The sequence below is a fragment of the Lissotriton helveticus genome, chromosome 8 (assembly GCF_964261635.1).
Source record: "Lissotriton helveticus chromosome 8, aLisHel1.1, whole genome shotgun sequence".
NCBI lineage: Eukaryota > Metazoa > Chordata > Amphibia > Caudata > Salamandridae > Lissotriton > Lissotriton helveticus.
The window spans coordinates 426,289,059-426,577,416 of NC_136069.1; the positions used below are offsets into that span (position 1 = coordinate 426,289,059).

A 288,358-nucleotide genomic window follows, 5' to 3' on the forward strand; every position below is an offset into this window, starting at 1 on the left:
GTTTTCACACAAACTCGAACAGACGTCGTAGACAGTGTCCATGAATCGGCAAGGAGATTAAGGTAGTGTATAGGGCGAGTGCAATTACGGTATTAGATTATGATGTTTTCGAACAACAAGGATATGTAAAAACGCATGGAGTAAGGGTTGTTTTTGTCCCTTAGGCGGAGCAGCAGTCAAACAGAAGTTTCGAGTCTTTTGTATTTTCAGCAGGAAGTAAGTAGTTGGTTTGCACAGGGTGATTAGAGGCACTTTATATTTAGTATTGGCATATTTATGGTAGTTCCCTTTTGTTTTTAGGAACAGTTGTCTACTAGCGGAATTTGAGTTAAGGTGATATAGTACCCGTTTGGAGGGTACGTTCATCATTTTTTCACACATGTTACTTGTCCACGCGACACGGACGTTGGGTGCACTAGACTAAACTTGGTGGCATGTATAGGGCATACCACAGTAGTAATTATCATTCAATTGTTTGGATAGCTGGCATGCTTGGATAAAGTAAGATAATGCATCTGCATGAGAAAACAGGTTGTGTGTTCACTTATTGTGTAGTGCATGAGCACAAATCGAGGTTTGATGACAATATTTCAGAAATATGTATATAGTATTACTTTTTTCATATATGGTATTCTTTCATACAGCATTTCCCCTGACGAAGATGCGTAGGCATCGAAATGCATTGGGAGTCGTCGCAAGTTCTGATGAAATTGCCTATTTGTATTTGCATTAGTTTGGCATTTGTTAGGCATAAGTGAATAATATTTTCAATGAAATCAATTGTTAATATGTTTGCGAAAGAAGGCTGAAAAAAACTATGCTTTTTTGAAAATCAATATAGTAAACAATCTATGAACTTCAAATTATTGTGATTATTTTTGTTGTTCATCTGGGTAATGATGGTCTAATACAAATCAATGAATGTTTAATTTAACACTTTTACATTAAGACAAATGACATAAATGAGAGGTTAAAAATGTTTGCACCTGAGCAAGTTCGAACAGTGCACTCCTGCACTAGACATAGTTGTGTCTGAGTGTGCAGTTAATTTAGAGACCTGGCAGGGGATAGTCAGGTAGCAGGTCTGCACCGATTTTTTGTTAAATTGAAGTAAGGATCAAAAACAGTGGTGTGCAGGTTACACACACATCTTTTTCACTACCTGGAAGAGAGACATGATGCCATGGTCTCAGACCAAACCACGCTGCAACAGGAGGTGATCAGACTCCAGGATCAAAACGTCGATCTTCAGACACAGATGGAAGATCTGGAGAACCACTCCCGGCGGCATAACATCCGGATCCGAGGGGTCAAGCATTCCGAGGACAACAGCGACGTCTTTGCGTTCACTTAGGGCCTCTTCCGCTTCATACTGGGAGAGGCGCAGAACTCCAACGTTGTCCTGGATAGGATACACAGAGTGGGGCCACCTCAAGCTCGTAACGCACCGCCAGCGGACATCCTGGTCTGCGTGCAGGACTTTAAGACCAAAGAGGCCATACTCACTAAAGCACGGTTCCTCCATCCCATCTCCTATCAGGGCCACTCCCCGGTGCTATACCAAGACCTAACCCTGATCACGCTGCAGAGACGCCGCCAATTCCGTCCAGTCATGGAGCATCTACAACAACAAGGGGTCTCATATTCCTGGGGACACCCCTTTTGCCTCATTTTTTGGCATAACGGGAAACTCCACCAGATTCGCTCCTTCATGGAGGTCTGCCGCCTACTGGGACTGGCGGAGCCTTCTGAGGATGACGATGACCGCAGCTCTACTTCGAGGCCCGAGGTCTCCCCATCGAGATGATAGCGCCAGGGCAGGTGGCGGCATCCGCGGCAACCACCCAGAGCCGAGATTGCCAGAAGCCAACAGGAAGCCCTGTCCGCTGCCACTTTGGCCCTGGCCGGGGAGGACACAACCGCCAAATGAACGCCACTAACCTACTGAACATGCTACTGCCCATTTCTATACACGGGGGACGGTGGGAGATGCGGACACCCATTTTGGAACTATGACAATCACCCCCATGTTACATGACCAGTCACCCTGGGGTGGCGGACTATTTTTGATCTTTGGACTTGTTGCCCTGTCCCTCGTTGGGGACGGTTTTGGGGGATTTTCTAGTTTTGGACTCTTAGGTTTCCTTTTCCCCTTCCCCATATTTTCATTTTGTTGGGTGGGTTCCCCTTGTCCACAGTTTTCTTTCCTTTACCGGTGGACTCCACCTCCGGGGCCGACAATGCCGCCATCCCCTCACGCTGCTTTCATGCTCTGCCTGCACGGCGACTACTCAGATTCACACTCCTCTGCCCCTAAAATGCCACACGGTCCACTCAAAGTTTTGACCCTGAATGTTCGGGCCTGAATGAATAACCCTATCAAAATACGGGCTGTCCTTAACTGCCTAGAACACTCGACAGCCGACATTTGCCTCTTGCAGGAGACCCACTTATTACACAAAGATCAACACAGGATGAAATCCCGAATCTTCCCCACACAGCTATTCTCCTTGCATTCTACCAAAAGCGCAGGGGTAGCTATACTTGTTTCCCGCTCCTTCCAGGGCAGGGTGCTCTAGAAAGAGGCCGAGATTAAGGGTCGTCCACTTGCATACCAATTCCAGGTTGCAGGGGTATCTCTCATAATTGGCTCGGTATACGCTCCCAATGAGGGTCAGGACAAATTCCTACACGACGCACTCACTGAAGCCACAGCGAAACCTGAACGGTGCCTGCTACTGGGTGGGGACTTGAATCTTGTCCTTGACAACCTCACCGATCGTTCTTGCCAGCGCACTAGTCAGGTGGGGGGCCCTTTCACGGTTGGGCTTGGCGCGACTCCGGGACCTGGGCCTAGTAGACTTATGGCGTCACTTTCACCCGCAGAGCCGGACCTTCACCTACTACTCGGGAGCCCATAAGACCTACGCCAGGCTCGATTACTTCCTGTGCTCCACCCCGCTGATGACATTAGCCACTGACGCTGATATCCTCACTGCGTCTTTATCTGACCACTCCCCTGTTATGGCCTCTTTCCTACTCCTCTGCACACAGATGCCACATCGACACTGGCGACTGCACGACTCCCTCTTACATCAGACTACCATAACTGACCAAATCAAAACGGTTATCTCAAACTACCTAACTCTCAATGCTAATCAGGACACCTCATTGGCGACGCAGTGGACGGCGCTCAAAGCTGTCTTAAGGGGAGAATTCATAGCTATCTCCTCTGCCATTAATAAGGAACGTGGCCAGAAACGGGCTGAGCTCACGAAACGAGTTGTGGAGTTGGAACAGATGCACCAGCGCACTGGCGCTGCCAGAGCCTGGCGCCAACTTCGCACGGAACCAAAGCAACTCGCAGCGCTGGATCAGGACAAAGCTGAATATGCAGTCCTCTGTCTACGACACTCCTACTATACAGGAAGAGACAGGTGTGGAAGTCTCTTAGCTCATAAACTAGGGGAAGTGAGACAGCGGCAGGGAGTACAGGCCATTCGGTCACGTGGAGGCGACCTCACCTCTGACGAAGTGGCCATAGCAGAATCCTTCCGGGACTTTTACGCCTCGCTATACTCGGGTGACTCCCTCATAGCACAGCACAGCCTTGACTATCTGGAAGCAGCGCAGCTTCCGTCTCTGAACCCTGCACAGGCTGTCAGCCTAGACGGGGCTATTGGGCTGGAAGAGGTCATCGCGGCTATCTCACGCCTCCGGCTTGGGAAATCACCTGGCCCAGACGGGTACTCTGCGGCCTTCTATAAAAGGGAAACAACCTTTACAACGCAACATCCCTTACAACGCATGCCATTACAATGTTATGTTATGTTATGTTACGAACTTTTGTACTGCGCACAGCTGCCCCAGCTAAGGGGCGTCCTGGCGCATGGCAAGTAATAAGCAACACCTACAGGGAACATAACAGAGAAAGACAAAGGCAATTTAATCAAACAGAAAAGTTTTTAGTTAATGCAACCATTACCACGCATGACACTACAGCGCATACAATTACAACTCATGTCATTACAACGCATACCATTACAATGCATACCATTACAACACATACCATTACAACGCATAGTACCATTACACTATCCAACACTTACCCTACTGTTACACCCCCTGGAGTCAGAATAGTAATGTTTACCCCTACACTATCCAACACTTACCCTACTGTTGCACCCCCTGGAGTTAGTATAGCAATTTTTACCCCAACACTATCCAATACTTACCATACATGCAATGCAATGGTATGCGTTGTAATGGTATGCGACAACACAAAGCGAGTCTTGCACGTCATAGAAACAGCCTCTCGCGTGCGGAAGGAGTGTATGTTGTTAGCAATAGATGCTGAAAAAGTCTTCGATAGGGTTCCTTGGCCTTACTTAGAGCAGTTCTTGCGTGGGTTCGGCTTGGGGGACACTCTGTGCACCCGTATTCTAAACTGCTACCGCTCACCTCAGGCTATGGTGCGAGTTAACGGCCAGACGTCCTCCCGCTTTCACATAGGTAGAGGCACCCGGCAGGGGTGCCCTCTTTCCACATTCTTTTCGCGCTCTACATGGAGCCTCTCGCACGGTGAGTTAGGAACCACCCTCTCATCACAGGGATCAGGTTTGGGACGGACGTACATATGATTAGCCTATACACGGACGACATCTTGCTTTCCATCACTGACCCTGCACAGTCTATGAGTGCCCTCTTCGTAGAGTTACATACCTTCGCGCAGGCCTCGGGATTCAAGATTAACACAGACAAATCAGTTGCCCTCAATATCTCCCTGTCTGCGCCAATGCTGGCCCACTTGCAGGAAGAGCACCCTGTCCAATGGTCCACTACCACGGTTCCGTATCTGGGAGTTCTATTGGGTCAACCATACCAGCTACCATTGCGGCTAATTACGACCGGCTTCATACTTCGATTCGCAGGGAATTAGGCAGATGGAAGTACTACCCCTTCTCGTGGTTGGGTAGGATAGCAGCTGTCAAGATGACAGTCCTCCCCCAGATCCTCTACCTCTTCCAGACCCTCACCCTGCGCCCCCCGGCAGGCTGGATTCAGCAGACCCAGTCAGAGCTGTCGCACTTTATTTGACCGCGGTTCAAGCAGTCGGTGGCAGTCCTCCCCCCGGAGCAGGGAGGGGTTGGCATCCCAGATTTGCAGCTCTACTTTAACGCGGTACAGCTCCGCTACCTGGTAGAATGGCAGCACCTGGAATCCGAAAAACACTGGTTGTTCCAGGACCAGGCAGTTGCAGGCATGCCCCTGCAGGGTATCCCCTTCCTTCAGAAGAAGCATAGACCACCCAACCTTTACGCATCCTACATCACAGGTACAATATTAGAGGCTTGGTATCGAACTGCTACCGCTCATGAGCTGATGACATTTCCCTCCCCCAGTAACCCCACTGTTTAACAATCCTGATTTCACTCTGGGACTGGACCCTAAAGCCTTTGCGGACTGGCGCCCCTACCCGTGCCGGTCCCTGGGACATTTATTCGACCTAGGGGTATCATACCGTTCCCACAACTCAGAGCAGATTATGGCATCCAAGAGAAGGACAGAAGGCACTACTTACAACTCAGACACTGGGCACTTCAACCACAAATTAGACCTGGAGCTCAACGCCTCTTAACCCTTTATGAGAAGTGGCTGATTACTCGATCTTCGGACAAAAAACTGATCTCTGATCTGTATAAGCACCTGTTAGCGGCCTCCACCCATACATACAATGCTGGGAGGGTGCGGTGGGAATGAGAGCTAGGTAGGACCCTTTCCCATAAAGAATGGAGTGGCATATACTACATGGCCCGACACTCGGCATACCACACAGGGCTCACTGAGACACTGACCAAGGTCGCCACCTATTGGTATTACACACCGGAACCTCTGCATCGCTTCGACCCCCACATCAGCGACCGGTGCGGGAGGGGGTGTGGGGTGTTGGGCACCCTAGAGCACCTATTGTGGAGTTGCGCTCGCATCCAACCATATTGGGCCACAATTCTCGACGAAATAGACTCTCATCTTGACACACAACTCCCACCTTTCCCAGCTTACATACTCCTAGGGCTGCCCAATCCATTGATGTAACCTTTGAAATCCAGGAGAGGCCGCCTCATAGCCATTGCCCTGGGGGCTGCCATCCAAAACATACTTGCACATTGGCGCACCTCACAGGCTGGATGGAGAAATTGTCCCTCACGATAGCTAGTAGGGGGGACGAGTTTCCTGAACTGTGGCGCCCCTTCTTGACCCTGCTCACTGCGGAATTCGGGGAATTGTCCTGCCCCCGCTATCTAAGGCTCCTACGATTGGCAGATACACAGATCCCCGAGAAGCGCAACCCCGAGTGACCACGGTGATTGATGCAAGGCCGGCACTATTCCCCCTTCCTTTCTTTACTTTAATGGTTTGTGGGCAGGGGGTGGGGGGGGAAGAGGAGGGGTTGGGGGTTGGTTTGTTCGTGGTTTCCTTCCCGTGTCTGGGAGTTTCCTCCTGTAGAACCGCTCTCAGCATTTACTCAGTAATGTTTACCTCGCAGACTGTTTAATGTCTTAATTGCACTGTCTAACAGGAGCACGAGGTCCTGTTCCTTTTTCCCTGTCTGAAAACCAATAAAGAGATTTAAACCATAAAACGGCATGCCTGCAAATTTAATTTTTATGGAAAATGTGGTCAGCAAATGAGTGTGGCACCACACTATGCAACAGTGTGCTCCAAAAAGCGCCACTTGTTACATACTGCATCTTTCCCACTGCCGTAAATAGGCATAGCTCATTTTCTACAGTTATTCTTTGTGTGAAGTTTGGAATTTCACATTCCCTACTTCTTTGATGTAACATTGATGGCAGCAGCCCCACTCTGAAAACTGTTCCACGGCACCACTGTTATATTGTAATCTTAGTTCACCGTCGGCCCTAATCGACTACCTGGTGACCCCATTACGCACAGACACTTTTAGAAAGGAGACGTTTAACCTCCGTTTGATTTTTAACTGCAGATTAACAGATCTAGCACAAGGAGACCGAGGAAGCAGGACCTTGCACTCCCGAACCTTCGCCTCCACAACACTCGGCTAACAGAGTTGGCAAGTCATTGGTATTTTACTCTCTGCAGCTCAATGAAAATAAACTGTACGTTTGAAGCTAGCGCCTGGTTAATTCTATATCATGACATTTTATTAGAACATGACTGCTATCCGATCACGCTACTGAATTTTATATTGCTCCCAATATTTTTGCGTCACCCTCATGCTATCGTCACCCCCTGTCTCTGTGAAGCGCTCTGATATCTGTAAAGATCTTGTTCGCGCTATATAAAACTCTGAATAAATAAATAAATAAATATCACACGTCGGTATGACACACTTTGTATGTTTCTTCTCTAGACAAATGCAATTTCATTACATATCCATAAAAGTCATTGTGCAAGCTACCCACATGGCCACTGCGTGCTGAGCGGGAATCCAAGCAGAGGTTTGCAACGTCAGTGCCAAACTGTCACTTCAATATAAACTGCCTCCCGCGTGGAAGGGTGGAGCAGGAGACGGGGCCTCGGCTCTGCTCCTCCGCCCTATTGGCCACCGCTCTGAAGTCTCTGCCCTGTAGTTTATAAGGACCGTCTTTCTCACGAACCCACTTTTTTTTAACCCGTTTGTACTTTTAAAAAAAGTTTAGAAAAAAAGAACACGTTTTCCGTGCTTTGCCTGCTCCCCAGATTTTGCGGAACCACTCAGTAGCGATGACGAGCACTGGAGCGCACCGAGGCCACCACTACCTGCGCGGCTCGGCGGAGCTGGGGGACAGCGCGCGAGAGGAGGAGTCCGCGAGCTGCTGCCAGCAGCGACGGTCACCGCAGCGCGTGCCTCGCAGCGTGCTGCTCGCGCTCATTGCGCTCGGCGTTGCGCAAGTGGGCAGCACGCTAGGTTTAATCCTCTTCTTCAGAATACAGGTATGTGGCGCATCTCCGCTGCTTGGGTGTCCTGAAAGTTTCATCCGGCTGAGACTAAATACAAGTCGCGTGTTTTATTATAACGATTCTTGAGCGGAGGCAGTTTTAATTCTTGAAAGGCTTTACCGGCATAGAAAATAAGGCGTCTTTTCAGTTGGTTTCCAGTTACTAGCCGATACATTTCTCTAGTCCTGGGTATTCCGTTAAATGGGAAAATAGGATTGACATGGCGCGTTTAAAGTGACAACTGTAACATCAGATGTTAAAAGCGAAAATAAAAGTGGTGTTGTAGCAATACTGTTCGTGATCGCAGAATATTCCGAAACAGTCTTGTAGAGGGCATGCAGTTAGTTGTTGATACTGTTTGTTAATGAACGTGTTCGTTGCTGCACACCCCCTGCTTGCTTTTAAGCAAAGGGACGCACGCTGCGGCCCAGTAGTCCCCTGAGTCTTGTTGGTCTTGCCTCGTTGAATTTTGAAGTCCCTATGGGGTCGTGGAGTTGCATTATGAATATAAGATTACCCTTTCTCTTTTTTAGTCAGTGAAAAGCTTCTGGAAAGCACGCATTCGGTCACGCCAGGATTCTAAGGGAGATCTGACACTTACTTATTCTGTGCCATTACAGGTAGTGCCAACTTCGATACTGTCAGTATTGCCCAATAGACTGGAGGTGTCAGCTTCAAGCACTTCACAACATTGCCATCTCTTGAACTTAATAACTAGCACTTGGCAAATGTCAAGAACGTTTGTATCCATGCAGCAACATGGGCAGGGTTTCAGGACTTACCGAAACAATATGTATATTCATAAGGTTTGACATGCACATGCAGAAAATGAATATAACAGATATTCGTGAACCGCCGTAGAAACGTGAAGTTGTGAAGAAAGTCGGCCTGTTCAATTTATATTGGAGCAGTCAACACCACTGATGTAGAATTCATATTTATTTTGGAAGCGATTATCATGGCACTGGTTTTTAAACCCGGCAGTTCATTGCTGTTACGTCTCATCAGTGAAAAACAGAACATTTAGATCTAATTTCACACAGGAAAGTATAATTTAGACATCTGTAATGTCAGACAGGGAAGCTAATATTACCGTCGTTTGCCTAGCTCGCCCAAGTCTCCAGAGAGCCGTGGCAAGTGATTGAAAGGCAGATGCGAATCGAGACAACCTCTGGGTGTCCTGAACCTTGAAGGAAGCTGTATAATGGCGCAAGTCCTCCGTCTACCTTCATCCATTTAGTCTCTACTCTCTGCACACCTAAGCGAGAAGGAGAAATGACAGGAGAGTTTGTGTCTTCTCTGTTGTGATGATGCTAAGTAACCCAATACCATATACACATTGCCTTAATAATATCAAGAAACTATTACAGCAGATTTTTCTTGTGACTGTTTCACCATGCATCGATCAAGTGTACAGTCTTTTAAGAAATATTACAATAAACCTATTTCACTTAATTTACAGCCACTCTACCATTATTTTTAGTCTTAACCAAAGAAAACATGTGGTGTTGACAATGCTGCATATTTCTAAAGCCTGCTGACGGTTTAATTTTCAAGACCAATGGTAGTACTGTACCTACTTCAGATACTTTAGAACTAGTCCTGATCAGCAGGTAGTGTTTAGTGTAGAGGGAGTGCTGGGTGTTAAAAATTGAGGTTTGTGATATCAGCGTCACGCAGGGGCTTGTTGCATTGTGGGTAGTGGTCTCTGGAAGCTTGCAGAAGAGAAGCATATACTGTTCTTTTCCTGGGGTTTGAGTACCACAATTTGAATGTTTGTGTCTGGGTCTCTGAGTTGTTTCAGAGGAAGCGGAATCTGCAGCTTTGCATTTTTTCAAAAGACAAACGAAGAAAACGTTGTTTTTTTAGTTTCCCAGATCAAAGAAAGCATTTTGGTTGTCATAAAACAGGGTTGTTTCTGCTACAAGAGATAAAAAATGGAATGTTTACCAAAGTAAATTATCTTATTTCTCATCGTGTCAACACGCTATTCGCCAAAATGATTGAAGTGAAAACATTGGAGCTTTTCTTTTAAGTTATAGCCTTTAAGAGATGACAATTTTCAAAGCCTAGTGCATGAAAGGAAACAAGGACATTCAACTGTTAGATTTAGAAATGTTGAGGTCACCAGAAATATTGAACAATGTTTGCTGAAAGGGGAGTGCATGGAGTGTGGTATGTCATATAATGTTACAGATAATGTGTGTCTTTACTTGTTTCTTCATGCCTCTTGAAGAGTCATTCTTTATTTACCTTCCAATTAACTTGTTGATGTACAACTGTACTTCCATGTTTTAAAGTGTGAATCGGTCAGGATTGAAGATCTTTCAAATGGTGCTGTTAGTCAGATGGTTCTGGTCTTCCATCCAGATGGTTGGCTGTCGTCTGGGCTCCTGTGTGGAGTACCAGTTATAAACCTTTGAGATGCTACTTCTAGTGTCAGAAGCTCTTTGCAACATTAGCTGATAAGTGGACTGATTTTGTGAACCTCACTTTGTTTTGTATATTGGAGTGTCTGCTGCATATTTCGATTGTCTGGCCTTCCGGTAGAAGGTGTTGAGTCACTAGTGGTTTGCGGGTACGAAGACAGTGGGAGCGCTCAGTTGATTTCAAAATTTTGTCAGGGGCATCTTTGCCACTGCCCTCTTCTACTATCATTTTGTGGTGTCCGAGGGCACAAGATTAGTTAGCGTGTGGCGAGAGTCTGCACTCGAGAAAACTTACGCTGTGAGACATGTGCTGTGGTATTCAAGATTGCCTGATTCTTCAATGACTCATAATGTATGTATGTTATGGTGAGCATAAACAGCGTTTGCATGCAAGCGTGAACACACTGGCAGCAATATTGTGGGTAATTATTTCTTGTGTTCTTTTTGTCACCAAGAAGCGCCAAAAACCATGTATGGCCTCTAGCATCCACAAATCAACATCACTAGATAAAAGGTACTTTATTTCATTATTTTACGATCAATTGTAAAAAAAAAAAATTGATAGGCAACATCTAAGATCTCTTGTCAGAATTTGTCAAAGAGAATAAGTAAAAGGGAACTTGGCTAGCTAACGTGCTATCTATCATCTGTTGCAGGAATTTGTCAAAGACAGTAAGTGAAAAGGACATGGCTCACTTACTGTGCATGTCAATATCTCCCTTGTGTGTACAATAAGGGCACGTGCTTACTTAGATGTATGGCCATTCCACAGCAGAGAATCCAAATAACACCTTTTAATATAATATCCAGTAAAATCAACAATGACATGGGAACGTTGGATAGGCACTTAAGAAAATGATTTAGTGACCATTGACAGGGTCAAATTTAAACCGCAGAGAAAAGAGGCCATTTTTTTTAGTACTTTGGGACAAGCAGACCAACTAATATTTGATAACTCTCCTTAGGCAGATCCCCCTCAAGGTTAATTTGATATCTAGAACAAATCTATGGAGGCTATTGCCAAGACAAAATAAAGTCCAGAAGAGAGTGTGGAGGAGTATATTTCTGCTTAAATGATTCTTGCACCTATTTGTGACTTTGAGAATTTTATTTACACTTATATTTGAGACCAGTTAATTTTCTTCTGATGTGTCTATTGAGTTGCACTAATCTAACATTAATTGAAGTAGTGTATCTGGCGAAAAATATTGAACACTTTATGGTGTCTAGCTATTTATTAGCTAATGAGCAAATCCCTTCTTCAGCTATGACTGTTAATGCCATGCAGGATGCCGATTCTGTGTGTGCTGTGTCTTTCAGAGACAATCCTTTCAAAGGTAATAAAAAAGAATGCATGTTACAGATGTGAATCAAAAACACACTTAGGCAATAACAAAAATTGACCAGCAGTGGGCAAAAGATAGTTGCAGGACGTCAGGAGATTACCAGGCAGTGTGCAGTTGTAACAAAATGTCACTGAAAGTGAACAGAGTAGAGTTAAAGTCGGATTGGTGTAGTTTAGATATGTCAAACGTGTTTGCCATTTAAACTGAGAGTTTGGCTAGGGCCAGGGATTTTGGTGGGATGTGAATGTGGATAACCAAAAGTAACTCATGATGGCAGACTCAGGTTCTCCCATCGCGATGATATTGGGTACAATGTTTTACTATTTCTAGGGTTCAGACATGTCTTTGAATAAGCCTGATTTCCGCCCTAATATTTTTGAAGACCAGGACACATGTACGCTGGGTTATTTTATTGATTCACTGATGTGTCTTGGCAGCAGAATATTAATCAAAAGATTACGTTGCTATCAAAAGTAGAATCATTGCTAGTTAGCAGGATCTGGCCACATTAGATTAAATGCTAGTACCTGGTGAAGATAATCCTGTAGACCCTTCAGATAAGCCCATTTCAGTTATGGAGAATGCATGTGATGAAATAGGGCAAACAGTGGAAAAGTTCTTAGACACATTTCCTAAGATGTCCCTTAAAGAGATTTGCACCTTCAAGCAATTTATACATATCAATAGTCTGAAAACAATTTAAAGTACTTGTTGTACATTTATTACGACGAGTAGCTTTACGTGCAGAACTTTGTTGAATAAAATGTGTTCTGAGGGCATCATTCAAGAAATCAACTCCTATGAGTGGGTTAGTCCCTTACTGATATTTCGCAATAAATCTAATAAGCTACACTTATGGTCTGAATTGTGCTCCCTAAACAGCAATAGTTATTGGCACTCTTTACTGTAAATCCACAACCTTCTGTCCAATTTAGGCCAAGCGAAGTACATTTTGATATTAGCTTTGATTAACACCAAATTTCAATTCCTGCAGGGTCTCAGGAATTGACTTCATTTACCAGACCATTTGGGGCCAACGCATTCTTGCGGTTACCTTTTAGTTTGGCTTCTGCAGCAAGTTAAAAAAAAAATACTAATGAATTCCATTCTGGCAGTTATTTCTAGTGTTCAGGTATTTCAAGATAATTTTCATGTTTTTGCTAAATCTAAAATGCAACATGATGCGATACTGGAAAATTGTTGCCTGTTTTCTAGGATATTGGAATTCATTTGTGACATAATAAGTGCAAATTTCTTACATGATAAGTTGACTACTCAGGTCATGCAATCACATCCAAGGGTATTAGCCCAACATGTTCACTCATTCAGGCTATTCAAGATGCCATGCTACAGAAGGACAAATATGCATTGCACTAATTTTTTGGTTTAAGTGAGAATTATGCACATTTCATAAGAAGGTATGCATTTACAGTCCAGCCACTCTGCCCATTGCTTAAAAAAGGTGAGAAGTTTGTTTGCCCATAAAAGATTAATAAGGGTTTTCTGAGGATCAAAGAACTAATTGTAGAGGCACCAGCTTTAAAGAATTTTATTGCAGTCAAAACATGTTTCTTGACTGTGGATGCCAGCCAGTGCGGGTTAGGAGCAATCAATCAATCAATCATTGACACTTATAGAGCGCGCTACCTACCCGTAGGGTCTCAAGGCGCTGGGGGGGGGGGGGGGGGTGCCGCTACTGCTCGAACAGCCAGGTCTTCAGCTTCTTCCTGAAGGAGAGGTGGTCTTGGGTCAGGCGCAGGTCGGTCGGGAGGGAGTTCCAGGTCTTGGCGGCCAGGTAGGAGAAGGACCTTCCTCCTGTAGTCGCTCTTCGGATGCGGGGGACGGCGGCGAGGGCGTGGTTGGCTGATCGGTGGTGGCGTTTGGGAGCGTAGAAGTTGACTCGGCTGTTGAGGTAGCTCGGGCCTTGGTCGTGTAGGGCTTTGTGTGCGTGGGTGAGGAGGCGGAAGGTGATTCTTTTGTTGACGGGGAGCCAGTGAAGGTCTCTCAGATGTCCGGAGATGTGGCTGGTTCGTGGGATGTCGAGGATGAGTCTGGCTGAGGCGTTCTGGATCCGCTGGAGTCTCTTCTGGAGCTTGGCGGTGGTCCCGGCGTAGAGGGCGTTGCCGTAGTCCAGTCGGCTGGTGACGAGGGCCTGGGTGACGGTCTTCCTGGTCTCGGTGGGGATCCACCAGAAGATCTTCCGTAGCATGCGTAGGATGTTGAAGCACGCCGAGGAGACGTTGTTGACTTGCCTGGTCATGGAGAGGGAGGAGTCCAGGATGAAGCCCAGGTTGCGTGCATGGTCTGTCGGTTTGGGTGCGGTGCCCAGGGCGGGGGGCCACCAGGAGTCGTCCCAGGCGGAGGGTGAGGAGCCCAGGATGAGGACCTCCGTCTTGTCTGAGTTCAGTTTCAGGCGGCTGGTCGTCATCCACTCGGCTACCTCTTTCATCCCTTCGTGCAGGTTGGCTCTGGCGGCGGCGGGGTCGTTCGTCAGGGAGAGGATCAGCTGGGTATCGTCGGCGTAGGAGATTATGCTGAGGTTGTGTTTGCGTACGATGGCCGCGTACTGGCACAGTTGGTTGAAGGTAAAGAACAAACAGTTGATGTTGTTTCAAGGTGCTTAAGGGCACCTTTAGTAAACAACTGAGCAGGAAGCCGTGAACTACAGCTGGTGGATGAAACATTTAAAACGGATGCTGTATTCCCAGTTTGACATCTTTGCTGATCAAAAGCTGTTGATATATAGGTGTTGATGCTACGGCGTTGTTAGAGCCTAAGCGAGGTTAGTTAGTATCTTAGCTTGCATTCAGGAATAGTTTTTGTATTACATTATATTTGTGGTGGTAAACACTACATACAGAGCAAACTGTTTGTCAAGGATGCCTTTAGGTGGTAATGCTCAAAATGGCGATCTGCATGATGTGGAAGGTGTGGTAATTGCAGTCGATGCTGTGCAGGAGTGTAATGGTGTTTTTTCAGCAAGACTGGGAAGAAGCGTATGACAAGGATGTGTTTTTTTATCCTATGTGGCTAGCAAATTATCCTTAATCAATTATATGTTTATGCTCCATGGTCTGTTCATTCCACCAGCATAGATGCGCAATTCTTTAATGATGATTGCCTACGAGGGTCACTTTGGTGTCTCTGGTACATGCAAACATCTAAATCAGTATTAATGGTGGCCTTCACGTGATTAAAAAGAAAGTTGCCAAATGGATTGTTTAATGTGCCACATATTTATTATCAGTCAAATATTGGAGGACTTTGGAAACTCCTCTGCATCCAGTGCCTTTTCCTTGTGAAGCATGGTAAAAGGTTTCTTTGCCCGTTGGTAGTCTTTGTGATTTGTTGCCTTACAATAAACAATTCATGATTGTCTTGGTGGGCTATATTTGCAAGTGATTATATTTTGATTTTATGTGTTCGACAAATATCAATTCTTTGATCAAATTCCTGAAACACGAATTTGCTGTTGAAGATCCAACAAAGGATTTTTTTATTTTTTATTTTATAATTGATTTTATTGGTATTTCAAAAAAGGCAAAGACAAACCAAAGAAAAGGCTTCATAAGCATTGCCAATAATCTCTGGCAGCAAGTAATAGACAAGGAAAACATAGCGACACTGGCAGGTGCACATCAATCATAATCAGCACAGAGGAGCGAAACCAGGCATAGCGCCCAGAAAACATCCAAGGGCCAACACCCCAGGTAGTTGCAGTAGAAGATGGGCCATCCTGAATACAGATGGGCACCGTCTCACCCAAAAACCCAGTAGTAGGAAGTGGCGGAGGCAAGATGGCGGCCGCTACTGTGGCCGAGTGAGGTGCTCCTCCGATGACCCCTTTCAAAATCCCTACCATCGGTGATTCTCCCGCCGAACAACAGAGCGAGAGCGGTGTATAATTTGTTGTGACTGACCTGTTTAGTTGCTACAGTGTCGCCCTTTCTCTGTTTAGTCAAGGATCTGTAGCAGCTTCAGAAAAATACGTCTGCGGTGAAGGGGACCAGCTCGGCGGCCAGGGGCGGTCTCTCGCGGCACTGGACCCAGCTGAGGGTAATTGACGGAACAGGAGCGGAGCGGAGCATTGAGCCTACGACCGAGCAGGGCTGAGCGAGGCGGGTATTTGCTCACCTTTCTCGCCTTTTTTCGCCTTTCATCTACCGCTCCCTGCTACAGCCCTTCTTTGCTGCCCTGTTTGTTCGAGAATAACCCCAGCCGGTGTCCGGCTCAGTTTCCGAGTCACAAGCTGCGAGGCGGGGTGAAGTTTCTGAACGGCTCGTTCGTGAAGCAATACCAGCGCAGCTTCTCAATCTACCGAAAAGATCTTTTACATCAGACTTGTGGTGTGACTGGTTTACTTTTCCTGAAGGCGTCTCAGGTAAAGGGAGAAAAGAGAATTTGTTCCTATCGTAAAAAAAAAAAGAAATATAGACTCTCGTTGAAAGCACTTCTTTTTTTCAAGCATTTTATAACTTGCAATAGACTCTGTTCTTTCCTGCAGCAAGGATGGCGCCGAAGGGAAGGGGTGGTTTGAGGAACAAAGGCGGTGTGAATGTTGAAACACCGGTCGTGACTGCTGCGGGGGGTGAACAGAATGCTACGGATGCTGGCTCCAAAACTTTAGGGGCAGTTGGTAAGGTGGCTACTACTTGTAACAATGGTAACTTCGGTAGTGGAGCAGCTGGCATTGGTAATGTTAGCGCGCAGACTGAGAAACATCAGCCCGGATTAGACGTTGACTCACAGCTGCTAGTGCAAGGGGGGCAAGGGGCTTTGGGAGCCATACAGTCTCAGTATCGGGACTCAGCAGCACACCAGAGCCAAGAGACACCGATTAAACAAAAGATGGTCGCAGCTATCTTCGACAAAAGACGGGCCGCCAAGCCGAAAGAGACAGCGGAATGCATGGAGAAAAACAACGTGGAAACCCTCCGCAGTACTCCTACAGTGGGTGCTGGCAGGAAAGAGGCTTCTGCAGCTACAAAGGACAATTCGGCTCCTCTAGTAGTAGTCACATCGGGAAGTGCAATGGATGCTGCCACTCCTCAGCCAAGAATCAATGGTGAACTATCTGTTCAGGGAATGGATAAAGGCCTTGAATCTGAGTCAGATGGCAAATTTTATTCAATGTCAGACCCAACGACCCTTTCTGATAAGGAACATGAACTGGACAGTGCCAGTAATCTTGGGGACTGGGGGGACCTCCCAGATGATGAGGAAGGAGATGAATTCGAACTGTCTCCTTCTCAGGACACGGTGAGGAAAATAACGGAAATCAGTGAAGGAGCACAGCGTGCTCGAATCCAGCCTCTGGCACAGATCAATCTGGAAGAAGAGCTCGATGAGGGCTCAATTCCGCTTGGCTTGATCTACAAGACTGTAATGGCTCACCGTAGTGAAACAAAAACTGAGGGTCAGCGAACGCAAGGAGCTGTAAAAAAATTGCAGAACACTGTACGGCGGCTAATAAAAACTTGTTCTGAAGTAACGTCACGGGTGGTTGAAGTAGAGGAGAGAGTGTCCTCTGTGGAAGATGTTTTAGCGAAACAACAAACGGTTGTAGAGTCTATACAGAAATCAAGGGCCGATGTGGATTGGAAGCTGACGGACCTAGAGAATAGAGCACGCCGCAACAACCTACACGTGTTAGGAATCGCAGAAACGAAAGAGGGGACAGACTCTCGTAAGTTTGTGGTCCAGCTGTTTAAGGAAGCTTTTCCAGAATTGGCCTCTTGGAACTGGGAAAAGGAGGTAATTCGTGCCCATAGGTTCCCGTTTGTGCTGCGACAGCGTGGGAGACAAGGTGACCAGAACTTATACCCAAGGGCAATACTAATTTGCTTGAATAACTATTTGTTGCGAGATGCTCTCTATGATTTGGTAAGGCCGGAGAAAAAACGATCTGGTATGGGGTGTGATTTCTTTGTCCGCCCGGACTTTTGCCCAACGACTGCCAATGAACAATGGCAAATGCGGAAATTAATCGCCCCCTTTCAAGCAATAGGTGCCCAGGTTTTCTTGCTGAATCCCTCCAAACTAAAAGTCATCATCAATGGTCAGACGCGGTTCTTTACATCCGGCAGGATGGCGCAGGACTATTTAAAGGACCTGGAGAAAAATGTCAAGAAATAAGTAACATTGTTTTGGGCTCTGATATAGGGATTTTGTAATGCTTGGCTTAATCGTATTAGGTTTATAGGGTGGTGGGAAGGATTAATCACTGTTTTGGTTATTCATTGAAGCATTAACAGGTGCATATCTCTTTCTAAGGATAAGTTTTCCTTTAAGAATGCTTGATGCTATAATAAGGCACCTTACTCTCTTGTTTGTTTTGTTATTTACCTAAGCCTTAACGATGATGACAACGTAATGTAATGTATATTTAGGTATGTACAGGCAGTGTAGGGGAAGTATAGGCAGTGTAGGGGAAGCTCTGTTTTTCAGGCAATGTATTGGTTTTGCTTCCCTGTAATCATGTTGCTTTGTAACCCACAGTTCTCATTTGACTTGGTTCAAGAACAGGGTGCCTAAAAAAAATTAATTTAAACTCGCTAAAGATAATCAATTTCACAGAGAGGAAAGAGAGTGACACATGAGTGTGGTAGGGAATTTGATGGGGTGGGGGAACCGTTGTAGCACCTCTACATCGCTGAGGACAGGGTCCTTAAGCCTCATTTTGGGTGGTGGGGGTATGGGGGGGGTGGGCGTTGCAGGGTGCGACAGGGTGGGGGGGCGGAAGGGTATGGAGGTTCTAAATTCAAAAAAATTTGAGACTAACATTGCAGAATTGGCAGGTCATTTTGTTTTTTTGACGGCTTGTAGGTATTATGGTACTTTTTTAAGGCTGAGGAAAGCTAATCTTCGTTTGATTTTTCTATTTTTTTATGGGGCAGGATAAACTTGTCATAGGTACTTGGAATGTATGTGGCCTCAACGACCCTAAAAAGCGGGCATTGTTCTCTAAAATTGTTAATTCTATGCGACTGGACATATTATGTATACAGGAGACACATGTACCGTGGGGGAAGCGGGAGTGTCTTAGGCTCTATGGGTATGAGACTTTAGTCTGTTCTAAACAGACTTCCATGATCAGAGGGGTAGCCATATTTATAAGGCATGGTGTAGGCATATGTAAAAGGACATTGGGGGATAGAATGGGTGGGTGGGCCATAGCTGAACTGTGTATAGGTGGCAAACCTTTAACGATTTATAATGTCTATGGATCGAATTTAGATGAACCTGACGTGTTGATATACTTGGATGTAGAATTGGCAGCATGGCCTAGCCCACTTTTCTTCTGTGGAGACATGAATATTAATATCTCAAGCGACTCTGATTTAGTTAGAGGTTATAATTATATTGGGAGAAAGCCAAAAGTATTCAAAGCTCTTCAGGCTCTTCTTCAGGAACATGGCCTTGAGGATTTATGGTTTTTACATAATAAAACAGAAGATGGATTTACGTTTTATTCTATACCTCATAAAAAAAATGTTAGACTAGATTTTGTTTTTCTTTCAAAACTGGTGGCAGTTTCTTCTGTCATTTTTTGCCCGCCACAGCTTCTTTCAGATCATTATCCTTTGATTGCCGAATGCCCCTGGCCTCGAATCAGGAAACCTTCCCGGGAATGGACGTTCGACAGGAAGCTATTATTTGAGGAGGAATATTGCTTATATATTAAAAAATGGGTTGTCCAATTTCTGAATATTAATAGGGGGATGGCTACAGATCAAATAGTTTGGGATACCCTGAAAGCCGGATTACGGGGTGAGACTAAAAGTTTCTCCTCTTATAGGTGGAAGTCAGAGCAAGAACGCATGCGCACTGGCATGAAAGAGCTTAGGAGGCTGAAACTGATCTTATTCTAAATATTCACAATGGATGTGACATAGAGCTTAGTCAACAAAAAGTAGCAATTTTGAAAGCCCGGCTGTTGGAGTCTCTTGGTCAGGACCTAGCATTAAAGTATCTTCAGTATCGTACAGAGCTATATGAGTTCGGGGAGAACTCTGGCAGGGTCCTTGCTAAGAGACTTCGTCAGCGAAGTATACAGAGCTTGGTTGTAAAAATACAAGATGAACAAGGAACAATATATGATACCCAGGAGAAGGTCAATGAGGTGTTTCTGGATTTTTATTCTTCTCTCTATAGGGAAGATATTTCTAGGTCAAATATAGATAGGGCTGTGGAAGACTTTTTAGTAGGTATTGAGACTGCTACTATCTCTCATGAACAGGCTGAGTTTCTGGACGCACCCATTCAATGGGAGGAGGTCGAGCTTGCCGTAAAATTTCTGGCTAATGGTAAGGCTAGTGGCCCAGACGCAGTCCCATTAGAATTCTATAAGGTGTTTTTTTAGCTGAAATTGGACAGTTCTTTCTTGCGGTATTAAGAGCTGCCCAGCAGGGTATAGTACCTGAGTCATGGCAAAATGCAACTATAGTTTTGTTAAAAAAAAAGGTAAACCTGAGCTATCGCCATCGTCATTTAGGCCGATTTCGTTAATCAATAGCGATTCGAAAATATTCTCAAAAATAATGGCAAATCGACTCGCACAAGTGATCATCCCGTTGGTTTCTATATATCAGCATGGCTTTATTCCGGGACGGGACACAGCGGATCATGTCAGGCGCTCCATTGCATTATTAGACTGGGCCCATGTTACGAATTCCCCCCTCGGGTTGATCCTGTTGGACGCCGAGAAGGCGTTCGACAGGGTCTCCTGGGGGTTTCTGTGGGCCATACTTAAATGGAAGGGATTTCCTGCTGAATTCGTACAGGCTATCCGTGCAATGTATATCTCTCCAAGAGCACAGTTACGCATCTCTGGACAGCAGACGGACTTTTTTGCTATTACTAGGGGCACGCGGCAGGGGTGTCCTTGTTCACCCCTGCTGTTTGCCTTGTATATTGACCCTTTTCTTTCTAAAATCGAGGCTAATCAGAATATATTACCGATAAGAGTTGGTAATACTTCATATAATTTATTAGCCTACGCAGATGATATAGTCGTTATAACAGCTGACGTCTCATCTGCATTTAGGGAACTTAAGGTGCTCGCTGGGCATTTCGGGGCAGTATCGGGCTATAAGCTCAATGTTTCAAAGACCCAGGTGGTCCAGACGCCTGGTATGTTCATTTCTGATACTCCAGTTGTCTCTGAAGCCACGTACTTAGGAGTGCGTATAACCCCCGCAGTGGATACTTTTCCGGATCTAAACATCCTATCTGTGATAGATGCAGTGAACACTAAATTAGAGCGGCTTGATAGTCTACATTTATCTTTACATGGACGCTGCAATGTTATTAAAATGTTAATTCTTCCTAAGTTTTTATATTTATTTAGGACTATCCCTCTGTTATTTTCTCAAAAGAGTTTGACTAAGGCAGACAGGGTGTGCTATAGGTTTCTGTGGGGATACAGGCGCTCACGTCGCGCAGCTAAATGGATGTGTCTTCCTCCAGATCATCGGGGTCGGTTCCCAGTCTGGTCATGTATTACTGGGCAGCAATGTTACAAGTAATGGGAGTGCTGATTTGTGGTGATAAAGCGAATGTACCATTATGTAATCGTCCTACTATTTTTGAGATAGGGCTGGGATCTGCTGCAAAGGGCATTTCACTTGAGGTCCTGGAGCCCAGCTACTATAAGCGAACTCGTTTCAAAGTTATGATTGCAGCATCTACTATATGGCGGGTAATCAAGAGGAAACTGTCCATTCCAAATTTAAATCTGTATACGTCTTTTAAAGCTACCCGAGTGTTTCCTAGTATTTTCCAAGACTATATAATGTATAGTTGGCAAAGGCAGGGTGTTCATGGACTGGTCGTTATAGTGGTGGACGGACAAGTCTTAGCTTAAATTTATTCCTAATTTCATTATAAGGTATCTCTACGCGATTTTTTCAAATATTTACAGATTCAAAGTTTCATTTATAAATATCAGAAGGAAACACCAGGCACCTTGGATAAAGTACCAATCATTGAACTGATTAAGAAAAAAAGTAAAATAGGGACGCTTTATCAATATATATTATCCACCCTGCCGGACGATCTGACTACCCAAAGCGTTAAGTGGGAATTGAAACTTGGAAGGACAGGTATTGATTTAACCCCCGTGCTAGAACTTGCCAGTCAGGTTATGATATCAGGTTCACTCAAGACTCAAAGCTATATGGCAATGTTAGATCTATATTACACGCCTGCTAAGATTGCAAAGTGGGGGGATACAAAGGGCAATGCCTGTGCTCGCTGCGGATGGTTGGCTGCCGATATAATACACATGTTTTATTCCTGCCCATCCCTTGCCGGGTTCCTAGAAGACATTGAGCGCTTTATTAATTCTATACTTAAGATCAGTGTGCTATTGACCCCGGCATTAGTGATATTTGGGGTAGATGTTGGTAATACTTTAACAGGCAGGAATTCTTCATGCCAATCAGCTCTTATATTTATAGCTATGTCGCAGGTTCGCCTTTGCATAACATCTCAGTGGCTCTCCTCGGAAGCTCCAACCTTTATGCAGTGGCGAGCAAGATTGTTAGCTGTCCATAGGCTTGAATTTTCCGCTTTCTCTTGTAAAGGGGGGAGGAGGCGACAATTGGCAACTAGGATTTGGGCACCGGTGCTGGATTGGGTCGGTTAATGGAAATACAACTATCTGCTTATGTATTACTGTTTTGTTTGTAATCTCTTGTTTCTTTGCTTATCTGTTTTTTTCAAGTCTGATTCCCAAATATTTTCAATCCCTAGGAATGTTCTGTAGTACCGAAGGACTATGTATTGAAATACGTTTTGTTTATTCATTCTTATTAATGACCTAATCTGCTGTGTAAAATGAATCTGAATTGTGAATGTTTGGTCTCATCAATAAAAAAAGAAAGAAAAAACCCAGTAGCAGCATCATCACACAGCCCAGGCACCTCACTCAGAGCGCTGCCCAGTCGCAATACCCGGTAATTCGCTCGGCAATTCCACACTACTATCCATGTCAGCCTCCGCAGTCTCATCACCCCTAGTCGTCTCGTCTCGGGTCAACGCATCATCCAGCACCAGGGACCAGAAATTCTTGGGCCTGTTGCACGGAGGCATCAAGTCACTGTAAAGCCCAGATTGCGTGCAGCAGTATGTCAGTTCCCTCGTCCAGGTCTTAAGAGTGGGGGGGGGGGCTCTCATCCAAGCGCGTGCAATGCACCATTTAGCCATAAGGAAAGCCATGTCAATTAGTCGCCTATGCGCAGGACGCAGGGGCTTCGAGTAGCCCAGTATGGCTAAGAGAGGATCCAGGACCAATGCCAACTGCAATACTCTGTTGATCTCCCTGTATACCGTATGCCAAAAGGTCAGGACTGTAGGGCAGGACCAGGCAACATGCAAAAAATCAGCGAACTGCTCATTGCACCTCTCACAATTTGGGTAGTCTCGCAGCTTATATCGGAATAGTCTCTCTGGGGTATAATAAGATCTGTTCAAAAACTTAAAGTGTAGGAGTCTGTGTCGCCCATTCAAGGATATCTTTCTGGTGCTGGTGCAGCAATACTGCCACATCTCCTCACGAAGTTCAATTTCCAAATAAAATTGCCAAGCCAGTCTCGGCTTTGCATATTCCGTCGTTCTCTCAGAAATGACAATGCGGTATAGGTTAGTTATTCATTTAACGGGGGACTGAGCGTTGAGCACATAGTCATACGCCGTCATCGTCGGGGGCTCCTCCATATCGTCCCCCAGAAGGTCCCTCAGTGCATGTCTCACCCTATGGAACTGAAATCGTGCCAGCATCGGAAAGGGTGTGTCACCAGACACAATCCCCTCCCACATACACGCCGTTCCCCCCACAAGCAGATCTCCCATGGTATGAATGTTCAACAGATGCATCGCCGATAGCACTCCGTTCTCTCTACACGGTGCAAGCCAGGAACACCACTCTATCGCCGCCTTCGGAGCATATAGCAGGGAACACGCCTGGGCGTCCATCATGTAATGCCAAGCTTGCGTAACCGAATTCAACAAGTCTAGAATCCCCGTATGGCGATCCTGAGGCCTCGCCAATAGTGCAGGCAGCGGGGTCGGGTCTGCGACGATCATTTCGATGCGCATGTGGGGGACATTCAGTGGTCCGTGTATCCAATAATGGGCATGAGCACTCTGCGCGGCTCGGTAGTAGAGTTCCATATCTGGGGCGTTGAGGCCCCCCGCCGCATACTGACGGATTAATATGCTCCACGCGACCCTAGGTTGCTTTCCCGCCCATGCGAGGTGGACCATTAGCGCTTGCAGTCGCCGCTAGAAGTGAGACGATAAAACCATCGGAACATTACAAAACAAGAATAAGAAACGCGGGAGGACTATCATTTTCATGAGCGAAATGCGTCCCAGGAGTGACTATGGGAGAGTAATCCATTTCTCGACATCGTCCTCCAATTTGGACATAGCTCTACCATAATTCTCCCTGAGAATGATCTCCGATTCCGTGTGGAGACGGATCCCAAGATAGCGCACAATGTCCGTAGTCCACTGCAATGGGTACTCTGGATCAAATTTCTCCGTAGCAGGCGTCAGAGGAAACATAATAGATTTGTCCCAATTAACACGGATGCCCAAGAGGGAGCTGAATAAGACCACTTCGCGGAGGACCGGAGATAGGTGCGTCACTGGGTCCCGGACGTACAATAGAGTGTCTTCCGCATAGGTGGAGACAATCCAATTCTATGAAGTGAAACGGATGCCTCTATGGCTGTGGTATTCCCATAAGGCAAAGGCGAGGGGTTCGACCGCTAGCGCATAGAGGATCGGGGAAAAGGGGCAACCTTGTCTCGTCCCCTACTAATCTTAATAGGATCAGTGATGAGTGAACCAATACGTATTCGAGCCGTAGGGGATGTATATAACACCGCTAACAGATGCAGAAACAACTGCCCTACACTCAAGTGACCCAGGACTTGGCGAAGGAAGGGCCACTCAACGGAGTCGAAGGCCTTTTCCATGTCCAAGAAAACGGCCACAGCCGATACCTCCGGGCGCGTTTGTTAAAAAGCCACAAAAAACGTTCTACGGTTGTACGTGAGATTGCGAGTGGGAATAAAACCAGCCTGTTCCGGTGCCACCAGCGTGGTGACCAAAGGTTGGAGACGGTTGGAGAGGAATTTGGCAAATAACTTCGCATCTACGTTCATAGGAGACATGGGGCGATACGACGCACACTCCCCCGGGTCCTTGCCAGGTTTAAGAATCACAACGATAATCACCTCTCTCATAGAGGGCAGCATTGTACCCTAGTTAGTCATGTCATCAAACAGAGTGAGTAGATGAGGAACCAAGAGGTCCGAAAATTCCTTCTAAAAGGCCACCGTGAGGCCATCACTGCCAGGCGCGGTCCCCCCCTTCATCGCAGATAGCGCAAAGACAACTTCCTCTCGGTCAAATGGCCTAGCCAGAAATTTGCGGTGTAAATTAGAGAGCCATGGAAGCTCAATATGAGAAAGATAATCGGAAATGCTTTCCTCCGGAGCAGGGCCACGGGAAGCATATAGCTGTGAATAATATACCCGGAAGCGCTCCGCGACTTGGGTGTTTGTGAGGGGATCGTCCGTCGTCCCAGATCTCAACACAGGAATATTTGTCCTATCCCTGCTACGTTTGGCGAGGCGCACAAGAACCGAGCCCGGACGCTCTCCCCCACAATATGTCCTAGCAGTAGCGTATTTGCTCAGATGCTTGACCTCAGCATCCGCTTCCTCATTATATTCCTGCAGGACCCCAGCTATCGTCTCGGTCGAATCTATGACATAATATCGACAGACAGAATATCTACCTACAAAAATATCGATACAAAAATATCGAAGTCAAAAATATCGGAGTTATATCTTCATAAAGGTAAGTACAAAAATATCGAAAATTTAATATCGTAGTACAAAAATATCGAAAGCAAAAATATAGTTTTTTAAATGTATTAATAATAATGTAAAAATAGTTTAAAAATACATATAATTTTACAAATGTTAAATAAATACATTAAAACATATTAAAAAAATTATAACTAATACATATACATTTAAAATAAATTAAAAACTCTTCATATAAATTAATATATATACGTACTCCACATATTGCAACAGTAGGAAAAGCGTTGGATAGCGTAGGGGTAAATTTTACTATTCCCACTCCAGAGGGTGCAACAGTAGGGAAAGCGTTGGATAGCGTAGGGGTTTAAATTACTATTCCCACTCCAGAGGGTGCAACAGTAGGGAAAGCGTTGGATAGCGTAGGGGTTTAAATTACTATTCCCACTCCAGAGGGTGCAACAGTAGGGAAAGCGTTGGATAGTGTAGGGGTAAATATTACTATTCACACTCCAGAGAGTGCAACAGCAGGGAAAGCGTTGGATTGCGTAGGGTTAAAAATTACTATTCCCACTCCAGAGGGCGCAACAGTAGGGAAAGCGTTGGATAGCGTAGGGGTAAAAATTACTATTCCCACTCCAGAGGGTGCAACAGTAGGGAAAGCGTTGGATAGCGTAGTTGTTAGACGGCGACCCGGAGGGTCGGCCGAATACTGGGGGAGAGGCCTCCGATGAGGGCCGTCTCCGGCGATCGTACAGACAAGTCACTTCCCTCCCCACAGATAGACACCACACAAGGATGAGATCAACACTCTTTATATAGGGTTCTTGCGGCAAGGTTATCAGCGGTACAGGAGATTCAGGACTCGAGGGTCCTCTCAATTCTAGTCTCTGTAGGGAAAGGGGGTAGCGGGACAGTCTTGGTACCGGATCGGTACAGGGGGTGGCAGGAGGGGAGCTCACAATCCTCGAGCTTAGGAGTCTACAAGGTCGGGCCGCGGCAGCGCCAGCCGGCTAGGAGGAAGGTCCACAACGAAGGGGCCGCGGCAGTGCCAGCAGGCCGAGGCGATGGTTCAAATGGCAGAGGGCCGCGGCAGCGCCAGCAGGCCAAGATGATGGTTCACGTTGCAGAGGGCCGCGGCAGCGCCAGCAGGCCAAGATGATGGTTTTCACGAGGCAGAGGGCCGCGGCAGCGCCAGCAGGCCGAGATGATGGTTTTCACGAGGCGGAGGGCCGCGGCAGCGCCAGCAGGCCAAGATGATGGTTTCACGAGGCGGAGGGCCGCGGCAGCGCCAGCAGGCCAAGATGATGGTTTCACGAGGCAGAGGGCCGCGGCAGCGCCAGCAGGCCAAGATGATGGTTTCCCGAGGCAGGGCTGTGGCAGCGCCAGCAGTCCGTCAAGGATGAGTTCTTCTCGGTGTCTCTCGACTCCAGGATACAACTGCCTTCCTGGTCTGGGGCTGCCCCAGTTATAGGTCTAGTCCCCTTTGATGTCCGGACCCTCGCGCCTGGGGGTCGGGAGGTCCGGAATCAGGGAGTCCCGACACCCAGCAGGGGGGTGGAGCCAGCCCCCAGGGAGGCCGGGGGTGATCGACACCTGGCGGAGGAGAGCCGTTGACGCCTCCTTCTTTCATCGACCTGCCAAGTGGTCTCTTTACCTCCTGTGTGGAGGTTGGTGCCTCGATGTCGGGGCCTGGCCAGGCCCAGGGTTGGGGTCGAGTCGAGGCCACGTGGCCTCGTGCTGTAGTGTCCAAAGATGGCTGCCGGGCCGGGGCCATGGTGCTGACGGGGACCAGGGCCAGCCGGTACGGGAGGGTTCAGGAGCTGGAGTCCCGTTGTGGACGGGTTGTGGGTTACCTCGGAGGGTTGCCGGGGTGGCTCTTGCTGGGGATTCAGGGAGAGCCGGGGTCCAGGCCCTGTTGTGCGGGGGGGGAACGGCCCGGCTACGAGGCCTGTCCAACATGCGTCCCCCCCAGCTGAAGGCAGGGAGAGTCAGCCATCCTCTTGGGGACTCTCCTCGTCGAGGCGGAAAGAGCGTGACAGGCCGTCTGCGTTGGCGTGGTCCTGGCCTGGACGATGCTCCACAGTGAAGTCCATCCCCTGTAGGGAGATGGACCAGCGCAACAGTTTCGGGTTTCCCCCCCGCATCTGCATCAGCCATTGCAGGGGTCGGTGGTCTGTCTGCACCCGAAAGGGGGTGCCGAAGAGGTAGGGCCGGAGCTTCTTGAGGGCCCATACTACGGCGAAGGCCTCCCTCTCGATAGTGCTCCAGCGCTGTTCCCAGGCCAGCAGGCGTCGGCTGATGAATGCCACCGGCTGATCGACTCCCTCGGTGTTGAGTTGGGAGAGGACGGCCCCCACGCCATGATCGGAGGCGTCCGTCTGTACGATGAATTCCCGGCCGTAGTCGGGAGCTTGGAGCACGGGGGCAGTGCACATGGCGGCCTTCAGCTTCTCGAAGGCCGATTGGCAGTCCGGAGTCCAGTTGACTGTTTTGGGGTTCTTCTTGGATGTGAGCTCCGTGAGGGGCCCCACGATGCTGCCATAGTCCTTCACAAACCGCAGGTAGTACCCGGTGAGCCCCAGGAAGGCCCGGACCTCGGTTTGGGTCGTAGGGGGTTGCCAGGCCTGGATGGCCGCGATCTTGGGCTGGAGGGGGGCCACCAGACCGCTTCCCACTTGGTGTCCTAGGTAGGTCACGGACCCTTGGCCAACCTGACATTTGCTGGCCTTGAGGGTGAGCCCGGCCTGCTGGAGGGCGTGTAGAACTTCCGCAGGTGGCGGAGGTGGTCGGTCCAGTGGTGACTGTACACAGCGATGTCGTCCAGGTAGGCGGCGCTGAATTCTTCGAGGCCCGCCAGTACCTGGTTCACGAGTCGTTGAAATGTTGCCGGAGCGTTTTTCATGCCGAATGGCATCACCTTGAAGTGGTAGTGACCGTCCGGGGTAGAGAAGGCGGATCGTTCTTGGGCCCTGGGGGTGAGGCCGATTTGCCAGTAGCCCGCTGTTAAATCGAAGATGCTCAGGTAGCGGGCGGCCCCCATATGGTCAATTAGCTCATCTGCCCGGGGAATGGGGTGAGCGTCGGTCCTGGTAACGGCATTCAGTCCCCGGTAGTCCACACAGAACCGGAGCTCAGGGGCAACGCCCGGGGCGGCGGCCTTGGGGACCAGGACGACTGGGCTGGCCCAGGGGCTGTCAGAAGGTTCGATCACTCCCAGTGCCAGCATCTTGGACACCTCGGTCTGGATGCAGGCGCGCACCCGATCTGGTACGCGGTACGCCCTGTGGCGAATAGGGGGGCTGTCCCCGGTGTCCACATCGTGAAGGCACCAGGGGGTGACCCCAGGGGTGAGAGAGAACAAGGATGCAAATCGTGTCAGGAGAGCTTGACAGTCTTGGCGTTGCTCCGGGGACAAGGCCTCGGAGAGTCTGACCCCTTCCACGGAGCCATCCTGCTCGAGGGTCCTCAGCAGGTCCGGAAGGGGCTCGGAGTCTTCTTCCGTCCCATTATCGGTAGCCATCAGGAGGCTGAGTTCTGAGCGTACAAAATGGGGCTTGAGTCTGTTGGCGTGGAGGACCCGTAGGGGGTTCCGGGAAGTTTCCATGTCGATTAAGTAGGTGACGGGCCCCTTGCGTTCGATCACCTTGAAGGGTCCGGACCATTTGTCCTGTAGGGCACAGGGTTCAACCGGGGACATCACCCAGACCTGCTGTCCCGGCTCGAACTCGAGGGAGGAGGCGTGCTGATCATACCATTTCTTCATGTCTTCCTGACTGGCTTCAAGGTTGACTTTGGCGATCTCCCTGAATCGCCGGGTCTGGTTGCGAAGGGCCAAGAGATATTTGTATACATCCGGGGGACTTTTCTGGGGGGGCCTCTCCCAACCTTCTTTGACTAGGCTGAGGGGACCCCGGACGGGGTGCCCGTACAGGAGTTCAAATGGGCTGAAGCCTAGGGATTTTTGAGGGACCTCTCGGTAGGCGAACAGGAGGCACGGGAGCAGCACGTCCCACTGGCGACGGAGGGGCTCTTCTAGGCCCATGATCATTCCTTTGAGAGTGCGGTTAAACCGCTCGACCAATCCATTTCCTTGCGGGTGATAGGGGGTCGTGAATTTGTAGGTGACCCCGCACTGTTGCCAGAGAGACTTCATGTATTTCGAGATGAAGTTCGTGCCCCTGTCGCTGACGACCTCCCGGGGAAAGCCCACCCGGGAGAAGATCCCCATCAGGGCTCGGCCTACCACAGGCGCCGTCACGGTTTGAAGAGGGATGGCCTCGGGATAGCGGGTGGCGTGGTCCACCAGGACCAGGATGAACCGGTGTCCTTGGGCTGTTCGGGGGTCCAGGGGCCCCACAATGTCTATCCCCACCCGTTCGAACTGGGTGGTGACGACGGGAAAAGGCTGCAAGGGTGCTTTGGTTTTTCGGCCACTTTTCCCGCTGGCCTGGCGGGTGGGGCAGGCCTTGCAGTGGTTGGTGACATCCTTTCGCATTCGGGGCCAGTAAAAGTGGGTCACCAGGCGGTCGTACGTTTTGTCCTGTCCCAGGTGTCCGGCAAGGGGTACATCGTGGGCTAAGTTCAAGAGGAAATCTCTGAAGCGGAGGGGCACCACCAACACCCGACTGGCCCCCAGTTCCGCAATCCTTTGCTCACTGTAGAGCAGGTCATTGTCCCAGTAGATCCAGTGGGCCCCCGAGGTGTCCCCTGCGCTCTGGGCCAGGGCTTGCTGCCGGAGTCCCTCGAGGGAGGGACAGGTTCTTTGTTCTTGTCGGAATTGTTCCTGGGTGGGACCCCCCTCTTGACGCCACTGGGCCAGGTCGGGGAGGTCCTGGAGCCGACCGGGTCCTTCTTCGGTTTGGGCCGGGGAGCTCGCTTCTGGGGTGGCCTCCTCTGGGACAATCGCGGGAGGAGGCTCCGGCCACTCGGGTTCCTCTGGACGGGGGACGGCACGGGCGGTCATGGACCGGGTCGTGGCACAGACCCATTCGGGGAGGCCCAGCATCCCCAGGTGCTCTCTCCGTTCGACTGCTGCCCAGGGAGAACTTTCGAGATCGTTCCCCAGGAGGCAATCCACGGGGGCATCATCGCGGACAGTCACTTTCAGCATCCCCGATACTCCTCCCCATTCGAAGGGGACGTAGGCCATTTGACATAGACTTTCTGAGTTGTCGGCCGACCGGACAGGGCAAAGAATGTTCGGCAAAATCTGGTCCGGGGCCACCAGATGACAGCGGACTGCGGTCACACTGGCCCCGGTGTCGCGGAGGGCTTCAGCCCGGCGGCCATTAATGTTGACCCACTGGCTGTACTTCTGCGTGTTGGCGGGAAGGGGGGCCCGAGGGATCAGGTCTCGTTCCCCTAGGCAAACCAGGGACATGGCGGCCGGTTCCCACTCAGGCTGGTCGGTTTCGTACTCTTCCTGGTCTTCTGGGGTTTGCTCTTCCCCCAGGGCTGCAGCAGCGACCTGGCGGGGTATAGTGTTCGGGTTCTTTGGGCAGTTGGGATCATTGGCGTAGTGGCCGGGTCGCTGGCATCGGAGGCAAGTAATGTTGGCTCGGAAGCCTGGTCGCATCGGGGGGTTTCCCCTGCCGGCCGGGGGCGGGGGGTTGCTTGCGGGAGTCACCGGGCCGGTGTCCCTCCCCCGACCCTGGCCTCCTCCTCCACGGGGGCGATGGGGCCCTTGGGCAGTTCTGTTCGGTTCGCTGGGTCCGTTTCGGCCAACTCGGGTGCTTTTCCGTCGGTCCTCTTCGGCGGCGAGTTACCGAGGTTCCGTTAGTTTACTGTCCAGGAGGTGCTGCCTGAGTTCGATGAGGCAGTTGTTAGAAAGGTGCTCCCACACAATAAGGTCAAAGAGCTGCTCGTAGGTGGTCACGTTGCTGCCCTTGATCCACCCCTCGAAGGCCCGGCTAAAGAAGTTCACGTACTCCACCAAAGTTTTACCCGGGATCCGTTTGCAGTCGCGGAACCGCTGGCGGTACATCTCGGGTGTGAGTCTGTATCGAATGAGGAGGGCGGCTTTCATGTGGTCGTAGGATGTCATCAGATGGTCCGGGAGTTGCAGCAGGGCGTCTCGCCCTTCGTTGACAAACCTCCCCCATAACCCGGCTCCCCAGTCGCTCCGGGGAATCCGGTGGGAGGTCATGGCTACCTCGTACGCTTTGAACCATTACTGGATATCATCGTTCTTGTAGTACTCTCTGACGACATCTTTGGGTATGTGGACCTTGGGGTCTGTAGGGCCAGGAGTGTTCGTGCGCTCGGGGACCCCGAGCTCCTTGTTCTGCTTCCGAATCTCTAGTTCTTTGAGGTTGCGCTCATGTTCGTAGGCTAGCTTCTTCTCTTCTAGTTCTCTCTGCCTTTGTTTCTCTTCTCGCTCCTCTCGGAGCCGTAAGTGTTCCAACGTTATTTTTTGTTCCGCCAATTTGAGCTCTCCATCTAAGCGAAGTCGTGCCAGTTCTAATTCATGGAGCCTATTTTTTTCCCGTTCCCGGACCTCTTCTGGGGAGAGACCCGATCTTCTTTCTTCCGTCGGTGTGGGGCTTGTTTCGGGTGTCTCGTGGCTTCGTGTTTGGGGTATGGTCGTACCCGTCTCCGCCCAAGATTCCAGGGCTCGTTTGAAGTCCTCTTTCGTGCTCAGTCCTGTGGTTGAGATGCCTAATTCTATGCAGAATTGTTTCAGTTCTCTGTGGTTGTATTCTTCTAGCTTTTCCATCTGGAATTTTTCCGTTGTTCCGCTCTATTTTGTTGTCATGGTGGTTGTGTGTCGTGGGGCGAGTGACCCTCTGTACGATTATGCGTAGGTTCGGATCGCGCCGCTGGCCACCAATGTTAGACGGCGACCCGGAGGGTCGGCCGAATACTGGGGGAGAGGCCTCCGATGAGGGCCGTCTCCGGCGATCGTACAGACAAGTCACTTCCCTCCCCACAGATAGACACCACACAAGGATGAGATCAACACTCTTTATATAGGGTTCTTGCGGCAAGGTTATCAGCGGTACAGGAGATTCAGGACTCGAGGGTCCTCTCAATTCTAGTCTCTGTAGGGAAAGGGGGTAGCGGGACAGTCTTGGTACCGGATCGGTACAGGGGGTGGCAGGAGGGGAGCTCACAATCCTCGAGCTTAGGAGTCTACAAGGTCGGGCCGTGGCAGCGCCAGCCGGCTAGGAGGAAGGTCCACAACGAAGGGGCCGCGGCAGTGCCAGCAGGCCGAGGCGATGGTTCAAATGGCAGAGGGCCGCGGCAGCGCCAGCAGGCCAAGATGATGGTTCACGTTGCAGAGGGCCGCGGCAGCGCCAGCAGGCCAAGATGATGGTTTTCACGAGGCAGAGGGCCGCGGCAGCGCCAGCAGGCCGAGATGATGGTTTCACGAGGCGGAGGGCCGCGGCAGCGCCAGCAGGCCAAGATGATGGTTTCACGAGGCAGAGGGCCGCGGCAGCGCCAGCAGGCCAAGATGATGGTTTCCCGAGGCAGGGCTGTGGCAGCGCCAGCAGTCCGTCAAGGATGAGTTCTTCTCGGTGTCTCTCGACTCCAGGATACAACTGCCTTCCTGGTCTGGGGCTGCCCCAGTTATAGGTCTAGTCCCCTTTGATGTCCGGACCCTCGCGCCTGGGGGTCGGGAGAACCGGAATCAGGGAGTCCCGACACCCAGCAGGGGGTGGAGCCAGCCCCCAGGGAGGCCGGGGGTGATCGACACCTGGCGGAGGAGAGCCGTTGACGCCTCCTTCTTTCATCGACCTGCCAAGTGGTCTCTTTACCTCCTGTGTGGAGGTTGGTGCCTCGATGTCGGGGCCTGGCCAGGCCCAGGGTTGGGGTCGAGTCGAGGCCACGTGGCCTCGTGCTGTAGTGTCCAAAGATGGCTGCCGGGCCGGGGCCATGGTGCTGACGGGGACCAGGGCCAGCCGGTACGGGAGGGTTCAGGAGCTGGAGTCCCGTTGTGGACGGGTTGTGGGTTACCTCGGAGGGTTGCCGGGGTGGCTCTTGCTGGGGATTCAGGGAGAGCCGGGGTCCGGGCCCTGTTGTGCGGGGGGGGAACGGCCCGGCTACGAGGCCTGTCCAACAGTAGTGGTAAAAATTACTATTCCCACTCCAGAGGGTGCAACAGTAGAAAAAGCGTTGGATAGCGTAGGGGTAAAAATTACTATTCCCACTCCAGAGGGTGCAACAGTAGGGAAAGCGTTGGATAGCGTATGGGAAAAAATTACTATTCCCACTCCAGAGGGTGCAACAGTAGGGAAAGCATTGGATAGCGTAGGGGTAAAAATGACTATTCCCACCCCAGAGGGTGCAACAGTAGAGAAAGCGTTGGATAGCGTAGGGGTTTAAATTACTATTCCCACTCCAGAGGGTGCAACAGTAGGGAAAGCGTTGGATAGCGTAGGGGTAATAATTACTATTCCCACTCCAGAGGGTGCAACAGTAGGGAAAGCGTTGGATAGCGTAGGGGTAAAAATTACTATTCCCACTCCAGAGGGTGCAACAGTAGGGAAAGCATTGGATAGCGTAGGGGTCAAAATTACTATTTCCACTCCAAAGGGTGCAACAGTAGGGAAAGCGTTGGACAGCGTAGGGGTAAAAATTACTATTCCCACTCCAAAGGGTGCAACAGTAGGGAAAGCGTTGGATAGCGTAGGGGTAAAATTTACTATTCCCACTCCAGAGAATGCAACAGTAGGGAAAGCGTTGGATAGCGTAGGGGTTAAAATTACTATTCCCACTCCAGAGGGTGCAACAGTAGGGAAAGCGTTGGATAGCGTAGGGGTAAAATTTACTATTCCCACTCCAAAGGGTGCAAAAGTAGGGAAAGCGTTGGATAGCGTAGGGGTTAAAATTACTATTCCCACTCCAGAGGGTGCAACAGTAGGGAAAGCGTTGGATAGCGTAGGGGTAAAATTACTATTCCCAGTCCAAAGGGTGCAACAGTAGGGAAAACGTTGGATAGCGTAGGGGTTAAAATTACTATTCCCACTCCAAAGGGTGCAACAGTAGGGAAAGCATTGGATAGCGTAGGGGTAAAAATTACTATTCCCACTCCAAAGGGTGCAACAGTAGGGAAAGCGTTGGATAGCGTAGGGGTAAAATTTACTATTCCCACTCCAGAGAGTGCAACAGTAGGGAAAGCGTTGGATAGCGTAGGGGTTAAAATTACTATTCCCACTCCAGAGGGTGCAACAGTAGGGAAAGCGTTGGATAGCATGGGGGTAAAAATTACTTCCCACACTACTCCCCCTTTAACACACAACACACTACACATACAAAAAAACTAAATTCATATAAATGTCTATTAATCAATTAATAACAATTAATATTACTAAATTGATGTAATTATAAATGAACTAATTAACGCATATTAATTACTAATTAATTAACAATAAATAACAACAAATAAATACAATCTCTTTAATTAATTAAATGTTATTATATCACACCCTATCCCCCTATAAACACACAACCCACTACACATAAATAAATCACATCATTTAATCACTTAATAATTATTAATTACCAATTAATTATTAATTAACAATAACAAAAACCTTAAATATATTAGCACATTAACTCTAATTACTTTAATTAAATAATTAATAATATTTAATTACCAATTAATTATTAATTAACAATAACAATAAATGTAATATATTAGCACATTAACTCTAATTAATTTAATTGACTAATTAATATTATTTAATTACCAATTAATTAATTAACAATAACAAACATTTATATATATTAAAACATTAACTCTAATTAATGTAATTAACTAATTAATGTTAATTAATTACCAATTAATTATTAATTAACAATATTTACAAAAATATATTAATTAATTAATTATTATTAAATTACTTCCCACCCTATTCCCCTATAAACCCACAACCCGCTCTGATACTAAAACGCAAAATGTAAACAAATTTACAAATTTTCAAACATACATTACAAAACATATTTAACAAACATATAAACAAAATAATAAAATACATAACATTAAACAAAATTTTGATATTAGTAAATTTCGATATTTTCGATATTAGTAACATACACACCTTAAAAAAAACGATATTCTGTCTGTCGATATTTTGGACATCGATATTCTATACCATCGAAATTAAAACATCGATATTATTGTATATCGATATTTTAATTTCGATATTTTGTCTCACTACCGTCTGGGTCAGTGCATCGTCCCTCGCTTGCAGCCGCTGAAGCTCCAGGTCCCTGAGCTTGGATTCTAAGGTTTGGAGTCTGCCCCTAATCGATTTCAGCACTCCAGCATGTTTAGAGATAGTGACACCCCTGACGAAGAGCTTCAACGCCTCCCAGACAGATTGAAAAGAGTCGACAGAGCCCACATTGGCTTAAAAAAAGGTAACAATAGCCGTCAACAGTTCCTCCTTAATGAGGGCATCACAACTGATACAGAAATCCAGGGTTTCATGTAAAATACATTATGCAAGTGATTAGGGGGTCCAATGCAAATAATGTCAGCATCAACAAAAAACTAAATTTGTGGATATAAATACATTTGCAAAGACCTTCCTAGTCTTATCTTCACTGCCAGATTACACCAGAAAGTACCAGGTGTTGGTGGTGCAGAGTGTAAGAAAGTGTATGGTAATCCCCTTATCTTACGAAGGGGGATAAGAAGGGAACTTCGAAACCAAAATCTCCCCATAGTGGGAACTCGATAGAGTAGTTTTATGATAAGAAGTCATATGCCAGAAAAATTGCCCTGATCAAAAACATCCCAATGGTAGGTCCTAACATTTTTGTGAATTTGGGTGTACAGTCTGAAATGCATAGGAACATCTCAGTACCAATGTTTTATGAGTCTTGTCTATTCAACAAAGTAATATAGTTCTATTTCAGACTTTTTTTTGCAATGTATCTGTATGTTGGTGTTAAGTTTCAAAATCAAATACAAAATATGATTTGAAATGCATTGATCTAGTTACACTGATGGAGTATGTATTGTGGCCAGCACATTTTGGAGCTCATAAAATGTAATGTCTAGAATGATTCTGTAAATTAGGTTTGTGATAATTGCATAAATATGACATTTAAATGTGTGTAATCTTATAATAATAAAATCTGCTCTGACTTACCCTGAGAATTGGAAAGGTACAATAATAAAACCAATTTTTTAAAAGGGTGAAACTGCGATCCCCAAAAACTACTGGTTAATTCGTTTACTGGATGTGGGCACAAATATATATAGCAAAATATTGCTCAATGCCCTTACACAGTGGCACTAAGAGCTTAATTTGATACCATTTGAACATGACGGCTTTAAGATTGGGTATTCTACTATCAATCACTGCTTTAGCCTATGGGCATTTGCACAAAAAATCTTTAGAAACTGGGGGTTCTTTTTCTAATTGCTTTTCAGAATTCTGGTTCACCTCTGAACAATAGACAAACTAGAAAGAATTTGCGGATACTCCTTTGGGGATACTAAAAGAACTCCATTGTGGAAATTATGCCAGAGTAGAGTTGGAAGCGGACGGTTGTCTCTCTAGGAAGAGCAGCATTAACAATGTCGTGCATCAAGTTTGTGTAATGACTCCAACTCTCCTTGCCCAACCCTTTGCTGACCTCCCATAAACGCACTTGGATGCTCACTCCTCTTCTCCAAAATGAGGGGGGTTCCCACACTTCAGATCTTCTTTACATGGGCGACATTGTTATTGTGGACCTACGCCAGTTAGCTTACATAGGTAAGGAGTTTGAAAAGTACTGCATTACAAATAATTCAGTAATTAATTTAATTAAAACCGAAATTATGACATTTGGTAAGCAGGAGCATAGCTTCATATAGTCTATTGGGCAGTCCGAAATCGAGGAAGCCTCTGAATATAGTTATTTAGGGACGCCATTTACTAAATCCCTGATTTGGTCATCCCTAATAGACACTAAAGCAAAGGTACTACCAACCCTTGAAGGTTTACATCAATTCAAACAAGACTTTGGTTGGTCTTCCCTCCAATCGATTTTAGTAGGTTACAAAGCTCTAATCCCTCTTAAAATTCTATATGGACCAGAAGTGCTGGGGTTAGACAAAATATTAGTCTGGTATAAGTTAGAGGGATGCTACCTTTAAACGAACTATCACTCACCATATATACAATGTTACTGGCTATTAGGGTGGTATAAAACTACAGTTATTCAAACATTAAGGTTTTGAGCAATTTGCTGTCATCCGAACAAACTAATATAACCACCTAATGTCAGGATAAGAACATCTCAAGTGATTTTTATTGGGCTCATAAAAGCTTTTATGCTAATCTAATAAGATGTTCTGCATAAGTGAGGCCAAGATCTTCTTGGAGGAAATAGTGAGTGCTGAATTGGTAAAGGTCTAATAGGCGCTTACATGATCGATTATCTTCTAATTATAATGTATTGGTGTTACAGTAGCCCCATATTGCGGCCCATACATTAATATGGTAAACAAACACACTTGTGCAAAGTGATGTACCTTCTTTTCTCATTGACCATTGTCAAGATCCATATTATTCATAAATCTGAGAAAATTGGCAATGAAGCCTTCAGGCCATTAGGGGTTTGAGATAAAAGTATACCATCATAAGCATATTACAGATCTGCCACAGGTGGTGAATAATCCTTAAACATGTCCTTCCCTGAGGTACGCACGAATGCATTAAGGCCATTTTTACATAAAAGGATCAAAATGGGGGCCAGTTCACTGCCTTGGTGGACACTCCTCTCGAGGTGCATTCACCCTCTGACCCTTACCATACTGACACAGGGACCCCGGAATATAAGACATGAAGAAAATTCACAATATCCAGGAGCAGCCCCATTTGGTTAAAATTACCCAAAGCTTTGATCAGGAATGCACTACTGAGATCCATATAGAAAAGGTAGAGTGCACCCCCTCTTGGCTATGGTGTTATTACTAATAATCAAGTGCAAACTAAGGCATTGTTACTGGGTGCCCATCCCTTCCACAAAGCCATACTTGACCATCTAAAGGACTTTGGTGCCTAGTGCCCAAGCTACCATCCTGTGTAGTATAATTCAGCCAACTACTTTAATAATAGAATCAAGTAGTGAGATCAGCCGGTAAAATTCGGGATCTTGCCTATTTCCATTTTAAAGACAGGTACATTAACCAATATGGGCCAGGAAGGTGGTATTTTAGAACACACATCTGAGATTAATACATTAGTGATGGCTGGTGCCCAAAACTCAATATTTTCCTAATAAAGGTTCATTGGAACCCCATCAGTTCCAACTGCTAGTTGGAAATTCTAGTAATGGCTATCTATTGGAGGCATATTCATGACAGCTATCACAAAAAGGTCAAATTTAAGACTCTCTATAGCTGTTTTAAAGTATGGAAGGCCATAAGAGAAGCATTTGGAATAGGACAAATCTCACACTACTCACCGATATGGAATAACCCAATTCTTCCACCAATGGTTTTCAAGGACAATTGTGTAAGAAAATGGCATAGAATAGGAATTACACAATTAGGGGACATGTTTACAACACAGGGGATTAAATCTTTTGAAGCTTTGAAAAAAGAATACAGCTTAGACTGGCGGGATTTCTTTAAATACCTCCAAATTAGGGATTTTTTAACTCGCAAACCTGGAGCCAGGACATTGGGGGAAGAATCTACTCTAGTAGAGATGATCATACACTCTAAAAATCATACTATAGGTGGAGTTTATGCGCTGCTGTTGACCATACTCCCGAACGACTTAGAGAAAACATCATTGAAGTGGCAAGGCAAACTTGAGATTTCAAACAAAGGCTTTCTACACACCTATCAGCTAGCTCAAACTATTCTGATCTCCACCAAACTTCAGGCACAATTCTACAAAACCTGCTTTTTTCTTTATTATACACCTGACAAGATTGCAAAATGGGGAACCGGCAAAGGGACCTGTTGCCCGAGATGCAACTTACCTGTAGCCGATTCCATACATATTTTTGCTTCTTGCCCCGGATTAATCCCTTTAAAGCAAGACATAGAGAGGTTCTTATCTTCCGTTCTTCATAGAGAGGTGACTTTGTCAAAAGAGGCAATGGTACTTGGGGCAGATGAACCAGATAGCATTGAAAATGACCAAGAGTTCATATTTGTAGCGACGGCTGTCCTACGGTTATGCCTAGCCTCCTCTTGGCTCGACCCGTTAGCACCCTCTTTCCAGCAGTGGCTAGCTAGGCTACTGGCGGTACATAATATTGAGACAGCCATTTATCAACGGAAAGGTAATCAGCGGCGCAAAAGGGGTATGAAAATCTGGACCCCTCTTACACAATGGCGGGATTTACAAACATAATTTAATCTAATGTACCTACAAGGCTGTAATGTATATAGGATTTAGTTTTTTTAAGCTTGGTTTATGTAACGATGGGTTAAACAAAAAGGAAAAAACAATGTAATGCTCATGATGTTAATGTGCGTATACTTACTGTCCGTCATACGGTGGATCGGGGGGGGGGGGAATACATGTAAAACCATGAATAAAAACTTTTTTTTTTAAAAAGTGATGGCTGGTGCCCAAAACTCAATATTTTCCTTATAAAGGTTCATTGGAACCCCATCAGTTCCAGGGGCCTTCCATGATGGGCTTAGAGTAAAGGCTGTGTTAGCTTCATGTAACTCAAACTTGATGTCAAGTGGGAAGCTTAAAGGGAACTCTATCAGTGTGTTCGCATTACCTATAGCCAAACAGTAAACGGATCTAAGGTGTTCCACCCACTTTTCATCTGTCATGTTAGTTACCAGGCCATCAGATTGGCCAGCACTAGTTTTATTGGAATTAATTATCTTACAAAAGGACCATGTGTTTTTATTTGAATAGTCTGTAACTAAATATGCCAATGTTTCCTCTTTGATTGCAAATATCCTCTTTTTAATCCTCATTATGTACTCCGACCTAGCCTTTACAAGTTCTGCCTGAACTCTAGGTTTGGGTTCAGTGCCACTCTAAGCTGTACGTTTCCTGCCTGCATTCCTTGTTGAATCATCTAGGATCAGTAGACTAGTTAGATTTGAAAGGGACCATTAAAGATTTACTGACACGGAAGCTTTATGTAATAAACGCATCAACAGTTAAAGTTTTGGGACAGGACTTAGGTAAATAACAGCTGCTGACATTTATTCTTTCTTTATTTGTTCTATTAAAGAAAATAATTACAAACAATATTGCTGATAATTCATTAGACCGCACTAAAAAAAAGCATTTAAAACAACAGTTGATCACTATTGAATTGAAAAAGCACTATCATTTTGTTATTGAATTCTAAATCGATTTGATTTAAAATATTAATTCAGATTTAGACGGAAATCCATAAAAGCACAATGAAACAAAGAGTTAAAAATCTTATAAAATATCCACATACAATATTTCTCAGTACAGGATAACAGTGCAAAGATTTCATTTAAACAGATTAATATTTTGTCTATGTGCTATTTTTCTGTCCTAAGTATGACGGACCCAGGCAAAGTTGGCTGAAACATTGTGCATTACCATTAGAGTGAGACAATACAAGGAGGCTACTCAAATTTTGCTGTCTGATTCCAGCCTCCCCTTTCCCCAAAAAAAGCGATTTTATTTCCTTTTTACTAAATTGTAAAATGTTGTGTGGCTCTAAGATGGTGAGGATTTCCTCTAAATATTGTAATAGACCATTTACATGTTGGAGCCATAGTATTTTTTCATAATGGTCAAGTTCCAGGCAATCCCTTATGATATCCCTAGTGAACTTAGTACCTTCTTTCGACCAAATACTATGCCATTTATTCAGTATGTTAAGATTGATGGCATCGTCAATGTACATAATGTCAAGTTCTTTATGTACCGAATAGGCAGGGGTCGAACTTGGTACAGCCAGGAGACTACTTAAGATGTTCTCGTGTATCTGTAGCGAGTTACAGTTTGTCGTACCCCACATTTGAGATCCATATAGAAAAACTGGATGACATTTGCTTTTGTATAATTTCATGATTTATCTCATAGGTTTACTGCCTACTTTATTGGCAAAACTAAAAACTGTATCAATGGTCCTAGTAAATTTCAATTCAGCAGTGTCCAAATGTGATGTCCATCTCCTCTCTGTGAGAACATTATACCTAGACAACAGAATATCTTTACTTTTAGCCATGGGCATGGTGGCTTTTCCCTGTTTCTTTTCTTCTGCCACAGAACATCGTATAGGTTATAGTTAGATTGAGTTTTAGATCTCTAACTTCCATAAAGGATACAAAATTCTTAATCAACTGAAGCAGGCCATTTGCCGTCCTTGATAATATCCTAAATCAACTTCAGCTCTCTATTGTGAGACTCGGATTTGAAAAATTGGTAAACGTTAAGTCAGAAAAAAAATAAAGTGCACATGCAATAATGATCATCATGATTCCATAACTATCTGTCGATCAAATCATCTTTCAAGAAGTTGTAAAACAAGCTAGGGATATGAGTCACCTGCCATGTGAGCATAAGTCCCTTATCCACTATAGATAAACCAGCTAACCCCTTATTCACACTGACCCTTGACAGTAACTGGTAAGCCAACTACCAGTTCATTGCATTGTGATTACTGAACTGCTGGCTCTGATGCCCTCTGGCAGGACATTCATACTCATTGGTCATGATACATAACTATTATCAATAATGATACCACTCCCCCATCCAATGAATGTGGATATTTGATTATCTAAGACCCCACAATGTCTGCAACATTACAAAGGTCAAAATGCACTAGATTTCCATATAGCTTAGCTCCACCCCTTTCTTTCAAAATTTTGTGACACTACTCATCAATCTGAAAAGGATCAAAAAGGGTTCCAAAACAATATTGTTGAAGCACTTCATATTTGAATAGGATATGTTCCTTAAAATATCCATTGCACAAAATAAGGTATCGACTCCACAGGTTTTGGCGCTTGAGGGAACAGCATTATAAAAATCAATAAGAAAAAAGTTGGAAGTAAATCCAAAAGATTTCAATGCTATAATGAGTCCAGCGACACCTAGGATAAGCTTACTGAGCCTCCCTAGCTCTTCCAGGGGTGGAACGAGTAGCAAGAACATTATGACTAAAATAGCCATTCCAAACAAGGTCGTCAGTAGCCGAGGTTTCATGTGGCATAATGATATCAACATTTTTAATGTAACTAATCCAACTACTGTCCATGGTTCCAACAAATAAGATTAACTTGCGCTGGCTGATGGCCGGTCCCAGGGGATAGCCACCTTGATGGAGCCACCTTGTTTGCAGAAACATTACCATCCAACTCAGGGTTTTCCCTGCTTTATCAGTCCAGGTTTTTCATGTTCAGATTATTCATGTTGGAAAGGGGATGAAACCAATTATTAACTTTCGATTTGTCTCCTGGAAGTAGAGAATAGTTAGTTTGATGGATTGGAAAGTGCATTGCAGGCACCCTTTGCAAATGTTTTCAGAAAAAAATCCTAAAGGCAGGAGCTTAATATGCTATATTGGATCAAGGCCATAAGGATTTTCAGCAAGGGAGTTTTTTCTAGTTAATCATCACACTAGCTCCACTGAATAGCTTGGGTATAGGCCTCAGTTACATTTTCCCACTGTCCAACAGGGCTTAAGGTCATAAATACATACTAGAAAACTGGACAACTGCCAGCTGCCAACACTCACAGATTTCACCAGTGGCTCAGAGGGCGGTGGTTGGTATCCAGTTCCAGTAAGATCGAATGCAGGGGTCGTTAATAGAGAAGAAAAGAGCCCCTGCACTCAATAATAGATGAATTATGGTACAGGAAGTCCCCAGGTATTCCTCGCAAAAACGTCTTGGCAGACCTCCTTGGCTACTGCTTGAAAGAGGCTTTGCATAGGTGAGACTAACTGGATGCCCACCCTCCTCCTCACTTATCTCTTATTTTCACCTTTTCATTTTTACTTTAGGCGTGCAAAATAAGGAAACTGCGCTTATCTCCCACCTTCTTAGTAAGATGCTGCCACCGCCTCCACTGGCAAATAAAATCCTTGATTACCCGAAAAGATTGGCCCTGCTCAGGCGCAGGTCAGGCGCGCTAACTCCAAGCATCACTCTGCTGCCCCCATCATGCCGTGGCAAGCGCACACACCCTGCCTCACGTCGGATCTCCCTGGCTTCCCAAGGAGACAGACTCAGTGGCAGTGTGCCAACCACGCGCCCTTGCTTGGTTCCTCTTGAAGGTTCTTGTTGAACTGACATTCCTTAGAATTGTAAAATTTGAATGCGAAGGGGGTTAGAGAAGTTTGATCCAATGTGCCTGCGAGCAGCTCGGGGTGGTTCTGCTACATGTAATATTCTTACAATAAAGTCTCTCCCTCCTTCCAACTTGCCTCAGCATACTTACTTTATATGGCGACTAGCGGAGAGGAACCACCCCAAACAACACGTACCTGTGCTCACCTGTGTGGCCATGTTCTAGCCGTGTTGGAGCTGACACCTTGCCACGTGAACTGATGCCCAGCAGATCCAGCCACGAGTTTGCTAATGAGGGACAGATCAACATTGTGGAAACACAAATATTGGCGACAGGCACCGCTTCTTACAAGTATGCGCATCAACTGTTCGTAAAAGTGCGTATCCTCAAGACTTCTAGGCCCCTCTGTGTGCGCATGCGTGGAGATCCAGAATTGATAGAGGAGATAGGCCTGAGGCGTGGAACACTGGCGCACAGCAAAGCACCCGATCAAGGGCAATTTGCCACTGAAAGAGTCGCAGCAACCATTTTGAGAGTTTGGGGAGCGTTTAGTGCACAATCGTTGCAAACATGTCGTTACCACTCTAACACCACAGGACCTCTGTAGTATGACATGGGGCCATGGTGCCATAGGGCCAAAGACTCCAGGAGCTGCGGGGAAGAGAGTCTCTGCTTTCCAGTCTTTAAGCCAGGAGGAGCTTCTGACACTGCAGACTGATATGAGTGGTGGGCGGCACAAGCACAGCTAACGCCTAAAGTTTTGCAAAAACCATAAACCATGCAAAACGAAACCAGCACTGACAAAGGCAGTACCAAACATATTGGCTGTGCCAATGTTTGTATGAAACAGCTTGGGATATGGTCCATTTGTGTAAGTTAATGTACATGGTCACACAATGAAGTGTTGTAGAAATATCAACTCTTAAGTGGATGTCTAAGTATTGTTTAATGCCGAAGATGGATACTTGAAAGAAAGGCTGCCGTTCTTTTTTGAGAGTACAGTGTTCAAGCAATAGCATGTCATATATTTAGTTATGTTTAAATGTTGCTATTATTTTCTATCCAGATTGGGAATTCTATGTCACGACTGGAGGCTCATATTACACATTTCTCTTTCATTCATTTTTGCTCAGCAGCCAACAACAACAGGAGCCAGTAACACAAAAGACTACATTTCTTATGAGCCTTTTCAACCTAAACATCAATGTCCACCAATGGCATTGTTCTACAATGTATATAGTCGCCATGAAGGAAAAGCACTTCCACTTTCTTTGCTGCTCAGTAGCCACATATTCTTTTATGTTAGCTATGTATATAACTAAATTCGGATATAAGGTAGTTCTTTTATTGATGTCGTATTATAAGGTGATGGATTGTAATCTTTGACTAGGTTGAACACTCTTCGCAAAACCGCTGTGTGGGGAGAGGCCGCCCTCTACTTTGTGTGCGGCCTCCTTCCTTTCTATTACCACTGCCTCACTACCACTTTGCGCTGAAGCTCTTCGTATCCTGGCATCATCCGTGGCTCGGGGGCGCTTACTGCCTATGTCGGAGGCTGATGCCATAGGATTTGTTTTCTGCAGGAGGGCCGAGGAGGCAGAGTCTTGCTAGCCTTTTCTTCCACTGAGAGGAAAGTTCGGGCTAATTGTGTGTAAGTATACTGTGTCCACCTGATGACTCTATTTAATAAGCTTTAGTATAGAGGTTTGGTGACCGCGGAGTTTCCCTAGCAGTAATCCTTCCCCATGCCCGCTGATAACGTAGAGGGATTTGCTTGCCTTAACAAGCATTGGTAATTACACAAGCCTGTTTCCAGCCAGCTTAAATATAATACCAAGCTGCCTTGGCATATTCCTAAGAGCATGCTTTAGAGATGCTGTAGGAGGAGCAGATGCTTCTCCCTGTTTATAAGGAGCTTGTAGATGATCGGCCCAGATGTCTTAGACACATCTTTTCAATGAGCCATGTCCTCAGCCGTGGAATCCATCAGTATACAACTTAAATTATAGACTGCCAAAAACAGCTTGCAATCCCATGGCAGGGAGTATGAACTGAGGTGGCAAAGTGAGCTAAAGAACGGTGATAGATTCAACCCAGATCTGTGACTAGGGATGAGTGTCTGAAAAGTTTCAGCGCTCTGTCCATCATCTCCTTTTGTTTGAGGGAGTATAGTGGACCTTCTTCTCGGGGAGTTCTTGAGAAGCCCTCTTTGGGCTTGGATGGTGGTAAAGCTACATCTGTGACACAACATGGTGCCCCACTTTTAGATGCATTTAAAAGGCTGTACAAAGTCTTCTTAAAGCGGCGGGCGGATGCCCCAGATAATTCAGAAGACGATCATCATGAGAATACCCCCAGTGAGGATGCAGTCTTCCTTCCGGGAGATGATCCAGATGCTGAGGACTACTCTGATAATGCAGGCTCCAGGGACAGGGAGATTCAACCGAACAGCTAATTGGCATTCCAGAAACTTGAGGAACTCCAGCACCTGGCAGTAGGACCCATCTCTTTTTCAACTTCTGATGAGGATATGGGGCCGTGTCAGATAGATATTTTTGCCTCTCAAAAGGAACATCAACTTTTGCACTTTTTTATCTGGCGCCTGAACCCTCTGGTGGAAGCCACAGAAGCATTCCTACAGGACGAGAGTCACAGATTCAGTTATGATGTCCCACCTTTCTCAAAGAACCTCAGGCCAACCGCACAAATCAGGGAAAACAGGCGGAGGTGGCATTGGTGATACCACCATGGAGATCGCAAGTTTGGTATCCAGTTCTTCTGGAACGTTTTACGGATTCTCCAATCCCTCTTCCCCAGACTATGAATCTTCTGAGGGATGCTCATGGCAACTTATACCACTTGGTACAGGAGGGGACACTCCAACTCATGGCATGGAGATTTACAGAACACGCTGAGAGATCCCAGGTCTATTGCAGCTGCTTGCTTCATGCAGAGAGCGTGGGCGGATTTGATGGTCAAAAGATATAAATATCTAAGGACTAGGTGTTTACGCTAGTGTGTACTAAGGGTTCTTGATCTTGTGGGGTCAGTTGTAGTTTCCATAGATAACTTCTTATCAGAATTAGCTGAGGCAGGACTGCCTACAGGACAATCTGCGCTTGCTGCTTGGCCCTCTCTGCAGGCCACCTCCCTTGGAACCCAGATATGCTGCAGTGGCGTAACAATAATTGAGGGGCCCCCCTGCGAGGTACCTGGCGGGGCCCCCTCTGGACTCTATCAGGAGCTCTCTGGCTGAGGTGCTGTGCTGAGGGGGCCCCCTGAAGAATGGGGGCCCCCCACACTGCGGGGGCTGTTGGGGCCTGTGTTACACCCCTGGTACTCTGCCTTATGGGACGTAAATGTAGTCCGTAAACTACTGGAGACTTGTCAAGACAATGAATTCCTATCTTAAAAAGAACTTAAATGTAAGTAAGCAATATCCCATAAATGAGTGCCCTGGATATATCTGCCAGAATGTTTTCCCCAGAAGGGGTGTCTTCTTTTACAATTTCAAGAACTAATTGTAATACTAGGATAGCTCATTAACCGGCATTTCCTCAATGCCCTAACTTATACGCCATGTGATGTCTCAGAGTGTACAAGGCCATGATTGAGGAGTTCCACCCTTCATGCAAGATTCAGCTCCTCTTAGCTCTAAAAAAGCCTTTTCAGGTGGTTTTCTCCCAGACCATTGGACACTGGGTGAAGTCGGTCATGCAGAAAATAGGCATTGATACGTCTGATGCACACTCCACCAAGCGAATGGGGGCAATGGCTTCCAGAGCCTTTACACTAGTGGTACATAGAAAACATTCTGAATGCGGCTGAATGATCCTTGGACTCTACCTTCAAGACATTCTGTTTTAAACCTGTAATGGGAGGGCCATTGCTGCTGGTCAACAGGTTTAAAAACTGCATAATCTAAGCATCCAGTCCTAACACAGAGTGTAAAATGTCCTAGCTAACTTGAAGGAAGGTTTCAATTCTGTCATAGAGGCAAGGACAATCCCTCCCACTGACATTTCAGTACTCAATATACCAGCCCAAGGTACATGGATGCGTTACTTCATGAGGATAAGTATTTTCACTATTATTGTTATCTGATGTATGTTTGGAATGTTTAACTGAACTTGCACAATGCTTTGAAACATAGTAGTATTTGCTGAACATTGCACTTAAGGAAGGTGTAGAATTTACAGCTTTTTTTTTTCTTTCACTTTAATTTGAACAGAAGCAAGAATTCTGATCTCAGTATGATGGCATAACACTTTGCATGAAGAAAGAGGAAGTGCCTTTCCTTGATGATGACTATATACATGAGAGAGTAGTGCAATTGGTGGACATTGATGTTTACGTTGAAAAGACTCATGGGAAATGTAATCTTTTGAGTTAAAGGTTATTGTTGTTGCTCGCTGCTGAGCTAATATTAATGAAAGAGAAATACATAATCCTTGCCTCCGCGTCCTTAATAGAATTGAATCTTTCCTTCACGTTAGCTAGGAAATTTTACATTCTAGTTCTAGTGATCAACTGGTTCAGTGTTTTTTTAATCTTCTTTTATGAAAACTGGAATTCATTAACCAAGAAAGATTGGTCAGTAGAAAATGTTTCTCGACCCATTAACAATTAACAGCAACAGCCCTTGATGGCACAAAAAGGAACATATTTCCCGTAAATGACTCCTGACTACAAAGACACACCTGTTTGCTCATTGGACCTTCCAATGCACCTAGTCTACCCAAAACATATTCTGTGCTCCACCATGGATCTATGCCATTAAAGCTTTGGTGAGCAGATGTAGTATACATGCACAATTTTTAATGTAGTTACAGTTTTCATTGTTTAATGGGTAATTTTTGATCCCAGTGGGCCTCTGATAGCTTAAGTCTTGTAGCCACGTGAATGATTGGTGTTAGAAGAATTCAACAGCTTTTAAAGATAGCCTTTTTTGCAAGCTAATATTTAATCTTCTAAATATAGCAAGCTTAAATGCAACGCTTTGCATCTGAATACTGACAAAATCAATAGCATAGAAAGCAAAGGGTAAAGTGTTCTGGCTTATACACAGGTTGAAGTGTTCAGGCCATGTGGTATCATGAGCTACCTTACCAGATACTTCACGTTTTAATAAGTAATGCTTTAAACACTTTGTTCAGTACTTTGGAGTGAACTTAGTTACTTATCTTTGGTTGCTTCATGTGCTGCCTCTTGTCGTTGACTTGAATGAATGAATCTGGTGTCACTATTCTAGAGTACATTAGCTCTCTTTGCTATCAGCACTCTTTGAAGTAAGTCAATGTACTTTTGTCTACCCTCGACCCATATTCATTCATCCAGTCAGTTAATATTAGGATAACTTCATCACTCTGTAAATAACACAACCATCTTGAAAAACTATCAGCTGCTACACTTGTTATAGCTATTTTAATGTGCAAATCGTAGCAGTATAATTTTGACACAATGCAGATATATTCAATGTATTTTGTTGTTCTGTAGCATTAATTTATGTAAACACAGTTCATAAAGTTCTTGGAATATTTCAAACATATGTATGAGCGCAGAGTAAAAAACGTGTCAGTGGAAATGTGCCTGCTTCAAGTTCATTCACAATATAGTAAGATGATTTGCCCCAGCCCATCAATGCTTGTTATCAGTTATGTAAAGTAAAGGTCTCAGGTTTTGCCTTCTCAAGGTCTCCATGCTGGCATGTGCGGTTGTCATCTTTATGAGTGTAAGTGGGAATGTATTCCTTTAGTTTCATGATCTGGTACGTCATTTTTGAAAAGGTGAACTTTAGCTTTGAGATATCAGTACAGATGCCCAGCATGCAGTGTATATTAATGATAAAAAAATGTTGGCCATGGGTTCCCTAATCTCTCTGGGTGTCTCTGTGCTCTTAGAATTTGCAAGATAATGGCCCTTGAACCTGAGGTGACTCCAAATGACCTACTGTGGCCACCACAGCACTTACCTGCAGTGTAACTCCCCTGAATATCGACTTGGGTAAAAGTAGAACTGAATCCACTGAACTGTGGCCAGTGGCATCTTTCACTCACCAAAGGAGCCTAGACTTGGACCAATTTTCACATAGACGACTCAGGAATGGATTTTTTGTTTTTGTTGGGAATGCCAGTCCATTTATTTGCCTTTTATTTAGGTTGTTGGCAAAATCTCTCTAGACCAGGCTAAACACTATCCAAAACCTACCTGCATCTAAGGCCACAGAGAAACTTGAAAAAGGTCAGGTGTATCATACCAATCCAGCAGCTCACCAGCAACATATACTCCAATACCATATGTTCACCCGGGCCCATAAACACTCTCACACAAGCTGGCAATAACCACTGGAGTAAAAGTTTATGATTTTCTACCATTTCAAGATTAGTCACTTCTTATTCTCAACTCATCTTTCACAGATCAAATAGTTATTTCCTCTGGTCAATGGACCATTAGTTGAACTAGATGATGGTGAAATGACATTAAATAATCTTCTTACGTTTATAAATGACCGCAGACTCAGGAAATATTTAACATTTTTATCTAAATTAAATTCATGTGAACCACTTACAAAGCACAGTACGGTCTCCGTCACTCATAGGAAGGAAGATTTAATTAATCAATCATCAAACACATACTTCATAGAGTTGCAATGACTTATGCTCAGAAAGGAGAGAACAAAGAGAAAAGAGCATCTGCACCTTCACAGAAAGGTTATTTACCTAGGATGGTGTGAAAAACAACCCCTTGGCCAAGGAGCTGGGAAGGGTCCCCCAAGAAAGTTCAGGCGACAAAGACTTCAGGACAGGAATCAGGACAGGATTGATGACCTCTCTACGACCAACGCTTGCACAGCACCCCTCTCTGACACTCTCTTACTCCTCGAGATTCTTCTGCGATCTTCTTCTAAGTAATTTAATTTAAGATAAAGTGGCTCTGCATTCGATTCTTCATCAGCATCTCTGTTCAGTCCTTAAGCATCCCGAACTCTGCAGCATTCAGCAAATCTCCGTCTAACTAACTAACTAACTAAGATTACCTCAATTATACCCTTCAATATTCATTTACCACCCATTAATGTTTCAATATCACAAAACTAACTCTGATTAGACAGGTAAGGGGGGATGATCAACACACCATGCTTATTTTTTTCATCTTAGTCTATCAGTTATTGTTCAAAGATCCCACCCCTTAATTTTTATTCACAAATCTTTATTCCCACCCGGATTTACATCTTGTTAGATAATTTCATGTGTTCTCATTCATTCAGAGGACTTTGGAGCTGGTTCCCAGGGTATTTATCTTTTGAGTCCTTGGACTGTGTTCAAAAGTCACATCACTTCTTAGGGCTTAGTCACACCACGCATGTGCGGAGGTCAGGTCGGTTATATACTCTGGATTCGTACGAGAGGTCCAAATGCATACTAATAAGAAAGTCAGACTGACCAATATTAATTTCAAAATAAAATGGTTTCACAGTATACCACCTATCTACTCTAATCGCCTTCATTTATTAATGCTCTCCCCGCATTAGCGTTAATAAAATAGATTGTGTTAGTTTCAGCAAAGCAGATACTAAGGATGTGATTTCTCAAGCAGCCATTTTAATAGCGTCTGCACAGGCGCAAGAAATTCCCTCCAAGCGACAGCTCATCATACTGCGTAGGTGCCATTGACGCATGCGCAATAAAGATTTCCTGTTAGCAGCCATTTTAGAATTTCACTTGAGTTACTTATTAATAAAAACACGTAGGTAACCTTCTCTGTCTTTTATGGTCAATGTTGTGCATATTGATTTACACAATATGTAGTTAATACAATATTAGAAGTTAAATGAGAGGATTGCTTCCAAGCAAGTCTCTTCTACAAGTCCTTGCTCCATGAATACCACATTGTGCATTTTATTATATTCAGCCTGTCACATAAAATTATTAAGGAGCATTGTACATTATACTAAAGAATGAGTTCTGAAAATGCTCAGAAATTGTAGAGAATCTATGACGTGTAGAATTGTTAGTGAGCTCCCAAGGCTTTGGCTTCTTGTCCTTTTGGCGGAGGACCACTGCTTTTTCAAGAAATGTTCTTGAAAAGCAAGAAATATGTGTTCCAGACCTGCAGGGAGTTTTCTCCCTTAAATGGGGGCCATTGAGTGACTTCTCTGCTCAGGACTGGTATCCAGGGTTGAGAAATTAAGTGAAGATTTCCATGCTCTAAAAAGGGCAGGCTGACTTTCACTGTGACCTGGTGGTCTGGTGGCAGAAGGGCCATACAAGCTAGGGTTTCTGAAGGTGGAGCAGGTTGAGACCCTGTTACGGGAAACCCTGTGATGGTGTGGTAGCACCACGGCTTTGGAGAATTCGCCATCTACATTATTTGGTGGATGTTCAGCATCTGCAAACTCTTGCTCTGAATGGCCACTACACTTTTTTGTGTGACTAGAGGACCCTACTGCTTGAAGTAAAGAGGGTCACATTTTAATGTAGATATCATAGTTACCAGGTGTATCAGATGCTCTTGATCTACTACTGTAAAATGCACAATACTTGTCTGGGAAGACTAGTGTAAGTGAATAAAGGTTATACTTTAGATTCAACAAGCAGGTAGGCTGCTCTAATTACAAAGTCTACTATTCTCTTCCTTTCAGCTAAGAGTGGGCGTAGTTGGCGTAAAACTCCGCAACTTCACTCCGTCTGACCACCAATTAAAAAAACAGAGACCTCATATACTTTAGGTAAAATAACAAGTATCTCTGTTCGTACATTCTAAAACACATATAGTTATTTCAAAAAAGTGATAATTAAAATTTAGCAAGCAGTGAGAGAGGTGATGACTTTGGGATCCTCCCTAACCTAGGGAGAGAACCAAGCAAATGCCCTGAAAACAAAGAGCTCATCTTGCTGAACAATTCAGTGGTGGTCCCATCCTCTTATGACCACCCCAAGCACAGTTATGGGCAAAAATACAATCCTAACCAAAGGCCCTGCAAAGCATTATGGGACGAGATTAGCAGTGGGCAGTGAATATTATAGTATCTAATATCAAAATAATTCTACAAAGAGCTACAGTTGAACTAGTCGTTACTAGGTATCCCACACAAGTCAAATGCAAAAGCATTGGAATTATTACATAAAGCTGCATTTCCACTAGTCGTTACTAGGTGTCCCTCACTAGTCAAATGCAAAAGCATTGAAACCCTTTCATGAAGCTGCAGTTCCACTAGACGTTACTAGGTGTCTCTCATGAGTCAAATGCAAAAGAATTTTACTTGAGGGACACCTAGCAACGACTAGTTGAACTGCAGCTCTTTGTAGAATTTATAGTATTAGCTCTCAGCTAAGCCCGAGAGCTGCTGTTCCTTGAGGAATGTTTTGATATTGGATACTATAATATTCACTGCCCACCGCTGGAAATCTGCAGTGTGGGCCAGGGTACCAGTGAAGGGACTCTGTGTAGGAGAATAAACCTGCTGAGGGTGGGAGGAGAGACCAACTGTTTCAGGGGAAGGAAACAATCGCAGTTCTTTGGGGGAGATGAGGAGCTGCTTGTTGGGGTGAAACCTGGTGTGCAGACCTTTCAGATCTGTAGCCAGAGAAAATGTCCAACCCTGTTGTATTCTGGTACTCGTGGACCTGTTTATAATGAGAGAAGTATAACCTTCAATTCCACAATGCAAACAAAAGGCATTTTGTCTGCGAGTCCACCTGGCACGGCACAGCATGAGGCTTCTGGTCAGAGATTAGCCAGAAGTGCCTTAGCATATTTAGTGGTGCAAAATTTAGAGTCACTGCAAGATATTGTCCAAGATAAAACTAGAATTCCTCCACTTAAGAGGCTATTTGTGGGGAAAATCTAAGAAAATATATGCGCTTAATATAGAACTTTGCTTCTTTTTTTTTAATAGTGTACCTTGCAGAAAATCTTTTCATATTGTGTGATGTTGAAGAAAAAGACATGTCAGGGTTCTGGACTAAATGTGCCTGTCATATAATAATAATGATATAAGTGAAGATGCAGTTAGTGATGTCATGAGTGATGTTGATATGGATAATGTAAATAATGCAAATGCTGACGAAATGTGATCTTATCAATAATGGGATTTGAGATGGCATCAGTGATGTGAATTTTGATATTAGTAATGCCATATATAACATCTTAGGCAACAAATGGTGTGGTGATTAGAGAAATTTGCTGTAACTGGCAATTTTCATTGGTGTTTAGTTTTGTAATGCAAGCATAGTGTCCCTGTGGTTTTTACTGGCAAATTGCTAAGATTTTTATAGATACATGTTCACCTGTTATGAGAAGAGATAACTGTAACTTACATTTACCAATGTTCTTCAGTGAATATATACTACTCTAAAAATGACATTAAAACATAAAAAGCGCTAAAATTCAGCAGTTATTGTGAACAAATCATCCATACCTCCCAGACACACTACACCCTGCTCATGACCCCACTCAAATTTCTTTTTTAAACCTTCTTTATTGACATTTTTAGAAATTTCACTTACATGTCTGCGACCAATCTGTGAATGGTTCAGAGTATCATCTTCAGATTGGCAGGACTTAGTATTACAGCTTTTAAAAGCATAAGAGGTAACGATGTGTCTACCAAAAAATGATGTAAGAAGGCTCTCTGTTAGACAGGTAGTTTCTACTTATTTCAGAGTTTGACATGTGTAGGAAAAACAAAGGTATGGTTTAGGTGGGCTGTACACCTTAACTTCATACTAGGAAACCAAACTGTGGTCGGGAAGCAAGCAGTGATGGATACAATGACGGCTAGGCATAACCTCAGAATAAAGCGGACCGTCTATGGCTGAAGGTTGGCTGAGATGGATGCAGACAAAGTGAGGGGCATGTCTTGGCGTGGGAGAAGAGGGAGAACAATACTTTTACTGTTGGGGCTGCCAGAGTGGAAATTGGGCAGTCCGTAAAAGACTAACTAACTTTACCTCTAGCCTCTGCATAGGGGTGCGGTCACTGCAGGTGACCCAGAATGCACAGGCCAAAGGGTCACAAAAAGGACATTGAGAAATCTATAGAGGTAGTGTGTCATCTTAAATGGGTTCCTTGAGACATTTTAACATGGCATCCCAGTCTCTAGCAGTTAGGCACTTTCACAAGTCTTTAGCTTCTTATCTTGTTTAAGGCGTTGCTTTCAGCCTGTACCCATTTTTTATCAACTTGACGCAATATCCTACGTGTAGGGGTGCATGTATGCTTTCCAGCTTATGGTGACAGCTCGCTTGACTAAGAGCAGGACGAGGTCAAAGAAGTGGGTTCCTACCATATTTTTGGGGGGCTTTATATATGTACCCAGGGCACATGTTTCCTAATCAAAAAGGCAATTAATCTGTTAATGGGAACAAGATGACTCATTCCCTTCAACCATTAGGTCATCAACAAAGGGGCAAGACCATGGCATGGGTTGACAGTCTGCAGAATCTTCATTTTAGCATGGATTGGAAGAATTAGCATGTGCAAAAAGTTTGTTGATTACGGCAGGGAGTAGGTAGGCCCTATTTAGAATATTAAATTGTATAAATTTTAATAAATATCATTTGGGTATGCAATGGCTCTGGCTCATTCTTTGTCGTGGAGTATTCACTCTATTTTACTGTCCCATGTGTCCCTCAGGGGCTGTAACAACGTACATATATGGTACATGATGACCTCATTCATAACATCACATACAATGTCACCAATACGTTCTGTTCATTCACTGATTGCATTACATTTTGTCACAGATGATGTCATCGATGACCATTCACAACTGAATGAGTTAGAAAATTAAAATATTCTTTTTATAATTTCTTTTGTGTAAACTATTTGAACAAAATTAGCACTCATGCGTCCTTTTGTACCTGCACAATATTTTCCATTGAGAGCCTTTTTAGCAGCACAAATCTTTGTTACTATGGACTACCTACAAGTTTCTAAATCTTTTTGAAAAACTATGGTCCAGGGTTACAGAGGGCTGTAGTTGCCTTGTGCTCCCTTGTTTATAACATGCCGAATAGAGAGGTAGGTCAGGCTTTTATAGAAATAGCCTGTCGTAGGAGAAAATTGTTGATAAAAATAAGCATTGGGCGAGGATGATGTGCTTTTGAATGGGCCTTCTCTCTAAGAAAGATTGGGTGTCTGTGGGACTGCTGAATTTGAGAGTCCCAATCCGCAAGATCCAGGAATGCCTTTTGAAATAACTGGACCATGAATGCTCTGAGTTCTGACCCTTCTATCCCCATAGATATTCCAAAGACCCTCAGATTATTCCACCTTTGCAGGTTTTCCAGGTCTTCGACCTTCACCTTTAGGGACACCAGTTGGCTCTCCTGAGTTTTAATTGTTTTCACCACAGCTGAAGCGACCTCTTCAGTTTCAGCAATCCGCTGCTGTAAGTCTGTCATGTCACAAGAGAGTGATGCTACTTTGCTATTCACCTCCGATAGGGAATGCTGGATTAATAAGCTATCTGACCTGGCTTGAGCATAGTGATCCTGTGCCCCTGCTCTTTGGGCATGCAGTGCCTGGAGTATCAAAGATAGTGATGCTTCTTTTGTATCAGAGGTATTATTTGACCTGGAAGTAGCAGTTGCAGTTGCAGCTAAGAGAGAGGAGCCTTCAGACAGCGGGGTTCCTGAGGAATCAAGATCTTTAACTGAGCTATCAAACAGTTTACACACTTCTATTCTATTAGCGGTCTTTGAGTCTGTCATAATATCACAGATGATGTCACTGATGACCATTCACAACTGTATGAGTTAGAAAAGTAAAATATTATTTCTATATTTTTTGTGTGTAAACTACTTGAACAAAATTAGCACTTGTGTGTCCTTTTGTACTAGCGCAATCTTTTCCATTGAGAGCATTTTTAGCAGCACAAATCTTTGTTACTGTGAACTACCTACATGTTTCTAAATCTTTTTGAAAAACTGTGGGCCAGATTTACAGAGGGCTGGAGGTGCATTGTGTTCCCTTGGTTATAACATGACATATATTTCATGTCAGAGAAGGGCTAGCACCATCATGCCATGCCATTGTGCTACGGGTAGTGTTCTGCCAGAGGTGGGCACCATCATGCCACAGATGCCAACAATATGGCACAAAGTATCACCACTATGCCAAGGGTGCATCCCATTAAGCCAGAGTGGTTACCAGAACTGGAGCATAACCATTCAAAGTCATGGTCTATTCATCTGAGTGTGTGCAGGTGAAGAGAAATGTGGGTGAGAAAGTATGTCATTTGCCACCCAGACATTGACCCTGAAGGCAATAATAAAGAACCAATACCTTTAATGGGAATGGTATCCTTGCAGATTACATTTAAGAACCAGTCAACAATTGGCAAAATCTACTTGACAGAGAAAGACTCTAAACTACTAGGGTGGGCCCATAAAAAAGATCTGGGGATTAAGCTCGATCCTAACAATATTGAACCTGATTTGTCAGTGGAGAGCGGCAGAGGAAGTGGTCTTAAGGCTTTATGAGATGAATTCCTGGAAGTGTTCAGTTCGGAATTAGGTCACATAAAATAATTCCAGCATAAACTCGGTGAAGGACAATGCTGTCCCTGTAATACATAAGTCAGACCGATACCTCACCTTATGTAGGACCCTCTTAAAGAGGAGTTGAATAAATTGGTTGCACAGGGGATTATTGAAACCATAGAAAGTTCCTTGTGGCTTGATCCCATTGTGGTGACCCAGAAACCAGGTGATAGTGGGTTGCGCCTCTTTGTTGACCTGAGGGATTTGAACTCAAATATATGGGTAGGCAGATTCCCTTTCCTTTGGATAAATGAAATAATTAGTGTAATTAGTAAAGCTGAGGGTTTAGGTGTCATCATACCAACAAATTGAGCTGCATACAGAATCTAAGGCTCTTAACATGTTCATTATTCCTTTTGGTGCTTACAGGTTTTTCTTCATGCCGTTTGGCTTAGCGTCAGCAGCTGCAGTATCCCAAAGAGTGATGTAGAAAATTTTGGGTGGAATAAAAAACGTCCCATGTTTCCAGTATTATATATTGATTTATGGAGAATCTGACATACACTATCACAAGACTTTAAGAGGCCATTTCAAGTTCTTTGTGTGGGGGATGCCCTTTGTTATGTGCACGGATCACAAGCTACTTGTGTATATTTTTTTTACCAAAGGAAGAGATACAATTTCTCCCACATTGCCTATTGGTTGTTGGGACTAAAGAAGGTTAAACTTCAAGATTTAGTTTGTCCTAGGTATCAGGAAAGGGGTAGCAGATTGCTTATCTAGGCTACCTTACAAGGAGGAAGTGGATGAGATGGGTGTTGGGGAGGGTTACACCAATTTGTGCAAGGAGGACCCAGATATTTCAAGGGAGGATTGGCAGTCAAGGATGGAGAAGGATGTCGTTCTTAAACAAGTAATGGGAAAGATTATTAAGGGTTGGCCTATCAAACCAGGATCACAAAATGTTGATCTTCAGGAATTTTGGTCTGTAAGACATGAGCTGAGTGTAATTAATGACAGAGTCATGAGGGGAGATAGGTTGGTTCAACCGGTGGATTTAAGGTACAAAATTGCAGAAATCGTCCATGAAGGGCATTTAGGTAGAAGTATCACCCAGGCCAAAGTTAGAGCCTTTTTTTGGCTCCATAGGATGGACATTGTGGTAAAGGAAAAGGTTAAGGACTGCCTATCATGTGCCCAAAGGGATAAAACCAGAACCACAAGAGAGGCTCATTTGTCTCCTATTAATTTCCCTTCTAAACCGTGAGATAAACTAGGATTGGACATTATTGACCCGTTAAAAAATTCCTTATATGCGGGTACATTTTAGCTTGTCCTGGTGGATTATCACTCCCATTGGATAATGACTAAGGTGGTGGGATGTGTTAATACACAGACCCTTATATGTTTTCTCAAGGAAGTATTCACTATGGAAGGTATTCCTAGCACCCTTATTACAGACAATGGGGTGCAGTTTACCTCTGTTGTTCTCTATTCATCACCTGAAAACAGCTCTGTACTGCCCCAGGGCAAATGGATTGGTGAGAGAGTTAATCAAATGATCAAAGAATGTCTGCAATTGGCCCTAGTGTCAGGGAAACGAGCTGATAAAGCTCACCAATATATGCTTTGGTCATACCACACGGCCCCTAATTTAATAACTAAAGTTTCTCCTTTCCTTGCGTTAAAAGGCAGACTTCTTTTTTACAAAAATGTTGCCCAATTGGTTGGGTGGAGGAGAACCCCATTGGGTGTATCAGAATAAAATGAACCGATTAAGGGAACTCCACCAGGAGGATTATAAAACTAAATATGATGTGACACATTGTGTTAAGGAGAGTAACAGGAAGGTGGGTGATTGGGTTTTCATTAAACTGCAAGGTCCTCGCCAAAGGGGTCTCAGCAAATTCTCTAAACCTTTAAAAGTGACAAACGTAGGGAAGAATGTTGTCACTCAGAAGGATGGCAGGACAGGGAGTATGGACAGGGTATCTCCCTGCCCCTCCTCTCGGATCGATACAGAGTTCAATGATAGTTTAGGTGAAAATTCCAGTGCTGTGGAAGAACATAGGAATGCAAGATTTCACAAATCTCCAATGTGGCATATGGATTACATAATGCATTGCATTTGTGTAATCAGTTTGTGGGAAGTGTGATTTTCTTCTTTCCATACATTACAGTATCTTTGTGAAAGTAATATCCTTGTTTTGGAGCATTATTGTATTGAGAACCTATGTAACCTTTGTTAAGCGTTGTGGAGTTCTTTAAAAAAATATTTAATACAGGAGTGTTCTTCTGTTATAGGAGAGGGATGTGTTGTAATGTATGTATTTCAGGTATCATATGTCCTCTTTAATTATTGTACCCCTTGGTTTGATCCATCCTGCCTTTTGTACCCCACATCCCCACGCTTCCCTTCACTTGTGGTGCATACCAACTTCCCATCCTCCGTTGGTATGCAAGTTAGAGTGCAGGTCATACTGAAACGAACAGCTGTGGGCTGACGGAGTCTGTCACCTAATAAAAACACTTCAGTACAATTATACTTTGAATTGTGGACTTATGTTTTGCATGATGAACCTCTTACCCTGACTGGGACTGATGGTTTTTGACTGGGCCTAACTTACATTTGTGCCCATGCATGTGGGTTTTTTGAGAGTAGACTGCAGACCCTAGGACATTTGGTGAGGATTAGAAATTAACACAAAGACTAGAGCAGACCTTTCTGGTGGTGTTGGGCATCTGCACCATGACCCACAACTGATCTGTCACCATTGCCAATTCCCAGCACTGTTTCACGACCAAACACAACACACCGCTAAACGACTGTAGTGTGTTGTATTTACTACTGCAGTGTGTTGGATTTTTCAGTTTCCAAGCCACAATGCATGAGTCTCACCCAGTCGTTGCTGTGCAAATTTAATACGATAGGAAATTGAAAACAATGAACAGACTGGAGGGCAGGGGAAAATATTATCATGGACTTTCCACATAAATTATGTTTACTTTTAATCCCCCATCGTCTCTAATTTAGTATCTCAATATAGAGTCAAGCCTTTTATTCACCATTTTTTAGAGTTCTACACGTATTGGTTTACAACTTGCCTTGAAGGCCCGGTTTGAATATTGTCATGTGATTTTTTTTTTTTTTAAATCAAAATAAACTAAACTAAGATCATGGTCCTTGACAAAATGTATGTGTCTCGCATATTTTGTCTGAAAGATGTTGTACTGGAGGAAGTCTCCAAGAAGTGAATCTTGACTGTTATCTTGACATAAAGATAGGCTGCAAATTAACGTGAATACCTCATTTGGTTTCAAAGACTGTACTAGTTCGCGCCGCAATGAAAGACCTGACCAGGTTTGAGAGAGCATACGGGGGGACTGGCGAAGGGTTCTCTCTATCGCCACTAGTTCTAGCCTATAACACCAAAACGGTTGCACCACTGTCTAATGATTACCGCCACTGGTGGTTCCAAAAAGATTGTGCTTGGACAAGGTTGACGGATGGTTTTTAAGGGATGTGATTTCATTACATAATTCAGTTCCAAATCAAAGGCTAAGACTTGAGATAGGTTTTCATTCAATTAATTAGAACAATTTACTTGGTATTAATTTGCTTGTGTTTGCATTGATTTGCTTGTGTTTGTTATACTCAGTGGTGCTAAAGGCAGCCTGTTGGTGGTAATCATTCAGATGTCATCCATGGCGGCAATGAGCAGTAGCGGCCCTTGGAGGGAGTTCTGCAGGGTGGTAGGGCGGGATGGGGGAGGGGCAGGGTGGGGCATAGTAAACTCCGGCTCACGTCCGACCGGAGTAATGTAAACAAATAAAAAAATAAAACGAATTTCAAATGCGTTTCAGCGCGCGCAATGACATTTGTACTAGTAAACAAGTTCCTCCGGAGCTGAGTGGCCCAAAATCAGTCTTACCCACACCTGCAGCATTGGAGCGAACTAAGTACCTGGGTGGTTCTCTTTGTGAGCACTTCAGCTGCACCGGTTGTCTTCAGCAAGTCCTCAGCATGAGGCCCAGGCGGGTGTGCTCGGCGGTCCTCAAATTCCTCACAAGCAATATTGCAGCCACAGAAACTGAAAGTTCTTCGTGGCTCCTCCAAGCTGGGTAAGTGATTTGGTCCTTCCCACGGTGCAAGTCCGTGTGGGTCCCAATGGCGGCCTCTGTGCTCTGGTGATGATCCCGATCAGTTCACACTTCTTGCTTGGCCCTCTCTGTCATACGGGGTCACCGTCTCTCCACTGCACATGGAATCGGACCTGATCTACACATTAGATTTCCTTGTGGTGTCTCCTCCTGGCATACGGGGTCATCACCTTACAACAGCTCAAGGGTTACGGGCCTCTCAGCTTGGCAGTTTCTTCATGGTGGCCCCTAATGGCATACATGGTCACTGGCGTTCCACCTCAGAGGGCGACGGCCCACTCGGTACGGCAGTCTCCTCATGGCGGCTCCTCCTGGTGAGTTTGCTGATTACTCATTGCACACAGGCAATGACCTGTTTTGCACAGTGATGATCATTGATAACTTCACAATGGCCCTCCTCTGGCATACGAGGGTCACTGACATTCCCTGCACATGGGCAAAAAATCAGATTGGTGTAGCAACCATCTCCCCACACCTTTCAAAGAGAATCCACTCAACAGGATTCCCCACTAGACATAGCTCCTTCCAATGCTCTCCTCTTCCTCAAAGGGAACACTGGTCCTGACAAGCAGGCAGGCTCTATTGCTCCAGGCTCCATGGCAGGTGGTCTTGCATTACCTGGGTGATGTCCCCTCACCCAGCTGCAAGACTAGCCGGCCTGGTCCCTCAGTCCTGATCAAAAGCAGAAGTCTTTTTGATCTTCTCAACCTCGCACAGGCTGACTGACTACTTCACAGTTGTTAATTTTTGAGGTCTCAAGTTCCTATTTTAATAGTCCCTTTCAAAACACCAAATGTGATTTATAAGCCGAGTATTTGAAGTTTATGATGTGGGTCTGCTTCCTTTTATTCACACCTGGATGTCAGTCACAGGTTAGTCCAGGGCCTCAGCTCTACTCTTTATGATTATCTGAACAGCCCCATCTCCTTCCTGTGATGTGCCCAGGCCCTTCCTTGTGACCTATATCAACGAGCACCATTTGCAGTGTACTGGAAGAGTCCGCCTTGCCCTATCTCCAGTGAGTCCCACCCAGCTTACAGGAATGCATCAATACACAAATCAGCCTGCTGGGGATTCCTCTACCTTTTCTCCTCATGTTTCACTGTGCAGCCCTAGATCTCCCAAAATTGAATCCAGAATCTGCCATGTGTTGTACCATTGACGGCACACATACATTCAGCACATGTATAAAACATTCACGTACTGCACAGCACTACATCTTTCATGTATTGTATCACTCATAGGAACACATAACCTCAACACATGCATATAACATGCATGCACTGCAAAGTACTGCATTATTCATATATCCCACCATACACAGGCCCACATACACCCAGCACATGTACACAACATATACGCGCTGAGTAGCACTGTACCCTTCATGTACTGCACCACTCACAGGGACACATACATCCAGTGCATTCATATAACATGCAAACACTGCACAGTACTGCATTATCCTGTACTGTACCATTCACAGGCACACATATACCAGCAGATGTACACCCCACATGTACGGAGCAGCACTACACACCAAACCGATGAAGGCAAAGTGCAGGCCAAGGGTTAGTGTAAGAAATTGGGTCATTAGTTGTTCAAGATGTGAGGCCTGCATAATTAACAGGTCCACAATTTCCCCTTTACAGGGAACCAAGCCCCCTTTTGTAGCGCTTGACTCTCAGGGTGGCAAAGCAGAGCAGTCTAAGGCCTACTCTGGTGAGGTGGTGAGGACTAGTAATCACTGTTCGCTGGCAAGCAATCATAACACCCAAAAAATGATTGTCCAGTCAATGCTTTTTCTTAAGAAAAGGAAAAGTACATTTATTACACACACACTACTAAATACTATGCAGTGATTTACAAATAAGCAAAAGGCTGGTAAGAATACGTTTGATGATGCTACATTTGACTCCTAAAGGGTCATGACCACAAACATTATAGTTTCCCCCTCCCATACCATTTGGCACATTATCATGTAGCATTAGCAAGGTTACCAGATTTACAGACTCAGTACCACATGTTATAATGCTTCCCTTGATCACTGACATCAGTAACCATAATCCGTCCGCAATCTTTATAATTAAAAAGGCATTGCAACCATCTGCACTTGTTTTTTAAACAAATTGTTATTGTTTTTCAAAATTACTGTTAAAAACACATCAATGGTACCATAGTCCATATGCCCTGTGTGTGAAAGCTGCCGGTGGAATATACAAAGAGTAAACACATCAGAGGTGGAGGGTAAAATCCTTGCCAACAAGGGTGTTACCAGCTCAGTTATAGGTTGGAACATCAAGAGAAGTGCATGGATGTTCAGTCAGTGAGGCCAACAAGCACCAGTCTGCCTGGGCACTGATAACAAAGAAATATGAGCTGAAGAACATAAACAAAACTGGATCAAATTGCCTTCTGCTGTAATGAGTACTGTGGTGACCCTGGTATGAAGTTGGGCATCAGTGTTGGCAGGTTAGGGTTCAGTCCTAGGGTGGGAGCCCTTGCTATCCTCTTCACTCTTCTGGGGGGAAAGAATACTGCCCAAGTCATCAGTCTGGGGGCAGTCCTGTAATATTGTGTGCCTGGCTCGTGTATGGTCCATGATTCTAATGCCATGTTGCGCCTCCTGCTGAAGGGCAGCCTCTCCACAGTCTACCTATTTTAGTAATTACGGGCCCGATTCACAAAGGTATACTGAGACGAATATCTGACTTTACGACTTGGTATTCACAAAGGGCATTTACGAGTAGTTAAGTTAGACTTTTGTCTCAGTTAAACTTAAGTTTTGGGCTCAAGTTTACTTGAGACCTAAACTGAGATAAAAGTTTAACTTTACTACTTGTAAATGCCCTTTGTGAATACCGAAAGTCGTAAAGTTAGACTTTTGTCTCAGTTTACCTTTGAGAATCAGGCCCTATGTGCTTAAATCTTAAACAGAAAGCCAGGGGATCATAATTTCTATGACCCTGTAAACTTCCATTCTGCGGCTATCAAATTCTTGGAAACTTTGGGCAGCCTTAGACCTGCAGGGCATTATAGGGCACTCTCGAGCGTGAATATGTAATTAGCAGCTTTGATGGTGGCTTTTTCTTCTTCTTGAATATGTTCAGTCCCACCGAGGCACCCTGACTTCCCTCTACTGTGGGACAACTCAATGTGGGAGGGTGCCTCCTGTGTGGTAACTGCCATTAGACCCAAGCACGAGGATCGAAGGCAAGCTCAACACAGTTGGGGGGCACACTGTGGTGCTCCCCCTTGCAGGTTTGTCATTGGGTGCCCGTAGATGGGGTCCCTTTCTTCCTTTGAGGGGCACCAGCACTCTCCCGGTTTTTCCTACACTGGTGGTCCGGAGATCAGGTTGCAAGCCAGTTCTTCTTCTCAGGGGAATGGGGTGTATGATAGTACTTCCTCTTACCTTCTCTTGGTGGAGGTCCAGAGATGGTATCCTAGGTCCCCATGCATGATTCCCGGGCCTCAAGACCTCTGGGGAGGAGGCTTCAGCACGTCCCCTCCAAAATTCACAAATTTGTAATTACCCTGCGTCGACCCCTGAGCACTGGCCAACCCTGGGGGTTCCTTGAGCATCGGCAGTGGAGCTTCACACATGCTGTTTCCTCGGCTGGGGAAGGGGGGTTAAAGTTCAAATCCTTTTTTTTTTTTACAATATCTCATGCACTTTTGGATTGGTTTGCATGATCCTGATCTCATTTTGCTCCTAATGGCAGGACTGAGCCCCCCGGAGCCTTTTCCACACCTCTTGGTCTCAGAGGTGTCACACTTTGCAGGGAGATGGTTGCACTGATTACCTGTACCAGCCTTTCTCATTTTTCTTGTCCCCTGGTTCTTGTTTGGGTACAGAAATCCAGTTCTTCCCCCAATGGTCCTTAAAGGGTGTAAAGGGGCCAGCTTCCCTCATCCTTGAGAGACCCACTGGTCCTGGCGTTGACTGAAGGCAGAGTCCATTAGAGCATCAGGGGCCTTGTCCTTTCAGTTCCCCCTGGTGCTGACACTGTCCATTTCCAGTGTCCAACTTTAATAAAAATCCCTCTCTCCTTTGTGCAAGAGTTTTAAAATGGGGATGGATAGTTCTAGAAGCCAAACACCCTGGCAAATTGCAGGGTGCCACATCACCCGTCCACCTCGTCTCAACCCTCCTGCACAGCATGCTGGGATAATCCAAGATGGTGCTGTCAAGACGTCACTGCTTACCTCTCCATTAGAGGACTCAGCTCAACACCTAGCTAGCATCACTTACAGAGACTTTCCCACCAAAAATTCAAAGAAGAGTCCCCTCCTGTGTTGGCTCGAGGGATCTGGGCTTCTTCCTTTGTTCAGTGGGACTGGACGGTCCCAGCCCTTGTACAGTGTGACAACTAATTAACATGCACATTTTCTTTCCCATCCCTTCCCCCTCAAGAGTTGGGGGAAGCACTGTTAATTACTTCTGTTGTGTGGTTAGGCCTTTGTTTCCTCTGCTGGGAAGCAGAGTAATCAACTTGGCCCAGCAGGATGACAAAAGTCATTGACTCTCATCCTGACTTCAGCCATGAACTATGAAAAGTTTGGGTGACCCATAGGTGTACCTGTATGATCTTGGGACCTGCGTATTTATACTAGGCGCACATGTTTTACCTAAATTGTATACCTCAAGGAATTTTGTAGGCTCAAGGGAAGCAAAACTGCACTCTAAGGCAAAATTCACAATATATGGCTAATACAGTGTTACTGCAGTGCAGACAAAACAGTAAATGATACTGACTTTGCCTATCAGTGCCCAATAATATTATAAGGCCTGTCCCAGGTCAACTTCTCTCCCTACAGAGTCCCCTCTTCACCAGGCTACCTCTGTGCACCTACTGGTCTGTGCACAACTGTAGTACCCCCCGTGCAGCTCGCACACTTGTGCGCATGTGTTACCATTCAAGTGCCCCTAACCCTTGCTGTGCCCTTATCTTAAAAGGCGGACTCTGGCAGTAAAAATGTGCAGTCCATTTACCATGTGATTATCATGCGTGAGACACAGGTAGTGAGAGTCACCCACCCTGATGATCAAAAAAGCAAACACTCATGCGTACTAAATTGGTGGAAACCATTTTGCAACAGTAAGTTAAGTACACAGCAGAAGAGTTTAAATGAGTGAGCTTGTAGGTGTTGCTCCAGTGATACAGTAAAAAGGACCCGCTCACTCCTACTGATCATTACACGGTATGCTACTACCACCGCACTTGTGCTACTTATCTTCTGGCAAAGGCAATAGCCTTTCACCACTATGAGGGTAGCTCTTTAGGCGCCTTTCCCGGTCCAACAAGATCACAATTCGTGAGACAGGCCTAAGTCATGGTATTTGTGTTTCCCTATGACAAATAATATCAACATGGGGCACTCTGGGCAGGGGTTCACGTCCATCACTATCTGAAGGACTTTTTCGACCCAACAGGCCTTTTTAGCAAGGGGTTCCTGATTAGATTTTCCTGAGCGAAATTGAATCAGTCAGTGTTGATTTTTCTGAGCAGTGCCATTTGTTGGCTGGTAGGGAAGAGAGGGTGAGTCAGCAGATTCTTTTGTTAATGGTGAGATTTCTAGGCATTGCCTCCCCAGAAGAAGCCAACAATGAGCGAGAGTGCAACTGGTGTCATGTGGTCTCCCTATGTGGTTCATGTGGTGAACTGCATCAAGAAAACTTGGAACGTAAACCAGGAGTGTACTGACTAACACTCGCACAGCATATCCGGGTGGACTGGTACTGCTGCTGCTCCATGTTAGGCGTATCCTGAGAGGATTCCCATCACTACCATAGTGCCGCGCCTGGCCCATGGCCTGAACGCTGCAACTGCCAAAGAACAAATCCCCCGTCAATCAGTCCTGCTGCACTGTTCGTTCAAGTGGCTCTAGAAAGGAGGGAAGCCACAGCACTGAGTGAAAACTGAGAATGCTGCTGGTGTAAGCCTTACCAGAGCATCAAACAGAACTGATGCAGCTGCTTCTGCTGCAAACAGGTAACACAGGGTCTGGAAAAGAAAGCCTAAAACTGTATCTATAATTGTAAAGACAGGCCTGCTGTTAGGGAAATACATTGCCAACATGAACTCTTTTTGATCAAGATCACACAAAGTGACCTGGGGTGACTGAGACACGATGATCGTTTAGCGAACTCATACCTTTGCCTGCTGTTGGCTATGTCCTGTTATCCTTAGTAGTTACCACTGGGTTTGGGGAGGTTCATTGGAACTGAGGAGAGAGCAGTAGAGGTGGTGGGATGCTTAGCAGGCACCCGCCGTTAGTAATATCAACTCGTGTACTGAAACCCGATTTGTATATGTAGTGTTTTGTTTTTGCTGAGATTCGTATTTCTCTTTTCTTAAGAAAAGTACTGGGCTGGAGAGTGAATTATTGTGTTGGTTGACTGTTGAGCTCTAAATCTTTGCCTCCTCTCCCCCCCCAAACTCCTTGAGAAGGCTTTGACTGCTCACCTTTGCTATCTTGAGAGTCAGGTATGGAAGAAGAGTACTTGACTCAGTTTGAATGGCTGTAGTAGCACCGATCCCAGGACACCAGAGGCAACAATTCTGAAAATATCACCTATAGAAAATTTCCATTTTCTTGTCCCAACTATTTGGTGCCTGCAGCATGTAGCCTGTATGCTGGATCACATGACTAGGTGTAGCTGGCAGTTGGTCTTAATATATTTTTCCCAGTGTGACAAATGGATAATAGGTGTTGGCAGGATGGGCCATCTCTGACTTGATGAGGGGGAGGAGCTGCCACCCATCACGAAGAATTTGACACTAGTCTTTTGTGTCCTTAGACAAGCTGGGGCCAAGGCAGGGAGGCTGGAAATTCCAAACACCTTTGGTGGAGGAAACCTTCAGAACTTCTCCTACTTCAAAGTTGGTACAAAGTGTAAATATCGCACTCTCAGACCCAACTCTTCAGTGCACCTCTTGGCCTGGCCAAAGTAAAGCTCCAGTGAATCGACTCTTCACACCACAGTGACTACCAGCAATGACCGGAAGCAAAAGATCTTCACTTCATGCTACAGCATTGTGAGCCCATGCTGACCGCCAACACGAATCTCCAGCAATGGCCATCTGTGACGCTGGACAGGATCTTCAGTGACGACACAGTCTGGCTTCCGTGCCTCTTATAGCACGGAATCCGCTCTGCTAGAGGTCACTGAGTCGGATCACTGAAATATTATCGACGGCCAAAATATCGAGTTGCAAAAATATCGTTGACTAATTATCGACTACAAAAATATCGAGTTTATATACTTATTTAACTAACTACAAAAATATCGAGTAAATAATATCAAGTCTATAAAATATCGACTTCAATAATATAGACAAACAATATATCGACTACAAATATATAGTTTGTAAGCTAAATAACCCTAACACTACAAAAATATCGACTACCAATATATAGACTACTAAAATATTGTTTTTGTGATTTATCGACTTCGGATTATACACATTATATATGTAAAATGATACATAAATAGTCAAGTAAGTATTGTAAAGTATATATTAATTTTTTTAATGTAAATTAATTGAAATTAATATAATTTAATTTAATTTAATTTAATTTAATTTATTTAATTTATATTTAATTTTATTTTATTTTTACCCTGTACCCCTGTACCCCAAAAACCCCAAACTGACCTGGCCTGAACCCTAAAAATACCCCTTTACCCAAAAACTAAAAACTGACCCTGAACCCTAAAAATACCCCTTCACCCAAAAACTAAAAACTGACCCTGAACCCTAAAAATACCCCTTTACCCAAAAACTAAAAACTGACCATGAACCCTAAAAATACCCCTTTACCCAAAAACTAAAAACTGACCCTGAACCCTAAAAATACCCCTTTACCCAAAAACTGAAAACTGACCCTGAACCCTAAAAATACCCCTTTACCCAAAAACTAAAAACTGACCCTGAACCCTAAAAATACCCCTTTACCCAAAAACCCAAAACTGACCCTGAACCCTAAAAATACCCCTTTACCCAAAAACCCAAAACTGACCCTGAACCCTAAAAATACCCCTTAAAAAACCCAAATATATTACATTTTAAATATAATTATATACTTACCAATACTTACGTTGTAATGGTATGCGTTGTAAAGGTACCTACGTTGTAAAAACATGCGTTGTAAATACATGTGTTGTAATGGTTTTTGCGTTGTAAAAGTTTTGTTGTAATGGTAGTGCGTTGTAAAAGTTGCGTTGTAAAGGTTGTTTCCCATTATAATTTACTATTCCAACTCCAGTCAGGCATATATCAGGGTAGGTGTTGGACACTGATTCTAAATAAATGTTCCCACATATTATTTGTGATTTACACTATATATAATATATTTGATCATTTAGTATTTTTTATATAAAAACGTTTATTTTTGGTAATAATTTATTTTAAAAATATTACTTTTAATTAATATTTTTATTCTAAATGTTTTAAATTTATGTGCAAATTTGTATCTTGTATGACCTATTTTTGTAATTATAAAATAATATTTATGTTATTTTCTGATATTTTTTATTTGTATTTTTATCCTTTTTATTTTTTTATAATCTGTTTTTTAATGTATCTGTATATTGTTCTAAAATTAAATAGATTTAACTATTTCTTACATATTTTATGATTGTAATTCTTATATCTTTTTTCTTCTTTTATTAGCATTTTTTTTATTATTAATATTTGATAAAATTATTAATAATTATTTTTAAATATTATTTTATTTTATAAATATTTGACTAAATTAATAATAATTATTTATAATTATAATTTTTTTGAAAGTATTTGATTAAATTATTAACATTTATTTATAAATATTAAAATAAAAAATTTAATATTTTTTTTAATAAAAATATATTTTTATTTTTATTTAGGTATTTTACATATATTATCCCATATTTATCTATTTTTTTCCTATTTTTGTGAAGATTTTTATATAAAATTTTTAATATTTAATAAATATGTTATATGAAATAATTATATTTATAAACATTTGTATTTTTTTAATTTTATACTACATTTATAGATTTATACACTTTTTATTACATATTTTTAAATTACTCCCCACCCTTATCCCCTATTAACCCAACATCCCGCTCCTAAACATTAACATTAATTTCTATATTTATATAAATATATATCTAATTTTCTAACATATATTTTATTATTTTTTAAGTTTTTTTCCAATTTTTGAGTAGATTTTTATATTTTTAAATAAAAAAAAACATTTTTTCTGTAAAAAAAAATGTTAATTTTTTTTTTTTAAATATACAAATATTTTATAGATTTTTACACTTTTTATTACATATTTTTAAATTACTCCCCACCCTTATCCCCTATTAACCCAACATCCCGCTCCTAAACATTAACATACATTTCTATATTTATATAAATATATATATTATTTTTATATTTATTAATAATATTTTATTAACATTTTATCTATACTTTTTCGATATTTTTTACTATTACTACATATCGATATTAATACTACTCGATATTTTTGACTCGATATTTTTGTACTTGATATTTTTTTCACATTAAATAATACGATATTTTCTACTTCGATATTCTTTTTTTCGATATTTTCCTATACTCGATATTTTTGACTCGATATTTTGTCCTTTCGATATTTTGGAGTCGATATTATGACTAGTTACCCACTGAGTCGATTCGGGAGTGTCTTGATGCCGGCGGGAGAGCAGCATTGGTTATGCTTGATCTCTCGGCGGCGTTTGACACTGTGCCTCACGCCATGCTCCTTGATCGCCTATCTGAAATAGGAATCTCTGGGTCGGCCTTGCAATGGATCAATTCTTTTTTGGAGGGAAGATCGCAGCAGGTTTGGCTCCCTCCGTGTGCCTCTGTGCCCATGAGGGTTTCCACTGGGGTTCCGCAGGGGTCATCGCTTAGCCCGCTGTTATTTAACATCTACGTGACTCCGCTGTTTTCTCTGGTGAGGTCACTGGGGGCTAAGGTGATGGCTTACGCCGACGACACCCAGCTGCTGTTCACCTGGAGCAAGGAGGAGGAGGAGGTTAAGAGACCCCATCAGTGCTTGTCATCGGTCTTTCATTGGCTGGCCAATGCGCAGCTCAAATGTAATGAGGGAAAGTCTGAAGTACTGCTGTTTGGTTCTTTTTCTCTGGATTGCAGAGGGAGATTCTGGCCTCCTGGTTTTCCTTGCCCGCCTGAGAATAAGGGTGCTGCAAAAACCTTGGCGTTTGGTTCGATGAGAATCTGAATTTTGTAACACATGTAAAAAATCTGGCTGGCACCTGTTTTGGTGTGTTGAAAAGTTTGAGAAAGTTTCTGCCCTTCTTGCCGAGCTCGGCCAGAGAGACGGTTGTTCGGGCATTGATTCTTTCTCGCTTGGACTATGCCAACGCCCTTCTAGTTGGCAGCCCAGGTTTCCTTGTCAAGAAACTACAAGTGGTTCAAAACTCGGCTGCCAGACTCCTAGGGGGGATGTCATCCAGGCACAGTGCCCGGGCTCTTCTACGGTCATTACACTGGCTTCCTGTCGAAATTCGCCAGAAATTTAAAATGCTCTCAAGTGTGCAACAGGCCCTTTACGGAGTCGATATTATGACTAGTTACCCACTGAGTCGATTCGGGAGTGTCTTGATGCCGGCGGGAGAGCAGCATTGGTTATGCTTGATCTCTCGGCGGCGTTTGACACTGTGCCTCACGCCATGCTCCTTGATCGCCTATCTGAAATAGGAATCTCTGGGTCGGCCTTGCAATGGATCAATTCTTTTTTGGAGGGAAGATCGCAGCAGGTTTGGCTCCCTCCGTGTGCCTCTGTGCCCATGAGGGTTTCCACTGGGGTTCCGCAGGGGTCATCGCTTAGCCCGCTGTTATTTAACATCTACGTGACTCCGCTGTTTTCTCTGGTGAGGTCACTGGGGGCTAAGGTGATGGCTTACGCCGACGACACCCAGCTGCTGTTCACCTGGAGCAAGGCGGAGGAGGAGGTTAAGAGACCCCATCAGTGCTTGTCATCGGTCTTTCATTGGCTGGCCAATGCGCAGCTCAAATGTAATGAGGGAAAGTCTGAAGTACTGCTGTTTGGTTCTTTTTCTCTGGATTGCAGAGGGAGATTCTGGCCTCCTGGTTTTCCTTGCCCGCCTGAGAATAAGGGTGCTGCAAAAACCTTGGCGTTTGGTTCGATGAGAATCTGAATTTTGTAACACATGTAAAAAATCTGGCTGGCACCTGTTTTGGTGTGTTGAAAAGTTTGAGAAAGTTTCTGCCCTTCTTGCCGAGCTCGGCCAGAGAGACGGTTGTTCGGGCATTGATTCTTTCTCGCTTGGACTATGCCAACGCCCTTCTAGTTGGCAGCCCAGGTTTCCTTGTCAAGAAACTACAAGTGGTTCAAAACTCGGCTGCCAGACTCCTAGGGGGGCTGTCATCCAGGCACAGTGCCCGGGCTCTTCTACGGTCATTACACTGGCTTCCTGTCGAAATTCGCCAGAAATTTAAAATGCTCTCAAGTGTGCAACAGGCCCTTTACGGTCTCGCTCCTACCTATTTACAGAAGAGACTTGCTTTTTATACACCAGGGAGACAGCTGCGTTTGTCTTCACAGCTGATGATGCAGACTCCGAAGTTTAAGCGCCAGCGACTGGGGGGGAACTCCTTTGTGCGCAAAGCTTGTCTGGCCTGGAATGCGCTGCCCTTGGCATTGAGAGCCACTCAGGATCCTCTTCTATTTACGAAAGCTTTAAAAACCCTACTGTTTTAATTGGTAATTGTGCATCTTCTGCCTTTTTGCTGTTAGCGCCGGGACACTTCCAAGTAGCTGCGCGCTGTATAAATCAAAATAACATAACATAACATAACATAACATAACATCCGCAATGCCCTACCTGCTCTTCGCGGTACAGCGACGACCATCTGCAACACTCTGCCTGCTCCTCGTGGACCTCTCCATTGATCTCTTTGTGCAGAATTCTTTGCGCTGGACATTTGAAGGTAATACTGTCAGCAGGACTAACCTGGCCCCTGTATCTGGCCCTCTCTCCATCGCAGTCGGCCTAAACTTGTGACTTTCACCTTCTCTCGCACGAACAGATAACCATGAATGGTGTTTTGTGGTTTTAGACGCAATACTTACCTGAACATTTTTAAATTGCACTTTATTACTGTTTTAAGTGCTGCATAAAGACTTTACACTTTGCCTCTAAATTAAGGCTGACTGCTTTTGTGCCAAGCAACCAGAGGATTAAGCACAGGTTAATTTGGGGTTTGCTTGCAACTTCACCCTGCCAGGAATTGTGGTTACTGATTTAGTAGGGTTTCACCCCCTTTACCCATAACCCAGTTTCCTACATAGTCTTTCTTGTGGTATGAGAAATGGGGGTCTCTAGTTGGCAACGGTTGCACCTTTGTCCAAGTAGGGACCTGTCTTCCTAGACAGGGTAAGAGGGATACACTTCTAAAATAACCCGGGATTCGGCATGCAGCAATTTCTCAAGCCGTGGGCAGCTGCTGCATCAGTTTCTTTGGCGATGCATTGGAAACAGGTGCAGATGCGTCGCGCATCTTGAAGTTGCTTTTCTTTCCAGCTCCCAAAAGCAGGAACAACGCCTAGAGACACAATACAGCAACAGGCACCTCTTGGCAGGTCAAATCTCCCAGCAAGGAAGTTCAGGGGAGCTGGTGGTAAATTCTTTGTGTTCCTGAGACTTCAGAACAGGAGGCAAGCTCTACTTCAAGTCCTTGGAGATCTTCCTCAAGCAGGAGACATCACACAGCAAAATATTTATGCTCTCCTTGGCAGAAACAGCCACTGCAGGCCAACCCGAGACAGCACACAGCAAAGGGGCAGTACTTCTCCTTCAGTTTTCCCAGCTCTTCTCCTTGACAGAGGTTCGTCTTGAATTCCAGAAGTGATCTAAAGTTCAGGGGTCTGAGCTCCACTTTTTATAGTACAAAAGCCTTTGTTCTCTGGTGGCAGAGAGCATCTGTGCTCAGCTAAAACCAGTTCTGTCCTCTGTGGCCCAGCTTTCTGGCAGGAGGTGGAGACAGGATTGTCCAAGGCAGACCAAGCCCATTCAGGTGTGAAAGAAATCTCCACCCCCTACTCTGAAGGCAGCCCAGGTCCATTCAGCCCCAACGTGACTCTCACTGGAAAGGCAGGACACACCTCACCCACCCAAGTGGTTGTCTGAACAGAATGCACATCCACAGCCCTGTTCACTCCAAAACAAGACAGTCAATACTCAAACCTAGCAGATGGCTGAGCAAGAAAATACCCACTTTCTAAAAGTGGTATTTTCAAACCTAGAATATAAAAATCATCCTTACTAAAAGATGCATCGTTATATTCTGAGTTCAAGCATACCAAACTCCACTTTCCCATCTCCTTACCATGGGCACTTATACTTATAAGATGTTATAAGTAAACTCTCCATTCTAACCTATGCGACAGATAGCCTTTCAATAGGAAAAACAAAATTGGCAGTATTTCACTATCAGGACATACCACACACATCAGGGCATGGCCTACCTTCCACCTACAATGCGCCCTCCCCACAAGGGTACCTTGGGCCTACCTTAGAGGTGACTCACATGCAAGAAAAGGAAATTATAGGGCCTGGCAAGTGGTTGCACCTGCCAGGTCGACATGGCAGTACTGAACTTCACACAGACCCTGCAATAGCAGATCTGAGAACCTTTTGCAAGGCTGCTTGTGTGGGTGACAAATCAGTGCTGCAAGCCCACTAGCAGCATTTGACCTACAGGTCCTGGGCACACACAGCGCACTGCACTAGGGCTTTAGTAGTAAGTAGGGGTGAGCGGACATTTCAGTTCCGCCCACGCAATGGGTGGAAATTTGCACTTTCTGCCTTCCGCAAAGAAGGTGGAAAAACGGGGCAAATTTCCGCCCATTCCACGGCGAAACGGAAGTTGGCCGCCTGCCCGCTTCCCACCTGCCTGCCTCCCGCCTGCCGCCCGCCTCCCGCCCGCATTATTAAATTAAATTAAAAGGCTAAATAAAAGTTTAAAGCAAACTTACCTTATTGCGCCATATCTTCCCGATCCCGGCATCATTTTTGTGAACTGCGCCTGCGCGGGACTGCGCATGCGCAGGCTCCCGTGCATGCGCAGTTTACAAAAATCACAGGGGTTGGCAGCGGGCTACAAAGTCTTGGTACTTCTGGGACGGCCTGGGATGAGGCCGCAAACTGTACCGACCCTGACTGCCTCGACTCGGAGGGGTCAAGGCCGCACTCAGGGGGTCCTCTTCCATGGGCGCCGACTGGCTGCTTGGGAGTTCTAGATTTCGGTACTCTTCAGAGGCGACAGAAGCTTGACTACCTCCTCCTAGCATGGCTGGGGGCTGGCTGCTGCCTTCTCTTGGCTCTTGACGGCTCTCTGGTTCCGGAGGGTGGGTTGCGTCGGGTTTTGTGAATTCTTCGAGGTCGTCGGCAAGGATTTTCTTGAAGAATGTCACATTCCAGGTTACTCTTTTGTTACCTAGCGAGGCTACTATCATGGTGCCGTTGACTTCAGTCACAGTCCATGGGTCCACCTCAAAAGGCATCCTGAACTTTCCTCCCGGGTGGCAGTCACGCACCAGTACTCTGTCCCCAACAGCTTTGGGGCTGTCTTCGGCTCATCTTCGCCTAGACGCCTCCTGGTTGGTTTTGGTGCGCCGTGCCATAGACTGGTTCGGAGGATTTGGGCACTGGGCCCACACTGGGTGAAGCGGAATGGTATCAGTTACTGCTCTGCCAAAACAAAGACAGCTCGGGGAGATCCCAGTGGTGCAGTGTGGTGTGAGGCGATACTCTCGGAGAAACTGGTAGATCGCATGCTCCAGACTCCGACCATCAGACAGGGCTATCTGGATGATCTTGTTTAGTGTTCGCATCAACCTTTCTACTTCTCCGTTTGCCTATGGCCACCTGGGAGTTACCCGGCGATGCTTGATTCCTTGAGATGAAAAATACTCGGAGAGGTCTGCGCTAGTGAAGGGCGGTCCGTCGTCTGTCTTGAGTTCTTTCATCAGACCGTGGGTTGCCATTATTTTTTCCAATTTTGATATGACTTCTCCTGCCGCTGTGGAGGAGATGATTTCTTCTTCGGGGTATCGTGAAAAGTCATCTACTACGACCAGCATGTATTTCCCTCCTGGGAGACTGCCAAAGTGATTATCGGTGCAGGGCGGCTGGGAAGACCGGTTGCTAGGCACACCGGGCAGCGCTGGATGATAGACTCCACCAGTTGGTCTAGGCCAGGAAACTACACCTTGCTCCTGAGGCGGTTCTTTGACATCACGATTCCCTGGTGGGCCCCATGTGCAAGGAGGGCGGCTTGCTGGGTCAGGCGCTTGGGTAGGACAAGGCGAGGCCCTCTAAGGAGACAGCCATCCGGGGATGCCGACAGCTCGTTGCGTACATGGTGGAGGGCTTTTAGCGTGTCCTGAGCTTCTGTAGTGCGGAACAATGACGGACTTTGGAGTGACTTCCAATCTCCTGAAGAGAGCGCCTCGATGGCCAACTGGAGGCAGTCATCGTCCTTTGTAGCTTGCACGACTTCTTCTAGTGAGATGGGGCCGGGCCGGGACCTTTCGACAATCATTCGTACGTACTCTTCTGTGGCTGAGGCTTCAGCTGCTTCCGGCTCGGTGACTGGTCGAGCGTGTCGGGACAAGAAATCAGCAGGATTGAGGGTGCCCGGCCTGTACTATACCGTGAACTGGAACTCTTGAAGTTGCAGCACCCACTTCTCAATTCTCGGAGGGGGCCGTGAAGAGGATCCTTGGAACAGCAGGATAAGAGGTTTGTGGTCAGTGATTACCACAAACGGATGTCCATACAGATAGATGTGGAAATGGGGACAATTTGAGAGTAGCGCTGTTCTACTGGAGTAAGGGTTCTGCTGGCATAGGCGACAGGGGCCCACTCTCCGCAGGGCTGCTTTTGGGCCAACACCGCTCCGAGGCCTGTGGGACTGGCGCCCACCACCAGCTGGGACTCATGCAGTGGGTTGAAATACGCTAAGGTGGTATCAGCGGACAGGGCTGCCTTGGTTCTCTGGAAAGCCTCGTCTTGTTCCGCTTCCCATATCCAGTGGCTGGTGGCCTTGTTGAGGTCCTGCAGAGGGCCTGTTAGGTCTGACAGATTTTTAATGAAGAGTCCGCAGTACGTCACCATGCCCAGGAAGCTGCGGACTCCGGACACGGACGTCGGGGCAGGAGCGTTTTGAATGTCCTTTACTTTGTCCAAATCGGGACCAATGCCTTTGTCTGAAAATTGGTACCCAAAGAAACTGATATCCTTTCGTAAGAATTCACACTTCTCGCGGTGGAGGGTGAGGCCACTGTCTCGAAGGCGGGTGAATACTGCATGAAGGCGTTGGATGTGCTCTTCTAGGGTAGATGCATGCACGAGAATGTCATCACTGACGTTCAAAACTCCATCCAGCCCTTGGAGGGACATTCTTGATGATGTTTTGGAATACCTCCGCAGCACTGGAGATCCCAAAGTTCAATTGTGTATACCACCACAGCCCTTCATGGGTGGAGAAAGTCGTGATGGGGCAAGAGTCCGGGTGAAGCGGGATCTGGTGGTACCCGGAGCGGAGGTCCATCTTCGAAAACCACTTGGAGCCTGACAGCTCTCCAATGATGTTGTCGACTGTAGGGGTCAGGTGACGTTCTCGTTTGATGGCGAGGTTGGGGACTCTCATGTCCACACTGTTACGCACCGCATCCGGTTGCTTCGGCTTCTTCGCGACGACGATAGGTGACACTCAGGGAGTGGGGCCCCGCACTCGCTCTATGATCCCGGCTCTCTCTAGCAGGCGCAGCTCGGATTCGACCTTGGGGTGGAGTTGAAATGCAATTCTTCGGTGGTGGAGTGCAATAGGGGCATTAGACCGGTCAATATGCAGGTGGGTCGCTGGGCCCCTCAGGCATCCGATCCCTTCGAACAGGCTTTCGAACCCATCCAGCAGGCCGTCCACGCTGTGAGCATGAATGGTGAACGCAAAACGAATCAAGTTGAGGTCTTGGGCGGTTCTGCAGCCGAGCAGGAATCCGGATCCTTCTTGGGACACATACACTTTGGCGTGTTGGTGGGCATCCTCATGGGATAGATCGGCCTGGAATACCCCACACAGAGAGGAGACCTGGTGCCATAGCCGTAGACTTGTACCCGGGTGGGGCGGAGTGCTGGAGGGTTTGGTAGGCTTCTGTATATGCTAGCTGCCATGCGGTGGATGGTGGCTCCTGTGTCTATGAGGGCGGTGACTGACTGGTCCTGTACTTTGACGTCACACATCGGCGTGGCCGGCTGGGTAGCTGAGAGGGTGTTTAACATCCAAACCACATGTACAGTGGCAGCATCTGCATCATTGTCATCCATGTCACTGCTGGCGGGACCCTCCTGTGACAATTCAATTGCACGTACTGTCCTTGGTGGGCCACCCTGTCTTCTCCTCGGGGTGGACCGACATACTTTTGAAAAGTAATTCACTTTCCCGCAGGTACTGCAGGTTTTACTCCGTTGTGCGGCGCTGGGCCTCCACACCAACCACAGGAGCGACCGCGGGAAGGCTGCGAGGGTACGGCGGTTTTCGGCCAGGTGTTTCTAGGTCGCTGCTCCTTGACATCTGTGCGGAGGGCGCACACAGGTTCCTTTTTAACGACAGCCGCCGGCTTGGGATCCATGTGTGCAGCCCTGGCCTTCGACAGTTCCTTGGATTGGCCGATTGTCAGATGTCCCTCATCGGCATGTTGTCCTCCGGCAGGATGTGTTCGCGCAGCTTGACCAAAGCGCAGCCTTGGATGAATTGGGCACGAATCTCATCATCCTCGTCGGGAAGCGTGCAGGTGCTTGCTAATTCTTTCAACTTAGCATAGGAAATGTCCACGGACTCCTCAGGTAGTTGGCGGGCTTGGCGGAGTAAGAAACGTTCATAGTCGGGGCTAGCGAATGGCTCAAAATAAGCTGTAATGGCGTCGCGCAGCGTGGTGTAGTTCCTTGGAGGGTCAGCCTCTCTGATGCGTTTGGAAATGTTATGAATTTCAGCACCTCCCAAATGAAGCAGCATGTGTCTCCTCCGCGGGGTGGTGATCTTAGCAGCCTCAAAAAAAAATTCAAGGCGCTCAACCCAGTCTCTCCAGCGTGCCACCTGAGAGGGCGGGGGCACAGTAACTTCAAAAGGTTCCAATGGGGGCACCGTGGCCATGGTGTAGACGGTGGTGCGAGGTCGGGCGGAATGGCCAACACGCTGTAAATGGTCTAGTGTGGGCTCTCAGAGCAGGCCCAATATGTAGCCAGGCAGGCTGTGGTGGCAGGCGGGGCTGCTGCAGGTGAGCGTGCACTGGGTGACGGAGGGTGAGGGCTAAGCACACTGTGTGGCGCGTAGAGCAGGCCGCCACTCGTTAATGCCAGCACAGATATGTTGAGTGAAGGCACAGGTAGTGCTTGAGAACATGTGGGCGGGAGGGCAGCAGCACCACGTGGACGAGCAGACACACCCTGGACGTTGTTATTGCAGGCTCCTTCTGGGCACATGTAGAGGTGTACAAGAGCGGAGAAAATGCCCCAGAACATCCGCTGTGCCTTGCGCACTCACCGGGTCAGGCAGGTAGTATCAGGAGGCCGAGACCGCAGTTATCGGCTGTCGGCACTGGCTGCACATGCGCGGCAGCGATCCTCCGCGTGTAGGCCGTCGCAGACAGCGCACGGCCGGAGCTTCACACCGGGAGGGTGAGGGCACACCCGGGCAGCCACAGGCGATGTCGGGGCAGGCTCCGCAGGACAGCAAGTCGAGGAGCCGCCACATGCAAGAGGGACGGGGGTGCCGGGCGCCGACACCCAGGCAAGGCAGACTGAGCGGGAGGCGCTGCAGGGGCACTACTGCGGAGTTAGTGCCAGCGGCGGGCACAGAGGTGGCAACGAGGCACGGCGGGGTGGTAGGCAAACCACCTCATCGCAAGTGTAGTGTCGTAGGCTAAGGGGGCCTAGCGGGACACAATAAGGGCACACATGTTCTTGGTTAGTGGCCAGTTCTATCCCAAACAACGCCCAGGTCCCCGGGCTCTTTATTGATTCACAAACGGCTGGCCGACCGCACGCTGGGCAAGCCTAACTAGGGAGACATTGTGGGTGTCTGCAAGAACCACCCCCTCGCAACACTGCTTGGTGGGTTGGTCCATTTGATATGAAATTGCAGTCAGCATCACGATTCCCATCCAATCCATGTGCTGCTCTCAAGCATGAGAGCAGCGTGGAGATTGGCCTGAATGGACTGAGAAGGCACTCGCTCAGGCACAGGTAGTCTGTGCTGTTTCTCCAACCTGGCTGTACAGTACAGCTGGGTTGGAGAAACCTAAGTGTGCATGTCAGTTTGGATGGCCTGAGACAGCCAAGCAAACTGACATGCGTACTTACAAGTGCACATACCAATTCTCCTCCCCCCTCCCATGGCCCGACCCGCCACTCCCTGCACATGCTGGCTCAGAGCCAGAAGCTAAAAAATAAAACAATGGTAAGATAATGTTTTATTTTTCAGCTGCTGGCACTGAGCCAGTGGGGCGCGGCTTCTACAAACAAAACCCTGATGCCTCCAGCGGCTGAGCCATGTTGCCTCATTGAGAATTTAGTGCTTTAAAAATGCACACAACATCGCGTGCTACGATATTTAAAGCTCACCGTGGCCTGTACAAGTTAGGATGTGTTATTGAAGTAATTTGATTAAATAAACAACTACTTCACCCGGTGTAGAGTGTACTTGGGCCATATTAGAAACAAACTACAACCAGAGCAGCTATTTTTAGGCCAATATAAAGGTCAGTGCATTTTAGGCTTTTAGAAAACTGTAAAATTATGATAGATAATATGTGTTGTATTTCATTGCAGATGGGTTCGGAAAGAACGCTCAAAGACGAAGAACACGCAGCATGCCTGAGAAAACTTTTTCAACTCCCAGAAAGCTCTCATTTAAAAGACAGTGTGCAAGAAGATGATGAAAGAAATTCGGAATGCAGAGAAATTAAACACATATTTCGAGCAGCAGTTGAAAAGGTAAGCACGTATCTTTTCCTCCAGGCAGAGCAGTCAGTGTTGACAACATGTTTATTTTCTGCAGCATGGGCAGATTTGTATGTATGCCTTTCATGTGTCACAACATACTATTTTCTTAATTGAGTATATTTGCCAAATTCTGTGTAATGTCTTTGAAAATCCGAAATTACGTGCTTTATCAGTTGAAATGAAGCATCAAAACTCACTCATCATTATACTTCATTCAAGGGAGAAACAGCGTGCCCTCTTAACTATGACTATTCTTGAATTGAAATGTTGTTGATATAGCTAAACACTGAGTAAAAGATAAGTGTCCTAACCATAATTTACCCTCATGCCACTCAGGGATGGTGCACAAATGAGGCGACTAGCACTGCACTGCAGATGGTCCCAAATTTCTTGATTGTGGTTAACCAAGTCTACATCAACCCTTATTTGTGTGCGTCCCTTAATCTCATACCCACAAGCAAAAGCATATTTCGCAATAGGAGAGAACATAATGTTTCTGGTCTGTAGATCTGTCGAAATGCCAGGCTGGGCAAATGATGGTTCTTTATGGTTTTGCTATACTGACAGCGTCGTGCTCACGTCTGCAGAGAGTTTTGTAATGTAAACAGAGATTTCATGTACGCATATGTTGGTGATGGTTTAATACGTGTACTCTGAATCCACATTCATAGTGTTGACTCACTCATTTCTGTGGCCTATCTCTTTGTTTAATGCTCAGAGCAAAAAATGATACCTCGCTCCGGTGTTTGACCAATACGAGCACCCTGCAGACTTTTTAGTGATTCTAGTCTCCATCCAGCAGTGAAAGGCCTGGATTGCAGGCTATGCCAAATGTGTCGAAATGTTTTAAAAATGTACTTGTTCAAGGGACAAAATGCAACTTCAACCTACTTGGCCCGTAAAAAATCGACTTCTCCCACCTACTGCTTAAATAAATAAGATGGTTGGAACAAACACACTTTTTTTTTTAATTGAAACTGTCTAACAAAATAAATGCTCTGCAACAATGCTAAAGAAATACCTATTTAATTGTCTTGCTACAAATACTTATCCCTCCTATGGGGAGCTGTTTGGGTGCAACATTTGTGCCTTTTCAGAGTAAATGTTTCATTTTTTTTAGGTTTCCTCAGTTTAACCCTAGGCTATGATGGCATACAAATAATACTGTCACTGCACTTTTGAGAGTGAGTTATTTTTCTGGAATTGTAAGCTGTGAAATAAAGGTTGCGCGCACATATGATGTCCTGTAGGTGCATTTCTGCAGCCTATTATTAAAACCCTGAACACACGGGCAATGATTGGTGTCAAGGACTTGCAGAAAACAGATAGAATGTTGGGATGAGCTCCTTTCTTCTGACATTTCAATCATATTGTAACCTACTTTTTTTAAGCACCTGATAAACATAAATCTTTTCACTGTTCTGTCGATCTTTTTGTGTTCTGGTTCTTCAGCTTGGGTTCTCTCATTACTTTCCTAACTTTTTGCTAACGTCATTTTTATTAGTTGATTTACCCTTCATATTTATTATTTTATGCAACTACTTCTCATTTCTCTTCATTTGTACTCTTCTTTGTACTCTTCACCCTCACCCTCACACACCCTCACTCACCCTCTCACCCTCACACACCCTCTCACCATCACACCCCCTCACCCTCACATCCCCTCACCCTCACATGCTCCTCATCCTCACACCCTATCACCCTCACACACCCTCACTCACCCTCACACCCTCACCCACCTTCACACACCCTCACTCACCCTCACCCCCTCACCCTCACCCCCTCACCCTCACAACCCTCTCACCCTCACTCACCCTCTCACCCTCACTCACCCTCACCCCCTCACACCCCCACACACCCACCCTCACATCCCTGCACCCTCACACCCCCTCACCCTCACACACCTCCTCACCCTCACACCCCCTTACTCTCACACACCCTCACACTAACACCCCCTCATCCTCACCCTCATGCACCCTCACCCTCACACACCCTCACCCTCACTCACCCTCTCACCCTCACACACCCCCTCACCCTCACATCCCCTCACCCTCACATCCTCACCCTCACACTCCCTCACCCTCACACCCCCTCACACACCCCCTCACTCACCCGCTCACCCACACTCACCCACACTCTCACCCTCACACCCTCAGACACCCTCTCACCTACCCTCATCCACCCTCACCCCCTCACCCCCTCACATCCCTTCACCTTCACCCTCACACCCCCACACCCTCACCCTCGCACACCCTCTCACCCTCACACACCCTCTCACCCTCACACCCCCTCACCCTCACATCCCCTCACCCGCACACCCCCCACCCTCACACCCTCACCCTCACACCCCCTCACCCTCACACCCCCCTCACCCTCACACCCCCTCACACCCCATCACCCTCACACACCCTCACTCACCCTCACATACCCTCACTCACCCTCACCTTCACACCCCTCACTCACACACCCTCACCCCCCTCACCCTCACACCCCCTCATACACCCTCACCCCCTCACACCCCCTCACTCACCCTCACACTCTCACCCGCACACACCCTCACACACCCTGTCCCTCACCCCCTCATACCCCCTCACCCTCACACCCCCTCACCCCCTCACTCTCACAGACCCTCACCCTCACACACCCTCATTCACACACCCTCACCCTCACACACCCTCACCCTCACTCACCCTCACACCTCCTCACCAGCATAGCATAACAAAACATAGCATAACAAAACACAGCATTGCATAGCATAACATAAAAAGCATAGGATAGCAAAACATAGCATAGCATAACAAAACAAAGCATAGCATAGCAAAACAAAACATAGCATAACAAAACAAAACATAGCATAGCAAAACACAACAAAGCATAGCATAGCATAACAAAACACAACTAAACATAGCATCGCATAACAAAACATAGCATAACAAAACAAAGCACAGCATAACATAACAAAGCACAGAAATACAAAACATAGCATAGTATACCAAAACATAGCATAACATAACAAAACACAACAAAACATAGCAGAACAAAACATAGCATAACAACATAAAACAAAGCATAGCATAACAAAACAGCAAAACACAACAAAACATAGCATAGCATAACAAAACACAACAAAACATAGCATACATAACACAACATAGCATTGCAAAGCATAGCAAAACATAGCATAGCATAACAAAACACAACAAAACATAGCATAGCATAACAAAACAACATAGCATAGCATAATAAAACAAAGCTTAGCATAGCATAACAAAACATAGCATAGCATAACAAAACACAACAAAACATAGCATAGCATAACAAAATAAAGCACAGGATAGCAAAACTAAACATAGCATAGCATAACAAAACAAAGCATAGGATAGCAAAACAAAACATAGCATAGCATAACAAAACATAGCATAACAAACAAAACATAGCATAACAAAACACAACAACACATAGCATAACAAAACATAGCAAAACACAACAAAACATAGCATAGCTTAACAAAACACAACAAACATAGCATAGCAAAACAAAACATATAATAGCATAGAAAAACATAGCAAAACATAGCATACCCAACACAACAAAACATAGCATAGCATAGCATAGCATAACAAAACCTAGCATAGCAAAACAAATCATAGCATAATAAAACACAACATAACATAGCATAGCATAACAAAACATAGCATAGCATAACAAAGCATAGCATAGCAGAACATAGCATAGCACAACAAAACACAGCATAGCATAGCATGACAATTCAAAGCATAGGATAGCAAAACATAGCATAGCATAACAAAACAAAACATAGGATAGCAAATAAAAACCATAGCATACAGCATCATTCCGCACCACCACCATAGCATAGCATGACAATTCAAAGCATAGGATAGCAAAACATAGCATAGCATAACAAAACAAAACATAGGATAGCAAATAAAAACCATAGCATACAGCATCACTCCGCACCACCACAGCATCACTCAGGGGCACCACAGCATCACTATGCGCTACCACAGCATCACTGAACGCAACAGCATCACTCGTTCGCCATCACAACATCACTCAGCGCCACCACATCATCAATCTGTGCAACCATTCAACAACACCTGGTTCAAATATGTTCTCTCAATGTTTCAAGCTTTATTACAAATGTAACAAAAAGATGTTAATATTTCACTTCTGTTCTTGGATTTTCGTCACAATAAAATACACTGAACATAATCTTCACAAAAGTTATTAACAAAACTTTAAGCTATTGCCATTATAAATTACAATAACTTTTATTTAAGTATTAATTATGGAAAAAAAATGAAAAGCCATTGTTATTTGTAATATCAATACATGTGAGTCACGTAGATACAACACATATTGCATTACAAATGCTATAGGTTTCACATTTGCGAAAGTTATAACTATTGGCATTGTAAATGACAAAGCTATTAATTTCGCTATTTTCAAAAACAAAACATATTTATTTTGTAACAAAATGCGCTTCTAAGGCAGTATATTTGCTTTTAAGGTGCATACTTCATCACTAACCTTATTAGCTGTGATAAACAATCCTGTTTGGCAGACCCAAATGATGTTGGACAGCAGTTGCTGCATAAACCTTCAAGCCTACGATTTACAAACACACCAAAAGAATGTACTAACAAAATAACCTAGTGGTCACCAATTCTTATTCAGATGCTACAGCCCTTGTCATTTTTTCAGGTAATATTTTCTCCCCATCTCAGGCAGGCTAAGCAGTATTGTAGAGCAATTTGGAGTGATGCCCCTTTTTCGTTACACAGAGGGCACTTGTCACATTTTAGAGAAAAATCTTGCTTTCTTAGAAGCAGACCTTCCTGTGGTTTATGTTCTGCTTATACCTGAGAGATGCCTCTCTCACATGCTATTATTCTAAGGGCACTGTAAAGGCTTGTATTCTGCTGAGCCCCACTGAAAAGATTTCATTTTGGAATCCCTGAATTCTCCACAGATTAATATCTAAAATAGGTATGATCAATGAATAATGAATAAACAATATCGATGGGGTAGACTACCAAGGACAGAATGTTGAAAGTAAAAAAATTGACATGCAAGACTAGATTTTCGATACCTAACTCCACATATATGTACCTATGTGATACATGTATCCTTAAGGTAAATGGACATGAAGTTAGGAATAATGAATCTATAATTCTGTATATGCACTTACCTTTCGATATTTTGTCCCTAGATAGGCTGTCTTCGATATTAGTATGCCACAATATTGTTGGTGATGATATTCAGTAGTACAATCTGAAATACATAAATAAGGACCAATTTATTCTGCTTTTATCGAACTTCTTTAAACATATTTACTAGAGGGCACACTGGTTCACTACTTAACTCAGAAAACCAACTCCCTGGCGCATCATGGACAAACACAAAACTGTTGTCTCTCTATTCTCATGTAAACTTGCAGCACCCAGTGTCTTAACTGTGAGAACTACTCAGCATTATCACGTAAGCCACATTTCCTCCTTTAAAGAAAACACCTTTTTTAATTAGAAAATACAAATAGTATCTCTTGTTTTCCGATGGTATGCACTGTTACATAAAAGTAAAAGCAATGTTGGTAAAAAAAAATAATCAGCCGTCTGTCATTAGAGCATGCCTTGTTGATGCAGAAGTCTGCGGTTGCAAAACACAGCTAGGTGATGTACCCCTTTCTGCACAGTCTCTGGTCCTACACACGAAGAGGTAAGAGCACTGCTTGCTATGGACTGTGAGCACTGCTGTCAGTTTCTCATAGTCGCATGACAAGTGTAAAGAACTGTGGCGGCCATTTTGTAGGGTTTCATCCATGTGGCAAAATATACAGTAAGATAATGTACAAATTAAGTGTAAAAATATATTTTTCTTAAGCATTTCGAGTCCGAATGTTAGTGTTTTTAACTCCAATAGTTTTGAAGATGACCCTTTGACGTCCTCAGCAGTACCTCTGTAGTTCGGAGGAAGTCAACTGGTCATCGTTGGAAATACATGTGCTCTGAAAAGCAGAAGGATTTTCTTTTTCAAAATCAAAGTTGGCATGCGAGGAAACAGCTTCCCTCATGTCCCAAGTTTAAATATTTGTTTGTTCTGATGTAACACCAGCACACTGATGCACAGCAGAACAAAACTGAAAGCAGACAGCGCTAATGGTACGATCCGTTTTCACTTTTGATCATTACAGCGGTCCATAACTCTGTCCTCAAACACCGATTTCTGCAGGAGAGGCATCGCCGTAAAAGGAATAATGTCCCCTTTCCAGTGATGTCTCTCTCAAGTGGATCCCTGCTTGGGGTTTTCCTTCATAGGGTGATCCTCAACTATGGATCCTCTCCACTAGGGCGCCAAGAAAGGCAGAAATGAATCAAATCAGAGAGAGTGGGACTCACCACAAAGGATTCGCGTTGTCCATGATTTGATTTCTTCCTGTCACTGGCAGTAGGCCCAGCCATACAATTAAGGTACTGTTTTCATTGGGACAAGTGTGGGAATGCGGTGTGGTAGGAAATTTGTGGATCCCTACAGTTTCCAGAAGTTTACATCACAAACATGTGAGGTAAATGTGTAATTTTAGGCAAAGTTTAGGTTCACAGAGCATTGGGGTTATGAAAGAATTATGAGATCCCACACGTGCCCCACCACACTGGACTCCCCCGGGTGTCTAGTATCAAAAATTTTGGGTTTTAATAGTTATTCCTCTGTGGCGGCTGAGTGGAAAAATGTGATCTGTAGTTGTTGCACTTTAGAGCTTTTCCTGTTGTGGTTGCTGGGCCAACCCACACTAGTGGGGTACCGTTTTTATCGGGACAAGTATGGAAATGCTGGGTGGTATGAAGTTTGTGAGCCTCGTAGATTCTGGAAGTTTCTCTCACAGAAATGTGAAGAAAATGCATATTTTTAGCCTAAGTTTAGAGTTTGCAAGGCATTCTGTGTAAGAAAATGTGTGGAATCCACACACTACACAACTCTGGATGCTCCTGGGTGTCCAGTTTTCTGAAATGTTTAGGTTTGGTATGTTTCCCTGGGTGGTGGCAGAGCCCGGGCCAAAATTCTGCAGCTGCCCATATCACCAAACTAGGGCTGTTTTCTCTCGTAGATTATTAATGTCACCACGTGGTGTTTTGGGTCATTTTTTGTTGCTAGTGCTAGGCCCAGCCACACAAGAGAAGACCTGTTTTATTGGGAAAAGTGTGGGAAAATCAGGTGGTAGGAATTATGTTGACCCCTCCTGAGGAAAATGCATGATTTTAGCCAGGTTTTCAAGCTCTTATAGGTAAGAAAACGTCATGGGGCACGCAAGTCACAGCAACCTGGATTCCCCTGGATGTCTAATTTTCTGAAATGTTTGGATTTGGTATGTTTCTCTGGGTACAATCAATCAATCAGGGGAGGAAGAGTGCTGATCCATTCAGTCTCCTTAGGAATAATCAATAAATCACGGGGGGAAGGATCACTTGTCCTGCATAACCAGGGTATGCAGGTTGATGTGGGGTGTCTCCCAAATAAAAGACCCTCATGCACGTGTAATTTTAGGTTCTCGTAGCGGTATATGTTGTCTCCCCGCTCCCATTGACACGTGTGTGCATAATCCTTGGGTCAGTATTTTATGCACCCTCCGCCAGGAGGTAATAACCCTTGGTTAAAACAGTAGTGATCGTGAATAGTGGGTGATAAGTGCTCAAGGAAGGTTTTTTAAAATACATGAAAGAACAGACTGAATCTTTAATTGGTCTGGGTTCGGGTATACTCCAATGAGTAGGTTTTCTGGTGTGCAGCTATGGAATGATTAGGAATTCAAGCGCACTGATTATGGTGAGGTTAAAACGGTCGACATGTTTCAGCCCTGTTCGCCTATGTAGGTCAGTGGGCTTTCTTCAGGACCAGAGGGAATAAGTGAATAAAGTGGAAAAAGAAAAGGTTTTGACCTGTTTCTTCAGTTGGTGATAGGTCGCATTGTACCTGTAAATGAAAAACAATTAAATACATAACAAGGGGAGAGGGGTAAGGGGAAGACACACTTTGCGTACTCATAGTACAGTTATCAAAATCACTCAGATTTTGTAAAAACACCTAAAAAATGGCAATACTTTATCCAGATTCGTACTTAAGTGGGGTGTCAACTCTCTCATTCTCATGCTTCTGTGATGCATGCTGTGAGCAGGAGACGAGTGAGTGAATTCTGATGCTGGTACATGAAAAGTATCAAATGTGGCGCTTTTATTCTGGTGGATTCAAGAGTTGCCGTATACATTACTGTGATTTTTTACCCTTTATATTCACCTTTATTCAGAAATCTTTAAGGAAAACAGACTGTTGCCTACTTCTGTTTACTGGTGCGCGCAGCGCGAATGCGGGGCTCCTGTTACTCGTTTTCTACAATGTGCGCTCAATAATAGGAGCGAATCGTGATAAAAGAGTGACATGTTGTATTTGTGCGGGCTCATTTTGCTCGTTGTCTACAATGTACGCTCAAAGGTGGGGAGCGATTCTTTAGGTGAAAGCGGCGGAGGTGGCGACTTTTAAAACATACCTAAAGAAGTGACTGTTGACACTTCGTCGGGTTGGTGGCAAAAGTAGGGAATGCCTCACTGCGGGAAACAATGATAACGGCAATGAAGGATGGTTTTAATATACTTGCGATTCAGTCGGTGAAGAAACGCGGGAACCTGGAGTCGCTACCTTGGGCTCTTCTCCTCCTGCGCAGCTTGTGCTGTCTCTGCCTCTCTCAACCCGGATATGCTCACGGGTTTGTTTCCTAGGTGCTTTGTACACAGTTAATAGAAAGCGAGGAGTTACTCGCCTCCTGTTCATTGAGTTGGAAAGGAAGTTGGAAGATTTAAGATAATAAAAAAAAAATGAATATAAGTATACTTATTTTTAATAAGACTGGCAACTCGATGTATTTGTGTTATTGTTTGTGGGGTATTGGTTTGCAAACACAATTAATACTGAATGTCATGTTGCAGGGGGTGGGCGCCATATCTGTGGGGTCAGAACAGGTAGGTTGCTAGTTGTTGCGTTACTGTTTACACCTTTTTATTGTTATTCATTTAGACTCAGCCAAGGAATTCCATCATTCAAGCCAATAGTGTCAGTATTAAGACGATGTACCCAGCGTTGCTCTTTTTCAAAAAGAATCTTCGCCGCATTCTTGTCTATTACATCAAGGGTCTCCAGGATGACCCATTGTAGGTCAGTGGTGGAATGTCCTGATTCTAGATAGTGGGTGGACATTTATGTGGTCATCTTTTTGCAGTTGATATTGCTTCGATGTTCACAAAGTCTTTGTTTTACTTTACGGCACGTCATGCTGATGTACCGCATTTCGCAAGGGCAGGTAATCATGTATATTACGTGGCTTGTATTGCAGTTGGTATGCCGTCTCATCTTCCACTTAAAATCAGGTAGAAGTTGCAGTTCTTTTGTAGGTTTTGTCAGATTGCAGACTGAACAGGCCCCACACGGATAATGGCCTGTTACTGGTTGGTTGTCCCACAGACCTGGTCGATCTTTCAGTTTTTTGGGGGGTGGTCTAGTGTGGACTAGTAGGTCCTTCAGATTCCGACTCCTTTTGTTGGCAAACCTCGGTTTTGGCCAATTGAGGGAGTTGGATGTAAGGATCCTCCAGTTTTTGTTTATGATCTTTTTGATGTTATTGGTCACTCGCACTTTTTTCAAACCAACTGCCAAGAACAGTTTGCTTTCCTTCAATAGCTTTCATCCTCGACCCTTAAGGGAGAATCTCCCTTACAGCCAGTTCCTCCGATTGAGGAGAAACTGCAGTAAAACCTCAGATTATAAAAAACAGGCCAACGATCTGCGTGAGAAATTGACAATCCGTGAATATCCAAAGAAAGTCATCAACAAATGTAAGAAGCGAGCTCGGAATCAGCCCAGAGAAGCCCTTCTAGAAACTACACCAAAACCACCAGATAATAGGATCATGTGTGTTACGACCTACAGCCCAGTGACCAATAACATCAAAAAGATCATAAACAAAAACTGGAGGATCCTTACATCCAACTCCCTCAATTGGCAAAAACCGAGGTTTGCCAACAAAAGGAGTCGGAATCTGAAGGACCTACTAGTCCACACTAGACCACCCCCCAAAAAACTGAAAGATTGACCAGGTCTGTGGGACAACCAACCAGTAACAGGCCATTATCCGTGTGGGGCCTGTTCAGTCTGCAATCTGACAAAACCTACAAAAGAACTGCAACTTCTACCTGATTTTAAGTGGAAGATGAGATGGCATACCAACTGCAATACAAGCCACGTAATATACATGATTACCTGCCCTTGCGAAATGCGGTACATCGGCATGACGTGCCGCAAAAGTAAAACAAAGACTTTGTGAACATCGAAGCAATATCAACTGCAAAAAGATGACCACAAAAATGTCCACCCACTATCTGGAATCAGGACATTCCACCACTGACCTACAATGGGTCATCCTGGAGACCCTTGATGTAATAGACAAGAATGCGGCGAAGATTCTTTTTGAAAAAGAGCAACGCTGGGTACACCGTCTTAATACTGACACCATTGGCTTGAATGATGGAATTCCTTGGCTGAGTCTAAATAAATAACAATAAAAAGGTGTAAACGATAACGCAACATCTAGCAACCTACCTGTTCTGACCCCACAGATATGGCGCCCACCCCCTGCAACATGACATTCAGTATTAATTGTGTTTGCAAACCAATACCCCACAAACAATAACACAAATACATCGAGTTGCCAGTCTTATTAAAAATAAGTATACTTGTATTCATTTTTTTTTTTATTATCTTAAATCTTCCAACTTCCTTTCCAACTCAATGAACAGGAGGCGAGTAACTCCTCGCTTTCTATTAACTGTGTACAAAGCACCTAGGAAACAAACCCCTGAGCATATCCGGGTTGAGAGAGGCAGAGACAGCACAAGCTGCGCAGGAGGAGAAGAGCCCAAGGTAGCGACTCCAGGTTCCCGCGTTTCTTCACCGACTGAATCGCAAGTATATTAAAACCATCCTTCATTGCCGTTATCATTGTTTCCCGCAGTGAGGCATTCCCTACTTTTGCCACCAACCCGACGAAGTGTCAACAGTCACTTCTTTAGGTATGTTTTAAAAGTCGCCGCCTCCGCCGCTTTCACCTAAAGAACCGCTCCCCAACTTTGAGCGTACATTGTAGACAACGAGCAAAATGAGCCCGCACAAATACAACATGTCACTCTTTTATCACGATTCGCTCCTATTATTGAGCGCACGTTGTAGAAAACGAGTAACAGGAGCCCCGCATTCGCGCTGTGCGCACCAGTAAACATAAGTAGGCAACAGTCTGTTTTCCTTAAAGATTTCTGAATAAAGGTGAATATAAAGGGTAAAAAATCACAGTAATGTATACGGCAACTCTAGAATCCACCAGAATTAAAGCGCCACATTTGATACTTTTCATGTACCAGCATCAGAATGCACTCACTCGTCTCCTGCTCACAGCATGCATCACAGAAGCATGAGAATGAGAGAGTTGACACCCCACTTAAGTACGAATCTGGATAAAGTATTGCCATTTTTTAGGTGTTTTTACAAAATCTGAGTGATTTTGATAACTGTACTATGAGTACGCAAAGTGTGTCTTCCCCTTACCCCTCTCCCCTTGTTATGTATTTAATTGTTTTTCATTTACAGGTACAATGCGACCTATCACCAACTGAAGAAACAGGTCAAAACCTTTTCTTTTTCCACTTTATTCACTTATTCCCTCTGGTCCTGAAGAAAGCCCACTGACCTACATAGGCGAACAGGGCTGAAACATGTTGACCGTTTTAACCTCACCATAATCAGTGCGCTTGAATTCCTAATCATTCCATAGCTGCACACCAGAAAACCTACTCATTGGAGTATACCCGAACCCAGACCAATTAAAGATTCAGTCTGTTCTTTCGTGTATTTTAAAAAACCTTCCTTGAGCCCTTATCACCCACTATTCACGATCACTACTGTTTTAACCAAGGGTTATTACCTCCTGGCGGAGGGTGCATAAAATACTGACCCAAGGATTATGCACACACGTGTCAATAGGAGCGGGGAGACAACATATACCGCTACGAGAACCTAAAATTACACGTGCATGAGGGTCTTTTATTTGGGAGACACCCCACATCAACCTGTATACCCTGGTTATGCAGGACAAGTGATCCTTCCCCCCGTGATTTATTGATGTTTCTCTGGGTAGCAGCTAAGCTAGGTTCCAAAGTCTGCTGCCACTCACATTGTAAAAAAGTGTACATTTTGTCGAAGAAATGTGATGCCTTCAGACCCCTTTGTTCTCTTGTGGGTTGTTTTGTGTCGCAGGCGCTAGGACCACCCATGCAAGTGGGATATAGGGCCATATGTATCATCAACCTGATTTGCGATTCTGAAATAGCGATTTTTTAGAAATCGCTATTTCAGAATCGCAAATAGGGATGTATGTACAAATTCGCAATTTTTTTGCGAATTCTTAGTATTCCTTAATTGCGATTCGCAAATTGCGAATCACAATTAAGGAATACTTTCCCATTCATTTCAATGGGCAGGAGGCCCATAGGAATGAATGGGAAGTTATTCTCAATTTGCGATTCGCAATTTGAGAATCGCAAATTGAGAATAATTTCAAGGGTGCCGGGTGTCCAAAGGACACCCTGTTGCACCCCTGAAATAAACATGGGTGCACATGTGATGCACATACATGCCCTACGGGCATGTATGTGCGTCACATGGCACTTAGAAAAACGCAATAATGTGCCTTTTTCAAGGAATTCGCAAATTACCACCAACTTGAAGTTGGTGGTAATTTGCGATTCCTTAAGGACAATTTGCATTTTTTTTGCTTCATACATTGCATTTAAGGAATCGCTAAATTTGCGATTCCCTAAATGCAATTGCAAAATAAGGAATCGCAAATTTTGCGATTCCTTGTTTTTCACCAGTTTTTCCTTAATACATATCGTTTGGCAAATTTGCATTCGCAAACGCCGAAATTCTGCGAATTTTGGCGTTTGCGAATGCGAATTTGCTTGATACATATGGCCCATAATTTTTATCGGGAGGCATGTGGAAGCAGAGAACAGTAGAACATTTGTTGTTACCGATTGGATTTCTGTTAATTTTTTGATATTCAAATGTAACGCAGTGTGCAAGAAAGAACCCCTTTTTCAAAATGCCCTCTGATTCACATGATAGTAAGGGTAACCCCAAATTCAGAGGAACCACTGTTTCTAAGCCTAATATATTATGAACATTTCAGAAATACATACCCATGTTTCCTTTATTAGATTGTATCATATGATTTGCTGCTTGGTGGGTACACGATTAATAATCATTAAAAGCTACTGCTCATTTGTTGGCTCTGGGTTTCAAGTGCTTTTGGAAAACCTCCATACCCTGGGACCTGAAGATCAGTATATTGTTTTTGTAAATGGGCCGTTGTGACAAGAAACATACCAATAAAAATGTTGCCACCAATTGCTATTTATTTCTGATTATTTTCATTATTTTTTTGTTTTAAATATTAGTTTCTTTGGGGAAAACGTTCAGGGATCTACACAAATGAGCCTTTGCTGAATGCTGAATTTTGTAAACTATTCAGAAATGTATAGTTTTCTAGGATCACCCATGGGGTTCTCCCCTGTTTCTACCACAAAATTGAAAGTAAGTAGAAACCAAAAAAAGTACTACCTCTTTGAAAAATACAAAAAACTGTGGTAGATGCAACTCTGCTTGTTCCTGGAACCTGGGAAGATGGTGATTCTAGCATAGCAAACCTTTAATTTGTGGCATTTTTAGAAAATAAAAGCATACACTTTTTTTTGTACAGCATTTGTTTCCCATTGTTTCCAAACACCCCACAATTTAGCTGTATTTTGGCTGTTTTCTTGGTGTGTTTCCGTGGGTGCCTTTAGAATCCTAGGATGTTGGAAAAAGGACGCAAACTTGGCATGGATAACTAAAGTGGAAATACTTTATGAAGGTGTAAATGCATATACCACAAATGTAAAAAAAAAAAGAAAAGGGCTGCAGTGGACATCTTTACTGGTCCCAGTTATATTGCCCGAAATACCAGTTAAAGTACGTTGTCTCCTTCAAAACTGAGCAACATAAACGATGCAAGTTCGGGCCCAATTATTGAAAATATATGAAGATGATGCAAGATTAGCCTTTTTATTAAATTAACTTTTTTTATTTGACAGTAATTGCATTATTTTGTAAAATGCGATGATCTGCTCATTGTTAAATTAATGTGGCTAAACATGTATGAAGAAAGTACAATGGAATAAGGTGTCATTAGAAAGTGCAACAATTCTTTATTAGTAGCGAACATTGCTGTTCTAAAGTCCTGTGTAGTTTGAGAGACAGTAGCGGTCTAAAGCCCTTTTTGTACATTATTGATATTTTAAATACTATCTATGGATTGGTGTAAAATCTCTGGGGAGACACTTAAGGCTGTCTCCAGCCTAGACCTAAAAAATTATGCTTTGCTAAATGATAAAGTGCATCTCAGTTTTTTTCTCTTCTGCAAATCAAAAAGGCATATCCGTAGAATCCTTATTATAGACGTTTATGTATATATTCTGAATAGCTACGCAAAATCCAGTTGTTCCTGGTTGTAATTGAAAGATTGACCATCCTGTGTAGGGGGTGCTGAGAAATTGTGAGGGAGCGCATGAAGCAGCTTGTGAATATGATGAGTGGATTGAAGATGGTGGACAATTATTTAGACCCGAACTTAGGGGGTCATTAGGATCGCGGACGGACTTGAGTCCGTCCACGACCCCAGAGTAGGAGGGAACGTCCACATGGACTGCGGTGTTCCCTCCGTGCAGATTAGGATGTGACCTCCAGGGTGGCGGTCACTTCCTCTATCTTTAACATTGCGGCGGGTGCAGCTTCAAGCTGCACCCGCCGCAATGTTAAAAATGCATGCACCGCATTTGCGTGCACAAAGCGGCAGGCACCGTGGGGTGTCTGCTGCTTTGTGCACGCAAATGCAGGGGGGTACCATAGGTACCCCCCATGTGCACCCCCCTTCACCCAGGGGGCCCGCAACGGGCCCCCGAAGTGAAGGTCCGTATGCTTTTCCACGGCAGAAAAGCCGCCGCGGAAAAGCATACATTTTACACCATCCTAATATGGCTGGCGGTGTCTGATAGACACCGCCAGCCATGTTAGAGCTTTTCCGCCGCGGTTGTAAGCCAACCGCGGCGGAAAAGCGGCGGACTGAAACCAGGACCCACCAGCCATCCTAATGTGGCGGTGGGTCTTTGGTGGGTCCGCAGAGGATTTTCCGCATCTGCCGGGCAGGCGGTGGCTTCCGCCGGCCGGAGGATGCGGAAAATCCTCCATCATATTGTGCCCCTTGGAGTTGTTTTGAGAGGCTCACACATAGCGGTTAGAGCCTGGATAGATCTGTTGTTGGTGAGGAGGACACTTCCCAGTTAAAATAATAGCCACTGTTATGACTGAATGCAAGGACTATGTGCAGAATCAGAAATTGTTGTAACGACAATAATACAACACAATCTAGTGCATGTATATTTGCTGATCGTCCTCCGGGGCAGCAAGGAGTAATATGTTATGGTGTACCCAATTAAAATGAATGTAATCCCTCTGTACTCTTTCATCGTAATTCTTAAAGGCTTACTTTGTTATTCCTGGTACTCCCAGGTCACCAATTTTCGGAAAAAGAGATGTATGGTTAGAACATGTCTAAGAATCTAACAATTGTACTGGGAAAACAATGTTCACAAGGAACTCATTTAAACATTTAAATAACACATTTTTGGCAATTAGATAGTTTGCCCAACCTGATAGCAGAAAAGAAACTAATTATACTGGTTTTATCCTAGTTATGTATACTCTGACAAGCTCACTAGCCATCCAATTAATTCTAGCCTATTTCACTGAAGTAGGCACTTTATTCCAGCAAGGTAAACAGTTTATATACATTACACATAAACATTTAAAAAAGTTATTCCCCAAGTGTAGTGACCGTAACCATATTTACAGTGACAATTGTGACATATTCAAAAAAGGGTTCATATATAAGCATATTGCAAGGTGTTTGGATGTATAGTCGGATTCATCACCCACTGAAATTGATTTCTGTGTGTACTTTGAAAATCTAGAGTTGCTCTGATAGCAGCAGTATATTAAGATATCACCGGTAGCGCTGCCACAATTTTGATCCATATCTTTACACCGAACATTGCTGATTGCCAGAGATACCTCAAACAGGTGTGTTATTCAATTTTAAACTATTATCTGGAACTTAGATTGTTGGCTAATTCACATTTTGCATTCTGGACCGTAAATATGGCAGAAATAGTCACTTATGATGGTAATATAATTTTAGACAATCCTGCACTATTTATTGTTAGCTTTTTGACCGATGCCTTATTTGAGTCGTGCAGTGTGTATACTGCTTAAGGGTCCTCCACAAACATCATGCTTAGTAAATAGTTAATCATTAAAGACTCAGATTTTGCTGCTGTTACCTCTGTTCATGTGCGTTGTGCAGTGTCCAGAACACAACCAAATGCACAAACAATGCACAAACCATCATGCATGCTCTCATTGCCAATTCTCCTTTTCTCCAATGCATTCATAATAACATGCTTTAAAAAGAGAATTTTACTTAAATAAATAAATAAATAAATGAGGGGAAAAAGTGAGTGTTGCCGAAGGCACTTGCGGCTTTCACTTCTGTATTCCGTACCCTAACTTTTAAATCGAAGTTTGGAAACTTCAACATTAGAATCTGTAGAACCCTTTTGAACAATGAATTTGGCATTGCACTTTACTATCAAAAACGTCTTGTTTTTTAATTGGTGAAACGATTCGCAGAATCTCCCAATGTGAGCGCGCATCAGAGTCATTTCTGGTATCTATTGTTCAGACACATTCCTCATTTTACCATTACATTGTTTATAATTTAGCATGACATTTAGCAACTGAGTAAGCTGTCTTAAGCAGGCGTAGCAGTTTTGTGGGAATCTCGTGGTGTATTTCTGTTATTCAGCAACATTCCTGAGGAGACCAAATAAGCTTAGCCACAGTGCTCCATGGGCTTTGTAGATTTTCTGGTAAGGACACAGATTTCCTGCTACCAGCCCTCGTAAGTTGACCTCAGCAGGCTGGAAGAGCTGCTTTCTGTGAATGTTTAGTGCTTCTTGCCTTCTATACCAAGGGTTTCAATCAAGGCGCTATAGATATTAAAAATAGTTTTATATTCAGTTTCTTTTTAATAAAGGTGTTATGGTGACTGGTTAGACCTATGTTGGCGTTTGCTTATTCACACAAATCTTTTCATCCTACGTTTGTGTCTATCAAACAACACACGGGAGAAACTTAATTGGACTGGTGGTTAGGTTACCATTACACTACTAGCATGTTTCCAAGTGGGCAGGGTAGGGATGGATATTTACCACACTGTATAAATACTGTAAGTTTTGAGTGATACACTTACCAGTGTGGTAAATTATCCTGTCCCAAATTTTTCATTTAGGCGTGATTATGAATATTGGGCAAAATGTTGATCCATGGGCAAAGTCCTGTTTGTGCAGTGATCAGATGTCCAAGCTTGCAGAATTCTTTACTTGGGATAATTCCTGCTGTGATAATTCCTGTTGTGACCATTCAGCGAAGACATCACTGACTTCATCAGCCCACACGCCCTCCCCTCCGAGGACTACATTCTACTGGAAGACCTCAATTTTCACCTGGAAAAGAGCAATGACAGCAACACCACCACCCTTCTGGACAATCTAGCCAACCTCGGACTCAAACAACTAGTAAACACCCCCACCCACTACGCAGGACACACACTCGACCCTATCTTCACCTCCAGCAAGCACATCTCCTTCAAACACACCACAGCTCTCCATTGGACGGACCACAGCTGCGTTCACTTTAACTACAAAAAGACCACAATCCACAACCACCCCCAACCTACTCTGCGAAGAAACTGGAACAAAATCACCATCGATCAGATCTCCACATCGCTTCTCCAAAACCCCCCTGTCCATTCGCCGAACCCTAACCAAGCAGCCATTAACCTCACACAATGGCTATCCCACAGCGCCGACAACCTAGCACCCCTGAAAAAACATCAAATCAAGCTAGGTAGCAAAAACGCCCCCTGGTTCAACGATGACCTCAAGAGATCCAAGAAACTCTGTCGCTCCCTTGAGATAGCCTGGAAAAAAGACCCAAACTCTATCACCAGAGACGCCTTCAAAAACGCCACCCGCAAACACCACCAACTGATCCGGACAGCCAAGAAATCCGCACTCAAAGACTGACTAGACAACAACGCCCACAACAGCAAGGAACTATTCAACATCGTCAAAGAGTTTACCAACCCCACTGCCAACTCCAACAACATCACTCCCTCTCAAATCCTTTGCGACTCCCTAGCTTCATTCTTCCACGAAAAAATCGCCGACATCCATAACAGCTTCAACAACCAACCCGGAGACCAACCCACCCAACCTACTTCCGAACCTAAACCCCCCTCGAATATCCTTTATGACTGGAACCCAATCTCCACTGAGGACACCATTCGCCTGATGAACTCCATCCACTCAGGATCCCCCACAGATCAATGTCCCCACCACATCTTCAACAAAGCAGACTCCATCATCGCACCCCACCTCCGAGACGTCATCAACTGCTCCCTCAACTCCGCCACCTTCCCGGAAAGCTGGAAACACGCCGAACTCAGCGCCCTTCTGAAAAAACCCACAGCAGACCCCTCCGAACTCAAAAACTACTGCCCCATCTCGCTCCTACCATTCCCGGCCAAAGTCATCGAGAAAGCCGTCAACAACCAGCTCGCCGCCTTCCTCGAAACCAACAAATCCCTCGACTCCTCACAGTCCGGCTTCCGAGCCAAACACAGCACCGAAACCGCCCTCATCGCAGCAACAGACGACATTCGAACACTACTGGACAACGGAGATACAGTCGCCCTCATCCTCCTTGACCTCTCCGCAGCCTTCGACACAGTATGTCACAGCACCCTTATACAACGCCTCAACAACATCGGAATTCAAGGAAAAGCACTAGACTGGATCACCTCGTTCCTTGCCGGAAGAACTCAGAGAGTCCGCCTCCCACCGTTTAAATCAAAAGCCACCGAAGTCGTCCGCGGCGTGCCACAAGGATCTTCACTCAGCCCCACCCTCTTCAACGTATACATGAGTCCCCTCGCGACCATTGCACGCCAACACGACCTCAACATCATCTCCTACGCTGATGACACTCAACTGATCCTCTCACTCACCAAAGACCCTAACACCGCCAAAACCAACCTACACGAAGGGATGAAAGAAGTAGCCGAGTGGATGAAACACAGCCGTCTTAAACTGAACTCAGACAAAACAGAAGTCCTCATTTTAGGTACCTCCCCTTCCGCCTGGGACGACTCTTGGTGGCCAGCGGCCCTAGGAAAAGCACCCATCCCAACGGACCACGCACAGAACCTGGGCGTCATCCTGGACTCCTCACTCTCGATGACCAGACAAGTCAACGCCGTTTCATCTTCCTGCTTCAACATTCTTCCCATGCTCAAAAAAACATTTCGCTGGATCCCCACCGAAACTAGAAAAACGGTCACCCACGCACTGGTTACTAGCCGCCAGGACTACGGAAACACCCTGTACGCCGGTACCACCGCAAAACTTCAGAAAAAACTTCAACGCATCCAAAACGCCTCAGCCAGACTCATACTAGACATCCCACGTAAAGACCACATTTCCGGTCACCTGAAAGACCTCCACTGGCTCCCTGGCAATAAGAGGATAACATTCCTCCTCCTCACCCACGCACACAAAGCACTCTACAAACTTGGAACCGAATGCCTCAATACGCGACTTTCCTTCTACACCCCATCCCGCCAGTTACGTTCTTCCAACCAAGCCCTCGCTGCTGTTCCACGCATCAACAAAACCACCATGGGAGGAAGATCCTTCTCCTACTTAGCGGCTAAAACCTGGAACTCCCTTCCCATTCACCTCCGCCTTACTCAAAACTACCTAGCCTTCAGAAAGCAGCTTAAAACCTGGATATTCCACAAGTAATTCCCCACCCTTCCTCAATCGCCTTGAGACCCTCTGTGTATGTAGTGCGCTATATAAATTAATTGACTTGACTTGACTTGATAAATCTCACACACTATCAATTTCCAGCAGATCAATTACATTAGGACAAACCTGTTGAAATTTTGAATAATGCCCAGAATTTACATTGACAAGCAGTAGTGTAATAGCCACGTAATTCCATGCTTAATGCCCGATTTCCGAGTGAAAACGTAGAATAGAGGGTATGTACTGGACCTGGTAAATTCCTCATCCCGCACTGTTGGTATTTACTGGGTTGAGTAAATAGCGCCACCACATGGGAGCACTAGTATTCTGAGCCTAAGTAGGCCTCAACTACAAGTGTGTGTACATCATGTTAGTATAATACCTGTTGCCTCAGTATGTACATTTTTTATAGAGATTTCTAGCTGCAGATTACTCACCTTTTGTATATTCCTCAGGCATCAGACTGGATCTGGAAACTATTCAGCTGTACCTATACCGGTAGGTGGGACCATGCAGCTCTGCACTGACGCCTTTCCGCTCTGGAAATGACTTGCCGATATAGACACACTCCCAATTCAGTTCCTTTCTTTCCGCTCCACCAGATGTGGACCTGGATCTACCTACTGTCTCTTTAAGATACTTAGCTCTCTAGAAAAATGAGTTTTACTGTGTGCACAGGGCATGTCAACCAAAAAGGTTTTGAGCCCTGTAAAGAATGCCACAACCAAAATCTGTGACATATCCTCATCAAATCTGACTGTGGTGCCTGGGTTCAAGCCACAACTCTAAAGCCTGCTGTGACTGTGTGTCGTTGAACCCGGAGGCCATACGAGACACAAGGCGATGGTCTACATCGCTAAACATCAAGTTCAAGTTCAAGTTCAGAAATTTATATAGCGCGCTACTCACCCAGAGGGTCTCAAGGCGCTTGGGGTAGGGGGGTGCATTTACCTATCGAATATCCAAGTTTTTAGTTGTTTTCTGAAGTAGAGGTGGTTCTGTGTAAGGCGGAGGTGGGTGGGGAGAGAATTCGAGGTCTTGGCCGCTAGGTAGGAGAAGGATCTGCCCCCCATGGTGGATTTACTGATGCGTGGGATAGCGGCGAGGGCTTGATTAGATGATCGTAGTTGGCGGGTGGGGGTGTAGAAGGTTAGTCGTGTGTTGAGGCATTCTGGTCTGAGGTCGTAGAGGGCTTTGTGTGCGTGGGTGAGGAGACAAAACGTTATTCTCTTGTTGACGGGGAGCCAGTGTAGGTCTTTCAGGTGACCGGAAATGTGAGCTTGACGAGGAATGTCCAGTATGAGTCTGGCCGAGGCATTTTGGATGCGTTGGAGTTTTTTCTGTAGTTTGGCTGTGGTTCCGGCGTAAAGGGTGTTTCCGTAATCTAGACGGCTGGTGACCAGGGCGTGGGTGACCGTCTTTCTTGTGTCGGTGGGGATCCAACGGAAGACTTTTTTGAGCATGTGTAGGATGTTGAAGCAGGATGATGAGACGGCGTTGACTTGTCTGGACATCGAGAGAGAGGAGTCTAGGATGAAGCCTAGGTTGCGAGCGTGATCCGTAGGAGTGGGTGCGGATCCCAGGGCGGGTGGCCACCAAGAGTTGTCCCAGGCAGAGGGGCATGAACCTAAGATGAGGACTTCTGTTTTGTCCGAGTTTAGTCTTAAACAACTGTTCTTCATCCACTCAGCTACATCTTTCATTCCTTCGTGTAGGTTGGTATTGGCGGTGTTTGGGTCTTTGGTGAGCGAGAGGATCAGCTGGGTGTCGTCTGCGTAGGAGATGATGTTGAGGTTGTGTTGACGTGCGATGGAAGCGAGAGGGCTCATGTATACGTTGAAGAGGGTGGGGCTGAGTGATGATCCTTGTGGTACGCCGCAGATGACTTCGGTGGCCTCTGATCTGAAAGGGGGGAGGCGGACTCTCTGGGTTCTTCCGGCGAGGAACGAGATGATCCATTCCAGTGCTTTTCCTTGTATTCCGATGTTGCTGAGGCGTTGTATGAGGGTGTTATGACAGACTGTGTCAAAGGCTGCGGAGAGGTCAAGTAGGATGAGGGCAGCTGTTTCTCCGATGTCCAGAAGCGTTCGGATGTCGTCTGTAGCTGCAATGATGGCGGTCTCGGTGCTGTGTTTGGCTCGGAAACCGGATTGTGATGGGTCAAGGGATTTGTTGGATTCAAGGAAGGCGGCGAGCTGACTGTTGACGGCTTTCTCTATGACTTTGGCGGGGAACGGGAGGAGCGAGATGGGGCGGTAGTTCTTAAGTTCAGTGGGGTCTGCTGTAGGTTTCTTTAGAAGGGCGCTGAGTTCGGCATGTTTCCAGTTTTCCGGGAAGGTAGCGGAATTGAAGGAGCAGTTGATGACATCGCGGAGATGGGGTGCGATGATAGAGTCTGCTTTGTTGAAAATGTGGTGGGGGCAAGGGTCGGTTGGTGATCCTGAGTGGATGGAGTTCATCAAGCGGATGGTGTCTTCGGTGGTAATAGTCTTCCAGGCGCATAGGTTGTTGGAGTGCTGTTTTGGTTCGGGGTTGGGTGAAGTGGGCTGGTCTTCGGATTGGTTTAAGAAGCTGTTATGTATGTCTGCGATTTTGTTGTAGAAGAATGAGGATAGAGAGTCGCAGAGGTCTTGGGAGGGGGTGATGTCGTTGGAGCCAGCTTTGGGGTTGGTAAATTCTTTGACGATGTTGAATAGTTCCTTGCTGTTTTGGGCGTTGTTGTCAAGTCGATCCTTGAATGCTGATTTCTTGGTGGATCGGATGAGTTGGTGGTGTTTGCGGGTGGCGTTCTTGAAGGAGGCCAGGTTGTCAGTGGTTGGGTTTTTTCTCCAGGCTTTCTCGAGGGTACAACAGAGCTTTTTGGATATCTTAAGGTCGTCGTTGAACCAGGGGGATTTTTTGTTGCCTTGCTTGATTTGATGGTTTTTCAGGGGTGCTAGTTCGTCAATGCTGTGGGTGATCAATTGAGTGAGGTTGGTGGCTGCTTGGTTTGGGTCCGATGATTTGGCGGGAGGGTTTTGGTGAAGCGATGTGAGGAGCTGGTCGGTAGTGATTTTCTTCCAGTTTCTTCGGGGAATTTGTTGTGGGGGGTTGTGGGTCGAGGTCTTTTTGTAGGTGAAGTGAACACAGTTGTGGTCCGTCCAATGGAGAGTAGTAGTGTGATCGAAGGAGATATGCTTGCTGGAGGTGAAGATTGGGTCGAGCGTGTGTCCGGCAAGGTGGGTGGGGGTGTCAACAAGTTGTTTGAGTCCGAGATTGGCCAGGTTGCGAGAAGGTTGGTGGTATTGCAGTCGTTCTTCTTTTCAAGGTCGAAGTTCAGGTCGCCCAGTACAATGTAGCTTTCAGGGGGGAGGGCATGTGGGCTGTTAAAGTCGGTGATGTCTTCGCTGAATTGTGTACGGGGTCCTGGGGGTCTGTAGATGAGGGTGCCTCTGAGTGTGGTCTTGGGGTCGGTGTGGATCTGGAAGTGAAGGTGTTCTGCGGTTGCAAGATTATCGTCGAAATTGGTCGTGATGCGGATGGTGTTCTTATGGACTATGGCGATGCCTCCTCCTGTTTGGTTGGTGCGGTCCTTCCGGATGATCTTGTAGCCGTCCGGGATGGCTATGGCGATGTCGGGGGTAGAAGAGGCGTTCATCCATGTTTCTGTGAGGAAGGCGACGTCCGGAGATGTGGTGTCGAGGAGATTCCAGAGTTCAATGGAGTGTTTGTGGACCGAGCGGGTGTTGAGGAGGATGCACTTCAGGTGGTTGTTGTCAGGGCACTGTTTGGGGTTACTGGGTTCGGTGTGGGTCTTGATGCAGTCGAACTTTCAGGAGTGGCAGGTGAAGGGTCCATGAGTGTGTCCTGGGGCGGCTTGGTAGCAGTTTGGGAGTTGGCCGGGGTTAAGGGCTGAGAGGATAGCGGCGTCGTATGTGATGCGGACGGGGTGGGTCTTGTGGGGAGCAGGGGGTCTGGCGCTGGGCGCGGTCCAGGCGTGGACGGGCGTAGACGGGCTTACCTTTGGCGCACCTTTGGCGCGCATGGGGCGCAACCGCTGCGCGTGAATGCTGCGCGCGGAGGCATCTGTCATATGTGGATAGTGGAAGGGGAGGGGCGAGGGAGGGGCAGCTGGGAGGCGGGATCTGGGAGGATATCCGGTCAGGGAGTCAACAACAACAACAACAAAATGTCTGCAAGCCAAAGCGGAACAGGATTGGGGGCACAATCAGCGTCAACGCGATGTAAATGGCAGTGCACAAATCACAATTATAAACCAATTCCACAGGTAGCGTAGCGCAAATGAAAATATGTTCAAATCAATAAGCAATCAGGCAATTAGCGCTACGATGCAGTTGCGATAATTAATCAGGCAATAGCAGAAGTGGGAGCGAGGCAGCAGATAGCAGTGTGTCGGTATAGCGCTACGATACCACAAGGCAGGTAGGGCGGGGAGCAGCGTGAGGAGCAGCCGCCTCCGTTGGAAACAGGACGGTCACAGCGCTGAAAGCGGGAGAGCGGGGCTAATAGTAACAGTGGGAGGGAGGGGCAGCTGGGAGGCGGGATCTGGGAGGATATCCGGTCAGGGAGTCAACAACAACAACAACAAAATGTCTGCAAGCCAAAGCGGAACAGGATTGGGGGCACAATCAGCGTCAACGCGATGTAAATGGCAGTGCACAAATCACAATTACAAACCAATTCCACAGGTAGTGTAGCGCAAATGAAAATATGTTAAAATCTATAAGCAATCAGGCAATTAGCGCTGCGATGCAGTTGCGATAATTAATCAGGCAATAGCAGAAGTGGGAGCGAGGCAGCAGATAGCAGTGTGTCGGTATAGCGCTACGATACCACAAGGCAGGTAGGGCGGGTAGCAGCGTGAGGAGCGGCCGCCTCCGTTGGAAACAGGACGGTCACAGCGCTGAAAGCGGGAGAGCGGGGCTAATAGTAACAGTGGGAGGGAGGGGCAGCTGGGAGGCGGGATCTGGGAAGATATCCGGTCAGGGAGTCAACAACAACAACAACAAAATGTCTGCAAGCCAAAGCGGAACAGGATTGGGGGCACAATCAGCGTCATCGCGATGTAAATGGCAGTGCACAAATCACAATTACAAACCAATTCCACAGGTAGCGTAGCGCAAATGAAAATATGTTCAAATCAATAAGCAATCAGGCAATTAGCTCTACGATGCAGTTGCGATAATTAATCAGGCAATAGCAGAAGTGGGAGCGAGGCAGCAGATAGCAGTGTGTCGGTATAGCGCTACGATACCACAAGGCAGGTAGGGCGGGGAGCAGCGTGAGGAGCGGCCGCCTACGTTGGAAACAGGACGGTCACAGCGCTGAAAGCGGGAGAGCTGGGCTAATAGTAACAGTGGGAGGGAGGGGCAGCTGGGAGGCGGCATCTGGGAGGATATTTGGTCAGGGAGTCAACAACAACAACAACAAAATGTCTGCAAGCCAAAGCGGAACAGGATTGGGGGCACAATGAGCGTCAACGCGATGTAAATGGCAGTGCACAAATCACAATTACAAACCAATTCCACAGGTAGCGTAGCGCAAATGAAAATATGTTCAAATCAATAGGCAATCAGGCAATTAGCGCTACGATGCAGTTGCGATAATTAATCAGGCAATAGCAGAAGTGGGAGCGAGGCAGCAGATAGCAGTGTGTCGGTATAGCCCTACGATACCACAAGGCAGGTAGGGCGGGGAGCAGCGTGAGGAGCTGTGATCATCAGAGGACTCTGTGACGGGACCAGTCAAAGTCGAAAAATTCTGTTCCAGTCCCTTTCGAAATCCAGAAGCTGTAGGAGTCATTACAGAGGACCTGTCTTTCTCTCTATCCAAATCTTCATGTTAATTGAAGAAAATGCACAAAAAGTCTGAGCAGGACTCTTCCCTTTCCCGCACTCACACTCCCCTGAGAAGGTGCAGTGGTGGCACTGTACATCATGATCTCGCTCCCAAAGTTGTCTGACTTCAGAGCCGATCCCACAACTTCTAGCACAACATGAGTTTCCCGGGGCCGTCCAGCACTCCTAAACAGATCGAAGGGTTCAGTGCGACTATACTTAGACTCTTCAGCTCATTGCCAAATCCCTCTGGCACGCCTGCAGGCCCCAGGGCTCTGACAGGTTATTTACCTGGGTTATCATTGGCAAGCATACCCTTGTCGTCAGCTAGACCCTCCGAGCCCATAATGGGGCCTCCTCCAGCTCCATTCTTGACTCTACCTGCGCCGCCACCGTCCATGTCAGTTCCCGGTTCATCAATGCTGATGTCAAAAGACAAGGCCCCAACTAATGTCGAATTGGCGCAGCTTTGACCTCGATCGAAGATGTGACTGAGCGCCATTGAGACTCCATTTCCCCGACTTGATGTGCCTCTACAACAGAACATCCTGCATTCCTTGTTTGCCACAGATTTGAATAACGATTATGATGCGGCTATTGAGATGAATACCCTTTTCATGAGAACTTGTATGATGATCTGTAGGAGGCTAGTGGCCTTGATAACTCCCCTGAGTCAGGTCTCCTCTCATCCCCTGCCGCTGCCACTGAGGAGAGTGCTTCCCACATCATGGTTCTGCATAAGGTGTCCGAAATCCTTGCCCTCAGCTCTCCACATTGGCAAAACCTTCTACAATCTTAAATTATAAAATGTTTCTAGAAGACTTACTTTTATTAGTCTCATTAGTACCACTCAATGGTGTATAAAAGTGATATATAAAAGTGACTAGCCAGGCTTGTGTTAAAAGGTGCTGCTTTCTGCGGCAGAATGAACACAATATTAATAGTGCACTTTTTTTGAGGTTGACAATCAAGCCCCAGAGCACGCCTGAAGTGAAAAATTGAGTACTAAAGAAGAAGTCTTGGGAAACTCAGATTCATCTCATAACCCTCTCATACTCCCCAGCTCTGATTTATTGGGCTTCCTCTGCAATTAGTCATAGCCCAACAAGCGACACCGAGAGTAATGTTGCATGCCAAAATTTAGGGCCACAGTATGACAGAGAGTACATTGATTCTGGTGTGATTTTTGGTATCACTAGCAAAGCAGACTGATTAGGGCAAAAAGTGACAGAGGTGATATGCTACATTTGAGTTGGAGTAACAACAAACCAGTATCATAGACATTCTGAAAGGAGGTACATATCCTCATGGACATGATTCTTCTTGCCACAAGCAGCTAGTGTGTGCTCCTATTATGCATGGTGTCTGAGACTTAGGAAGCGGTGGTGCATCAACATTAGGTACCGTTTGAAAGTGTGAGAAAAGGTATTTGGGAAAGTAAGAATAAAGAGTTGCTGAGGAGCTGGTGGTAACATATAACCACTGATACTAGATTTTCCGATGACCAAGAAGCACCATGGATGGATTTTGCTGAAATTAATAAGAACAATCCAGTTATAAATGACCACCATACACATCTGGGGATCTCGAGTGAGCTGAGTATTAACAAAAAAGACTAGAATTCTACTGATGAGGTCTGTATCAAAAAAGAGTCTTAAAGGCCAGAAGGTAGTTTTCCATCAGAAAGTTGGGACTGCAAGAATGAGAGCCTCATACTTCTCAGGGTATAGTTTCAGAATGTCTGCACATAGTTGATTGGTAACAGCGTGCATACGCTCTCTTATCTGATGTGTGGGAGCACCAAATATACCTTGAATTCTGATATTGACTTGGTTGTCATTAACCTACATGTAGAAGGATAAATAAATAACTGGATTAGACTGGGCAGAGGATGGAACTAATTAATGCAATGGTCTGGTTTTCCCAAAGGAACTCCAGAGTGGAGAATTCTGAAGAGTAAAGTTTAGAGTTAAGGAAAATGGGCAGTATTTTGTCAGCTGAAAAAGGAAGAGGCCAGTTCTAGTGCTTGTCCCTGAGGGCTTATAAGATAAAGTATGGAATCGAGATTGGACACATTTTTTAAAGTAATAAGGCCTGCAATGTGATAACAATGAAAACATTAAAAACTTCAACAGAGACACTTTAGAACTGCAGTCAGATTTTGTTTCTGTAACCAACCAGTCCTGCAACTCAACACCCCCATCACGTCTCTCAAGATTTTAAATATAGCCTCACTTGGCTCCAATTGGGCCTTTTGAGGCATTTTCCCCTGCCACAGTGGAAGAGGATGGTAAATCTCGTCTTTCCATTAAGTCAGGATCAGCTCCATATTCTTCTCTTGCGCCTTCCCCTTTTGACTCTCCTTTCACAAATCTAGTTAATCTACTTTTTCATACTGTCATGGTCCACAAAGCCTGGAAACATTTGACAGTGGTGTTGCTCTTAAAGAAATTCAATGCAGGCATAACTGACCACTGTAAACACTAGACCTATATGTCTTCTGCCATTTCTGCTGTCCGTGTTACTGATAACTTTTCTCAAGAAGAAGAAGAATGCATTGAAAGGGATTTTTAAAAAATGGTCCTGGTGGCTAAATGTTAAGATGTCAGAATGCGAGAACCCAGTTCATGTGTAGACTCAAATATGGATGTAAAAGTTAAAGACAAAGTGTTGAAACTATTAGTGGACTCTGGGGCATGGATCACAGTGATGAATTAAGACTTATATGAAAAATATGGCCAGCAACACCACTAATTCCTCTTGACTGTACAGCTGTGTCTTCTGAAGGACGTAAAGTTGATTTGAGTGAATACATTGAAGATATTTTGGAATCAAAGGTAGGAGAATAGCTGGTAAAGTTTATGTAACAGACAAAGGACTTAACATTTTAGGGTTGTTCCACCAAGGTCTGTTTTGTATGGTTCTTAAACCAGGAACAAAGGAACAAGTATTGGCAGTCAGAGATAATGAAGAGTTAGAGATGATCATGGACCAATATCCACATGTATTTTCTGGGCAACTAGGAAAAAGTAGACATTTCAAATACAAGATTAAAGTAAACAAAGGAGCTAGACATAGTAAACATAAATTGAGAAATGTGCCTTTAATAAATGGCAGGATCTTGAGAAAGAGTAGGAATCACAATGTAAAAGGGGCATAATAGAATCTATTGATTCTTCGCTGTGATTGTCTCCTTTGATGGTAGCTGGTAAACATAATGGAGAATTAAGGGTCTGTGTTGATCCCCTTTGTCAGAACAGAGAGATTTGAGTGAATTCTAACCCTTTATTAAATATTATTGAGTTGCTGTCTGGGTTGAAGGAGGTGAAATTCTTTTCAAAGTTAGATTTGGCTTCTGAATATCACCAAATCGAGCTCAAGCCAGATTCGAGGCATCTCACAGCATTTGTTTTCCCCTTTGGAACATGTCAGTTTTGCCGCACGCGTTTGAACTGGCTTCAGCAGCTTTGGATTTTGAAAGAGTCATGTGCAAAATGCTTAAGGGCATCTAAGGGTTAACAATTTTTCAGGATGATGTACTAAATTATTCACCATATAGGGAAGTGTTAAAAAGATTTCAGCTCCATGGGGTTGTGCTTAGAAGTGACAAGTGTGTTTTCTTAACTGACAAAGTTGAGTATTTGGGCCATTCTGTATCCAGTCAGGGAATCGAACCAAAAGCATCACACAGGTTAAACCATCTGCAGATAAAGTGGGATTGAAATCGTTTCTTGGCATGTGTGAATTCTATGCCCGTTTCATACAAAATTATGCAACATATTTAAGACTTCTATTCCATATGTTAACGATAGGCGTTGCTTTGAATGGAATGTGGAGCGCCAACAAGTTTTTGAGTGGACAGAAGAGTAGTCGCTGAAATGTTATGATCCTGAATTGTAGTGTGTGGTGACGGTTGATGCCAGCAATGTGGAATTAGGTGCTGTTTTCACTCAAGTGAAATATACTCAGGTTAAAACAGTTGAATACGCTTCCCAGAAGTTGACTGGTAGCGAGAAGCAATATTCAGTGATTGAAAAGGAGATCTTGGCTTAATAGTTGGTGGTCATGAAGTTTCCAAATTATTTATAGGGCAGATGTTGTGTGATTCAAACTGCCCACAGGCCATTGGTTTTCATACTGAGTGGAAGGTATGTTAAAGGATTTACACTGATTACACTTCTCAGGTGTTGGCAGGTGCAGACAAGCACCATTCAGTGATTGAAAAGGAGCTCTTGGCTTGATAATGGGTGGTCATGAAGTTTCGGAATTATTTATAGGACAGATGCTTTGTGATTCAAACTGCCCACAGGCCAATGGTATACATACTGAGTGGAAAGTGCAGTAGAGGATTTACACTGCATGTTGCTAGACTTTCAACCAAACATTCACAGTTTGATTTTGACCCAGAATATATTACAGGTGGGAAAAATGGTTGTGCAGTTTATCATTCTGAATTTTCAGATAGTGTGGTGGAACAAAAGTAGTTTTGTTGTGAGAAAGACATGGAAGATTGTATTGTTGCATCTGTAGATTTACCTCAGGTGGATGCCTTTTCAGAAACTGACTGGTGCAAACCAGTAAAAGAGGATGCAACTTTGGATATAGTCATGAAGTATTTAGACTCAGGATGACCAAAGGAAAGAAATCTAGATTTTGACTTGAAAACTTTGTCAAGATAGCGGAAGAATTAGCAGTTGAGGCTGGTTTGTTATTCAGAGCCAACATATTTGTTCCCCCCATCTCACTAAGGAACTCATCATTGTTCCAAGCTCATGAAGGTCACTTAAGGGCTACTATGACTAAGAAACATGTGAAAGTATCCTTCTGATGGCCTTCTATGGACAGAGAGAGAGATTTAACATAACATGTGTATTTGTAAAGCGCATCTTGACCCAGAGGTCTATTGGCGCTGAGTAACAGATGTTCATTGTTACCCAATTCAATGACACTCATTAATTTGATTTGATCAAGTGGTAAAGGAATGTGTTATTTGCTCCATTTGTGACAAGAAGAAAACATGTGGCAGCGATTTTGTGAGTTGGTCATGGAAAGATTATGATAGAGAAAGAATCCTAGGTTTTTTTACAAAGAGGAGTGATGCCCAGATAAGATGGCCACTAAGGAGAATACCAAGCAGACCTACATTTACCAAACAGTATCTCTCCAATCTTATCACTATTCAATCTGAGGCAACTAAGTTGCATCCAGGAAGCGACAACAGACATACATTCTTAGAACGTGACTTGTGTTTGATGTAGATTGCGAGAGATGCAGATGATAATTTGGGTTTCGACTATGTACGATACCGTGTCATAGCGAAAGGATCTTATGAACTTTGGCTAATACATGTGTATGGTTTGGTTATGAGCGAGATGGTTGAGCAAGGTGGGGCTAATTGTGGAGCCCAGTGGGACTCCACATAGGATATTAGTAGTATAAGGTATGATTGGTATAAGAGAAACTGTTTGGGTATGGGAACAGAGGAAATAAGAAAATCAATTAAGAGCTTTGAGACAGATACCATAGAAATTGAGATATGCAAGAAGGATCGAATGAGTCACAGTACCAAAGAACGCTGAGAGATCAGGTAGGATCAAGGAGGTGGATCCACCCTGGTCCAAGATGTTACGGATGTTATCCGTGGAAGCCAAGAGAGCTGATTCGGTGCGGTGGGCGGTTCAAAAACCAAATTTAGAGGGTCAAGAAGATGATTCGATTCGAGGGTTGTGGTGAGTTGTATACTGACAAATTCCTCCCTACATTTAGTGGGAAATGGGAGAAGTATAGACTCAAAAAGAGTACCTCTTTCTTGATAAAGTAGTGAAACGCACTCTCCAAGTGTGTGTTACCTATTCGTGCACCCCACTTAAAACGCAAGTTCGCTGTCCAAACAACAGCTGCATCAATATGTTTTGTCTAATGGCTAATACTGGCCAGAACAAAATAACAAGGGGCATTGTTGTTCGCCCTGCACATCATTTTCAGTCAAAATCCCAGGAATATGCAGAGTGTGAACACAGTGATGAGTTCTCATGTGAAATCAGTCTTTGGAAAATATTGCAAAAAATAAAGACGTAGTAAAATGTGCAAAGCAGCAGGCAAGCTGCAACGAGCTCATGCTAAGTTAGTGAAAAACAACAATGTCCCTATGAGCCATGTGACAGCGGTGTAGATGATTCCTCTAGTTTTCCACACCAGTCCATGCCAGCGTACCCCTCCAAAGGAGTTGGTAAAGCTATGATTCTCCATTTGCAGGCAGTATCCTGTTTGGCCACGTTGGTAGCCATGAAAATTAGGCAACGGTCTCAGCAACTGCCCCCCCCACATAACAATCAAGAACTCAAAGTAATACCTGTGTTGGTGATACGTCAGTTGGGTAGTCTGACACATAGAATAGGGTGACCATTATCTGTTGGCAATATGACACAATCAAATATGACATTGCCAGGTCACATGGAAAAAGTCTGCACCTAGACATGGACAGCGGAGACAGTTGGGGTGAAAGATCAGCCAGAGAAATGGGTTAGGGCCTTAGATTACCTTGAGTGTCTGGTACGTATGACTCCCCGTGAAATTGGGATAGCCCGTGATTCAGGCACATGCAACTTACCTGCTTGCATTCCTTGCGTCACTGTGAGGCAAGGAATGCAAGCAGGTAAGTCATACGTACCAGACACTCAAGGTAATCTAAGGCCCTAACCCATTTCTCTGACTTCTGATTCAGGGAGGGAAACCGGTTGGGGATAGTGTGCAGAAAATGTGGGAGATTCCGCCTGTCTCTAATTTGCCCATCAGTAGCTAAGCTTCAAGCAAGTTTTGCTCGGCCAGTCCCATTAACAGGGCTATGTTACTCATTGAACCTCTGTCTTACCACTGTTAGAGAAACTTCTATATTTTTTACCAGACAATTAAGCAATTTGTTGTCTAAGCTTATTGTATGATCACCTAATGTGGTCTCCTCAAAGTCCTGCCTAAAGTTAGCTGCCACTTTCACTGGATCCATCCTTTTCCAGTCTCTTCCAGCACATTACCATCTTTCATCGCCTCAGAGTTTTTACCTAATTTTCCATTTATGAATAAGGAAATAAGGTGATAGTCTGCCCAAGTCTGGGGGGAAGATAATTGGTCAAGCACTATCATCTTCTCAGCATCAAAAATTAGATTGTGCGTGCCCAGCTATATGTGTTACGGGCCAAGTGAATATCCACATTGAAATTTTGTGCACACATTTTTCGCAAAGAATCACATGGTGTACAGGAATATGTGAGTATTGGACGTAGAGAACCCGGACAAAACCAGTTGCCATAGGCTGGAACTAGACCAGTACAGCACGCACCAGTTCTTTAAATTATACATAGAGTGTGTTTTGACTCCATTCAGAGGAGTATGACCATCTCACCTCATGCTGTTGGCTGTTTGTTGTATTATTCCGCCTTTCAGGAAGTACTTCCATAGGAATATATGAGGGACCGATGGGAATAATAGTTTAACTACCACCTTGGATCCAGAATACGATCGAAGAGGTGTTAGAGGCACTCTAAACAGAGGTATTCTAACTAAACTATTAGCAGCTCATCAAGATTGAATGCATTTGTCATCTAGCAGTAATGCAGCAATACAGTTTTGCCTGTCGTTTATCCTAGACAAAAAGAGGCCACAATTGTTACATGGGCACTGGAAGAAGCAGCAGGATAAATAGTGGAGAAACACAAGATCTTTGAGGAATAGCGTATCCTGGTGACACAGCCAATATAGGTTCACTACCCATCCATTCTCTAAGCAAAGAATGATAGAGCTAACCCCTGTGAAGCACCACCAATTACAATATTAAATGTCAAATCTTCAACTCTAAAAACGCCGTTGGGCAAGACGTCCATTTCTAGAGTTTCATCATTGATCATTGCTCCACTTACAGTCTCTTGGCACAAGGCTCGAGGAATACACTGCAAACTTAAATTGCCAGACAAAGTAAATACATACGAATGGGGATGGATTGCCACTACCCTGTCCAAATATTCAAGGTGTTGATTACATAAATCTGTTGAGAGACCACAACGAATCTGGAATAAGATAAGCAATAGTCAAGTATCCCTGCTATCGCTGAAAGTTGCTGGCATGGAAAAGATTCACACTGATTCAGAAATCACGGCATAGCTGAAATTGAAAAATATTATTTGTATCCAAAAATCATGGAACAAAATAAAATGTCTGATACAGGGATACTATGAATTCCTTGTAACCTGCAGTAAAATATAAAAGCAAAGAGGACACAAAGGGGGCATGTATGTATATATATATATATATATATTCACTGAAAAAACCATAGGTTATAGACCATATATAGTTAGGAATTAGCATTTACAAAACCTTATTTTACTCACACAAAACCATTGAAATTCCATATATAGTTAGTTGCACTAACTATATATCGCGCACCCGCAATCCACTGCTGATGATGTCACATATTACATCATTCATGACATGGTCAGTGACATCACTGATGACATCACTGATTACATCTCAAATGACATCACTGATGACATCACTGATGACATCTCAAATGACATCATCTAGTGTCTGTGTGTTTTTGTAAAGTTTAAATATGTTTTACATATTGAAGAATGAGTGGATGTATGGAAGACTGAGTGTGTGTGTGGCTGGCTGGGAGGTGTGTGACTCTGTGCATATCAATGTGTACTTGTATCAGTGATTGTATAAGAGAGTAAGTATGTGTTAGTATATGTGTGAAAAAGTATGGTGTTCTGTGTTTAACTGTATAGATGAGGAAATCGAAGTGTGATTGATTCTTCACAGGACTGACTAGGTGTATGAGTGCATATGATAGTGTTGTAATAATGAGTGACTGTATGTATGAGTGATTGTATGGGTGAATGAGTGAATGTGTGTGTAGACGTAGGAATCAGTGAGTGCGTATGTAGTAACTGGTATTGGTGTGTCATGATGTCATCAGTGATGTCATTTGAGATGTCATCAGTGATGTCATTTGAGGTGTCATCAGTGATGTCATCAGTGATGTCACTGAAGTATGGTGTTCTGTGTTTAACTGTATAGATGAGGAAATGGAAGTGTGATTGATTCTTTACAGGACTGACTAGGTGTGTGAGTAACTCCATGGATGAGTGGCAGTGTGTGAGTGTCTGCATAGGTGTATGAGTGCATATGATAGTGTTGTAATAATGAGTGACTGTATGTATGAGTGATTGTATGGGTGAATGAGTGAATGTGTGTGTAGACGTAGGAATCAGTGAGTGCGTATGTAGTAACTGGTATTGGTGTGTCATGATGTCATCAGTGATGTCATTTGAGATGTCATCAGTGATGTCATCAGTGATGTCATTTGAGATGTCATCAGTGATGTCATCAGTGATGTCACTGACCATGTCATGAATGATGTAATATGTGACATCATCAGCAGTGGATTGCGGGTGCGCGATATATAGTTAGTGCAACTAACTATATATGGAATTTCAATGGTTTTGTGTGAGTAAAATAAGGTTTTGTAAATGCTAATTCCTAACTATATATGGTCTATAACCTATGGTTTTTTCAGTGAATTTTCAAGGTTTTGTAAATGCTAATTCCTAACTATATATGGTCTATAACCTATGGTTTTTTCAGTGAATTTCATTGGTTTTTTAACAGCTAATATCTGTAGCTGTAAAATGTATTCTTCTTTAAATCCAAAAATATATTTTATATGTTTATGAATAATTTTTTTTTTAAACATTTTTTTTTCTTCGTTCCCGCTTCGCGAATCGGGAAGCTTCCCGTTAGCTGACCTTGATGCCGCGAAATAGACCGCGAGCCGGTAAACGTTTCTTTACCGCAACTGCCGCGTTAGAAAACAACATCGTGACGCCTCCCGTCCGCATGACGTTTCACGTTGTCGCGTGATACGTCATATGACGTGCTACGTTAGCGAACTGGTACGCGAAGCGAGTCGCAAAGCGCAGGTTTCTGGAAGCAAACCGGGAGGCCCTGCAAAGCGCTTAACGTAAACACAGCAGGTCATGTGACTTGGTAATAACACTTTTCATTGGTTCATTTCACTTTTGGTTTCCTAATGATGTAAGACTAGGTCATATAATCTAAAATGAACAGTTTTCATTGGTTGAGAACTCTTGTTTTTCCCAAATGATGAAAATCCCTCCTTCTTTCCTCACTCTGACTTTCATCATTGTGAGAGAAAGACCCTTTGTGATCACTGAGCAATGGCTTCTTTAGTAGCTTCAGCTGGTGCTTCCCCACCACCTCCACCACATCCAAGGAAGAGTGGACCACCTGCTCAAGTTATAATTCAACAAGAAGAGGAAGAAGAGGAACAGAACGACGAGCACGAAGAGAGGAAGTTTTTGCCTGAGGAGCCCAGGACGTCTCACCGGAAAGAAAACTTCATTTGGCAATTTTTTTAAATTCCCAAAGGTCAGAAAAAAGTAAATGCAAGATACGTAACTTACCTTATATGTCAAGATAGACTGTCCAGAGGAACCGAGAAAAAATACAGTTTCGGAAACTACACAATGCATCGCCATATGACTAGGTGGCATCCTAACAACTACAGTGCTGCACAGTTTCGGAACGACCTAGATAATCTCCCTATTATGGCCAGAAGATCTGTTGTACCGGAAGTAACGGGACCAGAGGGCAGGGAGATGGTGCCAAATATACAAATGAGATTTGGTGAAGTAAAACACATCTGCGTATTTTGCGATGGATTCATTTGCTACGGAGAAAGAAGCATCACTCTGATCAACAGAGCTATTGACTATCATATGCAAGTTTGTACGAAACGCCCAAAATAATAAATACTTTTTTTTTGTTTTGTTGCTCCTGTTGAGCCCTTTACAATGAATCGTTTTCATTGCCCCCTCCAAGAAAAACCCCAAAAAATATAAAACTGTTCAGAAAAATTCAAAAAAAGTAAAAAAATGTTCCGAAAAATAATAAAAAAAATATAAAACAAAAACAATTAAAAAAAAAGTTCTTTTCAGAACTACCTCCCCGTTATTAAAAAATTGGTACAATATTTGGAACTGTGCCAACCTCTATTTCTCTTAGTTCGCTTCCCAGTTCGCTCGCCGGTACGCGAACCGGAAGCGAACCAAAAACAGTAAGTATAAGGGAAGGAAACAGACACTTATGTTAAAAGAAAGACAGCTATAGGGGAGTAAACTAGAGATACTATTACCCGTAATCCACTGCTGATGATGTCACATATTACATCATTCATGACATGCTCAGTGACATCATCAGCAGAGGATTGCGGGTTTTTTGGCAACGTGCCTTATCCACGGTTTAATAACGCTGCCTTTTGCTTTATATAAGTTTTCAAATTGTATGAAATATATACCAATAGGTCGTTATGAACCTTTAGGTAGTGCTTTTCTTCATGAGGTCTGGTCGCTTCCATACACATACAGATGTTTCAAAGATGATCAAGAAGTTTATCTGAATGGAGAGGAATGCACTGAGACGCCAGATCATTCACTAATGTGTAGGCACATACAGTTACACGGTTCATGCAACAAACACCGACCAAATATGGCTTGCGTGTTGCAAGGCACGCCAGTTCCTGCTATCATCCCCACGTTCAAGTTGTTGGAAAATGGTAGTTATTTGATGCTCAATAATGAAGATTGTTCTGGGTTAATTAAAAGTATTCCTTTTATCGTAACAGTAAGTGAACGGGTTATTTGCTGCAGAAATGTTCTATTTCCTCCCACACATGAACATAGGGAGTTTTCAACCTCGCCACAAATACCAACCTTGGGAGCAGATTTCAACGGCATGGCAAGAATAAGAGCTCTTTTGTCTCAGAGAGAGGTGGCCTTGAGTTCGGCCCGTGAAACTTTCGTGCTTCACATAGCGAACACCCGTACAGAGGTGCAGACCCTTTTCAATTCAGATTTGCCTTTCCATTTCAGCAAGATGGTTCGGACTATCTTTAACGCATCCTCCACAAAGGCCCTGGCGCACTTTTTTAAAGTTGTTACCAGTGGTCTCGTGACTTCATTTGAGAAAATCTTTGGAGTCATCCCTGCTTTCTTTCATTCTATTTTTTCCACTCTGCTTCGTGGATTGCCATTTTTACTTGCATTACCAGCGGACGCTCTTGTGCTTTTTTACATTTTTAAATATGGATGTCCCTCCTATGCAACCTCCCGCCCTGCAGCTGCTGACACTGTTCCGCAATCGCATGCTAGAATATTATGGCACAATGCCGTTGGCGATATTAAGCACGGCATATGGATTATCTTTTCGATTCTCATACTTCACCTGTGTCCAGCCTGTATTTCACTGCCTGACCTGTGATTTCGATTGGGCCATTGATTTGTGTCTCTGCGGACCGGTTTCTCCTGACGTCGACTTTAATCAGCTGATGACTCCTATCATTACTCACGAGTTGGTTTGTCCTGGCGAAAGGATTATGGCTGTGGCATTGATGCATGGACTAATTGGTCCCTGGAATTTACTGGCGGCAACACAGTCTTTCTTGGAACAGAGCTTTCTTGAAAACCCACCGAGCTGTCCTCTGATGGTGATAGAGGATCCGGTGCTGGGAGAGCACGTATGTTCTTTTCCGCTTTTAAATTGGATGGCTGAACTGTTTTCGGATGAAGACGGTGACTTCCTATTGGAGGCTGTTGCAGCTTATTTTGCATACACAGTTATGTCATAGACCTTTTTCATGTTTGATATGCTGAGTACTAGCATTTCATTGACAATTCATTGACTTATTTGTCAAGTTTTTATTATTTACCTTGCCTATTGGCTTAAGACTCGATAAAGTACTTGGCTGTTTTATTTTTCTTTAGCATTAAATTTTCCTAGTTTTTAATGCTTTACCTTGCGGACCGTCCACATATAAACTTGCAATCTGCTCTCATGAGATGGCACTTCTATTATCTTATTCAGTTCGTTTCCGGATCATGGGGAGGTGTCATCTAGGTCCTGGATATCTTTACACCGTGTTAAGTTAGCATGGGCTCATTACCGGTTTAAACGCCATTTTTCCTTTTTTGCAACTTCTGCACACGACACTTAGTTGTTGCTTTAGCTTTCAACCTAGTAGTTCATCGTGGTTTACATGAGAATAATATGTTATTGCTCTACTATCTGCTTTGCTTGTTAAACTATATCTGTACAGCGAGTGCTAAAGTTTCAAGAACAACACGATACAGAATTGTTATGAGGTCTGATCTCCACGACTTCATACTCATAACATAAGTGCAACTTCTGCCAATTCTGGGCATGAGGCGGGTTTTATATTGCTTTGCCGAACACACATACACAACACTTGATGCGGTTCACATGAAGAGAGAGCTGGTGTATGCTGATGTGATTCCTTCAAATCTAAGACACTAAAGTAAGGGCAAGCCCTAAACCAACACAAAGAGACCTTCTTAGCAAATAATATAATATGTGTATTAGGGAGGGTGAGATATAAGCAGCCGCGGGCCGTGGAGGGAGTTACGGTGAGGCGGGGAGGGGGAGAAGCAGGGTGGAGCCCTCTCCACCCTGCCCCTCCCCCTCCCCGCCTCCCTGCCCCACCGTAACTCCCTCCACGGCCCGCGGCTGCTTATAAGTGTTGCTAACTCTTATTCATTTACAGCATGTTAACATACTGTCACCATTCGCTTTTTATGTACTAGTAACTATGCTGGTAATTTTGCTACTGATAATATGTGTACTTGTATTATCTAAGATACTACGCCTGAGAAGACGGCATTAGTAAATAAACATTTCAAATACACATGTGTTCTTCTTAACTCCATGTTCTGGTTTCTAAGAAATATATAACGACCGACTGTTCATGAGTTCCACGTATCCTGAGGTACTATAAGTTCATATTCTGGATTGTCTAAACATTGAGAGTTTGTTATATCCAATGTGACACTGTACCTAGCTTGCTAAGGGGTTTTTGATTACTAAGGTGAGTTTTGGGACACCCTAATTCGCCGAGGTTCCAATCCTCTGTCCACAGTTCTGTGTGAGAACAGAAACCCTGCGACAGGGGCACCCCCGACCCTTGCTGGAGCTTCATCACACTTGCGATACAACTCCAGCAATGCGCCACCTTTACGGCACAGATACATCACGCATCTGTGTAAGCATGGGCGGATTTTGCGGATTGGCAATCCGCGAACTTGCGTATTTACGGATTCGCAATCCGCGAAGATCCGCGAACTCTAGCGGATTTGCGGATTTTTCCGTTTTTTGTGTTGGCGCGTGTTCGCGCCGATTTTGGGACAAGTTCGCAATTGCGAACTTACTTTTCGGCTTGCAACGGCCGCGACTATGTTGTTTCTACGTCTGGTTTATCATCACAGGTTCACAGCACCCTCTGTTTCACCACTGCCACCCTCTGGGACACCCATGCCACCCTCTAGTACATCCTCACAGGCACCTATTAGGTTTATTTATTACTGTAGATTATGGTGGTTGAAAAAAGCTAGCACACCTGCCCTTCTTCAACTGCCATCAATTAATTTGTGTTTCATTAATGTGTCAGTAATTTTGAAAGTTCCAGTCTGGCTGGCACCTGCTTCCTTCCTTATCTGTAATTTGCTTTTTGTTGCAGTGAAATTTTTTTTTTACAGGACCTTTATGGTGCTATTCTATGAGCCTGCTGTTTGGGTCATAGCAGGGTCATAGAATTGTTGCAAACTCTGGAGGGGCCCATCAGGAAGCACTACCTTGAATGTTACTAATGTTAAGTTTGAACTTTTGCACCTGCTCATTGCTTTCATTTTAGCTAAAATCGTTTTTTTTGCAATTTCGCGCGTTATTTGGGGCGCGAATCCGTGCGAGATCGATTTCGGAAGCCGCGAATACGTGCGAATACAAAATTGTTTTTGTTGCGACGTGTATGTTCGCGTGATCTTGCGCGTGTTCGCGAGGCGCTTCTAGCTATTCGTTTGCCAAGTTACCCTATCGGTCGTACACGGGCGCGGCCATCTTGTTGGCGTGACGTAATTCCGTTTCCGCCCGCTATGTGTAATCTCGCAAAGTGTGCTGCTCGCGAGTACAATTTCGCGCGTACTCGCAAGGAAAATCTCGCGCGAACTTACCCACGCGGTCGTGAACGGGCGCGGCCATCTTGTTTCTCATTCATTGCTATGGTTCTGGGCATGCTTTCTGTATCCTCTCTCAATCTCTGCCATCCTTTGCTTGTTTGAAGTTTTTTTGATCTAATTTTACTTATTATCTAACCCTCTATTTTTCTAGCTCTATATTTTTGTGTTTTCTGCAGCTTTTATTTACTTTTAAACTACTTTTTTAAACTCTTTTCTTTTCTTCTTCACTATTCTATTTCTTCTTTATCATTTAAGTTTATTTCTGCCCAGACCATGGTAAAGGGAGCCGGGAAGCACCCTGAGAAGGGGAAGGGTCCCGCACCCCGTGCCCGGCTCCCGTGCGGGCGTTTAAGGGGGGAGCAAGTGGTCCCGAGGGAGATCTTCAGCGCGGAGGAAGTGGCGGCACTGATCTTCCATGTCCAGCGCCGCCTCCCCAAGACGATCCTGGGAGGCGGCAAGATCGCGACCGGCTATGGCATCCGGGAGCGCCGCCAGCGGTGGGAGAAGGTGTGCCGGGCCATGTACAAGATCTCTGGGGTCCGGCGCACATATAACCAGGCCACCCACCGCTGGACCGATGTCATGGACCGGGAGCGGGACTTGCTGGACGCGCTCGGCGTAGAGGTCCCCGGGCTTGGTGAGTAGTAGTAGTAGTACATTTACTACTCTGTTTTATCCTGCTCTGTTATTTGCAAATCTTTGTTCTTTACCAAGAGCAATAATGCTGCCGATTACATTGAGGTAAATTATATTTCAAAATCTTCTATGCATTTCATTTTCAGGTGCACTGCTCTCCTTCTCAGTAGCCTTGCTTGCTACTATGCTTCTTTGTTTTGTATGTTGTGTTCAGAAGCATTTCATTGGCCTGAGAAATTATGTATCAGTGTACTGTAAAGAAAAGAACTGCGTAATGCTAGACAGTAAGGGTCATATTTTCAATTACCGGCGCATCCCTGCAAAGTAGCAGGGATGCGGCAGTAATTGTGTGCCATGCCACCACCACCCATTGGCCCAAAACGTCACAGAAGCCTTACGCATCTGTGCCGTAAAGGCAGCGCATTGCTGGAGTTGCGTGCCAACGATGGCGCAGCTCCAGCAATGCTCTGGGGTACCCTATCTCCCCAATGCTGCATCAAGCCGTACGTCGGCTTCAAGCGCGCAGGGTTTGAGTCATGCATCATTGTCCTAAAAATGACTGATTGACATCTTGTAGATTTCCCTCAGCCACTTTTAGGATTCGTTCCTGCGCAGGTACGCCCTCCCTTGCGCCGGAACGCCCCCTGATGGCGCAGGGCTTTACAACGTGATGCATCGCCCATATGCCCATATGTGTTTTTTTTTTTAATATATACGCCGCACCAACACCATGGCGAGTCTTTTGTTCTGCCGCTGCGTCAGAAAAGGCACGCAACAATGGAGGAAAATCAGCCGCAACTTCCGCAAGGGACTTATAAATCAGCCCCAACAGACTGAAGTCCAGTGTCCTTCCTTTAGACAGTCACATGGCTATCAGAAGAAATAGTGGCGGTGGTGGCGGGTGGATTGATAGTTTGAGTATTCACTGATCTGCAAGCAGGATGGACTTTGTCTGTCACGTGTTGCGCACTACTGCCTGCAGTGCCAGGCCTAGGCAAACCTCTTTAGTAGTCTGTTTATTGAGTTACATAGGAACTTTCTAAGTCAACGTTCCGCAAATCAGGCAATACGAATAACGTAGTATACCACATGAGATAGATCCCGTGGAATAGTTGTCTATCTATTTGCTATTTTTCCAAAATATGTTGTTATTGTTCTTTTGAAATGTTTGATTTGGTTGAAAAATCTCATCCATGTTTTATGGTTTTTCTTTCTTTCATGTTGTACATCAGCTCCCCCCAAGGGCAAGAGGACACAGGAGGAGGGTGCTGAGGATGCAGGCCAGGATCGGGCAGGCGAGGGCTCCTTTGCTGGCCCCAGTAAGTTTACATTTTACTAAACAGTACCTATTTTTTCCTAGCGTTCCTCATTCGATTTTTTCTAAATCGTCTTTGATCTTCTTGTAGACTGGATATAAATTCTTATCCTGCCTCGAATATGACTCCCTGTGGTATTACTAGACTATTCTTATTAGTCTGTCTGTGTAGCTAACTAAGATTGGACATTTGGCAATTCCATTGGACTCCCATTATATTCAGCAATACCTCTATGCACTGTCTCCTTACTGACTAGATAGTGTGGCAGAGTCATTCAGCTCCCGAAGTCACCGATTATAGATCCCCAATGATCTCTAGATTATCGTACGCAGGACAAGAGAGTAGTACGGAGTCACAGCACAGTCAAGAAGTGTCAGAGGCACTCATGCTTGCAAAAATTCCAAAACCTTTAGCTCATCCACTCTAGTCTAGAGGAACAAAAACCACAGAGTCTATTTAAGTGTAAAAGCTTTATTAAAAGTAAACACATTTATTAAAATCTACTTTGTCATAAAACTATTTAACTGTAAACGGAAAAGTGGTTAGTGCTGACGATTAATTGGACACATTTCTTGTGGTCGAGCCGAACTCTCACCTACTTTGAACTTGATCCTGGTCGTGTTCTTAGGACTCAGGAGTCAAGCTTCTGTCTGTTAGGAGAAAAAGTGGTGCGTGTTAAAAATCAAAAGCAAGCATTCATCAGTTGTGCATAAAAGTGCAGCAAGACAACAGCCTTCCCTGGAAAATGGGACATTTTTACTATGGAGTAGACAGTCACAAATTATTACATTGTATTCTGTTTTTTTAACATTTCTCCTAGACCAAATAGTATATAGTAGTGAGTGGTGTATTCTAACTTTCTTAAATGTACTTTGTAGGTGTAACATCTGGTGACGGGGCCAGCGCGGAGGTGGCTGTGTTGGACTTGGACTCGGAGGCCTCTGGGGAGGATGCGGCGTTAGAAGAGCTGGTGGCCGTTCCTGTGGGGGATCAAACGGTGGTGGCGGAAACAGGTAAGCTATATATTCCTTACTTATTGAGATTGAAGACTGCATAGTGTGCTTTCTGCATGGGTGTATTACAATTACAAATCAACCAGGTAGTAGCCTCCTCGAAATGTACTTCGACTTAGCTGTGAAGTTTTTGGTGAGAAGAATCCCAATAAGTTCTTAGACGAACGTGATGGATGGGATGAACGAAAAGCGAAAGAAGGGTGTAAGTAAGTGGGACGCGAACTTGTATGATGGCTGGCAAAGAAGAACGATATGTGTTTGCTTGGACCCAGAGGTGGCTGGGAAGGAAAGAATATGGTATGGTGCATGGCTGGGTCAATGATGAAGCAAGGATGGGTGGAAGGACAGCAGCCTGGGTGGGTGAAACAGAAACTGTATGTGTGCGTATACTTTGAATGAATGGATGCCTGGAGCATGGTATTCTCTGACTCTTACATAGCAAATGTGTATCTAGAGAGAGTAGATGGTCGCCAGGTGAAGTAAGTGTTACCTTGAAGAGCATGTACCACCGCACCCGCACGTCCGTCCCAGTGCAGGGAAGGCAAGGAAAAGAAATTGTAAATGTGTCCAATACTACCATGAATAGTAGTACTTTGTATTGCGTTTGCATTCACAGCATATATCTGGTTATTACGGTGGACACTCCGTACCTCTCTTAATAACTTTAGTTTACTTGTAGTACGTCATTCATGTGTGGGTGTATCACTGTGTTCACTCAATATTAAGCAAAGCACCTAAAGTCATCTCATCTGTCATTAAATACGTCCCATGTGAAGTGATAGATAATCAAATTAGTTAGCTTCTTCAGTTTCCTTTTCTAGTACTCATTTGCACTGTAGGGTGAAAGGTAAATTAATTAAGCAGTAGCCCTTGTAACAGAGTATTCTCAGTGCCACCCGTAATAGAAAAGTAATAGCTTCACCACCTGCATGTACTGGACCGGTACAGTAACGCAAGTCTGTCTCCATCATCATGGTGTGCAACTTTTTTTCTCGGGTGCAACTTCACTGTGCTGTGTCCATGTCATTCTGCCGGCTTGCATAAGATAACGTACCCATTTCCCTAAACAAGAGAGAAGAAGAAGAATAAGACTGGTGTACTGTCATAGTCGACTGTAATGGAAGTCCATAGTGGTCGTAGAATTAGTTCATTAAACTACCACTACTGTTAGAGCAAGGATGCAGAAGTGGGAGGTTACATAGATACTGTCCTCAATAGTTATGTACTGTGCTTTCAATTTGCTACTTGTACTCTGTGACCCAACTTTCGGCTCAATCACTTTGTGTTATTAATAAGGAGCATTGGTTACAGACTATGTCTTTCTTTCTTCATATAGTTGCTCCTTCCAAATCAACAACAAGGAGGGAGCAGGCTAGATTGGCCCGGCAACGGAGGCTGGAGGCCACAGTCGCCGAGTATCGGCGGCTGGTGGCCCTATAGGAGGAGGAGGACACGCAGTCGAGCGGGGCAACATCTTCGACTGTGACCACTGCATCCTCCTCCGTGACTAAACCAGCGGGACCGAGCCGGGCTAAGAAAGCCGACCGCCACCGCCAAGCACCCGAAATACCAGCTGCCCCCCACAGGAGCTGCAAGGAACGCCAACGCCGCCTACGAGTCCGCATGTCCAACCTGGAGCAGGAGGTCCTGAGGTATAAGACCTTGGTTAAGGGCCTCCGCTCCGAGCTTGCCACCCTCCGCAAGGAGTATGATGCCCATGCCGCATCATGCACCAGCACCAGCACCCTCCAGTAGTGGAGTGTCCCTTGCCCTTTTTTTATAGACTTTTGGGGGGTGGGATTTGGGAGTTGGGATCGTTTTGGGACGTTTCAGAGACAATCGTTGGGGTTAGGGTGGGTGAGGGAGATTATTTTGTTAGGGATAAATAAATATATTTTTCAACTTTATCTGACCATACCTGTTTTTTACTGCTTTTCAGTCTGGTGGGTGGGGGGCGGGGGTGTAACAGTAACTTTGTTTTCCTGAACAGTCGTAGGACTTTAGTAGTACAACCGTCAATCTCTTGTCTACTCCGAAATAATACTCCATTATACTACCTCCCACCAAACGCTTATCTTACCTGTAATTTGTGTTAGAAATTAGGGCTAGGCCCAGGGCTGGCTCCAGGTGAAATGGGGATTAACGTTGTCATTCCTGGGCGGGTGACATTTCCTCATTGCGGTGTTACTAGTGGTGTGACACAGTGGCAGTTGCATGCCTATGGAAAAAAAGAAAACGAAACCTTGTTTGTACTCCTTACTGTAGCATTACAACGGTTACGGTACGATCGAGAAAATAGCAGGTGACAGTACACTAGAACAGTGCCATAATGTAGCCTAACAAATGGTAAAGTATTGCAAGTATAACTAGTACTTGCGTTGAATTTATTTGACATTGGCTACTACTACTAGAAGATATAGTACTGAAGCTGAGTAAGTCTAGAAGATATCCTCGTATTCCTTCACCAGCCTGTTGCTGCTATCACCTTATCCTCCCCAGCAAGTGTGTGGAATTATTGATGTCATTTTAGTCAGACATCAAGCAAAACAACACAGCCCGGGGGAAGAGGGTTAGGGTTTGTAAAATGGATGGGAATGGGGGTTTCTTTTTGGGTAGGTTTTGTTGAGAGAAGAAAAAAAAAGCAGAGCATGGACAAACAATAATTGAAGATACAGAGTTTACAGACAATCTTTGGTTACAAAGTAAAGGTAAGCACATGCAGTCACACTCATAGAATAAAAGACAACAATGGATACTGTATCTGTATTGCGTATGTTGTTGGAGTTGTCCTGTTGAAATTGGTAAGTAAGTTGCATGCAGCAAACAATTCCTCTTATTGGCGGCACTCCTCCATTCCAGCTGACGCTTCGTCCATCAATGTGGTGGTGACCACTGACAGAAGAGACACCCTGTCCACTGCCTGCCTGGCGGATGTTGACTGAAACCCGGCCTGTAATTATTGAACGGAAAACAGGAAGTGCTATTACAATACCACTGATAAATAAATAAAAGGTATGTACGCTGTGTGGTTCAAAAAGTGACACTTTGATTTCCCTAATAGACAGTACAATATTTTTGAAATTGCGTGCTCTGTCTGAGTCACCTTTTTAAGGATCAATAAGTATGGCCAAAATATTATAGCGGATCTTTCCCCTCAAGGTGGGTGTACTACTGTGTTTTAGAACAAAATTTGACCTTCCCAGCAATGCTCCCACCAAGACCCTTACTAAAGCCAGTCGCAAAAATGTAGAAGAACCCAATCATATCTCCAAAAACGATGCCTAGCAGAAAAATGGTTACAAAACGTACTTTGAAAGTAACAGTAGACCCAAATACAGACCGTGGATTGTATTCAAACCACTTGCCTGCAAGCAAAAGTATCCATAGCCAGCATCGCTCCAACAGTGCTCTACAACAACAGAACCGCGTTGCAATAGAACCCCCCTAAACACATGCAATCCTGCTGCTAGGGCTAACCCTAACGAACCCTAACTTACAAAAAGTGCAAAAACTGGTGTTTCCTTATGGATTTTGTCCAACAAACTTCTAGCCGGTATTAGACCTTCCCAGGAATGCCCCAGGCAAGACCCGCCAACCCACCCGCAAAAAAACACGCGACACAACACCACCAAACAGCGAAAAAGCTAAATCTCATACTTACAATGTCTCTCGGCCTTCGGTCCAAACGCGGCGCTGTGCAGCTAGGTCGTCATCATCATCAATCATCATAACTCCTGTTTTCCACCACGGATTTCCTGAAAAGCAAATGCAATCAAGATTAGACTGTCGCAGCAGTGCTTCGACAGAGACCCCGGCCGCAACCCACCCACGAACAGCAGGAAGCCCCCCAAAACGCTACATTGAGCAAGATGTCTGAAGAAATGGCAAAAAAAAGGCTTTTCCTTAAGGATTTTGTCCAAAACACTTCTATCCGGCATTAGACCTTCCCAGGAATGCCCCAGCCAAGACCCGCCAACCCACCCGCAAAAAAACACGCGACAACACCCCCAAACAGCGAAAAAGCTAAATCTCATACTTACAATATCTCTCGGCCTTCGGTCCAAAGTAACGCGCTGTGCAGCTAGGTCATCATCAATCATCATAACTCCTGTTTTCCACCACGGATTTCCTGAAAAGCAAATGCAATCAAGATTAGACTGTCGCAGCAGTGCTTCGACAGAGACCCCGGCCGCAACCCACCCACGAACAGCAGGAAGCCCCCCAAAACGCTACATTGAGCAAGATGTCTGAAGAAATGGCAAAAAAAAGGCTGTTCCTTATGGATTTTGTCCAAAACACTTGTATCCGGTATTAGACCTTCCCAGGAATGCCCCAGGCAAGACCCGCCGGCGCCAACCCACCCGCAAAAAAACACCCGACAACACCCCCAAACAGCGAAAAAGCTAAATCTCATACTTACAATATCTCTCGGCCTTCGTTCCAAATGCCGCGCTGTTCAGCTAGGTCATCATCATCAATCATCATAACTCCTGTTTTCCACCACGGATTTCCTGAAAAGCAAATGCAATCAAGATTAGACTGTCGCAGCAGTGCTTCGACAGACACCAAAAATTACACACAAACCCCCGGAACCCCGCCAAAGAGCACCTCAAAGGCAAGCAAGTCAGCAAAAACGGCAAGAAATTTCCACCTCATATTTGGTCCAAAACACTTTTGTCCATTATTAGAGCTTCACAGCAATGGGCCCAAAACCGTCAACTCACCCGCAAAGAAGTACAACACCCCCACAAGTGCTGAGTCTTTCTTCATTGTGCGTAATCCAGCACTCTGCTTGGAGGGAAATCGCAGTCTGGAGGAGGAGGATAGAGGAGCATGTTCTTCAGAACTTGTGAACCTGAGGAATGTAGACTGCGGCACCTTCAAATCAATAAGCAAACAAGTGAAGACAGTTCTGATGATGGTCTTGTTTTTGGGATTAGGTGATTAAAGTTTGAATTAAATTAACTGTGCAAAACAAAGACAGAGAGACACAAAGCACACAGGAATAAAAGTGAATAAGGACGAAAAAGAAAGTTCTTGATTGATTGTCTCATTTTCAGGGCTCGGTGTCAGGGAATAAGAACAAGATTTCGTCATCATACTCTGCGAATTCAGGCTGGATGAGGTCAGTGGCACCGAACAGAGAAAAAATCCCCTCATCTACGTTGCTGTCCTCATCGTCTTCATGTGGCGTGCTTTCTCGCACTTTGTAATCTGGTGGTATGAGGTGCTGATTCATCTTGATCATTGTCAGCCGCTCCACATTTTTGGGCGATAGGCGGCTCCGTTTGGCAGTTACAATGCCACCAGCAGCACTGAAAACACGTTCAGAAGACACACTTGCGAGTGGGCAAGACAAATAGTTTATAGCCAGGTTGTAGAGCTGTGGCCACAATTGTTTTTTGCCATGCCAATACTGCAATGGCTCCTCATTAAGAAAGACCACTGTTGAGTCATTCAGATAGTCCTGCACCATCGACTCAAGGTCATCAACTGTTCCTCCACTTTGCTTACTTTTTGCTGTGCCTGTGACATTTTTTCGAGAACCATACCCCATCAAACTTAGCCAATCCTCCTCCCCAGCCACTGTTAGTGTTGTCATTGTGTGTGGTGCAGATGATCCAGTTGCCGGTGTCTTTAACGGCTGAGAGGTCACTTGTGCCCCAGCCACAGGTGCAGAAGTGGATTCTTGTGACTGCGGATGGCCTGCTGATGCTGATGCTGATGTACTGGCTTCTCCTTCAATAACCTGCCGTTCTTTTTCAAACCTCTTGGCTGACCAGGCTAACCAATGTTTGTACTTTTGAACATCTGCATCAGCGAAAGGAAAGAATGCGTTGTCTGCCAGCGCCTTTTTGTAGCGTGGATCCAGAATAGTAGCACAAATGTAATGCTGATCTGAGTTGATGTTTTTAAGACGTTCATCACCACGTAGGCGATGTAATAATTTCTCAGACAAAATGAAATGTTTTTTTTTTTTTTCATCTTTTTCAAACTCAGAAGAAACCGCCATCAGTTGGTGCTCCAGTATGCACAACAATGGGATAGCTTTTCCCAAATTACAGTCCTCCTGGCTGACTGCACGCGTGAAGAACTCAAAAGGACGAAGCATGTCTGTCAGGCTTTTAACTATGGCCCATTGCGCCTTACTCATCCGCAGGTCCTCCTTCTGAGATGTAGCCTCTGTCAAGAAATAGTGATCGAGTACCGTATACTGCTCATGCAGACGCTCAAGCATGTAGAAGGTTGAGTTCCAACGTGTTGCCACCTCCTGGATGAGTGCTTTCACTGGCATTCCACGTTGAAGTAGCAGTCTCCGCAGATGCTTCCGGGCCTTAAAAGAATGGCTGAAATGGTTGCACATTTTGCGGCAGGTGGCCATTACCTCGAACGCTGGACTCTCTTTATCACTCAAGAATTTTTGAACTACCAGGTTGATACAGTGCGCCAAACACGGCACTCTAACATGGTGACCCTGTAACATGGCCTTAACTACATTGGCGCCATTATCCGTGGAAACATAACCAATCTTGCGTTTTAGGGGGGATAGCATTGACAACACCTTTTTGTCAAACTCTTCCAAAAGGTTTTCTGCTGTGTGACTTTTCTCCAAGGCAAACATGGCTAGTGTTGCATGTTTCCGAGCAGCTTTGAAAACTTGGTCCGGGTCAACACCTGCGTTTAGCTTTGCTATAACACCTGAAAAAGAGACCCAGTGTGCAGTGATGCACATGTAATCATCGCCTGGGCCACTGGTCCACATGTCTGTTGTCAGATGTATTGTGTGAACAGCACTCTTCTGCAAAGCTGCCCCAATCGCCTGCAGCACATCTTCATGTAGTGCTGGAACCGCAACTCTGGCAAAATAGAACCGGCTCGGAACCTTCCATTTAGGGCAGAGCGTTGCAACTAATTCAAGAAAACCTACCGCTTCTACAAAAGAAAAAGGTAGAAGGTCCACAGCTAGCATTTTAGCCAGCTTAGTGTTATACAGACGCGTCAGTGGGTGGTTGCGTTCATATGGCACCTCTGAAGTAAGCATTGTTCTAATGTTGCCCTGGACCAAGCATTTACGGGCTGATAATGACTTCGTTGACCCAATTTTGCTCGCTGGTGAACTTTTGTGCGTTGGTGTCTCACTCGCTCCAACACTCTTAGTGTGCCTCACATTGGGTGTGCTGCTGAGAGGGGTACTGGGTGTAAGGGAAGTGTTTGACACGTCTTCTTCCTGCTCGTCAACATCAGATGAAACATCAACGTTTCCTTGATTTTGGCCTTTCTTGATCGCAGCTAGGTGCGCAAACCATTGGACAGCGTGCTTTCTGTCAAGATGACCACTCTGGCCGCCGGTACCATAGTTGCTACCTGGCTTACCACGACTAACTGCAAGCTTACAAAGGGTACAAATGGCAAACCTTGGATTTTTGGGACAAACAGTAAAGAAGTCCCAAACTGGGGACTTGAAGTGTCTGTGGGACCTGGAGGAGGCGGCGATACTGGTGGTGGTGGTGGTCATGAAGCTAATGCCAGATGAAGTGGAGGATCTGGATTGGCCAACTTTTGTACGTTTTCCACTTTCACCGCCACTAATTAAGGTCGAGGTTGACGCAGGTCTCTTCTTGCCAGAAAGAAATATGGAAGCGGGACGAGTTGGTGTACTACTTAACTCCAATGATTGTGGTGTTTCCACTGCCTCCTCATCGACAACATCATCATCATCATCATCACGCGCAGCAGCTCTTCGGGCTAGGGTCAAAATGTCTGTTTGCTGCATGCCCGCTGGGGCTGCAGTGACCTTTATGATGACTGGGTCGTCGTTGGCAGAGTCTTCATCAGCAGCAGTATCCGCCACTTCTTGTTGAGCCTCATCACACTCCATAAGTCTGAGACTTTGGACGAGCTTCCTTTTACGCTTAAGTACCTTTGTTGGATCATGGTGTGCCTCACTCTCAGACGGCTGTGGTGCTGGTTCCCAAGTTTGATCCGTATCATCAGAAGGAGGTGTGCTTGAAGAGGATGTAGACACCACCCTTGATCTCTTCCTTGCTAGGGTTGTGGAAGACAATGAAGGATCATCAGGAGGAGTGGCTTCCTCAAATGATACCTCGCCTTGATTGTCGATTTCCTGATGTGCCCCTACTTCGGGAGGAACAACTATTGTGGGCACTTGTTGTGACCCTCCATGCACCTCTGCATGCGCATCTCCTTGCGCTGCCTCTCCTTCCACATGTACTTGGGCTTGTACTTGCACATGTGATTGTTGTTGCCGCTGTGGTTGTTCAACACTCGTCAGATGAGCTACAACAACCTGTGTTGATTGAGGGACATTGCTGCTGCTTTCTTGCGATGAGCCAACATCACTGGTCGATGGTGATTGAAGAAGTATACTGGCTGCCTCTGCAGCACTCAAGGGCTTGGACTTAAGTTGGCGTGGTGGTGGTGGTGGCACTGAGCCCAATGGAGCGGGGGTGCTGCTGCCAGCTTGGTCCCCAGCAGATCCCGCTGCAGCTGCTGCAGGCATACTTTTTTTTTTACTCACAAAAAAAGGGGCGGGCGGCACACCAGTGTCCTTGGTAACTTGCTTCTTCTGCTCCTTACTGGCACCTTTCTTGCTAGAGGAGCTACGGGTTACTTTTTTTGGGGCCATCTTCTTCAGAGCAGGTCAGCAGGCAGCAGTTGCACGAGTTGCAGAGGGTTCTGTGTCCAGACGTGACTTCGCGTGACGTTATGCTGCACACACCGCTGCAGGACTTCTTCCTGGCACTGGTGGTTCTATTGAGTCTTCTTGTGCACCTAAAAGCAATGGAAGACAGAGGAACATCAGTTCAGTTATACACCCCAAAAAATCGACAAAACACAGAAAAATGAGCACAATCCCATGCCATCCATGATGTTTACATTGAAGACACCCCACAGAAAGACTAGGGACATGCAAGTATGCAACACTCACTACCCCTGGGCATAAGGGATGAAAAGTAGGCAAAATAAGTGCAGGCCTCAGACACTGCCTCTCCTCAAAATGGCCCCCTTACACCCCAAGCACATGTTGCCTGTACCAGCCAGCACTCAAGATGGCCACCACCACCACCCACATGGCCAGTCCACATCAACAGTACACCCCCAAAAAACAGAAAAACTGCCAGAAATCACCACAATCCAATGCCATCCATGATGTTTACATCAAAGAGAGTGAGACAACACCACAGGCACACTCAGTCCATGCACCACCACCACCCCTGGGCAAGCAAAAGGCCACACCAGCAGCCCCCCAAAAACGACAAAAAACAATAAAATAAGCACAATCCCAGCCCATCCATGGCCTCAATTATGTTTAAATTCAAGAAGACACCCCACAGAAAGACTAGGCCCATGCAACACTCACCACCCCTGGGCAAAGGGCCACACCAGCAGGCCCAAAAAAACGACAAAAAACAATAAAATCTGCACAATCCCAGCCCATCCATGGCCTCAATGGTGTTTAAATTCAAGAAGACACCCCACAGAAAGACTAGGCCCATGCAACACTCACCACCCCTGGCCAAAGGGCCACACCAGCAGGCCCAAAAAAACGACAAAAAACAATAAAATCTGCACAATCCCAGTCCATCCATGGCCTCAATGGTGTTTAAATTCAAGAAGACACCCCTCAGAAACACTAGGCCCATGCAACACTCACTACCCCTGGGCATAAGGGATGAAAAGTAGGCAAAATAAGTGCAGGCCTCAGACACTGCCTCTCCTCAAAATGGCCCCCTTACACCCCAAGCACATGTTGCCTGTACCAGCCAGCACTCAAGATGGCCACCACCACCACCCACATGGCCAGTCCACATCAACAGTACACCCCCAAAAAACAGAAAAACTGCCAGAAATCACCACAATCCAATGCCATCCATGATGTTTACATCAAAGAGAGTGAGACAACACCACAGGCACACTCAGTCCATGCACCACCACCACCCCTGGGCAAGCAAAAGGCCACACCAGCAGCCCCCCAAAAACGACAAAAAACAATAAAATAAGCACAATCCCAGCCCATCCATGGCCTCAATTATGTTTAAATTCAAGAAGACACCCCACAGAAAGACTAGGCCCATGCAACACTCACCACCCCTGGGCAAAGGGCCACACCAGCAGGCCCAAAAAAACAACGACAAAAACCAATAAAATCTGCACAATCCCAGCCCATCCATGGCCTCAATGGTGTTTAAATTCAAGAAGACACCCCACAGAAAGACTAGGCCCATGCAACACTCACCACCCCTGGGCAAAGGGCCACACCAGCAGGCCCAAAAAAACGACAAAAAACAATAAAATCTGCACAATCCCAGCCCATCCATGGCCTCAATGGTGTTTAAATTCAAGAAGACACCCCTCAGAAACACTAGGCCCATGCAACACTCACTACCCCTGGGCATAAGGGATGAAAAGTAGGCAAAATAAGTGCAGGCCTCAGACACTGCCTCTCCTCAAAATGGCCCCCTTACACCCCAAGCACATGTTGCCTGTACCAGCCAGCACTCAAGATGGCCACCACCACCACCCACATGGCCAGTCCACATCAACAGTACACCCCCAAAAAACAGAAAAACAGCCAGAAATCACCACAATCCAATGCCATCCATGATGTTTACATCAAAGAGAGTGAGACAACACCACAGGCACACTCAGTCCATGCACCACCACCACCCCTGGGCAAGCAAAAGGCCACACCAGCAGCCCCCCAAAAACGACAAAAAACAATAAAATAAGCACAATCCCAGCCCATCCATGGCCTCAATTATGTTTAAATTCAAGAAGACACCCCACAGAAAGACTAGGCCCATGCAACACTCACCACCCCTGGGCAAAGGGCCACACCAGCAGGCCCAAAAAAACGACAAAAACCAATAAAATCTGCACAATCCCAGCCCATCCATGGCCTCAATGGTGTTTAAATTCAAGAAGACACCCCACAGAAAGACTAGGCCCATGCAACACTCACCACCCCTGGGCAAAGGGCCACACCAGCAGGCCCAAAAAAACGACAAAAAACAATAAAATCTGCACAATCCCAGCCCATCCATGGCCTCAATGGTGTTTAAATTCAAGAAGACACCCCTCAGAAACACTAGGCCCATGCAACACTCACTACCCCTGGGCATAAGGGATGAAAAGTAGGCAAAATAAGTGCAGGCCTCAGACACTGCCTCTCCTCAAAATGGCCCCCTTACACCCCAAGCACATGTTGCCTGTACCAGCCAGCACTCAAGATGGCCACCACCACCACCCACATGGCCAGACCACATCAACAGTACACCCCCAAAAAACAGAAAAACAGCCAGAAATCACCACAATCCAATGCCATCCATGATGTTTACATCAAAGAGAGTGAGACAACACCACAGGCACACTCAGTCCATGCACCACCACCACCCCTGGGCAAGCAAAAGGCCACACCAGCAGCCCCCCAAAAACGACAAAAAACAATAAAATAAGCACAATCCCAGCCCATCCATGGCCTCAATTATGTTTAAATTCAAGAAGACACCCCACAGAAAGACTAGGCCCATGCAACACTCACCACCCCTGGGCAAAGGGCCACACCAGCAGGCCCAAAAAAACGACAAAAAACAATAAAATCTGCACAATCCCAGCCCATCCATGGCCTCAATTGTGTTTAAATTCAACAAAACAGTTGTATCATGCACCCATAACCAACCCTGGTCCTACTGGATACTGTGGCTACCCACAATATAATTTATTTAATTTTCTGAAAAAGTTCCAAAATTGTACTTGCAGCAACTGTAATGCCCCAAACAAACTTACTTGTGAAAGTTGATTTCTAATCCAAAAGTGATCCAAAGACAGTCAAAAAGGCCTCAAATCCAAATATCCAGCAGCACCCACAAAAAGTAATCCTTCCAGCTCCAGATCCAAATGAAAGTGACCAGGAGATGGACAAAGCACTGGGAGGAGCCTGCTGGACAGGAACAGGAAGTTGGAGACTGTGGGGCACTTCCTTCCTCCCCCCCCCCCCAAAATGGACTCCTTGCAAAAAAAAAGGCCATGCAAATGTCAACCTGAGGAGTGATTCTGATAAAAATCATAATTTTCTGAAGGTTTATCCTGTTTGCTGGTGATTTTCTTGTGCGAAATTGCAAAATCTCTATTTCGCAAGTGCGAGATTGTTCCTTTCCGCCGCAACTAAGTGTTCGCAATTGCGAACTCTCGCGAGGTGTGCTGTGCAAGGTGGCAAGCCGCGAGTACGTATTCGCGGGCGACAAACTCCCGCGGGAACACGCAGCAAGATCTAAAATGGCGCGTCACTCGCAAAGAAAAACAACTCGGCAAACGCTAAAATGACGGAAAGTGAACGCCGTGCACCACGCCGCGCGCCGCAACCAAGCAAAAAATCCGCCGCGAGCGGATTCACGGATTTTCGACAAATTCGCGAGCGTTCGCGGATTGCGGATTTGCCGAAAATCCGAAAAATCCGCGAGCGGAGCGGATTTTACGCCCATGCTTACATCTGTGCTGTTTTTGCCCCATGATGCGCCGCATTGTAAATGCAGCACACCATAGGTGACGGAACAGCGGCACAGAATGACTAACACATCCCTGGTGATGCGCCAGTCATCATAAATCTATCCCTATGCTTCTTATCTTGTTAGAGATGAACCGCCATATGTATCATCAAAGTTTTTTGCATTTCCTAAATAGCGAACTTTAAGGAATAAATAGCGATTCTTTACCATTCCTAGTTTGCGATGAGCTATTTGCTAATTACAAATTACCCATTCATTTCCTTCATTTCCATAGGGCGGTTGGACTCACTTTTAGCTCGAACGGCTGAATGGATTTCCACGAAACTTGGCAAAATTGTAGGGACTGGTAGCCCGATGTGCCTTTGCTATGTCTCAAGATATATGCTCCAGTGGTTTTTACGAAAATTAACTTTGAAAAATATATATTGGGCTACATTGGCCTATATATATGTTGGAGCCCAAATGTAGCCCAATGTAGCCCAATGAAGCCCAATGAAGCCCAATGTAGCCCAATGTAGCCCAAAGATGGCCGCCAGAGACGAAAAAAAACAAATGTAGCCCAAATATCAGCCAGATGTAGCCCAACTATAGCCCAGTGACAGAATGACCAATCAGCTTCGCAAACCTCCGTTACGCGAAGCGGAGCGCTGTTACAGATATATATCTTTTTTTGAACGTTAATTTCTCAAAATCCACTGGAGCACATATATTGAGACCTAGCAAAGGCACATCGGGCTACCAGTCCCTAATATTTTACCAAGTTTCGTGCAAATCCATTCAGCCGTTCGATTATTATTATTATTTTTTTTTTTTGCCCCGCGGGGCCCTTTTAAAACCTCCACATCAAACCTAGGGGGTCAGCGAGGATCTACTATTCCCCCTTATGGTCATTTGCCCCTTCGCTTTCGCCTCCTCTTGTCTCTCGATCCTACCGAGAGACAAGATGGTGGCCGCTACGGACTGTTTGGAATGTTGACAGACGCCGGAGAACCAATCAGCTTCGCTTCACAAAGCTCCGTTGCGCGAAAAGTACGCGTCCTGGAGCGCTGCCCGGTCCGCTGTTACAGATATATATCTTTTTTTAAACGTTAATTTCTCAAAATCCACTGTAGCACATATATTGAGACCTACAAAAGGCACATCGGGCTACCAGTCCCTACAATTTTGCCAAGTTTCGTGCAAATCCATTCAGCCGTTCGGGCTAAAAGTGAGGCCAACCGCCCTATGGAAAACTCAATGTTAAAAACACGTTTTGGGACCCCCCTTTTTTCTCGGCCCCCCCTTGACGAACCCCCCCCCAAATTTTCAAGGGCTGCTCAGAAACAAAATGTGCCATTTTCCTGAAAATTTCAGCCAATTCCGTCCACAAACGCCAAAGTTATTAGACATAGAATTTTCAAAAATCCCATAGAGAAAAAATCCTAACTATATATACCTACTGGCGACCGCCAGTAGGTAATATATATATATTTATGAAAATTTCAGCCAATTCCGTCCACAAACGCCAAAGTTATTAGACATAGAATTTTCAAAAATCCCATAGAGAAAAAATCCTAACTATATTACCTACTGGCGGTCGCCAGTAGGTATATATAGTTAGGATTTTTTCTCTATGGGATTTTTGAAAATTCTATGTCTAATAACTTTGGCGTTTGTGGACGGAATTGGCTGAAATTTTCAGGAAAATGGAACATGTTGTTTCTGAGCAGCCCCTGGAAATTTGAGGGGGGTTCGTCAAGGGGGGGCCGAGAAAAAAGGGGGGTCCCAAAACGTGTTTTTAACATTGAGTTTTCCATAGGGCGGTTGGCCTCACTTTTAGCCCGAACGGCTGAATGGATTTGCACGAAACTTGGCAAAATTGTAGGGACTGGTAGCCCGATGTGCCTTTGCTAGGTCTCAATATATGTGCTTCAGTGGATTTTGAGAAATTAATGTTCAAAAAAAGATATATATCTGTAACAGCGGACCGGGCAGCGCTCCGGTTCGCGGACTTTACGCGTACCGGAACTTCGCGTGGCGAAGCTGATTGGCTCTCCGGTGCCTGTCAACATTCTAAACAGTCCGGAGCGGCCGCCATCTTGTCTCTCGGTAGGATCGAGAGACAAGAGGAGGCCAAAACAAAGGGGGAAATGACCATAAGGGGGCATAGTATATCCTCCCTGACCCCCTAGGTTTAATGTGGAGGCTTTAAAAGGGCCCCGCGGGGCAAAAAATAAATAAATTTTTTTTTGTTTTTTTGCGTGGGTAGCGCCCGGTTCGCGAACCGGGAAGCGTTCTGGGCAGCGTACTATAATGAAAAATGAATGATAGACTTCATAATACGCATTACGCGGCAACGCGATACGTCGCGCTTTCGCGACGCGCCGCGGATCGCTTCCGGGTCGCTGCGCTTCGCGCCTCGGTCCGCGCCCCGGAGCACTTCCGGGTGCGCTAACGCGGTACGTCATAATAAGCATTACGCGACAACGCGATACGTCACGCTTCCGCGACGCGTCACGATGTTGATTTCTAACGCGGCAGTTGCGCAAACGGAACGTTTACCGGTTCGCGGACCGGGTCGCGGCATCAATTTGAGCTAACGGAAAGCTTTCCGGTTCGCGGACCGGGAGCGAAACAAAAAAAATATTAAATTTTTTTTTATTAATAAACATATAAAATATATTTTTGGATTTAAAGAAGAATACATTTTACAGCTATAGATATTAGCTTTTAAAAAACCAATGAAATTCACTGAAAAAACCATAGGTTATAGACCATATATAGTTAGGAATTAGCATTTACAAAACCTTGAAAATTCACTGAAAAAACCATAGGTTATAGACCATATAAAGTTAGGAATTAGCATTTAAAAAACCTTATTTTACCCACACAAAACCATTGAAATTCCACATATAGTTAGTTGTACTAACTATATATCGCGCACCCGCAATCCACTGCTGATCATGTCACATATTACATCATTCATGACATGGTCAGTGACATCACTGATGACATCACTGATGACATCTCAAATGACATCACTGATGACATCACTGATGACATCTCAAATGACATCACTGATGACATCACTGATGACATCTCATTTGACATTACTGATCACATCACTGATGACATCATTCATGTGATAATACGATGAACCTCTTCAGACTCTAATATAACCTTAGATACACTCAGTGTAAACAGACACTGACAGACTGTCACTCATCCATGGAGTTACTTACACACCTAGTCAGTCACACCTCCATTTCCTCAACTATACAGTTATACACACCTTACTTATTCAAACATATACTAACACATATTTACTCTCTTATACAATCCCTGATACAAGTTCACAATGATCCATACAGCCACTCACTCATTCACTGGCTCTTATGCACAGTTATTTATATATGTCAACTCTCACATGTACTGTGTTTTACATATGTACTTACTTTGACATGTAGCACTGAGATATCTATTCACTCACCAATACACTGATGCACACAGTCAACCGCCCATACAGCTGTTTCCACATGCACTTTTGAACTCATACATCTAGTGAATCCACTGCTCACACATCTATGCACAGAGTCATACACCTCCCAGCCACCCACACACACAAATCTCCCATACAAATACTTGGGCAACCAATCAATAACCCATATAGTTACTCATATAGCTAATGATCAACACATGCAGCAGTTTACAGAACAACAGACATAATGATGCACAAATTAAGACAGTTTAGTCACTAACCCATGCACTCAGTGAGACACATTTAATCACTCACTCATACAGTCAGTCACGCACCTACTAAATCCTTCATCCAGACACTTATACATCCACTCATTCTTCAATATGTAAGACATATTTTAACTTTACAGAAATACACAGTCACTGGATGTTGTCATCAGTGATGTCATCAGTAATGTCATTTGAGATGTTATCAGTGATGTCATCAGTGATGTCATTTGAGATGTCATCAGTGATGTCATCAGTGATGTCACTGACCATGTCATGAATGATGTAATATGTGACATGATCAGCAGTGGATTGCGGGTGCGCGATATATAGTTAGTACAACTAACTATATATGGAATTTCAATGGTTTTGTGTGGGTAAAATAAGGTTTTTTAAATGCTAATTCCTAACTATATATGGTCTATAACCTATGGTTTTTTCAGTGAATTTTCAAGGTTTTGTAAATGCTAATTCCTAACTATATATGGTCTATAACCTATGGTTTTTTCAGTGAATATATATATATATATGTATATATGTATATATGTATATATGTATATATATATATATATATATATATATATATATGATCGCTCCAAGGTTGTCCACCTTTGAGTAGCACACGAGCAGCAGCTTGATTTATGTGTAGGTGAGGACGGGAATCCACTTGCAGATGCCGCTCCGTAATGGATCTGCCCGACGCGTTTCGAAGCTCCATATGCTTCTCTTCAGGGGCTTTAACGCAAGGGGCGTGCGTGACCGCTAACCCACTTCTCCATTTTCCATATGACACACCCACCAATGGGAGGCTCGAATGAGACTGTGCATTATGGGAAGTGTGGTGCAGAAAGCACAAATCAAGTCCTGTATGGACCCGGCAAGAGTGCCCGTCCTCGATTCCATGTACGGGCCCACTTGTGGAGTCCATACAGGACTTGATTGTGTGCTTCCCGGACCACACTTCCCAGAATGCACAGTCTCATTTGAGCCTCCCATCGGTGGGTGTGTTATATATAAAATGGGGAAGTGGGTCGGCGGTTGCGCACACCGCTTCCGTTAAAGCCCCTGAAGAGAAGCATATGGAGCTTCGAAACGCGTCGGGCAGATCCCGTACGGAGCGGCGTCTACAAGTGGATCCCTGTCCTCACTTATACATAAACCAAGCTGCTGTTCGCGTGCTACTCAAAGGTGGACACCTTCGAGCATTGAGATATATATATATATATACAATAATTTCGAAAGATTACATAATGTCTACTAAGCATAAAAATTGAAAACTGGGACTTTGACTTGCAAGTAGGCTCGCTAATTCTGATAAATGTATACATTAACCCTGCATCGAAAGAGAACCCGTAAAGTATTTAAAAATGTAATATTATCTCACAGATCTATTTGTCTGATTCAGCGAAACCCCACTGATTGTTCCTCGTGACTTTCATTGAAACCTGCTACCAAATCAAGATTCCATAGTTGATGCTTGTTGATCAAGTCCTACCTAGGTCACAAATGCCCAAAGAGGCGACTAATTGGGAAAACTATTCTTTCCATCTTCAAAGTTTGGGTCTCCATACAATAAATTGTCGGTTCCGTGAAGATCAGCCCATGTCCCACATGCATATTTCAAAATAAAAATTAGCCGTACTAGAGTATACTTTCATCTTAGTAACTATTTTCTAATTCAACCCTGCCCATATTGATAATCAATGCAAATGTGACCATCTCCATCAGAAGTTCACCATCAACAGCTGCAAAAGATTATCTCTCTTCTGTACGGTGGGTTCGTGTAATCATCCGGACTGCTGGAAAAGTATCAGATGGAATGCGACCGTGATGATCAAATGTGCTTGGTGGAACGTAACCTTTAGCGAAATACATCAGCACAAAATAAATCCAATATTAGCTTGGATAAAGATCCATGGCCAGCCTAGCTGAAGCTGGGCAAATGCAACACAAACCTTATTCCAATAATTCCTTGTACACAAAACAATTCAAAGCAGAGATGCAGCTCTTGAACAGCAAGCCGACCATGATGCAGCTCACTTAATCAAAGTAAACTGCCTCCGCAAAGCTTACAAAAAGCAGTTTGGGAGGCAAAACGAAATCACGAAGATCAAAAATGGATGGAACTTTGCATCACCTGCCCCGAAAGACACCAAAAAAAGTTCTGGTTGAGTATTACTGTCTACAAAAAGGAACTTCTCTGGGACAAGGAAATATGTGCTACACGAAGCCTAGAAAATGCACATCAGCTCACTCTATGATAATGCCTCAATTAATTACTCACAACCACCAAGTGATGGACCAGGAGACACGTCCACTGTCCGATGTCAAAGTGATCCACAAGGAGAAGAGATCTCTGTCCAAAATTATAATTTTGAACGAATTAACAAGCGCATCAGGAAAAGCAGAATGAATAGTGCCCTATTTCCAAATGACATTCCAGCAGCCATCTTTGAGCAAGACGTGGACTCTTGGACATCGACCATTGAGGACCTATTTCCATATTGTCTTGCAACAAACACAATCCTGCTGTTTTTGCCACCAATCTATAAATCAATCAAGTGTCTTGTAGAGTGCGACTACTCACCAATTAGGGTGTCAAGGCACTGGGGGGGGGGGGGTATTGCTGATCTGTCAAAGGCATAGCAGTTCAGTCGAATGGCCAGGTCTTTAGGTCCTTCTTGAATTGAGCCAGTGACGGTGGTTGTGTCTGGGAGGTAGCAGTTGAGAGAGTAGTTCCACTGGTCTTCCACTACCTTTTTCCAGTTTCTGTGAGTGGAGCTGGTGAGCATTTCTGTGTGTGGTGCTGGTGAGCATGGCGCCAGTGTTGGTTATTTAGTTATAATAATAAAGTAAAGTAAACAGCCTAATTCGATATTTAAACTTTGCAACAAGAAAAGCAACTTTGGTCAAATGAAACGATAAAGTGTTGGCAGCTGCTTACTTCTTTTATTTGTTGTTCAAAGCTGCACCTTAAGAACTAGTGTGTGATAACAAGAAATCGCAATGCAATTGACAAGATGGGCTTAGTAGGGGGATGCATTGAACAGCATTTGCAAAACTCAGCAGTTTGGAAGACATATACACATTCATTTTGAGAGAAAAATGTAGCATTGGTCCTTTTATGTGTATGCCTGGAAGGTTAGGCTTGGAATGGAAAAACAGGAGGTACTTCTGATTTTGTGGTGGGGCATACATCCTCGCTCCCAGTTTAAAGCAGATTGTGCTGCCCTACATAAGTTCATACTTTTGAATTAACATCCATCCATGTTTTGAAGTTCAAACATAGGACTGCCATACTAATATCTTTTATGTTATTTCCTGAACCAGAAATGCGTTCCATCTTTGTTCATGTTGTCAGTGCAAAGGCAATGCATAGTAATTCATTGTGCGTGTGTACTTTTCTCCAGTGTTAATGAAATCACCTGTAAAACATATTGTGCATATTTATCTGATTAAATGAAAGGATGGGTATACATATGAAAAATCTCCAGACTTTTAAGCCCTGATACTTCTGAACTATTTTGATTCTGATGTGTTCACGTTCATTTGTTTGCCTGCGAGTCTGCGGTTGACCGACATTGGTTCACAGTCAAAATATCGATTCCTAATTATCGACCTACATTAATATAGAGTTAAAAATATCGAAGGTGAAGAATATCGAGGTCAAGAATATCGTTGGACAGAATATCGACCCTAAGGTAAGTAATATTGATTTTTTTTATATCGATGTAATTAATATTGAAGTTAGTAATATCGATATCAATTATATCTATGTTACTAATTTCGATGTATTTTATATGTATGTGTTATATGTTTTTTAAGTATGTTATTTGTTTTAAATTCTATGTGTACTATTTTTTGTATATTAAAAATTTAATTTTTAATTTAATTTTATGTTTTAGTACTGGAGCGGGTTGTGGGCTAATAGGGGAATAGGGTGGGAAGTAATTTAATTATAGTAAATTAATTATTAATTTTTAGTAATTGTAAATTCATTTTAATAAATGTTTGCATTTAAGTTCAGTAGCGTGTTGTGGGTTTATAGGGGAATTGGGTGGGAAGTAATTTAATTGTAATGAAGTAATTATTTATTTTTTATTGGTATTGATAATGTTTTTATTTCTAATTAATTATTAATTGGTGATTAGTTATTTTAATTGCTAATTATTTTTTTTAATGGTAATTAAGGTTTGTAATTGGTAATTACATGTTTTAATTGGTAATTAATTCTTTACAATTGGTAATTGAGATTTTTAATTGTTAATTACTTTTTATTAATTGAAAATTAATTTTATTAGTTGGTAATTCATTTTTCATAAAAAAAAATGTATTTAAAAATAAATGTATTGTTTACCATTTTTTAATTGTTAATCAATTATTAATGATCAATATGTTTTTTGTTTTGAAAAATATTTTAGTGTTCAATATTTATTATTTGGTAATTTATATTTATTAATGAATATTTATTGGTATTTATAGTTAATTTATTGTTAATTAATTATTCAATTGTAATTATGTTTTTAGTAATTATTAATGGGTATTTACAAATGATCTAGAGTTATTTAAAAATTAATTTTTTAATTATTTCTTTTACAACAATTATTTATAAGTATGTTATATTTAGCTTCTACGCTATCCAATGCTTTTCCTACTGTTGCACTCTCTGGAGTGGGAATAGTAATTTTTACCCCTACCCTATCCAACGCCTTCCTTAATGTTGCACTCTCTGGAGTGGGAATAGTAATTTTTACCCCTACGCTATCCAACGCTTTCCCTACTGTTGCACTCTCTGGAGTGGGAATAGTAATTTTTACCCCTACGCTATCCAACACTTTCCCTACTGTTGCACTCTCTGGAGTTGGAATAGTAATTTTTACCCCTATGCTATCCAACACTTTCCCTACTGTTGCACTCTCTGGAGTTGGAATAGTAATTTTTATCCCTACGCTATCCAATGTTTTCTCTACTGTTGCACTCTCTGGAGTTGGAATAGTAATTTTTACCCCTACGCTACCCATTGCTTTCCCTACTGTTGCACTTTTTGGAGTTGGAATAGTAATTTTTACCCCTACGCTATCCAACGCTTTCCCTACTGTTGCACTCTCTGGAGTTGGAATAGTCATTTTTACCCCTACGCTATCTAACCCTTTCCCTACTGTTGCAATTTTTGGAGTTGGAATAGTAATTTTTACGGCTACGCTATCCATCGCTTTCCCTACTGTTACACTTTTTGGAGTTGGAATAGTAATTTTTACCCCTACGCTATCCAATGTTTTCCCTACTGTTGCACTCTCTGGAGTTGGAATAGTAATTTTTACCTCTACGCTATACAATGGTTTCTCTACTGTTGCGCTCTCTGGAGTGGGAATGGCAATTTTAAGTTCTATGCTATCAAACATTTTTATTACTGTGTTTTTTTTACTTATGGATTTTGAATAGTATTTTTATTTATTTAGCTATTTAATGTTTTTGTATAAATTTAGATAATGTAGTATATAATTAATTTTAACAATATTAAAGGTATATTCAATTTTTTAAATTCATTAAATGTAATTCTTTACTTTTTATTTATGTTTTTGTTTTATGTTTGTAAATGTATTTGTAATTTATAATATTTTTTATTAAATCATAAATTATTAAAATAATTATTACAACTTCCTGTTCAGTATGTATATATTATATATTTTCTGTATATGTTTAATTAATGTATTATTATTATATATGTATTATTTATTAATTTTAAACATTATTAGATATTTTAATTATGTTTATTTTATTTATTAGTGTTATTTACTTTATTTTACATTTATTCTTTTACAGAAAAAAATAGATAGGATGTGGATATTCTTGCCTTCGATATTTCTGCATCGATATTCCTGTAGGTCGATATTTTCTAGGTCGATATTTTGTCAGTGATCCACCGAAATTTGCGACAGATTGTTTACAATAGAGAGTAAGGACCTAAGAGTAGACTGACAACTATTAACTCATATTCATAAGACTCTCTCCTAGTTAAACTAATGTATGTATCAAAACTAAAAATACTATAAAACGTCCTTTAAAAAGCATATTAGTGGAGGTATATGGATTCCACAAATGTGGTAAAAGCATTTGTTTTTTTTTGTTGTGAAAATCAATGTGGTAAATTTCAGGACCCCACAAGCAAAGCCTACAAGACTGAATCATTTTGAAATTGTAACATAACCTTTTGTGTATATATATAGTCTGTTGAGCATGCTTCAAAATGTATATTGGTTCAGGTATAAAACCTGTGAAAGGAACACCTCCGGCCCTTTAAAAAATTAGATTTTAAAAATACTCTATGTTGTTAGGTATACATGATAGCGAATGTAGAAACAAGATTAATACACGTATATTAATTGCCATTTGTAAAACCAGAAATAATTAAGGGGAGATAATAGAGACCAGCCTTTAAGGGAAAGAGAGAGTTTATGGAGTTAGAAGCTTGACATTGTGAAAAGTATTTTTAATTTGGATACAGAAATGTATACATTTTTATGTGCTTTGTATCTTCATAGGCTAATTATTATTTATTTATTTGCAACATAATTTTATGGATTTCCGTAAACATAGTGGCATTTACATCAAGGATATACAGCCCAGGAGTCCCGCCCATATACACATACAACAGAACAGTATGCAATGCGAGGTAACATGTGATAAAGGGCTGGGAGGGTCCCACTGCCAAGTATAACAAGTAGGAGGGGAATGGAATGTCCAATATGGTCACTCTGAAGGGGGTACTGTTGATGGGGTATCCATATTTGAGATGGAAAATTAAAAAGAACACATTTCAATAATAGCCCCATCGCTGCTTCTGTCGGCAAACGGCTGTCGCAAGCAATACCTCTGTAGTGCTGCGCACGTCCGTTGGCCAACGCGACCCCACCCACTTGATCAAAGTACCGCACTGCGGCAGAATTTTCACTGCGGTTAAGCGGATAGGCATGCAACTGATCAACATGCTGGAGCGAGTTTAGCAAAATGAGGTAGCAATGTTAGAGTTATGGGGCAGTAGTAAATCTTCTCTCACATCTATGACATGTGAGCCAGTGTGTCAGTTTATATGAGAGGGGGAGGCAAGGGTTCGATAGGATCACGAGGACTCTGATCTTTGGCTAGAATCATGCAGTCAGTCAGTGTCTCCCTCGTCACTCCCAGTGCCCGTCAGAAATCTACCAGAGCTGTCCTTCAGGGGGCAATTCTGTAAAATAGCATCCCATACTTATAAAAACTTGGCTCTCCAGCAGGGTATGCCCCGCCGTACTTCCCCCTGCAATGCAGCCCCTTCATATTTCGCTCACTTAATCAATTCCATATGACAGATCCAAAAGGAGATAGACTAGCGCAGAGATGAAATGGTCAACATTACATTTGCCCCAGTTCGGTTGGTGGCTGAACACCTTCCCAAAGTGGGAGAGCGCTCTGCATCTAATCGTTCCCTTTGGAGATATAGCAGTATATCATTATTCGTGTATAGTGACATATAGAACGGGGGACAGTTTATGCACAGCCTGTGAAAGGAATTATCCTGCCTGAGCTATAACACCAAGGGCTCAACTGATATTGCAAACATTACAGGAGAGAGAGAAGACCCCCCTGTCTGATGCTTCTTTGAATAGCACAGGGGCTCAAGATAACCCGAGCTGTTGGGCCATGAGCAACAGTTTTGTCTTGTTAAGGAACCCCCTTCTCAGCCCATGCTGGCCATAGCTGTATACAGGAGGTCCTAATACAGGGAGTCAAAGGCCTTCTCTATGTCTATGGCTAATGCCAATTCTGTGGGCTACTCCCGAATAAAAGAGTGCAAGACTTGAATCAACTGTCCTATATTATGGACCGTGCTGCACAGTGCTCTAATCCCAGATTGATCCGGGTGTATCAGGTCTTGGAGCCGAGGCAGCAGATGGTTGACTAACATTTTACTGAGTATTTTGCAATCTATGTTTAAGATTGCGAGTGGTCTGTAGGAAGAAACAAGGTCATCTTCTTTTCCTCGTTTGAAACCAGGACAATCAGACCTCACACATGGTGGGAGAGAGGGTGCCCTGATGTTTTGTGGAGTTGTCAAGTTTAGTCAATAGTAATTGATTATCCCTAGATTGGAAGATGGGCTGTTGACCCTTGCTGGAGTGCCCAAAGCTAGCTTGGCCCCACACGGAGCTACCCTGAACACATCGGCTAGACTTATAACAGGCTCCAGAAAATATGACCACATTTCCACCGACCTTCTGCAAATAAATTGGCTATCTATTGAAGCTAGAACCAGACTCAAGATAGCTTGCCTGACTCATAAAGCCATACACTACAAAACCCTGTACTACCTAGCAAATAAGCTTGAACTATCGGGCTCCAACTGGAACCTCATAAGTACATCCACCCTTCTCTTGAAACCATTAAGATTCAATAAGAAAAGATCTTACAACCCTGCTTTCACTGGTCTTGCTCCGAGAATCTGGAAATCCTTGCCACCCGAGATCAGATCCAATCCTCCCACTACTTCCTTTAAAAAACGGGTCAAACGACTACTCCTGAACAAATGTTAACACCCTCATCCTGTGATCATGCTCTTGTTTTTATTAATACCACAATTCTTGTTGTACTACACTGATGTGTTTTATTGTATTCTTTTACATTATTTTGATCTAGTCCTCGATGGCGCCTTAATTGCATTAACTGGTGATCTGGCTCTTGTTTTTGATAAAATTCCATGATTCGTATTGCACTTCTTTGGTGCATTTTATTTTATGATGTTTTACTCTTCCTTCGTGTTCTAGGGCACCGTTGATACCCCCTACTCTTAACCTGAATGTTTTCCCCATGTTGTAATTTCACCTACGTTCACATTGTATTTGTACCATTGCTTGCGCCAACTCTGTACAGCGCTTTGATACCCCTGTGGGTCTTGTTCGTGCTTTATAAAACTATTCAAATAAATAAATAAATACAGGAGCCAAGATACCCACAGTTGAGTAAAATTCAGTAGCCAAGCCATTGGACCCCGGCAACTTCCCCCTTGCCAGAGACTTGATAGCCCCCCTCACCTCTTGAACCACCATGCCCAGTCTACAAGTCCCAGCTTCAATAATAAACATCTGTATGTCTTGTATGCCCGGGCCTGATTGAACAGCATAGTGTTGAGTGTAATAATCCTGAAACATTGCATTAATTTCATCCTGTTTGAATAATTTATGCCCCATAGGGCCCAGGGTGAATAATATCTGGGATTATTATTTAGTAGGGTTAGTAAGCTGTGTAAGCAGTCTTCCAGACCTGAACCACTCATTATGTGCCTTGGTGACATAGTGTGGATAGTCAAATATCTTTGTGCCTCTCTAATAACGCCAATAATTTCTGCCTTTCAGCTGTCGCCCGGTGGTGCTAAGAAGGATTATAGTGCTCAGCCCTGTTGAAGGTATCAAGCAGCTGTTCTTGTTGCGTAATCTTGTGGTCTATCTGTACACATGCCCCAGCCGATGTGGCTGTGCAGTGCTCACTGACCACCACCTTAAGCGCCTCCCATTCTTTTAATAATCAGGATGCTGTGTCCTTGTTAACTTCATCTTCTAAGTTTAGTATTAGTTTTAGACTTGGCATCTTTGGCGTGGTTTCCCCTTACTTTTTGCCTCTTCCACCTGTATTGTTGATGCTGTGCTGGATTTCGTTCTTGGCTGGCTCAGATGCTTTGAGCACTTTGTCACTGCTGATCAGTGTCGAAGTGCAAGGGCTCCCTGTGTAAATTGTTATGGCAATTGCTTCTCCCTGATTGGCATATTTGATGTACCTGTAGGTCTCTAGTAAAGTGCACTGAATGTGCCAGTGCCTCTAAACTAAATGCTACTAGTGGGCTTGCAGCACTGATTGTGCCACCCAGATGAGTAGCTCTGAAAAGGTATCTCAGATCTGCCACTGCAGTGTCTGTGCGCATTTGTGAACTGCCATGTCGACCTGGCAAGTGCACCCACTTGCCAGGCCTTAACCTTCCCTTTTATTACATGTAAGGCACTCCTGTGGGCAGGGAGCAGTGTCTGTGAAAGGTAGGAAATGTACTGTTGGGACATGTACTGGTGTGTGTGACATGTCCTGATAGTGAAATACTTCCAATTTCGTTTTTCACTATTGAAAGGCTATCTCTCCATAGGAAAGAATGGGAAATACTTTGTAACATCTTAACAAGTATAACTTCTCATTGGGACCAGATAGAGAAATAAAGTTTAGGCTCAAGAAACTCATAATTTAATAACCCATCGTTTAATAACGATGGTTTTTAAATTGTGTGTTTGAAAATACCACTTTTAGAAAGTAGGCATTTTCTTGTTTAACCATTTGGTATTCCTCTGCCTGTTTGTGGATTGACTGTCTGGTTTTTGAGTTAAAGGAGCTGGTTATGTGCATTCATTGTAGACGGCTATTGGGGTGTTGAGCTGTGCCTGGCCCTTCCTGGAGGACTCAGAGCTGATCTGGCTGCATTTAGAGTAGTGGGAGGAGTTTTCCTTGCACCTGCCCAGGGCTTGTCTCCCTTGCACAATGCTGTCTCCACCCCCTGTGGTCATACTGCACCAGTGATAACAGAACTGGTTTGGACGGGGATCAGAGACCCTGGCACAAAGAGAACAAAGACAAAATGGGGTATAAGTAGTAGACCTTAAACCTCAGAACTTTAGATCAATTCTGGACTCAATAGGAACCTGACTAGAATCAAGGGTCCCTACTTGGACAAAGGTACCTACCTCTGCCAACTAGAGACCCCTATTTCTAACAATAAGTGATACATCTAGTAAAGATTCTGATTGAGTTAGACAAGATGAAAATCCTTCCCTGAAAACGATCGCTAAGATATGATCTTGTTTAAATCATTAAAGGTTTTAGCGATTAAAAAGATAACACTTTTCAAATCAGTTTAAGCCTTTTTGATATATTAACTGTCATTGTAAGCCATCCAGTGATTGAAATTCATTAGGAGTTTAAGTCTTGGGTTTTCAAATGGTTTATTTATGTCTAAGAAGTGTGATAAGTTCAAGGGTTTCAGTGTGATTTGCCTCTTATGCATAAGAATCTTGATGAAGCACAGATTTGAAATTCGGGAATCTGTATTAGATAACGGGTCTTTTAATTACCTCAATAAGTACATTGTTGGCGTCCTGTTTCATCGGTATTTCGGTGATGAACTGAACTTTTAAAGAATATTTATTCTTCTGATATTAAAATTTGGACGATAGACAATCCACCAAAAAGTGGAAGCCTTTATTCCGTAATGTTTTAGGCTGTTAGTGCTTCTATGCAATTTTTTTCTGAACACTTTCCAAGACGGATATTTGGTTATTAAATAAAAAACATATTTTTATAATTGCTTTTTCTGTATCACCCCAATGTGTCTTATTTGCTTCAGATTGTTCACTTCCCTGAAGGACAACAGTTACTGAAATGCGTTTCTAAAAGTTTTTTCCTACCTAAAAGATGAGTTGTGATCCAGCGGGCTATAGAAAATATATCATAAACTACGCTACCCAACTTCATAACCTATAAACAAAATTCTATACTAAATATGGACCCATTTATGAACCTGATATATTTTTGGGCCTACTGAATCAGGTGGTCAGAATAAATCTATATACACATTATCTACACATTATATACATATTTATACATTTGCAGAAAGAATATTGTCATTAGAATAAAACTCAACCATTTAAACGACCACCATAGGCGACGTGATCTAGCTAATGGTAACCTACACTTCTGAATAACCAAGACCAGCTTGTTTGTCAAAAGTAAGATTTTATTTTCTAAATTATGGTATATATGTTGTAAGTTTTATAAATGAATTTTATTAGCAATAAAGCAAGCATGATGGTAAGAAATATGAGAAAAATACAATTTAAGCAATTGAATCAATATAAAGAAATTATATAAAGTTTAGCATTTCTAAAACCTATTTCCCTAACTGTGCTAAATAAACAGAAATTAAAGTAAAGATCTTTGAGGATTCTTACGTGCTCCACGCAAAGTCCAGTAGCACATCACCCTCATCGGAAAGTCAGAAAGCAGCAGCCAGCCCAACCCTAAGGGCATGACTTTTTATACCTTTCTACGCTAACTAAACTAGCAAAGGAAAGTTTTCAGAAATACTCGACGTCCCATTGGCTGAGAGTGACAAGTGACATGTCACCCGATTCTTAAAAAGTTCCACAAAATCATGTCTTACAAAGACCATTGTCTCTTCCACGTGAAGCCAGAAGCTTCCTGCGATTGCAACTTTGTATTAAGTCATCTTCGCAGCTTCCATAGCCTTTCAGTGCAACTTCCGCGGATGCCAAGTTAAGGACTGACAAAAAGTTCACTTTCGACCTTGGCCATGTCCGACAGAATGATGTCAGCTCATCAGTTTTTGCTTTGTGAATGCAGCTTCAATAAACGTTTTAATTCAGAATGGGCGTCTCGTGACTTTTTGCAGAATTATAGATCATCTCTTATTTTGCGGCTCAAATAGCTAGGCCTCAAAAGCAGGTAATTTATGATTTCTAGTATAAAACAAACACAAGAAAAGTATTAATGTAAGAATTAAAGTGTATTCTGTATCCACCCCATGGTTTACTAATTAATTAACCCACCCTATTAATCAAAATGTTACCTAGCCATTGCAAACAAATAAAGCAGCGTTTATATTTACCAGTCTCCGTTTTTCAATGAGACCCATATGCACCTAGAATAGTAGAAATGACATTACACAGACAAGAAAAAGCAAAACAAGCACATGCTTAATTTAAGTTTGCAGCAGTTAGTAATGACAAAAACGAAAACAATAAATTATTTTATTATTTAGCACGAACAAAAAGATGCAACAATTATGCACGTTTATGAGCACACATGTTAGTCCCCCCACGTGTAAAGTTTAATCTAAGTTGTATTAGCATGACATATCACAAATCATTAATAATTTTATTCATGTTATGGAAATGTGACTTTGCGAGTTTAAACAAAATTTTGTTTTCTATCTCGCTCCATCAACTCCCTCATCTGGTGATTAACAAATCACCACACTAGCACTCAAAATTTTGGTAAATTAAATTTTTAAGAAATCGATTCAAATTCATTTGTATCAGTAAACCTAAAAGTCTGTTTCAGCATAATCTTTACAATTAACATGACGCTCTCTATGTAACTCCTGCAACTCAATCTCCCTTTCCTCTTCTTTTCTGAGTTTATAGATTCTTTTCTTTTCTCTTAAATGTTTCTTTCTTTTATGTAACAAACAACCTATTTTAGTCAAAATAAAAATGAATACTATTATAATCAAAGGTGCCAGAATCTTGCCAAGAATTGAACTTCCGATATTATGAAACCAGTTTTTAATTGCTTGAAACCTTTTTGAAAGTTTCTCTGTAAAATCTTCTTCTTCTAAAGGAATTATTTCTGAATGCATTTGTGTAATATTCTTAATATACATTTCAATATTCTTACTTTCATCCGGTATATATGTACAGCAATGTTGGACATGTAAAATGCCACAGACTCCTCCCTCCTTTGCTAGGAGTATGTCTAAAGCAAGGCGATCTTGAATTACCATGGATCTAATTGCAATAACTTCAACATTCACTAATTGAAATCCATCAGCAGTGTCAGTTGATAATCTATCAACTATAGTGGACAATTTTCTGATTCTCCCTGCATTTAGGGTTATACCAACAAAAGGTATTACAGCTTGAAAAATATCTCCCAGAACTTCAGTAAAAGTTTCTCTTTTAGCTCTGTTTACATAATTATGAATTTTAAATAATCCTTCTGAATCTCTGTCAACATGAAACACTTTAGGAAAAACAATTCCCACATAACAAGTTCCATACCAATGGTCTGGAAGGTTGTAGTAGGCTTTGTCACCACAAACAAAATAAATTCCAGGAAAGATAGGATCTTTTCCACCTTTAAATCCCCAACCTCCCATTATCAGATAAGTATCTTCACAGTTGCTTGCACCTACAAAATAATTATCAAAAAGTGTGTTATCTCTTCTAATGCAAAGCTTTCCACTAACAGGCTTGTCTATGTGAATTGCAATATTTTCAAGCATTTTGCCATTTAATTTCTCATCCTCTTTTTGCCAGAAGGATGACTTAGTCTGCTTGACTAATTCATTTCTCTTATAAATTGCTCTTCTCTCCTCAACCATATTCAAAAATTTCTTTCCTTCAGCACTTAATTTACATGTTAGATTATTCTTATAAGCATACTCATAAGTGAGTTCGTTAGTAACAAGGAAATATTCTCTTAATTGTTTAGCTTTCTTATGCTTATTTAAAGCATTATCAATTTTAACATTAGCAAAAATCTCATCATAATTTGAATAGTAATATTCTAATCGACCAGTTTGATAAAATAAACTAGTTAATACACTACATGTAACAGCATAAGTGAGAGGAAGCATATTATAAGTTACTCCCTCAGAAACAGAAGCGGGTAATTTAACGCATACATAACAGTCCTTTGCATCCATTACCTTTACATATTCACTCAAAAGCTTTGTGAAAGTATTGCTTGAAAAATCACCTATTGATTTATCTTGATGAATGTTAGGCTGATGATCAATTACTTTTGCAGATGCACTATGTTTAGTTTGGCTAACCAGAGCTTTGCTTGTTATGTTAACTTTGTGTAATTCTCTTATTCATTTCTAAAGGTATAATCACAGCTAGTATCAACCAGAGCAGAACTAAAATGAGCAGACATACCAGAGTCATCTTACAGCATCTCTTAAAAACAGAACATTTTGAAGTGCTCTCCTTAACGTAAGGCATTTTTAGGTTAGTTTTAGCCTCAAAATAAAAGGTCCTTTGCATCCATTACCTTTACATATTCACTCAAAAGCTTTGTGAAAGTATTGCTTGAAAAATCACCTATTGATTTATCTTGATGAATGTTAGGCTGATGATCAATTACTTTTGCAGATGCACTATGTTTAGTTTGGCTAACCAGAGCTTTGCTTGTTATGTTAACTTTGTGTAATTCTCTTATTCATTTCTAAAGGTATAATCACAGCTAGTATCAACCAGAGCAGAACTAAAATGAGCAGACATACCAGAGTCATCTTACAGCATCTCTTAAAAACAGAACATTTTGAAGTGCTCTCCTTAACGTAAGGCATTTTTAGGTTAGTTTTAGCCTCAAAATAAAAATAAATTTTAAAATTTATATACACCCCCCTTTTAAAATATATTTTTCTTTTATAACCCTAAACAAGATTTCTTCAACCTTATGTCATATATAAGTTTTCTTGTACTAAACAGTTTTTCTTCGACCTTGTGTCAACTAACAGTATTTCTTCAGCCTTTTGCCAAATTAATAATTCTGTACTTTAATCATTGTCACTAATTTCTTGGATTTCGTTTTCTTCTTCACTACTATCATATATGTCAATAACAGGTGGAATTACTAAGTAAGTCCACTCAGGAGACTTGTATTTCTGGTTTGGTCTAATTATTCTCTTTCCTTTTCTCGATATCACCTCAATTTTTCTTCCAACTCCAATTTCTTTTCCTGGACTCTTTTGACTACTGATTTCTTCAACTTGTTCTATTGGCCTTTTAATCAATCTTACTCTCAATCTGCCACCAGGCCAGTAGTCTGCTTTTCTTACGTACTTCTTCTTTGGTTCAGAATTATTTGATTCTGACTTCCAAGTCCTTTTCTTTCCGTTTTCACTTTCACCTTCCGCTTCACTTTCTTCAGTTTCGTAGTCTGAAATTTCAATTGACTCAGGAACTTCTCTATTCGGCAATTTCACTCCTTCAAGAACTTCACTTTGTCTTCCATCACTGGTACTCGGTAATTCGTTCTCCTCCTCTTCCTCAATTACCTCTAGCTTCCCAGATTTCGGATTTTTGTTCCTTACTTCAGAGCTTGTTCTCTGCCTTTCGATACTCTCCTGGTCTGAAACTTCTTTTGGTTCAGCTTCTTTGTCTTCAATATAGACAACTGAATCCTCAGTTATCTTTCCTTTTAACAGATTCTCTTCACCTTCAGAATCTATTTCAATTATTTCTAAGTCTTTTCTTGTCAGATTTCCATTCACTGACACAGTTTCCAGATGTCGACTTTCTTGTCGATCTTCAGAATCTGGAATTACTTCACCTTCTGTTCTGTCTTCTGCTTCAGAATCAGAATCATCTGTGGTATCACTTTCAACATCAGAATTCTCAGGAGTCGGTATTGGAATAGTATGACTTGGATGAATCCAACGCTTCAATCCTCTGCACTTTACAGCATTTGTAGTGATCAAGATTACCTGCCTAGGTTTTTGCCATCTAGGAGATAGACAATTCCTCCTCCGATGTACTTTCGTTCTGACCCAGTCTCCAGGTCTCAGATCATGTGTCAAAACTTTGTCATTTGATTGAGCTTCAGTTCCCACCTGATTAGACACAGAAGTTACCATATCAGATAACCTTTTACAGTAATCCAAAATTGCACTGTCATTTATGCTCAACAGTTTACCTACAGGTACAAAAGCTTGCCTCATAACTCTTCCCATTAAAATTTCATGAGGACTCAAACCTGTCTTTTTATCTGGTGTACTTCTTAATGACATTAAAACAAGTGGAAGAGCATCAGTCCACTTAACTCCTGTCTCTAGACACATTTTTCCAATTCTGTTTTTGATAGTTCCATTTATTTGTTCAACTACACCTGATGCCTCTGGTCTGTATGCACAGTGTATTTTCTGCTCAATGCTCATAGCTTCACAAATTAATTTCAACAGTTTGTTATCAAAATGGCTTCCTCCATCACTCTCAATAGTGACTGGAAAACCGTACCTTGGGATGATTTCTCTGAGCATTAGTTTTGCTACTGTAATTGAATCACAATGTCGTGTAGGGAAAGCCTCCACCCATCTTGAGAATAAGCATACAATTACAAGTACATATTTCAAACAGTTGTGTAAAGGCATTTCAATGAAATCTATTTGTAACCTGGTAAAGGGACCACCCTCTCGACCAATTATTCCTGTCCCCACCACTGATTTTCTGTTTGGATTCATTTGTTGGCATGACAAACACCTTTGACAAAAAGATTCTGCAATGGTTCTGAATTTGGTATTGAACCATGTTTCTCTAAAAAGTCTGACCATAGAATCTCTTCCTAAATGTGCAGGACCATGATATAATCTGGCCATGTCAGAAATCAAACAATTTGGTAAAACTACTCTGCCATCTTTGTAAACCCACACTCCATCTTCATCACGTGGTCTACAATCTGATCTTAACCATAGGTCTTTTTCTTCATCTTCTGCTTCGTTTTGTAAATCTCTAATCTCATTCCATGTTTCTACAACAGTTGTTAGCATTAATGAATTTGAATCAGTTTCTGTACTTCTATTCCGATTGTATGAATAATTTTTTCTTGCGCAGTACTTTGCTGTTTCGTCTGCGAAGGCATTTCCTTTGGAAATATAATCAGTTCCTCTAGTGTGCGCTGCACACTTGACTATGGCAATTTCTTTTGGCAATTGTATTGCTTCAATTAATCTTCTAATGAAAACTGCATTTTTAATTGGTGATCCTGTTGATGTCATGTATCCTCTCTGTGACCAGAGTTGTCCATAATCATGCACAACTCCGTACCCATACTGACTATCAGTAATGATGGTAACTCTTATATCTTTTGATATTTCACATGCACGAATTAAAGCAATCAATTCAGCCACTTGTGCTGAACGAACTCCTTCAAGACATGATGCTTCTTCAACATCTTCGACTGTACAAACTGAGTATGAAGCTTTCAAGACACCTCCTTCGGATCTTAAGCATGAGCCATCTACAAAGTAGACAAAATCCGATTCAGGCAAAGGTCTGTCTTTGATGTCTTTTCTGGGTTTAGTGCAGAATTCCATGACATCTAAACATTCATGTTCTGTCTCAATGTCATCAACAATTTCAGAATCAGGCAGTAATGTAGAAGGATTCAGATTCAAACATCTTGAAATCGAAACATTATCTGCTCCTAGTATGATTTTCTCATACTTTGTCAATCTGCTACTTGTTAAATGTTGAGTCTTACCTCTTGTCAGTAATATTTCAACCGAATGAGGCACAAAAACTTTCACAGGAAATCCCATAATGATTCCTTCACTTTGTTCAAGGCTGATACTTGTAGCAGCAACTGCTTTCAAACAACCTGGTAATGCTTTTGCAATTGGATCAAGAACTGCAGAAAAGTAGGCAATAGGTTTCTTTAAATTTCCATGTCTCTGAATTAACACAGATAATGCACATCCTTCTCTCTCACTGCAATACAGTTCAAAATCTTTCTCATAATTTGGCATACCCAAAGCAGGAGCTTGGCATAAGCTCTTTTTCAGGTTCTCAAAAGATTCCATCTCAACATCATTGAGAATAATTGGATCCTTTACATCTGATTTGGTCAGTCTTTGTAGTGGTTTCGCAATTACTGAAAATCCACTTATCCATTGTCGACAGTAACCTACCATTCCTAGGAACATTCTGACCTGTCTTTGTGTTCTTGGCGGTAACATTGCTTGAATCATTTTTATTCTCTCTATTGTTACTTGTCTTTTTCCCTTTGCAATTCTGTGACCAAGATATTTCACTTCTTGTTTGCAAAACTGTAGTTTTGCTGGGGACACTTTATGTCCTTCTTCTGCAAGGCGATTTAACAGAATTATTGTGTCTGTTACACAATTTTCTCTTGTCTTTGCAGCTATTAACAAATCATCAATATACTGCACTAGCGTAGACCTACCTGGTAAGTCTAAATCTTCTAATGATCTTTTTAACAGTTCGTTAAAGATTGAAGGACTTTCTGTATAGCCCTGAGGGATTCTTGTCCATCCAAGGGTCTTACCTTGGAATCTGAAAGCAAAGATTTCATAACTGTCTGGGTGTAAAGGAACAGTAAAGAATGCATTGCAAAGGTCAATGACTGTATACCATTCAGCATCATGTGGAATCTGAAATAGAATTACTGCTGGATTTGGAACCACAGGACAACATGGAATGACAATTTGATTAACCTTTCTCAAATCTTGTACGATCCTAAATGTTCCGTTAGCCTTTTTAACTCCCATAATTGGTGAATTACAAGAACTACTCTTCATTTCCTTTAATACACCTTGCTTTATTAATTTTTCAATTACAGGTGTAATACCCTCAATTGTCTCTGTCTTCATTTTATACTGTGGAGTGTTTGGAAATTCTATTCCCTGTTTTAATGCAATTTTAACAGGATCTACGTTTTTCATCAGACCCATCTCATTCCCAGTAAAATCCCATATTTCAGATTTCACTGTTTCCTTTAGCTCTTCAGGTAAATCCTTTTCTTCAAATGCAGGAAACAATTTTGTTTCTTCTGCTTCCATCATCATCATTGTCATTCTATACAAACCATCTTCCTCCATTGTTTGTAACTCAACTCCTTCAGGAGAACAATATATTCTGCAATTCATTTTACATAAGATGTCTCTACCTAATAGATTTACTGGACTACTATTACAAACCACAAATCTGTGTTTGTCTCTGTAATTTCCAATTTCAACTGGTACTGGATCAGTTAAGTCTGTTTTAATTTGCTGATTACTTACTCCCACAACTTGGATGGTATCCCCAGAGAGAGGTAGGTTTTCAATTTCCACTGATCTAACAGTAGAACGGGTAGCACCAGTGTCCACTAGAAAAGTGATGTCTACATCATTAACTTTCCCGTTTACATAAGGACCGGACTGGTCAACCTCAAGAGTGGCTCCAACAACACACTCTTCCTCCTCTCTCGGGCACCGTCAGCAATAATCATCAGAATCACTGTCTTGACTTTCTGTTAATAAAAATTGTTGTGAAGCATTTTGCATTTGAACCCTTTGCTGCTTTTGCTGTTTTTGTGGTTTTATTACCTGTTCACATCCCTGAAATCCCACGTTTGGATTATATTTTTGAACTCCCCCACAATTCGGAAAAGGTGGTTGTGGCAATTGGTCTTGACGATTATTCACCTGCTGTTGTTGCTGTTGTTGTAATTGTCGCTGAATATTAAATTCATTTAACCCCTGTTGCATCTGTTGCTGCAGGTTAACACCATTCTGCATCTGTGGATTCAATAAGGGATTCTTTAAGTTTCTAGGAGGATGAGGACACTCGTCCCTCCAATGTCCAATTTCGCCACAATTAAAACAAGGTAATCTTTGTTTCAGCTCTTCTATCTTTGGGCTAAATTTCTTTTGGAAATTATTACCTTTAAACTTTCCTTGTATCTGGTTCGTATTTCCAGTTTGAACAAAATTAGTGTTCTTATTTCCCATGCTGGCAATCTGTTGCTCAGCTACCTTTACCTGAGCCCACATGGCTTTCTCCTTCAGCTTCTTCTGTTTTACTTCTAATTCATCGCTACAATATTTTGCTTTTCTCAGAATATCATCTATAGATAGTGCTTGCCATCCGACAATACTAGTTCGGATCATTTCTCCTATTTCAGGTTTTAATCCATAAACAAATCTATAGATAAAATGACTCATGTCTTTTTCATCTAATTTTTCATAACCACTGTATTGTTTAAAGATTAACAGTAGTCTTTCATAAAAGGAATGAACCGATTCTTTTGTTTCCTGTTCTGTTCTTTCTATTTTAACCCAATCAACTTCTTTGGGTGGAATTTTGTTTTTCATCCAAACAATTACTTTCTCATAGAAATCCATTACAAGTGGATTCGGGGCACCTGTTTCTTTAATTCGCTCAGGTTCTGTTTTTGGCCAACTAATAGATATTTTACATTCCGTCCAAAGATCAGATGGAACAACAATGTCAAAAAATCCATCCAAATCAATCCACAGAACTTTTGACACTTTGATAAATCTATCGACTTGCCTGTACCACTCAACAGGTTTCTCTCTTAATTTAGGAAAGTCATTTGTGAATAACAAAATGTCCTGTCTCGACCATGGGACATGAACATATCCTCCACCAGCAACTTCTCTCATTGGAAATTGTTTTGACAATTTTTCTAATCTTTCATCTTCCTTCTTTTTGGTCCATTTCACTCTCCATTTGTTCAGTTCTCCTAGCTTTTTGATATAGACAATCAAATCTTTAATGTGAACTATTCTTCCCATTGAGTTCAAACTCTCAATGTCACTTTCTGAAAAATCTAATCTGTAATGCTTTGCAAAATTCTTTTGTTTACTTACATCGATTTCAAGTTCTGCAGCTAAATCCTCTAATTGATCATATTTATTTTTCGTTTTCCACTGAATACTTTTGCAAATGAATAGTAATTCATCATCCCGATAGTAATTTAAACTATCTGGGCCAATTGTACCAATTATTAATTCTTCAATATTCGCCTTTAATTTGGCCACATCAAGTTTTGGTGTGGTTACCCTGACTTCAGGACTCCCTACATCTGACATAGCACCCATTGGTGTTTTTGGAGATAAATCCTCATTAAAGGTTAAATCAGGCATTCTCGATCTAGAAGTGTTTAATTCAGTCAAGTCTGAATAAAATTTTTCAGCAGGCTTTTGAATTTCTGTATTTAAAGGAATAGTTAATCCAGTTTTGTTTGTATCTCTTTGATCAAATATAGGCTGAACAGGACCTATTGTTACTGGAACTGTGACAGCTTCCATGCCTTTTGTCATTCTTTTAATTAATTCTTCTTTAGACCTTAAATATTCATTATAATCATCATCCTCAACATTTCTTGTCTCTCTTGCATAATCTTTTGGAGGTTCCCTTGCTCTTGGAGTCATTGAAAAATGTCTGCCTTCATTTCGAGCATTCTCAAATTCTGATCTTCTAGGAGTTTCAGTGATTTCACTATTATTTGGATAAAGTTTAGGAGCTTCACTAATTGGAGGTGCACTCGGTGAAGTTTCAGTAGAAACCACCGGAGTAGACCATGATCTAGGAGGTCTCAAAGGCTGGTTAGGCTGTTTCTTTCTAGCAGTTGTATATATTTCTTCCATAACTGCATCCTCAGATTCACTTTCCATAGATTTCCCTGTAGGAGAACCCATTACCATTTCATGAATTAAATACAATCCTTCACTCATGTTTCCCTGTCTCCACATTCGCAATCTATCTTCATGAGTTTCTCTTTTCCATGATGGATTTTTAGAAGGTCTTTTAATTCCACTAGCTTCTCTTTGTAACTGATACATCTCGTCTTCCCACTCAACTAAAGCTTCAAATTGAGTTGGTCTCGGTTTTGGAACAAGAGCATTCATTTTCTCTCGTAAATTTCTTAAAACTCTTACATTAAATGAACCATCATCAGGCCAAGCCAAAACACCATCGTTTTTAGTATAACGTTTCCAACTGTCGAACCATAAGACAGTATGATATCCGTATTCACCTTCCATGTACGCTGCAGGTGTTTTATACTTATGAAGTAGTTTACCACCTCGCGTTTCGATTTTCTTGTCAGGTGAAAATAAATTCTTAAATTTCTGAAATAATGTTGTCTTTTTCTCAGCATATTTAAAATGATAACTCATTTTTTTAAAATTTAAATTTAATTCACAAATTCGTTCGTAAAATATTTCCGGGATATTCCGCAAAACAACCAATCCGTGCGCGAAACACACCAACAAACCAATGGCAGTTGAGCTACGTCAGTTTCCTGCTCAACCAATAAATTTGGAGAATTTCCTAACAACCAATCTGCTCACAGGCCGTCAGAGACTCAAGAGCCAATCAGAATACAGTTTGTGACGTAAGTCACCCAATCCCAGCGCGGCTCTGTGACGTACACAGCAGCTGCGGTTTCTCGCTTCTCACTCCTGGCGCTTACCCCTCCTTCACAAAATCTTTTCACAGCGCCATTTTAAGAACACTTTTCAGTGTAAATTAATTCTTAACAATGACTTATAAAGACAACATCTGTTCGTTTCACTATTTAGGATAGTTTACATACATTCAAGTATCCACACTTCGGAATAGACGGCGCTATTCACACTAAGGATAATATTCAATTGTCAGTAGAGTAACCTTACCCCACCCTTCTAACACGTATAATTATGAACTCGCTTTGCTCTGAACCCACCGCGAAGTGAAAGTTCTAAGAGTTCCACTTGAACATAAAATACAATTCAAACTCGCACTTTTACACGGAAAATTCCCTAAATTCAAACACACATGAAATCCGTACAGGACTCTCACCTGTTTATAGAATTCATGCACCATTAGCAAAATAACGACGTTATCCGTACAGGGCTCTCACCTGTTTATAGATATGAAACATGTACCCGTACAGGACTCTAACCTGTTTATAGATAATCATGTACCGACGTTAAATTTTACCCTTCACTCAAGCTCGGATATAACTAATACTCTCATCACAGTGAGTTTTATGGAAGGCGCTTTGTCCCTATTCTCATGCTGCTCTAATTTCTTAGAAAATCCTCACTATACAAGATTCAGACCTAGCCCTAAAACTGTGCTGCTCGGCGACAACACTATGGTACACGGCGATACCTCTTGTGATACTCGGCGATATCACTACAAACAGAACAGATGGCTTGCGTGACTAATTTCTCGCCACACAATCTATACCGGTATAGCTTACAGATAGGCACGAAAAACGAACTTAACAAATGTTAAAACATCGATCCTATTTCCATACCATGACGCAACCCTTAGCAACCAACATGTTACCTTGGTTACCCCTTAGCAACCATCAATTTCTGCTACCAGATAATTGATCCAGCGGGCTATAGAAAATATATCATAAACTACGCTACCCAACTTCATAACCTATAAACAAAATTCTATACTAAATATGGACCCATTTATGAACCTGATATATTTTTGGGCCTACTGAATCAGGTGGTCAGAATAAATCTATATACACATTATCTACACATTATATACATATTTATACATTTGCAGAAAGAATATTGTCATTAGAATAAAACTCAACCATTTAAACGACCACCATAGGCGACGTGATCTAGCTAATGGTAACCTACACTTCTGAATAACCAAGACCAGCTTGTTTGTCAAAAGTAAGATTTTATTTTCTAAATTATGGTATATATGTTGTAAGTTTTATAAATGAATTTTATTAGCAATAAAGCAAGCATGATGGTAAGAAATATGAGAAAAATACAATTTAAGCAATTGAATCAATATAAAGAAATTATATAAAGTTTAGCATTTCTAAAACCTATTTCCCTAACTGTGCTAAATAAACAGAAATTAAAGTAAAGATCTTTGAGGATTCTTACGTGCTCCACGCAAAGTCCAGTAGCACATCACCCTCATCGGAAAGTCAGAAAGCAGCAGCCAGCCCAACCCTAAGGGCATGACTTTTTATACCTTTCTACGCTAACTAAACTAGCAAAGGAAAGTTTTCAGAAATACTCGACGTCCCATTGGCTGAGAGTGACAAGTGACATGTCACCCGATTCTTAAAAAGTTCCACAAAATCATGTCTTACAAAGACCATTGTCTCTTCCACGTGAAGCCAGAAGCTTCCTGCGATTGCAACTTTGTATTAAGTCATCTTCGCAGCTTCCATAGCCTTTCAGTGCAACTTCCGCGGATGCCAAGTTAAGGACTGACAAAAAGTTCACTTTCGACCTTGGCCATGTCCGACAGAATGATGTCAGCTCATCAGTTTTTGCTTTGTGAATGCAGCTTCAATAAACGTTTTAATTCAGAATGGGCGTCTCGTGACTTTTTGCAGAATTATAGATCATCTCTTATTTTGCGGCTCAAATAGCTAGGCCTCAAAAGCAGGTAATTTATGATTTCTAGTATAAAACAAACACAAGAAAAGTATTAATGTAAGAATTAAAGTGTATTCTGTATCCACCCCATGGTTTACTAATTAATTAACCCACCCTATTAATCAAAATGTTACCTAGCCATTGCAAACAAATAAAGCAGCGTTTATATTTACCAGTCTCCGTTTTTCAATGAGACCCATATGCACCTAGAATAGTAGAAATGACATTACACAGACAAGAAAAAGCAAAACAAGCACATGCTTAATTTAAGTTTGCAGCAGTTAGTAATGACAAAAACGAAAACAATAAATTATTTTATTATTTAGCACGAACAAAAAGATGCAACAATTATGCACGTTTATGAGCACACATGTTAGTACCCCCACGTGTAAAGTTTAATCTAAGTTGTATTAGCATGACATATCACAAATCATTAATAATTTTATTCATGTTATGGAAATGTGACTTTGCGAGTTTAAACAAAATTTTGTTTTCTATCTCGCTCCATCAGTTGCAGATCCTATCAATCTTTCACAATGCTTGCAGCCTCTTGTTAATTGGTGAACTCCACAAAGCACGATCACTGACTGAGGTCTGTAGTCCTGGTGTTTATTCCAATGTCTATATTGAACGAGTCAGCTGCAGTTCTTTGATTGTAGCCTCAAATTGAGCATTCTAGTGGTCGTACGTCTAGTGGTCCCTGTTTGCTGTATTTCAGCATTGCCAAAGACTATATTGTGATTTGCTTATCTATAGGGACATATTTCAGTCCCTTGATTGGTTAGTTGGCATACGAGTTAATGGAATATAGAGTGTGATATTTTCCAGTTTAAGTCGATGGTGGCTTTCAAAACATATGTTTGATATTTGGAATATGTATATTTCAAGTTGAATGTATCAAATATGTTAAGTCACCCTGAAACTGTATAAAATAGTTTTTACTTGAAGTCTAAATTAATCAGTAGTTTTCTCATTCCATTCTAAGGCATGAATAAAACTATGACAGTTGGCAAGGAAGTTGCATTTTAATTGTGCCATAAATAGACTGGATTTCGGCGATAACGGTGCTCCTGCTGTTTATCTTACCTTATGAAGGTACAAAAATCTCATTAACAAATGAGAAGTAGTTCTGAATTTATATAAATGGTAGGAGTCGAGTGCTGTCTAATAGGTGTATTTGGTGGCTGAATGTGTTCCCTATAAACTGCAACTCCATTCTTCTTGTTTTAAAAGTAAATATAACAATAATAATGTAAATGGTTGTTATATTGCGGTAAATCATACACTTCAGATAATAATATGCATCCTCCAACGGCTTTCTGTTTGTTTATCTCGTCGTTGGTGTTTCATATTCAATTTTGCACATTTTTAGGCTTCTAGGTATGCTCTGTACCGTCGGTTACTTCGTTGTTAGAAGTTTTTGTGTAGCCCTAATTGTGTTAAATTAACTTTAACCAGGATGTTATTGATTATGTTTTTTTAAACTTAAAAAATGGCTGATAAGAGTGTGATGGATTTAGGAATCTAGCATGGATAAATATCGATAATGAATTTCGTGTTTTTTATATTTGTACACCCAACATCTTTATGGTTGATGCATATACTTGTGTTTGATTTCTTTTAAATTGTCTCTTTTATGGCTATAAACAATCTTTAGGTAATCTTTCAGTCTCTGAATAGAGAAAAACATTGTGGAAAGTGTGCACATATATTTCTTGTTATATTTTATTTAATGTGATCCTTTTCTTAAATTAAACTATCCACTTAACAGTGGCATTAAAGCACTACTGAAACATGGGTACATATATAGGAAGGAATAGTTAACTGCAGTAGATTGACTTTTTGAGCAACCTGCTGCTGAATAAATCAGCCAGCCAGCTAGCAAGGATAGAAATAGCTGTTGGATCCCTACATCTGAATATTATCACGGTTCCATGACAAGCCTTGAAATTGAGCAAGAGTCCCAGAAGCTAGTAGTGGTGATGGCAAATCCATTCTTAGTACCCTTGCTGTAGGAATGGTGACATCAAATACAATTTGTGAATAGAACTGGACTAGTGAAACTCCAGGGTGAAGAGATGGGTCTTTAAAGCTTTCCTGAAATTGAGATAGTAATTTTCCAGTTCCACAGGAAGCGCCCTGTTATGAATGCCTCAGTTATTCAAATTTTTTGTATCTGGCTGGTTGTTTAGTCAGTAGATTCTAATTGACAGACTTAATGTTTGTGGTTGATTGTATATACCAGTAATCACAATACAGCTAAAACCAGTGGTTTTGTATGTTAATGTTCCATTATTTTACTTAGAGTCAATAAATGCATTTAAGTGCCAAAGTGATGTAATCATTTAAGTCAAAGAACACGTGACATGTATAGTCCTGGAATCTAAGGAGTTTTGAGAGTGATTTTTGGCGAGACCAGTTTATAATCTGTTGCAGTGATTCAGACAGATTCCTACTGTAAGCTTTAGGGTAATATTCTGAGCTCTTTGAACAATGGCAAATCCTATTTAGGAGAAAGAAGGGATGGAATATTGTTTTGGCAACAGCATTTACTTGAGGATGGGAGGTCATAATGGACATGCCTCAATGAAGTACCATTTCGAAGTTTACATACTTTAACCACTAGGATGAGGGGCATGCCCAAATCCACAGGCCGCAATAAAGGTAATCGGACTTTATTGGCAGGGACCGCGAGGATGACTTCTGTTTTCTCAACATTAAAAGAAAGCACATTTTTCAGTGCTAAACCTGTGAAAAACATGCATACCAGTTGTAAAGGTTAACAGCTCAGCTACAAGCTTGAGATGGAGATGGTTATTGTCCATGTACACGTGGCATCCAATCTTGTAGGTATTTAAGATGACAGCAAAGTGGGCCCTGTTAGCATTCGACAGCGTTGGCAACATGGGCAACCCCTGAAGTGAGGTTGAATGTTCTGGAGAAAAGGGATCTATTTTATATTTAATGGGTATGGTTTTGAAGGAATGGTTCAAACCATACAGCGCTGTTTTACTGATGACTGCAGATATATATAGCCAGTTCAATTGGGAGTATCTGGGGCCGTATTGCACATTATCACTGTTTGCCCCCCATTATGGTGTATGCGCTGCCCCCAGGGAAGCCGCAAACTCACATTACCCTAGGAGCATTGCATTCATGTGAAAACACGGAGCAGCCACTCTGTGTTTTCACAGGCCAGGTGGCACCCACCTGCACTTTCAAAGGGGTTTAGAGATCCGCTAGCAGGCTGCATGCATGGGACCCCCTATACTCCCTGTCAGAGGGCTGCTGTCAGGAGGCGCACTGACAGTGCACCACCTTTTAAATGGCGCACTTTGACTCTGCGCCTGCATCTGTAATATAGTGCTGGCGCTGCGGGCAGAGTCAAAGGTATTCCCTCATTTCCATAGGGCACGTCGCTATGCAAATGAAGAATCTCCCCCTGCAGATTGAGCTGGCGCTTTAAGTGCTCCAGCACTATCAGCATTATAGAAATCGACGCACAAGCATCTGCATCCCTTTCTATAATACCAAAGTGCCCCTGGGGGCACGCAAAGCGGGCGCAAACACCAGTTGCTCCCCTAGGGTACCATCTGTAATACGGCCCCTGATGGTCAATGATGTACAAAACATCTGAAAGAGTTATTACATTTCTTTTTCACTTTCCCTGCTTTGACTTCTGTTCTTCTGGTTTTGTTAGCTGAATATTCTTATTTGACGTGCAATAATATGGCGTCTGTGCACCAACAGGGCCCAGAAGTCTGATTGATGGCCTTTGGATGCATTTTGGCTTGAAGTGGTATGACAGGTGGCGAGTGATGCCTGTTTCTAGTCCCTTTTGCAACATATGGTAGGTGTTAGATAGATCGATAGTTAGGCAGATTATCAAGGCCCGAAGTGGTTTTCTTTGGGATAGGTATGATAAATGTATATTTGAGGTCCAGAAGGATGAGTCCTTTGAAGAGAAAGGTGTTGATTAGAGTAGTGAAGACTGATGCAAGTGCAGTGAGAAGTTATTGACCTTTTCAAAGCATGTAGGATGTTGAGACTACTGGTAAAACATTTCCACGAGTTGCTTTTACTGGAAATAAGGCAACAACATCAGCTTCGTTGTATAGGATGCATTCACTTGTCATGTATTAGAAAAGATGCAAGTGTTATTTTCTCTAAACGATTTAAATCTAGTTGAAAACATGTGTAATCTATTCATTAGGTTCATGCAGTGTTTTTCTGTTCTGGTTTATAATTTTCACCACCTATGAGTAATATCCTCCCTATTGTTGGGTCAACAAAAGGTGAACTCTGTTTTTTTTGTGTGTGGTTGACCTCAATTGTGACGTGCTACCTATATTACTCATTTGGTACAGTTCTACGTCCGCAGCGAGAACCACATTTACTCATTGAAGAGTTATTATTTTTCAAATTAAATAGGGGCTCGTTTCATGTTTAGTTTTGATTCCAGTATTCACAAATAGGCCCAAAAAATGAACTTAAAATGGAATCAAGCAGTACACATGTTTTCAAGGAGCCCCCCATTTAAAGATGGGCAGAGGAGATAGTCTGTCGAAACGAGGTGGAAATACCATCGCCGTATAAGTGCCATCATCTACAAAGCACTTTTAATACAGAGGATAGGCCGTCTGCCACGCTTCTGATGTATGATCCCCTTTGACAAACTCTAAATAAAGCGCTTACTTTTTGTATATTTCATGCAGTTTTACAAAATGTTCTAATTTTTATTGGATCTTTAACGCATGAAAGATTTTGAGTGATTTGGGTCTAACACTGTTTTATATTTTTAATCTTTTTTTTCAGTTGCAAAACGTCCTAACATTCATGATAGAAAAGTGACCAACAATAATTAGTTACAAAAAAGCAAAAAGAACTATTGATGGACAGAATGCAGAACAATGTCATACATTCACCCCAGTACAGAGAGCTGGGCCTAAATCCATCGTTTTTTTTGTCCCCATGGCATTACAGTTTGGACCCAGCCATATGCAAATCAGTCTTGACCCTGTACCCAATGGAAACAGTCCAGCCAGAACTGCCAAGCCAGGTCCTTCCTGGACTGGGAACAAGCATGCTAGGACCTGTTTCGGGGTTGCACCCCTCTTCAGCCAGGATAGCTTGATTCCAGTGGCATGGAGAGCACAGGACTGACATCTGAGCATACCGTCCCACTCGGGGTGACGAATGCAAAAAGAACTATTGATGGACAGAATGCAGAACAATGTCATACATTCACCCCAGTACAGAGATCTGGCCCTAAATCCATCGTTTTTTTGCTCACCATGCCATTCCAGTTTGGACCCAGCCATATTCAAATCAGTCTTGATCCTGCACCCAATGGGAACAGTCCAGCCCGAACTGCCAAGCCAGGTCATCCCTAGACTGGAAACAAGTATCCTAGGACCGGTTTTGGGTTTTCACCCCTCTTCAGCCAGGATAGCTTGATTCCAGTGGCATGGAGAGCACAGGACTGACGTCTGAGCATACCCGTCCCACTCGGGTGACAAATGCAAAAAGAACTATTGATGGACAGAATGCAGAACAATGTCATACATTCTGCCCAGTACAGAGATCTGGCCCTAAATCCATCGTTTTTTTGCTCACCATGCCATTCCAGTTTGGACCCAGCCATATGCAAATCAGTCTTGATCCTGCACCTAATGGGAACAGTCCAGCCCGAACTGCCAAGCAAGGTCATCTCTAGACTGGAAACAAGTGTCCTAAGGCCGGTTTCAGGGTATCACCCCTCTTCAGCCAGGATAGCTCGATTCCAGTGGCATGGAGAGCACAGGACTGACGTCTGAGCATACCCTTCCCACTCGGGGTGACAAATGCAAAAAGAACTATTGATGGACAGAATGCAGAACAATGTCATACATTCACCCCAGTACAGAGACCTGGCCCTAAATCCATCGTTTTTTTGCTCACCATGCCATTCCAGTTTGGACCCAGCCATATGCAAATCAGTCTTGACCCTGCACCCAATGGGAACAGTCCAGCCCGAACTGCCAAGCCAGGTCATCTCTAGACTGGAAACAGGCGTCCTAGGACCGGTTTCGGGGTATCACCCCTCTTCAGCCAGGATAGCTCGATTCCAGTGGCATGGAGAGCACAGGACTGACGTCTGAGCATACCCCTCCCACTCGGGGTGACGAATGCAAAAAGAACTATTGATGGACAAAATGCAGAACAATGTCATACGCTCACCCCAGTACAGAGATTTGGCCCTAAATCCATCGTTTTTTTACTCAACATGCCATTCCAGTTTGGACCCAGCCATATGCAAATCAGTCTTGACCCTGCACCCCAAGGGAACAGTCCAGCCGGAACTGCCAAGTCAGGTTCTCCCTGGACCTGAAACAAGCATTCTAGGACCGTTTTCGGGGTTTCACCCATCTTCAGCCAGGATAGCTCGATTCCAATGGCATCGAGAGCACGGAACTCACTTCTGAGCATACCCATCCCACTCGGGGTGACAAATGCAAAAACAACTATTGATGGACAGAATGCAGAACAATGTCATACATTCACCCCTGTATAAAGATCTGGGCCTAAACCCATCGTTTTTTGCTCACCATGCCATTCCAGTTTGGACTCAGCCATATGCAAATCAGTCTTGACCCTGCACCCAATGGGAACAGTCCAGCCCGAACTGCCATGCCAGGTCCTCCTTGGACTGGAAACAAACATCCTAGGACCGGTTTCGGGGTTTCACCCCTCTTCAGCCAAGATAGCTCGATTCCAGTGGCATGGAGAGCACGGGACTCATGTCTGAGCATACCCGTCCCACTCGGGGTGACAAATGCAAAAAGTACTATTGATGGACAGAACTGGAATGGCATGGTGAACGATGTTTTAACATTAATGAGTTAGGCCCATCTCTTACACTTTAGGTGTTAGAAGAAAATCCTAACCCACTGATAATGATTTACAGTGCCAAACTACGATTACACTTGCTGAAACCAAACAGGAACAGTACAAATCAAATTATACTTTTATATTTGTTTTTCCTTTGCTCCCGGCGCCTTGACACTTTGTGGCACAAATAATATGCTGGGTGGTTTATTGTATTTGATAGTCACACTGTTACTTATACTGTGCGGTATATTCCTTTGACAGCAGATAACTTCTTACACACAGGAGCACTGGTGATATCCAGGGGAGGGAACAGAGGCTTCACAGTAGTGATGGGGTAATTGTTCCCCTAATCCCCACATTCCAGCATTTTAATACCAAGTGATACACCCTACGATTAAATGTGTATTGGGGTACCACATTGGTTTTTAATTCACTATTCTCACAGGCCCCACAAATTGTTAGAAGTGCCTCCCTGACGTCAGGTGTAGGCCTGCTCTCTATCAATCGAAACAACAAGTGAGGAAGGGTCAGAAAGACACTCTTACCCCTTAAAGATACTTATACAAATCAACAAAAGAGTGACTGAAAAAGACAAAATAGAAAAAGGAACAAGAAAAAGGTAGTGAAATCATAAATTTCAAAGATTACTACCAGCTAGGCCCGAGTGACAGACCCAAAGGGACAGTACTGAAGTGGGTTATACATGCACAGTGTAGAAAAAAAGAACCCTCAGGCACCAACTGAAAGTCGGTTGCCAGTTGTCTTCATTGGGTTCTTATTTGGAAAAGTATCTCCAACAGTGGTAAGAAAGTGAATTAAAAGGAGTACGGGCTACTCCCCAAACCCTTTTAATGAAAGAGTAGCTCTGACTCTGTTAAAAACAGTGATGAAAGGCGGACATGGAAGAGGTTAGTTTGAACCAAAATGTCCTATGTAAATAAATATACAAAAAAAGGTCGACATGTTTCTGCTATCTAGAGCCAGCATTCATCAGGACCAAGACAGACCTCACCTTATCGGTGACGCACGCTAAGGCGTCACTGGCAAGAGAAGGCGGGATAATTATAACAATTACAAACTTGTATGCAATTGGTACATAGGGACTTCTTCATGTATTCCCTGCACTTTGTGAATGACGCAGAATCTACAATACACAAAACCCAAAGAAAAACTATGAAACATTCCCCAATTAGAGTACACATTGACTACAAAATAGATTGCTATATAAGTGCACATAATTTTTAAATCCATACAAGCCCCGTGTAAAGCATTTGCTTCTTGTGAAACATTTACATTAGGTAAACTAAACTCCAAACACACTTGTATAGTGGTCGAATTTAATCAGCCAGTGTGACATTGATACATTTAAAAAATGTCCACGAAGTACACCCTATCAACTTCGCAGTGTTAATAGCCATACGGTGCTCTGCACTATATTAAACTCCTATGGCGTCAGTTCTATATTCTGATTTTTTGGCCGCTCTCTATCAAACCTAGATTTTAGAGCGCAAGGGCTGCATATGGTGAAGCATGACACCTAGTGGTGTGTGAGGACAGGCCTATGCATTTTTTGATGTGTCCAAAACTTCTATTATAGAGTATTTGTATAGACGCGGTAATTCGGTGGAAGTAACTACAACTTTAGGGTAGCTTCTAGAGTGTGTACGTGCATTAATTACCATAGCTTCTTCATTTCATCCTGCAGGCTTCTGATTTTGGCTATGAGTATGCCATTTCCATATCTATCAGGGTGTTTGTGCCCACAGGCAGTGATCCTGCAAACAGAGTCATTACTTGGTACATATTGAAAGAACTAGATATTTAATAATCACCCCATGACTTGGATTATCAAGCTATTGGCTTGTAATATCAAAAACCTAGGTTATCAGCAGTTGGACACATGACCTTGTGTCACACAGATCTTACCAACATGCCCAGATGTGTTAGTTCATTTCGAGTCAGTCTTTTCAGTGTGGCAGCCTAACCATTTACAATAGGTAGGGATAGGTCTTTGAGCTGTATGGTCATAGATAGATGTCCATTTTTTAATATTCTTATATTCATCATAGTTTGCATGTCAAGAAGCTCCTCATATGACTCTTCGACATTCTTTGCATGGCATCTTCCATTTGTTGGTCTCTAGCCAAGCAGAAATATCACCTTTGCCAGTTCCACAGATTTATCCACATCATTCTCCACTGAGTCCTTGTGACTTGACCATATGTACTTTGGCGTTGCACCTTGGCTTGCCCAGGACTCTGGCTTGTACTACGTGCTTTGTACTTCCTCAAGGACTCCATCGACGTTCAAACAGCCCGAAGTTGACTAATTGTGAAGTATTGTAGCATGATTGACCAATGGTTATGCAGACACATTCATGGAGGATTACGGGTAGGATGTATAAAACAATAACATTTAAAACATTACATGCTTATGAGGCTTCTTTTTCGACTACTTTTGTTTATTTTGAACCTTAAATGACTGTTTACATTTGCTCTGATTAACGGGTGAGATCCCTTTTGCAGCCTCAATTTCACATCATTAGCTTATGTAGCCACGGGGGCGTGGCTAAGCACGCAATGGCGACGGACTCTCTTGGGTAGAGCTCCGCTACCGGCTCCCCTTCCCTGAGCCAATTATCCGGCAATACTGAGCGAGGCCGCCCGAAACCTTGAGCGGACCCCCCCGGAACCCACCACGGCGCATCTGGCGAACTTTTGTGTCCGAGCTCCGAAGGGCCCGACCCCGACCTCTCCCTCAGCCCTCTAGCGGGGCGAGGCGCTCCCGGGCCGGCGACACAATCAAGGGAGACCGAGGCTTGGGCCCAGGGAACAGGCCCGCCTGCCCACCCTCTCCGAGCTGCCCGGACCTCACGAGCTGCCCGCTGCCCTGCCGGGTGGACCCGCCGGTGGTCCGGAAGACACCCTGAACTACTGCGGCCCGCCAGGGACGAGCCCAGACGGCGGGGAGACCAGGCGTCCCCCGTTCGCGCCGAGGACCCCAAGCGCGGCCTGCCCTGGACCGAGGTGAGGAGTGGCGGGGCAGTGGTCGACCCGGGGGGGACGCAGGGGAGGGCGGCTGCCCCAAGCGGCGGACGCCCCCCCCCCCGGAGGGACCACACAGCAACCGGCGCCACCCGGGGAGCCCACCACGCTGCAGCGGATATCGAGGGGACGGGACCCTGTCCGGGGGGCTGCGTTACCACCAAGAGCAGAGCGGCCGTCCCTCCACCCCTCACACTGTGGACACACGGAGGGGAGCACTTGCGGACCCCCCCCATGGAGGCGAAGGCTACCAGGTTGGCAGTGGGGCATGAGTGAAGTGAGGCCAGGGCCCAGACCAACCTGCCCAGATCGCACGGGCGTGCGTGTCACATACGCCCCCCCGGCCATTGCAGCATTCGGGTCGGTGTGGTGGGGCGACAAGGCGAAACACCCCCTGGTGGACCCCCTCCCCCCCCCCCCCACGGGGGCAACAACGACGGCCTAATCTGAGGGAATAGCTGACACCCGCAGAGTTCCCCACCCAGGAGTGCAGCGCATCCGGGGACGCCATCACTGGAGCGGCACCGGGGACTACCCTGCCGGACAGGCGCCACCCGCACATGTCCGGGGGAGTGCGGACCCGCACCGGGACTGGTGGGGCCCTGCCGAAATGGAAAACGGGCAGACCGATACACAAAATGGCCGCCGAGCAACTGGCTTCGAGGCTTGACAGCGTGCTGGCAGCGGTGGAACGAATGGAACAGTCCCTCCAGCAAACTAGAACCTCCCTGGAGTCCAAAATAGATGGGGTTGCAGTGGACCTGACCCTCCTGCGCGATGACCACAGGAAATTGTCCGACCGCACCAAGACCCTGGAAGGCGCAGTGAAGGAGATCGAGCCCAAAGTCACTCAGGCAGACAGGCAACTGCAGGACCTCCTGAACAGAGTGGAGTTCCTGGAGGACAGGGCTGAGGACGCAGAAGGGAGGGCGAGGCGCAATAACATCCGCCTTGTGGGGGTTCCTGAAAAATGGGAGGGGGCCCGCCCGGCCCAACATGTGGAAGACTGGCTGCGGACACTATTGCCCGAGGGTTCGCTGTCGCCTCACTTTGTTGTGGAACGCGCACATCGGGTGCCAACGCGGCCCTACACCACCGGCGCCAACCCGAGGCCGCTACTCTTCAGGATACTGAATTACAGAGACAGAGACACGGTGCTGCGAGAGGCCCGGCGATTGGGTGAGGTACGCATAGACAATGCGTCAATCATGTTCTTCCCCGATTACACCCTCCAGGTACAGCGCCAGAGGCACGACTTCATGGAAGTGAAGAGGAGGTTGCGCACCGCAGGCCTCAAGTACTCCCTCCTATTCCCTGCCAAGCTGAGAGTAGTGGCGGGGGACAACACTTACTTCTTTAGCACGCCTGTGGAGGCCAGTGAGTGGCTGGACGGGGGCACGGACACGGCACCCAAACACTCTCGCGGGGGCGAGACGAGGACCAGGCTACGAGGACCGCGACGCCGCCGCAGACACAGGACCCAACAGTCCCAATGCGAGGAGGAGGGGGCGAGGCACTCTCCCCCACTGGACCAGATGCTCCGAGAACAACGCGATGCATTACAGGCGGTTTCTCAAATGAGCAACCCACCCTCCCAAGAGACAGCCCAGGAGGACGGCCAACCGCCGATACCGAGCGACGACGACGAGGCCATATATGGGATCCCGAACTCACAGATCTCGGTGGAACTACCTATAGTTACGCCGCAAACCTCTGACTTGGTCCACTGATACTGGAGGTACCGTTTGTTTTGACCTTGCCGAAACGAAGGGGGGGCTGGCGGAAGTCGGCTGGACGATGATGCGCGACTGGCGCCCGCCGCCGCTGGGGCCGTCTCCCTCCCCCCCCCCTGCCAGCTGACCGAACAGTGGACACCTGGAACAGTGAGTAATGCCCTTGTGACACTGATGGTAAGCAGGGCGGGATATGCAGGGGTGGTCATTCAGCTCACAACCGCTTCTGGCTACATGAAGGATGGGTTACTCGGAGTGTTGGACCGTAGTGGGCGGCCACTAACAACCTGTATCGAGTGGCTCAGGGAAGAGACCTGCTTCCCCTAACTGACTATATATCCTTTTTTGCCGAACTTGTGCTTAGCACGCACTGCCCCTTAGATAAGTAAGACTGTTCCTCTCCCTTGAGAGCATGGACGGTGGCCCGTTCCGCCACTGCCCTTTTGGCATTTTAGTGGGGATAGCCCGCTGTTGGTTGTTGTTCTGCATTGTTTTTTTTCCCTGTCCTAATGTCTTCCTGAACTTTGCTGAGTGTGCTGCGAGGGGTGGGAACAGGAAAGCTGGGAGGGCCGCTGCTGGGACAATTGGTGGAGCCGCTCCTGTTGGGAATGTCAGGGAGGGATGTATATTGCCAAAATGTCTACCATAAAAATATGTACATGGAACATTAGAGGTATGCACACTCCCGCGCGCAGGTATCAGATCTACTCCTACTTGAAAAGGCAGAACGTGCAGGTCGCGCTATTGCAGGAAACACACCTGAGTGGGGCGGAGGTGACAGCGCTGAGGCGAAGATGGAGGGGACAACTGTACGCCACCGAGTACTCCTCGTATGCCCGCGGAGCACTGCTGTGGGTGAAGCCGGGAACTCCCTTCGTAATGTCAGAAGTACACTTGGATACGGAGGGGAGGTATGTCCTAGTGAAGGGTCGCATAGACGGGCAACCAGTGGTCCTGGCGTCCATTTACGCTCCAAACACGGATCAGGGCACCTTCCTAGCGCGCATCTCGGAGAGATTGGCGCCCTGGCACGGCGTCCCATGGATACTGGGAGGCGACTATAACGCGGTGCTAGACCCAGTGTTGGACCGCTCGGTCCCGCCGAGGCCGGAGGCAACGTCCCAGGGGGCCGCGAGAGCACTCACACAGTGGGCGGCACAGTGGGACCTGAGGGATGCATGGCGCGCGCACAATCCTGACGCTCAGGTGTACTCTTATTTCTCGGGAGCACATAAGTTACACGTACGCCTTGATAGGTACATGGTATCCACGGAACTGTTGCCGCACATTACTGACTCCCAATACCTGGGTCGGACGCACTCGGACCACAACCCCCATACACTACACTTGGCCTGGGAACGCCCGCGCCCACCTATCCCCACATGGCGACTGCAACCTGCATTACTGCTAGATGCCCCCTTTAGAGACTCCCTGCAGGCCTGCGTAGCACAATACTTCACTGACAACTCAGATACAGCATCCTCCCCGAGAGTAGAGTGGGACGCATTCAAGGTGGTGGTAAGGGGACACTGCTTGAGCACCCAGGGGAGCATACGGTGGAAGTTGGAGGAGGATTTGCGCAGGGTGGAAGCGGACCTACTCGGTGGGGAACGGGAGGCGGTGGGGGGCGCGGGAGACCGGCTGCGGGCGGCCCGGGCGGAGCACGAAACACTACTGGAACGGCTGCGGCACGTCAACTTTGCGGCCCATTCGGCGCGGGTACATCAACACGGTGACAAGCCCGGTAGGCTATTGGCCTGGTTGGTCAGGCAGGAGGAACGCACGGAGCCAGTATCCGTCATCCGCACGGCTGAGGGAGAGCTAGTGTACACCCAAAGCAGGATCCATCGAGCGTTTGTGGGGCACTATCAGGCCCTATACCAGTCGCACCTGAGAGTCTCCGCGGCCTACATAGCAGAATACCTGGCGGATATCCCGCTGCCCTCCCTTATCGGCTCGCAGCAGGACGCCCTGGGGGCGCCCTTCTCCCCGGAAGAAATGCGCGAGGCCATCTTCGCACTGTCCAACGGCAAATCGCCTGGCCCGGATGGACTACCTGCCGAATTCTTTAAGGCGTGTTCGGACGTGCTGGTTCCGGAGCTGCTCAAATTGTACCATACTGCGATGAAGGAATCAGCACTCCCGGACTCGCTCAACGAGGCAAACCTCGTCTCGCTGTTGAAACCGGGCAGGGATGGCGCGCTCATGGGATCCTATAGGCCGTTGGCCATGCTGAATACCGATTATAAAATATTCACCTCCCTCCTGGCCCGCCGCTTGGCCCTGGAGGTACCAACCCTGGTACATGAGGATCAAAACGGCTTCATGCCGGCGCGGAGCACGTCTCGTAACCTACGCCGCCTCTTCCGGATTCAGGAAGCAGCCTTGACACATTGGCCTAGATCGGGGTGTCTGGTCCTGGACCTGGAGAAGGCCTTCGATTCAGTTGAATGGCCATACCTGGGAGCAGTCTTGGACAGATTCGAGGTGGGAGATGCCTTTGCTGACATGGTCGGACTACTCTACCAGAGGCCCAGTGTTCGAGTGAGGACGGGCGGGCTGTTGTCGGAGCAGATCAGAGTGCGCAGAGGCACCAGGCAAGGTTGCCCCCTGTCGCCCCTCCTTTTCTCATTGGCCATTGAACCACTGGCGGCTCTGCTGCGGGACAGGGGAGCGGAATGGGGGATCCCATTGGCTGACGGAACGCACACAGTCTCACTCTATGCAGACGACCTGCTGCTTTATGTACGGGACCTCACCGCGGTACCGACCGAGCTATCGGATATCTTCCGAACCTTCGCGGAGGTCTCGGGCCTCAGGGTCAACTGGGCCAAGTCCGGAGTATACTCGTTCAGCCGAGACCAGGAGGAATGTGATGTGCACCTTGGAGGGGCCCGGCTCGCTTGGTACCCGACCACGTTTAAATACCTGGGGCTGCACATCTACAGAGACCCACAGGACATACTGGAGGGCAACCTGGTGCGCGCCATTTCCTCCCTGCGAGCCCAGATGTCCTTCTGGAAAACTCTGCCGCTGAACGTGCCCAGCCGAATCGCTCTTTCCAAAATGATAGCGCTCCCCAGGTTACTTTATCACTTCGCGAATATCCCTACGTATGTCCCCGCACGGATATTCCGCGACCTGGAATCGATGCTTCGCGGCTTGATCTGGAACGCGGGACGACCACGAGTGGCGCTGGCTAAACTGTACTCCCCGACTGCGGAGGGAGGATTGGCTGTCCCCAACATGGAGCTGTACTACCTGGCTGCACAGCTCCAATGGGTGACGTACTGGCTCAGCGATACGCATCTAGACGACACGGCCACTGCAGACCACCAATGGACCCACCCTCGGGTTTGCGCCTTGTTTCACCCGTTAACCAAAGGACCTCGTCCTCTACCATTGCATTTGGCCGTGGCCCGCAAATGCTTTCTCCGGAGCCTGAAACTGACACGAACTGCCAAACCATATGCTCCTGCCCTCCCCATGCTGGGCACCCCCAGGAGGAGTGGGATGGTCATGCAGCGCAATCTAGACCGCTGGGTCACAGCCGGAGTAGAGACCATGGGCGACCTGTATGCTGACGGGGCCCTTCTCCCATTTGCGGAACTATCGGAAACCACGGGACTGCCGGCTGGGCAATTCCTACTCCATGCGTCGGTACTGCGGGCATACACTGACTCCTGGGGAGACATCCGGGATGAGCCGCCGGTACACCACCTGCTCCAATATCTACATGTAATGGGCAGGGGCGCGCACATCACGCATTGGTTAGCACAGGCGCTTCTCATCCACACGCAACATCCCACAATACAGATTAGGGCTAAATGGGCGGCGCACCGAGGGAGGGAATGGACAGATAAGGAGTGGAACCTGGTCCTAGCCAGTCCTGTGAACGTCCCCCGCAATTCCCGCTTTCGTGTCATTCAACTGTACATATTGCACCAGGCATACCTAACGCCGGATAGAATAAACAGATACTTCGCGATTGACACTGCCGTTTGTCCCAGATGTCACCTGCTGGGTGCGGATATCCTACACATGCTTTGGCACTGCCCAACCCTGGCCGCGTACTGGGGGGAGGTGACTTCACTCCTGAATCACAGCACAGGCCCGGGTCTGCCGGACACGTGGGAGGCGTGCGTTCTCGGACTCTATAAAAGAACCAAACTGAACAAACCACAGGCACGGTTCTGGGATCTGGGCCTCATCACGGCCAAGCGCCTGCTTACAAGGCATTGGAAACGGCGAGAACCGCCTACCCCGAAACACTGGTTCACATCCTTTACTAACTGGGCCGGGACGGAGGGCACGGCGCTCCGCAGGGAAGAAATAGCGGGTCTGCGGCAGTTCCCGATCGCACAGCTCTGGGATGGCTTCCTGGGGTCCCTGCGGGGGGAGGGCGCCGTCAGGGGGCTCACGTAGGATGGGCGACACCGGAGGTGAGCCACGGAGGCTCCGACTCTATTGCAGGGACCACCACCCGCGGCAGCGCCTCCCCCACCCCCCGACACAGACATGGCTCACCCAGCGCGCAGGCCTCAGACACGGTTCGACGCCCACGCAGGCGCCCACTGGCGGTCCTCGCCCAGCAATACGCCCACAGCACAGAGCTGCCGACATTGCCCCCGCAAGCGCACTCCACCCCCCCCCCCCACCCCCTTCCTCATATTTGTTCACATGTTCGTAGTATCGGACCCCTGCTCACCGGTGGTGGCCTTTCCAACCCCCCATGTTACGGTGGGTGGAAACCGTCAACGGCGCCCCAGGTGGCGACTACAGGCGTAGACGCCGCTTGATACACCGACAGCGAGGCCACTACACCTGACTGCTACATGCTCCGTTAATCAGGCCGGCGACCGGCGAAATACCATGGCCCCAAAGGAGCTGTCCCACTTTAGGTCCGAGGACACTTGCACATGTACACCACTGACCCCCTGCCGTACTGTAACATCATCGGCGCATACCACACTGTTCAGGGGTGTCTCCTATCTACACCGTGCGACTGGGACGGACCTGATGTGGGGAAGTCACGATAGGAAAGTTGGAACATGCCGATACGAACTGTTTTGTTTAGTTTGCTGTATTCATGGCTTAGTTCTAGAAAAACTGAAAAATAAGACGTCATTTATGGACCTATTCTTTTCTTGATTTCTGGCAATGTGACTATACTATTTATGATCTACTGTACCGGGGACAAATGGGGCGCGATGCTACGCCCTCATATGCAGAATTGCACCCTCACGATTTACAGTTCCATTGCAGCCGGCCCGCAGGGTTGTAGGCTTTGCTATGTGTAATGCACCCTTGAGCATTAATAAACGTCTTCAAAAACAAAAAAAACAAAAAAAATTAGCTTATGTAGCCACTTTTACATCAACTAGATTCTCGTCAGGTGCAACACACAATAATGTTTACTTTTCTTAAATTCTCATATTCGGTTTTCAAGAAAGCTTCGAAGTTTCATGGCAAACATGCCCATAGACACATCAGTGTCTTTAAACAGGGATTTAAAAAAGCAACTATTTTTCATGTTAATTCTTCTCTCATAGAATAGACCAATAAATGTTTGTGGAAAGTATGGCTGACTTCCTAAGTTGGTTGCTGCATGAATTTTTGGATGTCCTCGCACACATAGAACAGTATGTTCAAGACTTATTCTTCATCCTGTAACTGCATGGCTCACAGAAAAGTGCTCAATTTACAAAGCTAACCTGCACAGTGCCACCCTGAGGTCTAGATATTTAACATGTTATCGTCTGATGTATCATGTTACTTCTCATTTAATTGTCTACGTAATGCTGGTTGACCAGATCCATTACTTTTTCAAGTGTCTTCTGTTAGTAAGCTGTTCCACTTTTCCAAAGTTATTAGTGTGTTCTTTCTTTTAGTGCCCCTTTAGTTCATGGATTGATTTACTTTTTGTCTTTCCTTTCAAGGTTGTTACTTTTTGATTCTATAGTAATATTCACGGTTTCTTGAGTATACCATTCTTTTTTAAAATACCCATTCCAAGATGACACAAGATTGACTTTGCACCATTTAGATATGGACCCAATGGACTTTATTTCTGGGATAACTGCCTATGACTTAAGAGATACAGAAAACTGACAAGCCAAGATAGATGTAAAGATATTCCAAATTAATTTGTAAAATGCAGCTGTTGACCACGTAGGGTGTTCTGGTGCTCCAAATATGGCAGATTATGTTCGCAAAATATTTCCTGGGTTTCTGCTTCTAAACATTCTCCATGAGAGGCATACAGTGTACCCAATTGCTCAGCAAATACCGCTACTATATGTGCATTCTCTGTCGCCGTCAAACCCACCTGGTTTTAAGCAGTAAACACCCATCTAGTTCCTTCATCCCTCTTTCCTGGCCATGCTAACAATGTATGTGCCTTGTTACCCACATCTTACAATTTCAGCTGGGTAGCTAACAATTGATTTTGAGCTGTGACTGTGGCCTATGTCAGATATTCCTGTTTTGTAAGTTCCATTTGGTGATGTAGATCTGCATTAGCCTATGCTATATTTTCATCTTCTAGATCCAGAATTTGTGCCACTCCTTGTTTCATTTTCTCTCACGGATTCTTAAGTTAGGCATATGTCAGGGAGATCAACTGACCCCAGAGCACAGTTTTGCACGTCTTCCACAGGACCACCTCAGAATCTATTGTATTTATGTTGGTGAGTCGAAGCTTCTCAACAACTCCCTTTCCCGCATTAACTAAGTGTCCATACGTCAGCCGTGATATTCTTTCTGATTCTGATGCCCTAGTTCAACCAAAAGTGGGTAATGGTCAGAAATTCCAGTGGTCAGGAATCTAGCACCCCAAAATATATACTTGTTCAGCCCCAGCATGAACAAATAATCCATCTGACAGTAAGTGTCATTGGCTCCTGAGTAAAAAGAAAACTGAGGTGCCCCTGGGGTGTGGCACCTCCAGATATCTACCAATCCTCTGAACATTTCGAGTTGTGGGCACCCACTACATCCTCCTTGATCTTTCTGGTCTGCTTTCACGTCCATGACAACATTAACCACTTGGATGCTAAGGTACATCCACCTCTTCCCATTGAATTTCCATTGAAACCAATGGAAACTCCATGACGAGCTGGGCTCGTCATGAGCTTCGAAGGGGTTAAAATCTACTCCCATTAATAAAATTCCTTTTGGTCATCGAAGGAGTTCTGCTCCAAAGACTACCAGACCCCCATTCTGTAGATGGAGGGCTAGATAACCAGAGCTGTTTGACCTGACACTCTTAGGGTTGACTTTCCCCAACTTTTTGGCTGCCTCTGTCAATTTTCTGGACTTGTTTTTGTTGGTTTTAGGACTCGGCACACTTTACCACTGCTGACCAGTGCTAAAGTGCTTGTACTCTCTCCCCTAAACAAGGTGGGGCCGATTTACAGAACGAATCTAAGATAAAATCCTAAACTTACTACTTTTGGTATTCACAGAAGGCATTTAGTAGTAGTAAAGTCAGGACTCCTAACTTTACTACTACTAAATGCCTTTTGTGAATACCAGAAGTCGTAAAGTTAGGATTTTGTCTCAGTTTAGTAGTAGTAAAGTTAGAAGTCCTAACTTTACTACCCGAGTGGGATGTGTATGCTCAGACGTGAGTCCCATGCTCTCCACACCACTGGAGTCAAGCTATCCTGGCTGAAGATGGCTGATAGCCAGAAACCGGTCCTAGGATGCTTGATTCCGGTCCAGGAAAGACATGGCCTGGCAGTTCGGGCTGGACTGTTCCCATGAGGCACAGGGTCAAGGCTGATTTGCATATGGCCATGTCTGAACTGGGGTGGTGTGGAGTGCAGAAAAAACGATGGATTTAGGCCCAGATCTCTGTACCGGGGTGAATGTATGACATTGTTCTGCATTCTGTCCATCAATTGTTGTTTTTGCATTTGTCACCCCGAGTGGGATGGGTATGCTCAGACGTGAGTCCCATGCTCTCCACACCACTGGAGTCAAGCTATCCTGGCTGAAGATGGCTGATAGCCAGAAACCGGTCCTAGGATGCTTGATTCCGGTCCAGGAAAGACATGGCCTGGCAGTTCGGGCTGGACTGTTCCCATGAGGCACAGGGTCAAGGCTGATTTGCATATGGCCATGTCTGAACTGGGGTGGTGTGGAGTGCAAAAAAACGATCGATTTAGGCCCAGATTTCTGTACTGGGGTGAATGTATGACATTGTTCTGCATTCTGTCCATCAATTGTTGTTTTTGCATTTGTCACCCCGAGTGGGATGGGTATGCTCAGACGTGAGTCCCATGCTCTCCACACCACTGGAGTCAAGCTATTCTGGCTGAAGACGGCTGATAGCCAGAAACCGGTCCTAGGATGCTTGATTCCGGTCCAGGAAAGACATGGCTTGGCAGTTCGGGCTGGACTGTTCCCATGAGGCACAGGGTCAAGGCTGATTTGCATATGGCCATGTCTGAACTGGGGTGGTGTGGAGTGCAAAAAAACGATGGATTTAGGCCCAGATCTCTGTACTGGGGTGAATGTATGACATTGTTCTGCATTCTGCCCATCAATTGTTGTTTTTGCATTTGTCACCCCGAGTGGGATGGGTATGCTCAGACGTGAGTCCCATGCTCTCCACACCACTGGAGTCAAGCTATCCTGGCTGAAAACGGCTGATAGCCAGAAACCGGTCCTAGGATGCTTGATTCCGGTCCAGGAAAGACATGGCTTGGCAGTTCAGGCTGGACTGTTCCCATGAGGCACAGGGTCAAGGCTGATTTGCATATGGCCATGTCTGAACTAGGGTGGTGTGGAGTGCAAAAAAACGATGGATTTAGGCCCGGATCTCTGTACTGGGGTGAATGTATGACATTGTGATGCATTCTGTCCATCAATTGTTGTTTTTGCATTTGTCACCCCGAGTGGGATGGGTATGCTCAGATGTGAGTCCCATGCTCTCCACACCACTGAAGTCAAGCTATCCTGGCTGAAGACCGCTGATAGCCAGAAACCGGTCCCAGGATGCTTGATTCCTGTCCAGGAAAGACATGGCTTGGCAGTTCGGGCTGGACTGTTCCCATGAGGCACAGGGTCAAGGCTGATTTGCATATGGCCATGTCTGAACAGGGGTGATGTGGCGTGCAAAAAAACGATGGATTTAGGCCCAGATCTTTACTAGGGTGAATGTATGACATTGTTCTGCATTCTGTCCATCAATTGTTGTTTTTGCACTAACTTTACTTCTACTAAATGCCTTCTGTGAATACCAAAAGTAGTAAGTTTAGGATTTTATCTCAGATTAGTTCTGTGAATCGGCCCCGGTAACATTGGCTTAACCGCAATTGGCATATCTGATTTACTTATAAGTCCCTAGTAAAGTGCACTACATGGGCCTGTTAATTAAATGCTACTGGTGGGCCTGGAGCACTCGTGCCACCCACTTAAGCAGCCCGATAAACATGGGTCAGGGCTGTCACTGCAGATTCTGTATGTACAGTTTTACCCTACTACTGCGATAAACCTCTTGCCAAGCCTAGACCGCCCCTTTTTGTGCATATCATTCACCACTAAGTTAGGCCCTGTATGACCCACAGGCCAGGGTGTAATGTATTTAAAAGGCAATATATGTACTTGTACGTTTTACATGTCCTGGTAGTGAAAAACTCCAAATTTCCTTTTTCACTACTGCAAGGCCTATCTCTCCCATTGGATAACATTGGGATTACCTTATTACATCTTTTAAGTGTAATTCCCTACTGTGAAGAGATAGACTTTTCAAGATTGGTGTCACTGTACTCACAATTTGAAATCATAACTTATAGTGAAGTTGGGTTTTAGATTACAATTTAGCAAATGTCATTTTTAGAAAGTTGGCATTTACTTACTTTAGCCATTTGGTGCCTGCTGGCTGTCTCTGTTCAGTCTGGGCTGGGTGACAGTTGGGTATTCCCTCAAGACTGCCACACATAAAAGAAGCTAAGATGTGCCTGGACGGGAAACAACCATCACAATGCAACTTTCACAACGCACTACCATTACAACAAAACTTTTACAACGCAAAATCCATTCCAACACATGCTATTACAACTCATACCATCACAACGCAGATGCTATTACAACGCATGCCATTACAACGTAAGTATGGGTAAGTATTTAATTTAACTATTATTAATTTATTTTTCATTAAATTTTCTTAAATTAATTTAAATATTTTAATTATTTTTAGTTTTAATTTAATTTAATTTTATTTTAAATATAACTTAATTTACTTATATATATTTAAATATTTTAATTACATTTAATTTTAGTTTAATTTTATTTTAATTTAAATATAAAGTAATTTACTTTAAAAAAAATGTTTTAATTAAATATAATTTTAGAGTTTGGAGTTAGAATAGTAATTTTAACCCCTAGACTATCCAACATTTACCCTACTTTTACATCCCCCTGGAGTTAGAATAGTAATTTTAACCTCTACACTATCCGACACTTACCCTACTATTACACCCCCCTGGAGTTAGAATAGTAATTGTAACCCCTACACTATCCAACACTTACCCTAGTATTACACCCCCAAAGAGTTAGAATAGTAAATTAAAATATATTAAATAAAATTAAAAATTAATTTAAATAAATGAATAAACATTTTTGTAATTAAATTAAAATTAAATTAATAATAATAAAATTAAATACTTGCCTATACTTACGTTGTAATGGCATGCGTTGTAATAGCATCTGTGTTGTAATGGCATGCGTTGTAATATCATGTGTTGTAATGGATCTTGCGTTGTAAAAGTTGCGTTGTGATGGTATGCGTTGTGAATGTATGCGTTGTAACGTCATACATTCGTCTGGACAGCCATCCTGGGTGATGTGTGGGAGGAGCTGGGCACAGCCTCACACTTACACCCGAATAGGCTGTGTCCTGTCCACATACACCTTCTCCTTCCTTTTTTAGGAACAGTGACCCCTTTTTTTTAGCATTTACACACCCAAAGGGCTGCATAACCACTTGGAGTGAGACTGGAGCCACAGCAGGAAGGGAAGACCTGAAACCAAGACTTCAGTAAACTTCTGGACCTGTGAAGAGTCTGCCAGGAAGAACTGCTGTGCTGCTGAAAGGACTACCACTCTGCTGGACTCCTGCTTTGCTCTGCTCTGGCCTTGTTTCCTGCTGCTCTCGAGCCTGGGCGAGAAGGGCTGGACCATCATCACTTGAACCCAGAGTGACTCGAAGGACTTGCTGCCTTCCATCCTGTTCTATGTCTCAGAGACATCAATTACTTCAACTCATCCTGCTACAGACCTGGACTTTAATTGCTGCAAGTCTTGCCCTGCCAATCGGTGTCAATCCAGTCTTGGGCCCTTGGAAGTGGGTATAAAGCGCTGCTGCAACCAGAACCTATGCATCCTCATCGGAACTGGTGCATCTTCACCTTTGCGTGTGTTGAAACCAGCACATCCTTGTTGAAGCGTGGATCTGAGCCGGCGCATCGCACTCAGAATCAGCACATCTCCTCGGAATTGATGCAACACCTGCTGCAGGAGCAGTAGCCGCATATTGCCGTCAGAACCAGTGCCTTGCACCCGGAACTGATGCTGCGCAGCCATTGTCCGGAGAATCTTGATGCAACTCGCCCACTGCATAGCTTGACACAGTCTCATCGTTTGGGCTGCTCTTCGCATCTTCTTCAACACTGACACAAGCCTGGATCAAGGTACCTTTGTTAAGCGTGCCTAAGTGGGTCCCTATATTCAGCCTGTGCTCCATCACCATTGTCTGAACTTTCGACTTTGGCCCAGTCCAGCTCAACTAAGTATCCCATTTAAGAAAATGATTGCTTCTCAGAGCCATTTTACATTTATTCTTTAAAAATTCATATCTTGACTTCTACTTGTTGGAGTCTTTTAGTGGTTTTCCAGTGTTACAGTTTGAAGAGTTACACAAATACTTTACACATTGTATCTTAAGTTAAGCCTGACTTCTCTGTTTTAAGCTACCATAGGGTGAGCACAGAATAATTTAGGGTGTGTTGTAACTTACCCTGAGTATGACTGTGGTACCTGCTTGGACAGGGTGCATACTTCTGCCAGTCAGAGTTCCAAATTCTAACAAGAGCTAATTATCTAGTATGCATTCACTTGATGGGCAAGAAGGGACATGTACGCACCCAGTTGATCTCTTACCACCCGGTCTATTTTAACTGGAAAAGGCATCTTAAGCAATATGACCCCCTTCCTTGGGTTTGAATGTATGTCTGAAAAGCGTGATCAGTAAGTACCTCCCTTTAGTTAATAATCTGCAGTCGTCACCCAAGAGCTGAATCTCTTGAAGTAGCAGCACCTCAAGGACTTGTCACCTAAAGTATTGAAACACTATTCCCTCTTACGTTTACTACCCCAGGCCATTCACATTCCTACATGTATGCGGGCAACTTTCCATCACCGACATTGTGTATCAAATCTTTATTATGTCTCGTTTTTGTTTGTTAGTGCATCTGTAGGTCTCAGTGTGCCAACACATTCATTGTTATAAAACTTCCTTGATCATCCCAACCCAAACCCCTGATCCGCTCCCTATCTCCCTGCATTGGGGGATCAGACCTACCTACCTCCCCAATTCGCTGGGAGTCTGTTGCCTTAATGTCCTGAAAACTTTAAGATAAAATGAGTATAGCTAAATCAATTAAATTCTGTATCCCCATCTTACCACAATATATCCTTGCAGAGCATTTAAGTCTCATCCACAATACTCTGAACCTAGTAACCAATGCAACTCAGAGTACATGTCAGTCTCCTCACCCCACACCAACACATTCACGTATTTGTGTGATCAACATTCATTGTTTCACCGATTCAACAGGGGATGCCGCCTCCTCTCCCAGTTCAAGCAAACCTATCCTCATGACTATTTTCAATCATTTCCTTTGCTTATTAGCAGAGGTGGTGGCAATCTTGTCCATTGTTTCAAGGCTCCTGGCATCCTCTACCCGCAGAGAGAGTCCATTTTGTGAAAGCTCTCTAATGGGGGAATCCTTCCTGCTGCTGCCACCTTCATATTGTAGGTCACCCATATTCCTGAGGCCAAGTGGGCATCCAACATCCCACCGTCCTCCGTGCCTCAAACCAACCTCATGCCTCTCCAGTGTCAGAAAAATCCAGAACCTCTCTTCTGCCATTAGTCTGCGTTTCATGTATTCAGTCTCTTGATCTCTGAGGCATCTTTTTATCTAATCAAAGGAACGTTGTTGTTTTTGTATCGCAACCATGAAGTCAGGGTATATCCTGATGACTACGTTTTCGTAGGTGAAGTTCTCATGCTTACTGGTTGCTTGTAGGATGACATTGCGGTCGAGGAAGTAAAATGGTTGTAGTATTATTCTGCGAGGGTTGCCCTATGTGTCCTCCACAGAGAAGAATTTTGAAAGTCCCTGAGCACAATGTTGGCTCATCCTTGCCTGTACTTTCTTCCTCAGTGTTGGTGTGAGAGGATGGATTACCGCCCGCCCCATCCAACATGCCTCACAGGAAGGGGTACTTATCCATTCTCTTTTGCTGTACCTTCTTGGCCCCTCATTCCAGGCCCATACTGGATTCCTCAGATCTCTGCCCACCCTCTTCAGAGCAGATTTTGGGGTCCACCGGCTGAGGGGTATCACTTCTCCAGACGTGCCAGGACGCCAGCGGCCTCAATCCCAGACTCCCACTTCTTTCAGCGGCCTCAATCCCAGACTCCCACTTCTTTCAGCCACACCCAAATCTTAAGTGGTCCAGGTCTCCAGAGGCTTCACAGAGCGCACTTCGCTACCGGCCAGCCCAAGTGCTCCCAGTGTCTGCACATGATGTGTTCGATGCTCTCTCCCTGACCCCCACAAGTAATTAACTCCTCTGCGGTACACGATCAGGCTCCACTCTCAGCAAGTACTGAACACCATGTTTGGCGAGTACATTGTGCTTGGTCATTCATCTGCTCTTTGCTTCTCAGTGGCCTGTCGGCCAAGGAACAGGTAGGGTAATGTGTTCCCAACTCCCACACACAATTAGACTTGCGCTATGCATGGATGTCAAATATTTAGCAGGATGTTTGGGGAATAAATCAACTACTCGTAATGGAGCCTTGCTAAGACACCCCATCTTCTCCGGTGCCTAACCATAGCTGCAGTAGGTTTGTATCTTTTTCAGTGGGTTCAAATATACTACTGGTTACATCTCTAGTCTGTTAGAAAAGTAGTTGATCATTAGATCTATGGCATAAAGGGAAGATGACCTCTTTAACACATTTTCCATGGCCTGTCTTTTTTCAAAAGAGGTTCTTGTCATCAAAAATCATAAATGTTTTTTACTTTCCATAGATGAAGGACAAAACTTATGGATAGTGATCAACTTCTTTTTTAGTAGTATCAATCTATTTCTAAAGAGTACAGCCTGTTTTTGGTAAGAAACTGAATAAACGTAAGATTGAACCCAGAAATTATTTTCCTTTCATCAATATCTGACTCTGGGCTAAATACTGAGTACTGAATCTGCCTCATAGTTCTAAACTCAGTGGTAGTAAGATGAGGCAAATAGTCAGCCCTCCGCCACATAATCATTGAGATTGAAAGCTTGGTTTCTGGGTAGGAAACATTTGCCTACCTGACATTTTTAATTTAATCGTGAATGCTATGCTAGAGGCAAGATTATGTTCTGTGTTTTACACATTGTCTAGAAGATGAAGCCTTCTTTCTGATCGTAGTTTTCAGAGTCATGAATGCCTTCTCCCTGAACTACCTTTCCTCCGCCCTGCACAGACATGTCAAAGCCCGTAACTTGTGCTTAGGACCCTTATCCCTATTTTCATCCAAACAACGTGTCATTTTTGTCGGCTTTTCCATGCCTAACCCACGGCATGTGCAATGGGAAGCAGTGCATCTCTTAGCGATGTGTATCCTAGCATGGATGTAGAGTAGAGAGCATAAAAAAGCATTTAAGATTTTTCTTCATTGAAATGAATTGGAATCCAATCATGTAGCATAACCCATTTCCTTCAGCCTGACACATCCAGAGTCAGCGGGTAGAGGAACCAGCCAAAGCCTGCATCTACTCTATGTTTTGCATTGTACAACCTCAGGATATTAACAGAAATCTTCCAAAATGTTAAATGTTAAAAACAGGCAATTTCGGCCTAAATAGGGAATTCCCATTACGAAATAATGGCGTAACCCAATAAACGGCAACTGGTCTGGTTAGGAGTATCCTTCCCTGTGGAGTGTGCGCACTCTTTGTTAGGAACGTGATTTGTCCCTTCTCAATACTTCAACAATCTTCTCAATAACCTTCATTGACCCTCCTGGCAACCCGTATATCATTATTTCCTTATTTAAATACCTCCTCTAAACCAGTCAAGGGCCAGCTTTCTTCTATGATACTGAACCCAGGTGCTGTGACGTTTATTGGGTTACTATTAACGGTGCTCTGTGCACACTTATTTTATCGAGTTCAAACAACTTAAACAATTATCATTTAGTGCTGCTCCATTCGTTGCACTTAGTCAAAGTGCCTTGTTCAAAATGGCAACTGGTCTGGTTAGGAGTATCCTTCCTTGTGGAATGTGCGCACTCTTTCTTAGGAACGTGTTTTGTCCCTTCTCAATACTTCAACAATCTTCTCAATAACCTTTAAACACTCTCAAGATAAGTTTAATCTTCTTTATTTTCATGATTGTCATAAATTCTTCATATATTAAAATTATTATATACATTTCACGTGAATCATCACCCAATGCATTTCAGGTCACTATCTGGACCCTTCTTCAGGGGTCTATATAAATCACAAACAAGAAGCCAATTAATCATCCAGCTCAAACTGTAAAACAGAACACAACACGATTTCATGTCAAAATAAACTACTTCCTGAATCTATCAAATCATGATACATAAATATTCAGAGCTCGTTCAAAAATACACGTGAAAAAGCTGATCAAATCAAACGTGTGAGTGATGTTGAACTGTACATCCTAGTTGGACCGCTAAATAATAGGTTACAATGTCAAAAGTTAAACTGTGATGCTAGTCGATGCTCTACGGTGTGTTCTAAAAACATGGAGTATTCGTAAAGTTACATGGAAACACAATGACATATATGCGGTGGCTATTCACTAAGAAATCCCCACTGGGCACGTTCTCAGATCTTACTCACATTGCTCTAACGCGCTGACGGCTTAAACATTCTAAACAAGCAAAAACGCAGCCTCTTAGATACGCTTGTAACGGACTTACTTGAGATTCACGAGCAGTAATGCTCCGAATCATTTGGATGTACGCCCTTCACTGCGAGTGGTTCCAAACACTTTCATATCTAACGCTGCACAGGATATGCATTGTGACGTAGTCACGTGCCCACCTCTCTCACTCATTTAAATGCACATCATCCAAAAAAACGAGCGAGTGCAATAAAGTTAGATCTTTCAAAAGTGTATGCAAGTGACTGGTGCTGTTAATAAAAAGGCATCTATCTGGTTATCCAGGGGGCCATCAACTGTACACAGTAAAACAATATAGATTAGTGAAATGTCAGAATTTCCAGCAGTAATGCATAATTATGCTAAACATTATAAAAAAATAGACAATGTAGTTAATGCAAAGTCATGTGAAAATGATTATAAACAACATGATAATTCAATACGGTCATTCAACCCTAATGGCTGTAACGTGTTCAGTTTTGTTATCCAAAAATATTCTGCTTTCAAAAGCTGTTTATGAGGATCGGTACCAGGATCAATTCTCAATGCTTCCAATACTGTAAATCTCAATTGAGACACATTATGTCCAGCCTATAGCCAATGCATGGCTACCTTTGATTTTACATTCTTAAGCCTAATATTGCTTTTATGTTCCGTTATGCGAACTTTTACTTTTCTTTCAGTGATGCCAACATATATTTTGCCACACGGGCATTTAATTGCGTAAACCACATTTTTAGCGTCGCAGGTACTGTTATGTTTCAAATCAATTTTAAAACCTTTCAAAGGGTAAGTCAGTTCTTTGCCTTTCATGACATTATTTCAGTGTGCACAGTTTCCGCAGATTTGCATACCTTTGAATTTAATATGACCTTCTTTTGTGGCTTTTTTGGATAACAGTTCTTTCAAGTTTCTTGACCGTTGAAAAGCAAAAATCATTTTCTGTTTATTGATACATTCTAAATCAGGCTCATTCTCAATCAGATGCCAATGGTTTTTAATGATGTTTTTAATCTTGTTAGCCTCAGTTGAATGTTTTAAAATACATATGTTGAAATTCTTTTCGGTTTAGTTCTCTGACTTAGCAGAGTTGATCTTTCAATTCGCTGTACTTTTTGGATCGATTCATTCACTAAGGTTTCAGGATACCCGCTTTGAAGGAATCTTTTAGCAAAAACATTAATGGTTTGTTGGGCTTCTTGTTCTGTATTAGTGATACGTTTAAGTCTTAAGAACTGTGAGAATGGCAGATGTCTTTTCAATGGTTGACGATGAATACTTTTAAAATGTAAGCCACTGTTCCGATCTGTGGGTTTTGTGAACACATTGGTCTTGATGGTATTATGTCTTATTTGTACCAGAACATCCAGATAAGCTATACTATTTTTACTGATGGTGTACGTAAATTTAATGTGTTGATGACACTCATTCAACCTTTGTATTTTATCGATAAGGTGATTTTACTCTCCATTCCAAATTATGAAGATGTCATCTATGTAGCGTTTAAATGATACGAGATGATCAATCCATATTGATCAGTGAACACACCATAGAGCATCGACTAGCATCACAGTTTAACTTTTGACATTGTAACCTATTATTTAGCGGTCCAACTAGGATGTACAGTTCAACATCATTCACACGTTTGATTTGATCAGCTTTTTCACGTTTATTTTTGAACGAGCTCTAAATATTTATGTATCATGATTTGATAGATTCAGGAAGTAGTTTATTTTGACATGAAATCGTGTTGTGTTCTGTTTTATAGTTTGAGCTGGATGATTAATTGGCTTCTTGTTTGTGATTTATATAGACCCCTGAAAAAGGGTCCAGATAGTGACCCGAAATGCAGTGGGTGATGATGCACGTGAAATGTATATAATAATTTTAACCTATGAAGAATTTACGACAATCATGAAAATAAAGAAGATAAACTTATCTTGAGAGTGTTTAAAGGTTATTGAGAAGATTGTTGAAGTATTGAAAAGGGACAAATCACGTTCCTAACAAAGAGTGCGCACATTCCACAGGGAAGGATACTCCTAACCAGACCAGTTGCCATTTTGAACAAGGCACTTTGACTAAGTGCAACGAATGGAGCAGCACTAAATGATAATTGTTTAAGTTGTTTGAACTCGATAAAATAAGTGTGCACGGAGCACCGTTAATAGTAACCCAATAAACGTCACAGCACCTGGGTACAGTATCATAGAAAGAAAGTTGGCCCTTGACTGGTTTAGAGGAGGTATTTAAATAAGGAAATAATGATATACGGGTTTCCAGGAGGGTCAACCTGAGGTAATGAATACAATCCACTCCTGTACACACACCCTAGTAAAACAGTAGAGTCCTCCAGTATACTTACACAAACTACAACCACACAAGATTTACTTAGGAAGGTTCATTATTTATATATTCTTTGTAATCGAAATACAAACATCAGACATTTGGTAATGTGATTACCATGTACATTTCAGAGAAGTTTGCACAAGGAAAAGGAAAAAGGGGTAGTGCTCGTGAAAAAAGAGTGAGAAATCAAGGAATTCAAATATACACACTGTTCCTTATTGTAAAGGGGCACTGGTCTATACAAGAACCAGTATTCATAGGCCTGTCCGCGGTCTTTTTTAAATCTATTTACATGTTATCTCCCCAGCAAAGGCCTGCTCCATAAATTATCCCCCACTGAATTGAATGTTGCATCTATGCACTCAAGAGTAAAGTAAATAGATCTAAAAAAGACAGTGGACCAACTTTCTTTATATAAATAGGGAATTCGGCAGAACACTAAAACAGGGAGGCACCAGATAAGGTTGGGGTTTTCGGACGGGACCTGCAGGGGAAAAAAATAACTTTTTGCTTAGCTACTTTAGCTCGTTATGATAATTCACTGAATAATCAAAGCAAACTTCTTAGTACACTTTTTATATCAAAAGGGAGGCTTGCCTCTCAGAAGGTAGGGTACTAGCTACACCTATGACTTTCCATTTCTATAAGTTGATGGCTAACTGCCAAGCAGGTGAGGGGGCAACACAACAAAAGTGGATCACAGCTTTGCAAAGCTAGTACTCACACCAGTTAGTGAAAGGCTGGTGCTCTGCTGGTAGATCTGAAGGTTGAAAAGGCTGAGATACCCTAGAGGGTCCACAACAGGTAAGACACCCACATAGATGTATTGCAAGCCTCGTTGTGGTTTGAAATCTATTGATAACGCTCTTTGTACTAGAAGCTGCACTGATAAGTCCAAACAATGCAGTTCACTTGCTAAATTCAGTGGATTCTGTGCAACTGTGTGGTGCACAACTAAAAGCACTTAGAAGCTGGTCTTAGTGTTGTTCAATAACCCAGATTAATTAATGCTGGAGAGTCAAATTGAAGGAAACTGAAAGTTCTCAATGTAAGTCATCAGACAATAATCAATAAACATTAAAGAGAAGCTTGAGACACAAATCTATTTTAAACATTTATTCAATAGCCAAAGTAATCATTACAGAAAGCAAAATACAATTAATTAGGAGAGTTAGCTTAATCAAATCATAAGAATCAAATAGCTGACCTCCTCTAAGTTAAAGTCTTTCAGCAAACTGCATAGATTTTGCTCTCTAAGAAATCCTACCAAAGTTGTGGCCCATCTCCCAAAGCATGTTTTTTAATAGGTCTCGCGCCTAGCAGTGCATTGTGCAGCAATGCTCGTGCAGCACAAGACATTTAGGAGCTGAAAAAAGGGGTTTCAGCACTGACCTAGGAATCGCACATGCTTGTGCGCGTGTGATTCCTTTTGTGCCGTGCTATTGGCCTTTGCGTGCGTCTTATAATGAAAGACAGCATGCAATAGGCTAAAGGCAGACGCATTGCTCTGCCCACAGCCTATTGATGTCTGTAACATGCACCAAAGGCCATGTGGTTCCAATTATCGTGCCCAGACACGGTCGCGATAATTGAAACCACTCTGTGGAGCCCGCGAGTGCACCACTCGCGGGCGTGGTTTTTTTTTTACAATAGCTATCGCGAGATCGCTTTCACTGCGCAGCTTTCAGGGGCATGGGCTTTGTGCTTTGTTTACTTGCCCAGAGCCACTCGAACTAAAGTGCTGGATTAAAAACCTTTGGGGGAAAAGAACTCTCGGTAATTCAAACACTGTGTCAGAGACAAAAAAGAGAGTTTAGCTCAGTGGGAAAAATATAAAGCAGTTTGCTGTGCCAAAGTCCTGTACGGCAGTGAGGTGTGGGGATTTGTTAAACCTACTACCCTGCAAAGCGTTGAGAACAAATATCTAAGGCGGATGCTGAAAGTCCCACAGAGCACGCCAGCATATTGTATACATGAGGAGCTGGGTGTTAGTTACATCGCAGACAGTATAGAAGTGAAGCCTTTAGTAGGTCGGTTGAAGATCTGGACCAACGAAGAGGTGGGCCTGACAAGGTTGGTAGTACGGGATTGTCTCGCCCTGGAACATGAGCGGAAAATCCCATGGCTGAAATACGTCAGAGACTCCTTTGTCAACCTAGGGCGCGTAGACTTATTTGACAAACCTGAGACAATAAAGTTAAAAGATATAAGCGATATTAAAACACTGTTCCCCATGTTTGCGATGGCACAGCGCGAAACTGTTGAACTGGGGAAACACTCGGTGAGAGATTATATTTTAGTTAAAATGTCACAGGGTATAGAACCTTATTTAACATTTATGACTAATGCCCATGATCGTTTTGTGGTAACCCGTTTTAGACTAAATTATATCCACCACTTATTGGCAGTACCGGCAGGTTTTATTATAAACTCAGAAGAGAGAGGGCCCTGCGGTTGCGACATGAAGTCTCCTCAGGACACACTTCACCTAGTTTTATTATGCCCGTACTATGCCTACACCAGGAAACTGTTTCTGAAAGAGCTGTTAAGATGAGCTAGATTCAGGCAGGCTCGGGTAGCTTTGCTGTTTTTAAAAATGTCAACTGATGTTTTTACCCTTTATTGTGTGACAAACTTTTTAAATGCCGCTTTAAAACTATGAATAACAAGAGGGGACTGAGTACATCAATGAGGATATGCATAGTAGGTTAAGGACTATCCACGGATGATATTATATTTTAGCCCATTTTAGCAAAACTGTATTTCGGTGAATCATTTATTAATGACTAATATTTATATGCTTTTATGGTTTGTTTATCAAATCAAATAAAGATGATTATTCTATTCTATTCTAAGTATGCACTCTAGACAGCTCTATGCAAAATGAAGACTGGGCAAATTATACCGCCGCTGGCCACTCAGCCGCTGACCTACTTTCAATAAAATGAGTGCAGTGAGTTCAAAACCTTGACAGATTAGTTCAAAAAATATTGCTAGCTAAGTGTTATAATCATTATCGCTTAGTCCTGCTCTTAAACGTAGAGTTGCCAGTCACTGCGCTTGGACAAAACACATGAGCTTTTCTTTATTTAACTAAACAGTGCTTTCTGTGAGTTGTAGTCCAATTCTATTCACCTGCATGAACACACCTGGTGAGTTCTGGCAAACCTTCCCAGACCCTGTCCTTACCTGGTATGGCTCTCCTCCCTTCCAGTGGGAGATGGGTGTTGGTGGCCAGGAAGAGGCAGCTGGGGTCCAGCAGGAAGACCAGCGCCTTGGTCAGCTTCATGTAGCTGAAGTGCTCGTCGAAGCCCACCACCACGTCCCTCACATCGAGGTCGCGGCTCTTCACAGCCCAGTCGCCCATACCGCCGCTGACAGGGTCCGCTCCAGGCCCCAAGTAGGGGATGCCCTGGGCATCAAACTCCTGGCTGAGGGCTTAAAGTTAGGATTTTTGCCAGTTTAGGAGTAACTACTCCTAAACTGACAAACATCCTAACTTTAAGACTTTCGGTATTCAAAGAAGGCATTTAGGAGTCCTAAAGTTAGGACTCCTAATTTCTGTGAATACCAAAATGAGTAAGTGCCTTCTGTGAATACCAAAATGGTAGTAAGTTTAGGATTTTTTCTTAAGTTAGTTCTGTGAATCAGGCCCACTGACATCAAAATACAGCACGAGATGAATGAAGCCAAAGGAGTGAATCGGCTACTGTGAGAAACACCAAGATACCTCGAGAAATGTAGTGCTTGCTCCCACAATTTTGCAGCATTGACGCACTATAAGCAAACATGGTCAGTTCATCGACCCCAAAGAGACGAAAGGCTGAATCCTCTCCTCCATGATGAGAATCTGTAGTCTTCGGTTTGCACATCTGGTGGAAAGGAATTTTCGCCCCCTTCACACCGTCCAATAGGAGAGAGGGCTTCTTACAACTTTCTTATTTTAACATAATGCACTAGTCCACTAAACATCCGCCACATCAACCTTAACACGCCTTTCCAAATGAGAGGAACATGCTGGCTGGCCGTACATTTTGTTGTTGCAAAACGAAAAGCTAGATCAAAGCATAGAAATAAATGATTTAATCAGTGCTGGTTCAAGCTTTCTTCTGGTACTATGTGGGTGGCGAATTTTATGCAGCTTACATCTCAAATTTGTATGTATGTGTCCCACTTCTGGAAGAGTATGGTCGCTGATGGACAAGATAATAATCTCAAACAATTAGTGAACCTGCCAGGAATTCTCCGCAATATAAGTTGGGGAGGCCCCAGAAAAGTGGTGACAGTTCTGCACATTAGGATTCAAGCGTGATATGGTTGGTGCAAACAGATGTCTACAGCAGACCACCTTGGGGTATTTTGTGCAGCAAACACACAACTGTAATTGTTACGAACTCGTTACCTTTCCCCATAGAACAGATTTCTTTGGCCTTTACTAAAAGATAAAGAATACAAAAAAGTAAGATTTTTGTTGATAAATGACTTAAACATTTATATGTGTTTTCGTTTTTAGATGTTTTTATTCACAATACCAACAGAGAGCTATTTCACCTAACTGCTTTTATTATTCATTCTTTTAGGAAGTAGAACGTATACTGAAGGAACAAAAGTCATCTTCGGAGAGAGGTAAGAAGTAGTTTTATTAGGTGTGGTGTTACATGAAAGGATGTTTCCACAGTTCCGCTTGTACCTAGTGACTTTTCTACAAAAGGTTGTAAGGTGGTTGAATGTTCAGATTAACACCGGAAAGTGTATTTTCACTATAAGTTTCTTAATAAATTGCCAAGATTGTTTGGTAAATTAGTTACTCCCTTTTCCCTCCCTCCAACACTTCCATTTATTACATCAACAGGGGACCCTACCTCTACAGACACCAATCACCACTCACCTGTGCAAATAAAAGGCCCCTTTCCTCCCAGGTGTCTTGTTTTTACTTTGCATCTACACACTTGTCGGAGCAGCCATGTGTGGAGATGTGGCTGTGGAGACACTTGCAAGTTCTTGGTGCAGGGCTAGTAGATGCTGAGGGGAAGCCATCTCTCCCTGGGGCACCGCTGCAGTGCTGGATGAAGCCACGGGAATGGTTTCCAACACATAGCTCTCAGGACAGCATGTGGCCGGTCATGTGGTGCTGGGACTGAGTTTCCATGTCAGGAGGCGTTTCCAGGTCGAAGGCCTATGTGAGCAGGAGGGCATAAAGGGAGAAGTGGAGCTCTCTCAAAGCCGATGGGCTGCCACAACGCAGAATGCTAGTCACTTATTGGACTAGTATCTTTTATGCTTATACCAGTTTTTTTCTGATTGATGGCGTAACTGTGGGACATTCATGGGGCAATAGAAGACTTGTGTTCCTCCATTGGTGTTTCAAGGAACTTTTTTGGGATACATAGCCCTTTTTTATGGGATTAAGTCAGTGATTGACAGGATTGAGAGCAAAAGAGGTTCTATGAAAAGGCAATTTTCGTCAGTTTCCTTATTTAAAGAGGAGCTGTTACCAATCAGAAGGAGTAGGGCTTTGGGGTCTTCTAGGTTTCTCCAGGTGTTCCTCCATTATTTTGGCTGCAGAACTCCAAAAAAATGATTGAATCAGTTGTCTCTAAGGCTTTGATTACGAAGAAGAAATACAAAGCAAAAAAGCCCAAGGATTCAAAAAACGGTGGTGCATCTTCTCAGGATGGCTCATCTCAGGTGATCTCTAAATTAACCAGTACCTCTTTGTCAGGAGAGTGTATTCACAGAGAGGATTGGCATGAGGCGTTGAAATACATCAGAGAAAATCTGTGATTCCCTAGTATGTGGGTCCAGAGGATGAGGAGGAATTGTTTCATGATTCAGTCGGTCAGACTGCAGAGTTGGAGGGAATGACTGACCCTTCTGACAAGTTCAAGGAGCCTGTCAGTGTGTTGGTCGGATCATAGTCTCTACAATGAAGGAGGTGCCTGTGCCGGCACCGCTGTAGAGATGATGATGTCCATTTCCGATAGCCATGGAAAGGTTGTTGGAAAGGGACTTTGGGGGCGCCTAGCAGGGCCCCTGTCCCCATGTGCCTCCCCACTTTGGCCCTGTGGGCACCTGTTGTGGCCCCCCCACCCCACAAACATCCATTCACTGTGTACCAGGTGCCAAATGGTAGCTGGCACACGGTGCATGGATGTTTGAAAAATGCTCTTTAACATTGCGGCTTGTGCAACTGTTCTTTTCCTGGGCCGCTGCTTAATCCACAATGCTAAACAGCATTTTACGACTGCTTCCACAGTGGTCATATCTTAATTAGGCTGTTGGGACCGCTGACACCTTGTCGGACGGTCCCGTGCCCGAAACAATAACGGTCGTCTGCTTGTCCGACCGCCATTGTTATAAGGCCCATTGAAAGATATCCTGTCCGCCAAAACATAAATTCCATTATATCCTATGGGATTTCTATTTTGGCAGACGGAATATCTGTCACCATTGTGATTGAGTAACCTGTCCACCAAGATCTAAATCAGGCCCATAGTCACTTTTTTGGAGCTCCAATTCTTCCAGCAGGGTAAGGCTGAACGCAGTTAGCAAGAGACCTTCACTGTGAGCTCCTGCCTGATTATTTGCTGCTGCAAGAAGAGTGTAGCGAGAGCAACCTAAATCTTTGTTCTAGGGGCATTGCATCCTTGCCGGAATGGCGTGGCAGGTTGATCCCGGTCCCCCATCTGTTCTCCCAGCAAAACGTTGTCTAACTAATAATACAGAATCCAACTTGACCATTATATTAAATTACTGGTAAAATGAGTCCTTGAACCTTATTTCTAGTTGCTCCCAAAATGCAGTTAAGTACTAGCAGTGGTTTTAGTGAAAGCCAGTGTTTTCCTATGGAAATGACAGCCTTGCCACAGTGAAAAAAGACTTTGTTTTCTCTCCTGCAAACTCTGTAGACAAGAAGGGGGATAATGCAAAATCGGCTTTTGCAGCAGAGAACTTGTGTATAAAAGCAGGTACTTATTCAGCCTTTGCTGCTGAATCTCCAGCCAGAAACTTAGACAAACTTTTGGTGGCAACCCAAGAGTGCAAAGATTGTTCGGCACTCCAAGCAGCAACTGCTCTGGCTAAATTCAACTTGAGGATGAAGTAGTAGAAGATTGAGGCATCTGAAGATTCCCATTCATGGCAGGAAGCTTTTTTGGCAATCCGTTGGATGACATGATAACCAAGGCAACCAACAACAGAAACCACACCTTATGGTAAAAGGGGAAAACATCCAGCTCCTATAAGAATTGGAATTTGCATTCTGATGAGTTTTAAAGAAGGAGTCAAAGGCTGCTGTAGATGGGAGAAAGAGGAAAATCCCAGATCAAACTTGTTTTGAAAAGACCTGAATCAGATCTCAATTTTACCTGTCCACATTCAAGAAGAGTGCAACATGATTGCAGACAGTCTGAGGAGTGTTCCTGTGTACCAGGAGTTTTGTTTACAGTGATGTTTGTTCACATTTGAGAGAAAGGGGATTGCTTCCCCCGCAAAGCTCAAGTAGAGAGTTTTTGCTTGAGGTAAAGAGTGGAGGGAGCTTAGGGGGAGATGCTCTCGCCTGCCTCTGGTCTCAAATTCTGAAGCGAGGAATGGGAGAGGAACAGTGTTATTATTTTCCCTGACTTGGCTGAGCTACTGTTAGTTTCCTCTCCTGATAGCTATTTGGTGGCGGGAGGATCAGGAGTTTCTCTTTTCCATGGTTACATCTCCACTAACCTGTTCGAAATTACAGGAGACAAACCCAGGGAAGCTCAAATTGGTGGCATGGAGATTGAATAGTAGGGTTTATTTTCCAGAGGCTTATCAGAGTCTGTGGTAGTCACTTTTCAGGCATCCAGGAGACAATTCACTTTAAAGTCCAACCCCAGACATTGGTGAATGTCTATGTTGATTGTGTCTGGCTAAGCAGTTTGACCCTAGAATAGTAGGGTTCGATTATATATTTTCTTTTTCCCAGTATGGTTTTCACCTGGGTCTGAAAGTGGCAACATTGAAGATACAGTGAGTAGCGATCAAGGCTTTTGGGGGAACATGAGGGAATATTGCAGTTGATGAGGGTCTTTTCATGGCATTTAATCACATCCACCCTGTTCCCTCTCCTGTTTTTCCTAGTAGGAATTTTTCATTAGTGTTGGAGCCCACACATGATTCTCCCTTTGATCCTCTCAAATCAGTTGACATTAGATCTTTAACATTAAAAAACATTTATTTCCTGGTAGCAGTTACCCCTGCCAGAAGGCTAGGATAGCTAGGATTCCTATCCTGCAGACATCCTTTTTGCAAGATATTTGAAGCTAGGGTGGTTGTTCCTATCACAAAAGTAAATTCTTCCTTCCACAGGGAACAGGAGATGTCCTTTTTCCTAAATCAGAAGAGGAGTTTAGGCTACACAAATTGGATGTAAGGAGAGCTCTTGCTGTATGTTTGGAGAGTGTCCACTTTCAGTGCAACTGATTCAGTTTGTCAATTTTGAACCAGCAAAGAGAGGAGGAAAACCTTCTGTATCGTCCCTTATTATATTGATTAAAACCCTGTTTTCCTTGGCTTATAGATCAGTGGGTCAACAGGCAACTTTTGGAGTTCAGGGTAGATCCACAAGGGTGATGTCAACATCTCTTACAGAAGTTCAGAGGCCTCAGTTGTGGAGACTTGCAGAGCAGCCACCTGGACTGCACCTTGTACTTTTGTTAACCACTAGAGGGTGAATTAGGGACCAAGTAACACTACAGGGTGGCACAGGATTTAGATTTAGAGGCCATTGTTTGGTCCCAAGGTACTTTCTTCTATGGAGTAGAGAAGAGAAGGTGATTGGTTGTAAGATGAAATAAAGATTTGCTGCACGCAACCTTGGTTGTCCTGGATTTGAGTTTGTCATAATGTAAGGAATATAAGAGTAGGAGGGACGAAATGATGATGCATCCGTTTCTTACAGGTAATTGCATTTCTCTGGGGCCTACTTCCTTGCTTCTGTTCTTTGCTTCCCTCTCTCCTATTCGTTCCTTTCGAGGCCGACTTGTTTAGGTTGAGTCTTTGGGCTTTGTATCAACAGGACAAGAGCAGGAGGTGAGGGGAAAAGATCCTTCTACTTGCAATGGTGAGTGGTGATGGGTACCTTGCAGAGGCAGTTTTTCTCATAATGTAAGGATTTGAAGCAAGGGAATAGGACTCGGAGTAATTCAATTAGCGGTAAGTAACTGGTGCATTATTCTTTGAGAATAGCCACAATACCAAATTGATGAGCCGATCTTTGAGTGAAATACGCCCTCATTATTAAGCGCCTCTAAAATATTTCTTTCAGTATACGGTCATTTTTTTATTTGAGAATTTGCATACAAGCATTACATATGAAGGTTGTGTGCACCCATGTGTATGTGATTGAATGTTTGCTTTTTCATTCATTTTAGGTTCTAACTTTCTTAATAAAGTGAAGGCAGGATGCATAAGGAGGTCGTTGTCACTCTTTATGTGTCTTTTGTACTGAACATCAAAATATGTTCCTATTTCCCATTTGTTTTAAAAGCCACATAATTAAGGTTGATCGTCATTAATTTATTTAATGGTTAATCTTTAGTTAATAGATATTCTTTCTTTAATACTTATTCTTTGCCATAATATCAGTGCTACTTTGTGCTAAGTTTGATTGGAGAAAGACAAATCATTTTCGGAGGCAATTCTCATAGGTTTGCAAGCAGTCCTCTCCCTGAGAGAGAAACCATAATAATCCCAAAAATTTCCTATGTGAGAAAGTCCTCCTTTTTTTCTGATTACCCGCATTTTTCTTTTTACTGACATTGGTGGTAACTGACTGAGGATGCTCCCAGGGCTCTGCTAACCAGGCCCAGGGCCAGTGCTCTTATTAAAAGAAATATGGTAATTTGGTTTAATTATGATTGGCACTGACAACCTACCTGTAAGTCCCTAGTACATGGTAGGGCATGTGGGTTTAGAGGCCCAGCAGATTGGAGGCACTTAAGTCTGCACAGCTGTTTTGCCTGCTGTCATTTTAAAAGTCAGCCCTGCTTTGCAAGCTTGTTTTGAACAAAAAATACATACAAATTCGACTTTGGATTTAATGGTACTTCCAAATTATTAAACAACCTCATCCTTTACATATAGGTCACCTGTAAGGTCTACCCTGGGTGCTCCCAGAGTAGGGTGCCATGTTAAAATAAGCATGGATATTTTACAAGATTTGTTTTTGCCCTGGTGAGGGGAAAACAACCAATTTTGTTTTTCACATTGTATCATGTTGAGCCCCATAGGCTAACTTGGGAATACTATATTACAGTGTAACTGTTGACTGGAGTGAGCTAACATATTATTTCAAGGACTTAAAAGATTGATAACGATAAATACAACTACTTGCCACTGTTCCATTTATCATACCTAATACAGAAAAGAAGTTCTAGAACTTTCTTTTCTGTGAGCCTAAATCCAGTCTTCTAGCAGCCTCTCCTGATTAGCCAGCTCTTTACAGGCCAAACTGCTTTGAGCAGGTGCACAGAGAGAGAGGTTATCTGATGGGGGAAGTTCCGCAGCTGCAGAGACTAGTGCTGGGGTGGGGTAAATCAAACTGGGCTTCAAAGAGAGCAGGATAGTATGGAATGCCAGCCAAGCCTACCCCCTCTTCCTGTACACCCCAGCCAGATGACAGCCCCAGGAATGGAATTTGCAAGAGGACTGGAAAGGGGGAGTTAAGGGAAATGAGCCACACCTAGAGGTTGGCTTAGTCAGCTGTCTTATAGGAAGCTGTCATGCATTTGGGTGGCACCATGTTCCCCATTGCCAGGAGTGCCCACCCTGGGTGTCGCCCCAGAACATTGGATAAATATGTGAGAGCTGCATAGCAACTCAAATCTACTACCTGAAACTACAAGGAGAAGAAGCACTGCCCTACTGAAGCCCTGGTCTGCTCCTCAAGGGACTGCACTCTGAAGGACTGCTCCTGCTGCACACTGGGAACTTCAGCCCTGAGGACTTTGCCTTGCTTCAAAAGGGATTACGGAGTGGACTTCCTGCACGCAACAGGTTAATAGACCTCACCTACACCATCTCTCCAATGAATTCCCTAACCTGGAGTGTATCTAGTGTACTTTTAATGCTTTAGCAATGTGCATTGTGGGAACTGTAGTCCCAACTTGAAAGGAGCAACTCAGAGACTCTGGAACCTTGAATTTGTGTTGTGGACACCTTGAACCCTCAAGAGGAACTCCAGGAATAATTCCAGAAGTTTGGATCAACTTTTGAAATAAGCTCCATAAGGTGACCGACCCAACATCAAGAGCTAAGCCGACTACCTCGCACCACGACCTGACCTAGATATCAGGCTCATCTCACTGAAAGCTCCAGAGCTCAAGACTTTCAGGGGTTAACCAGGGGCTACCGATGGACCAAGCCAACAAAGCCACTGTGAATCCCACCTGATGACGAGGCCCGCTCAATGTCGAGAGAAAATCCTCCCCAAATGTTTCTAAGTGCAAAGCTAAAATTTTGACTAGGGATTCCTGCTTAGTGTACCCGACCAGTGTTCCATCACGGTCAGTCTCACACTTTGACTTTTTCCCAGTCAAGTGCAACCAGATATCCCAAGTTGGCGCTAAATGTATTTAAGCACTAGAAGGTGTTTATTCATTAAAAATCCATATCTCCAGTTCCCTATATTGGATTTTTGTCATTTTGGTATAATTTTGCTCATAAAAATATTTCCAAAGTCCAAAAATGTTCGTTGATTTTTATTGTGTTTTGTCTTACTTTTTTATGTATTGGTGTTTTTAAATGCTACACTCACCTGTCTCCTAACTTAAGCCTGCCTTCTCGCAGCCAGCTACTGAGGGTTTAGCCAGGGGCTAATGTATTGGGACCCTGACTTGACCTTATATTGCATTGGTGGCCTTATTGCTAGTGGTAGGTGCACACTTAGCCCTACCAATAATCCACCTTCCAACATACACAATTAACATATATTAGTGAAATGAATGCATTTTCAATGTTAAAATGTTTGATGCTGTTCTTATAATTGTTCCAACCAGAGGGACCTCTATCTATTTGGGGCTCTGTCAGCTTAGCCAAGAAATGTTAGTTCTATTTTACAATGAAATAACTGGTCTTCTTTTATCTTCAGTTATAGAGGAAGATTTGCAGGACTCCAAGAAAAACAGATACGGAAAGTGGCCTCTTGCACATCTCACAATCAATCTGTCGAACAGCACATGGGGTAAGTTGCAGCTTTCACATTGAATGGAGGGTTCAGTCTGTTGCGTCGTCGTTACCCTCTCCTCTATCCACATACGTGCCACAAATGCACACTTATCCAGATTATGCGCGTTTATAATTTTCTAACAATGTGCCACTCTCATTTTCTAGGTATTTGCAAGGGCTTTATAAATAAGAAGAGTATAAAGAAAAATAGGAGTACCCACTCAACATTGAGGTATATGGCATTGGCTTCCCCATTAAAATAGGGCACACACCAGCGATCATTCACAGTTACCCCAGTATTGGAACTTTCATAGATTCCCATGCTTTTGTATCATTCCCCGTCGTCGGACTGGGAGTCTCGGTAATAAAAAATACCATAGTAGTAGGTACAAAAGAGAAAGGAAAGGCCTAGGCCTCATTCCCTTTTGTAGCATATCAGCCTCTTTTTGTAAAAGAGACCAAACTCTAGGCATCAGCCAATCAGAAGAGCCTCACCCTTAGAACCTTCCTGAAGGAACCTCAGAGCCTTAGATTTTCTACCGCACGTTGTGCTAGGGAGTCTCCATTGAGCTCTGCTCTATTTTCAACTCTTCTAAACATTTCTCCAGTTATTTCTTCAGGATTTTCTTCACATTACTTCAGCAAACTCTCTCTTTCTTACAAGATGTCTGAGGTTGAGAAGAAGAAAGCCCTTTTCAAGCCCTGTTCCACCTGTGGGAAGAAAAGGCTTTTTGTGGAGGATAGACATAAGGATTGCATCTACTGCCTTTATCCAGATCACAAGGCAGAGGACTGTAAGATTTGCCGCACTCTCTCCACCAAGACCTTGAGAGATCGTGCTGGAAGGCTTCTTACATGGCTGCAGAGGCAAAAGGAAAGGAAACATGGAGTTTCCAGTGATGAGGAAGAATCGGCGTCATCTGCTTCCTTCAAAAGGTCAGTGAAAAGGGCTAGAAGTTCCCCCTCTTCCTCTGTGGGACGCCCCGTAAAGGCTTCAAAGAAGACCCCCAGGGAGTCGGATGGCCGGGGTTCAGGAAGTTCCCCTCACCACAGTGGGGCTGACAAGGCAGAACTGGTTTCGCCTCCTAAGGGTGAGAAGACAGACCCAGCCTTCAAAAAACCCTCTTCAAATTCTTCAGAGAGGAGTTCCAAGTCCTCTACGACGAAGACTTCGTCGACGGTGGCTCCGTCGACGACGAAAATGAAGCCCAAGATACAGTTGGCCCCGTCGACGGGCTCATCGACGGGAGCGTTGAAAAGTTCGTCGACGGCAGTGTCGACGGAGAGTGTACCTACATCATCGTCGACGAAGACGTCGTCGTCGAAGAAATCATCATCGTCGACGGCGATGGCGACGACGGCAGTGTCGTCGAGGACGGCGACGACGGTATCGACGACGGTATCGACGACGGTGTCGACGACGGTCATGTCGTCGACGAGTGCATCGACGACGATGACCATATCTACATCGACGGCGGGCTCGTCGTCGGTGGCGTCGACGACGACATCAGTGATTCCTATATCGTCGACGAGGATTTCTCCTGCGCCGACGGAACAACCGACGATACTGGCTGCGGAGAGACGGGTGACGATTTCTTTGACAAGAATCACGCCTGAGATGACGTCCCAGAGAAGGGTAACCTCTTTACCACCCTCTATGCTGTTAAACCAGGAGGACTCTGAGGGAGACGGACAGGATGTTTTTGAATATGCCAATAGTCCATCTCAGCTTCTCATCAAGAGTCAGGACACAGATTCGGAGGAGGCATATGTACAAGGCGGGGGCGGATATCAAGAGACGGCCCACTCTGGGAACTATGAGCCACAAGACATGGTTTCAGTTCCGACAACGTTCCTGTATGACCTGCACAAGATGCTGCAAGACTACAAGTCGAAAGCTGACAGACCAGTACCACGTAGGTCTGCTCCTTCATCACCAGTGAGGAGCCAATCATCTGTGGTGCCTCCAAGCCACCCGATGCTCATTCCTCCGCAACCACAGCGGCCAGTGCCTCCGGCTACGTCGGAGCCAACCAATGATCCGGATGGGGATCAGAACGATGATGATGACGTGTCATCGGATAATAATCATGACTCAGATCAGGACGGTGATGAATACAATGATTACATCATCCCGGATCAAGCTTCGCCTCATCAGGACTTAGGTGATTCTCCTCCCGTTGACATCAGCGGTTTTCATCAGCTCATGGAACGAGCAGCTGGGAGATTTAAATTGGTGATGCCAGCTCAAACGACGGACTGTTTCTTATACGATTTTAAAGACACTCACCATAAGACGACAAGGTCGATTCCGATTGTGGATCATTTATGGGAGGAGGGTTTGAAGACAATGAAAAACCCAGCGACGGTGGTCCCTGTGCTACTGCGCTTGGACAAGAAGTATAAGGCACCACAAGATGGACCTGCAGCACTAACAAGGCATCCCAAGCCTGACTCGGTAATCTCGCAGGCAGCGCAAAGGAGGTCACGGAACCCTTCTGCTCCATTAACGGCCCCTCCTGACAAGGATGGACGACGGCTGGATAACACGGGCAAGCGCTTCTCATCAATGGCTAGCCTTCTGATTCGCGCCGCCAATGCTTTGGCAATATTGGGACGATATGATCGCCAGTTATGGTGCGATGTAGCTCCAAATTTGGAACAACTTCCTCCGGAGTCAGGGCTAGAGGCGAAGAAGACTTTGCAAGAAGGTGAGGCAGTTTCTATGGAGATCATAGACTGTGCCATGGACATTGCCACAACGGCCTTTCGTGCTTTGGCAGGAGCGGCGGTGTTGAGACGCCAGGGATGGTTGAAGGCGACCTGGTTCAGACCAGAAGTCCAAAACAAGGTCCTGGATCTGCCTTTTGATGGCGAGGCCCTCTTCGGTAAGGTGATCGATGATACTCTTCAGGAGATCAAGAAAGATATCGACACAGCTAGAGCGCTGGGAACCCTCCAGTATCGCAAAACTCCGTTTCGAGGTGCGAGAGGCTGAGGAGGTGGTTACAGAGGTTCGTACCAGCAGCAGCAGCAGCGTTATTCGTCGACCACCTCTGGATACCAACCAAACCGCCAGTCATACCAACAACGTCAAGGGCAATCTTCAGGTTACTCAAGACCTTACAACAAGGGCAAGCAGGCTGCCCGTGGACGTGATTCGTCCAAACGTCAATAGCGGCCTCCTGGCTCTGTCTACTGTTCCCTCCTCCAGGAGATCTTCAGTTGGAGGCAGGGTATCAAAATTCCTTCAGAACTGGTCCATCGGACCGTTGGGTGCTCAACATCATAAAACGAGGACATACTCTGGAATTTATGGAAGTACCTCCACCCAGGCCCCCGGCAGTAATTCCATCAAAGCATCTGCGTCTCTTAAGACTCGAAGCCCAACAAATGCTCCGCAAAGGGGTGATAGAGCCGGTCCCCTCCAACCAACAAGGCCAGGGATTCTACTCCAGATTCTTCCTGGTAAGAAAGACGCTGGAAACATGGCGTCCCATCCTGGACCTCAGGGAGCTAAATACCTATCTCATCTCCCTGTCCTTTCGGATGGTGTCCTTACAGGACGTTTTCAAGATGGTCAGCCCGGGGGACTTCATGGCCACGCTCGATCTGGAGGACGCGTACTTCCATGTCCCGATTCACCCAGCGCACAGAAGGTTCCTACGCTTCACAGTAGCCAAGAGCCACTTTCAATTCAGAGTTCTGCCGTTCGGCCTTCGCTCTGCCCCAAGGATTTTTACGAAGGTGCTGGCACCGGTGGCAGCATTTCTGCGAAAGAACCACTTTCAGGTCTTCCCTTACCTGGACGATTGGTTACTAAAGGCCCCGACCAGAGCATTGGCGCAGGACGCGGTGCAGGCTTGCACCAATCTGTTCCAGAATCTGGGACTCACCTTGAACAGAGACAAATCCGTGCTGGTGCCCTCAAGGAAGGCACGGTTCCTAGGAGCAGTGTTGGATTCAAGGATCTCGAGGGCTTTTCCTACTCGAGAAAGGATACTGAAACTACAGATATTGGCTCAAAGCCTTCAAAGAAAAAAGTGTCTTTCTGTACGCAGCTACAAGTCGTTGCTAGGGGTGATGTCATCATGTATTCCCCTGATTCCACACTGCAGATTGCGGATGCGTCCCCTGCAGGAGCAACTGGACCTTCAGTGGCAGCAAATCCGCGGATCGTTCGACGACAAAGTGATTGTCACGCGGGAGATGAAAGAGGCAGTACTTTGGTGGTCGCATCAAGACAATTTATGCCAAGGTCTATCCTTCGCAAACGTTCCATCGCCTCACATACTGACGACGGATGCGTCATTGGAGGGATGGGGAGCAGTGATGCAGGATCTGCAGATCAGCGGCCATTGGTCTCCAAACGACCAAAAGTTACACATCAACCTGTTGGAGCTGAGAGCGATCAGGCTAGCGCTTCAAGCCTTTCTTCCACGTCTCCAGGGTTCACAGGTGCTAGTCAGGACGGACAACACCACGGCTATGCATTATGTGAACAAGGAAGGAGGTACGAGGTCACTTCCCTTGTCGCGAGAGGCTCAACAGATTCTGGAATGGACAATTCTTCACGGAATTTCTCTACAGGCGGAACACTTGCCAGGAGCGCTAAACGAGACTGAGCAGACTCACTTCTGTCAGTCACGAGTGGGAGCTAAAACAACAGGTTCTGGATCGGCTCTTTCAAACATGGGGCACACCAGAGGTGGATCTATTTGCGACGCCAACCAACAAGAAGTGCCGAGCCTACGCCAGCAGGTTCCACCATCAAGGCTCATTGGGCAATGCCCTCTCAATAGCCTGGACGGGGAGATTTCTTTATGCGTTTCCACCGATTCCCCAGATTCCACGCCTCATCAGGAAAGTGAAGACAGAGCCATGCAAGCTGATTCTTATAGCCCCGGCATGGCTGAGACAGTTTTGGTACACCGAGCTCCATCTGCTATCGCTAGTTCCTCCAATAAGTCTGGAGGCTGTTCCGGATCTCCTGACAATGTCCGAAGGTCAGGTTTGGCACCCAGATCCAAGGTCATTACACCTGACAGCATGGCTCCTGACCAGCGAGAATACATGAACGTTCCCCTTTCCAAGGAGATCAAGGATATTCTTTCCCAGGCAAGGGCGCCTTCAACAAACAGAACATACCGGCTTAAATGGAGAAGGTTCTGTATTTGGTGCAAAAAAGATAAGGTTGATCCGTTCACCTCAAAACCTCATCAACTCCTGCCTTACCTACTCTCGCTAGCTAAGTCTAATCTGTCCCATTCTACAATCAAGGTCCACTTGGCAGCAATTTCAAGATTCAGAAGATCTGCTTCTGGTCCTTCGCTATGGTCTTCAAGAATTATCAAGCAATTCCTCAAAGGCCTGTTCAGGGTTTTTCCGCCAGTGAGGTCTCCTCCTCCAACGTGGCATTTGAACTTAGTCCTGGCTCAATTAATGAAGGGTCCTTTTGAGCCGATTCACCGCTCGGATCTGAAATTCTTGTCCTGGAAGCTGGCCTTACTCTTGGCCCTCACCTCCGCAAGGCGAGTGGGGGAGTTGCAGGCCCTTACTATCCAGGAACCGTTTTTGCAGTTCAAAAAGAACACAGTCATCTTGCGGACGAACCCCAGGTTCATCCCCAAAGTACCTACAGACTTTCACCTAAATGAGCCAGTGATTCTAAAAACGTTTTTTCCGAACCCAGTCACTCCAGCGGAAAAAACATTGCACACTCTGGATCTACAACGATGTCTCAAGTTCTACATTGACCGTACCAAGGACTTTCGAAGGTCTACGCAGTTGTTCATTGCCTTCGGCGGTCCGAACAAAGGTCTTCCTCTGTCCAAACAGGGGATCTCAAGATGGATTTCGAGTGCTATTCTGCATTGCCACAAGATTGCAGGAAAACCTCTGGTGGGCAGGGTCCGTGCTCACTCAACGAGGTCAGTGGCATCTTCTACAGCCTCTTTGCGGGGTGCATGTCAAGGACATTTGCAGGGCTGCTACCTGGAGCAGCGTGCACATGTTTACTAAGCATTACTGCTTAGAGTCATTGCAGCAGGATGACGCAGCAGTGGGCCAGGCTGTCCTGAGAAACCTCTTCAAGTGATTGGTGAGCTTTCCTTTCTATCCCACCTTCCATGGGTAACACATTTTGTTATTTCATTTCTAATGTTATGATGTACTTATTTACAAAATGTGTTTATGATGGTTTACTGCTTGCTATTCTGATACAAAAGCATGGGAATCTATGAAAGTTCCAATACTGGGGTAAGAAAACAAGTTACTTACCTGTAACTTTAGTTCCCCAGTATTGGTAACTTTCATAGATTCCCATGCGCCCACCCACCTCCCCGGGGAAAGCTCAGCCTTCAGCAAGTAGGGTGTCTAGCACACAACGGCTCTGAAGTTCCTTCAGGAAGGTTCTAAGGGTGAGGCTCTTCTGATTGGCTGATGCCTAGAGTTTGGTCTCTTTTACAAAAAGAGGCTGATATGCTACAAAAGGGAATGAGGCCTAGGCCTTTCCTTTCTCTTTTGTACCTACTACTATGGTATTTTTTATTACCGAGACTCCCAGTCCGACGACGGGGAATGATACAAAAGCATGGGAATCTATGAAAGTTACCAATACTGGGGAACTAAAGTTACAGGTAAGTAACTTGTTTTCTTCTTATTTATTTGGGCACCCCAGTGCACTTATTTGCAGAATTAACACATATGTCCCTGCAAGCAAATACTGGTTCAGAGCCTCTCACACTGGGGCACCAGCACATTAGCTAGCCTTCCACTCATAAAGCTTAGCTATATATATACCAGCCCTTATTGACCTCCATGTCTTCTGTACATTTTCATGATCATCCATGTACCACAGCACAAAAACTCAGTCCCCTTCCAGTTTTGTCATCTCCCAGTTGCAAAGTCTGATGTAGGTCTGGGGGACAACATGAAATGCATTGAGGTTATTTCCAATATAGGTGCCTCAGTAGAAACCTTGTGGTTGGACTGAGTTTAAATTTGCTACACGCCACTACCAGGTACCGTATCGCTACTTAGAAAGGGATGACTTTTCTAAAATAGCTTCATTTTGTACTGCAGGAGTCATTATTCCGTGATCTAATCATGTCATATTCTGACTGGAACTTCAAGTGTCTGCTTGATTCACCCATGTAACACTTCTACATAGCTATGCCAGTAGGAGAGTATCTCCTTATCTTTGTTAACTTTTCTGTACTGAACGGTACATACTCGCAATGGGAAACACTGTTGAGAGCTGCTTTATTTCTTCTGCATGGAGAACCCCTTCATCAAAATAAGGGTACTTACTCTAGGGCCTCTATTTTAAAGCAGGGGCCTTCTGGTTTTGAAGAAGTTTCCTTTCTAGACAATTATGGGCTCCCTCTTGCAGCCATAATACAGTTTCACTTCTGGTACGGCATTTCACTTCTCTTTAGACTAGTCCTATCCCAGGAATTAGCAAACTCCATCTGTTCAAAATACATAGACAAATTTTGCCGCGGCCCGTGCAGGTACCAGCGGTGGGGCCGGGTTGGGGGAAATTTGACAGACAACCACGAGGTAAAATGAAATAAACAATTAATTTTCTCTTGTTGTCTGTCGAAATCCCCCCCACCCGGCCCCACCGCTATTACTTGCACAAGCTGCGGCAGTACACAATATGGCAGCTGTTTGTTCCGCTATTCAGCAAGAACCCGTCTAGAATATACCAGAACACTGAAAATAACTAATGCTCAGGGGAAAAAGGAAAAGAACTTCAAGAATGTGCCTTCATTTATAACAGTCACTGGCAAAGCCTGTAGATGTTGCTTTAATGTGCTAATGGATACAAGCAAAGGCATGCTCAAATGTGAGTTGGCCATTTGTAGCCTGTTTCTGCGTAGCCATCGTCTTTCTGTGGCGCCTTCATTTGTGCCCTGTTTCATTCCACGAAACCTTATGTGCTGCATGACATCAGCAACACCGGCTCAGTGTAAGCTTAAGGGTTTTTGGTGCCCCAGGCAAGACCTATTTTGGCACCCTTCTTTAAAGAGCAACTTTGAATTTTATTACCTATCCTGCCAAGCCTGCGTGAAACCCAACAAGATTGTACCTTAACATTCACACAAAAATAGCTAGAATATGTCGTGTCTAGGGCCCAGAAGTCCTTAGAAAGATACTGTGTAGAGAGAGACCGAGTCTGAGAAACAGGCAGGAAGAGAGGGCAGGAGGTTTTGACTTGTGGCCATAGATCAGCACGTTTGTCTTAGATGCATTAGCTATGAGCTTGTTTTCGATGTTGTAATTACGTAGCTTCTCTAATGCTCTTTTTATGCCAATTCTTGTGTGATCCAATAAAACGAGATCGTCCGCATACTGCATAATTGGCAGTCTAAGGTGGCCCAATTTTGGAGGAAAGATGTTAGTTTTTAACAGTGCTTCTCCCAGGTCTGCGGTGTATAAGGTAAACAGGGTGGGTGCGATCACACAGCCCTGTTTTGGCCCCCTGTTCGTGAAGATCTTGGCAGTTGCACTTGTGCTAGTGACCTTAACTCTCACCCACGTGCCGGTGTAGAGTGATAAGATGGCCGCAAGGAGTTTCCATGGTATACCCCACTTAGCCCACAGAATGTTTCGATCAACTCCATCAAAGGCGGCACTGTAGTCCACAAAACATGCATACAATGGAGGGGCGGTGGCCTCAGTTGCCTTGGTTGCCAGATAAGTGCGATGGCATTGTCCATGGTCGACGAATTCGTCCGAAAGTCAGTCTGGTAATGCGGGATTACTTGATTTTTCGTGATCCATGACTCTAGCTCATTCAAGAGCATTTTTGCGATTGCCTTTCCTTCCACGTCCAGTAGTGCAATCAGTCTATAATTCCCCAGGTCGGAGACATCCCCCTTTTTATGAATGGGATGTAGGATGGAGCCTTTCCATGAATCCGGAACAGCAGAAAAGTTATAGCAATGATTGAATAAGGCCTGAATGTGGTGTGCCCAGTATTCACGATCTTCCTTAAAAATATACCCGGGCAGCTCATTGGGCCCTGGCACCCCATCCTTCCTGATGCCCTGGAGGATGGTTAGTATTTTCCTTTCTGTTTGGTAAGGATCCGCCACATTGCTCTCTTCATAATGGTAGTCTTCTACCTTGACTATGCTTGCCATGGATGTTTTTTAGTCGACATATAGGCTGGTGGCATGATCAGCCCATTTGTTAGCAGGTACAGCATTGTGGGTATGATGGCCACCATTTAGACCATTGACATATCTCCGAAATTCCTTGCTTTTGTTGGGTGCTCGTAATGCGTAGATGTTTCTCCATTTTTCCTCTATGCTAGTTTGTTTCAGTTGGCAGGCAATTTTTTTGTGCGGTTTTCTTGCTGTCTTCAATTGTCTTTCCGTTCGAATTGACTTTTCCTTCCTGTGCTTTGATTCTGCCAAGCGGCATCTCTTTTTACTCTGAATGAAGATTTGGTTGTCAGTGTAGTTAAATTGCCCCAGTTGCATATGTTTATTATTATAGGTAGGCTGCTTTCCTGGAGCCAAGGCATTGAATAGCGAAGTCGTAGTTTCCTCCCAGCTGCTCTGTGGGTCAGACATGCCTATGTTCTGCTTCCATTTAGTATACTTTGCACGGCTTATGGGGCCCCATTTAATGCGTTTAATTGAAGCTGTTTCATTATGTAGAATGAGCATATTGCCTGCAGTTAGATGTTCCTCATGCATCATACGGCTAGTGTTGACAAGAACAGAGATCGGTTGGTGATCACTTCCCGGAGGGTGCAGGACTTTATACTCTTCACATCTCCTCAATAAATTCTTACTCAGGAAGATGTACTCAAGCGTGGATATGTTTTTAAATGTAGGTTGTGGAGTCGTTGTCAGCTGCCCTTCGTTATTCGCAGACCCCAGGTTGAATTTATTAATACAGGCTTCCATAGGATTACGACTGCAGTCCTCATGATTTTGTTCCGGGCCACAAAGGTCTCTTATGTTAAAGTCCCCAGTGATGATGCATTCACATCCTGGGTTCTCGTGGAGGTATTCTCTAAGTTTTTATCCTTTTTTGGGTTGACATATAGGTTGATTACTCCAAGTTCAAACGGAGTGCCCTCTACTCTGAACTCATTTATTGTTATAATCTGGACATCTATTGCGTACGCGGGCCAATCTCGATTTGTAGTTGCAGATTTAATTTTGCGAATATCGAGATCCCACACTTCGTCTTCCGAATATGTTTTTTTTGCTTGCCATTGTATGGATCGCCTGATAGCCTTTGATGTAATTGGCTGTTTACATCCAAGTTTCCTGCAAGCATAAAATGTCTCCTGTCTTCAGTGATTTCATAGCTTCATTATTGGTCATGATCGACCTAAACCCTGCCACGTTCCAGCTGATTAGCCTGAACTTAGTGTTTGCTATCGTCGTTTTAGTACCTCTATGTTTGTTTGTTTTAAACCTCCCTACTGGGCCACGTTGTTGCAGTCCATGCGAATGTGGCGTTTTCCTTATACTAGGAATTTCCCCAATCCTTGGAGTGCAATGCAGAAGTAAGCCAGGCCCAATCTTCCTGTTTGTTGACCTGGGAAATGCTCACCTCCTTGCAATGTCTGGTAGTGGTGCCTTTATGTAGCTCAATTTTGATGTCATTGTTGAATAATTGGCTTGAATTTGACTTGGGGCCCCTTAAGGTACTACACTGTGGGCGAGGCACATCTTGGTTTTGTGGCCTCTGAAGTAGCACTTGTGGGTACTTTTCACTTGGACAAATGTCTGTCTGGATACCCCAGTGTATCTGCTTCTGCCATAATGTTTTGGATGTCTAGTTTACTGAGCCACTTTGTTACGGCCGACTCCTTGTTCCCTGTCCAAGTGTATTTTTTGAAGTCCACTCCAAGGGTCACTTGAAACAGAATGATAAATAAGTAGCGAACATGTACTTTTCTTTGGGACTATGCGTTTTCCATCGAGGAACAGGCAGCGATAATCCATTTTGTGGATGTCTCACTCATCCATGAGTATGCTAATCATCAGCTTTCACCTGAAATAAGGAAATTAGAGATGGGCTTTATAAAGTGATTGCAGGCCTGCATGTATTATATAACCATATGGATCAATTTACATGACCAGACCCAGCATAGGATTTTAAATATTCCTTTCCTAGTTGCCATCACTGGCTGAGCGGGTCAGTTAGCTTTCTCTGCCTCGGCATACACAGATTTTCAGAATAAAAAGTCAGTGCCCTAACAATGAGGAAATATGTTGACTGGTATTTTCTTCATTCATCTTCGGTGAGAAGATTCTTATTAACATTTGTACTTTCGGCTTTAATATTCTAGTTTAGTAGATGTTTCTTAGAAGATGTTCTCTCCCCTCTCTTTTTCACTAAAAGAAGGATGGATGATGGTATGTTCTCACCAAAAGCTAATATTTCAAGATTGTTTCCTGCATTGCAGCACTCTCCCTTATGTGATCACTATGCTGATCTCCATGAGTGGCATTATGCTCTAAATTGTATATCAAGGATATCTGCAGGGCGCCTACGTGAGCTATTAGACATGCCTTTTGTTATCATCTGCAACTAAAGCAACACTTCATTTGGCTAGTGAACCACTTTTAGTGCTACTGTTTCCCCCTTCCAGTCTTTGTATTGCTTGTGTGTATGTCCCAATTAAATAGAAGAGAGCCTTAAATATGAGCTCTAGGTCGACTTCGTTCTCTCTAGTGTTAGGATTTCTCATACTACTTATACCCACTGTCCCTTTCTCCTCCTTGACCATGTCTTGGAACTGGCTGGCGTACAAATGAAACCGAGATAGGTGGACTGCTCACATGACAGAATAAATGCATCCCTATTCAAATAAAGACCTTATTGTGAGGACTCTGGTAGTCTTATTTGGCTGGTAACTCAAGGGGAGGCTCGGGCTGTCATGTGTAGCTCCCTGTTACTACATACCGCTGGTGCTATCAATTGTGTCAATACAAAGTTTATTGTGTAGATTACTGAAAACCATGACAATATAAAACATTTAAAAGACTTATTGTGCAAAGAGCAAATGGGAACTCTAGAGTAACTGGCACGTAGTGCCTAAGGGTAAAACTCGAGATATACAGGCAGTTTTGATTACATTTAAGGTATTTGGCTATTTAAAATCTATTGTGAATAAGCCAAGTTTAGTTTTTTAGTGAGAAAAATGAAAAATAATTTAAAATCAACCACAAAAATGGAATAGATACACAGCAAATGTTAGAAATCAATGATGAAGCAGTTTAACATTACAATTCCTTATGTCCGTAGTGCAGGAACTAAAAGTTATCAAACCACGCTCAAGTTGTGTATTTTTAAGAAGGTCCTGCACAACTTTAAAGTATTTTCCAATTCTTGCCAGTTTGAGGGGAACCATGGTACTAAAAATCCAATTCATTGCTTTGTTACATGTTTTTATGCTGTGAATTAAAAAGAGTGGCTTTAATAAAGTTCGCAGGAGATCAAGGAATGTCGGACAACTACAAAGTAGGTGTAGGAAGGGTTCAGATTTGTAGCCGCCGAGTCTGCACTTGACCATCTTAGAAAGCAGAGGCCAGTGGTTGTAGTCTTTAATATGTAATGCCAACATCCTCACTGCCAAAATTTGAGTCAAGCAAGCTTTCCCAAGTGTACAAGTAAGATAAGATAAGACTGAGCCTGAAGGCCAACTTGGCTGTCGTTAATGTATGATAATGCCAGCGCCCTTAAAGGCTGAGTGGACTTGATATTTTCCAGGTCCACGGTCTTTGAGAGAAGTTTAATCTGTTTTTTTCAATATACTTTTTACTGAGGTGTGCGTGAGTGATGAGGTGTTCAGAACGGTCAGGTCGATTTGAAGACTAGCTGCAGCCGTCGTTAGATAAGTTGACCACAGGTTGTTTTTATATTAAATATGTTTTGAGGATAAATTTCAAGGTGACTGGCTTCGCCGTGGTGCATCTATTGGCCATAGTATCAGTAACTCGGTGGGAGGGTTCATACTTATTGGGCCAGCTATGTGGCATTCTGTGTGGTATGCACCTTAGTTTTTGGATGCTTGAAAAGAACTATGAGAATCCACAGCTAGTGTCTCTCTCTGTGTTTCTGTACACAAATGAATTCTAAAAGTAGGAGGAAAGAAGGAGGGTCCTGATACTGGAAACCTGGCTGGAACTGGGAAAACATCCAAGAATGGAACTGGTATTTCCTGGTCCTACATGTTATTCCGCATTGTGGCAGAAACACTCCTAATAGCACCATGCAGAGGAGGAATCCGGCTAAAATTGTGGATTGTTTGTTAGTTTTGCCCCACCTTGCATAGCTCTACTGGTAATTGGAGCCAAAGTGCTTAAAATAGTAAACATATAAATTTGTTCAAGTGAAACCTATTGGAAACTGTTTTAAAGGTAAGCATTATATTTTCTCCTCTTTGCTGAGAAACCACTGAATGACAACTATAGTATTTTTCACAGTTGGACTAGCGTTTTGGCGTGGTCTATCCATCCTTGTGTTTGTATGTAGGTTCAAATTTAAACACAAAGCTCACTCAAAATGACAAATCGATGTCACAAACCCACAATGCACAGACATAAATATTTAGGGGCCGATAACGACTTTGGCAATGTAGGTGCAGAGCGACATGCCACTGCCCCGCTCTTGGACAGCCAAAGTCTACCGGTGGGCAGACCTTTGGTGATGCCTGTTAAAAAAAGGCATTGCAAGGGGAACACCAAAGCAAGTTCATTTCATGGACTGTTTAGTCCATGCCGTGCAGGAACTGGGCCTCCATGCTAACAGGGGGACACATCATGTGCCCCCCCCTACATACATCCTGTGTACAGGGCCCCTTTTGTTTCCTCACGCCAGCCTTTTTTGGTGGGCTTACCACCATGATAAGGCTGGTGGTGGGGAAACTTAGAATATGCTTGGCGGTACTGCAGCAGCACCGCCGAGTATGTTGCTGCCCCAGACCACTGCGCCACCGACAGGGAACGTGGTTCCCTGGCGGTGGTCCCAAAACGGTAATACAGCTGTCGGACAGCTGGTGCAGCAGTTCCCGACCATCACTGCACCTCCACTATGGCCGAATGCGTAATCAGGCCTTTAGCTCGGTCTCCTACTTGTTCCGTTTAATAACAGTGCATTTTTGCATATTATTTGTTCAATGCATTTGATTTAGCAATAGTTTATTTATGCTTACGCTCTTTATCTTTTGTTATTAGGACCCGAGAAAAGAGTGAATCTTACCTCCTGGAACTATAAAGAAGGCTGGGCCAATATATCAAACATGACATATAATCATGGAAAACTGAAAATTAATCAAGATGGATTTTACTATGTGTATGCAAATATCTGTTTTAGACATCACGAAAGCTCGGGATACATCAATATACTGGACAGTGGTCTTCAGTTGATGTTGTACATTTCCAAATCCAATATTAAAAGGAAACATTCTGAAACTCTCATGAAAGGTGGAAGCACGAAATATTGGTCGAGAAATTCCCCATACCATTTTTACTCAGTTTACCAAGGAGGGATTTTTAAGCTACTGGCTGGTGATGAAATATTTATCGAGGTATCTAACCCATCATTACTGGATCCACATCAAGATGCAACATATTACGGCGCATTCAGAATACCAAATACAGGACTTTGATTGTTTCCAATATTATATTTATGTACATTGTGTGTATATACACTGTATGTTCGTGAATATTAATTTGCCTTCATTTATTAAGTTGAGTTCAACTATCATACTTTTGTTTGCTAAATATTTCTTTTTTGCATCACGACCCTCCTCACAAATTGGCTGGTTTTAGGTGTGTGGTTATAGGGAGCATGGAATTTCCAATACCAGCTGAAAGGTAAGCGCCTAAATCTGGCAAATTTTGAATAAAAGTGTCCAGACTAGGAAGTAACTGTGCAGAGTCAAGTCCACCTGTTGAAAATCCACACATTTTCCCTGATTCTAGGGACTACTCTATGTATTGAAATATAACTGTCTGCTGTAAGCATTTAGTAACAGGTGCGAGACGGCTGTGGTCCAAGGATGAGGGGAGGGCATTCATGGTCATTCCAGCTGTGGCCCGACTTGGGGACTTATTGTGTGCTCTCCCCATGGTGCCGCAGAGAACGAGACGGGGTGCCAGCGGTGCCTCTGCCCAAAGCCCCTGACCCCCACTCCTCATTTTTAACGGGTGTGAATGTGCACGAGGTACACCAGCTCGGGAATTCTGAGACTTGATAATACTGTGTCCAGAAACACTGGATACCTCAAAGCATGGCCATGCTATATTTGAAATGAGGGCGCATACGTAGGTTCAACGTCATATTTTATTCTGGAATATTGACATAAGTAAATAAAACAAAAAAATGAATAACACTACCTAACATCATCAAATAAAAATGTAAGTTAGTGACAAGTGGTTATATCTTTTTCAATTAATGTAATCTTTGCTTCCTAACTAAAACTATGCACTAATGAGCTAAAAAAAAGTTACATATAGACCCAATATTTTGAATTGGCTGATTATGTTATATTCGAAATGATGTAAATATATGAACTGTTAAAAGTAGAATTGCATTACAAGAGCAAAAGTATGATAGTTGCCCTTAAAAGTGGATTTTTGTATGATAAAGAAACATAAGCGACACACATTTTTTAAATGTTAAGAATGTTCTGTAAAAATGTAAATATCAGTGAGGCTATTTATTGGAAGACTACATTGTGCCTTAATGTAATAAACGTGCTGCCACCAAACTTGCTCACACATGATCAAGCATACAACCAAGGAAAACCCTTTATATCATGTGCATCTCTTTTCTATAATTCCTTTGACTCGCTTGGAAATAAAATGCATTGAAGTTACAATTTCACCATTCCACCAGTGAGAGATTGGATAATACATACTTCTGCTGAGTTATTTTCTTTGAGTAAGCTACCTGTGAGTAAGTGTGTAAAGTCTAAAGTATGGACACATGAAGGCCATGCTTTTAAGTAAAGGGCTACATACAATTCCGAGGTATTCATCATTGCTCTCGCCACACTGCACTGGCATCCTGTAGAAAGAGAGTCTTTCATAAAGCTTTGTGTCTCTGCCATTAAATCATGAACAGGGGAGGATCCCGTTACTTGCATTCGCTGGTCAAGCCGTACCAACCTTGCAGAGGTCCACAGAGACATGACTTGTTGCTATCCCCACAGTAAAAATGGATGGGAGGGCGCTCTTTCAGCCTTGCCTTTAGAACTGAGACAGGATAGGTCAGAACAAGCTTTGTGCAAAAAATGCAAGACCTGGAGGCATAGTTACAACAAAAGTGTTGGAGCATGGGTGAGCTCCAAAATTGCTAACACCGCGCACCGTCACTTTGGAAACGCAGGGATGCACAGTATTTACAATAATAAGGTGCACCCCTGCGTTTCTTCCTGCTCCGATGCTAGATTCAGATACCTAGCGTCAATGCAGGCACCCTTGCACCATAGTACAATGATGCCTGCGTTGAAGGAATGATTGTTTATGCACAGGAAGGTGTCCCTTCCTGGTCATAAACAATCCAGAATTGCGATTTGAAACTCCTACACTTAGAAGTTGCAAATCGTAATTTTGTAAATGATTGTTTATCTGCAGGAAGAGACACCTTCCTGCACATAAACATTAATTCGTGGCGTTTTTCTGTTTCTATATGTGCTGCAGAATGCAGCTCACATAGAAACAGCAAAAACAAGGAGAAATTAAATAATTCTCCTCATTTTGCCATGTAATACCAGGATTTCCCTGGTCTTAATTTTGGCGCTGCCCTATATTTACGCCACCATTGTAAATATGGTGCAGCTTCAAAATCAATAGGTGTTGCAGCGGAATGCACAACCCATTCACACTAAGTATATTGCTTTATTTACAAGTTGGTGTTAAGCCACGTTAGGTGGCTTAACGCCACCTTGCAAATAAGATGAAGCCCCTATTGCCACAGGAATGTCTTTAAAAGTGATGTTCCTGTGGTGATAGGGGTTTGTAAATGTGCCCCTTGGTTCTTGAGGCAAATTTAGGGCCTGTTCAGCATGTTATGTTGGGGCCTGTACTGTGGTTGCTTCATAGTACAGGGCCACTCCGTCGTGAGTAGCTATGCTCTTTACAAGTGGTTTTTACTCATATAGTATTATATTTCAAAATTTTCTGAGGGTTAACTCGGAGTAGAGGATATTTACCACATCCAGTGAACATTGTACCCAGGAATAGCGGTAAGTGTTTGGCATTGTATATAGTTTTCCCCATTTCAACCCACTCTTAGTGAAGGGGTGAGGCCAAAAGAAAGGCTCAAAATATGAACTGTTTTGCTTCAATTCCTTATAAAAATGTTTAGTCCCTTCGAATTAATTCAGCATTAGGCGTGACTTTTGTTCAAAACGGTCAGAATGTGTCAAAGTACACCCTTCCTACCTATGAAATTACTCAGTTGGTCCAACAATCAGAATTTAATATTCTTTCTTAGTCATTCAGTTCCTCAGGGGAGAACATCAGAAGCTCTGAACTGTGTAATTTGTGTTTTTGCTAGTATCAGAATTAGAATATTAGATCACACAACTTTGATATTTCTCTGCTTCATCAGACAGTGGTTTTCATTTTAAATGACAATAATGCAGGTTCATGCTTCTGATGAATATTGCGCATGAACGTGAGGTACTCAGTTATTAACAATCGCTTTCTGATTTCTGGCATATATTGGGCCATGTATGTATCGGTCATTAGACTCTTGGTAGATGGTAATCATAAAGAGCACCCAGCAAAAGTCTGAAGATTGTTATATGGACATACGAGGAATATGTTTTTGCCACATGGGCGTGTAGTATCCAATATTCTATTTCTGGAAAGCAAAAAAAACAACAGAACTCAGAAATACCCTAATCAATCAATGCTTCTTCTGTGTTGCTAAACGATAAACGTTTCCTGCGGCCTAATCAACTCATTTTCAAAGTTTCTCTTTATGCGAATATGTCCTTTCCTGTATGTTATTAATTAGTATTTTAAGACAATTATCAATTCTGCAAAAATATTGATCCACTATTTTAAACTGTATGCTCCTGGAAATTAAGATTCCAAAGCTGTGCCTTCATAAATCACTTATCTTTGGTTTCTGATACTAGCTTGGATGGCATATTGAGAAGAGCAGGTTACCCAGATCTGTTGTGCTGTGCTGACTTTCCCCTTTCCCCTGATTTCCTGTTCCAGTCTTTTTGGTGACAAATCCTTGTGTAGGAAACTTTACTCTTTATTGCTTCAGATAACTTAATTCTGAAGTTACCTGTGTGGATAGATTTAATGAGCAGTGTTCATAACAGGGCAATATCAAAGATTAACTCTGGTATCATTGATATCCTAGTCAGTGCCACAGGATCTTTGCTAAGGTCCGAATAATTGATCTGATTAAGTCGAATTTGAATGGCATACAAACCAAGAACAGATACAATTTGGAAAGAGACAAAATAATAAAGGCAGTCTTATTTTGCACATTTGTGTAGCCCTGCTACTTCAAAGCCACAGTTTTAAGTGGTTGTTTTTACACTATTATTTAATACTGTGGTTTGACTATGGTGCTGCTAAAGTAGTACCATGCAGAAGGTAATGCAATAAGCAGGATAGCAGTCTTTGCACATGAAGTATCATTTTGTGAAATATCTCTGCATGCTGTATTACTGCATGTTAAATATATATTCCCATGTAACTTTGTTTTTATTCACAGACTCTCAAAATAGGTTCTGATTGCCAGTTTATGTACCAATAGGTAATACCACAACAGTGCTAGGTGCGCAATTTACAAACATTGTTGAACACGAGTGCTTCAGCTGCCCCTAAGTACACGGAATTCACATAATACAGGCACGAAGTGATCAAGGATCGAATCACTACTCTTCTCGAGTCCAAAGGCAGGAGGGGGAGGAATTTTGTAATAGTCCGCAGCAGTGCAAACCATTATCCTAGCCCCACAGAGATCTGATCCCTCATAGGGTATGATCCAGCTTCACTCCTAAGAATGTAACCACTAGGTAGGGGCTGGCAAACACAGGGGGGCAGAGATCTTCCTACCAGATGGATGCATGAGACCCAAAATAAATAATCTCTATCTTCTCTGCATTGTATTTGATTCGACTGCTCTCCATCCATTCAAAGACAGAACTCATGCCGTTGGAGAAAGGAAATGCAATAAAGGCCCGCAGATCCTCGAAGGCATAGAGCAGCTGAGAGTCTTCAGCGTAGGAAATGATTTTACATCAGAATAGCTCGACAACAGAGGCCAAGATGCCCATAAAAATATTAATAAAAAGGGTAGGACTCAATGAAAATCCCAGCAGGAACGCTTGGTTAACTGCCCTAATCTCCGAGAATGGAGCAAGCCGGACTGATTGGTGCTCAGGAATTACTTGCACCAATCCCACATAGAGCCTTCCATTCCTAGAGCGGAAAGATGGTGCAGGAGGATAGAGTGTGGGACAGTGTCAAATGCAGCAGACAAGTACAGAAGGATTAAGGCTGTGTTTTGCCCTAAGTCCAATATCCATTTAATATGGGCAGATATTTCCAGCCCACTAATTCCGTGCCGTGACGAAAGCCATGGTGGTCTGCTGACCTTGTGATGGCATCCAATCCGAGTGAATCGCAATTCACGACCATCCTCAATAATATTCATGAAGTAGGTCATATTCAAACCCACTATACAATTCGGATTTTTAAGAACTGGGCTATTAGTATATAGATTGGTTCTTAAAAATCTTTACTGGTCGCAAAAATACTGGTTGGAAATTGCGACCCTTTTATGATTAATAGATAATACATCTGGCCCTTAGTGTGGTAAAATTTGAAATTCTCATTGGCAGAATTAGATTTAGGATACTTGGAAGTTAACCCTCACAGAGTACATTTATGAACACAGAATCCCGCCAGTAAGGTGAATTTTTCACATTTCTAAAAGAAAGTAAAAGGGTGGTAATATGGTTTGGGCACATCCTGTGGCGCACAAGTACACCATGAAAAATGAAAGTGGTAATGGTGGAACTTAACCATCCCCAATGTGCACATATTAGTTCTTGAAAAAGGCAATGGTGATGTGTTTTTTCTGGGTAGGAAACTGGAGGATACAACTCCATACTGATAGGTTGCAAATGAAGGGGTTTATCCCTGTTAGTAGTATTTTAATTTTCCAGCTTGTACATATTCACATATATGATCATTGCACATCTTTGTTATTACTTGCAAAACTTTACAGCTGTTGAATATTTCCAGTGATATTACGTTAATTGCTTAAACATTGGAAATTTGATCCAAAACTAGAAATGTCCTCATGGCAGCATATTTCCCACTTTCCCTTCCATGTTCTGTTAAAAATGTCATTTCTTGTGTAAGTTGGATATGAAAAATGTCCATACAATTCCATATTTCATGGAGGTATACACATTTCAACTACACATTCTTCTGCCGATTGCCTACCTAGGGTTGTAGATGGAAGCAATCTTGCTCTTTTTTGCAATATCCAAATTCACAGTCTTACAAAGTACAATGTCACACCGAGGTTAGCCTTGACCCATTTCTCTTTCTCTTTTCTCACTCTATTGTCAAGCTCTGTATGGATTACAGAATAATACTTTTATACTTGGTTCAGTGTAAGCATATTTTTAAAGGTCCACTAAACTGGTAGACTAAGCACTTTAAGGCACATTCTAAAGATTTCGCTCACCGTGAAGTAAGGAGGATGAGTAAATATTACATTCCTACCATGTCCCTGTTGTAAATTGCAATTTGTGTAAATGTAAAATTGTGTTTACCAGACTTTCAATCAGATTACAACAAATGTCAATGTTTTTGCTGTGCTGAAATTTGCAAAAATATATATTTCTAATAATGTGTTGTAAAAATAAATAATGCCATGTTTAAGTTACATTTTCAAAAATGTCATGCCCAGGTAACCCTGTATCATGAATGAGTTATACAAAGTCCTTAACAACCGTTGACTGTAATTGACAGCATTTTGGGCAAGCATTTGCCCTTGAAAACAGATTTTATGTCATGTAGAGCCAAATCTAGCAGACGTTTGGGATGTAATAAAGAATTTAGAATCTACCACAGGTTAGAATCTTAGAATCGATCGTGTTGAACCGCGAATACTTTTCAGAGGGGAAATGAAACACTTTTTGATAGTGTTATTCAGAAATATTTTCTGCTATATGTAAATTATACTTTTTCTGTACTATTTGATGGGAACTATTTAAAACACCATGTGTGATATGTATATGTTATTTTTAATATTTTAGTTTTTTATGTACAGAGATTGAACTGTTGCACTTTGATATTCCCATTAGGGACAAGCTCGTCTAATTGGTTAGTGACAAAATATAATATATTTCTTTCTACTAGTGTTAATTTAAATTCTTTGAACTGTTCATTATTAAGCAACAATTATGGGTATGCCATTCCAAAATAAAAAAAATTGTTGATCAGTATGAAGTGTCTTTTCTTTACTCAGTATTTGCCGAGCATTAACAAGCATTGCAAAAGATCTTATTTGATTTTTTTCACAGGCTTCTTATACTTCATAAAAAAGACATGTGGAAGGACAATGTGCAAAAACACATGAATTGCAAGAAAGTGTTTTTGGATAGTTAGATATGTTAGCCATGTATGTATTAAAATAAGTATTTTTAAGTGAGACAAAAAGAAGTTTTACAACACTCTACATTGGGCATCAATTGCATTCCGGGTCCAATTCACAAAGAGAATAGAAATGTATGTGCTTTGGAGAGAGTCCTTTCACAAAAAAAGGACTCTTACACAGGGGCCGATTCACAGAACTAATCTGAGATAAAATCCTAAACTTACTACTTTTGGTATTCACAGAAGGCATTTAGTAGAAGTAAAGTTAGGACTCCTAACTTTTCTACTACTAAATTGAGACAAAATCCTAACTTTACGACTTTCGGTATTCATCAAAGACATTTAGTAGTAGTAAGGTTAGGATTCCCTAACTTTACTACTACTAAATGTCTTCAGTAAACACCAAAAATAGTAATTTTAGGATTTTATCTGAGATTAGTTCTGTGAAGCGGCCCCACAGTACCTACAACTGAAAACGAGCTTTATTGTTTACCAACAAGTGTATGAAACCTAATTTTCTGATTGACACTTAAAAAAGCAGCTTCTCTAACTTTTTAGTATTTCCCAGGTGCCAGACTAGCTCAGTAGAATTTCTCAGCAGTGCTCCAGTGTGTCTGTAGGTGGTGGTGTGTAGTTTTGCACTGGCTCTGTACTGCCCCAGCAATGATGGAGCAGAGCTGCATATAATTGTGTCCCCTGGATGCTGAAATTCATCAAGGGCCTGATTTATCATAGTTTTGCGTCACCCTTGCACCACACAAGACGACGACAGAGGCCAACGCAAAACCAAGATTCAGATTTATCAAGCCCGCAAAGCCACCCTTCATTGTCCGAAGTGGCTTGGTAAATATGTTGTAAAGCAAGGCAACGCAGGTCGCAGCCTTGCTTTACAATGCGAGGTGGAGGCATTCCATGGTTGGAGTGTGGGTGTTTCTAATCATCCACTCATGTTATCTGAAGCGTTCCCAGACTTACTAAAATGGTAGACCTGGGATTGTGTCACAATTTGTGCGCCTCCCACCAGAGGCGCAACAAGGAGAAATGTTCTGCAGCACACATAGAAAGAGGCCTACGAGGATTGTTTTTGTGCAGGAAGGCTTCCCTTCCTGCACAAAAACAATCCTGCCTGCAACACAGGCACCCTTGCATCATGGAGCAAGGCTGCATGCTTTGGCACTAGGCAGCGCACAATGCACCAGCGCAGATGGAGAGCAGGAAAGCTACATATGTTAGTAGATATGGTGCATTCCTGACTTCTCTCTTTTATGCAGCGTAGCAGGTTGTCTTGCTGCATTGTGTGAAAGTATGATGAATCTGCTCCTTAGTTTCTTTTTGTGCTGAAAACAACAGGTTTTTAGCTGGGTCAAGACTGGAGATAGCACATATTGATTATGGACCCCCACAGGTGTGCGATTTGTACCTGGGCTATGCTCACAACTCCAAGTCGTGTGACCAGTTGTTAGAAATGGGGTCTCTCATTGGCCAGGGCATGCACCCTTGTCCAAGCAGGGACCACCACTCTATTCAGGTTAAGTCTCAAAACCACCTTCATGACCCTGTACGCACCTTCAGGTAGCTTGGCGCAGAGACAGTGAACTGATCCCAAGAGGTAAAGTGTAAAGTATTTGTGTAACACACACCCACAGCAACACAATGAAAACGCTGCAAATAGGACTCCACACAGGTTTAGAAAAATAGTAGGTGTTTATCTGTTAAGAAAACAACAAGAATTCAATCAGCAGGTTAAAGAGTTATTCAATTCTACCCTCATAAGAGCAGTTTGATAAAAGCCAGCTGGGCTTGCCTTAGAGCCTTTATGGTATTTCAGCAAGTTTTTGTAAGGATTGGCTCCACGGCATAGTCCAGGTCAACCTAACACTGGCCACGTGCTCGGCTATGCAGGACACAGTGTAATGCGGCCTGGACCGCTCAGATCGGTTTAGATGCAGGAAATAAAGTACGGATTTGTGGGAGATGCAGCACAACCTCTGAGGCTGCTCGGGTAGGGTTAGATACAGGAAATAAATTACTGAGTTGTGGGAGCCTCAGCACGACCTTCGAGACCGCTCGGGTCAATTTACATGCAGGTAATAAAACATAGAAGGCATGTCCTCACTTGAAGAGCTTGAATATTTAACAAGGACCCCCTGAGGATTCGGATACAGCAAAGTTCCTAGGCCAGGGAAAAAGAACCAATTGACAAAAAACAACCTAGGCAACCTATAGAATATAATCACAGACAAATGGCTACAAGAGGTTAAGAAAATGTATATTGCTTTATTCTCAGATTATATATTAAAAAAATGCATAACATATAGTACAATCGACAATGGACATGAATTAAAATTTACTCTCACATAAGTAAAGGTTGAACAAATTTATACATTAGTGGCAAAGAAATATATATACACGAATTCTTGGATTAAAAGGGAAAACATAGAAAAGTGGCCGATAGGATCTCTACGCGCGTTTCGGCGAACCAGCGCCTTCTTCTGGAGTAGCCACACAAAGCTCTAGAACAAAATATTTTTTAAAAACAGAACAACATTGCATTAATAATACATCTTTAAAACTGTATGTATAAAAACATGTAGCAATCTACATCTTAACACTGTAGCCAACAAGTCTTGTATCTAGATAATCTAATATATATCTTTTCATTTCCTAGTGTGAGTCATGAGTCCAATCAGACACAGGTCTTTATTTTAAGCACAATTGAAATGGATCAGTACATGGGTACAAAGATATTCATGGGATATAGTGCTTTCCTAATACTAGTTATTTCAAAAAGAGCTTAAAGCCAGAGGCTCAAATGGATATACATGGTATATAAACATATCAACTTTATTATCTTTGGACACATAGATTTAATGATTATTGGTGTTCCTATTCTATTTTTAACATCGCTCGTATAATTCAGATGTATAGCTCACTCTTTCAAGCGATGTTATGTACTAGATATTATATAAGGTGATCATAAAAAGTTGGTACTCACAAGTAGTTTTCAAGTTTTACATCACTGATTATTGAGACGTATAGCCAATGTTTTTTTTGGAAATTTTCAACCAATAGGTCTTTTTCTTGATGCTATTGTTAAAAAAAAGGGGGGAGGACAAAGATAGCATTCTTTTTTAGTTTATTTTGTCCCTATCATTCAATTGGATGTATTCGAAAATTAAGAATAAAATTACCTTATTTCGGATATCAAAAGTTAAGTCCCGCCTGCCAGATATGTGTTAAAGATGTATTTCTAGTATCTGGTTTGTTTCAAATATCAAGTTAGTTAAAAGATCTCCCTGCCTATTGATTGTGAAACAAAAGGGGAGAATTTGAAAAAATTAGAGAGATAAGCCTGACTATATTTTTTAATCATAATCCTGTTACGTTAAAAATAAAAACTGAGGTTTCCCATCTTACCCGAGGTAATACGGCAGAGCTCCTTAAAATTGTAGATATATTTGTGTTTGAGATGAAATTCTTCCTGTCAAGATAGATCATTGTCCACTATAAATATTAAAGTTGTCTATTAGATTACCTATAACGCATTCTATTATTCTAATGTTTAAGTAGCTTACCTTATACAGAGAATTCTTCCTGTATATTCTGGATTTTGATACACATCTTGGATAATGGGTGTTTTTTTGGTTAAAAGATCTCCCTGCCTAAAACGGGGGAATGATTAAAAAAAGATATATCAAGATCCTAGCCTATTGCTATTTTACAACATTAGTATATCAAACTGATTGCAAGGTCTTACCCGAATAATACGGCAAGGCTCTTTGCAGTATAACAGGTAGTATTCTCGCTTGCATGGATTTATAAAGACATCTAAGGTCTCAAGTGGTTTTTTGGAACAAAGATCTCCCTGCCTAAAACGGGAAGTGATTAAAAGGAGGAATGTCAATTTTATGCCTTTTCGAAAATATATCATTATTTGGCATATAGATCAAAAGTCTTACCCGAATAGATCGGCAAGGCTCTTTGAAGGTAGAAAAAATGGGGGGGACGCCCTTTCTATAAAACAAAGTAACATATAAGTGCGAGTTAGTTATTTTTAAGTTGAGAGTTTAGTTTAAACTAAAAGTTATGTAGAGGGAAGAATCCTCAAAAGCATTCCCGGTGGTGGCATTCTTTCTTGAAGAGTCCAATGCAGGAATCACGTGGCCTCCACTGACCCAGCTGTAAGGCGCTGAGCCTCCGATACTCACGAACCCCTGCAGTTCAGAACAAGATGCCAATCCTGGGGGAGTGAGGTCTTTAGTATTGCTGGGCCCTCAGCGGAAGATAGAGGCAAACCAAAAAGTCCTGGAAGTCACTTCGGGAGTGGTTATTGATCCGTATGGCAGGGCAGAGGTCAGCAAGCAGCAGAGCAGCACAACCAAGGAGGACAACAGTCCCTTGGAACAGTCATCACAGCAAGATGGCAATCCTTCAGCACTAGAGCCTTTACTCCAGCATAGGTTCCTCCCAGTCCACTAGTGTACCATCGATGTGGGGTCAGAGCCCTGTTTCTATACCCTGATACCCAGCTACTAAAAGGGGCAGAAACTTCTGTAAAGGTCTTTGAAATTCTGGGGAGTTCCTTGCCTGTCCTGACCAGGCTCCTAGCTGTCTGCATTAACAAAGCAGGGTTGTTAAGTCTACTGTGGGGTGGCAGGGCTCAACCTATTCATATGCAAGTGCAAATCACCACTCCCACTTCTCTGCCAAAGAAGGCCATCAGCATGTATATGTGGGCAGCCTCTACTGTGTTTGGGGGAGTCTAGGGATTATGCAAGTGTGGGGCTGCTACCCCGTGCCAGACATGGATTGGGCCAGGCGCAGGCACACAGAGCTAAGTGAAAGACAGAGAAATGTCTGAACCAATAGGGCTAAATCAAAATACACCAATAGAGAGGATTCCTCACTACCATTACAACCATACCAAACATGACATAGCTATTCCTTCCTGTTCAGGAATTACCACATAAAGGGATATAAGGTCATTCCCAATGCTGGCCTATAGAAGGGGTAGGCCTCACTGCAATGGTAGAGGCCTGTGCCAAGTTTGTCAAAGTCACTATGTTTTTGGGGTAGAGCACCCAACCCTTAGCACTGATTAGCACTGGTACCGTGCCTAGAGTCCAACCAAAAGATATAGTCCAATGTGGGATACGAGTGGCAAAAAGTTAGGGGGAGACCTCCCCACGCTGACCGATCGACTAGTGCACATAAAGCAATCAGAGACTGGCAGGTGATGCTGTCTATCAACAAGCATAAGAATAAGTGTCCGAATCATTCAGGTACCGCACCTGTTCCAAGTTGTGGCGCCAGAGTCAGTCACAAGGACATTCCCATGACCGCTCCATTTCCCTTTTAAAATCTTTGGGTAAGTCGAAATGCAAGCACAAAAAAGCAAAACATGATTCCACTTTATCTCAATGCTGTGGTTCCAAGGAGAAGACATGAGTGTGTCAAGATCTGAGCTGCAGTCCTTCAAGGTCACTGGCCACTGAGTTTTCTGGGCCATCATCGACCCTGCAGCAGATCCTGGCCTTCATTAAAGACATGCTGCAAATCTTTAGTGCGATTTCTAAGGCCAGATTAGGATGTTGGGCTGGGTGCACCACCACCAATATGCCGTCGGTGTCCGTCCATGTGAAATTAAGAGTATCCGTCTGACCGCCGGATTACAATACTAGTGGTCTGAGGGGTTTGGGCTGGGGTAAGACCACCGCCATTGACAGGTTCAGATAGCCTGTCTGGGCGGTGGTCAGATTCTAATCCCTACAATGGGGGTGGTGCCTGCGGAGGCACCACCGTAGGGATTAGGATGTCCTTTTCCCTCTGCCTTTACATGGTGGTTTCACTGCCATGTAAATGCAGATAGAAAGGGACTTTGGGGCCCTTAACAGGTCCCCCATGGACCTCCACTATGGGGCCATGGGGGCACATGTGGTACCCCCCAATTATCCATACACCATGTGCCAAGCACCGAATGGTGCCTGGCACACAGTGCATAGATGTTTAAAAGCCTCCCAATTCAATTCAAAAACTTTATTCTATCATTTTTTTTAAATAATCATAAAAGTGCATACAGTACATCACATAACTTACAATTTTAGCAAGTTAAATTTATAGATATTAAGTTAAAAAAGACATACTTTTCCTAACAGATACAGATTTTAAAATATATACAGCAGTAAAAAAGCACACATCAGGTGCATCAAGTGCAAATAAAAGGCTCATGGCTGATTTCATAGAAAATACCTTATATTTTTTAAAAAGTGGTTTCAAATAAATAATACGAAATTGTAGGTAATAAGGGCAGATCAATAGAAAGTGCTCAGTGCTCTGCTTTGAGGTCCCGTCACACGGGCAAGGGGTTACAGTATGTGACTTGATGTGCGGACAAGCAACCAGCATGTGAACAATCCCCATTCGTAGTCTAGTAAGGACATACTGGTGTGAGCGTATAGTTACCATTTTTAGATATTCTGCAAAACCCGGTTCAGCCAGATTATATGTATTGTAAAAACGATGTGTAGAATACTGGCTGGTAGCAGCACTACGCTTTTGTGCCTTAGCCCTCATGTACACGAGCTTTAGCTCTTTTTTTGGATGTCCAAGGCACTGGAAGGGTTTTCATGGACATTCAGCTTAAAGACATCTTTAAATGAGGTAACAATATAATTGAGACAGGGAATCAGGTTACACTTGTCCAAGTGGAGGCAATCATTAATAATTTTCCTAGTGAAACTGGTTTGTTCTTTAAGCCAGATAGATCTCCATACCATTAGGGGTCTAAGGCCGATAAGATCTGATAAGTGCTCCAAACCAACCTCCTGATGGATCAAACTGGTAGAGACTGAGGATGGTAAACAGAGGAGTTTTTTAACCAATTTATTTTCTTCCACTTGAAGCAAGTTATGATTACAGTGTCCCCAAACCCCAGACCCATAAAGGGCCAAAGCTACACATCTGTGGCGATATATGTACAGCATATCGAATATGCGCCTGGTGCCCAATTTGGATGCGAATTTAAAAATACCAAATGCACATTTGCCCATTTTTGCCCTGACGTTAGTCATCTCATGAGACCATATACCCCCTCTGTTAAAAATGATACCTAGGTAACAGAATTTGTCAACCACTTGGATCGTTTGATCCTTAAACGAAAATGATCTTAGCTTATTTACTTTCTTTCCACAAGCCAAAATGAAGGTTTTTGAATTGTTAATCTTAAGTTTTCTCCCATTGATAAAATCCAGAAATGTATCCATAAGTCTCTGCAGCCCGACAGGGGTTCTGGATAAAAGAACCGTGTCGTCCGCGTAAAGCAGAACCGGGATTGCCAAACCGTCAGCAGACGGAGCATCGGCACTAACTAATCGCAATTCGGACTCTATGGCATTAATAAAAAGAGAAAAGAGAAGGGGGGCGAGGACACATCCTTGCCTAATGCCGGAACGTACTCGGATACTAGAGGTATATTCCCCCATTTGCACAAAACGGATCTTAGCAGACAAATTACTGTACAAACGTGCCAAAAAATGAATAATTTCGGGTGGGGCCCCCATATTCAATAAGGTTGTCCATAGTAAACCATGGTCAACCAAATCGAACGCACTCAAAAGGTCCGCGAAACAGAGGAACAACGAACCCTGTTTGGCACGCGTATACTTGCCTATAATAAGGTCTAGATTAATGCACTGTTCTATAGTGCCTAGCCCCTTGCGAAAACCAAACTGGGAATCCGCAAGGATGCCATTTTCTTCTACCCATTCCTCCAGGCGAATCAATAACACCCTGCTCATTATTTTCATGGGGGAGTCGAGAAGAGAGATAGGGCGATAGTTCTTGGCCTCGCCCCTATCTCCCTTTTTATAAATAGGAATAATAATCGACTCTCCCCAGGTCTGTGGTGCAGAGGCCATAGCAACAGCGTTAAAGACCTTGGTCAACAAGGGGCTCCATAACAATACATCTGCTTTGTATAGGTTGATAGGGACCCCATCAGGGCCGGGTGCCTTCCCTCCCGTACTACACCGAATGGCGTTATCCACCTCGACGATTGTAATATTAAGCGGTGTAGGGGGACCGGAGTCCGCAACCGTATCTCTCACTGGGGATATCCCTCCTGGGTTGAATATACTAGAAAAGTAGGATACCCAATTTTCCTCACTTACTTGAGCAGAAAGTATGGGGTATACCTCGTTATGTAGGAATGGACTATTAACAGTATTCCAAAATAGCTTAGTATCCCGGAGTTCCACGGCCTTGGACATATTATCCCACGCTTCCTCCCTTAATTCCTGCTTCCTTAAATTCAGGTGCATTTTATAGGTGCGCCTTAGAGAACTGACCGCTTCCCTGTCCCTGGGTTTACTAGCAAGGGCATTTTTTAAGTTTTGTAAGGATTTTGTACATGCCCTGTTAAACCATCCTCTAGGGGCCCCTACTTACTTTACCTTATTGCTGGTCAGAATCTTTTTCGTAATCTCGTTAATTGTGACAAACCCAGCTAATATACCTGCCAGGCCTATATTAGGCTCAAGACAACATTCCACCTCCTGGAGGCATGCCGACACGATTTTAACTAATTCCTTCCCACAAAGGTTGGTACCTGATTACCCTCATTATCTTTTCTGGGCGACAAAATCAGCAAATCCAGTTTGAGCAGAAGGGTATTCAGTGAATCACCATAGGCCGTATGTAAGAAATGGGCCTGGTCCTCCCCGTCCTCTCCTCCAAAACCACACACCCTCAAGAAAGAATAAGGACACATATGAATGTTAAAATCTCCTCCCCACAAGATATCAAAGGGTACACAGGTTTGCCCACACAAACTGTCAACTGCCGCATCAAGTTCATCGACCACTAAAGAACTGGAATGGTTGAACACATTATTATAATGGTTGATTAGTAAAACATTCCGGCCCCCATTATGCTGCAACCATAGTACCTGTGAATGTGAACCGACTGTCATATGAGTTTTGACTCTCACCGGGAGACTCACTGACAGCAGAGTCACCAATCCACCTCTGGCTCTACCCATATTGGAACTCTGGGCCGGACAGTTATAAGCAACATAGCCAACCAGAAGGATATCTTCAGTAGACCGCGTCTCCTGGAGACAGAGAATATCAAACTTTGTAACAAAATCCGACCAGCCCAGGCGGTCCACCTTATTACACCACCCTGCGATATTCCAACTCATTAGCTTGTATCCTTTTCCTGGATTACTTGCTTCCCCATCAATATGAGTTCCCATATGGGGAGGGTGCAAAAACCTATTCAGTGGTTCATCTAAAAACAGGGGGTTGGAAGGTGCCATCCGGGGTGCCATGGGGGATGAACTATCATTCTGGGCAATGACTGAATCCGGGTATACCCCTAATCCCTCATCTCCATTAACCGGGCAACCTAAAATAAGTCCAGTGTCATAATCATGACAATGACCCGGGAGTCCCTGCTCCCCAGGCTCACTTTGGGGTTCCAATTGGGCCTGATTATATTTTAAACTAGCTTCCCCACGAGGAGTAATAGAACCCGAAGGGTCATTACACCCCATGGACCTCTGGATATTGTCATACAATCTCGGGGCTTCCGCTTCAGTTCTTCCCATCGGGCTACTTAGGCGTGTTACAGTACTTAAAGTGGTGTCCTTAGGAATCCCCATCATATCAGTTCCGCTGTCAATGCCCTCCGTGCTGAAAGTATGTATTCCCCTTCCCTCAACCCCATAACTCGATAAACTTCAATCACAATCATCCAATCCATTAAATATGTCGAACCTATTAGTGGTCTCCAATGGCGTGAATGGCTTTAAATGGTCCATTCTCCTATTGGCGTTTGTATTGAACCTAGAAGGTACAAAATTCCACTTGTAGGGATCAGGAACCGGTACAGAATAAGGCACATAAGGAGGGTTCCTGACATTCTGTATAAATGGGGGGTAAGTATTAGAGTAAGCTTGTAATTGCGGGTGTTGAGGTGGGAACACCACGGATCTCGGGTAGAAATACGTCAATGGTCGGGGAATGATGCGGTTGTTAGCATTACCTGGGGGCCAATTTAAAATAAAATGAACAGCATTTTGATCTCTAAAATTCACTACCACCACATCGCCCTCAATATCCTTAGGTCTACCCCCCAACCACTGAAGGCGGCGGACATGTACAATTTCGCCGCTGATGTTACTTGCAATTGGCCTGTATAATCTCAGCCAATGCATAATTTTGTTCTTCAGCTGGACAAATCCCTCCCACTTGTTCTCTTCCAGCTCAGGCACCCCTGTAAGAACTACCACAAAAGGCACTGCTTCCGGTGGAAGTTCAGGAAGGGGGGCCCTATTATGTATCCCCCGAGTATGCCTGATACTATTCCCCTCCCTTGTTGCAATCCCCAGAGATGCATTACCCAGGCCCGTAGATGGTTTGCTAACAGAAGTAGCAGGAGTAGGGTCGGGTTTGTTTGTTGGCAATTTAGGAGGTGGATTGTGTTGCTTATTATTTTTATTGTGGGGGGGTTTCGGGGTAGCTGGAATCAAGTTCAATACAGGGTTGGGGGCAGATGTAGTAGGTTTGGTTGACACATTAATGGTTTGTGCAGCGTTGTTTGCTACAGCCCTTATAGGGACTTCCTTATTTCCCAGTTCCCGCTCTATTTTCCCTAGTCTTTCTTCCACCTTGTCTAATCTCTCTAAGATTGCCAGGGAATAGCTCCTAATTAAACATTCAATACTATCCAGTGTAATACTATTATTGGCTACTTGCGGCACAGTGTCAGCTGGAGGAATATCAATACTAGCCTCCCTATCTATATGTGTGGAGGATGAGGATGCTGGCATTGGGCCTGATGCTTCGTGAGTAGCTATAGGGGCCTTATCACTCCCAGTACTACTCTTTACCTTTATGCCAAAATCGGAGTGACTCAACTTTTGCTTATGTGGATCCCCCCTTTTCCGCCTTTTTTTATTAGGGGGTGGGCCAAAATTTCTATGCGGTGTAATTTTCTTAGCCCTATTCCGTATGGATTTACATGGCATAGGTGTAGGGGTAATCAGTACCTCAGTTACAATGGAAGTGCAGGTAAGATTAGGAGGCGATGAACCATTCCCAGTTTTCTTGGGGCAGGTGCTGGATGTAGGCGTGCAGTGTCTACATACGGAAGACACGCTATCCAATAAAGCAACGCTATCATTACCGTTATGGCTCACTACGATAGGGGGGACTGCTGGAAAAGGTAACTCAGTCAGTGACCTATTTTTCATGCTTTCAATGGAACGACGGCGTTCCGCTCGCCGCTCCGCTAAAGAAATTTCCTTGGGAACATCAGCGGCAGTCTTTGTAAAATAATTATCCAGAGTTCCACTGAGCAGACCCCCAGACCTGTCCGACATTATAGTGTCTGTGCTTAACCCTGACAATGACATTTATAGATGTTTAACACACCAGAAAATGGAGGACCTGGGTAAACTTACTCAGAATGTACTGAACGGGGCGATACACAACCAAGGGTTCGTGCCCAGTCCAGTCTCCTCGGGCCTCTGAGGGCCACAGAGGACCCGCCCTTTGCCCGGGCTTAGCCCCGGGCGCTCCCGCGCCGCGAGGTTCTCAGTTACCTATATACGTGAAGACGTAGAAATAAGGGTGGGGCAGGGCGGTCAGGGAGAGCGGGCCAGGTGTGTGTCGGCCTCGGGTTGCCGGGACTCCTGGGAGATCGAGTCCCGGTTCCCAGCGCTCGCAGCCCTGCAGCCCTATCAAACACCCAGCACTCAATCCAAGGTCCGGTATCAGCAGCTCCGACGATGCGGGACCCGCGCAGCGGGTTCCGCGAGGAGTGAAAGTATTTCCCGGTCAAGGCAGCAAAAGTCTTCACTGGTGTCCCACGCACAAAACAGCAAGCAAGGTTTTTCAAGTAGTAAGGGTGGGGCGGGGCGGTCAGGGAGAGCGGGCCAGGTGTGTGTCGGCCTCGGGGTTGCCGGGACTCCTGGGAGATCGAGTCCCGGTTCCCAGCGCTCGCAGCTCTGCAGCCCTATCAAACACCCAGCACTCAATCCAAGGTCCGGTGTCAGCAGCTCAGACGATGCGGGACCCGCGTAGCGGGTTCCGCGAGGAGTGAAAGTATTTCCCGGTCAAGGCAGCAAAAGTCTTCACTTTTTCTCTGGTGGCATGCGCTGCGGCCCTTTTCCGGACCTACTGTTTTGATATCTAGTCAAAAGGTAAGGAATCTGCAGTTGGAAGTATCCATCAGAAGAACAAGTTACATATCTTCAGTAACACTCTTTCTGGTGGATATGCTATTTGGCCGCCGATTCCATACAGCCCTCCAACCTCCCTGTTTCATGAAGTGGTTTCTGAACCATCTAAAAAGGTTCGAAGTTAGAGATCAGCACGCTTTCTTCAACAATTGTTTTACGCTACGCATCTTGAAGGTGTGGAGACGGAAGAGACGAGAAACTGATATCAGCCTGAAGATGTGACGCTTATATGTGACCCTGCTGTGTCACTTCTGGAATGGTATGGAGCCACCATTGAGCCACAGGACATCAACTTCGTGTGCACTATATCACTGTTAACAAATTCTCCAGACCCAGTCTGGCGTTTGGTGGATTTCAAAAGGTAAGCGAAATGCGGTTATCAACCAGAAGGAACATTACTAAATGTAAGTAACTATGGACTGCGTAAAAATGGTAACTCCCTTTTTTAGAAATGGTGCTCTCAACGTAATTTGGTATTTTCATTTTTGAGCTTCTTGTTAGTCTCCACACAGATAGAGTGCTCTGCACTGCCTATGCATGCGTAGGTAAAATTGCCAACAAAGGTTTCACTTGGTAACAATACTTCCAGTATACTTATTATTAATAAGTGATGTCTATGAATGACATCTCAAAACAATTGAACATTATTGATATTATATAGAATAGGTTTAGGAGAAAGACTTGAATTTAGAATGCAGATGTGCATATTTTCAAATTTGCATTGAAGGAAACAGATATTCAATCAAATAGTAACAGGAGTTCAGAACATAAATCTCATAGAACATTGACAATGTTTGTTGCAATATCTTTCCAGGTTTTTTAAGCATACCTCGTTGTACTTCGTGCCTACTTTTTTGCATATAACTAGAGTCTGTTTCTAGAAAACACAAGGCTCCTAATAGGTGTTAACAATTCCCAAAAGAAAGTTGGGTAATTCATCTATATTTCGGTCTCAGTTGTTGCACATCTGCGAGACCATCTTCAGGACTGTATCGTTTGTTGAAGATGAAGGACCCACCCCCATTAAACATGTAAAAGGGAACATGACTATCATGCAAAAAGATCTCATTGAATTCTACCTTTAAAATATACACTGCTGTGAAAAGAGCACAAACAAACGTGAGAATAAAAGCAATCATCTTGTTCTTAATCCAGCAACACTTGTTTATTGCCTCTAAAGAATGATCATATTAGATGATAATTGTGTCCAGCATGCAGAGGTTAAAAAGAACCAAGTTTATAAGAGGAATGTAATGTATCGTGTATGGGGCAGCAAACAACAAAGTGAGACAAAAGACTGTCACCAAGTTACACTAGATAAAGTCTATCGCGTGTCGTATTGTGTGCAGTGCATTGAAGAAACACTTACTATGAGGCTAACACGTTGGTATTTGGCTGGGATTTATAAAGCACAAAGCTGTATAGTCATGTGGTTAGAAAACTGAAAATCGTCAGTAGTCTCTGCAGAAGTAAACCCAAAACCTAGGGTAACGTAATAGAATGGGAAACCCTAAACTATCCCGCCCCATTGGGATATCAACTTTATGGGTTCTCACAAAAGAGTTGTGGTCCCAGAAAAACTCAATAATGCTCAGCAATCTTTTGGTGTACAGGGCAGATATTGGTAATGTTTCAGTATCTATGTAAAATCCTAAAAGGATAGATGATGTTTCTCCTCCTCCTCTCCGGAGAGGTGTTCTTGTTCTTCAGGTGGAGATGCAATCTTTTTGGTTGAACCCCAAACAATTTCCAAAAACAAAAGGTATAAGACACTGCACAGGGTGTGAGTAGAGTGAACTGGCACTCCCTAATAAGAGTAAGAGGGTGGAAACTTTCTTCCAATACATCAAACTAATGGCACTAGCCAATAAGACAATATTAATGTCTGTCATAGGAGCTGTGGTGCCATTTTTTTAAAGGGTTTTAGGTCTGGGTCCCTTGATACTCCTGCAGGACTTGGAACTGGAGGTAACCCACCTGGTGTTCCCACAGGACTCTCACAGTGGTTCTATGAGTCCCACACGAGATTAAATAAAAAAATGAAAGCAGCTATTTAATTGGCCACTCAGGAGACACAAATAATAAAAGCCCATGCCCTTTCTTAACAACCTCAAATGATTTTGCTAGCCAACATTTTCTGATTGTTGTTTAATGGTGATAGTTTGCAGTAAATGCAATCCGAAGCCATCACGGACTGAGACAAAACTGGAGACCAGCAAACACCAAGGGCATCATCTCCTAGGCTGTTCACCATGTACAGCCTGCGCTGGAGGGAGTTAGCCCCCAGTGGGGGGTTGGGCTCAGGGTCTGGCCACAGGCCAGGCCCTGCAGTCAATTCTCACTAAGGCTGGAGGCTGTGACCGGCCAGGTGGTTGGGTCAGGCTCTGTGGTCAACCGTCAATATACTGGGAGCCCAGGGGGGAAAAAAAAGAGGGAAGGAGGCCGCCCCCCACTCAAACTGAAATATGCAAAATGTGGCCTCACCCTCAAGACACTGGATATCTTATCTTATTGTGACGAAGGTACGGGATTGTTCACGTTTTACAATACCCAGCTCTTGTGTAATCCACTTATATGCTACAGTCACAGTGTCATTCTTGAAAAGTGTGTGAAAATGAACAAGTCAACTACCATCTAGAAAACCCACAGTACATACAGTGAAAAAAAGAGAGAGAGTCCCTCACGGTAGAACCGCCAATAGGGTTGCTGGTTGACAATTACCAGTATACCCAATTATCATCATAGGTAGCTCTCTCTCTTATAGTGGAAAAGAAATGAGAAAAAGAGAAAGAAAAAGACTAAACAACAACTAACAGTGCTTTTTCTCCACGGAAGCCAAAAGACGTACTGGTTACTCGTGTAGTAGTGAGGTAAGACAGACAACACTTACTATTGTGTATGAACATATACCTTAACAACCCCAGTGAGAAATAGAAATTTGTTTCTCACCATTAAAATTAAAGGGCTTGCTGGCCACTCGTACTTTTATTCTGGGCTGCACGCTCTCTAAATATAAAAATGGTTCACACTAAACCCATCCTAATATCATTAGATGTCGCCATCATGTTTCGTTGCTCTATTTTGTGCAACTTCTTCAGGGCAAACGGGAGTTATCTTCTCATACTTCCACTTCTATGTTTACAACACCTGGGGGCTGCATCGTGCCAGCGAACCTGCAACCCTCTCACTTAGGACCACCGTGTCAATTGATCACGCGTCCTTCTGAAAACCAGCTGCAGTCTGGTCTTCACAGCCGCTCCACACCAACATGGTTGGTGTTGATTTCACAACGTTGGTGTGAGGGACTCTCTCTCTTCCCACATATTTTTCACTGTATGTCCTGGGGGTTTTCTGGATGGTAGTTGACTTGTTCATTTTTACACACTTTCTAAGAATGACACTGTGACTGTAGCATATAAGTGGATTACACACGAGCTGGGTATTGTAAAACTTGAACAATCCCGTACCTTTGTCACAATAAGATAAGATATCCAGTGTCTTGAGGGTTAGGCCACATTTTGCATATTTCTGTGGTCAACCCCCTGCTACACACGACCAAAAGCTATGTTGAGTGAATATGATCCAAAACCCTACTAATTCAATGAAAAGTAACAAAGGAAGTGACATTATATTTAGGTATGATAATTAGATCTAGCTTTACGTTAAGAAACTTCAGAAATTAACACAAAAAAGCAGAGTAGAGTGATAATATAAATATGTTTGGTATTAAAATCTTATTTTACGTTATAAAAACTTCAGATGCATTATGTTTTTTCTGTAATTAGACCCATGACTACTGGTAAGTGTTCTACATTATTTTGAGTGTTGCTTGGCTTTTATGTCATAGGATTCCACTGAAAGTTGTAGTCCTCTCATCATGTGTGGAGGCTTTCCTCGTGACCAGGCTACTACATAACTAAAATGTGGATGCAGCAGATTCATACTCTTGGTTACAGTTTTTTTTCGCTCCACCAAAATGGGGAGAATGCCTACTTGCTCGCCCTGTGTATGTCTATGTGGTGTGACTTAAGTGGGCATTTCAATTCCTCCGTAATGTAAGAGATGTGTGAAGCAGTACTAGTACACAACAAGGGAAGGGTTCCTCTGTATGAATGTAGGCAAAAACAGAAAAAGATAAGTCATAGGTTTGTGGTAGTGAGGTTTGATATCTCCCATTTCCTGCAAGTCTCCCTGAGCTGCCATACTTTCTCCAACTCCCTGTTGCAGCCATTATACAGCCACTTGTATGTGTCAGGTTTTGATTCACATTACCTTCAACGGAACAGGGAAGTTAATATCCACCTGGATCAAGGATGTGGCTTCAGAGATGAAATATCTTACTGAGGACTGTTATCGAGGGCATGGTCTCTGCAATACATCTACACAAAGGAGATGGGCTGCTTGTCCATCACCTGCATCCTGTGATCTGATCTGCCCAAAAAACAAAAAGTAGGAGCCAAATACCAGCTCGTGGTTGGTCGAGAGGTGGTGAGGCCGTAATACACAGACAAAATAGGCTTGATGGATAGGCATACAAACCCAGAGTTCCTTTAGTAACTAGTTGCTTTTGAACTGTGGGAATCCTGTTACCCTGCTGCTGCCACTACTGACAGGACTCCCAGTCCCAGGCACCATTGTGGCTCGCTAACGCCACCACCGACAACCGCATCTGCCGCCTGGAGTCGCAATAAAAACAACAGCGGGATCCCGCAGCGCAGGACGGGCCCGTCCACGCCTATCGGAGCCCGAAGGAGGCTGGGCAACTCCCCTAACAATGGAACTACGGAACAACAGGTCTTGGTTCCAGACTCTCCAGGTACCGTGGTGTTTCACGCCGCTAGCTTATCTTTAATTGTGCTTCGTGGCACTGTCCATCTTTCATTTTACAATGAGCAAATGCAAGGAAGTTGTGGGAACTTTGGACGCTTTTATTATCAGGGCCCAATCAATGCTTAGCCATGAGTTCGAACTGACGGAAAGGTGACTTTCTTTAGAACCTCTATCCCTGCAGAGGCGCTCTTCCTTGGGTCCTATCGCCAAGCGACGCCCACCCAACTTGTTCGTCTCCTACCACGCAAGGCCAGCCTTGGTCCTCCCCCCGTAATTGACTTGGAAGTATCCTCCATGGATACGTTAAACAGGCCAAGCATAGCCACAAGGTCTCGGATTTTTAAACTTCATACCTAGGATAAGCTGAGAGAGCCACCAGGGAAGCAGAGGAGGGGTGCGGACACCCAAAAACCTAAACAACAGAAGCGGCCTCGGCGAGTAAATCTGGAGGTGTCACAAACCAGCATCATCAGCACACAACCCGACACCGCTCCACCTGTATCCACATGTAGTGCTCCTGGGTATGCTGCGCCGGATATTGCTGGGGAGACAGGCTTTGGACATTGTCGTTGCCTAACCTAAAGAACTTATTGACAACAGCTTTGTCTTACTCCGGGGTCGTCTAGAACACCTGGACACTGTATTAGGTAAAGTGATCAGCCAAAATGAGTCATCACAGACTGCTGCAACTACATGGGATGGTTTGGGTATAGAAGCACCTCATAACTTAGGGGCTGATTAGGATGGCGGGCAGACTTGGTCCGCCCGCCAACGTAGCGGTGATTGGGACTTTCTGAGCTTTCAACATTGTGGACAGTGCTGCTGGCTGCAGCACCGTCCACAATGTTGAAAGTGCTTGCACCCCATTTCCCGGGGCCTGCCACTTGGTGCATGGAAATGCAGGGGGCTACCAGCGGGCTAAATCCTACAGCCCACAGCACATGCACGGTGGATATAGCGCATAGGGCGGCCAGTGACAAAGAGGCGCCCGGGTTGCCAGACGCGGGCCCAGTCACGGAGCAACTATTGGAACAAGGCGCCCGAGGGACAAAGTGCACAAAAGGGCGCGAACGGCCATTTTGTATCCCGCTCGTGCAAACACAGTGATCTGGTTGGGACTCATAGTGGTCAGCATCTGGGGAGCAGTGTTGAGAGCTCCTAGCTCCTCAGGAGGGCACGGTCTGAAAATTGAAGTTGCCCCAGTGAACGCCGACATCTCGAGTGCCTAGCTGGTGGTGCCATGCACTGCGGGCGACGCAGAGAATAGACCTGCTGTTGGTTGGGTGCACACGTGTGTGCTGTTGGAACAGATTGGAGACGTGTTGCGCTGTGCCCCTGCAGAGACTGATACCTGGCTCTATACCACTAGAACGAAGGCATTACCACGCCACCACCGCGTACTTAGGAGACAATGGGAAAGCCGGACACGAGACAGCCGCGACTCACGTTCGACAAAACCAAACAAAAAACTGCTGGTCAGGAACAGCAGGAAGACGAAACATCGAAAGACGACCGGAATGGCTCGCAAGCAGCGGATATAAAAACTATGTTCCAGGAACTAAAAACTAGCCTTCACAGCATTGATCAAAAGATGGATGACTTGGCCGCCCGCATGGACAGTGTCACCAAATGAATGGACAAACAGGAGGGGAGAGTTGGGGTGCTAGAAACACGTGTGACTGAAACGGAAGAAAGTCAAACTGATCTGTACAAAAAAGTGCGTGGCATGGACAAAGTGTTAGCGCTAATCCAACAAAAGAACGAGGATTTGGAAGCGCGCTCGAGGCGCAATAACGTCAGAATTACGGGAGTGGCGGAATCGACGGATATTACCAGCATGGAACTGTATGTCGAGGAGATGATGAAAACTCTTTTTGGGTCGGGTCTTTCTCAGATGTTCCTGGTGGAAATAGCCCACAGGTCTCTTGGGCCCAAGCCCAAACCAGGAGCGCCCCCCAGGCCCATCATCGCGCAAATCTTGAACTACAGGGACGGGACACGATATTGCGCTTGGCAAGGGACATGCAAGAGCTGCAATACAGAGGCAACAGACTCGCAATATACCCGGACTTCACCATCCAGGTTCAAGCTGCCAGGAGAGAGTTCGTACCGGCGAAGAAGATTTTCCAGCAAATAGGCACAAAATATTCGCTGATATATCCGGCGAAACTTCGGGTGCAGGGCCCGGGCAGGCCATCTTTCTTTGTGGACGCTAAGGCGGCATTGCAATACGCGAAACAACTGGCAAGAGATCACAAAAACCAAGCACACTCTGAGGCACCGGAAACGCAGGAGAAGCTAAGTGACATTGAGTAAATGCTGGCTGAGGTGATACGGATCCTGAGCTGAGACTCCAATTGGGAAGGACAGCCAATGATCGGAATGCCTGTCTGTGTTCCTATGTCTTCGCCATGTACAGATAAGTTAACACGTTAATGCACGTGGGAGGGGGTGGGGGTCCTTGAGCGGTCACAGCCAAGCCAGCGCTCGATCACCCTGGCACGAGTACAGGGTTAGAAGGAGTCCAACCTGCATACCCCAGGGGATGATTCCCATTTCTTTGTTATTGATGAAGACATTTACCGATGTTTTGGTAGCCGGGGAGGGGAGTAGGGGGTGAATTGCACAACCTAATTGGGGGGTTGGAGCGGGTGGGGAATGCGATGAGTTAACTTTGGGATGTTATGGGGTTGTATGTTTGATTTTGAGCGACAAGTCGTGTGGAGCAAGTAACTGCGTGATGAAAGATGCTGGGGCGTCAGTCTTGCCCGGGCGACGGCGTCATCGTGCAATGTGTTATGATTGGCTGGTCATGTTGCGGTCGGAGAGCTTGTTGATACTTGCCACACTACTCACATGGACACTGGAAGATTGGACACTGTATAGTGCTGCTACACCTTGTGGATCATATATCTCACAAATGCAGTCATGAAATACATAAAATGTCTAACTTGGAATGTTAGAGGCATGAATGATAGAAGAAAGACTAGGCTGGTGCAAGCATACTTACTCAGAAAAGATATAGACATATGCTTCCTGCAAGAGACTCACCTAACTGAAAATGCTGTACACTTGCTTCGACACAATAGATGGGGTGAGATTGTCCACGCACCGTATTCTAACTACTCATGTGGGGTGGCGATACTGATAAAACGGGGCCTACAATGGAAAACGTTTGAGGTAATTAAAGATGCTGAAGGTAGATTCATATTGTTGGTGGGAGCGTTGTGTGGCATGAGAACAGTGATGGTGAATGTCTATGGCCCTAACCATGACAACCCTGATTTCTATTGTGATTTATGGCATAAGATTCAAGCTCGTGGCCCAGCCGCGATTATGTGGGGTGGGGATTACAATGTTGTGCTCTCGGACACCATGGATAGACAGGGGGCGGTCAGGGAACACCACCCTAGGGCAGCAGAAGTGCTGGGCGAAATTATGACTGATGCACAATTGATAGACTCATGGCGAGTATTGCACCCCGGCACCCGGGAGGGTACATCTTTAACACTACACAGAGTGGCATGGTCCAGACTAGACTATTGGCTTATGTCCAGGGACATCCACGCCCTAACAACTGATGTGACCCATCTGCCACGGTCATTGTCCGATCATTCCCCGGTCTGTCTGACACTATCCACTCCATCGCAATATATCCAACCATTCAGTTGGAGATTCCCTTCCCGCGCTCTTCGGAATCAGGTGTTCCGCCAAGAGCTGAGAGACAAGTTGGAGGAATACTTTGAGCTCAATGAGGGTTCGGTGGACTCCCCGGGCACACTATGGGAGGCTTGTAAGGTGGTGACGAGAGGGCACTACATGTCGCTGAAAACGGGGGTACTCAAGTCAATCAGAGACACACTAAGTAAATTTGAGACTGAACTAGCTACACTCGAATCTACTCTAGCGGTGGCGCCAACAGACAGGGTACGTGCTGACTTCAGAATGAAACTAACTCAATACCAGGAAGAGGCGGACAGGGAGGTGGCGTTTCTGATCCGGGATGGTCAGGCTAGACGATATGGTGAGGGGGACCGGGCTGGGCGGACACTAGCGAACATGCTGCGTACTCCGAGGGGGGTGGACTATATCTTAGAGCTCAGGGATGAGGGAGGCAACTCAGTGAGGGAACCTAATGCCATACTAACTGTCATGACTGCTTACTACAAGACACTATACACTTCTAGGGTAACACCGGACGACCAGGTCCTGACAGATTATCTAGACACAATTGCCTTAGCGTGGTTTAACAATGGGGCCAGGCAATATATGCATTTACCGTTCACACAGGATGACATAAGAGCGATCATAGCAGGCCTGCCGCCAGGCAAAGCACCGGGCCCTGACGGGTTAACGGCAGACTTCTATAAAGAATATGCTGACATCCTTGTCCGGAGACTACACAGGGTCTTTGAGGAAGCAGTTGACTCAGGCATCCTCCCACAGTCGCTGCGCGAAGCAATGATAATCACGCTGCTCAAGCCTGGTAAGGACCCCACCAACCCAGATTCCTATCGCCCACTTTCGTTAATAAATATAGATGCTAAAATCTATGCGAAACTACTAGCGGACCGCCTAAAATACATGTTGCCACAAATAGCGCTATGCGACCAATCGGGATTTGTACTGGATAGATCCATCTCGCACAATTTGAGGGTACTGTTTGGAATCTTGCACTACCTAGACCCAAAGGTGCAAGCTGCAGCCGCACTATTAGATGCTACTAAAGCATTTGATTCTTTAGAGTGGAAATTCCTATTTACACTTTTTACCCGAATGGGATTCAGTCCGATGTTCGCAAAACGCATCAGCATTCTTCACAACAGCCCGACTGCTAGAGTTCGGGTGAATGGACAAATATCTGCTCCTATTCCCATTACCAGGGGGACTAGACAGGGGTGTCCACTTTCGCCCCTGCTGTTTGCCATAGCGACTGAACCCCTTGCAGCGCGTCTGCGTCAACACCACACACAGCGAAGCATTGGCTTTACGTCGCGCGGCTTACTCGTATCCATGTATGTGGACGATGTTACCATATACTTGATGAATCCGGCAGAAAACTTTGACCCGCTGATGGGGGAGGTGGTACGCTACAGTGGGCTCACTGGTATAAACATAAATTGGCCGAAATCGACGATGCTGCCTCTAACAGAAGGTACACATAAATGTCACACTGAATTCCCAATAGACTGGGTGGCAGCCGAAGTCAAATACCTAGGCATTACCATAAGCCGCTCTATACAGGACATCTGGCTGGCGAATTTCGGGGTGGCAATGGAGTGGCTCGAGAGCAAAGTGAAGAAATGGAAGACACTGCCGTTGTCACTTACGGGCCGCATAGCCATCACCAAAATGGTGGTGGTTCCCAAATTTCTTTATTTATTTATGAACATACCCTTGCCCCTAACCATGGCGTTTTTTCGCCGCCTTAGGTCAGCGGTAATTGAACTGGTCTGGGCGGGCAGACAGCCTAGAGTGGCCTGGAATCTGCTTACACTTCCATTCCACCAGGGAGGTCTGGCAGCCCCGGACTTCGAGCTATATGCATATAGTGCGCAGGCCCAATACCTGCATTACTGGCACCACCCGATCCCTTGCCAACCTCACGTGGCAATTGAGACTGACGTAGCAGCGCCCTGCCCCTTAAAGGCAGCGGTGTACAAGAAATATAAACGTTCGCAAGAGGACATTGATACTGTGGAGGTGGTACGATGGGCGTGGGCGGGTATCGCAAAAAGAGCAGGGGTCGCTGAGCTATATGCCCCAAGCATGCCATTGGAGGGTAACCCACTGCTGGGACCCCTGACGGACGCGGCAGTAGTACGAAGAGCGCAGGACTGTGGTCTGAAGGTAGCGGGCGACCTGTACCCGGACGACATTTTCATTGCACTACAAAATATGATAGCGTCGTCTGAACTTGAACACCTCTCACCCAATTACAGACTGCGACTTATACTTTTCAATTACCTACACAGAACATACCGTACCCCCAAACAGCTATTTAAGATGGGTCTGCAGGCGGATGCATCTTGCTGGAGATGCGGCGAGAAAGAGGCTACGTTCTATCATCTGGCTTGGATGTGTGGACCAATAAACAAATATTGGGAGATGGTCTTCCGTAACATAGGGCAGATAGTGGAAACACCGATAGACCCTGACCCGTTGGTAGCACTCCTGGGCTTTGTAATACAGGTGCCTAATGCGTCCCGGAGGCTGGTAGCCCTACTGATGTTGCTGGCCAAACGGCAAATAGCGATACACTGGAAGCGTAAGGCGCCGCCGAAAATATCAAATTGGGTCAAATCTGCAATATATTGTAAGGACCAACTGACTGCCTACTGGGACATGATGCCGCTGCGCTCGAGACCGGCGGACATATGGCAACCATTAGTGACCTGGCTGGCTGGGGCGGAGGGGAATGATAGTGACTGAGAGATACAGATTGGTCTAGACTGCGGAATGTGTGTGTGTGTACCGTAGTGCGCGACCTATCACACGGCGCACCTGACAAATGTAGATATATTCATGTACGTTCATACGGAGTATCGCTCGCTGTTTCACGACACTTGATTACAGTTAAATATGAAGGTTACTAAGTTATGTTTAAAATGATAAGAACTTGCTCAGATGTACGTCATGGATCCGTAGAATCGAAGGAATGATGCATAAATAAGCTGCCTGCCTCCGGGTTGTTGGCTAAATAGCAGTGTACATACTGATGAAAACAATAAAGGTTTTTGAAAAGAAAAAAAAAAAAAAGGTTTTGCCTCTCGGATATTGCTACCCCCCAAGGAACCAGATTCACCATCCCTTACAGCAGAGACCTATAATCTCCAAAATGTACCATCAGTTTAGCTTACCTTTACAAAATAGGATTCAACATTCTTCCATCCCTGGAAACCATAGATTGACTTACTCCCACAACTAATCACGCAGAGCAAATCGGGATCATTGAAAATAATCCTCCTAGCCTTAAATCAATATCCAGCGATCTTAAGGAGCCTGCTTACAATGACCAAAGCAACATAGAAGATTTAACTGATAATCCTACCCACTGTAGCCTGGGGCCACTGGCTGATGTCCAGCCAGACAGCGTAGTGGTTTGCGATTGTATCACACCTGGTAACAACAAGCAGGGACTACATTCGACAATTGTAAATACACACCATTTACACCCATTAATTTTTTACTGATCACCATTCTAATGTTCTCTAGCCCGTTCATACTAAGCGGGACACCGAGTGTGAATCTAGGTCTAGCCTAATGAATATTCTTTTTGGAATGTGGCAGGTTTAACTACTATGGGGCCGATTCTGATCTGGGTCGGAAAGCACGTCGACCGAGCTGGATCTGGGGTGTTTTCCGACCGATCCGGACTCCTGCAGTCCGACCGAGCAAGTATAATGCGGCTGTATGCTGTCGGACTTGGTTCGGTCGGACTCCAAAGAAGTCAATGGGAGCCGGTCGTATGACGCGTGCATGGGCTACGATTGACTGAATGGGTACGCCGCGGACAAGTGCACCCCTACAGTGGGTGCACGTCGGTGCCATCCGCACCGTACATGCCTATGTTGGGGAGACCCATGGGTCTCCCCCTGTGTCTGAGTCGTAAGGCTGCGGGTGACGGGGGGTTCTACGCGGACCCCTGAAGTTCGACTCCAGGAGTTATTGCGAGCCAGACGCTCCGACTCGATCCGGCTGTCCGAATCGAGCATCGTACTAGCTCGGTCATGAAAAATCTCCATTGCACGCCAAGGTTTGATAGTGACCGAGTCGTACGGAGAGGTTCTTACCCGGAAACAATTCGGACGGAGATTTTGCGCTTGTTCGCATCGTACTTCGATGTCCGGACCCATGTACGACTCAGACGGAAAATAAGCCTCCGCATCGGATCCGCTTATGCCGAACGCAATTCGGTGCCCTTCCGGCCGATATCGGAATCGGCCACTCAGTTATCTACCCCAGCTTGGCTTGAATTCATTTATGACTTAGATATATTATACATTCAAGAAACCTGGGTTTAAAACATTTTTTACCCCGGCCGTCTCCTCCAGTCATGGGAGGAAAAAGGGTGGTTTATGTACCTACATATCACATAGGATGAATGTAAGAAGAGTGGCCCTTGTGGAATCTAACACCTATTATCAGGTCTTAAAAATGCATATTGATAAATCACATTGTACCGTTCTTCTAAACTTTTACAATAATATTCCCACCCTGAAAACGGAGGAAGTTTTAAGATAGCTTCAGAAGGACTTGGATAATATCCATGGGAATACAAACAAAGATCTTTGTATAATTTGGGGAGGGGACTTCAACACGGGCCCTTGTATTCACGCTGAAGTAGGAAATTGTAGTTTATTATCTGACGAGATAGAGATCTCTAATTTTTGTCATTCCCCCTTCGGGGATCAATTAAACCTTATTAAATATACCATGCACTTGGGTTTTGCCAATGACCTTTGCCTCCCCCATACTGTTTAGTAGTACTTTTAACGGTTGTGGTTTGTACTCAACCATAAACTTTCTCTTAATATCAAATTCATACGCTGATAGAATATCTAATTTTCAAACTCACACTGACACCTTCAGTGATCACTTTCCCATTAGTATTACCCTGGATCTGCCGACCAAAGTGTTATCCAAAAGACATATGGCCACCGAGCCTTTACAAGATATTGTCATCATTAGATCCAACGGATGCACGAGTAGATGGGTGGGAGTAGATACTTTACAATTAACCAAGTCACTCTTAACCAGTTGAAAAACAAACTTCTCGGTCTGTCTTGACGAGACTGCTGCAGATCTTAATACTCTTAACTATTTTTGTAAAATCTCACAGGTCATTCAAAATAATTTTATAACAGAATCCAAAAAAAACCCTAATAGTAAGCCAGGCTGGTTTGACTCCAAGTGTAGCAAATCGCATGCAGCCTTCAAAACAGCCCTACAGAAGCCTACGAGAGATCAGGAAGCTATAAAAAGGGCTAGGGCAGCGTTCAAAAGTCTCTCAAAGAACGAAAAGAGGCCATAAGTTCTGAACTGTGGCAGGCCCTTAAGCAAGCGTCTGTTACAAAGGACACAAAAGGCTTTTGGAAGGCTGTGAATGCCCCGATCTTGGCCCATAAAAACTCACCCAGCATTGAAGTCACGGTTGGGGAGGATCAATGGTTGACCCACTTTTCCAGATTATATTGCAACAACGTAGACTTCCACATTGGTGAGGATCTTAGATCAGGCTCCTTTAGCTACCTTCCAATCTGCATTTTTTTTTATGCGGATGAAATGATCTTGGCCATTAACGCAAGCACAGGTGGAAAAGCACCTAGACCAGACAGTATACCAGTAGATCTATATAAATCATGCCCTCTGCTCTGGGGCCCACTTCTAACTTTGGGTTTAAGTGCCTGTTGTACACAAGGTTTCACTCCTACTTTGACAGAGTCCATTCTTGTCCCCATTTTTAAGAAAGGCGACTGCAACGACCCGGCCTGCTACAGACCTATATCACTACTGCACTTCTTTGTGAAAGTGGCCGGGTGCCTTATTTTGAATAGACTGCAGTTGTGGGTAGAGGATACAGGTTTCATCTCTCAGTTACAGTATGGATTCTGTCAAGGTTTAGGTACTATGGAACAGAGTTTGAACCTGAGTCTTATACTGGGGAAATATACTCAGGCAAAAAAGGGGAGCCTTTATTTGTGTTTCGTCGACCTGAGCTCGGCTATTGACTGTGTCAACCACCAGAAGCTGTGGCGCATTTTAGAGGTCCTGGGGGTCTAAATGTAACATTAATTTTTTTAAACAGTCTTACCTAGATGCTCGGGCTAGGGTCCGCTATGGGAGAACTGGTGAACTCAGTCACAACTTCCCTGTCAGGAAGGGGGAAGGCAGGGGTGTGTGCTAGCTCCACTCCTCTTTACCCTCTACATTAATAGTTTGGGCGATACTTTATCGAGGGAATGCCAAGATCTACCTAGTATAGGCAAACGGCCAATTGGTGTACTGTTATCCGGCGATGATTGCGGTCTTGTTAGCCCACACTCCGATTGGCTTGCAGAAAATTGTGTTGAGTTTTGCATCTTACATGTCAAGCTTAGACCTTATTGTAAATATTACCAAAACATTCACTATGAAATGTATCAAGCCCAGCGTCACGTGCTGTTATAAACAACAAACTACTTTTCATATTAGGGAATTGTTTTTGATAGAAGGGGTTCATGGGTTAAAGCCATCAATTCTAGAAAATTGCTGTTTACCAAAGCCATAGGAACCTGATCAATTTTGCCAGGAAGTTAGGAAAGCGTCCTATTAACGATTTGCTGACAATTCACAAAGCCAAATGCACTTCAATTGCTCTGTATGGAGCTGGTATTTGGGGTCCTGCAAATGTAGAGTTCCTCCAGCTAGTTCAGAATAGGTTTTTAAAATATCTTCTAGCTGTCCCAAATAGTATGGCTACGTATATTTGTCACGCCGAACTGGGACTGACTTACCTGTCCGACCTAATTAAAATCCAGACGATTCTATTTTGGCATAAGGTTTGGACTGGTGTTACTACTGGTCTCAATCGGTACGTGATAAAAGACTGCTTGAGCTTGCATTGGGTACAATGTATTCCTTGGCTCGCATACATTAAAAACTTTATGCATGATTTAGATTGTTCCGAGTACTTTGTCAACCCCGACAATTTTTCTATTATTACGAGGAAGGAATTATGTATCAACCAGTTGGAGACGATTAGATTGTCCTCTAATATTATGAAAGCATCAGTCAGAGCCAATCAATTGCTCTTGACCCAACCGGGGATACAACTTTATCTACTATTCACTCCAGGAAACTATGAAAGGTGGTTATTGCCGTGCTTAAGCCTAGGCAACTTCCATAACTTGGTCACATTCCCTTTTTTTATTTTTTTTATTGAGAATCCGTGAGGCATAATAAGAAAACAATATACCTGATTTGAATGAAAGAGGCGAGATACCATATAAACAATCCACCTAAATTAACAATAGAAAGGTAATATACAGATCGGTTGTCGAATTACATAGCTTAGTATCTAATTGAATTAATTCTTTTAAATCATCAAATAAATAATGTTATTAATACGAATATTGTAAATATTAAGCTGGCTACCGCAAACAAAAAGGAGATGAGAAAAGAGTATAACAATTGAGAACATTACCATAGCCATGGTCCTAAGGATCCTATGATCTTACTACAATCTGCTAGCACGCCAAGCAGCCACTGGTGCCCAGATCTTCGTCCCCACTTCTCTTGATTTTTTACCCTTAAGTTCATACAGAGCCGCCTCCACATTATGTATTCCCAATAGTCTGGACAACCACATTTGGAAGGTTGGGGCCTCAGTGTCTTTCCAAGCTGCTGAAATTACAATTCTAAGTACAGCTGTAGAGATAAAAATTAAAGCTTCAGTCTCAATATTTAATTTCAATTTGCTTTAGCATCCTATAATCATGAGTGTTGGAGACAAGGTTATCTGAGCATCCAGCAACCCCGCCCAGAATGATTCAATCTCTGTTTTAATTGATCCAAGTTTCTCGCACTGATAAAACATATGGATAATATCAGCGGGACCTTTACAGCATCTGGGGCAGTTGCTGTTCTCCCTCTTACCCCAATCATAAAGCTTAGAGGGGGTATAATACAAGTTAAATAATGTTTTAAAGTGCTGAGCTCTTAAATTGGAGGAGCGTAGAAATCTTCTATCCATTAAAAGGGCTCTGTCCAGGTCAATTTCCGGATCCTCCAATTTTGAAGCCCAGGCTGCCTCAGTTTTGCCCATGTCGTCCTGGGATTCCTCCACAAACAGCCTATACACTCCGTTGATTCTAAGTTCACCCCCCTTCTGATAATCCAGTAAATTACACCTCTCCCTTAAGATGATACGAGGCCTTGTTGATCTGATTGTACTGACCACCTGAGCATATTTGTAATCTTGGCTACCCTGGAGGGAGTGCCTTTGTCTCAGTTCTTCCAGAGTTCTACACTCATCTCTAACCATAACTTGCCCCAGTGTCAGGATACCCTGTCGCTCCCAGTGTCTCCAAGACCCATCATTACTTAGGTTAGGAAAGAGGCCCGAGTTCCAGAGTGGGGTGTGGTGATTATATTTAGAGATTGCCAGTGCTTTCTGAGCTGCTACCCAGACCCCCATATCCCTTCAAGTGTCTTGAGTCTCGACTTATAGTAATATCTTCTTTCTGTTCTCCTTAATAATACCCGGTAGCCTCACTGCCAAGCAGCAATTCAAAGATAGATGGAATAACATCTTGTCTACTCAGGGAGTTTGTGCTATTTCCCACGGGATCAAATAATATAGCCATCTGCGTAAGAAGACAAGACCAATGATAGTATCTGAGGTTTGGCAGTCCCAATCCCCCCCTTTCCTGAGGCAAAGACATATATTTCATGGATCTTCTAACCTTTCCATATAGCCACAAGAAATTCATGAAGATGGATTCTATTTCTTTGATAATTTTCCCCTCTATTTTAAAGGGGATCGACCGGAATTTATATAGCACCTTGGGGAACATAGTCATTTTGATGACATTAGCACGACCTATGATTGAAAGTTCTAATGTATCCATTCTTTTCAGGTTCTCCCTCATGGATTTCATAAGAGGGATGAAATTGTCTCTAATTATCAACTCCGGCTGTGCGTTGATCGTTATCCCCAAATAAACCACGGAATCAACGAATCTGGAGTCTGATTTATTTATATTCTTGGAGCAGAGCACCTGCGTCTTACCCACATTTAAGCGATAACCTGATTGTCCACCAAATTTGCTCGTAGTGCCCACCACTTCACGCATAGCCGCGTCGGGGTCGGTGGTAATGACAGCCAAATCATCGGCATATGCCAAGATTTTTGTTTGAAATCCCTTCGTAACTACCGGTTTGATTGCTATGTTATTAATTATTTGGCGTATTAGAGGATCAATATAAAGTACGAATAAAATGGGTGAGCATGGGCATCCCTGCCTTGTCCCCCTCGTAATAAAGATCTTATCCGAGCTCTCACCCATCATTTGAATTTTCGCGACTGGGGTAATATACATAGCCTGAATAGCCTTCATAAACCTCAGTCCAAAGCCCCTTTTAGTAAGCTCGCTCCACAGAAAATCCCATCTGACGCGATCAAAAGCTTTCTCCGCATCTAGGAGGATCATTGCGATCCCCCCCTCATCGGCAGCATGGATATCAAACAACGTAATAGCTCGTCTGATATGCTCTGTGGTTCCCCTGCCGGGAATAAAACCATGCTGCCAGGGAGAGACCAGGGTCCCAATGATCCGTCCCAAGCGGGTTGCCAAGATCTTAGCGTATAATTTATTGTCCGCGTTTATTAGAGATATGGGTCTATATGAACCCGGATTTTCCGTGGGCTTGCCTTTTTTATGAAACACCACTATATTGGTGTTCCTCCATGACTCAGGGATTGAGCCTGTATTTATAATCCCATTGAAAAGGTCTAACAGAAGTGTAGATGTTTCTTCAAATAAGCATTTATAGAATTCAATTGGTAGACCATCGGGCCCGCAGCCTTCCCTGCTGCTAAATCTTGTAGGGCCTCCGAGAGTTCATCCATAGTGATGGATTGTTCTAAAATTTCTCTATCACCCTGAGCCACTTTGGTCCCCAATCCTGTCCACTCGATCATTGGTTCCTCAGTAACCGGATCTTCCTGATACAGTGTTTGATAGTATCTTTTGAAGACATTTATGATGTCCTTTGGCTCCTCCTAGGTCCTACCCTGCTCTTCTATATGTGTAATAATATTTTTCGAGGTCGCTTGTCTAATACGTAGTGCCAATGCTTTCCCGGCTTGTTCCCCCGTCTCATACATATTCCTTCTTTGTGCTTGATATTCAGCGGCTGCTTTTTTAGCTAATTGCTTTTGTATCTCGGCTTTAATAGTACTCACTCTTTCTAAACTTTGCATTCCCTGCCTACCCTGGGATATATCTTTCCTGTGCTGTTCCTCAGCCACTGTTAAATTATTCATTAATTGATCTCTCTCTAAGTTAAGTTTTTTCCAATTGCGAGAAGTGTAGCTGCTGGTTTCTCCCCTTAAGGCGGCTTTATAACTGTCCCAAACAGAGTTTCGCGATGCGCTATATCTATTTGCGTCGAAAAAGGCCTGTGACCAATTCTTCATATGCGCTATATAGGTACTATCTGTTAAAAGCTTCCTATCGAAGGTCCGTGTTCTCATTGGTTTAGCTGGTCTGTTAAGAACTATTGTTAATAACAATGGATTATGGTCTGATATTATCATGGGCAATTTACTGATTTCTACTGTGCTAATCTCTGTGGTGGAAATCATAAAATAATCAAGCTTGGAATATTTCTTAAATGGGTGCGAAAAATATGTAAGACATGAATTCCCTGAATCAATACTACCCCAGACATCCCTCAAACCGTGTGAATCCATCATTGAACGTACTGCCCGATACACCCAGGGTTTACGCCCGGTATATCCGGTTCCCCCTTCGAAATCTGGAGAGATATTAAAATCCCCACAGACCACTATGGGTGCTGGCCACCTTGCTAGCTCCTTCTCCATACGGTCGAAGGTATCAGGGTCGTCGCTATTAGCCCCATAGATGGAGCAAATAGTGATGCCCAGATTCATTTCACATAATGCCCACCGCCCCATGGTGTCAGCCTTAAATCGTTTAGCTCCCCCCAAACCCACCTTGCCAATGATAGCCACCCCCCTAATAGTAGACGTTTGGGAGGAACAAGAAAGAGTCTCGAATCCCTTTAGGTTTAACCAGTGCCTTTTCCCCCATGATAAATGGGTCTCCTGCATACACATAATATCCGTTTGTGTAAATTTAACAAATTCCTCTAGTCTTCCCCTTTTTTTCCAATCATTTAGGCCCCCTGTATTCATAGAGCAGATCCTAAGCTTTGACATACTTCTGTCTTAGATTCTTCCTTCTATTCAGCCTTCAGTTTAGCATACTAAAAACACGTATGACTACATACCTTGTTACAACTTTAAATCTCAGCCTGATTATAATTACAATAGTATCATGAATTCTCTTTTTCGGTTTACACCCCCCAAGCACCAACCCATCCCTCCCTCCCCCCGCCCTTCCACCACCCAGTCCCTCCCGCCCCCCCAACCACCCATTGAGGCATCCTGGGTCCCGCCGGATCCAGGTGTGGTCGTCTATGTAATCCGTACACCAACGATCACTTTCAGACCCTCTGGCCCTGCCATTAGAGAATGAGGAAAGAGCACAAAAGCCAAGAAGGAAAAAAGGAAAAACAAATCAGAGAAATAAAAACATAAGCCCGTATCCTAGCAATAGTTGTTTTACGAATCTCCGGCAATTAATTCGTCCCCAATAGAATTAATTTTAAATCTCAGCCTGATTATAATTACAATAGTATCATGAATTCTCTTTTTTCGGTTTACACCCCCCCAGCACCAACCCATCCCTCCCTCCCCCCGCCCTTCCACCACCCAGTCCCTCCCGCCCCCCCCAACCACCCATTGAGGCATCCTGCTTCCGGCCGGATCCAGGTGTGGGCGTCTATGTGATCCGTACATCAATGATCACTTTCAGAGCCTCTGGCCCCGCCATTAGAGAATGAGGAAAGAGCACAAAAGCCAAGAAGGAAAAAAGAAAAAACAAATCAGAGAAATAAAAACATAAGCCCGTATCCTAGCAATAGTTGTTTTACGAATCTCCGGCAATTAATTTGTCCCCAATAGAATACATTTTTTTGTTCATGATGTTTATCATTTATCCTTCCTTGCAGTGTCTGATATTTCTTGCAAGTATCCTTCCGCTTGAATTTCACTATTGAAAAAACACGTAGTTTCTTTGAAAATTACTTTCAGACGGGAAGGGTTTTTTAGGTAAACAGTAGCACCAAATTTTTCAAAAGGAGTGAAGAGCTGCCGCATTCTCCATCTTCTTTCGACTGTTGGATGTGCAAAGTCTGGTCTTACAAAAAAGAAGAATCCATTGTGTTCCCGCTTGCTGGTAGGCCGCGCAAGGTTGTAAATGGCTTCCCGTAAAAGAAAGTTACCAAAATGCACCAACATTGCCCTTGGGTATTTATTGGAGTTCTCAGTTTGTTTACGTTGTGTGAGGGGAAAGCGATGGGCCCGCTGAATTTCTTTGTCCATATCCCAGGATTGTAATTCCGGGAAAGTTTTTTTCAGAAGGTTACTTATATATCCCCTAGGATCATTGCTCTCCACAGCTTCCGGGATACCAAGAAAGCGAAGGTTATTTCTTCTGGAGCGATTCTCCTGTTCTTCAACCTTGAACATTAAGTCTCTAATGATCCCTTCTTGAGTTTTTTCTTGCTTTTGAAGGCAGGCAACATCTTTCTCTAAATACTCAGTACGAGTTTCTAGAGATGCCATCCTTTCCGATATCTCGGTGCAAGTACTGCCTACTTTGTTGACCACCCCTTCTAGCTTCTGGATAGCGGCATGATTCCTTTCACTGTCTTTCTTTATATCCTTGTGGAAGTCTCTGATAGCAGTCAGGATATCTTTTAAAGAAGGCTCAACCAATTTCCCTTTTCTTGCAGCCGATCCATGTTGTAATTGGTTGTCGCTCCCATTTGAGTCCTCTTCCCTGTGCTGAGCCGGTACAGCTTCATCAGAATTATTGGATTTGTTCCTACTTTTGCTGGCTTGCCCAGTGAAGCTTCCTTGGTCTGATCTTTCTTCAAAGTTTGACTTATTGAGCCTTTGGTTCCTTGTTCTCCTTTTTTCGATTTTTTTCCCCCTCGGGGTATAGCCTTGATCTGAAGCGCTAGATTTCTTGGCGTCTAAGGAGTCTGTACCTTCGAATGTTAAACCTCGATCTGGATTAATATTATCATCGCTAATCTCATTTGTTGTAGATAGTCCAGTCTCATATATATCTGCATCCGATCCCTCAGATGGATTTTCCACTTCAGATTGTATCAATTTCGCAATAGAGGGATTGCGTAAGGAAGGAAGGAGTCTCATTATAACCAGGTTGCGTTAAAAAAGACTTTGCTGATGTTTCAGGGGCTGGTTCCAGAAGTATCATCATATTCTCCTCATTCTTAGATGATTCAGCCATTACTTGATGTTTTGAAACTTTTTTCACCCCTTCCTTGGGTATAGGGCTAAAGATACTGGATATACTGGGCTGAAGTGTACTGGCTTGTTCGGTAGCTTTAGCGTTTGCTTTCAGATTCTTAATAGTTTGGAGTCGCTTAGCTTTTTTTGCCATTAACTCCACATCATCATTTACTTCGATGCATTTCTCCTTCTCTTTATCCTTTCGTTGAACTTTGTCTTTTTCACCAAGGCATTTTTTATTTCTTTCTTTGATTTTTTCATTTTCTATTTCCATCTCTTTATCTTTGTTTTTGACTTTGTCTCTGTTTTTATCTTGGTCTTTTTCTTTTTCTGAACCTTTCCCTTTTGATTTATCTTTATCTTTATATTTCTCTCTCCCTTTCCCTTCTTCTCGTAATTTATTTTTAATTTCCCTTGCCTTGGCTCCCCGAGTTTCTGGTCCCTTTGCCTCTAGTCGTTTATCTGTGTTTTTATCCATCGATTTGCAAGAGTCAGCAACACTTTCAATTTCAAGTGTGTAAGCTCCCCCCTCTATACTCCTTAAATCCTTGATCGTTCCAGTATATTCTCCACTTTTTTTTCCAGGTTGATCTCACTGTGCTTTATTGGCCCAGTTTGCTCCTTCTGCAGACTCGACACTGACAATGAAACTGACACTCCAGCTCCAGCTCCATGAACCGAGTCTTCCATGACTAATCTTCTATTAAATGTTTTGCCTGGCCCAAAGATTTCAGTATAAAGCTGTGAGCTACTGAGTGGAGAGGCTGTGGTAACGGCTTCTGCTTGAACCTTGCTTTTATCGCTTTCCGCACACCTCGCCCTCGCTTATGCAACTTCACATGGACAGGGATCCGTAACCTTGATTGTGCTTTGTATTCTCGAGGTGAGTTGTATATGCAGTTTATCGCGTATATGATACGATGACCACCAAACTCGATTTGAATTACCGCTTTCACCAATTGATACCTAGTAGGGCCAAAGGTAGACTGTGTATGTTCATTTGTGGATTGGGTTTTCAATTTCAATTTCAATCTCTGCTTCTGCTTCTGCGTCTGCCTCAGCTGTCCAAGGGAGTTTTTATTCTTTGCTGGGCCCACTCTCATTACAGGCAGTTGGGAAAGTATTACATCACCACTAGTCACCTCAGCCGCAATACTTGTTGTACCCTAATTTTTCAGATTGTCAGACCGCCACTCTACTCAATTTATTAGCTATCTATTAGCTCAGTTCAGTTCAGGGTATTAAGTGCAGGCTAATTTCGCCCCGTTTACCCTGGCCAATAGAAACCTTGCATGTAAAAAGCTGTAGGACGAGGCTGAGCAACTACTGAGGAGTACACAATTTTTTTTTTTTTGTCCTTGCGTTTCTTTTTAAACTCGCCGACTTCCGCCAGACGAGTGATGACTGTTTCCCCCCACACGGCAGAGAGGAGAGAACTCAGGGCTTCTGCACCGGACAGACCAGGAATCAGGAGTGAATGAGGAGAGAAAGTCGCCTCTCCCGCTGATGCTCCAAACACAACACAGCTGCAGCCGGTTTGACGGTTTGACGATCTTGAAAGCGTACTGTAGAGTGCTGTAGGCACACAACACAATGCTCGACCCCCCGAATACTACTCGTGTCTACAACATCCACAATAATGCCTCTACTGCCCATATCGTCAGCATCAGAGACACACTTACACCAATGAGGTCGGATACCAGCGGATACCAGCGGAGCCTTGGCAATGGGAGCTATGGGAGCTACGAGTGCCCCTCCACGCTGCCTCACCTCGAGTCTCAGTCAACTTGAATCCTGCCTCCGTTGCCTCTGCCGCGAAACACCAGTCAGCACTTATAGTTGCAGCTCACCTCCCCAGGTAGACACTCTGCGGGTCTGCTCAGAGTATGCCGATACAAGGTTTTCCTGCAGGACTCCGTCACCCCTCCTTTGCAGAACACAGCACCAGGATGCGCTTATCGTCCGGTCCAGATCCAGAAAAGCCGCTAGCCCGAAGCACTTCTTTCTCACTTCCTCCCGGGGCACCGGGACCTCATCGAGACCGCTCCGTGGAGGGCTCACCACGCTTTTCCACCTTGGCCAGGTAAAATATGTCCAGCTCCTTATACCACTTTTCTTTAATCTCCTAAACTTGATTCTAGTCTCAGTTTAACTTAACAGAGCCATTGTGAAAACCACGGCAAAAAAAAACAGAGTACATGCTTAAGCTCTAAGGCAGAGCACAGAGATCTGTGAGAGCGATACAGCAGCGTCCTCTCACTCAGGCGCCATCTTGCCTCCTATCGCGCTACAATGTGCTGTGGCACTTCAATTGCTCTGTATGGAGCTGGTATTTGAGGACATGTAAATGTAGAGTTCCTCCAGCTAGTTGTGAATAGATTTTTGAAATATCTTCTAGCTGTCCCAAATAGTATGGCTACGTATATTTGTCACGCCGAACTGGGACTGTCTTACCTGTCCGACTTAATTAAAATCCAGACGATTCTATTTTGGCATAAGGTTTGGACTGGTGTTACTACTGGTCTCAATCTGTATGTGATAAAAGACTGCTTGAGCTTGCGTTGGGTACAATGTATTCCTTGGCTCGCATACATTAAAAACTTTATGCATGATTTAGATTGTTCCGAGTACTTTGTCAACCCTGACAATTTTTCTCTTATTACGAGGAAGGAATTATGTATCAACCAGTTGGAGACGATTAGATTGTCCTCTAATATTATAAAAACATCAGTCAGAGCCAATCAATTGCTCTTGACCCAACCGGGGATACAACTTTATCTACTATTCACTCCAGGAAACTATGACAGGTGGTTATTGCCGCGCTTAACCCTAGGCAACTTCCATAACTTGGTCACATTCCCTCAGATAAATGACTGGTCACGCTCCCTATGCCCATGCCCCTGCGACGAAATATCTGCACAGTCTACAATCCATATTATTTTACTCTGCAAGTTTTGTATTGTAATCAGGAAAAGATGGATTCTACCTTTTTTATATGCAAGTATTGGGATTATGCCGACCTGCTTTTATCAAGCTACAATTTCTAGATGATTACATTTTTACTGACCACATTGCAAAATATCTGAAAGGGGTGGTTAGAACTAGGAAAACTATGCAAGGTCCCTCTTTCTACTAAATGATTATGGCTTTTATGTATGTCATGGCTGAGCACGGAAATCAGTTTACAGTTCTTTTCTGTGTAATTCTTAACTGATGTCATTTTTAATATATTGTCAAATTTTATCTACATGAATTTATATATTCTTGCTTATTGCATGTATTGTGCTTTTATGATTTAATATTTTTAGAATCAATCATGTTTATTATGCGGGAAGAAATACTGTACACAGCCCACCTGCCTACATCAACTTGCCGGCAGGGCGTAAACAAAGTGCATCAACACAGCGTCTCGGCCTATAACTCGGAGGTCGGCCCTGGGGAGTGCTATATGCCGAAGATTGTCGCCCCACCTGTGCAGTGGCCACAGCCTTTTCAAAACTGAACAAATGAAACAACAACAAACACCCTCCCCCTCCTCCCACCCTCCTCGCCTCTCCACACTCACGCACACACAGACACACACACACCCATACCCAACCCCCTCCCCAACCCACCCCACTCTGCGTCAGCTTACTGCAGGATGATCACATAAACTACGAAAGCTCGAAGGGAAGGTTCAAACCACAGGGTCAGCTCAACGACCGCCTGACCTTCCACACGCCCACCCGCCAGCTACGGTCCGCTAGCCTCGCCCTCGCCGCCGTACCACGCATCCGAAGAGCCACCGCCGGAGGCAGATCCTTCTCCTACCTGGCGGCCAAGACATGGAACTCCCTCCCCATCCACCTTCGGCTGACCCAGGACCACCTCGCCTTCAGGAGACAACTCAAGACATGGCTGTTCGAGCAGTAGCGGCCCCCTTCCCCCAAGCGCCTTGAGACCCTTCCGGGGGAGTAGCGCGCTATACAAGTGTTATGATAGATTGATTGATTGATTGAGCTCTATCCGATTCTAAGGGGATGAGTTGTAGGATATGCAGGTATTTCGGGCAAGTTACTTCCCGCAGGTCTTTGGCCAGAAGAACGGGCCCCACAATTTAGCATACTCCGTGCCTTTCCCATCTATTCCCATCGAGAGCCTTTCCATCGCCAAAATATGCCATAGCCTCTGAAACCAGTCCCGGGCATCAGGTAACATCTGCGAGCCCTAGTTGGCCAGTAGCACCTGTCTTGCAGCCAACAGCGCCAGCGCAATCTGTCTACCGCTTCAGCGAGCGCAGAGGGAAGAACTTGGAATGGGGAAGCCCCAATAAAGTATGCTCCGGCAACCGGGGGACTGTAATCTGAAACGCCTCATCTAGCTCATCCGATATCGTGGGCCAGTACCTCCCCAGTTTCGGGCAGTGCCATAACAAGTGTTCCAAGGTCCCCGTTAGCCCACATCCCCTCCAGCAAGGACCCAATTTAGTGATGTCCCAGGCACGGACGCGTGCCGGTGTGTAATACCAATAGGCCGCCACTTTATATGCTGATTCATCCCCTGCGGTATTGGAGGCTGTGTGCTGCGTGCGGTAAAACACATGTTCCCACTCTTTTTTTAAGAGCGGATGTCCCAACTCCGTCTCCCACTAGACCTGCGCGGGGGTGCGTTGCTTCTTGGGGTGACTCAGAATCATAGCATACAACTCCCAGATGAGCCGCCGGTTGTCTTTCTTACAGAGCAGCCATTTTTTTTTAACTTTGTCAGTGGTCGAGACATAGCAGCCACGTTAGTGGGTTGGGTAACCCAGTGTGCCACCTGCGTGTAGAAGAAGGCATCTGCCGGCAGCAACCGGAAGAACTCCGTTCACAGCCGGGGAAACAGAATCAATCCATCCAGGTCAAAGAGGGAACCCACTCTCTTACAGCCTTCCTCTCGCCAGCGATGGAAGACCGGGGAAGCGCGGCATGGAGGAAAGTCTGGATTGTCAATGGGTGTCATTGGTAAGGGGAACGTAGTCCATCCCTTTCTGGACGCCAGCTGATCCCATGCCTTAAGGGTCGGCGCCGTCACCGGAGACGAGTAGAGGCCCCATGCTCTATGCTTGCGAGGCAACCAAAGCTCCCGCCACCGTCTGGTCCATGAAGTTCCAGTGCTTGCTGGACATGGGTCTATTCCATTCCACTATGTATCTCAGAATGGACGCCTGGAAATAGGCAGACAGCAGGCGAAAACCTAATCCCCCAGCCGCCCTCCGAGCAACCGCCACGGACAGTGCCTATCGTGGCCTTTTATTGTCCCACAGGAATTTGTTAAGGGACCGCTGCAACTTCCGGAGAGTGCCCGGCGGTGGGGTCAATGGCATCATTTGAAACAGATACAGTATGCGGGGGATAACAGTCATCTTCAGGGCTGCCATTCTCCCAAACCAGGCCAGCTTGAGGCATGACCAGTCAGAGAGGGCCGTACTGACCTGCTCAACCAAGATCTTGTAGTTCAGGGACACAGTTTTAGAAATTGATGATGCTGTTATGTTATGTTATGTTATGTTATGTGGTTTTTATTAGGCGCACAAATGCTCCAGCTAAGGAGCGTCTTGGCGCCCGACAAGGCAGCTACACAACACAACTAAATAAAACAGCACAGAACACACTAACTAAGGGAATAAAAATGTTTTCAAGGCACGACGAAAAGAGAGCAAATCGCTCATAGCGCGAATTGCCGGGGGTAAGGAGTTCCACAGAGCGGCGGCCCGCACTCGAAATGAGCGCCCACCGGCCCTGCTTCGCTTAAAGCGCGGTACCACGGCCAATTCGAGATCTGACGATCTTAAGGGTCGTGCCGGAATATAGTTGGCCATGAGGGTCGTAAGGATCATTGCCGGGGACCCCTTCAAGATCTTATGGGCGACGCAGAGTACCTTGATGCTAGGCGAATTCCCAGATACTGGATATCGGATTGCGCGCATTGGAATTCAAAGTCCTGCTTAAGATCCAGGACTTCCTCTTCCGGTATAGACAGGTTGAGGATATGCGATTTGGTGAAATTGACCTTGAATCCTGCCACTTTCTGGAACTCCGTCAATTCTCGCGAAAGGCTCCGCAAGAAAGAGTGGGGGTGAGTAAGTGAGAGGATGATATCGTCCGCATACAGACTAATCTTGTGCGTGTCTGCCCCAAACTTGATCCCAGAATTGTTGACATTGGACCGGACCCACTGGGCGAAAGGCTCCATATAAAGCGCGAAGAGTAACGGGGACAGGGGGCAACCCTGCCGCGTTCCTCTTGCGATTGGGAAGAGCGCTGACTTGCAGCCATTGACCCGCACTGCCGCTTTTGGGGCTGCATAAAGGCACCAAATCCATTGGACGTAGTTATTCCCCAGACCGAACCTCACTAACACGGCAAACAAGTAGTCCCAATATATGCGGTAAAAGGCCTTCTCCGCATCTATAGAGAGCAGGAAAGCCTGCGACCGAGAGCGATGGACCAAGTCCATGAGGCGGAGTCATCTTTTGGTGTTGTCTCCTCCTTGCCGCGTAGGAATGAATCCCGCTTGATCGGGCTCAATGAGTCCGCCCATCAAGGGACTGAGTCTAGCCGCGAGCACCCCCGCAAACAACTTGGCATCAATGTTGAGGAGCGAGATCGGTCTATATGATTCACACTCCTTGGGATCCTTCCCGGGCTTGAGAATAACAGTGATGGCCGCCTCCGACATGGACGGTGCCACAACCCCGGTGTCCAAAAAAGAATTAAAAAGGCGAGTCAGGAGTGGGGCTAACTCCCTGCAGAAAGTTTTCAAAAAAATTGCAGAGAAGCCACCCGGACCCGGTGATTTGGCCACTTTCAGCTTTGAAATAGCCGAGATGACTTCTTCAATGCGAATAGGCATGTCGAGAGCCTCCGAGGAGCTCTGCAGAAGGGGTGTAACATCACAGGACTCCAGATACTCTGTTATCCCGATAGAAGGTGCACCCTCTTTGCGGTACAGGTCCTGATATAACCCCCAGAAGGTGTCAACAATGGCGGAGTCTGTGGTGTGTTCTGTCGCGCCCCGGTCCCAAACTGCCTGTATAGTGTTCAGTTGGGAACGCGCCCGCAACCTGTGAGCCAACATCCGTCCTGCCTTATCTCCACAGAGATAGAACTTGTGCCGCAGACGCAGGAGGGCATGCATAGCTCTGTCCGTGTCCAAATGTTTCAACATGCGCCTCTTTGACTCCAGTTCCCGCCAAATCCTTGGCGCCCCAGTTCGCTTATGGATCGCCTCGAGGCCGCTAATGTCCTTTTCTAATTCCGTTCTTTTTTCCTTACGCAGGCAGGAGTACCGCGCAGCCAGGGCAATATATTCGCCTTGTGTCACTAACTTTAGGGCCTCCCATACCACCACCAGGGGAGTACCCATCACCTCGTTCTCGGCCAGGTAATGGACTATCGTCTCTCTGATCTTCGTGATCACCGACTCGGAGTGAAGCAGGGAGTCTCTAAGGCACCATCCCGCCGACGGCGGCCGGGCCCCACTAGAAGTGAAGGTTACTGAGATAAGTGTGTGGTCCGAAAAGGAACGCGGCATAATGTCTGACTCTGCCAAGTGAGGCAAGATGGAAGTCGAGGCCAGAAAGTTGTCTAAGCGCGCATAGGTCTTGTGGTACGCCGAATAGTAGGTATAATCGCGCTGCTGGGGATGGTGAAAGCGCCAAACATCATGCAATCCTCCTTCTACCAACCACTGCTTCCCTCCCTGAGACAAGGCCCCTGTTTGGTACACCCGCTGTCCTGACCTATCAGTCTCTGCCTCCATCACAATGTTTAAATCACCTCCCACCAGTATCTGGGCATCCGGGGTAGCTAAAGCCTGCGCAAGCGCCGCCTGCAGGAAGGGCTCTTGGCTAGTGTTCGGCGCATAACTGGTCCCTACAGTGAACTGCACGTCTCCCCATTGCACTCGCACCGCTAGGAGTCTTCCTTTAATATCTACCACCTGGGAGATAATTTTGTACTGTGCACGCGCGCTAAAAAGAATTGCCACCTCATTCTTCTTAGTAGGCACTGAAGACCAAAGCTGCCGCGGGAAACGCTTATCGGTCATGCGCCGCGTATCTTTGGTAAGGAGATGGGTCTCCTGCAACAGGCAAATAGCCCCCTCCGAGCTCTCTAGGTGGGATAAAATGGCAGCCCGTTTTATCGGACTGTTGAGGCCACGGACATTCAGGCTTACTATTTTCAGTTCCCTACGCTGCATACGGGTAGGTAGAGTAAACTCACAGTGCACCTTCCAGCGCTGTGATTCCTAAAGGGCCTCCCTGCCCTAACCCCCCGGACCCCTTCCCAGCCCTCCCCCCCAGCTGACGTGGAGACCCCCCAGCAGCCCCAAGCTCCCAGACTCTAGTCCCCCACCCCCCCTTCACTCACACAACCCCCATCCATAACAACTTCACCAATTGAAAAAAAGAGAAGCAAACGACAGTTCGTCAAACAGGCCCCAAGAGATGGGGAACATGGCATCAACCGTCCAAGTAACCAGTTCCTGATGCACGACTCAACTCTCGTCGAGGACATAAGAAGATCAACAGCAGCTTCCAGTGGACAGTCCCCTCCGGTGCCATCTACTAGCCCAATCTGTGCCAGTCATAGGTTTCTCTCCTCAGGAGCCCCCTGACTCCTCTGTCACCAGTGCCACCGACGCGACCACTGCTCCCCTCTCAAGCCGGCTCGTAGACAAGTCGGGTTTTGCAGTAGGTGCTGGTTTGCCGACCCGTTGTCATTCCGTCGATCGCCTGCGTCGTCTGGCGGGAGACCCCGCATCACCTGGTGAGGGAGTGGACTGCTCCAGGCCCAAGAGGTCGAGGGCCGACGTCAGGGAGCGAACCTAAATCAGCTTTCCGTTAAGCTTGAAGATTAGCCTGAACGGATGCCCCCACAAATAGGGGATGCCTTGCTCCTTCAGATAAGTAGTGACAGGCTTGAACTCCCTTCGCTTGGTCAATGTGGACGCCGCCAGGTCCTGGAAGAGCAGCGGGTGGTGCTCCCGGAATTGGAGGGGGCCAAGATCTCGAGCCTTCAGCAGAGTCCGCTACTTCAGCTGGAAATCGTGGACGCACACCAAGATATCAGGAGGAAGGGCTTTGGGCCCCCTCGGTAGGCCCACCCGGTGAACTCTGTCCAATTGACTGTCCTGCAGGTCCTCCTCATCCAGTATCTGTCTGAAAAGGGCTTCCACATACTCCCGGAGATCGGACCCCTCACCTTTCAAAGGCACCGCCCGAATCCGGATGTTATTCCTACGTGATCTGTTCTCTAGATCCTCAGCTTGCGCCTGGAGATCTAAATTCTGCTCAGTCAGCCTGATCACATCCTGCTGGAGGCGACGTATGTCACCCGCCGTTTCCAAGTCATGCTCCTCAAGCGTAGCCACTCTCTCCCCGATCGCATCCACATCGCGCCGCACTTCCCGCAAGTCAGAGGCCAACTGGGAGCATAGCTCTGAGATGTCTTCCTTAATGGCCGAAAACAACTCCACCATGAAGGCCTTGGTGGCTGGTGCATCGCTGTCCTCAGGCCGCGGCGACTTCTCAACAGTTTTCTGGGCGGCTTGCCCGACCAGTGACGCAGGCGTGTCTTTCGGGGGTTTATCCTTCCTATTCCTGCTCGTCGCCATCGTGCCCCAGCCGCAGTCAACGGTAATACAGTCAGGTCTATGCGGGCACAAATCTTGCTCCAGATATGCTACACTGCTCAGCTTCCCACTGTCGCCCCACGACGTTTGGCCCCAGCAAGCTATGCCAAAAGGAGCGGCGAGGCTTAAGGGCAGAGGCACGCCATGTGCGCGAGGGTACAAATGCCTGTCGTGGGCCCCATTACCTAGACCAAGCAATCCCTGCAGGGCAGCACCCACTAGGGGCAACAACGCTAGAATGAGACCCTCACTGGAGGCCAGTGAGGCTATATCCGATAACCAGGGGCAGAGCCTTCGTGATTGCGGGGTCCGTGATCACTGCCGCAGTAGGGGCCGCCCCAGAGCCCGCCAGCACTGCGGGCCGCCGCCCGTGTCCTGGTCCCAGCCCCCTGCCGAAATGCGGGCCGAAAGAAGCCGCGCAGCAGTATGCCCCAGGGGGAGGGCCCTCTCCGATGCGGAGGCCGCAAACCACTACTCAGGAGGGGGGCGATCCACCGCCCACCAATGCCACCAGGCAACTGCTCCTATCTCGGGCTTCGGCCCCCACCGCAGGGAGCAGATCAGCAATAGAGGGGGGAAGGCAGGGAATCGCACCCCTATCTCAGGCGGGGGGCTGAGCTTCAGCGTCCCAGGCCCAGCCTCAGGCCTTGGAGACTGCCGCTCCCGCTGCTAGGCCGCACCTGCACCGTCTGCCGGAGCACGGACCGAGCCGCCGGGACTCTCTTGGGGCCGCCCCCGCTCTCCTCACCTCAATACCATGCAGAACTGCTGCCCGCCGAGGTGCGGGTTGATGACGAGCCTTCGCACTGGCTCTGCTGCGAAACCCTCTGAATTGCCGCAGTAGCAGAGGAGTGGGGCCTCACAAGTGCCCCTGTTGCCCCCGTGCCCTGTCGCTCTTCATGCCCGCCGACCCACGGGCCGAAACCAAGTGCCCCCGGGGTCCGGGTGCCGAATACCGTCCACGGCAGTCTAGACCAGGCAGGAGGAGGGTCACTCTCTTCATTGTAGCTGGGGCCCGCCTCCGCCAGCAATCGCAGGGGCCCCCACACCGCTACTCGCCCTCTGGCCCAGCCCAGGCCGCAGCAGCATGAGCTGGAGGAAGGGCAGAATCACCCCGCAGGCCCAAGGCGCCGCCCGCCGATCCACGGGCCGTTACTAAGCTCCGTCGGCCGTCGCCACAGGGGGGGGTCCTGCACTCACTGTCCACCGCTGCAGGAACAGCTGTGGGCCTCGCTACATCCGCCGAGCTGCGGACCGATTTACAGGCTGTTAGGCCGCTGCCCCCTCACTTCTCACAGCAGGCACCGGTTGCTGCCGCCTGGGCCTCTCAACCGCTACTGACACAGCGGGAGCGCACAGGCAGCGTCGAGTCCTCCGGGGGCTGGCCTCAGCCCGGCGCGGGTGCCCGCTGATGCCACCAACACAGCTTGTCTGCTCCAGGACCGGCTGCACACAGCCCGGGATGCGCCACTCCTCTGTAGGGGACCTCCGCTCAGCTCCCCACGTGGCCGGCCAGGCTCTGGGGTCCCCTAGGCCGCGTTGCGGCAAGAAGGCAGGTCGCTGTCAGCACACACCAAAATAATGGCACCACTGGAGGCAGGACAGTCAGGGGATCCCCTTGCCCCCCGTTGGCAGCGTGGATGGGCACCAGGTAGGGCGAAAAACAAACCTTTATGTCAGGCGGCGCCGGAGGGACTGTGATTCACGTCCTACACCGTCGCCATCTTGACCACACCCCCGCCGCCATCTTGGCCACGCCCCCTTTAATATTTTTAAATTGAATCAAGCGTATCTTGAAACTTGAACTGTGCAACACCTAAAGAACTGTTGCTTTTTGAATGGTTCCTTCCAAAGGTTTTGCGCCAACTTTGAATCTGAGTGACCGGTTGCGATAGGCCCAGCATCCACTTGATTTGGAATCAATCTGGCTTTGTGAGCTGTTTCAGACTTTACCTTTCGACTTGCAGAAACTCTGTACTCGAGCTGTTAAAATACTAGCTAAAAGGCAGCATACCTTGGTTGAGAGAGGTCTGGAAAGAATTCCTCGACTAAAGAAGAGACTTGTGGCTGCTGTGACCCGAAAGGAGAACAGTTTGACTTCCTGGCCTTAATTCAAGCTCAAAGCACCATGCACAGCTTTTCCATGTCCTCTTGTGACAAGCTTTGATTAATAAATTACTACAGAAAGCAGAGATCTGGTTTCACTACTTGGCCCAGTTTACTGAAATGAGAGAGTAGAGACCTCTGTCATCTCTCCCTATTTCCCCGAAGGACTCTCACTTCAACTCCTAAGATCAAGTGAGCATTTAGAGAGCCAGGATGTCAACATCAGGACCAGTGTGAGAAAACAGACTGAATGAGGCTTCTCTCCTCTAGCTGCATTCACTAGGGGCTGCCCCAGAATGTGGTTCACCAGTGTACCAGTCCACCTGGAACAAAGCTGCAGCCCACTATGTCAACCCAACTCCGCCGGAGTCTCTGTGCTTCATTGACTGCTGCACCCTCCTTTGGGACTGCGCAGCTAAAGATGCAATGGAACCCTGTCTCCTAACGTTTCACTGTCGAAGCTGTCCCTGCCAAGCCGAGCGGTTGCTGTTTCCTGCACAGACCAGTGTCCCGGAGAAGTGCAGTAACCCACTTGCACTCTCCTTTGAGCTCTCTGACTACTGCTGCAAATTCATCTATCCTCCCAATCAGTGCTTAATTCGTAAAAGAATAAGTGCAGGATCCCAAATGTTTTACCAGAAGCTTACTTCCGGTATTGCCACATGTCAGGGTTGCCGAATAACAAGCCCACCTACCCTTTATTCCACTTCAAGTCTCTTTCATCCAGACTGTCTAGCCCTTAACCTCACTCTTGCAGATTCTCTTCCATTCTTGCGTTCTCATTGTGGTATTTTTTCCATATTCTAATTTATCCTTTTTCTACCTGTTGGACAGGCCGCATGGTCGGGCTGCCCCCCCTCCCCACAGTAGGACCTGGACCCTGGCTCTCCCTGCATCCCCAGCCAGAGTCCCTAAACGACCACCCGAAGTACCCTGCAATCCCTCCACTACAAGACACCAGCCCCGGACCCAGCTGGCCCGGGTCACCATCCACACCACGACATCGAACCGGCCGCCATCTTGGGGCACTGCAGCACGAGGCCGCGTGGCCTCAACTCGACCCTAACCCTGGGCCCGGCCGGCCCCGACATCGGGGCACCAACCTCCCCCCAGGAGGCAGAGCGACCACTTGGCAAATCAATGGGAGAAGGAATCGTCAACGGCTCCCCTCCGCCAGGTGTCGATCACCCCCGGCCGCCCTGGGCGCTGGCTCCACCCCCCTGCTGGGTGTCTGGACTCCCTCATCCCGGACCTCCCGGCCCCCAGGCGCGAGGGTCCGGACATCAAAGGGGACCAGACCTATAACTGGGGCAGTGCCAGACCAGGAAGGCAGTTGTATCCTGGAGTCGAGAGACCCGAGAAGAACTCATCCGTGACTGGCCTGCTGGCGCTGCCGCGGCCCTCTGCCTCGTGAAACCATCGTCTTGGCCTGCTGGCGCTGCCGCGGCCCTCTGCCTAGTGAAACCATCTTGGCCTGCTGGCGCTGCCGCGGCCCTCTGCCTCGTGAAACCATCGTCTTGGCCTGCTGGCGCTGCCGCGGCCCTCTGCCTAGTGAAACCATCTTGGCCTGCTGGCGCTGCCGCGGCCCTCTGCCTAGTGAAACCATCTTGGCCTGCTGGCGCTGCCGCGGCCCTCTGCCTCGTGAGACCATCGACTTGGCCTGCTGGCGCTGCCGCGGCCCTCCGCCTTGTGAGACTACCATCTTGGCCTGCTGGCGCTGCCGCGGCCCTCTGCCTCGTGAAACCATCGACTTGGCCTGCTGGCGCTGCCGCGGCCCTCTGCCTGGTGAGACTACCATCTTGGCCTGCTGGCGCTGCCGCGGCCCGATCCACAGACCCTCCAGCTCGAGGATTGTGAGCTCGCCCCTTACCACTACCTGTACCGATCCGGTACCAAGACTGTCCCGCTACCCCCTTTCCCTACAGAGACTAGAAGTGAGAGGACCCCCGGGTCCGAGATATCCTGTATCGCTGATATCCTTGCCTTAAGAACCTTATATAAAGCATTGAACTCGACTTGGTGTGGTGCCTGTTTTTGGGGAGGGAGGTAACTTGTCTGTACGACCACCGGAGACGGTCCCCCTCGGGGATCTCTCCCTCAGTACCCGGCCGACCCTCAGGGTCCCGTCTAACATTGGTGGCCAGTGACGGGATCCGAACCTACGCATAATCGTACAGAAAGTCACCCGACCCACGACACACGACCACCATGACAACAGAGAGCGGAACAACGGAGAAATTCCAGATGGAAAAATTGGAAGACTACAACCACCGAGAACTGAAGCAATATTGCATGGAACTGGGTCTCCCAACCACGGGTCTGAGTACGAAGGAAGACTTCAAACGAGCCCTAGAAGCCTGGGCGGAAACGGGTACGGCCGTACCCCGAACACAAACGACCGAAACGAGCCCCGCACCAACTAAAGAAAGAGCGGGTCTCTCCCTGGAAGAGATCCGAGAAAGAGAAAAAACCAGACTCCACGAATTAGAACTAGCCCGACTTCGCTTGGATGGAGAACTCAAGCTGGCCGAACAAAAAATAACCCTGGAACACTTACGGCTCAAGGAAGAGCGAGAAGACAAGCAAAGACAGAGAGAGCTAGAGGAAAAGAAACTAGAGTACGAACATGAGCGCGATCTCAAAGCACTGGAGATCCAGAAACAGAATAAAGACCTCGGGCTCCCCGAACGACCGACCCCGTCTGCCTCGACCGAACCCAAGGTTCACATCCCCAAAGATGTCATCCGGGAATACCACAAGAACGATGATATACAGCAGTGGTTTAAAGCCTATGAGGTGGCAATGACCTCCCACCGGATTCCCCGAAGCGATTGGGGAGCCGGATTATGGGGGAGGTTTGTCAACGAAGGGCGGGACGCCCTGCTGCAACTCCCGGACCAGCTGATGACCTCCTACGACCACATGAAGGCCGCCCTCCTCACTCGATACGGGCTCACACCTGAGATGTACCGCCAACGGTTCCGCGACTGCAAACGGATTCCGGGTACAACTTGGGTGGAGTACGTGAACTTTTTTAGCCGAGCCTTCGAGGGGTGGATCAAGGGCAACAAAGTAACCACCTACGAACACCTCTTTGACCTTATCGTATGGGAACACCTGTCGAACAACTGCTTCGTGGAGCTCCGGCAACACCTCCTGGACAGTAAGCTAACCGACCCTCGACAACTCGCCGTCGAAGCCGACCGGTGGGAAAGCACCCGAGTTGGCCGGAACGCACCCAGCGAATTATCCAGACCGTATCGCCCCCGAGGGGGAGGAGGGAGTCAGGGTCGGGGGAGAGACCCCGGCCCCTCGTCACCCCCCAGAAACCCCTCGACCCCGGTTGGCCGAGGAAGCCCTGCCGTCCGGGCCGGTTTCCGGGCCAACATTACGTGCCACAGGTGCCAGCGACCCGGCCACTACGCCAGTGATCCCAACTGCCCAAAGAATCCGAACACTACCCCCCGCCAAGTTGCAGCGGCGGCCCTAGGGGAAGAACTAATCCCGGAAGACCAAGAAGAGTACGAGACCGATCCCTCTGAATGGGCGCCCGCCGCCATGGCACTGGTCTGCTTAGGGGAGAGAGACATGATTCCGCGGGCCCCCCTTCCCGCCAACACCCAGAAGTATGGTCAATGGGTCAACATTAATGGCCGCCGGGCGGAAGCCCTCCGCGACACCGGGGCCAGTGTAACGGCGGTCCGACGCCACCTCGTCACTCCCGACCAAATCTTGCCGAACATTCTTTGCCCTGTCCGATCAGCCGACAACTCCGAAAGCCTATGCCACATGGCCTGCGTCCCCTTCGAGTGGGGAGGAGTAACAGGGATGTTAAAAGTAACTGTCCGCGATGATGCCCCCGTGGACTGCCTCCTAGGAAACGATCTTGAAAGCTCTCCCTGGGCAGCTGTCGAGCGGAGGGAGCACCTGGGGATGCTCGGCCTCCCCGAATGGGTCTGCGTCACGACCCGGTCCATGACCGCCCGCGCGGTCCCCAGCCCAGAAGAGCCCGAGTGGCCAGAACCTCCTCCCGCGCTCATCCCAGAGGAGGCCGCCCCAGGAGCCAGTCCATTAACCCAAACCGAAGAAGGATCCGACCAGCTTCGGGACGTCCCTGACCTGGCACAATGGCGGCAGGAGGGAGGCCCCACGCAGGAACAATTCCGGGCCGAACAGAAAACCTGTCCCTCTCTCGAAGGACTCCGGCAGCAAGCCCTGGCCCAGAGCACCGGGGATACCTCGGGGGCCCACTGGATCTACTGGGACCAGGACCTGCTCTACAGCGAGCAGAAAGTGGCGGAACTAGGGGCCAGTCGGGTGCTGGTGGTGCCCCTTCGCTTCCGAGACTTCCTCCTGAACTTAGCCCACGATGTCCCCCTTGCCGGACACCTGGGGCAGGATAAAACCTACGACCGCCTGGTGACCCATTTTTTCTGGCCCCACATGCGAAAGGATGTCACCAACCACTGCAAGGCCTGCCCCACCTGCCAGGCCAGCGGAAAAAGTGGCCGAAAAATCAAAGCACCATTGCAACCCTTTCCTGTCGTCACCACCCCGTTTGAACGAGTGGGAATAGACATTGTGGGGCCCCTCGACCCTCGAACAGCCCAAGGACACCGGTTCATCCTGGTCCTCGTAGACCACGCCACTCGCTATCCCGAGGCCATCCCCCTTCGGACGGTGACGGCCCCCGTGGTGGGCCGGGCCCTGATGGGGATCTTCTCCCGGGTGGGGTTCCCCCGGGAGGTCGTCAGTGACAGGGGCACGAAATTTATCTCCAGATATATGAAGTCTCTTTGGCAACAATGCGGGGTCACCTACAAATTCACGACCCCCTATCACCCGCAAGGAAACGGACTGGTCGAGAGGTTCAACCGCACCCTCAAGGGGATGATTATGGGCCTAGAAGAACCCCTTCGACGCCAGTGGGACGTGCTACTTCCCTGCCTCCTGTTTGCCTATCGGGAGGTCCCGCAGAAGTCCCTCGGCTTCAGCCCATTTGAACTCCTGTACGGGCACCCCGTCCGGGGCCCCCTCAGCCTAGTCAAGGAAGGTTGGGAGCAGCCTCCCCAGAAAACTCCCCCGGACATCTACAGGTACCTCCTGGCTCTCCGCAACCAGACCCGGCGGTTCCGAGACACCGCCAAAGCCAATCTCGAGGCCAGTCAGGAGGATATGAAGAGGTGGTACGATCAGCACGCGTCCTCCATTGAGTTCGAACCGGGACAACAGGTCTGGGTGATGTCCCCGGTTGAACCCTGTGCACTCCAAGACCGATGGTCCGGGCCCTTCAAGGTAATCGAACGCAAAGGGCCCGTCACCTATTTAATCGACATGGAGACTGCCCGGAACCCCCTACGGGTCCTCCATGCCAACAGGCTAAAACCCCATTTTGTGCGATCCGAGCTCAGCCTCCTGATGGCTACCGATAATGGGACAGAAGAAGACTCCGAACCCCTTCCAGACTTACTGAGGGCCTTCGAGCAGGATGGCTCAGTGGAAGGGGTCCAGCTCTCCGAGGCCCTGTCCCCGGAGCAACGCCAAGACTGCCAAACGCTCCTGAGGCGGTTCGCCTCCCTGTTCTCCCTCACCCCCGGAGTCACCCCCTGGTGCCTCCACGATGTGGACACCGGGGACAGCCCTCCTATCCGACATCGGGCATACCGCGTACCAGACCGGGTACGAGCCTGCATCCAGACCGAGGTGTCCAAAATGCTGACCCTGGGAGTGATCGAACCCTCAGACAGCCCCTGGGCAAGCCCAGTCGTCCTGGTTCCCAAGGCGGCCGCCCCGGGCGTTGCCCCGGAGCTCCGGTTCTGCGTGGACTATCGGGGGCTGAATGCAGTTACCAGGACCGACGCTCATCCCATCCCCCGGGCCGACGAGCTAATTGACCGGATGGGGGCCGCCCGCTACCTGAGCATCTTCGACCTAACAGCGGGCTACTGGCAGATCGGCCTCACCCCTCGGGCCCAAGAACGATCCGCCTTCTCTACCCCAGACGGGCACTACCACTTTAAAGTCATGCCCTTCGGCATGAAGAACGCCCCGGCCACGTTCCAACGGCTGGTAAACCAGGTGCTGGCGGGCCTGGAAGACTTCAGCGCCGCCTACCTGGACGACATTGCTGTGTACAGCCACCAGTGGACCGACCACCTCCGCCACCTGCGGGAGGTTTTACACGCCCTCCAGCAAGCCGGGCTCACCATCAAGGCCAGCAAGTGCCAGGTTGGCCAAGGGTCCGTGACCTACCTGGGACACCAAGTGGGAAGCGGGCTAGTGGCTCCTCTCCAACTCAAGATTGCTGCCATCCAGGCCTGGCAACCCCCTACGACCCAAACGGAGGTCCGGGCCTTCCTGGGGCTCACCGGATACTACCGGCGGTTCGTGAAGGACTATGGCAGCATCGTGGGGCCCCTCACAGAGCTCACCTCCAAAAAGGGCCCCAAAACCGTCAACTGGACCCTGGACTGCCAATCGGCCTTCGAGAAACTAAAGACCGCCATGTGCACGGCCCCCGTGCTCCAGGCTCCCGACTACAGCCGGGAATTCATTGTGCAGACGGACGCCTCCGATCATGGTGTGGGGGCCGTCCTCTCCCAACTCAACGCCGAAGGGGTCGACCATCCGGTGGTCTTCATCAGCAGACGCCTCTTGCCCCGAGAACAGCGCTGGAGCACCATTGAGAGAGAGGCCTTCGCCGTAGTCTGGGCACTCAAGAAGCTCCGGCCATACCTCTTCGGCACCCACTTCCGGGTGCAAACAGACCACCGACCCCTGCAATGGCTGATGCAAATGCGGGGGGAAAACCCGAAGCTGTTGCGCTGGTCCATCTCCCTGCAGGGGATGGACTTCACGGTGGAACATCGTCCAGGCCAGGACCACGCCAACGCCGACGGCCTGTCACGCTTTTTCCGCCTCAGCGAGGAGAGTCCCCAGGAAGATGGCTGACTCTCCCCGCCTTCAGCTGGGGGGGACGCATGTTGGACAGGCCGCATGGTCGGGCTGCCCCCCCTCCCCACAGTAGGACCTGGACCCTGGCTCTCCCTGCATCCCCAGCCAGAGTCCCTAAACGACCACCCGAAGTACCCTGCAATCCCTCCACTACAAGACACCAGCCCCGGACCCAGCTGGCCCGGGTCACCATCCACACCACGACATCGAACCGGCCGCCATCTTGGGGCACTGCAGCACGAGGCCGCGTGGCCTCAACTCGACCCTAACCCTGGGCCCGGCCGGCCCCGACATCGGGGCACCAACCTCCCCCCAGGAGGCAGAGCGACCACTTGGCAAATCAATGGGAGAAGGAATCGTCAACGGCTCCCCTCCGCCAGGTGTCGATCACCCCCGGCCGCCCTGGGCGCTGGCTCCACCCCCCTGCTGGGTGTCTGGACTCCCTCATCCCGGACCTCCCGGCCCCCAGGCGCGAGGGTCCGGACATCAAAGGGGACCAGACCTATAACTGGGGCAGTGCCAGACCAGGAAGGCAGTTGTATCCTGGAGTCGAGAGACCCGAGAAGAACTCATCCGTGACTAGCCTGCTGGCGCTGCCGCGGCCCTCTGCCTCGTGAAACCATCGTCTTGGCCTGCTGGCGCTGCCGCGGCCCTCTGCCTAGTGAAACCATCTTGGCCTGCTGGCGCTGCCGCGGCCCTCTGCCTCGTGAAACCATCGTCTTGGCCTGCTGGCGCTGCCGCGGCCCTCTGCCTAGTGAAACCATCTTGGCCTGCTGGCGCTGCCGCGGCCCTCTGCCTAGTGAAACCATCTTGGCCTGCTGGCGCTGCCGCGGCCCTCTGCCTCGTGAGACCATCGACTTGGCCTGCTGGCGCTGCCGCGGCCCTCCGCCTTGTGAGACTACCATCTTGGCCTGCTGGCGCTGCCGCGGCCCTCTGCCTCGTGAAACCATCGACTTGGCCTGCTGGCGCTGCCGCGGCCCTCTGCCTGGTGAGACTACCATCTTGGCCTGCTGGCGCTGCCGCGGGCCGATCCACAGACCCTCCAGCTCGAGGATTGTGAGCTCGCCCCTTACCACTACCTGTACCGATCCGGTACCAAGACTGTCCCGCTACCCCCTTTCCCTACAGAGACTAGAAGTGAGAGGACCCCCGGGTCCGAGATATCCTGTATCGCTGATATCCTTGCCTTAAGAACCTTATATAAAGCATTGAACTCGACTTGGTGTGGTGCCTGTTTTTGGGGAGGGAGGTAACTTGTCTGTACGACCACCGGAGACGGTCCCCCTCGGGGATCTCTCCCTCAGTACCCGGCCGACCCTCAGGGTCCCCGTCTAACACTACCTTTCTCTCCCTTGTTGTGGGTCAAAGTCGGAAGATGGAAAACTAAGTCAAATTAACCACTACTCCCAATGAAGCAGATCCAGGGAATTGGCTGCTCCCTTGCATGGTGTACTCAGGCGATTCATGTACAGGAATACTGAACCTACTAGACCACGCAATGTGATGCAGAGTACAGCAAGATGTTTTGAGTGATTAGTGCTGAATCACCAAGGTTACTGAGCATTTATAAGCAATCAATATAAAAGTGTTATCCCTTTTACTGGGAGGTCTTGCTAACCACAGAATGCCAAAGCTTAACAAGCATTTACAATGCAATGGTCTCAGCATCATTAAAGGGAGAGCTATTGGCATTGCTCATGACATTTCTTTTTTTTTCTTTAAATCATAAATAAATGGCATTGTCATTTACATTGCCAATACACAGCACTCTGCACTCAACAGCACACACCACTCTGCACTCAACAGCACACACCACTCTGCACTCAACAGCACACGCCACTCTGCACTCAACAGCACACACTACTCACCTGCATGCACTACTCTGCACTCACTACTCTGCACTCACTACTCTGCACTCACTACTCTGCACTCTGCACTCACTATTCTGCACTCTGCACTCACTACTCTGCACTCACAACTCTGCACTCCCAACTCTGCACTCACACTTCTGCACTCACAACTCTGCACTCACTACTCTGCACTCACTACTCTGCACTCTGCACTCACTACTCTGCACTCTGCACTCACTACTCTGCACTCTGCACTCACTACTCTGCACTCACTACTCTGCACTCACTACTCTGCACTCACTACTCTGCACTCACTACTCTGCACTCTGCACTCTGCACTCACTACTCTGCACTCACTACTCTACACTCACTACTCTGCACTCACAACTCTGCACTCACAACTCTGCACTCACTACTCTGCACTCTGCACTCACTACTCTGCACTCCGCACTCACTACTCTGCACTCTGCACTCACTACTCTGCACTCACTACTCTGCACTCACTACTCTGCACTCACTACTATGCACTCACTACTCTGCACTCTGCACTCACTACTCTGCACTCACTACTCTGCACTCACTCACTCCTCTGCACTCACTACTCTGCACTCTGTACTCACTACTCTGCACTCTGCACTCACTACTCTGCACTCACTACTCTGCATACTCTGCACTCACTACTCTGCACTCACTACTCTGCACTCACTACTCTGCACTCTGCACTCACTACTCTGCACTCACTACTCTGCACTCACTCACTCCTCTGCACTCACTACTCTGCACTCTGCACTCACTACTCTGCACTCTGCACTCACTACTCTGCACTCACTACTCTGCACTGACTACTCACTACTCTGCACTGACTACTCACTACTCTGCACTCTGCACTCTGCACTCTGCACTCACTACTCTGCACTCTGCACTCACTACTCTGCACTCTGCACTCACTACTCTGCACTCTGCACTCACTACTCTGCACTCACTACTCTGCACTCACTACTCTGCACTCTGCACTCATTACTCTGCACTAACTACTCTGCACTCACTACTCTGCACTCTGCACTCACTACTCTGCACTCACTACTCTGCACTCACTACTCTGCACTCACTACTCTGCACTCTGCACTCACTACTCTGCACTCACTACTCTGCACTCTGCACTCACTACTCTGCACTCACTCACTACTCTGCACTCACTACTCTGCACTCTGCACTCACTACTCTGCACTCACTACGCTGCACTCACTACTCTGCACTCTGCACTCACTACTCTGCACTCACTCACTCCTCTGCACTCACTACTCTGCACTCTGCACTCACTACTCTGCACTCTGCACTCACTACTCTGCACTCTGCACTCACTACTCTGCACTCTGCACTCACTACTCTGCACTCACTACTCTGCACTCACTACTCACTACTCTGCACTCTGCACTCACTACTCTGCACTCTGCACTCACTACTCTGCACTCACTCACTACTCTGCACTCACTACTCTGCACTCTGCACTCACTACTCTTCACTCTGCACTCACTACTCTGCACTCACTACTCTGCACTCTGCACTCACTACTCTGCACTCACTACTCTGCACTCTGCACTCACTACTCTGCACTCACTACTCAGCACTCACTACTCTGCACTCACTACTCTGCACTCTGCACTCACTACTCTGCACTCACTACTCTGCACTCACTACTCTGCACTCACTACTCTGCACTCTGCACTCATTACTCTGCACACACTACTCTGCACTCACTACTCTGCACTCACTACTCTGCACTCTGCACTCACTATTCTGCACTCACTACTCTGCACTCACTCACTCCTCTGCACTCACTACTCTGCACTCTGCACTCACTACTCTGCACTCTGCACTCACTACTCTGCACTCACTACTCTGCACTCACTACTCACTACTCTGCACTGACTACTCACTACTCTGCACTCTTCACTCTGCACTCACTACTCTGCACCCACTACTCTGCACTCACTACTCTGCACTCTGCACTCATTACTCTGCACTCACTACTCTGCACTCACTACTCTGCACTCACTACTCTGCACTCACTACTCTGCACTCACTTCTCTGCACTCACTACTCTGCACTCTGCACTCACTACTCTGCACTCACTACTCTGCACTCTGCACTCACTACTCTGCACTCACTACTCTGCACTCACTACTCTGCACTTTGCACTCACTACTCTGCACTCACTACTCTGCACTCACTACTCTGCACTCACTACTCTGCACTCACTACTCTGCACTCTGCACTCATTACTCTGCACTCACTACTCTGCACTCACTACTCTGCACTCACTCACTACTCTGCACTCACTCACTACTCTGCACTCTGCACTCACTACTCTGCACTCACTACTCTGCACTCACTACTCTGCACTCTGCACTCACTACTCTGCACTCACTACTCTGCACTCACTACTGTGCACTCACTACTCTGCACTCACTACTCTGCACTCTGCACTCTGCACTCACTACTCTGCACTCACTACTCTGCACTCACTCACTACTCTGCACTCACTACTCTGCACTCTGCACTCACTACTCTGCACTCACTACGCTGCACTCACTACTCTGCACTCTGCACCCACTACTCTGCACTCACTACTCTGCACTCACTACTCTGCACTCTGCACTCACTACTCTGCACTCTGCACTCACTACTCTGCACTCTGCACTTACTACTCTGCACTCACTACTCTGCACTCACTACTCACTACTCTGCACTCTGCACTCTGCACTCACTACTCTGCACTCTGCACTCATTACTCTGCACTCACTCACTACTCTGCACTCACTACTCTGCACTCTGCATTCACTACTCTTCACTCTGCACTCACTACTCTGCACTCACTACTCTGCACTCACTACTCTGCACTCTGCACTCACTACTCTGCACTCACTACTCTGCACTCTGCACTCACTACTCTGCACTCTGCACTCACTACTCTGCACTCACTACTCAGCACTCACTACTCTGCACTCACTACTCTGCACTCTGCA

The 288,358-nt window shown here is 45.0% G+C and overlaps 1 protein-coding gene across 1 annotated transcript; it reads left to right on the forward strand.

Annotated features, from left to right (window-relative positions):
- The first annotated feature begins 7,680 nt into the window (after positions 1–7,680).
- TNFSF11 (TNF superfamily member 11) lies at positions 7,681–230,425 on the forward strand. The gene is made up of 5 exons (XM_078657288.1): positions 7,681–7,956; positions 81,330–81,494; positions 201,326–201,371; positions 208,867–208,959; positions 223,160–230,425. Exons 1-5 carry the CDS (start codon positions 7,747–7,749, stop codon positions 223,591–223,593), a joined length of 948 nt encoding a protein of 315 aa, XP_078513414.1. The 5' UTR covers positions 7,681–7,746; the 3' UTR covers positions 223,594–230,425.
- The last annotated feature ends 57,933 nt before the right edge of the window (positions 230,426–288,358 follow it).

Bases quoted from the DNA above. Each gene is read 5' to 3' on its own strand.
- TNFSF11 (XM_078657288.1), top strand. From the start codon at position 7,747: ATGACGAGCACTGGAGCGCACCGAGGCCACCACTACCTGCGCGGCTCG. The intron at 81,495-201,325 runs GTAAGCACGTAT...TCATTCTTTTAG, and splicing joins TTCGAGCAGCAGTTGAAAAG to GAAGTAGAACGTATACTGAA. The intron at 201,372-208,866 runs GTAAGAAGTAGT...TTTTATCTTCAG, and splicing joins AAAGTCATCTTCGGAGAGAG to TTATAGAGGAAGATTTGCAG.